This window comes from Pinus tabuliformis, chromosome Q (assembly GCF_031772625.1).
Source record: "Pinus tabuliformis cultivar Carrire ecotype Pingquan chromosome Q, CPIR1, whole genome shotgun sequence".
NCBI classification, from domain to species: Eukaryota; Viridiplantae; Streptophyta; class Pinopsida; order Pinales; family Pinaceae; genus Pinus; species Pinus tabuliformis.
In genome coordinates this window covers 1,164,324,681-1,164,607,261 of record NC_142296.1, presented here as the reverse complement: position 1 = coordinate 1,164,607,261, position 282,581 = coordinate 1,164,324,681, and the positions used below count along the sequence as shown (strand labels likewise).

Sequence of the window (282,581 nt, the reverse complement as noted above, 5' to 3'; positions counted from 1 at the left end):
AATTACAGCCTTTCTTTTTATTATACTGAACATGAGGACCAAATATGGCTTAACTTGCATCCACGGAGATACCTCGGTAACCGTCCATGATGCTTGCCAGTTCTCCAGAAGAGACATTTGGTGTTAAATTTTCTTGAAACTCTGCAACTACTTAGATGAAGTTACTGAAAAATCAAGGCAACTGAAAACTGAAACCAAGTTTAACTTTCACGAAGATACAAAGTTTCTTAATATTCAACATGCAACGGAAATTAGTTGAGATAAAAACACATTCACACACAAATTTGACACCAATGTTTTACCTAGGAGCCCCAAATGGGAAAACCTGCATTCATTATTGTGGGATTTTTATTGATTGTTCTTTGAGCAAATAGATCTTTTATAAATTCAGTCTGCTGCTACTACAGCCAGCAAATAGCCTATGAGGAGGCTCTCACTAATCTCAACTCCACAATTGCTCTCGGCCTACTCCTTGACCACTGCTCTTGGCCCTGCCTCTTGATCTTGGCCTGCACACAAATGTTGCTTGCTGAAAACTAGTCTTGGCTTGCTCTTCGAACTCTGATCTTTTCTCCTCAATCAATGCACTTTGCCAACAACAACAAATTATCCAACAGTGTTCCTTCGTCTTTCTATGCCTTAGTAGATCTTTGATGCATGCAAGGAGGCCAATTTCGAATGACTGTTCACACAAATGCAGCGAGTTCCTTTTGCAGTTAACTAGAGCAAGTCTCAGTGATACTTGGACTAGCTCTCAGTTGACTGGCTCAAGTTTCTCCTTGATTTCCTCTAGTTGTGAACTGAGTTAATTGAGGTCTTAACTTGTGCTCTCTTCACTTGTCTTTGAAGTCTGAACTCATCCTAACTGAACTTGTCTCTACAGTCTTAACTTATCCTAACTGGACTTGTCTCTGCCACCTCATCCTGTAGTCTAACTGAAGAAGACTCCAACGAACTGAAGCTCCAACACTATGCATGCAATCTATTGATGACCATTCCTGTGAACTGGAAATCCACTGATCACAACTGAAGTCTAACTTATGAATTCACATTCATGCTAGAGAAAGACAATTCAGAGTCTCTACTAGCTAAGGACAAGCCAAAAGACCTTAATTCATTACATTTTCAACGCTTCCTCTTAGCGAGGAAGGGATTCTGTACAACTCCCAACTTATCTCTGAAAAACACAAACTTGCCTTTGACTAAGGCCTTTGTCAAGATATTTGGAACCTACTCATTAGTGGGAATGTACGGTAGCTTTACTATCCCTTTCTGCACACAATCCCTGAGATGATGTTACCTTATCTTGATGTGCTTGGAGCGGTCATGAAAATTTGGATTTTCAGAGAGCTTAATGCAACTTTGATTGTCACAGTAAATTACGGTGGGCTGCAACTCCTGCCTAAAAAGACCCATAAGCAACTTCCTCATTTAGATGGTTTCACATGTTGCCAAAATGGCAACCATGAATTTGGTCTCTGTTGAATTGCGAGCAATTGATCTCTGCTTCCTATTAAATCAGGAAATATCTGCTGACCTAATGTTGAAGATGCAACTTGAGGTACTCTTCTGATTTGTGGAGCTCCTTGCCCAATTGGCATCTATGAAGCCCTCAAGCCTCACTCCAACCTGTCTATATCATAACCCGTAATCTTCCGTGCCTTTGAGATACCTTAAGAAATGCTTGGCAACAACACAATGAACTCGAGTAGGCTCCATCATGAACTGGCTCAATTGGTTCACTGCAAAACTAATGGGAGGCAGTGTGTTGGCTAAGTACATCAATGACCTAATGAGCTGCTTGTACAACGTGGCATCTACTTGCTTTGCTCTACTAGTGTTCACCTTCCTCTAGTTTGTGACTAGAGGCGTCGTCACAGGCTTGTAATCCTACATACAAAACCTCTTGAGAATCTTTGCAGTGTACTTCCCCTGTCGCAAGAAGATTTCCCCATCACCTTGCCATACCTCCAAACCAAGGAAATAGTGCATACCTTGGATCAAACTCAAACTATTGCAAGATCTGCCTTGCAACCTTGGATCAAACGATATGCTCCAGTCAATATAAGATTTGTCAACATAGAGTATTAGAATGAGCGGAAGCCCTCCAACCGTGATATTGTACAGGTTGGCATCCGCCTCACTCTTAGTGAAGCCCAATTCTTGAAGGTAGTTGTCAATGCGAGTGTACCATGCTCTCGGTGCCTGCTTGAGCCAGTAAAGAGCTCTCTTTAGCAAACAAACATGAGTGTTTCTACCGAAAGTTTCAAACCCCTCTCGCTGCTCTATTTAAATCTCTGCTCCATATATATCTCCTTCTCAACAACCTCGTTGATGAATGTTGTCTTCACGTCCATTTGGTGGATCTTCCACACCCTCTGGGCTGTAAGTGCCAGAATTGTCCTTATGGATGAATAATGAGCTATTGTAGCAAACATCTCCTCATAGTCAATGCCCTTGGCCACAAACCTGGCCTTGTACTTCTCCACACTCCCATTTGCTCCATGCTTCACCTTGTAAACCCAACGTGAGCGTACCATTGATTTTCCCTCTAGGCATGGCACAAGCTCCTAGGCATTGTTCTTCATGGAGGAATATTACTCCACCATGGCATCGCACCAAACCTGTTGAGAGGCCACCTCATCATAACAAGAAGGCTTTGAGTTTAACAACTTAGTCATCAATGTCATGTATCCTGAATGTAGAGCTGGGAGTCTCAACTCGCTCTTGGGCCTCCTAAATCAACCTCTCGACCCACTTGGATCTCTTCCTCCTCGTGTTGTTAGTCACAGTCGTCATGATCTCTCCTCATCTTGCAATGACTTGTCATCTTGTTGTATGCCTTGCTTGCCACCTAGTTAAGATTCATGTGGTATTGGCTGAGGTTATTGCTTGGGAGCGAGCAACTCCTCCTCAGGCACTCCAACTTGCTCTTGCTCCAAGGACTCCCTTAAAGCTCTGTCCTCCTTAAACCTCATGTCCCGCCTGATAACTGTCTTCTTGAGTGATGGTATTTACACCTTGTATGCTTGAGGTGTCCCACAGTGACTAATGAAAATTCCCTTTCTAGCTGTGGGCTCTAGCGTCTTCTTGCTCTTTTGGACACATGGAAATAAACTCGTGTCCCAAAGATGTGGAAGTGAGAAACATCAGGGTTCTTGCTTGTGAAAGCCTCCTCGGGTGTAATTCGTCCAAGCACCCTGTGTGGGATTCTGTTCTACAGAAATACTGTACTGTTGCATGCCTCTGCCCACAAGAACATGGACAACCCCTGGTCATGCAACATGGCCTTGGTCACTCCAACTATGTTGCAGTTCTTCTTCTCAACCACCTCATTCAGTTGAGGGTGGTGGGGTGCTGTAAGTCCCTGAAAGCATTGGAGACATATTCCTCGCCATTGTCACTCAATGCTTTGATCTTCTTATCAGTTTGGGTTTCTACCAAGGCCTTAAACTCCATGAACTTGGAGAAGACCTCCTCCTTCATAAAGAAGATCCATGTTTTCTGAGAATAGTCATCTATCAAAGTGATATAATTCTTGTGTCTCATGAGGGATGGAGAAGAGAAGGGCCCACATAAGTCTGAAGAATACCTACTCCAAAATTCCTTTGGCTCTGCTATCTCGGCCTTGAAAAGATGATATTTGGCAAATGTGCAACCCTTGCACATTTTATGTTGGTCAATACTTCACTGTGGTAGCCTTGTGGCTATCTGCTAAAGGATCTTCAACGACCCATGATGCAAATGGCCAATGCGTCTGTGGCAAAGTTGTCTCTACCATGCTCACGCCCTGCCTTGTTGCTCAAGGTTGCATCTGTCTCAACCTATAGCTTGTAAAGGTTCTTCACACTCACACCAATCTGCTTCATGGCTCTAGGTTCTAAGTGCTTGAGGTAGGTCTTTCCTTTGCTAAAAATGACATCATAACCCTTGTCCTCTAGGGTGGAAACAAAAATAAGGTTCTTTTTAAGGCTTGGAACATAGAGGATATCCTTGAGATGCAAAGGGTTACCAAACTCCCTCTCAAAACTGACAATACCCACACCCTTGGTCATGTGCATGACATCATCTCCTAGTTCAATGTGAAACTACATGTCCTCCTTCAACTGGGTGAAATATTCCTTGTTCTCGGTCATGTGAAAGTATGCTCCAGAATCAATGTACCATATGTTGTGGCCCACCGAGCTTGCCATGCAAGCTATCAATGAGAAATCCTTCTCAAACTGAGAAGAAAAATTATCTACCTCGACTGATGTTGCCACATGATCCTTAATAGACCCCTTCTTTTGGTTAGGATGCTTAGTGGCATAGTGTTTGAACTAGTGGCAAGAGAAGTATTTGATCTTGCTCAAATCTTTCTTTTTCTTCTCACCTTTCTGAGTGGACTTGGCTTTGCTATTCTTGCCCTTGGCCTTGCTTCCTTTGTCTGCCAAGGAAAAGTTCTCCTTGTTCTCTGTCTTATTGAAACTCCAACGCTCGTCCCCCTTCGGGTTCTTTTTGGATGTAGTCTCCCCATAACCTTTCCTAGTTGGGAAGATTCTCTTTGCCACTGACTGCATCCTAGAAATTCTCCCAAGACTTACGAAGTCCAAGTGGTGCAAGACTCACAAGGTCTTTGTTTGCTACAGTCTTGCCCACTCCAGCTAGCTCATCCCGAACTTGGGTGAACTTGGAAAGGTATGTAATCATGGGCCCTCATTTACTCATCCAGATATTTCTTAGTTTGTCCTTCAAGGAAAGTTTCCTGGCCTCACTAGATCCCCGATGCACAACTAAGATGGCTGTCTACATCTTGTATGTTGTCTTCTTCCCATGGAGATGAGGGATAATGTGATCTTTGAGCCCCTCATGAATGATCCTCTTGGCCTTGTGTTGAAGGTGTTGGACTCGCCACATTCAGGGGATCTTCTCGATATGAAGTCCCAACTAGACCTCACACTGTTTAGAGTAGGAGTCCCAACAGTGGGGGGTTAATGATATGCCTTGGTTGAGAAAACACAGAGTGGTGCATGGTGACTTTGGTGAGAATAAGTGTGTGACCTTGCGGAGGGTCAAGTGCGATGCATGGTGGTTCCAACACATGAAGGGAAAAGGAAGTGAGCCTCTTAGAAGCTTGTAATGATATGTAGCTTGAAAATAACACACGAGTATAATGACATCACAAGATGATATGCAGAATAATCCACAAGTTAACAGTGACGAATTAATACAACAACACACATTCAACAAGATTCATACAATTGCAAACGAAATAATTCATATGCATAAACGTAAATTAAATAACACACATTGCAAATACAACAAGAATAGTCCTACTATATTCAATACATACGTATGAAAGTGTGCCAACTTTGAGCTTTTATTAAAAGTGAGTTCTAATCATACATACACCATTGACTAACCACTAGCCCCAATAGTGGAACGTGAAGTCAACAACACTTGCTTCTCCAAAGAAGTAACTCCCTCTATGCTATATGGAGAAACCAAGACTCTCACAAAACTCCCAAGCACTTTTTATGCTTAAGCCTACCCAAAAAATTGGCTCCCAAAAACCCTTTACATGAGTTATGAGGTTCTATTTATAACAAGAGGGGGTGACTATTCAACTCCCCTTTGTGACCTTTGGACTACCCTCATGACTGTTCAACTTCTTTACAAAATAACTCATTACATTATATCATGACTCTTCACATCCCAATATTGATACTTGGAATTCCACTTTACAATTAATTACAGATAATATTAAATTTTACACTCATACCCATATAAGACAAAATAGGGTAGAGACAACTTGACAACCTAACAAGACAAAACATTATGATGCTTGAGTTTAGGGAAACTCTAGCTCAACAACTTCCACTTGATGTTTGTCAGTCACGCAGCGGTGCCAAACTTGGTACTGTGCAATGACATCCCCACACTATGTGATGGTGTTTGGTTGGAAGTAGACTCTAGCCTCCATGGAATCTTGGTACAATGATTTGGAACCAGTTTCTACTTCCCTCCAAAGCATGATCAACATTGTCCGCACTTGGACAGGACCACCAATGTAGTTGTGCATGTTCTATCTATTCACCTCCAAGTCCTCCTTGGTGGCAATCTGTCTCAGTTGCTCCAAGTATTCCTCTACCTCCTTTTTGACTTGGTTCCTGGGCTTGGCTTCAATGATTGAGCCAACTGATGGGATCTTGTGTGTCTTCACCAAAGAATACAAATTGTTGTATATCCGTGCATAGGAGGCTTGAATGTTACCAATAAATGAGGTGAGATGTTTGTTGTTCTGGATCAACATCCACACTCTTTCTTTCTCCAGCTTTGTCTGTGGCTTTATCTTCTTGCCCAAGTCAAGTGGAGCCTCTTTGTATCACATTTTTCATTCATGCACAACAACAATTGCAACTTGCACATTTATGAGAGTTTTAAGAAAGTATTTACACTGCTGCTGCAAGCCAAGCACATAGACAACTTCCTGATGCACGGTAACAAGCTCCTCGTAGAGATTCCGCATGGTCTCTCCAAGTCTCGATACTTCATGAAGTATCACTGCGTTCATTTCCTCCAAGTGGACCTGTGCAAAAGCTGCATTATGAGATGTTGTACGGAGCTATTCAACCTCTTGCCTAGCAGTTTGTAAGTATTTTTCCAATTTCTTATTCTCGGCCATCAGACACTGAGTGTTTGACTTCACTGCACTTGCGAAGGCCAAGTTGGCTGAGGCAATGGCTTCGGGATATCTCCTCATGTTAGCCACAATCACCCTCTCTCATAAAAGTAGGAGATGCGAGATCATCCAGAAAATTCTTCTTACATGCCTGTACAATTTTCTTCTGGAGTTCATCGTATGACAGATTGTACGTGTCCATAACCAGTACATCGTCAAGAGGAATAACTTCTCCTTCCTCACCTGGAGTTGGCTGTATTGCTGGAAGTGGTGGACACTGAATAGTGACCTGTTGTGTGCTAGGCATCAGGGCGACACCCTGATTCTGCGGCTCCGGTTCTGCGTCCGTATCATCAATCTCTATCATTTTTTCAATCTGTGGATGACAAGATTGGAAGTGAGGGGATCATGGAGAAGAAGTTAGATAACCTACAATATGGGCAAAAATCAATGGATTTGCAAGGTTCTTCACAGTCTCTGCCTAAGCCCAAGAGCCCACAGATTTATAAGTCAAATAAAAAAATTGTCGGTGATCATAATATTGTCATGAAACCAAAAACAAAATCCTATCAAACAATTAATACAAAAAAAGGTTGCAATTGTTGAGCCTTCCATTCACCATGATGAGAAGAAAATGGCACAGGTTAAGTCTGTATTTCTTGATGGATTGAAGCCGTTTTTGGATGGAGAGGAATCTGAATTCAACCAACAAAATAGAAATACTCGAATAGGACCTGAGGTAATGGGGGCATCGACAGAAAGAGGGGGTCTGAGGTTCCAATTCATTCCTCTCAACCACTGGGTTTAGAGACAATTATTTGTCATGGTTAGATGGAGGTTTGGAACATGCAAAAAATGGAAGTGCTGGAATAGGACTAGACATAAGAAAGGGTCATGAATTTTGGACCTCTTCTGTACAAGGTTCTCGTTTGCATGGATACAACTCCAAATTTTCACACATGGGTTTGGAGTCTAGTTTTGATAGTCCTTCCTTTTTCCATCTAGTTTTAGGACCTCGTTTTGAACATAATCATGGTAAAGAAATTGATCACTCAAATGTAAATGTGGGATATCTTCCTCCTACCATGGAAGAGGAATAATTGATTAAGTTATTCTCTCCTTTTGGTAGAATAGTTGAAGCCAAAGTCATCAGGGACGATGACAAAAGTTCAAGCACAGGTTATGGTTTTTTAAAATTTTATAATATCAATTGCGTTTCCCATGATATTACACATATGAATGTATACATGTTGGAAGACAATAATTTAGATGTAAGAGTGGCAGGATGGCCTCTTGGCTCTGAGATGGGACCTACAGAAGGTCTTTACACTTTGATGAGCAACAACCACCATGATTTCCTGTCCATTCTGGTGATTATGCACAAATGTCATGGAATCCTTCAACTAGGCATGTATCTTTATCTCCTTATAATATTTATTCTAATAAAAATGGTTATGGCATGCCATACCATAATGTCAATCGTTTTCAAGGAGTTAATTTCAACATTCTTCCAGCGTCTTCATATCGTACATATGATCTATATGAGATGCCACTTTGTTTCGCAAAATCATTTAGTGGCACGCAAGGTCCGCCTAAATCTCAACTAGTACTATGTAATGTCAATGATTCCTCGATGTCAAAATTAAATGTCCATTCAGGTGATGCCATGAGCCATTTTACTCAAAAAAATCTAGGATTTCTACATATCAACACTATGCACCTCCATCAGTGCCATCTGGCAGTGCATATTTTGAGTCACCATCACAAGCTTCATTAATGAGAGGTTTGGGTACTACTCCATGACCTTCTTACTAGTTTGTCGAAGGTTCTATGCTTGACCCGACTTACCATGTCGTCGACTTATTCTGGCACACCTTTGCCATAACCAACCCATATGCTAACTGCCACTGGTGCCCTGTGATCACATGTTTTCATGCCAACTCTTCGACCGATGCTTGTCGCGATTCCTATGACCCTGTTTGTCGTAGTTGTGGTTTATGCCTATCCCTGTTACAATACACACGTCCACTGTCGACCAAACTCCATTTACGTTAGATGCCGACCCATCATGCCGCCATAGGCCCGATAGCCATTGATCGCATTTGTCCGATCGAGCAGGTGTGACGTTAGAACAATGGTCCTCTGACACCGTTTGAAAGTAACCTTTGTTTATTAGGTGAGGGTTATATAAATCAAATTATATATATATATATATATATATATATTTGATTTTTTATATTATATAATTATATAATTAATAAAAATAAATAAATTACATTATATATATATATATATATAAAGGGGAATAAATAACCCTGGGTTCAAGACAATGTTACCAACAAATTATACAAGTTGAGGTACTAGTGATGTCGAGTTATATACGCTGAGATGACAGAGACAAGATGAAGAAAATGGTAGGCAATATAGCTTTGAGGACAATGATTTTAAGGAAGGGGCAATGTTACGAATATAAATTACATAAAATAAAATGAATATAAATAATAAATAATGAGATGATGATTATCTTAAATAATCGTTAGTTAAGCGAAAAAGCATGTCTAAAAGACATGCCCAATCATGAAAGGACACCTGCCTAGGTATATAAGCAGGGCCTCATTGTAACATTCTACATCCTTGTACGTTTCTATATATTAATAAATTATTATTTATAAACACATTTGTGTATTTTTACATTAAAGTCAACAAGCTACAATTTTGTTGCTTCACATTATGCAAGTTTTCCTTAATGATAGTTTTAATAGCCAACATCACTAGTTCAACCTGTCTTGTAAAAAATCTAGACATATCACATTATCTATCATTCCTCTCATAACACAATTATGCTAGGAACATCGACTACCAAAACCCCTAACCAAGAAAAGGTACAACATAATAGTTACCTCCACAACACGTCCACCCAATTATTTTTGGATTGTAGGAATGGAAACTCATGTAGCAAGGCTTACAATAAAGACTTCCTTAGAACTTGAACATCCAAAACATCTTCAAATACCAAGGTGAAGTGGCAAGAGCCTTTCACAAACAATTAAAATCGGGTTCCTAAAAGGTATTGTCAACAATAGTGTTCAAAATCATGGTGCCATAAACCAAGAATTCTCAACCATGGAAGATGCAAACATAACCATTCCCAAATCACACAAAAAGAGCACTAAACATAGCCAAATTTAGAGCTGTCAAGAATAGTGCAAAAAACTGAAAACAAAGTAAACTCTTAGATTTTTTTTCTCAAAGACCCTTTCAATTTTTAGTGTGTATCGAATAGTAGTTCCTTCTTCCATCATTGTTCTAAGTAGATTTTTTTTCTCGACCACCAAGATTTCTTGTCCATTCTGGTGATTATGCACAAATATCATGGAATCCTTCAACTAGGCATGTATCTTTATCTCCTTATAATATTTATTCTAATAAAAATGGTTATGGCATGCCATACCATAGTGTCAATCGTTTTCAAGGAGTTAATTTCAACATTCTTCCAACTACTTCATATCGTACATATGACCTATATGAGATGCCACTTCATTTGGCAGAATCATCTAGTGGCACGCAAGGTCCGCCTAGATCTCAACTAGTACTATGTAATGTCAATGATTCCTCGATGTCAAAATTAAATGTCCATTCAGCTGATGCCATGAGCCATTTTTCTCCAAACAAATCCAGGATTTCTACATATCAACACTATGCACCTCCATCAGTTCCATCTGGCAGTGCATATTTTGAGTCACCATCACAAGCTTCATTAATGAGAGGTTTGGGTTCTACTCCATGACCTTCTTACTAGTTTGTCGAAGGTTCTATGCTTGACCCGACTCACCGTTTTGTCGACTTATTCTGGCACACCTCTGCGATAGCCAACCCATCTGCTAACTGCCACTCGTGCCCTATCATCACATGTTTTCATGCCAACTCTTCGACCGACGCTTGTCGCGATTCCTATGACCTTGTCTGTCGTAGTTGTGTTTTGTGCTATACCCGTCACAATACACCCATCCACTATCGACTGAACTCCATTTACGTTAGATGCCGATCCATCATGCCGCCACGGGCCCGATAACCATCGATCACATTTGTCCGATCGAGCAGGCGTGACGTTAGAACAGTGGTCCTCCGACACCGTTTGAAAGTAACATTTGTTTATTAGGTGATGGTTATATAAATCAAATTATCTAATTTAATATAATTCTATACATATAGATTATTTGATTTTTTATATTATATAATTATATAATTAATAAAAATAAATAAATTACATTATATATATATATATATATATATATATATATATATATATATATATATAAAGGGGAATAAATAACCCTGGGTTCAAGACAATGTTACTAGCGAATTATACAAGTTGAGGTACCTTTGATGTCGAGTTACATATGCTGAGATGAAAAACACAAGATGAAGAAAATGGTCGGCAATATAGCTTTGTGGACAATGATTTTTAAGGAAGGGGCACTGTTACGAATATAAATTACATAAAATAAAATGAATTTAAATAAATATAAATAATAAATAATAAATAATCAAATGATGATTATCTTAAATAGTCATTAGTTAGGAGAAAAGGCATGTCTAAAAGACATGCCCAATCATGAAAGGACACCTGCCTAGGTATATAAGCAGGGCCTCATTGTAACATTCAACATCCTTGTACATTTTTATATATTAATAAATTATTATTTATAAACACATTTGTGTATTTTACATTAAAGTCGACAAGCTACAATTTTTTTGCTTCACATTATGTAAGTTTCCCTTAATGATATTTTTAATAGCCAACATCACTAGTTCAACTTGTCTTGTAAAAAATCTAGACATATCACATTATCTATCATTCCTCTCATAACACAATTATGCTACGAACATCGACTACCAAAACCCCTAACCAAGAAAAGGTACAACATAATAGTTACCTCCACAACACGTCCACCCAATTATTTTTGGATTGTAGGAATGGAAACTCATGTAGCAAGGCTTACAATAAAGACTTATTTAGAACTTGAACATCCAAAACATCTTCAAATACAAAGGTGAAGTGGCAGGAGCCTATTCACAAACAATCAAAATCGGGTTCCTAAAAAGTATTGTCAACAAGAGTGTTCAAAATCATGGTGCCATAAACCAAGAATTCTCAACCATGGAAGATGCAAACATAACCATTCCCAAATCATGCAAAAAGAGCACTAAACATAGCCAAATTTAGCGCTGTCAAGAATAGTGCAAAAAAATGAAAACAAAGTAAACTATTAGATTTTTTTTCTCAAAGACCCTTTCAATTTTTAGTGTGTATCGAATAGTAGTTCCTTCTTCCATCATTGTTCGAAGTAGTGTCTAGGCCTTCACCCACTTCTTTGACTTCACATTGTCTTATCATTTAACAACTCTGTTGATTTTTGTTGACCATTGGAAACTACTAATAGGTTCTCAACAATATCAAGTTGGGTTTATACATTTCAAAAATATCAACAACATTATCCCTAGAACACAAATTGGGGGATCACAAAACTCAATAAGGCTCACATACAAGGCCATTAATCAAAGTTATTCTACACGCATAACATGCCAACCATTGCAAGAGCATTGTTTCAACAAAACAATCCAATAACCATTGTGATAATAACCTTTGGCACGTGTTCAAACATTGCGATGACCAAACATCAATGCAACCATAATCAATCTTGGTAGTTGGCATTGGTCCAAAATTTTTCCTCTTACATAAATATCTATACACATATTTGTCCCCATACCACGAATTTCAACTTTGGAATGAATTCCTTGTCTATATCACGAGGATCTTGGTATGGTGTAGGATGTGTTCTTGTTCAACCAAAGGTGTAGGGTCTTCTTACAAATCAATAGATCTATCATTCAAAGTCACTATCTCCACATTTGATATATCATCATCAACCAAATCATCAATTGGCTCTTGTGGTACTCTCTACAACTTAGCGGAATGGCCTTCTACAACAACAAAAAATCAACGAGTGCATAATAACCTTGTTAAACAATACATAAAAAAATTATTAAAAAAAATCAAATCTAAAGGGGATATGGCCATTCAATGTTAAGGAATCCTAAATGCTCTATACATTGGAGTCTAAAAAACAAAATTAAAATAAAAGGAGGATAACAAAAATGACGCCAAATAAGAAAAACAAACAACACTATTACAAAAAGGGTGAGGTGCAGGATGTGTTCCTATTCAACCAAAAGTGTAGGCTAACCCTACTAATCAATAGAGCGATTATCTGAATCCATTATCTTCACATTTGACATACCTTCATCAACCAAATCATCAATTAATGCTTTTGTGCTCTCTACAACTTAGTGGAATGACCTCCTACAACAAATAGAACATCAATTTGTACACAATAACCTTCTTATGAATCAATGTTATAATGACTTCAAATAAAAATTCTTACCATATCCAAGTCTTGCTCTTAATGTTCTCATTTGAAGCTTAAAAGGGACAATACTAACTTATCAAAAGTCTTTCTCTTAAGATTCTCACCTGAAGCTCAAAAGGAACAACACTAACTTATCAACTTGACAATAATTGATACCTCAAAATGAGAACTCTAGCCTTAATAAAACTCACATTTTAAAGTCAAAAAATACCAAAATTAATCCTCGAATAGAAAAGTGTTGCTATTGGTGGTACCCATTAATTTCTTTTTGGGGGTGGGGAAGCGATAAATAAAAATACTAAAAAAGAGAGTAAAAATAAATATAAATAAAAGAGAAAAACTCTGAAATGAGAAAAACCAGATGTCCTTTTATAAATAATTAAAAACAAACACACACACAATTAAAGAGAAAAAAGTTAAAAAAAAAGAATTAAAAAAACTATTTATAATAAATTTAATCCAATTAAAGATGAAAGAAGAAGAAAAAAAAGAATTAAAAAACTATTTGTAATAAATTTAATCCAATTAAAGATGAAATGAAAAAAGGAAAATGTAATAATAAAAAAGGGGAAAAAACAAATATTAAAAAAACAAACACAAAAAAGAATTTAAAGAAAAGAATTGTGTAGCCCATGCCTCCCTCCTGAGCCTAGGGAAACTCATGCAGTCCTCCCTACCCCTCCACCCCAAGTTCATTGTTCAAATAGCCTATATAGAAAAGAAAAGTAAACAAAAAAAAGAGAAATTGGAAAATAAATTGTCTTTGTGGCGATTTGAGTTGAATTTTAGGTGTTATTTTCTCTAAAATCTTCTATGTGTATCACCAAAAACATTGACATATAGAAATTATACTCAATCAAAATGGAGAAACTCAATGGAGAATGTTGCAAATAAATCTTTCATAATTTGTTGCATCCCTTCATGGAAAAGATATAACAACCAACGATTGGATACAACATAGATACACATCAACAAGAAGAAAGTTGACACAACCATGTATAAAATAGACACAACATACACCATGGAACCATTAACATGTACACTGTGCACAAAGTGGTATTGTTGACATACTCATTTGAATTTAGTTACGTGCAGTTAAAGGTTAATATGTTGGTTTGACCATAAAACGAATGTATACATTTCCACGTATTTGGTTGCATTAAGTGTGGTGTTATTACAATAAATAAATGCGAGCAGATCAGGCAAGTTGATAGGAAGTAAGTGTTGCATAAACTATTGGGAACACTCAGAGGGGTGAATCAATATTTTTCTTCAATTAATATTTTTAACTTCACAAAGAATTAATTATCATTAACATTAGATCAACACAATCCAACATCACATGAACAGTAAACAACACCATTCAACAATGTGCAAACATCAAGACAATAGACAACAAAATTTTAGGCAAAAACCCTTCCAGGAGAAAAACCACCAAACACTTCTTAATATTTGTCTTCAATGAATTTTACATCAATGTTTTTAGCTCCAATTGAAGGAGGCTCCAACCCCCTGATTTACAGGCTCCAACCTGAAGGATGCTCCCACACCCTGGTTTACCAGTTGCAACTAGAAGGACACTCCAATGCTCCATATTGCAGGCCCTGACCTAAAGGATGATCCGACAACTTATTTACTAGTTGCAACTGGACAACCACTTCAACGCCCTGTGCAGGCTATAACTTGCCTAGCACCACACTGCCGCCCTGAGGTGTTCTTAAGCTCCAACTTGAAGGAGACTCCACTCTCCTACCTATCACCAGCTTGCCACCTTGGTCAGGTACCAAACCGTGTTTCATATATTTTCATATTGGATCCCCCTTTGCTTCAATAAAATAAATAATCAACAAATAGTCTATTGGCATTTGTAGTTTTGTAGTACTCGCAGAAAGTTGTTAGTAGATGCAACAACTTATTATGTTCAATGATCAAACCCTAGCTATTAATACCAATGTAGTACTTCAAGTTCTGCAGCTGAAACCCTAGCTTCACAACTTTTACCAACACTTCTCATCGTATAGATATATCAACTAATGACTCTAGCAGTAGAATATCCAATCCACAATCATAATGACCTACATTGTATATGGTCTGGCGTCACAATCTTGTAATACTACAACTGCAAACATTATTGACTTTTTCCCACAAGCACAAACCTAGATGCCACCAATCTAACCCATGTCTAATTGTAGGTTGTATCATTGCTGAGATTGGGATCATAAGATGTCGAAACAATATGTTGCAACAAAACCCTAGCTGCTCATACCAATGTCATCAGCTAATGTAGTGCACTTGTATAAATGTACTCTTCATGAAAATAGATCAACCCTAGAGCTTGTTGTAAACATCACCAAGTCATCAAACTTTTACTCTACCCACTGCATTCTAGTCTTATATTTGAGAGAATTGGGGCATCAAAATAAAATCACACTTACACGATTATATCCGTCTCTGATTCTTAATTGTGTAGCTTCTTTCAAGATCAAATTTGAACTTATATTGAATAATAATCAAATACAAATATATAATAAATTAAATTTTCTATAGACATGCTCTTTCCTGGTGATCTTCAACAACTGCCGGATAATTGCTAAATGTTTGACAAAATGTGTTGAAATATGCAACTAGGTTTGATCTTTATAATGTATATTATAGTCATGATTCTATGTATTTGATGAAAAGAGAAAAAATAATTTATTATTTTCGTTCTTCATGCATTGGTTATGCTCAAGGTAAATTTATTTGTAGGTTAAGCACCCATTGAGTTCTTCTAGGTTTGTTATAGAATTATGAAGTCAAAAGAGTCATTGTACTACATGTAAGACCCATTTGGGCATCTTGTATTATGTAAAATAAATTTATTTGATTCATAAAATAACTCCCAAGACCTTGTCAATGAGCTACAACAAGTCAACCTACATAAAAGAGCAAGCCGGCCTGATGGAGGCAATTCCTACCCCTGGAAATCCTAATTATAAGAGGCATTCAACCTCATTTGGAACACACATCCAACACATTCGATCAAGCAAGAAAGAATTTCGATCACCAGAAGAAAGAAGCTGAAAAGGGGAGAAAATCAAGAAGAAGAAGAAGAAGAAGATCAAGATCAAAGTTTTTGGACCTATATTTATCTCTTGTTTTAGGGTTTCTAAAGTTCATGGGCAAGTCGAAGTTGCAGAAGAAATTGCCAGAGAATTCAAAATTGCAGAAGTTGTTGGGCAAGTAGAAGTCCCTGGAAAAGTTGTTGGGGTCGAAGTTATTGTTGGAAGGTCAAAGGTTGTTGCTGCAAGTTGTGTAAGGAAGGCTCATTAAGAAGTAAGGTTGAATTGGTCTTGGAGGGGTCTTTTTCAAGGGTCTTAGGTCTTGGAATTCGTCATTTGAATGTTAAGTACAACTTAGTCTAGTATAGAGTTAGGTATAGAGTTAGGTAAAGTGTGTTTCTCTACCGTTGTACATTTTGTAACTTACAATCCGACGGTCACGATATGTAGTGATCCGACGGTTCATTCTCTCCTCGGTATTACCGACACTTGATCCGTGGCTTGACACCCGATTGGTCCATGATTTCTATTTAAAGCGCATGGAGGGTCATTTGTAGGGAAATCCGTGCATGAGAGAAACATATGTAAATTTTCATTCTTTTATTAATAAATTGCCTGAAGTGGCTACGTTGGCTCAGGCCGTGGACTGTTTCCCTCTTTGAGGGTTTTAACCACGTCAAAAATACTGGTGTATTGATCTGCGATCTGGTTGTGAGCGGTGTCCTTTGGTGTTCTGTCTGAGGAACTTACCCTGTAAATTCCTACATGGTATCAGAGCAATTTGAGGGCTGCGTCCGTTGGTGATCCAAATCTGAAGCCAGTAGAACTGCATCCGACTGCCGTTTCCTAGATCTGCTGTTTCTGACTGCTTTCGGGCCAAGAGGACTGCTCTGTTGTGTTGGGAGCATCTGTTCCAGTGAGGAACCCCTTTCGTTTCACGCGAAAAGGTTTCTGGTAGCCCTAGCTGCGTCATTTTTAAGATCTGGAGGTATACAGTGTTTATTTGCAGTTTACTGTTATTTTCTCTCTGTTTATTTCGGTTTCGGTTTATTTAGCCTCTTTATTACCAGATCTATACCTTTCATTTCTGCGTATGCTCTTTGCCCTGCGACTCTGTGCGATCTGGGCAAATCAGAAACAGAAAGGAAGGATTTTTCTCATGCGTATGCTCTTTTCCCTGCGCCTTAGGGTGATCTCGGAAAATCAGAAACATTGAGGAAAATATTTAGTTTCCGGCCAAAGCTAACTTTGAGCCGCAAGGTTCTTTTTTGAAAATATTTAGTTTTTCGGCTAAAGCTAACTTCGAGCCATAAGGTTCGTTTTCTTTGCATGTCCGTGTTGGGTTTTGTGTTTTTTGTTTTGTAGGGAAAAAGAGCTTTCTCAAAGCAAGCACGCAACCCAAAGCACCCCCCCTCACCCCCCCCTCTCTCTCTCAAATTTTTTGTATAGATCAATTGGTTCAAAGCTATTTTAAGAGAGTAGAGGTCTTGGGTTCAAGTCTCCATTTTGTGGGGGCGGACTTTTTCATTTCCGCACATTCTCGCACTTCGTCGACAACTTCAACAACTTTTTTTCAAAAAGCCATAACTTCTTCATCCGGAAGTCGTTTTCAGAACCGTTTTTTTTAAACCAGCCTAATTTTTCGAGATCTATCCATTGGAACACTTATTTTCAGCATCTTTAGCTTTAGTTTCCATTGAAATGGAAAGTCAATACCAAGTTACCCTTGACAGCACCAACTACTTCCAATGGTTGGCTTACATTGAGGATTTACTTAGAAGTAAAGGTCTCTACAGAATAGCCTTAGGCCAAGAAAAGAAACCGAAGGATGAAGATAAGGCTGCTAAATGGGAAAATAGGTAAGATCAAGCACGTGGATTGATAGGGATGTCTATTTCTCCAGATCTTAGATTCCATATTGCAGAAATTGATACTCCTGATGAAGCAATGAAACAAATCAATAAAGTTTTTGGGATTAAAAATGAAATTAGAGCCCATCAATTTGAAAATGAGTTGCTTACATTGGACCCTAATAATTTTTCTTGCATTGAAGATTTCTTGTCCAAGTTCAAGACCCTTAGATATCTTTTGGAAGGTGTTAAAGTTAAGAAAGAAGATAGTAAACTTATCTATTCCATTCTTACAAAGTTGGGACCAACCTACTCTGTGTTTGTTTCCACCTTCCATTCTACAAGAGAAGACTTCATTTCTCAAGGAACAGACTACAAGTCCCCTTCCTTTGACTCTTTTTGTGATTCTTTAATAAGAGAACAAGAAAAACTCTTACACCTTGGTCTTCTTAATCTTGGAAACTCTTCCAAGAAAGCGTTAGCCACCCAGCAGCAACCAAATTCAAAGAATCCTAAGAAGTCATATCCTAAAAAGAATGGTCCTAAACCAAACAAGGGTCCTAAGCAATTTCAGCCCCAAAATGAAAGATCATTTCAACAAAATGATAAGACAAATAAAAACAAAGGGAAGAAGACTGATAGACATTGCAATTTTTGTAATCGAGATGGCCACTTAGAATCAAAATGCTTTAAGAAGATGGAAGCCTTGGAAGCAGCAATGAAGAAGCATAACATCCATTTGGGGCAATCTTCAACTTCAACTTCATCTTCAGGAATGACACTTTCTGCATGTGGTTGTCAAGCATCTCGGTCTGGCTATGCATTAAATGTATCTTCTTCTTCTCATTCTCATGAGTGGCTCATTGATTCTGGAGCTTCTTATCACATGGCCAAAAACAAAGCCATGTTTTCTTCTTTAAATGATTGTAACACCAAAAATATATATGTTGGTGATGATAGATCTCTTAATGTTGTAGGGACTGGAACTGTTCATCTAGACAATGGTCAGTTTAATGATGTATTATGTGTTCCAACCTTATCCTGCAACCTTCTATCTGTATATCAGATAACTCATTCAGGTGAAGGTAAAATCGTTGAATTTTCACCTCATGATGTTGTAATCAAGGACTTAAGAGATCCTAAACAGATTTTGGCTACTGGCATTGCTGATGATTCTACAAGGTTGTATAAGTTTCACAACTTTGGGTCATCAAATCTTCCCTCAGTATTTGTTGCTCATAACGATGAAGTGAACAAACTTTGGCATGAGCGATTTGGTCACTTAAACTATCGCTCCCTTCAGCATCTATGTAAAGAAAATATGGTGACAGGTCTTCCTATGGTATCTTGCAGAGATGGTGTTTGTTCCGGATGTGTACTCGGAAAACATCATCGGGACAGTTTTGAAAAACGTGCCTCTTGGCACGCCTCAGCCCCTTTACAGCTTGTGCATAGTGATTTATGTGGTCCTCTTCCAGTTGTGTCATTCTCTGGCTGCAAGTATTTCTTAACTTTCATTGATGATTTCTCCAGACGCACTTGGGTATACTTCTTAAAACTCAAGAGTGAAGTATTTAACACTTTTTTGGCCTTCAAGGCCTTTGTTGAAAAACAATCTGGACATCAAATTCTTAAGTTAAGATTTGATAATGGCGGAGAATATGTTAAAAACACATTCATCAACTATTGCATTGAGAATGGAATTCAAATGCAACATACTGTTCCATATACTCCACAACAAAATGGTGTAGCTGAAAGGAAGAATCGCACCTTAAAGGAAATGGCTAATTGTATGCTACAATCTAAAGGACTTGGTCTTAGTTTTTGGGCAGAAGCAATTAACTGTGCAAATTACATAATAAATCACACTCCTACTAAGGCTTTAAAGAATATCACTCCAGAAGAAGCATGGAGCTCAAGCAAACCAGATGTAAGTCACTTTCGTGTTTTTGGAAGTGAAGCATGGGCCCATATTCCAGATGAAAAGCATAAAGCTTTAGAACCTAAGAGTGAAAAATGTACTTTTGTTGGATATTCTGAAGATGTCAAAGGCTATAGACTTATTCCATTTAAGTCCAAAAATGTTATCATTAGAAGAGATGTAAAATTTGATGAAAATATATCGGCCTGCGAGCCTAGTCCGGCGGATGTGCCACCTCTCCCTATCTCTTCTACCTTTGAAAACATTTCTTCTTTAAATGATGAAAGTGAGGATGACAATCCTCCCCCACCATCTCAGGATCCTCCTTCAGCTCCTGAGCTTCCAAAATGGGTTCGTGCTACTCGAGATGCAGCAGGTGATCTTGCCCGTGATCCTACAGATCAGCGACGCACACGTTCTCAGTTCGAGAGAGCCTCTTCTTTACTGGCTCAAGCTCCAGTAAATTATGATCCTGACACCTTTGCAGAAGCTTCAGGCCATCCAGATTGGGAAGCAGCTATGAATGAAGAATATCATTCATTATTGGCAAATGATACATGGGATCTTGTTCCTCTACCAAAGGGACGAAAACTTGTTAGATTCAAATGGGTTTACAGAACCAAGTATGGACCAGATGGGAAAGTTGATAAACACAAAGCTCGTCTTGTTGTTAAAGGTTTTTCACAGGTTGAAGGCATTGACTACACTGCAACCTTCTCCCCTGTTGCCAAAATGAACTCTATCCGCCTTGTTCTTTCCCTTGCTGCCTCTTTCAAATGGGAAGTCCATTAGATGGATGTTAAATCTGCCTTCTTACATGGGGACTTGCATGAAGAAATCTATATGGAACAACCCATTGGCTTCATACAAACAGACTCTAGCCTTGTATGTCGACTTAAGAAATCCCTTTATGGTCTCAAGCAAGCTCCTCGGGCTTGGTATGCCAAAATGGATAGCTTTCTTTTAGAATCTGGCTTTTCTAGGTGTCATTCTGACAATATTGTCTACACCAAGAAAGTGGGCAACTCTCTTATCATCCTTGTTCTTTATGTTGATGATCTTATCCTTACTGGTATTGATCCCAATCTTATAAACCATGTGAAGTCTAGCCTTAAAAGGAAATTTGAAATGACAGACTTAGGACACTTACACTATTTTCTCGGTCTTCAAGTCTTGCAATCCAAGGAGGGTATTTCTCTTTCCCAGTCCAAGTATGCCTGTGATATTCTACGCCATTTTCACATGGAAGACTGTAAGCCAGCCCCTTCTCCCTTTCAGTCTGGAGTCAAACTTTCAGTCACTTGTACTTCTCCTGAAGTTGATGCTACCTTATACCGTCAACTTGTAGGAAAACTTTTGTATCTAACCCATACTCGTCCTGACCTTTCCTTTGCTGTTGGCCTTGTTGCTCGGTTCATGCAAAACCCCCGTGAAAGTCATTGGAAAGCAACTAAAAGAATACTTCGTTATGTTCGAGGTACAGTTCAGTTTGGGATTCATTACAGTGCCGAAGCATCTCCTCTATTGGTTGGTTTCACTGATTCCGATTGGGCTGGTGACCCTGATGATCGAAAGTCTACTGCCGGTTATGTGTTCACTCTTGGTTCAGGACCTATTACATGGGCTTGCAAGAAACAAGGTCCCATTTCTCTTTCATCAGCAGAAGCAGAGTATCGTGGTGCCGTAGAAGCTAGTAAGGAAGCATTGTGGCTTCGTCAGATCCTGTCAGAGTTTGGCTTTGAGCAGCAACATCCGACTACACTTTGGTGTGATAATCAAAGTGCCATTCAGCTATGCAAAGATCTAGTCCAACATCAGCACAGCAAACACATTGAACTGCATATGCACTTCATCAGAAAGCTCATTCACGACCATGTTCTTGAAGTGCAATATTGTTCAACAGATGATCAAGTTGCAGACATCTTCACAAAGGCTCTCACAGAGGCGAAGTTCACTAAACTTCGATTTATGGTTGGAGTTCAGGAAGTTGTCACTAAGGGGGGATAGGCTCTAGTGCCTCCTTCCTTATCCTATTGTGTCATATTTGTAAATCCTTCAATCCTATCCCAAGTTGTTCTTAAGGGGGGATGTTAGGATATTCCGACACATAGGAAATAGTTAAGTACAACTTGGTCTAGTATAGAGTTAGGTATAGAGTTAGGTAAAGTGTGTTTCTCTACCATTGTACATTTTGTAACTTACAATCCGACGGTCACTATATGTAGTGATCCGACGGTTCATTCTCTCCTCGGTATTACCGACACTTGATCCGTGGCTTGACACCCGATTGGTCTGTTAGACTCCGTCTCAACATGAGATTGATTCTTCTTCAAAACAGGGTTTTGAAGAAGAAATCATTTAAATGTGCTGTTTAGATTATGTAATTTGTTCTCCAGCTCTTCAAAAGGCCGCAGCAAACTTCAACGCTCCTATCCCTGCACAAGCACAATTTGAAATATCATCAGCAATCAGAGGCAAAAGGCTATGTGGAGAAATCTCACTGGAGATCCCGAACACCTGTTTTGGAAATTGTCATAAATGAATTATCTTACAACAAGGAGTTGATTGGTCCATGTCTTCAGGCATTGATAGAACCCAAGCGGAAAATGGACATTATTTTGACCTATCTTTTGAAATATTTCTCACGCTGTAACAACGGCAGAAAGACAGAGGTCTATTTCCAGAACAGTGCTATGAGGTTCACTTTGCTACAGCTCTTTGTCAAAAACAATCGCAATGATCATCGCAGGCAACTCATAGTTGACTTGCAGCCTCCTAGATTTGACAGCGGAGCAATCCTTAGTCAGGACCCTGCAGTTTCATATGTCAGATTTTCAATGGATCTGAATGATGATCAACGCCGTGCTATACTTAAGATACAGTGCTGCAAAGGCCTTTGTTTTGAAGCGCCTTGCTTACACTTTGCTCTGAGAAATAACGAAAGTATTGTTTCTGGTGGTTCTTCATCCTATCAAGATGAGATCTTAGATACCATGGTCAACATAATATATCCAAGTTTGTTGGAAACCACAGCAAAGGTGATGACCGAATTGAAACTGTAAACATTTCATGTAATGTTGTTGGGTCGGCTTCTTGGGTTCCAAATCTGACATGCAGCAAAAGGGATAACGGGTGAAATTATGACCACAGTTACAACCACAATTCAAGATATTCAGGAAGAATTTCTGAACCTGGTTTCCAGAGAAACTGTTCTTGTTGGGCATTCATTGGAGAACGACCTTTTAGCATTGAAGGTTATTCACAATCTTGTAATAGATACAGCCCTCTTGTACAAACATCCCCGTGGCACACATTTTAAGCCGGCTTTACGAATCATTGCAAAAAAGTTTTTGAACAGAGAGATTCAACAATCTGAAAATGGTCACAACAGTATTGAAGATGCAAGAGCTGCAATGGATCTAGCACTACTGAAGATTCAGAATGGGCCAGCATTTGGAAATCCTCCATGTGGTTCTCATCAAAAATTAGTTTCATTATTGAGCGATCATGGCAGGAAATGTTCACTTATTGATCAGAAGGAAGTTTTACAACGCTATGCCCTTGGCTCATGTAATGCCATCTTGTCTCTGCTAGATGTTTGATGCAGATGTTCTAAATGTAGAATTATGGTGGTTTGGCCAAAAGGCAAGGGTTGCCAAAGTACTTGAAGAGGCAAGGAAGCGAGGAGTTTTCCTGGAAGCATTTCGACAAACTAAGTTGGTATGGTCATTGGATGTACACAGAATGTCTGTTGGTGCTGCATTGACATCCCTCTCAATCTAGCTTATTGATATACGAAGATTGGTTCTTGATGGAGAAGATATTCCTCAACTTGTCAGCATAGTCACTGTACAAGGTGAAATGGGACAGAAAAACGATGCTAGCGGGTTTCCCATTGCAAAGGCAGTGCAGTTTTTTACACCAGCGCGGCCACTCCAACCCTGCGCCCGACCACTCGAGCTGGAATTTACAGAACCGGCCCAAACTCATTCAAATCACTTTGTGACTTGCAAATTGCTCGAGGGATGAGAAAGGCCTTTTCTATGCTTTGGATCTCGGGGGAACCAATTTCCGGGTGTTACATGTTCAATTGGGTGGCGAGGAAGGACGAGTAATTGATAAAGAATTTACAGAAGTTACTATTCCTACAAATTTTATGGTTGGAACAGAAAGGGAATTGTTTGATTACATTGCTTCAGAACTAGCAAAATTTGTCGCAAGTGAAGGCAAAAACTTCTTTCTAGAACCTGGCCGACAAAGGGAGCTCGGTTTCACTTTCTCTTTCCCAGTGCATCAAACAGCAATTGCCTCTGGCACACTAATCAAATGGAGCAAAGGATTTTCTGTCTCCGAAATGGTTGGCAAGGATGTGGTGGTAGCCTTAAAGGAGGCCTTGAAAAGACAAGGTCTGGACATGCATGTCTCTGCCCTGGTTAATGATACAGTGAGGACATTGGCTGGAGGACGATATCGGGATGAGGATGTTATGGCTGCTGTTATATTGGGCACTGGTACAAATGCCTGTTATGTGGAACGTGCAGATGCAATCCCGAAATGTCAAGGCCATCTTCCAAAATCTGGCTATATGAGTGGGGGAACTTTTGGTCTTCTCATCTCCCAGTAATGGAATTTGATAAAGCTCTTGATGCTGAAAGTATAAATCCTGGCGATCATATCTTTGAAAAGCTGATCTCGGGAATGTATTTGGGAAAGATTGTAAGAAGATTATTGCTGAAATTGGCTGAAGATGCTGCTTTATTTGGAGATAACATTCCATCCAGACTGAGAGAACCACATGTCTTATCTACCCCGAATATATCTGCTATGCACCAAGACACCTCATGTGACCTTAACGTAGTTGAATGTACCTTGACGAATGTATTTGGGATATCACACATTCCTTTGAGGACACGAAAACTTGTAGTCGAACTATGCAACATTGTAGCAGTACGTGCTGCTCGTTTAGCAGGAAACTTCAGAATTTTTGTCATGATATTCAAATGATGTGTTTCTAAAACGACAGACATACAAACCAATGATCCGAATTCTGTTCCGTTTCCATTAATGAAGATTGGGAAAGGGTGAACGTGTCTCAACACAGAGATAACTTAGAACCAGCATTGACATGCGGAAATTTTGTTGGCCGAAATAATATAATGACAGCTGGCTCATGAGCGCTATTCCCACGGTGCCAGAACAACAGAATAGGATTCGATTCCTATTTCCCCAGATTTTAATTAATGTTTCAAACTGGATTTGCGCCCCATGTGTCAGTCATTAGAGGATTTCAGGGAAATGCTGTTCTATGTTTAGCATAGAAGAAACGCCCATTTCTAATTTTTGTAATTGTAATTGTAACAGCGCAGAGGATTTTTGGGGTCAATTTGTTTTGCCTGGGCAGCTTTTTTATTTAATGTATTAAAAATTCATTTGTAAGGGGTTTTTTTTTTTAAGAGTGAGTGAGGGAGAGTTTTTTCTGAGCGCTGGGAGCTACTGGAGAAGCAGAGAGCTTTTTATTGTACAGTTTTATAACAGAGAATTTAATGGAATTTCACAGCTCTGTTTGCCGAGATTCATGTGGTATGTTGATTTAGCATAAGTTTTTCCCTTTGTCTCATATGTAATCAGTTATATTCCATTTCATTTCATGACCCTTTCAAGCTGAACAAATGAAGTGATTAGGTAGGAATTCATAGTATTATATGCTCCTCCTATAAGTTTGTTCGCATTCGATGTTTTCTACTGTTTAAGGAGGATTCAGAGTTATTGTCTGCCCTCCTTAACTCCTCACCAGTCTTGCCATCCCGTTTGAAACCAGATTTGGTGTTAAATTGCATGCCTACCTTGCCTCAGTTGACAACCTGTGTAGTCATTATATTTTTCTGTTTGAAGCTGTGATTTTGCCCATGTAGCCCAGAAAAGCCCCGTCATTCCATTAAAAAACCCCAAAAATCATCAAATCAAACCCCCTATCAATTTACTAGCCTAAAATCCTTATTCTTAATTGGTCAGCCTAATTATATTATAAGATCTATCAAATCTGACCCGAGAGAGCCTTCTCATACCTCGTAGGGCTAGCTACGAGGTGAAATGGTTTGATGTAGCCTTGAGAGTTTGTCTATTTCAGCCTAGGTGAATTCCAAGCGCTAACATATTGGCGACCATACTGGGGAGAACAAATTTGTAATTTGCTCATTGTAGTGTGATTTCTTAAGTCTTAGACGGAGCCTGAAGTTACGCCAGAAGCCTTCGAAAACGCTCTTGTTTTACATCAGCGTTAGTAGATAAACGCTGCTTCAGTCAATCTCCGTGAGCTTGTGAAAACAACGCTTCATTTGCATTTTTACCCCAGTACATGTATCAATTTCAGATCTGATGCTGATGGTGGACAGCGATCATATACATATGCAGGCTGAATCATTCACCTGGCGACTCCAACTTGATCCAGACATTCCAGTGCCTGTTGATATGTTCATGCAATGGTAGGGTATGTGGCAGACCCTGCACTTTGTGAAGTTCTAGATGGAGTTAGAGAGATGTTAGCAGGTATTGAAATTAATGAAGAATTTTTCAGTATTTTCCTTCAATGTGTGAAATCTCCGAAGCTTCATCTTGAAGGCAAAACTAGATTTTATGAGTTAGTTGTTGAAAGAGTTGAAAATGAGATTCAGTATCTCGATGAGCAAATTCAGTCTTATGATTTCCAAGACCCTAAAAAGTTTTTGGAAATCCTTCCTCCATCGAAACAAGCAATAACAGACTTGCCTCTAGATGTGTACATTGACAATGTGCAGCTGGAAGTATGTATTGCAGAGTTGGGGCAGCCAACAGAGTCCGGTGTCCGTGATCCTATTGCGGCCTACATGGACACATTTTTCAGCTTGATTGACCGATCGGGCTGTCTTCTCGGTGACCAGGCTCAGTATGTGCATGAAGGGCTGCCAGCAATTGCATTTGTGACTTCGTGGCAGCATTCTCAAGCGGCTTCATTGTCAGGTTTAATTGAGTGGTTAATATGGCATTTTAGCATTACCTGATCTATTGTTTGTACAGCAGATTAGAGTAGGTTTTGTACATAAATAAGCAGCTATAAGGGCAGCATCTTGTTTTAGTTTGCTTGAAGTTTGTTTGAGTTCAGTTTCAGTGTGAAAATAAGTCTTCAGCTGTGTTGATTTGTTGATGATGACTCCATTGCCCAATGGGTGGAGGCACGGTCTGCTCTTCCAAAGTTCTGCGGTTCTTGGCACCTCCAGGAAGCTGCAGCTGCCATCCCAAATGGAGCCGATGTTAGACTCCGTCTCAACATGAGATTGATTCTTCTTCAAAACAGGGTTTTGAAGAAGAAATCATTTAAATGTGCTGTTTAGATTATGTAATTTGTTCTCCAGCTCTTCAAAAGGCCGCAGCAAACTTCAACGCTCCTATCCCTGCACAAGCACAATTTGAAATATCATCAGCAATCAGAGGCAAAAGGCTATGTGGAGAAATCTCACTGGAGATCCCGAACACCTGTTTTGGAAATTGTCATAAATGAATTATCTTACAACAAGGAGTTGATTGGTCCGTGTCTTCAGGCATTGATAGAACCCAAGCGGAAAATGGACATTATTTTGACCTATCTTTTGAAATATTTCTCACGCTGTAACAACGGCAGAAAGACAGAGGTCTATTTCCAGAACAGTGCTATGAGGTTCACTTTGCTACAGCTCTTTGTCAAAAACAATCGCAATGATCATCGCAGGCAACTCATAGTTGACTTGCAGCCTCCTAGATTTGACAGTGGAGCAATCCTTAGTCAGGACCCTGCAGTTTCATATGTCAGATTTTCAATGGATCTGAATGATGATCAACGCCGTGCTATACTTAAGATACAGTGCTGCAAAGGCCTTTGTTTTGAAGCGCCTTGCTTACACTTTGCTCTGAGAAATAACGAAAGTATTGTTTCTGGTGGTTCTTCATCCTATCAAGATGAGATCTTAGATACCATGGTCAACATAATATATCCAAGTTTGTTGGAAACCATAGCAAAGGTGATGACCGAATTGAAACTGTAAACATTTCATGTAATGTTGTTGGGTCGACTTCTTGGGTTCCAAATCTGACATGCAGCAAAAGGGATAACGGGTGAAATTATGACCACAGTTACAACCACAATTCAAGATATTCAGGAAGAATTTCTGAACCTGGTTTCCAGAGAAACTATTCTTGTCGGGCATTCATTGGAGAACGACCTTTTAGCATTGAAGGTTATTCACAATCTTGTAATAGATACAGCCCTCTTGTACAAACATCCCCGTGGCATACATTTTAAGCCGGCTTTACGAATCATTGCAAAAAAGCTTTTGAACAGAGAGATTCAACAATCTGAAAATGGTCACAACAGTATTGAAGATGCAAGAGCTGCAATAGATCTAGCACTACTGAAGATTCAGAATGGGCCAGCATTTGGAAATCCTCCATGTGGTTCTCATCAAAAATTAGTTTCATTATTGAGCGATCATGGCAGGAAATGTTCACTTATTGATCAGAAGGAAGTTTTACAACGCTATGCCCTTGGCTCATGTAATGCCATCTTGTCTCTGCTAGATGTTTGATGCAGATGTTCTAAATGTAGAATTATGGTGGTTTGGCCAAAAGGCAAGGGTTGCCAAAGTACTTGAAGAGGCAAGGAAGCGAGGAGTTTTCCTGGAAGCATTTCGACAAACTAAGTTGGTATGGTCATTGGATGTACACAGAATGTCTGTTGGTGCTGCATTGACATCCCTCTCAATCTAGCTTATTGATATACGAAGATTGGTTCTTGATGGAGAAGATATTCCTCAACTTGTCAGCATAGTCACTATACAAGGTGAAATGGGACAGAAAAACGATGCTAGCGGGTTTCCCATTGCAAAGGCAGTGCAATTTTTTACACCAGCGCGGCCACTCCAACCCTGCGCCCGACCACTCGAGCTGGAATTTACAGAACCGGCCCAAACTCATTCAAATCACTTTGTGACTTGCAAATTGCTCGAGGGATGAGAAAGGCCTTTTCTATGCTTTGGATCTCGGGGGAACCAATTTCCGGGTGTTACATGTTCAATTGGGTGGCGAGGAAGGACGAGTAATTGATAAAGAATTTACAGAAGTTACTATTCCTACAAATTTTATGGTTGGAACAGAAAGGGAATTGTTTGATTACATTGCTTCAGAACTAGCAAAATTTGTCGCAAGTGAAGGCAAAAACTTCTTTCTAGAACCTGGCCGACAAAGGGAGCTCGGTTTCACTTTCTCTTTCCCAGTGCATCAAACAGCAATTGCCTCTGGCACACTAATCAAATGGAGCAAAGGATTTTCTGTCTCCGAAATGGTTGGCAAGGATGTGGTGGTAGCCTTAAAGGAGGCCTTGAAAAGACAAGGTCTGGACATGCATGTCTCTGCCCTGGTTAATGATACAGTGAGGACATTGGCTGGAGGACGATATCGGGATGAGGATGTTATGGCTGCTGTTATATTGGGCACTGGTACAAATGCCTGTTATGTGGAACGTGCAGATGCAATCCCGAAATGTCAAGGCCATCTTCCAAAATCTGGCTATATGAGTGGGGGAACTTTTGGTCTTCTCATCTCCCAGTAATGGAATTTGATAAAGCTCTTGATGCTGAAAGTATAAATCCTGGCGATCATATCTTTGAAAAGCTGATCTCGGGAATGTATTTGGGAAAGATTGTAAGAAGATTATTGCTGAAATTGGCTGAAGATGCTGCTTTATTTGGAGATAACATTCCATCCAGACTGAGAGAACCACATGTCTTATCTACCCCGAATATATCTGCTATGCACCAAGACACCTCATGTGACCTTAACGTAGTTGAATGTACCTTGACGAATGTATTTGGGATATCACACATTCCTTTGAGGACACGAAAACTTGTAGTCGAACTATGCAACATTGTAGCAGTACGTGCTGCTCGTTTAGCAGGAAACTTCAGAATTTTTGTCATGATATTCAAATGATGTGTTTCTAAAACGACAGACATACAAACCAATGATCCGAATTCTGTTCCGTTTCCATTAATGAAGATTGGGAAAGGGTGAACGTGTCTCAACACAGAGATAACTTAGAACCAGCATTGACATGCAGAAATTTTGTTGGCCGAAATAATATAATGACAGCTGGCTCATGAGCGCCATTCCCACGGTGCCAGAACAACAGAATAGGATTCGATTCCTATTTCCCCAGATTTTAATTAATGTTTCAAACTGGATTTGCGCCCCATGTGTCAGTCATTAGAGGATTTCAGGGAAATGCTGTTCTATGTTTAGCATAGAAGAAACGCCCATTTCTAATTTTTGTAATTGTAATTGTAACAGCGCAGAGGATTTTTGGGGTCAATTTGTTTTGCCTGGGCAGCTTTTTTATTTAATGTATTAAAAATTCATTTGTAAGGGTTTTTTTTTTTTAAGAGTGAGTGAGGGAGAGTTTTTTCTGAGCGCTGGGAGCTACTGGAGAAGCAGAGAGCTTTTTATTGTACAGTTTTATAACAGAGAATTTAATGGAATTTCACAGCTCTGTTTGCCGAGATTCATGTGGTATGTTGATTTAGCATAAGTTTTTCCCTTTGTCTCATATGTAATCAGTTATATTCCATTTCATTTCATGACCCTTTCAAGCTGAACAAATGAAGTGATTAGGTAGGAATTCATAGTATTATATGCTCCTCCTATAAGTTTGTTCGCATTCGATGTTTTCTACTGTTTAAGGAGGATTCAGAGTTATTGTCTGCCCTCCTTAACTCCTCACCAGTCTTGCCATCCCGTTTGAAACCAGATTTGGTGTTAAATTGCATGCCTACCTTGCCTCAGTTGACAACCTGTGTAGTCATTATATTTTTCTGTTTGAAGCTGTGATTTTGCCCATGTAGCCCAGAAAAGCCCCGTCATTCCATTAAAAAACCCCAAAAATCATCAAATCAAACCCCCTATCAATTTACTAGCCTAAAATCCTTATTCTTAATTGGTCAGCCTAATTATATTATAAGATCTATCAAATCTGACCCGAGAGAGCCTTCTCATACCTCGTAGGGCTAGCTACGAGGTGAAATGGTTTGATGTAGCCTTGAGAGTTTGTCTATTTCAGCCTAGGTGAATTCCAAGCGCTAACATGGTCCATGATTTCTATTTAAAGTGCATGGAGGGTCATTTGTAGGGAAATCCGTGCATGAGAGAAACATATGTAAATTTTGATTCTTTTATTAATAAATTGCCTGAAGTGGCCGCGTTGGCTCAGGCCGTGGACTGTTTCCCTCTTTGAGGGTTTTAACCACGTCAAAAATACTGGTGTATTGATCTGCAATCTGGTTGTGAGCGGTGTCCTTTGGTGTTTTGTCTGAGGAACTTACCCTGTAAATTCCTACAATTCCTACCCCTGGAAATCCTAATTATAAGAGGCATTCAACCTCATTTGGAACACACATCCAACACATTCGATCAAGCAAGAAAGAATTTCGATCACCAGAAGAAAGAAGCTGAAAAGGGGAGAAAATCAAGAAGAAGAAGAAGAAGAAGATCAAGATCAAAGTTTTTGGACCTATATTTATCTCTTGTTTTAGGGTTTCTAAAGTTCATGGGCAAGTCGAAGTTGCAGAAGAAATTGCCAGAGAATTCAAAATTGCAGAAGTTGTTGGGAAAGTCGAAGTTGTTGGGCAAGTAGAAGTCGCTGGAAAAGTTGTTGGGGTCGAATTTATTGTTGGAAGGTCAAAGGTTGTTGCTGCAAGTTGTGTAAGGAAGGCTCATTAAGAAGTAAGGTTGAATTGGTCTTGGAGGGGTCTTTTCAAGGGTCTTAGGTCTTGGAATTCGTCATTTGAATATTCTATAAGGAGAGAAGAATTCTTGTGAGTTTTTCTCTCAAGAGGAGAGGTTATTGCCCTAGCTAACAACCTACATTTTGTGTCCTCTTGCCTAATTGTTTTTTCATTATTTACTAGTTGTTTGATGATAAGGACATAATAATAATCAAGTGAAATACAAAGCTAATCAAGTTAAGTAAAAATACTTCACAAGCAATTATCAAAGTAAAATAAATCACCTAATCTAGTTGCCCCTATATTTCTCAACATGGTATTGAAGCTAAGGTGACAAGACAAGAAGAGGCATCTTGAACATCACATCATTGAAGAAGGATACATAAGGGGTGAGAAAAATTAGGAGCACCAAGGAGAAATACTCATTGAAAAACATCACATCATCACAAGGAGAAGAATACTGCAAGGACCCTACCTCCACTCAAAGAAAAAAGGACTACACATTTGAAGCATCTTGAAGTCTCCATATCCTACATTTCTACATCCCAAGGAATCAAGAAGAATAATTTCTATCGTCATCAAATTAATCAAGGTGATCTCCCTCTCCTTGAAGAAAGGATCACATATCAAGCATATTTGAAGAAAGACATCTCTAGAAGAAGAAGCATTGTCATCTTCAAGGAATAAAACATCATCAATCATCATCAAAATAAAGTAGGTATCAAGTTGATGATATCACCATCAAAGGATAATATTCACTTGACAAGTAAGTATCTTTATATCTATGTCTGAGTCTCCTATCAAAATGACTTCATTTTAAGGAAAGCAATAAATTGATTGGGTCATCAAATTTCCTCGCATGGAAGAAAATGATAGATTTGATCCTCATAGAGAACGAAGTTGTTGAATATGCAAAGGGCTCCATCTCAAAACCATCTCAAGAGTAAGCTCAAGCATTATAAAATTATACCAAAGGGGAAATAAGGGCTCAAAGAATCCTTATATAATTAATCAAGGATTCATTCATCTCTTATGTAGCAAAGATGGAGACATCAAAAGAAATATATGAAAAGTTGGTAGAACTATTTTCTTTAAGCATTGCAGGAGAAGTTATATCTTTGAGAACTGAGCTATACAATATGAAGGTATCAAAGGAAGAAAGGATAGCCTCATACTTTACGAGGGTGTCACAAATAAGAGACAAACTACAAGAACTAGGAGAAATAATGTCTGATAAAGAAATGACCACCATTGTGCTCAATGAACTACCTGATGAATGGGGTAGCTTTATATAAATTATATATGGAAAGAAGGAAGCCACTCCATTCAGTGAACTTTGGTCATTATGTAAGATTGGAGAAACTAGGTTGAAAGCAAAGAGTGATGTTGGACTAAATAAACAAGTTCAAGCATATGTTGTCGTGGCTAGGAGAAAAGGAAAGTTTGGAAAGTTTGGTACTTAGAAAAGAAAACAAGATTGATATGTCAAAGATATAATGTTATGAGCATAATGAATATGGGCACTACAAAAGGAATTGTTCCAAAATCAAGAAGGAAAACAAAAAGGAAAAGGAAAGAAATGAAGCCCATATCACTGAAGAGGTGGGAGAGCTTGAAAAGAAGAAGACAAACTTAGGAGGAAGTGAAAGATCTCAACTATGACTAAGATAATCTCCTACACTTAGTTCTTTTCAAGTTTGTAAAAGATAGTAGTCATGATGGAAAGATCACAAGAATTATAGGATGCATTAGATCTGAAATCAAGATGACATCATCATAGAAGCATGGAAGGATAGCTGAAGTAGAAGTCTACATGGTTGTAGCAGTCATTATGATAAGAAGGATGTAGCTTATTAATTTTAGTTAACAATGGTATGTTCTATGCTTGCAACAATTAATTCAATGTCCTTTAAATATCCCAATGACAATTTCCAATTTAGTTTCCAATAGAAATCACATTAACCATAAATCACATTGACATTAACTGTAGATAGAACATGAACAATAAAATGCAGAAGACAAGCCAAGACAAGAGAACACCATAATTTTGCGAATGCTAGGGAAAACCGCCAAGATGGGGAAAACCCTTTGATAAATTATTCTTATTATTATATCAAATTTTCAACAGAGAGAGAGAGTACAATAAAGTCAAAATTGACTTGTAAAATGATAATCAAAGCAACCCTATCAAATCTAAAATTTTCTTGCAGTAGTCAACAACCCTAACCAGAAAGTCAACGTTGGTCAAAGCAACAACAAACCGTCCATAATGTAGCTCAGTCATATCCAATAAAACTCGGCCTTCTTAGGTGGTCAAAGTCATCCCAAAAAAGTCATTAAAAACAAAAATAAAACTTGGTCAAAGTCTGCACTTCAAGCCTACGGTCAGCGCAATCAACATGCCCAAAAAACCTCAGTTTCTGTGCCAATTAATGTGACCCTTCAAAACAAAATTTTTGGCATAAAAAACACAGTCAAAGGAAGTAAAAATAGCCCTGGTTAGCATTGGTGAAACCCTGCAACAAATCATGTAGTTTGGCCATGTAATTCATCCTCTTTCAGCCACACGTGTGAGAGAAGAGTTACCCAATAAGTTGTACAAACAATCAGATGAGGAGAGAGAAGAAGAAGATGAGCTAATGAGGTGCCAAATGATGTTGGAGGTATCTATTATTTATACAAGTCGTTGGAGGTCAAGAGTCATGTCCATTGGGCTTCATGAGCCTACATGATAATGTGGTCGACCTTGACAATTTGCACATGTGGGCTTGACCTCAAAAACATATTTTTCCTTATCCAAATTTGATGATATTTTGGTCGATTTTGGTCCTCTAAAAAATAGGAATTCAATGCAATAATCATCTCCATCAAATGAGCTGTCTAAAGTCGAATTTGGACCTAGTTGAAAATTTTAACATTCCCTCTCAACTAGGGAGAATTCCACCTACCAATTCATCATTCCATCCTGTCATCATGTACCATCTATGCATCTCATCTCAAATCTAATGAACACTGATGTATTAATGAAGAAGAATAAATCGAGAGTGAGTCACAAGACCTTGCCACTCTCCACTGAACGAAATTAGTCCAGGGGTAGAACTCCAATAGACTTTATCCCAGATCAAGTTGTTGAACACCATGCATCCTAGACATAGGGAGTACGATAGTACACAATGCATCCATCTGTAGTGTTATGGTCCCTATCCTATTTTCCAAACTCATTGGGTAGATGAGAGGTACTTCCCATGAGTCCCAGACTTCATGGGTAGGATGTATGCCGGGGAATCCACAGGAGAAGGTGAACCACTCATCCTACTCATATGCCATAGGAGAAGGTGAACTACTCATCCTATGCATAATCATTAATCATAGGGGAATGTGAACCAATCACCCTACACACATGTGTCATCAATCGTAGGGGAAGGTGAAACACTCACCCTACACACATGTCAACCATAATGTGGTATCACAAGGGAAGGTGGACCACTCACCCTTTACATAACAAACCTATAGGGGAAGGTGAACCACTCACCTTGTACATAAAAAACCTATAGGGGAAGGTGAACCACTCACCCTATGGTTGCTCATATCTCCAAGAAGTAACCCAAGCCCGAGGAGCTCCCAAAGTTCAATGTCTAGCTCAAGCGGGACCCTCATGGGAGGGTCCTTCCACGACTCCAAGTCTCTCTCAAAAAGATAATAATTTGACCTTCCCCAAGGGCTTCGTGAGGAAGTTTGCAACCTGCTCATCAATCTTGATGTGTTGGAGCCTTATTTCTCCCCATTGTACAATATCCTAGGTAAAGTGGTACATGATATCAATGTGCTTAGAGTGGTCGTGCAACACAAGATTCTCTGAAAGGCGAATCTTGCTCTGGTTATTGCAATAGATCATGATGGTATCCAACGCTTGCTCAAATAGCTCACTGAAGAGCTTCCTCAAATAGACATGTTGACAACAGGCCATACTAGCATCAATATATTCGGCCTCGGAGGTGCTTAAAGCAACCGATTTATGCTTCCTACTCATCCATGAAATTGAAGCAAACCCCAATGAGAAGCAACATCCTAATGTTCTCTATCTATCACATTACTAGCCTAGTCAACATTAGAATATCTAATATGCCTCAAATTCTCGACAGTGTATCTCCGCCCATAGTTGATTGTGCCACGAAGATATATCAAGAGATTCTTAGCAGCAATCCAATGTATGTGATGAGGCTCAACCATAAATTGACTCAAAGTATTCACATCGAAGCATATGTCTGGTCGAGATTTTACCAAGAACATCAGCCCCCCCACAAGTTATCGATACTTGGAAGGGTTTGCCAATTCAGGCCCTGAAACACTTCCACGTAACTTCTTGAAGTTGAGTTCAATCGGAGCATGCATAGAGTGGCAATCAACCATCCCACATCTTTCTAGCGAATTCACATTTTATTTTCCTTGAGAAAGGAAAATATCACCTAGCTTTTGCTAGAAATCTAAGCCTAGGAAGTAATGCATCAGACCCAGGTTCTTCATCTTGAACTCAGAAGTTAACTCCCTCTTGCATTGATAAATGAGAGGGTCTGCACATGTTAGAAATATATCATCAACATAAAGGAACAAAATAAGAGGCATGTCCTTTTCAACCTTGAAGTATAGTTTAGGATCAACATAACTCCTTGTAAAGCCCAACTTCACATGATAATTGTCAATCCTCTCATTCCAATCTCTAGGGGCTTGCTTCAAACCATAGATAGATTTCTTTAGCCTGCATACATGTGTTCTTCGACCTTCAACCTCAAACCCCCGAGGTTGTTCCAACTAGACTCCCTCATTAAGCGAGCCATGCAAGAAATAGATCTTGACATCCATTTGAGGTAGGCTCCATCCTTGGCTGGAAATGAGAGCAATAATAGATCAGACGATGGTATATCAAGAAACCGATGCAAATATCTCGTCATAGTCCACTCCTTCCTTTTGAGAGAAGCCACGATCAGTGGGCCTGGCCTTATATTTTTTAGCACTTCCATCAACTCCATGTTTAATTTTGTAAAGTCATTTTGAGGTGAGAACAGAGTTGCCCTTGGGTCTAGGCACGACGTCCCAGCCATCATTCTTCATGATAGATTCATATTCCTCATTTATCGTATCCTTCCATACTTTGTGTTTTATAGCTTCTTCAAACGTGCATGGTTCAACTTGAACGATAGTATTCATAGCAGCCAAGTACCTTTGATACCTATTCGGCTTCTTACTTTCAAGAAATGTCCCTCTTGGAGTAATATATCTTTCAACATATTCAAGAGTATCTTTGAGCCATAGTGGACGTTTCCTTAAGGTAGAGGAATCACCAGGATCCATCGAGCCTTCAACATCGGGCATAGGCTCATCTTTCAGAGGTTCATCCTGTTTTTCAGTAGCATCATCATCCTTCATTAGGATAGGGAGATCTTTGACTTTCCCAAGGGAAATTTCTTCATTAAAGGTGACATCACGACTTACTTCCACATCTCTTTGACCAGGCACATATATTCTATATGCCTTTGAATTTTCACTGTAGTTAACGAATATTCCTTTCTTCCCAAAAGATTCTAACTTATTCTTATTCTCTTTAGGCACATGAAAATACACATGACAACCAAATATTCTAAAATGAGAAAAATCAGGTTTCTTATCAGTGAAAACTTCCTTGGGTGTCTTGAAATCCAAGGCTTGATGCGGCCTCTTATTTTGAACATATATGACAATGTTGGAAGCTTCTCCCCATAAGAACTTTGATAGGCATTGATCATAGAGCATGGCATGAGTGGCTTCCATGATTGTTCAATTCTTCTTTTTAGCAACTCCATTCTTCTCCTGAGTGTTTGGAAAAATTGTCTCACTCTTAATGCCAACCTCTCTGCAAAATTCATTGAATTCATATTTGGTTCCATTGTTGGTCCTCAATATCTTTGATCTTCTTCCCCGTTTGATTTTCCACCAATTCTTTGAAAGAATGGAACCATTTGAACACTTCATCCTTCCTCTTCAAGAAATTGATCCATGTTTTTTGAGAGTAGTCATCCACAAATATTTCATAATATGAGTATCCTCCCAATGATGTTACATATAACATACCAGACAAGTCAGAACCAATTGAATCATATCAGTTGTGTTTCTCTCACTAGAAGGGAATGGTCCCTTTGTATGTTTCCGAGCTGCACAACCCTAACAAATTGCTTCATGGTTCATGTTAAACTTAGGCATACCTATGACCATCTTCCTTACCCCAAGTAAGGATTTGTAATGCAAGTGGGAAAACCTCTGGTTCCATAATTCACATTGTAGAGAATTATCACTTGCCAAAGCCCCCAAAGCCCCCATTTGGTGTAGGCTCCATCCTTGGTTGGCAGCAAGAGAAATAATAGATTAGATAATGGTATATCAGGAAACTGGTGCAAGTATCTCGTTATAGTCCACTCCTTCCTTTTGAGAGAAGCCACGATCAATGAACCTAGTCTTATATTTTTTAGCACTTCCTTCAAATCCATGTTTAATTTTGTAAATCCATTTTGAGGTGACCACAGACTTTCCCTTGGGTCTAGGCACCACGTCCCAAACATCATTCTTCATGATAGATTCATATTCCTCATTTATCGTATCCTTCAATACTTAGTGTTTTACAGCTTCTTCGAACGTGTGTGGTTCAACTTGAATGATAGTACTCATAGCAACCAAGTACCCTCGATACCTATTCGACTTCTTACTTTATGGAAATGTCCCTCTTGGAGAAATATGTCTTTCAACATATTCAAGAGTATCTTTGAGGCAGTGTGGATGTTTCCTTGAGGTAGAGGAATCACCAAGATCTATCGAGCCTTCAAAATCGAGCATAGGATCATATGTCGGACGTTCATCTCATTTTTCAGTAGCATCATCGTCCTTCCTTGGGATTGGGAGATCTCTGACTTTCCCAAGGGAAATTTATTCATTGAAGGTGACATCACAATTTACTTCCACATCTCTTTGACCAAGCACATATATTATTTATGCCTTTGAATTTTCACTGTAGCCAATGAATATTCCTTTATTCCCAAAAGCTTCCAATCTTTAGGCACATGAAAATACACGAGACAACCAAATATTCTAAAATGAGAAACATCAAGTTTCTTACTAGTGAGACTTCCTTGGGTGTCTTGAAATCCAAGGCTTGATGGAGGCTCTTATTTTGAACATATATGACAGTGTTGGAAGCTTCTCCCCATAAGAACTTTGATAGGCATTGATCATGCAACATGACATGAGTGGCTTTCATGATTGTCTGATTCTTCCTTTTAGCATCTCCATTATGCTCAGAAGTGTTTGGAACAATTGTCTCCCTCTTAATTCTAACCTATCTGCAAAAGTCATTGAATTCATTTGATTCATATTTGGTTCCATTGTCGGTCCTCAATATCTTTGATCTTCTTCCCTGTTTGATTTTCCACCAATGCTTTTAAAGAACATAACGATTTGACACTTCATCCTTCCTCTTCAAGAAATATATCTATGTTTTGTGAGAGTATTCATCCACAAAGATTGCATAATATGAGTATCCTCCCAATGATGTTACGTAGTACATACCAGATAGGTCAGAATGGACCAATTGAAGAATATCAGTTGTGTTCCTCTCATTATAAGGGAATGGTCCATTTGTATGTTTCCCAGCTGCACAACCCTAACAAATACATTCATGGTTAATGGTTCATTATAGTTTGATGATGTTACTCTTTTAAATAATATTTGGTGGACCATTAATTTTGTTTTGACATTCAAAATCTAAAAAATATGAAATGAATAGGTGGAATACAAAGAGACAACCTTTCATTTCATATTCCTACATTGGAATACAAACAACCAACACAGTTTGTAAATAAAAATATGTGCTTTTGGATGGTAGAATAGTTAGAGAGTCTATTGAATTTATTAGAAGATGCAGTTCATGAATTACCCGGAAAAAAATAAAGAGAAAGAAGAGTAGATGCGAAGTAGAATTGAGGAGGAAGAGCAAAGCAAAAGTTGTTGTAAAGGAGGCAGAAACATAGTACATAAAGGAGACAAAGAGATGGAGGTATTCAAAATTAAAGACCGGGTAAGCCAACATATTAAATCTTTTATCTATCACGGGATTGTTGTCTCCTTTTAGGTAGTAACCTGAAAAAGCGCAGGTTGGAGCTTGTATAAGAGGGAGTAGGATCTTCCAAACATGTTGTAGTTTGTAGAAGAAAATAGAGGCATAAGCCTCCTATAGGTAGAATCTTGCAGAAAATTGATGTAAGTGGGAGTGGGTGCTTCTAAGAAGTTGTATCTTTAAAAATGAAGAAGGGTTATAACCTCTTGTAGGTGGGTGCCTACAAAATCTAATGTAAAAAAGGGAGTGGGTTCTTGCTTTACATCACAACAACAAAATTGTGGTTTTTCCCTTTATGGGTTTCCGCTTATATCTAGTGTTCACATGTGCTTCTCTTATTTGTTGTTTCTTATGTTGTGGTTTAATGTTGTTCATATGTCAATTTTTTTATTCATATGATGTATTGTTGCTTATCATATAGTTCATATAACTACTAAAAAGAAAAGTAAAACTTTGTAATTGATGACCATGAATGCACTATACTGATTCACCCCTCCTCCCCCCCTCTCACTATAGTTAAATTTCCAACAAAGCTTAAAGGTTTCAACAATTGAAATTTAAATATTTTCATCCCTAAGGATAGGTGATGGTATCACCTTAAACATTAGCTTATACAAATTTTACACAATTAAAATCCATAAAAATAAATGGAGAATGTTAAAGTGTGAAATATTACATAATTTGATTATATTCCTTCATGGAGAGGATATCTTGTGTGAGGCTCAAATGTTTGAGCATTAATGGGTTTCATCCTCAAGGATGGGTGATAATATCGCGTGAAATGTTAGGGTATACAAATTCTACACAATTAAAATCCATAAAACTCAAATGAAGAATGTTGTAGACTATGAAAACTTGCAAAACTTGAAGGTTCAAGCATTTAAGAGATACTGATATTTTTCCTTAAAGATAGGTGATGGTATCAACTGAAATGTCAATTTATACTAATTCTATACAATTAAAATTAGAAAAATTAACGGAGAGTGTTACACATTGTAAAAGGCAACATAATCTAACCTTGATCCTTTTTGAAGAGGATATATGCCTTGAAGCTTAGAGGTTTGAACATTTGAGAATTATTGAACCTTGTCTTCCATGATGAATGATAAGATCACCCAAAATGTGTTTTATACAAGTTCTACACAACTAATATCCAAAAATCTTAATGGAGAATTTTACAAATTGTGAAAGCCTACAAACTATGATTTCATTCCTTCATTGAGAGGATATAGCCCATGAAGCTCAAGGATTTTAGAATTTGAAAATTAATTAAATTTTTCCCTAAGAATGTGCGGTAGTATCTCCCAAAACATAAATTATACAAAATTCTACACACAAAATCCAAAAAACTCAATGAAGAATGTTATAAACTATGAAGCGATGCATATTTTAGTTTTGTTTCTTTATGGAGAGGATATATCCCATGAAGCAAATTTCACACTTTTTAGGGTTGATTATTTTCATCCCTAATGATAGGTGACATTATCACTTGAAACATAGGTTTATACAATTTGTTTACAAGTAAAATCCAGAAAAACTCAATAAGGATTGTTGTAAATTGTGAAAGCTTATACAATTTGATTTCATTCCTTCATAAAGATTAAGGGTTTGAGCATTTGAGAGTTAATTACTTTCATCCCTTAGGATGCATGATAGTATAACCTAAAATATCAATTTATACCTATTTTAAAGTTAAAATTTATAAAAGCAAATGGACAAAGAGACCCTTATTAAGCAAAATGATTGGATGTCAAATACTTTGCAATACCAAATATGAAGGAAACTATAGGCTAGGTTTTTAAGAGTAAGCTTTTTTCATTTGGAAAGAGGCCCAATAAACATAGTATTCAAAAATTGAGGAAAGAAATAGAGTAAGAGGCTATCTGTTGGCTTGAGGGGGCTTGGACCCAGGTTCAGAGTTAGCTACGCTAACCAACAAAACCCTACACTACCGGCCCTTTCAACAACAACATACGTAGTGCAGGTTGCAGTCTCACCTGAGGCAGTATTGGGGGATGCTAGAACCATACTTTTGCATCTAGAAGGCTATGTGATGTGGTTAAGGCGTTTTCTGTAATTTCAGATATGATCTAGCCTTCTCAAACCCTTATTCATGAACTTAAGTGATTTTCAGTTAAAGAAAGTTATAACTTCATGTAAACATCTAAACTTGCATAAAATAACATATAACAGTAAATCCAGATCTTCGCGGGCCTCACAAGATAAAGTACAAATAAATGTCATTCAGTTGCGCATAAATATAAAAAATACACAAGTGCATAAAAATTTTGTGCTTCAAATATCTTTTATTACTTAAGATATTCTTCATACAAAATTTCTAGACCCTACGAACATAGCTGCAGGGGCCTGCGCACTTAGCTGCGGACTTACCAAGGTCTTCAGGCACTCAGCTGCAGAAGCCTTCCCCTTCGCCTAAATACAGAAAGATCTACAATTACAAATTCAAATGTATCTCATCCATCCAGTGATTCCTTTAGACTCGCTAAGACACATTTTTGTACTCCTTTCTATTACAATACCATGGTTCGCAAACCATGGGCGGATCTCAAAACAATACCAAGATATAAGGGATTTGACCTTCGTAAAACCCCTTGAATCCTATTTGACTTGCGCTACTCACGCTCCACTCCTCAAAATGCAAAGACTTACAATATTTTAACAAAATTGACCCAGGGGACCCTGTCCCAACAGGCCCCCAACACAATTATGTGACTCATCCTTGAATCACTCTGCTCGTACATTGTGGATCTTTGCTTTTAGGCTGGTGAATGAAGACTTCAGTGGGTAAAGTGCCTCCGTACATTGAACTGCTTCATGTTGAACTTCTTTGATCAACTTTTCCGTAGCTAGCCCTTCCGCTGCTAAGCCGAAGGTTCGCTGCGTTTGCTGCATACTCTTGAGTGTGCCTTCCACAATATGTGAGAGCGGCCCTGCTTCTTCTTCCCATGCATGCATCCATGTAGTGATAATTTGCATCTTCTTCCATAGATCCTTGCTTTTTCCTTGTAGTTATGTTCCCTCTTTCAACTGGGAAAATCGTTGCATGGGGGCTAAGGTGCGCGTCATTGCCTTTATCTCATCATACTACAACTTCTTATCCTGAATGGTGACTTCAATCTTTTTCACCTGTGGGTCCTCCTGCAGTGAGGTCCACAGCGCCAGAGTATCTTCGAACAACTGGCTACATTCTTTGACTGCAGTGTCGAGATTTTCCATGTCTGTTCTGATGGCAGCCTCATGTTTCTCTCAGATCTTTGGTGGTGTGGTGGGATGTAACTTCAATTGCAGCTCATTAATTTGTAGCTGCAGATCGAAGCGAACTTTATCCACCTGTGCCTTTGATTCTCTAAACGCATTTGCGAGCTACTACACTTTTTCTTCAGAAGAGGACTCAGACTAAATCTGGAGCTCGAGAAGCTCATTGCATATTCTAGAAATGGCATGCTCCAACTGTGCCCTTCTCGTAGTTGCCTCATCACGATCCTGAAGAGCTTTGTTCTTTTCATTGCACATATGTTGACTAGTGATTTGTGCATCCTTTATCACCATGAGAGCCCATTGCTCTCGCACCTTAAGCTCATCTGCTACACCCTAGTGTAGCTCATGCAATATGGATAGGGGGAGCGCTGCGAGGTTAATACTTATGTCTTTGAGCAGCTATAAACTCTCCCGTTCTGCGACATCATTTAGATGTAAGGATCCATCAAGCAGGGGTACAACGTGGAGCTAAAAAGTGAGGATCGACTGCACACTACCTAATGTCATTGGCTTCACGCTCGCTTGGGACCGACTCACTTGACCCACACTCACTCGAACCTGGCTCACCTAAACCTGCAACTCTTTGAGGATTACCTAGACCTTCGTCAAAACAAACTGGTATTGTTCTTCAATGTGGCCCCAAATTTCTTCTATCGCAGACCTGACTATATCTCCAATTTCATTGAGGTCCCCCTCAATGAGGACCATGGCCTCTGCACAGACAAACTTATTGGATTTGTGCTTTTTGTGTACGCCTCCCGCACTTGTCTTTTGTTGTCGTTTAAGAATAAAGGGAGAATCAACATTCTCTGGGTCTACAAAGGGGTCTTCGGTGCCCTGATCAAGTTCTTATATATGCTACACTTCATTGTGCTTGCTCTCGAGCACGATATTCTTTTCCAGGTCGATGGTCACCGTCTTCTTTTCCTTCTAAGCCTCTTTACTAGTACCTGTTGCGCCTTCTTGACTAGTCCCTGTTATACCTTCGACAATATCTGTTGGAAGGAGCCAATCGGTCAGCCACTAAAGGACTAGCTACATGATATCGTCTTTGGTGACTCGAAATAGAAACATCGTCCATTTCTTCATCAGATAGCGTCTCGCATGGATGTAGACATGGTGGAAATTGGCCTTAAAATCAATAACATGTCAATATTCTTTGAATAGACTAGGTGACAACCGTGGCTTCTGGTTAATCACCATTCGTAATTCCATTTCAAACATTACCTAGAAAATATTATTTTCAATGACACGGGCAGGGTGCTTTGTTGCCCATAGCGAGGCAAATTTGGCAGCCTCACACAACTCTGGATCCCTTTCGACAACAACCCGCATAGCGTAATCTGCAGTCTCACCGAGGCAGTATTTGATCCAGATTTAAACAAGAACGCAACAAGTTATAGATATAACCATAAATACAAAGATGCAATAGACATAACACTTCATTTCATTAATATCAAATACTAAAATATGCTTACAAACATAATGGAAATACGGCTAGCTCAGGCGATGGTAGCTTATCTCTAAGAAGAGATGTGGTGGCAACATGCCTCAAAACTGTGTTACAATGAGGCTCAAAGGCCTATTTATTATTGAGAAACAATGGAAAACCCTAAACATCCAAAAACCTAACCCTAGGAGATGAAGCGCCAAAACTGTGGGCCTTGTTTGGGTAAATTAGTACATCAAATTCCCAGGCTCGTAACTTTGGCATATGATCTCCCTTTGGCTATCATAATAACTCGTTTCGAAGATCTCAAAGAGAAATTCGAAAACAGATGGACTAACCAATTTGGGAGGTTTCTGGTCTCTCCGTTTTCCCTAAAAACGCCGTTTACGGCCTCAAAACGGCTTCGGAAGTTCAGGGCCTGAAAAACTGCCAAAAATAGTAAACTGTGCTACAATTAAGGAAACCAAAAAAATGAAAGAGACAGTGTTGGGGGTCCAAGTGGAATAGGCAGGTGGCCACCAATATCCACTTGGATCATTCCTCTCCCCTTAGGAAGCAATGGTCCCCATTGCGTTGAGTTCCTCCATGAGATGAGGAAACTTTTGCTGAACTTGGTCCCTGGTGAAGGAGTTGGCCTGCTTTGACAACTCGATATAGTTGGATCCTTTGCTGTCGGGTGTTCTTGATCTGCGTGTCCATGATCTTAGCAATTGTGGCTTGTTCCATGCAATCTGGATTTAACTCTGTAGGTGTGAGTTGTTCTACAATGTTTGATGTGTCTTGCAATGGTGGGAAGTATGGTCGAAGGCGGTCCACATTGAACACTGGGTGCAAGCCAAGGAATGGGGGAATGCTGAGCTCAAATGCATTATCTCCCACCACCTTGATAATCATGTAAGGACCATATTGGAGTGGTCTGAGTTTCCGATAGGCTCCGGTAAGGCGTTCCTTTTGCAAATGCAACCAGACTTTGTTGCCCACCTGAAACTTGTGTGGCACCCGATGTTGATCATGTCACTACTTGTACTTGGCATTAACTTTTCTAGAATGTCATGGACCTACTAGTGGATATGTTGGATGTGCTCAATGAAGTTGTTTTCCTTATCGGTTTCAAACTGGACATGATCCAAATTTGCATGAGTAGCTGCAAATGGCATGGCCACATCAATGGGACATAGTGGCTAGAATCCCAAGCCAACCTGAAAAGGGTTGTGGCCAATCGAGCTATGGAGAGCTAGTTATAGCTGTTCTGGACATAGGGGAGGCTTTCATCCCATGTGCGTGGATGCTTTGAGTTGTACATGCGCAGAATGTGTATGATCATCTTGTTGACAACCTTTGTCTGGCCATCAGTTTGGGGATGGAAAGTTGTGGACTTAGTGAGCTTGGAGTCCAACATCAAATAGAGACTGGACCAAAATGTACTGAGGAACCTGTTGTCCCGATCTGAGATGATAGATTGTGGGATCCCAAAGTTTACACACACTCGTTCAAGGAAGAGTTTATTAGTGGCTTCTGCTGTGATATTCTTCTTGCAGGCCGCCATAATGACCATCTTCGAGAATTTGTCGACAACTACAAAAACACAGTCATTGCCATGCTTAGTTGAAGGAAGGCTCGACATGTAATCCATGGAGATGGATTCCCAAGGTCGACTATGGGTAGGCAACAGAGTATAGAGGCCTTGCTTCTTGATGGTCTGTTTGGCAATGGCACAGGCAGTGCAGGATCTGATGTAATTCCCGACACCTTGTCGAAGATTCGGTCAATAGAAATACTTCTACAGTACTGCCACCGTTTTCTCGACCCCAAAATGCCCAACGACTCGACTGTAGTGTGCTTCCCAAATCATCTTGGCACGCTCTCTTGAAGGAACACAAAGGTGTCCCAGGTGGCATAATAGGGCATCCTGGAGGTGAAAATATGGAACTTGCTGACCCTCCAAGAGCGTCTAGTATGTGTGGCCAAATTCTAGGTCAATTTTGTAGAAAAGTGTCCAATCAAAAGTCTTGTGCCCACAAGAGTTGAACATGGTGGTTAATGCCATGATTGGTGGTCGGCTGAGGCAATCTGCAACATTATTGGTGCTACCCTTCTTATACTTGATATTCAAATGGAACTGTTGTAAGTATGTGGACCACTTCTGATGGCGATCATTCTGCAACTTCCCTTGCGTCTGTATGAACTGCAGGGGCCGGTGGTCTATGTGGATGACCGTTTCCTTCCCCAAAATGTAATGCTTCCATTATCGGTAGGCCTGAACAATGGAATATATCTCTTTTTCATAAGTGGGATACTTCTAGACTGTGTCTGAAAGTGTCTCATTGTGATATGCCACTGGATGCCCCTGTTGAGTAAGGACTGCCCCAATAGCATAGTTAGAGGCATCTGTGTCAACCTCAAATGGCTGTTGCAAGTCTCGTAATGTGAGCACTGGTGAAGAGCAGAGGCGATGTTTCAACTTTGTGAATGCCTTTTGTTGAGATTCATACCAAAAGAATTTTTCTTTCACTCATCTCTTTGTGACTTGACTCAAGGGCCACGTGATATGAGAGAATCCCAACATGAACCTGTGGTAGAAATTGGCAAGACCCAGAAAGCTGCGGAGCTCTGTCAAAGTGGTTGGAGCTGGCCAATGCTGGATGACTTGGATCTTGGTTGGATCCACATGCACCCCCCGTTCATCAATAATGTATCCTAGATACTGAACCTGGGTCATGCCAAAAGTGCATTTCTCCATATTGGCACATAGCTTGTGTTTCCGTAGTTTTTAGAGAACCTGTCGGATGTGGTGGAGGTGCTCTTCCCAACTCTGGCTAAAGATCAGGATGTCATCCAAGTATACCACTACAAATGAGTTGGCGAATGGCCATAAGATGTCATCCATCAGCCTCATGAAGGTTGCAGGAGCATTCATCAACCTAAAAGGCATAACCAACCATTCAAAAAGGCCCTCCTTGGCTTTGAAGGCAGTCTTCCACACATCAGAGGGTTCGATTGGTACCTAGTGATATCTTGACTTCAAGTTGATCTTGCTAAAATATTTTCCCCCCTTCAGTTGGTCCAAAAGGTCATCAATCTATGGGATCGGGTACCTATTCCGGACAGTGATCTTGTTCAGCGCACAATAGTCAATACAGAGTCTCCATGTCCCATCCTTCTTCTGTACCAACACGATCGGGCTCCCACAGGGAAATGAAATCGTTTGGATGTGACCTTTCTGCAGCAGCTCCTAAATTTGCCTCTTGATTTCATCGTTCTCTAGAACGAAGTGCCAATAGATTGGTCCATTGGGCAGCGACGCACCTGGGGTTAGATCGATGGAGTGCTTGACTTGACAGTGCAGAGGCACCCATGTGGGGGAGGTGAAGATGTCCCAATACTCCTCCACGACCTTGTCCATATGTTTTTGTCGTGCAGAGGGGCCCTGTTTGGAGGTTGTGGCCACTGTCTTCTTCTTTCCTTGAGGGCGTATTATCAGGAAAAAAAATTCCCGGTTTTGGAAATGAGCTTACTACATTGTTTTACAGTAACCAAAGAGATGGCAAGAGGTGGTGCTACCTCTGGTATCTTGTAGAACTTATTTCCCAAAGTAACAATAATAGCACGAGGTCTTGACTCATACACAACATGTCACTTCCATAAGTATGGTTGGCTTAATAATACATCAAAAACATCAAGGGGAGAAACGTCACATAATACCTCATTCGTGAAAGGATTGATGTTGTGTGGAAGGCGGCACTGCTGGCTCATGCGAAGATCCTGTCCTTGGTGAAGCCACCTGATGGTGTACGGTTATGGATGTGTTGTGGTCGGTAAGCCCAGCCGCTTCACGACCTCTTCCGAAATGAGGTTCTTTTGGCTCCCGTTGTCAAAAATGAATTATAGCGGGGAACCCTTTACCCACATCTAGGAGTGGAAGAGGTGCTCCTCCTATGGATATTTGGGTTCCTCCTTCTGGATCTTCGTGGTGGCAACGATGGTGTTGGGCTCCGCATTGATAATATGCTTCCCTTTGTCATTCCCCTTGTCGGGTTATGACTCAGAGTCGGAACATGCATATGATTATGAAGCCTTTAGCTTGACCACCAGTGATTTCTTGGCCCGACACTCACTTGTGTTGTGAGTGGAGTTCTTATGGAACTCACACCACTTTCTCATGTCCTTCTTCAGATTCACGGTGTTGTTCTTTTCTTGTAGCTTTGGCGGGTTGTCCTGGGCCACCCTGCCTTGTCTTTGTCCTTTGTTTTGTGGTTTGGGGGCACCTTCCCCTTGCTTCTGATTCGTAGATCCAAAGTATCGCTTCTTATATTTAAACTTTTGCTCGATCTTGATGGCATATTGATATGCCGTGCCGAGCGAGGGGATGTTCAGGTACTCCATCTCGTCCTAGATGTACCTGTGTAGGTAGCCACGGTACTTGAGAATCAAATGGTTCTCAAAATCCTTGATACCCAACTTCGTGCGAAGGGTATGAAAAAAATTGGTAAACTTCGATACATCTTGGTCCCTTCCTTGTCGCAGCGTTGTCCACTTTATGTATTTATCCTCATAGCTCCTGACAGGGTAGTACTGCTTCTTGATGGCATCCCGGAATGAGTTCCAAGTGGGTGCGGTTGAAAATAGTGAGTTCGTACTTTCATCCTTCTGCTCACAGTAGGTTTCCCACCAATCCCTGATGTGGGGCGCTGCTTTGAGAAGTGCAAAAGTGATCTTTTCCCGACTGGAAAAGACGTGAATGGAAAAATATCATTCTAGTAGATTTAACCATTTATCTACAACGTCTGCATCTATCTGACCCTCAAATATGAGAATGTCAAAGTTAACTTGTACCTTAAAGGGTGTGGTGCTTCCAGAGTAGCTGCCGGAAGTAGATGCGTCACCCTTGGCTAGCCGCTGAAGGATCTGGACAAAGTTGTCCATCATCGCGTTCCTTTGTCGCTTGAGGTCTTCTTCAAGCAATATTTTGATAGGAACGCCATTTAGGTCTCAAAACAGCTCCAGAAGTTCAGGACCTGAAAAAATACCAAAAATAGTAAACTGTGCTACAATTAAGGAAACAAAAAAACTGAAAGAGACAATGTTGAGTGGAATAGGAAGGTGGCCACCAATATCCACCTATATCAGTATTGGAGGATGCTAGAACCAAGCTTCTGCATCCATAAGACTATGTGATGTGGTTAAGGCGTTTTCTGCAGTTTCAAATCTGATTTGACCTTCGTGAACCCTTATTCATGAACTTAAGTGATTTTCAGTTAAAGAAAGTTATAGATTCACGTAAACATCTAATCATACATAATATACATATAACAGTAGATCTAGATCTTTACAGACTTCTTAAGATAAAATATAGATAAATTTAATTTGGTTGCGCATAAATACACAAAATACACAAACGCATAAAAATAGACACATAATTACTTCAAATATATTTTATTACTTCAGATATTCTTCATACAAACTTTCCAGACCTGTGCACATAGCTGTAGGGGTCTGCGCACTCAGCTGCGAACTTACCAAGGTCTCCATGCACTCAGCTACAAGGGCCTTCCCCTTCGCCTGAATACAAAAAGATCTACAATTACAGACTCAAAAGTATCTCATCCATCCAGTGATTCCTTTGGACTCGCTAAGACACCTTTTTATACTATTTTCTATTACAATACCATGGTCCGCAAACCATGGGCGAATCTCAAAACAATACCAAGATATAAGGGGTTTTGACCTTCCTAAAACCCCTTGACTCCTATTTGACCCGCGGTACTCATGCTCTGCTCCTCAAAATGTGGAGAATTATAATATTTTAACAAAATTGACCCAGGGAACCTCATCCCAACACTATCGAGCAAATGGAATTGGGTTTTTGGATTGTAGGCATTGTCCAATAAAATGTATTCAAGAAAATTCAATTAGATGAAAAGTCATCGAGTTTTAAGGAGAGGTTCAAGATTGACCAACTTGTTGGGTTCGATTCATCCTTCAACAACATGTAGATAAAAATCATTTCAATTGAACCGAGGAAAGATTGAAATGGTTGATTTACGAGGAATTGAATTGGTTAGCTCTATTATTGATTTTTGGACTAGGACCTACTTAGGTATAATATTTATTATCAAGAATAGGGTTGGTCATTCTTTAGAATCTATAGAGAGTTTGCATGGCAAGGCAACAAGAGATCCTTTAACCAAGAAATCTTTTGATTTATCACCAAGAGTGTAAAGCATTGTACTTACTTTTGTAAGAATCAAAACCACAAAGGAGTAGCTACAATGGTCAACATCTTCTAAACTTGAATTACACTGGAGTTTATTCCTCGTGATGATGCTCCAAATGTAAATTTTGTTCTATTATGTAGAGTTTTGTATGTGTTTTCTTTTATATTTAATGATATATTTATTATGGAAATCTTAATCCAAATTAGAGTGTAAAACCATGCTAAGGACATGCACAATACTTATTGCATTGAGAGACGCTCTATAACACAGTATGAGGGAGATGTTGTAATGGAGCATTAAATTTAAAATTAAATTAAAAACAAACAAAGTGATTATTAAATAAAATAATAATAACAATAAAATATAATTCTACTCAATTAAAAAAGTAACAAAAAGTAAGAAGTGATAATAAAAATAATAAGCGTTATATTGCAATTTTGTTTTTAGTAATAAAATTATTGATAGTTTATGAAAAAAACCATAATATGCATTTCACATTAAAAAAATTAAATAATGATGATTCAATATTGATAATCATGATATTTTACATCATGTTAAAATTGAATTAACAACCATATAAAAACTTAATACTTATAATAAACTATTTTCTAAGTTATATATATATATATATATATATATATATATATATATATATATATATATATATATATATATATATATATAGATTATGAGGGATTTAATCAAATAAAAAATAAGAATATTTTTATATGTTTAGAGATGTGAAAAAAAAACCTTCTACATATATGCTATGCATATCATATTAAAAAACTAAATAAAATTTTTATTAAACATGTCAAATAAAAATGTCATGTGTTCTAATAAAATTAAAATAAGAATATCTCTATATAGAGAGGTGAAATTAATATATAAAAACAAATTGAATGGGCCTAATGTTTAAGAACATGTGCTTCCTTTATGAGGTACTTTAGTGTTATGTACTTTATATTATTAAAGTCAATTTGTGTTTTTAAAGTGGGTTATGAGAAAAAAATTACATGGTACCTTATATTATTATACTTGCTGCATGCAGGATATATTGCATTAAGTTTTGCATTGTAATAAAAACAACTTGAATGGGCCTAATGTTTAAGAACACGTGCTTCCTCATAAGAGGTCATAAGAGGCCTAGGAAAACACAATTTTTTTTTAACAAAAACGATTGAGTTTTATTTATAGAAAAAGGTTGGGTTGGAGCCTAACACCACTACTAAATAATGCATCAACCATTGATTTCAGGCAACTCAGTCTCAATAGAGCCTGATTGGATCCATTGGCCATTCAAAGAGGAACGAGCTTAAACACTTTGGCATGGTTACAAAGAATTCCTTGGTCAGTGCGCAAAAGCCTACAAAACAAAAGGGAGACAACATATTTTCCAGTTCCGATTAGGTGAGACCTGCATGTGCCCTTAGACGGTCCTGCAACACTTTGTGTCCTCTGATCTTGAAAAATTTTCTGAGCAACTTCATTATCTCATTGCTTATATGAGAGCGATGAGAGAGCCTAGCACAATTTAAGGTTTTGACTTTGTTGCTAGAGCAGAGAAGAGTCTAAGCGCTGCCATCATAAGTAAATGCAAAAGCCACTGAACTGCATGTGAGCTACAGGATAATGTGATCTGAGTCTTAAAATAAATGTCGTTGTGATATGGACAGGCCATACAAGCGATGCCATATTGTACATTAAACAAGCCACTGAATATTAATTCAGGCCATAGAAGAGAAGATCTGAGCCTCTACAAAAATGTACAAGTCTAAGGGCATAGCGAGTCATTGGAATAATGCGATCTCTGTAATATATGATCTGAGACACAAAAACGAGCTATATATTAATATGATGCCAATGTTATATTGTAGTTGCCATAGAGTGTGAGCCTGCGCTGGTTTTTGGGAAATCATGGTAACTGCAGAACCAGGAGTCATTGCCACCAGTGACTGTTCTTGCGCAGGTCGGAATTCTATGTTAAGGAATTGGGTGCCATTCTGGTGCTTCATTGTTCTTTGACAGGGCTCCTTGGGCTAAGAGGCAACCCATGTTTGCCCTTGTGTCGGCTTCCTTGTTTAGGCTTCGGAGGATGTGGTAGAATGAAGTGGTAGTGAAGCTCTGCAACACTTTCCTTAGTCTCTCAAGAGTTTTGTTGAGTGTTGGGTTATTAAGATGATCACCTGTGTTGAGTATTTTTATCAAGATTTCCGAGTCCCCAAAGACTTGTAGGTTTATTCCTCTATTCCCCTAGGCTAGCTGGCAAGCTTTGAGCAGTCCTAGAATCTCTGCCTGGTTATTAGTGCTCTGTCCTAAGCCCCAGCTGAAGCTGTCTCTTTTGTGCCCATCTGGGGAGTAGATTACTCCCCCTGCTCCTGATATCCCCGGGTTTCCTTTGGAGGCTCTGTCGAAGAATATCGTAACTTTGCCCTGATTTTTCCACCACTTTTGGAAATCCAATTCAGAGGTTCGAAGCCTCCACTCTGGGTTGGGGCAGGGCAAGGAGGGATTCTTTTTATTGTTGGCATGCCTCAGGGACTCGCCGAGCTAGCTGATCTCTTCAGGGAGGAGCGCATTGTCTTGCTTATGAGGTCAATTCTCGTAAGTTTCCAATAGTAGTGCTTTGGCTTTGGCAGCCACTACATTGGGAGTTTGTAATCTGTTATTGAAGATGGCTTCATTCCTAGCTAACCACACTTCCCAACAGATGTATTTTGGAATAGCATACCATATTTTGGCCCACATTGATTTGCTCTTCAGTGCGTGAGGGGAGTGCTCTTTCCAAGAAGCGAATAGACTAACCACTGAGAGCTGCACTGGTATTTGAGCATTGAGCCCAAGCATTGCTTGAGACCATACTTCTTGAGTAAAGGGCAGTCAATGAACAAATGTTCAATTGTTTCCTGAGCCGAACAATAGAGAGGGCATCTATGGGGTCCTATAATTCCACGTTTCACTAAGTTATCTCTAGTGAGGACCCTTCTGTGCATGAGAATCCAGCTAAAGAAGTTAATCTTTGGGAGGCCAAAGGGGTCCCATACATGCTTCCAAAGCAAAGGGGAGTGGATCTGTGGATGATGTTCTTGGAGAGCTGCAAAGCCCTGAGCTGTTGAGTAAGCTCCAGTCTTACCCAACCCCACTTGTCCCTTGAATGAAGGTGCACTGGAGCCAGACCTGAGATAGCAGTTAGAAAGAGGTGAAGTTGAGGAAGCAACCTATCAGGGAGGTGGTGGAAAGCCCAGTCGCTCCAATTCCCACTAGAATCCCAAGAGGAAATATCAGCCAGCTTGTGGATGCCATTCTGAATAAGCCAGTCACGCAAATCTACAATTTCATGGGCATATTTTAGGGGTTGAAGGCCCATTATCTTGTCTTCCCACAACCCAATTCTTTTTCCGTTTCCAGGGATTTTGTAGAGATAGTCTTTGAAGAACTCCCAACCTCGACTGCATAGCTTCCATAGAGTGGTTCCTTTGCAAGAAGCTCCTTCATCCATATTATTTATAGAGAGCCTATGCAGATATTTTGTAATTAGAACTTGACTTACCAGATGTCGTTGATTTGAGAATATTTTCCAGAGAATCTTTCCTCCCAAAGCCAGATTTGCCAAGCCCGGATCTCTTAGAGGCCTTTTCACAATGTCCCAACTTACTAGATGAAAATTGTTTTGATTCCCCTTTCCTCCTTGCCATAAGAAATTTAGAATCAGCTTAGATAGATGTTCGGTGATCATTTTTGGAGCTAAAAGAAACAAAGCCTGATAGATTGGAAGGGAGGAGAGAACATATTTTACAAGGATAAGCTTCCCAGATGAGGTAAGCCACTGGCCACCCCACGTAGTCATTTTTTCCTTGATTTTGCTGATAATTTCCATCTAGTGAAGGGCCTTGCTGGTTCCCAATGTTAAAGGTAGACCTAAGTACTTGAGTTTGTCCCAAGAGGCGTAACCTGTGAAGCCCAGGGCTTGAGCAATCTGGTGAATAGTTTGCTGGTCTACCGACCAGCCATACATGATGCTTTTCCTCCTATTGACCAGAACTCCAGAAACTCTACAGAAGATTTGGAGAACATTGTTGAAAGCCCTTGGTATTTTAATGGAGGCACCTCCCATAAGGAGAGAGTCATCGACGAACAAGGCATGGTTGATTGGTATTGTTCATTTTATCACCTTGATGCCTCAGAGTGTCCCATTTACCTTCTCTGCTGTCAGCTTTCGGCTCAAGGAATCTGCCATCAAAATGTACAGGAAGGGGGATAGTGGGCAACCTTGCCTTATGCCCCTCGAGGCTTTGAAGTAATTTGTCGGCCTGCCATTTACTAAAGGAGATATCCAAGGCTCTCCTATACATGCTTTAATCAACTTTATAAAATTAGAACTGAAACCAAAAGCAGAAAGAACTTGGAGGAGGAAAGAATGCCTTACTCGGTCAAAGGCATTCGCCATGTCTAGCTTAATGAGCATGCCTTGCTCTTGGTGTTGTTGGTTGGAATGAATGATTTCCTGCACCAGAATCACATTGTCCAGGATATTCCTGCCTTTAACAAACCCACCTTGGTTGGGAGAGATGAGTTTTTCCAGCAACGCCTTAATTTTATTTGCAAGTAACTTGGTGAGGATTTTGTAGGACACATTGCATAGCGATATTGGCCTAAAGAAGTCAAACGCCATCGGGTTCGCTTATTTTGGGATGAGTGCTAGGAAAGTGAAGTTTGTGCTTCCTCCCACTTTAGCTTTTTGGAGGAAGCCTTTGATCATTCGAAACATATTAGCCTTGATGATGTCCCAGTATATTCTATAGAAATGAATGGAGAACCCATCAGGTCCTGGAGCTTTATCTGGTTCCATCTTCCAGATGACATTGTTGATTTTGACTTGAGTGAAGGGCTTCAGGAGTCTTGAGTTATCCTCCTCGTTAACCAGTCTTGGAACATGAGTGAGGAAGTCTTGATATTCCTCATCAGTATCCGCACCTTCTTCCTTGTACAATTGCTGGAAATGAGAGGTTGCAGCCTCTTTTAACAGAGTTGTGTCTTTGAGGACAACCCCATCTGATGAGGTGATTTTAGCAATGTGGTTTCTAGAAAGTCGAGTTCGGATTTGCTTGTGGAAGAAGGCTGAGTTTTTGTCTCCAGACACAAGCCAGAGGTTATGCGATTTGAGCCTCAAGGATTCTTCCTCCTTTCTGAATGAGCGTAGAGTGCTGATTTGGAGTTCTTGCTCATTCTGAATTTCTGAGCAGGTAATGTCTTGCTGCTCCATGTCCATTTGCAAATCGAGCAGCTGCTTGATGTTCTGCTTTCTATGTGTAGTGGGGGAGTTAGAGGGATTTTTTATCCATTCTTTCAAGGCTGTTTTGGTGGCCTTTAGCTTTTGTTCCCACACATAGCTGGGCGATCCAAGAACAGGGGTGGACCATGCCTTCTTGACTGTGTCCATGAACCCTTCCCTGTCTGACCAGAGAGGGCTGAACCGGAAGGGGATGGGCCCCAATTTTTCTTCTTCTTCAAACAAAAAAAGAATAGGTTTATGATCTGAAGTCAACTTTGGCAGAATTTTGGTGGAGATGATCTTCTTTTCGGAGAGGAAGGTGCTCTGAAGTAGAAATCTGTCCAACCTGGCTGATATGTGCTCCGCCCCAGCTCTGTTGTTTGACCAAGTATATAGCCCTGTTTTTGGCTTAAAGTCCAATAAATCCCATTGTTGAATCAGATCTTCCATGAAGGGAAGGAAGTGGTCCCTACTACTGGTACCTCCTCTTTTTTCCTTTGGGTCGAAGATGAGATTGAAGTCCCCTGCTAGAATTATATTCTTGAGGGAGTAAGCATCAAGGAAGTCGGAGAGGGTTTTCCAACAATATTTCTTTTTTGCATAGAGGACAAGGACATAAAGGTTAAAGAGTGCAAAGGTAATCGTGCTAGCAAGGTGCTAGAGTTCAATGTAATTCCAATGTTGCGTTTGGAAGGATCTCTCAAGTTGGAATTTGTCTTCCTCCCAGAGGGTGGCAAGCCCACTGCATGTACCCCTTGCACTTACTGCTTTGCCAACTTTTATTTTCCATTTTACTTTGATGAGATCAAGAAGGGCATCCCCTTCTATTTTAGTCTCTTGGAGCATGAGGATCTCTTTAAGTTTTGATTTTAGAAGGTTCTTCATTGCTTCAACTTTTAAGGGATTCCCTAGACCTCTGTAGTTCCAAGAGACTAATCACATTATTTACTAGCAAGGGGGGGGGGGGGGGGGGGTGAGGGGGGCAGTCCCTCCCTTGGGAGGCCTGGTTCTAGTATTTCTGCTGATGGACATCTCAATCGTGGGCTGGATGCCTTGCATTTTTTGTCTCTCCGCCTCTTCTTCTCTTGCCTCTCTGTGAGATTTCCTCCCAACTCTTTTCGAAGGCCTCTCGGTTGTCTCATCTTTTGAGGATCCAGAGATCTCTGTAGTCTTCTTCCTTGTCATATCTGCATAGGATGGGGGGCTAGGGGCACCTCTTGGGGTTTCGATTTGGAGAGGGCCTGTTTCCTCCTGTCTTTTATCTTCTTCCATAGTAGTGGCCTGTTGTTCGTCCTCTTCATCTGCTGGATCTGGGAGTTTTTCTGGTGTACTGAGTATTTCAAAGGGATTGGTGGAAATGTTTGCTCTTGGAGGGACTGAGCTCCCCTCCCCTTGTGCTAAGGGTGGGGCATTGCTCCCCATGGACACTCCTTTCCCTTTGGTTATGTTATTATGCTTAGTTGATGTTGATTTTTGAACCTGTGTCCATTGTTCTCCTTTCAAGTTCTCGACTTCCTCCTCTGATTTCTTCTTACAGTGCTTGGCAAAGTGCCCATAGCCATGGTAGTGTCGGAATTTAAATGGGAGTTTCTCGTAATATAACACTTGAATGTGAGACCAGTCAGCCACTGTGAGATTTATAGCTTCAGGGAGGCCTTCCTCCAAGTCAACTTCTACACAAATTCTCGCGCAGGAGTATTAATCCCTCCTTTCTGCTCGATCAATGTATTTGCTGAGTTTATTGCCTATGGTTTCTAAGGATTTGGGATTCCAGCAGTGCAGTGGTAAATAAGGCAAGCGCACCTAGACGGGAACAGCCGAGGGCACATCCTGAGTCGGATCGAAGTCCGGTGTCCATTGATTCAGGTACAAACCCTTAGGGCCCATGAAATACGAGCCATTTTTGAATATGAGATTCATGTCCTCTATTGATTCAAATACGAAGACAAAGAAGCCATTGCCGGTGAAATGACTTTTGATTCCTTCCTTGACAAGAGGTCGTTAGTTCCTTTGCACCTAGGGATCTACAGCTTTAGGCGAGGGCCATAGCTCGGTGAACTGCCTAATAAGTCCTCGTTCTGCTAAGTTCAAAGCCGATCTGCAGGGTTCTTCAGTCGGCAAAGCTACTGTGGGGATGGTTTCCATTCTTTTGACAAACTTCTGTTGGTTTTCATTTGTTGGCCATTTATTGCATGTTGCTACTAGTTTCCAGAACGTGGATAGTTCAGGAGGAAGGGGAGGGTCATGATTGGGTCCCCCTCCTGCGGCCATGGCGATGTTGCTGCGCACAACAGATTCCTGTGTCGGTCATTTCTCCTCACGCACGCCCTAAACCCGTCCTCCCGAAGAAGAAATTGAGGGTCTGCGCATCTTTGTATGTAGGCACCGCTTGAGCAGTCGCCGCCTACAACAGATCTCTGCCCATGAATCTTTTGCTGTAGCTGAAATCTCTCTCATGTCGCTAGGGTTTTCTTAGGAAAACACATTTTTAATAAATGACTTTATAGTTATTAAAGTTATGTGACTTAAACTCACTTTATGAAGTACTTTAGTGTTATGTACTTTATATTATTAAAGTCACTTTGTGTTTTTAAAGTGACTTATGAGAAAAAAATTCATGGTACCTTATATTATTATACTTGTCACATGCAGGATATATATTGCATTGTGTTTTGCATTCATATTACTTTCCCTTTGACCAAATTTTTTTTTGAAGCATATCTAAAGTTTAACATTATCAATTGAAATTTATTATTTTTAGATAATATTTAAATTCATTTATTTGAAATACTATTGGTTCAAATCTTTCACATCTTATTTAGTAATAATAGTAAGAAAAAATTTCAATGTACTCCATCAAATAACACATTTTTCTACAACCCAATCTCCACTTTGTACCTATCTTTGCTAAAGCAACCACCACGACAACCATCACCTCAGTGATCGAAATGCATTTATTGAAACTCCTTTCCATATAGCTTATAAATCCACCAACACATGCCATGTGTCATAAAATTGGTAAAATACATTAGATCCATGTACATAATCCACCAACACATGCCATGTGTCATAAAATTGGTAAAATGCATTGGATCCATGTACATATAATTGGAGTTGTCTATAATGCGACTTTTTGGAGATTCTGGTGACGGAATCCGACGGAAGAAATTGAGGTTAAATCTTGATTTCTTGCAGTTAAAATGGTTTTTTAATTGCATATTTGGATTCAGCACCCTCGAATACCCCTGGGACGCTTTCATTGTGCAGAAACTAGCTATCAAACTTGCGATTCCAATAAATTCCTGCCGAATTTCGATCGGAAACACCCGCTGGAAAGACTTTCAAAAAGTCTCGTTATAGACAACTGCCATATAATTGTACATAAATTCATGGTTCATCACTTACTTTATGTTCTTCATGTATAAAGCTAGCTCTAATCCCTAGTTCCATTTTGTATGTAATCCACTAACTGATTCGCCAGTCATTTTACAGGTGTACTCGACGGTTAGATAAGTATTCTCAAATAAAAAAGATACCTTATTTGTGATATGATTTTCTTTTCCGCGAATAAGCCTATGAGTGGGGCCTCGAAACTTGTGCATTTATCCAAAAACTCAGATGTGTGTCCTCTCACAATGATGTACTAATAAACATTTTAATAATTAAGCAATGCACATGTATGGTGGTTTTTTTTGAAAAAAAAACGTTTGGGCTATTTCGTTATTTTTTGAAGTCCAAGAAATCTTTGAACATTTTATTTATTTATATTTATATATTGCATGGTTTATTTTTCAATTACAAATTTAGATTATACCATTTAAATATCGTACATAATTTTAAACAATAAAAAATCACATTTTATTTAAAAATAAAAATATAATATAAAATAAATAAATTACTCTATAAATACATGTATATAAAATTTACAAAATTGCAACCTTAAGTTTATTTAAAGATTGTGTATATATATGTGTGGGGTGTGTGTATCGTGTGTGTTTATATATATATTCAAGAGGTTTCCCAAAATTGCTTCTAACTATAGCCAAAGCCCCTACCTTCGGCTCAAGCTAGGTTGACATCAGGATTGGTTTAGTTAATGCAATGTACCATCAAATATTTATGTCTTTTTTGCTTTTTACTTTCATTTAGCTATATTTAAACTAAGTGACAAGTACTAGCTACTATGTAGCACTTGTATAAGTTACTTTATGTAGGCACTTGTATAAGTTATGTTTATGTTTATAGAGTGACTACTGAAGTCATTATGAGGTGGGACACATAAAAAGGGGGTCAGGTGAGGAAAAGCTCTCCATCATTTATCCAAGGGTTGAGATCTAATCTCAACCCTAGATCAAAAGGGTTAGGGTTTCTCCTCATTATGAGTCTAGAATGAAAAGGGAAAAATGCAAGGAGAGGTTATTCATTCTTCAACTGTACAGTTGGAGAATGAGAAGAGGAGGATGAGAGAGCTTCTAGGATAAGAGGAGGTTGTGAGAGCTTCAAGGAGTCTGAGAAAGCTCAAGGAAAAGAGGAGGTTGAAAGAGCTTCCAAGAGGCTGAGATGAGCTAAAGAAGGAGAGAGGGTTGTGATAGAAAATAGTTTTTGCCAGAGGAAATCAACCTACACCAAGAGAAAAGACCCTGCAGGAGGCACGAATCTCAAGATTGGGTGTGGCATGCATTTCTAGGACAAAGTGCTAGTATCCCAACATTATTTTTGAGGCAGTGGGAGACTGGAACAATGCACAAATTCTCAGGTTTGATAGTAGCTCGAAAACTAAGGAATATGCCCTAGAATTAAGGTAGAATATGTGGCACATAGGCCCTAGAATTAAGGCAATTTTTGTGGCATGCAAGCTAAGAAATAGGTTGAAATTTTAGGCATTTATAATGCAGATATCGAGGAGGTTTCTGGCACTGAATTCAAGGGAATCTATTAGACTGACAACATTGTTACCAAGGCAATTAATGCAGAGTGACTGGTCTAAAATTCAAGGTAGTCAATGATTGACAGTGGAACAAATTTCTGGGTGAATATCACTGGAACAATGACGCATTTATCAAAGATGAAGGTGGCTAGAACATTGACACATTTATCTGTGGAGAAATCAATATGCTAGTAGATTAGGGCTGATTCCTCTTACTTGATAATTACTTGTGAGTGTTTGTTGGCTTTTATTACTTTATTATGTCTTCATCATCAAGTAATTACCAAAATATAAAGTGCATGAAGATCACAAGAGATAAAGAACACAAGATGTAGGCTCCAAGCCAAGGAAAAAACCCCCAAGGGGGAAAACCCAAAAAACTTCTCTTCTTATAGAATCATATCAAAATGAGGCATCTAAGACCCAAGACCAAGAACAAGACCTCCACAAGGAACCAAGTCAACCCTCCTTCAGATCTCCTCCAACCAAAACAAAGTCCACAAGAATCAAAGTTGGTCAAACCTCTTTAAGTTATAATTTTAGACTTGCAACTTCGCAGAGTTGCCCCAATACTGTCACATAAACAGAATTTTGGCCTTGTAATTCGTTGAATTTCCCCAGTACCTTCGCATGTGTGAAAAAAAACAAGAAAAAAATCGATTTTTATTCTTTCCTTAGATTCTTCTCTCTCTCTTCTTGGCCTTCGCTCTATTTCTTCTTCTTTCTTGCATATAGATCGATGAGTGAGTGAGTGAGTGATCAAATGAGGCCGAAGTATCTTCCTTTTATATCCATCCATGAGGTCAAATAGGTGCCTTTTCAAGGTCGGCTTGTCCAGGCAACGCCGACTTGGTCTTGTGGGAAAAAATGACTCTTTTTGACTCAAAATAAAAATTTTCCTTTTGTTACAAATAGTCCAAATGGGACTTTGACACATGATGAATTTTCTTCTTAACTCAATAAACCATAGAAGCATGAATAACATGCTTTAACTACAAAAATAATAATAATAATCAGGGAAAATTTTAAGAACCCACCCCCCCCCAAATTTATATGTATAATAAATGGGCGAATCTCCATGGTATATAGGAAAAATGGAAGGCGATTTTATCAATAATATACTATGTATATATAATTTTTTGGCGAATCTCTCACCAGGTAAGGCGAATATTTTACTCAATTATAAAATCTTGTAAGATCTTGGCGAGTCTTTCACTAAATAATAAAACTTTGTAAAGTCCTAGTGAATCTTAGCATTGTGAACTCTTAGAGAATTTTTTGAAAAAATATAAAACCATATATGACAAGAGCCACATGGTGGCAATATAACTGTTTTTTTTCACATTTCCACGACATGGAACTTGTTTATAAAATTATAAAAAATCCAACCAAGTCCCTTATAATATGCAGGTAAGCTTATAATAGAGTCTGATACCTCTACTATGCTTGTCTTCATTCAAGTGTCATAGTTGTTATACTTAACACTGTGAATCACTACTCTCTCAGAACTCAACTCTATAGTGTAATTAAAACCTTTGGAAATTGAATCTGACAACTCTATAAAACGAATTAGTGAAATAGAAGCTTTTGTGAATGAGCCCACTAACTATCATTGCTAAAAAATCAATCTAGACTATGAAGTCTTCCATCTTGATCACAATCGTGCTCATGATTAAGGGAGTGCGACCACCTGGCCTGACATAATGGCCATCATAGCTTCCAATAATCAACAACCACCTTGGAAGGACATCCTAACTCATGTCTCATGAATTTTATTCATCTATCTTAACTGATATAAATCTTATAAAGATAATATTAGAATCCTCTCCAGATTCACTGTTAATACAAGGGTAAAGGAAATTTTCTAGCTCAAGGCAGTAGCCAATACCAAATTTCGTATTTGTGACCCCTTTGTGGGGATGCACCTAACCTGCCCCGTTGGGTTTCTGCCTTGTAACATAGTTCAAGGATAACAAGACTTTCCAATCTTCCTACTCTATTAGACACACTTTATATGCTATACATAGTGAATGGAAAAGAAGCATTATAGAACACACAATTTCACAGAAGGAAGAAAAATCTTAGCCAGTTCAATATCAAAATCTTAACCACTGATTAATAAAGAATGACAAGTAGTGTAATGAATTGTTCCGAGTTATTTATTTACAAGCTATAAAGAATGTAATGGAATGGAAAATATTAATTAGGCAACCCTTCAATATTTTCTACTAATATGTTTGTTCATGTACATATGAAATTAAGAGCATTGTTGAATACAAAGTTTCCTTTTCTCTTGCCTCCATTTTGACAAATCAGTGTGAAATCAGTGTCACTTTGAATCTCCTTTCCTGTGTGGATGTTTTGGAAAATCAATGTGAAATGAAAGTCACTTTGAATTTCCTTTATTACGAGGGATCACATCCATAGTTGATTAGTAAAAGATAATCTACTATATATTATGTTCAAGAAACTGACTGCAATCTACAGTGGAAACGAGACCTCAATTCTTATTCTGAATTTGAATATCTCAAGACAACATAAGAGATAAAAATGCATATGGCCTTAGTAGCTAGAAAACAACCACTCCATCATTACAAGACCACCTATATTTCGGTACTTAATATAAATAATGGCACTAGTTGCAGTGCTTATTTGCATTAACACCATGGAAAAGCAACAACAATGTTTCAAAGCACACTTATTGGAAAAGTTGTAACGTTCCAAGAATATTTAATGATAGCATCTGAACCTCGTAGCTATGGTTGGGAAACTAGGGAACTCAAATCTTGGAAGATATCTCATACCAAATCTGAGAAAAAATAAAAAAGGGAAAAAATCAAAATCTATAAATCAAGCAATGAATTGTTTACAAATCAAATACAATTCCTTTAACTAACAGTTAAATTGTGGTGATATATTTAAATATTTAGTAGGAGGGGAACTTCAAACCATGGAATATTACCTTTGTGACTGAGATTATAAATCAATACTTATGGAAAGATTGTAAGAAATTCTGTGAAATAGTAAAGCATAACCTCTATTTTCAAGCAACAAAATCAAGACATTGTTACATCAAGAGCCATAATTGATACATAATCAATGAATCAAGTCCTTGTATGGCACAATCTTGTTTCACAACCTCTATTTTCTCAATAACAAAATCAAGACATTGTATGTGGTTATTGCCGAAAGGAAACTGCATTCTAATTTGAAAGAGGATATTATCAAAAGACATGGATTTATTCAAAGCTACAAAGCCTAATGGATTACTAAAAAATAAGTTGGAATATGGGATCACGATACTTAAATTGAAAAAATATGCTTTCCTTTTAGAAACATTACAGCTATACAATGTTTTTTGAAAGCATTAGAATTTCAAATTGGGCCTTTCTCTCAAGACAAATTTTCATTAACAGAATGTACTTTCCTACCTGAAACGTTGTAGATATCCAAGAAAAACTTGAAAAGCATAAGAGAACTTAGCATAATGTACTTTCTTTCCTTCCTTAACATTCTTAAAGAGTTAAGGTTCCCCAAGTCATCAGGTAACTTTCGAAGGAAATGACAATTAGTAATAGTCCAATTCACAACTGAAGATGTGTCACAAATATGAGGGGGCATCTCCTCCAAATCACAAAAGTGCTCCAGGTTAAAATCTAGCATTATTGGAAGCTTAATGCTCGACTGGGTGTTATTGAACCCAGACATTTTTCCAATCTTCACTAAAAGCTTAAAGATAGCTTCTCTAAGTTCTACATGACTTTACTATGCTCTTGAAGTGGGGGCACATGCAGCCTCTCCAAGTGAATAGTCTTAAACTAAGTGAAGATAAGGCCGATAGCTCATTCAGTGTGGATCTCTTTAACCCATAATTGAATACTATGTCTCTCTTGAACCCATAATTGAATACTATTTGGACTTTCAAATTTTTCATGGAACTCAAAAATGATGGAAGAAAGTATTTGCTTCCAGAAAAGAGTAAAACTAAAGCCTCTGCTTGAGGACAATTGATGTCACACCACTAATACTTCTCCATGGAATCTGTATAGGTAAACCACAAATGTAGAATTCCATTAGAATATTGTGTTTATTGAATACACAAATGAAATCATTGCATTTCTTTAAAATATCTTTTGAAATCAAAATGACCGAAATTACATATCGATAACCTAGTGGGTGTAGGATAAAATTCACCTGTGTCATTCATAGAAAGCATGAGAAAAAACCTAATACTATATATAAAACCAAGAAAAAATCAAATTCATCACTTCTAGGGACCTCGTAACCACCCTGCCAATACACAAGTATGTTCCTGTTTGCAGTTAGAGAAATTACCCAAATTACAATCTGTTTACTCCAGCTTATGTACAAATATACTTGTCCAATGTCTATGCTTTAACCATTCACCTTAAGATGCTTTTACAAAATAATTTCCTAATTCTATTTAATATCTTCATTATCATAAAAACCAACCTATATCCATCTTAACTCCACATCTACCACTCTTAGGGGGATGAAATCTATTTATCCCTCTGAGCACTTGGTAGACCCAGAATTAAGATGGATCTAAGATGATAGAATTTCCCCTTCAAATAGTCTATGCTCACATGAATACCATGGTATTACCATGGGTCAATACCATGGGTTATCATAAACTTGGAGCTTAAAAATTACTATTAGTAATTTATAAAAATTAATAAAATTAATAGTTGATTTTTATTTTAACCAAGCTAAAATGTTTAACATACATTAAATTACAACATCCATTTTTACTCTTGATCCACCAAGCCCCGAGAGGGATCAAATATTTTTTCACTCTATGCTAGTTTGCATATCACGATATTTGATACCTCTCGGGGGTTAGTAGATCCAGAATAAAGATAGATCTATGCTAGTTTAATTCCCCCATTTAAATAGGCTACATTCCAGGTGAATACCATGGGTCAATACCATGTGCCATTTTGGTGAATACCATGGGTCAATACCATGTGCCATTTTTATTTTTATTAAGGGTTAATAATGTTTTTTTGCATGGTATTAAAAATAATCTAGCCCATGGTATTTGTCCCATAGTATTTTTCCCATAGGTTTCACCTAAATATAGCACATTTTTTGAGTGTTCGTAAATATAAGGTGACTTATGGAGTAAATATATAAAACATGTTTTAATTTGTTTACCATACCTCATTTATTTATATTTTTATTAATTTACCATACCTCTTTTACAAATATGGTATTTGGCCCATAGGATTCACTTAAATAAAACCTCTTTTTTGAGCCTTCATAAATAGAACGAGGGTCATGGACTAAATATAAAAAGAGGTTTTATTTATTTACCATACGTCTAGTTTATTTATATTTTTATTTATTTACCATACCTTTTGAGTAAGTATAAAAAGACTTTTTATTTATTTACCATACCTCCACTTTACTTATATTTTTATTTGTTTACACCCTTGCATGTATATAAGGTGACTTATGGAGTAAATATAAAAAATGTTTTATTTATTTACCATACCTCTCATTTATTTATATTTTTATTAATTTACCATACCTCTTTTATAAATATGGTATTTGGCCCATAGGATTCACTTAAATCAAACCTATTCTTGAACTCCTAATTTCAAGGGCTAAATTTACCTTTTTTACCATCTCCCTTAAAATAAGGTGGGCTATTTGAGGTGATTTGTAGAAATGTACTATGATACAAAATATTCGCCCACTAAAAATTTAAAACCCCTTAATTTCGCCAAAGGGCAACATTCGCCCCTAAAATTTTCCATGATAATAATAATAATTATTATTTTTCTTCTTTTTGTTTTTACATGAAATACATATGATACAAGTACAAAGATAATTATGAAGACCAAACCTAGTTACATTTTCAACACTCCCTCTTAACTAAGGAGGTCTTCATAATTACACAATAGGATACAAGGATACTCAAATTGAAATATTTTCATAAGAAGAGTTCGGATTGATAAGCATAATCAAGCATCATCATCATAACCAACATTGTCAGTTATAGAATAGCAAGGTCTTGACTGACAAGCTCTAACTCTCCACTATATTAGAGCACAATGTTGGGAGGCATACATTTTGACACCACCATCACCGCCTCTCAAGGAAAATACCCCATCAGGATGTTCACCAAGTATGTCCTTACATGACTATTCTTATCTTGGATTCCCAATCCTCAAAGAATATTGGTCTTCCTTAGGACTAGTTTTATCTTGGATTCTCAATCCTCAAAGAATATTGATCCTTCTTAGGACTAATATTATCTTAGATTACCTACCCCATCCTCAAAGAGTATCGTTCCTTGGGACTACTTCTATCTTGGATTCCCAATCCTTAAGGAGTATTGATCCCAAATGCTTATCCGATCCTCCATTCTCCCTACTAGTGCCTTCACTAGACTTATAGCTTTTAGTCTTGGCCTAGTGCATGACACATGTAAAATATGGTGTCCATCCTCACTCCCTCTCAACCAAGGAGGAGATATCCACAAGTCCAAGCTTGTCTCTCAAATACTCAAGCTTCATGTTAGGAAGAGACTTCATCAATATGTCAGCTACTTGTTGCTCTATGGAGATGTATTGTAGCTTCATGACCCCATCCTGTACAAAGCTTCTAATATAGTGGTACTTATTATTGATATGCTTTGTCCTAGAATGAAAAACTGGGTCCTCTATCAATCTTACGCAACTTTGGTTGTCACAATGTATAATGGTAGGTCCAAAGTCTTTCAAACAAATTTGAAAGCAACTTTCTGAGCCAAAAAACTTCTCTGCTAACTTCACTAGTTGCTATATATTCTGCTTCAACACTACTTAATGCAACTGAATCTTGTTTCCCGCTCATCCATAAAACATCCACCAGTAGTGCTCTTACATTTGCATCATTGCCTCCCCAATCTAAATCTGTATAACCCAATAATTGTATCTCATTATCAGCATATCTCAAATAGTGATGTATAGTCCCACGAAGGTATCTCAAAATTTGTTTAGCCGCTATCCAAAATATGGAATTGAATAAGAATGTTTACTGCAAAACATATGTTTGGTCAGGTGTTCACAATGTGCATCAAGGATCCAATCAACTATTGGTAGAATGTGGGATCAACAAGGCATGAATTTGAACTCCTTAACTTCGTCAAATTAATGATCATCGGAGTTGTCATCGGTTTGTTATCCATCATACCAAACTTCTATAATATCTTGATCACATTTCCTTAACCAAGATAGATTTCACAAGGTTTCTGACATACATCTAATCCCAAGTAATACTGCATTAGTTCAAGGTCCTTCATATCAAATTCAACTGCAAGTTGTTTCTTGCATTCTTGAATACGACGCTCTACCCCTGTTATTAGTATGTCACCCACATAGAGTAGTATGATCACAGGTTCATTCTTTGTCACCTTGATGTAGAGATTAGGATTTGCAGAACTTTTGATGGAACCAAGTCTTAGTAGATATGCATCCATCCTGGCATACCATGCTATAGGGGCTTGCTTCAATCCATATAGAGCCTTCTTCAATCTACAAACATGTGTTTCCTTGTCATGAATTTTGAATCCCCTAGGGTTGTGTAACAAACAAAGTTTGTATACTTAGAGGAATCCTCTAACACCAATGTTACAAACAAGGTTCATATACGCATCAGAATACTCATAAGATATGGTATATAAAAATATCCATCATAGGATGATAAGTATATATAAATATTTGAATTGTATAAAATATATGAGATATATTTGTTACAAATGAGGCTTGCTTATATACCTAAGAAGGTGCCTCTTCTTGAACGGTCATGTCCCATTAGACATACCTCTTCAGTACTAATCACTAATTAATGATTACTATGATTGTTATTATTATTTATATTCACAATTTTCTTATATAATTTTATTCATAACATTGTCTTCCTCTTTGAAAAGCTTTGTCCTCAAATCTAATTGCTAACAAGGCATGTCATTTGTTTCTTTGTTTTGTAAATTATTTGCATCTTTCGATATTCTTTGAGTTGTCATCTTCATTGACACAAGATGATAAGATCCTTGGAGTGATAAATAAAATTGTCGCACTGAGAAGGGATTTTCCCATCCTAAACCAATCTTTTGTGGAATCATCAATTATTGGAAATTTGTAATGAATTGTTATCACTGCACTGAATTGTACAAACTTTAGAGCTCTTCGGAACATAAGTTTCTTGTTTATGTTCTGAGTGATACACATACATAGATTGATTGAGTTGTCTACTCTTGTGATTTAGATGTTGATAAAGAGTTCTTTTGGTTTAACATTGCCTTATCAAGTGTGGAAATTTCCTTATTTACTTCAGGTAGTGATGTCGCTGAAATGTTTACAAAAAAATCACTTGGGATTTCCATTGTCTAAACTGCAACATCTGAATATGTTTTTCCTTCAATTGGTTTGTCATTTTCTTGAGTTATGATATTGATTGGATTGGTGTCGATACATTTTTCTTCAACTTGGACTGAAGACTTCAACACTTCTTTCATGATAAATTCTTCTAATATGTTGTTCAATGATTTCTTATCATTTTAAAGTTTTTTAATTTGAGTAGACTCTGATTATGATTTTTGAGATGTAAGAGTTTCTCATTTTCAGAGTCAACTTTATTTTGGCATTCAAGCTTCTCATCTTTTAAACACTTCATTTTTTCTAATAATTTTTTATTAAGGTTCTTTAAGCATAAATTCTCTTCTTCTTTTTTTGATAGACTTTTGTTGAGCTACTTGTAGGAACTTTCATTTTCTTGTTCTAACTTGTGCTTCTTAGTTTTACACTTTCTCTGATATTGTTTTATTATTCTTTGGAGGCATCAATTTTCTAAAATCTTTAAAGTCTTTTGATGAGGGAATTATCAAATTCGACTTCATTGTCATGTTTCATAATGTGATCATCTTTCCCTTATAGGAAAACATAAAAAAACAAAAATCTCTATACTTAACTTGAACGAACCCAATTCTTTAAACCAAAGCCGACCAATAATTTTTTCAACCTCTCCGTCATACATAGTTACAACACAAAATTGAGATATGTACTCATAATGATTTACTATCACTTGTATATCATTAATTTCATATTTTTCACCAAAAAATATCTCCTTTTTTTTTCCTACATTGACATCTGAAATTAATAGGTGATTCACTATATAATATCTATGTTATTTTTCTCGTTGCTTGTACTATAACGATATTACCATTTTTCCCTTAGATATTCCATTTTAATGTAAGTAATTTGTGATGAGTAATTAAAATACCTTTATAGGAAAATCGTTCCTTATTTTTGAATTAGATTCCATTTGTTTCATCAATAATTTTGTCAACAATACTTTGACTCAATTTTTGTCGTGTCAGAGACCCACTTCTTCAATATATTTTTAATATATATTTTGTAATAAATAATGCTTAAATTTCAAAAGTTCACCAATAACCCTTTTTTTTAATTAAAAGCCATATATATATATATATATATATATATACACACACCTTAAATTTGAATAATTCATTTTATAACTTTTTAATTACTAGCTTCAGTAATTACTTTACTTTATTAAAAATTAGAAGAATATATATATATATATATATATATATATATATTGTAATGATTAAATTATTTTTATTTTTTTGAATCACCATCTTTAAAATAACTCTGTGAATACCCTTCCACTAGCATATTATGAAACAATTGTTTTCACAAAAGTTAAGATCACCTCGACTTAACACTCATTTGATTAGTATTAGTATGTTGAGAAATACAATTTCCATGGTGTTGTTAGAGTTGTGACTCTTGAGCTTGCTAACGTAAAAACACCTTATAATCCTTTTTTGTTGAAGCACCTTGTGGTTTCAACACTCGAGTCTTTTCATATGGTTATCTGTGCCCAATCAAACATTGATGTCTTATCCTTACAAAACAATGTGTGTCGGCAGTGGTTGTGATGATTGGTTTGACGACTACACCTGATGGAGCACAGGGTCGAGCATAGTGGTTCAGCGACCTGGTTGAGGCCGCCTTGCAGTGCCCTGTTGTGGTTGTGGTTGCATCAGGGATAGTGACCTCGTGGCGAAGGATGTGGCGGGGCCTTCAACTATGTCATGGACAATACCCTGGTGGGTCGGTTGTCGAGCTGCTCAACGACTGTCGCAGATGGGAGGGTGCAAGTGACTATGGCAACCAGGTTGTTCCTATAGGTAATGTGTTTGTTTTTTTTTGTTTTTACTATATAACTTTTATATGTATTTTTTGTAATATGAATTATTTTATTTTATTTTTATTTGTTTATATATATATATATATATTCCTCTTTTTTTTAATGGCCAAGGGTCTAATTGGAGAAACGGAGAAACTCCAACTATGTAGCGAAATGCTTTGATCACAATGGAAACAAGGTTGATGAAGATTTGATGGCCAAAGGCCAGGATCGGAGAACATGGCTATGATACCAATGTAACGAACAAAGTTTGTATACTCAGAGGAATGCTCTAATACCAAAGTTATGAACAAGGTTTGTATATGCAGCAGAGTACTCAGAAGATTTGGTATATAAAAATATCCATCATAGGATAATAAATATATATAAATATTTGAATTGTATAAAACATACGAGATATGTTTGTTACAAATGAGGCTTGCTTATATACTTAGGCAGGTGCCTCTTCATCAATGGTCATGTCCCATTAGACATGTCTCTTCAGTACTAATAACTAATTATTCAATACTATGATTGTTATTATTATTTATATTTACATTTTTTTTATATAATTTTATTCATAACATGTTGCAAAACATAGACTTCTTCAACAATCGTCCCATTTAGAAAGGTTGTTTTTACGCCCATTTGATGGATGTTCCATCCCATAGTAACTGCAACATAAATGAGTGATCTAATGGTTGTATATTTGGTTGTAGGAGCAAAATTTTCTTCATAATCGAATCCTTCTTTCTAAGAGAACCATCTTGCCACGAACCTTGCCTTATACTTGTCAATAATCAACTGCATGATTGATCTTGTACACCCATTTGGAAGTCACAACCAATTTGTCTTGTGGTCTAGGAACAATTTCCCAAACATCATTCTTCATTATAGACTAGTATTCTTCTTACATTGCATCCTTCCATTCTTGATGTTCAGTCATCATTTCATAAGTGGTAGGTTTTGCTTCAATAAGTTTAGTCATGTAAGTTGCATAACCTGAATATCTCTTAGGATTCTTGCTTTCTCTGAATGCTCCTTTCATTGTTGCATGTCCTTCGACTGTTGTAGAGTTGACCTTAACCAAGCTAGCCTCTTTCAAGTTTTTGGGACGATGACTTGTTGCATAGGTTTACTTGGTCCTTCAATTTCTTCACGATTAGTTGTAGGTTCTGGAGTAATGTCATGCCTTGAAACTTCTTCATTTGCAAAGATAACTTCTTCTTCCTCATCAGAATCAATGGAAATATCCTTGGACTTCTTGTATGCAACGTTTTCATCAAAATTGACATCTTTGCTTACTTCAATACGGTGATCTTCCTTGATGTAGACTTAGTATGTTTTTAGTAAAGTGCTATATTCAACAAAGATGCATTTCATACATGTTGGGTCCAACTTCTTCCTTTTGTACTTGGGAATGTGAATGTATACAAGACATACAAAAATTTAGAGATGATCAACACTTGGCTTCTTTCCTGTGAAAGTTTCTTCCGAGGTCATGTCATTAAGAATTCTATGAGGACTTCGATTTTTAATGTATATTGTTGTTACAAAAGCTTCTCCCCATAAGAACTTGGGAAGGTCTTGGTCATGTAGCATGGTTGTAACACATTCCTTAATGGATCGATTTTTCCTTTAAACCACACCATTATGTTGAGAATTGTAGGGAACTATCAACTCCCTCTTAATTCTTGTTTCTTTGCAAAAAGCCACAAGTTCTCTAGAAGTATATTCTCCACCATTATCAGATCTTAGGGTTTTGATCTTCTTTTCTGTCAAATTTTCTACTTCTACCTTCAACTCTTGGAATTTCTCAAATACTTCATCCTTAGACTTTAGGAGATATATCCAAGTATTTCTAGAGTGATCATCAATGAATGTTACATAGTATTGATGACCACTAAGTGATTTCTCTGCCATAGGTCCACAAACATCGGAATGTATGAGATCCAAAATTTCTTTGGATCTTGTATCACTGCTAGTAAAGGGTTTCTTTATATTTTTCCAAGGTCACATCCCTTACAAACTCCTTCATGTTCTTTCAATTTGGGTATACCAGTAACCATATGATTTAATGATGACAATATCTTGTAATGGAGGTGACCATACCGTCTATGCCATAACTCACAAGGGTTGATGTCTAAATGTACTAGAGCTTGAGGAGTAGTAGCTAGAAATCTATACAACCTCCCCTCACGAATCCCAGTAGTCCTTGCATTTTCAATGCTAGATCCCTTAGCCCAAACAATAACTTTTCCATCAACAAATGCCACCCTATCACCTCTATCTTCAAAACAAGAAATAGAAAGCAAGTTCTTTTTTAAACTTGGAATATATATAATGTTGTTGAGATGAATATTTCCACCAGTTTTCAGCTCCAAAGAGGTAGATCCAATCCCTTTAAAAGAGTAGTTATTCTTGTCTCCAAGTTTCACTGAATGAGGAGTTTCATTTTGATATAGTTTTGAATTGATCATGTTCCCCTGTCATATGCCTTGAAGCTCCATTGTCGATTACCCATGTACTATCATCTTCAAAAGAGCCTATAAGAGAATAAAAAAAAACTTCCATCCATGACTCCTTTAGATAGCTTGGAGATGAACTTGATGATGCAACCTTTGATAGATTCAAGGAGACTCCTAAGAGTCTTGTGAACTTCCTTCATATGTCTTGCCATTAGGAGAGAGAAAAGATACTTGATTCAAGAATGTCTTCAAACAAGAATGCCAACAAAAGTGATCCTCAAGTTGTCCTTTCTTCACCTTAGCTTTGACACTATGTTGAGAAACCAATATACTAGTAGATTAGGGTTGATTCCTCTTACTTGATAATTATTTGTGAGTGTTTGTTGGCTTTTATTACTTTATTATGTCTTCTTCATCAAGCAATTACCAAAATATAAAGTGCATGAGGATCACAAGAGACAAAGAACACAAAATGTAGGTTCCAAGCCTAGGCAAAACCCCACAAGGGAGAAAACCCAAACAACTCTTCTTATATAATCAAATCAAAGTGAGACATCCAAAACCCAAGAACAAGACCTCCATAAGGAACCAAGTCAGCCCTCCTTTAGATCTTCAGAATTTCGGACTTGCAACTTCACAGAGTTTCCCAAGTACCTTCACCATTGAATTCCAGTCTTGTAATTTGCAAAGTTGCCCCAGTGCCTTCACACGTGTGAACAAAAGCAACCAAAAATTTGATTTTTCTTCTTTCCTTAGATTCTTCTCCGTCTCCTTGGCCTGTTCTCTATTTCTTCTTCTTTCTTGCACAGAGATCGATGAGTGAGCAAGTGATCAAATGAGATCAAAGTCCCTTCCTCTTATATCCATCCAAGAGGTCGAACAGATGCCTTTTCAAGGCTGACTTGTCAAGGCAGGGTTGACTTGGTCTTGTGGGACAAAATGACTATTTTTTACTGAAAATATATATATATATTTTTTGTTACATATAGTCCAAATACGACTTTGACACATGATAATTTTTCTTTTGGACTCAATAAACCCTAGAAACATGATGAACATGCTTTGACTACTATAATAATAATAATAATTCTTTTTCTTCATTTTTTTACATGAAATACATATTGATATAAGTACAAAGATAATTATGAAAACTGAACCTAGTCACTTTTTCAACATTATCAAGGCTAAAGGTGGCTCAAACTTCCAAGCTAAGTTTGTTGGACTGTGGCTCATTTTCCAAGGGAGATAAGTACCCTGTGTTATTAAATTGTTGTGTATAAATTCCCTGGGAAGCAAAAATAAAAACTCCTCCTAAACCGGTTTTCCTCTTGTGGGTTTTTTCGGGGTCAGAGATTGACCAAAAATAAGTGTAAATTTTGTGTGATTGCTTGTCTCTTTAATTTCTATCAGCTGAAAAGTTAGTGACAAAGTGGTAGCCTGTATTTTTTTTCTTTAAATTTGATATATAAAAATGTTATATATCAACATTTTTATGTGGGGCTGTGGGCTTTAAACTCATGCAAAGAAAACTGAAACTGGGAGGGCTACAGGAAACCATATTTTTCTACAATAACCTCCGCCCTCAGTTAATTTGTGCATAGCATCCTTTCAATATTCTAGTTCTCATTTGCCTGTCTTCAAAATTGGTTTCTTGAAACATTTAAGAGTGAGGAACTTTCTTGAGCAACATTAATTGAGATAATCTTTGCTATCCATCACATTTGTTCAAATCCTAAACAATAATTAAAAGTTTAAAAATCCAAACTCTCAAAAAGTCGTTTAAGATCACAGTTCAACTCCCATTTTCCAGATAAATTTGTAAAGAGGTCATATGCTAAAAGAAAAGCACCCCTAGCTAAACGTGAAAAACGTTCAGAATATAATATATAACTACTATCAAAAGGTCATCATTGTCATTTCCTTGTCTAACAGTATATCATTGAACGAGCAACATCAACCACAGAGTATATCTTTTAGAATCTTTCAAGTTAGACAGTAATGTAAATGGATATGTGAGTAGTGTAACATTAATGTTTATATGTTGAAGGTTAGTGGTTGGATGAATAAATCACTATAATCAATTTAACATGTTATATATTAATGTAATGACGAAAAATAACTCCAGTGTGATGTGCAATGTGGGTAACCAACCTCGGGCTCCTATTAATATACTTGCTGCATTATCATTAATATATCTGATATTTATTGTTATCTCCACATTTGTGTATATAATTGTTTGTTTCTTCTGCATTGGTATAAATCCCCACATATATTTATCTATACTTCTAAAGCTCACATTTTATGTGTTGAAGAAACAGTATCAAAGCTTAGGAACCAAGCTCAACAGTTGATGTGGCATTTTGATTAACGGGTAGCAACACGAGTTATTTCTCTAAGGTACATCACCGTGTCTACTGTAACATCTGGCAGACGGTATACACATCGCTTACACCCTGCTGAGTGCTCATGAATTGACTCAGATTGTCATCTTAGCTAGCTGAGTCACACTTCTGTATTTTGGTCAAACTCAGCAAACTATTGCCGAGTTGGCGTGTTTGTTGAGTTTTGCCGAGTTTTATTGAGTTTATGTACTCTGATTTTTTGGGCTTATATATTCCTGGATTTTTCAATAAGCCAAATTACTTCCGAGTGCCAAGTTTATTCTCCATATCGAGTTTACCGAGTTGCTGAATTGATTCTCCATTTTGGATTTGCTGAGTTAATGCCAAGTCCAAGTCATGTTGACTATAATACTAACATACTTGGTATTATAATATTTGATGAGTGAACTATTTATTTGAATTCAAACTACAGTTCAAAATACTACATGCCCCACTGCTTCAATAAGTTCTTTTACCACTATACCACTGACCTAAAAACAGCTACACAGCTTACTGATTTTAGAATTAAAACTTACCAAATTCTTCCATTGTCAATTAATTTAAATCTTAGCTATTATAAGATTGGAGTTGTTCATTCATTTATGAATAAACACCATGGCATGTTAGTGTCGGTCATTCAAAAAATCTAGAATGATACTTTATGTGCATGGCATCCACTAAAAGCATGTAACAAATATTTGCACTAATAAAGATGATCTCAATCGTGTCTCAAATGCTGATTGTTGTTGATGCTCACTTACAAACTAAGATGATGGATGGATGAATATGCAATCTCATTTATCAATTCAAGCTTTTAACATTAGGCTTACGCCCTTTAAAATTATATCCATTGTCAGATGCTTTTTACAAAATATTGATAGGATTACTTTGCCACATCTTTGCAAAAGATGGCATGAGGAAGATGAGGGACTTGGCAGAATTCAATGAAGGTTGTATCGTTGATAAATTCAATTCGAATGGAAGTGGCATCTAATTAGCTATACAGAATTAGCTCAAATGTGCTTCTCCAATTTTGAACAGTCCAGTACACAGAAAGCACTTTGTCATGGTTCTTAAAGAATCGCAGCATGTACAATTAGGACTGAGTAGAATTCAAGGAACTCGTTGCATTATTAAGACTGTCTAATGAGAAGAGAGCACCAGATCTTGTGTCCTCTGCTTCTTGAGAACGTAAAAACAGCACGAATATCACCCAAATATGTAAAGCCAGAAGATATGCTAAGGCACAACATTTTGCCGGCCCATGCCTTCGTAGATAATAAGCACCAGCAGAGAAGACCATGTCCAATTGGCGAAGAACAAAGAAAATAGTGCGTCCTCCAAAATCTCCATGATCATTAATTTCTTTTCTCCTGGAACCATATGATCTAGCCAATCCAAACTCCAAGTCATCATCAATTGAAACTGAATCCAACAAGACTGAAGACTTCTTGCCTTTTGACATGTTTGACTGTGCGAGTCCCTGTTGATTCATGTTGAAATGCCATCATGATATATTAGAACTCCAAACCCTCCTAATTCCTTGCAAGTTAACTAATACCATGTAGCTAATGAACAAACATTCAAAAGAACAACAACCATGATTAGAATATTCTGTAGAGAAAATAAAATGATGTACCTCTAGCCTGAAGAGCAATGTTGCTGTCTCAGCAGAGAGGGCTTCAACCTGTCAAGCAATCAAGAAAGGCATACTATTATCCTCATTGCATGATGTGAGGATATATAACAAAGAATTGCATCAGGAATAGATAACAGCTGGGGTTGATGCCACATCCCATACATGCTTAAATAAGTCTAGGAGCAAAAAGAATTAAAAAGTCCAAGACCCAGCAAAATACTGCAACAAATTTATAATGCAAAGACTCAAAGGAGGCAGTAACTATCAATGGAGAAATGCTAGCTCTAAAAAATGTGTACAATTCAACGTCAATAACAAACATAAGGCTTTTGCTAAAAATTCTCTCATAGATTTACTTTAAGGGCACAAATATGAAGTGCATATACATAAAAACCACTCATCAACTGTCTGTTGCTATAACCTCACATGTATGTTCTACGGAAGCCTAGAGCAAGCTACAATATGCTTGCCTAACAAATGCCACATCAACACTGACAGCATATGCGTACCAACCATTTGTCAACTAACTGCATATTTCCAGAATCTCACATGCATGTTCTATGGAAGGCTAAAGCAAGCTACTATATGCTTCCCTGACAAATGCCACATCAGCAATAACAAAAAAAAACTATAATATACAAAAGGCTCAAGCCCATTCCTTTGTGTATTTACAATTTTAAATAAATAGCTTTTATATGGCACCAGCAATGCAGAAACAAGCAGACTTGATATTGTTTCAGCTTACAAGAAAATAGGAATATTATTAGACCTTTCTGTGTATATATGGGATTCAATTCAAAAATAGCCATAACAAATTTACTGCTTGCAGAAGCATCACAACTATAGCAATCCATTCCAGTCTGCATACAAACCTGTGCCTGCTTCTGAATTAGGAGATCAGTAAGTTGTGAGAGCCTGCTCTCCAACTCCACTTCTACTTCTGTCGGGCCCTTCCATGCTTCCATTGTTCTCTCTATGTTTTCATCCAGTTGCTTCACCTGTCCAATATAAAATGCAATAAGAAATCCAAAAGCCATTCCCTATAATGTATTTCCACTTTTTAATCATGTCAGCCAACACAATGCATTCAGTTGGCAGGACTAGAATTTCTGTGAAGATTGATTCTTCAAACAATTTTCAAATATGAACATCTAAACCTAAAGAGTTTGACAAAAACTTCATCGTAATTACAAATGCAGAATATAGCATGCTACATATTTAAACAAAACATTAACTGTCATCTGGCTGTAAGTGATTCCTATAGACCTATTTGTAAACGTTGTATACTTCCTTCTGAAACTGTGAAGGATCACATAGCTCCATATGGTGCTCAGTTAAATTATTATGCGACATGCTACAGAAAGTGAGGCATAATTTATGTTGCAAAAACTGACCACCTTTATACATTTGTGTAAAGTACAAAACCACCATGGCCTAGACCACAGTTCTACCATAAAAGAAATTTAAAGGCTTAAATACCTTATCATTATAAGAACTAATATTAGAAAACAGAATGGTCACCCATTTCAAAACCATAGCATGCAGGATGGCCTGATGGTAGCATCAGATGGCCATTCAATTCAAGAATCTCCAACTTTTCACTAGATCAAACGGCACCAAATACTACCTAAAAGTCAAAACCAGCAAAGTCTTGTGGAACCCATAATTCCTCCACGAGATAAAAAAAATATATATTGTAAAGAATGTCTCAGTCTAGAACTTAAGCCACCATACCACTTGATAAGAAAATTAGTTGGAATAGAAAAAGAATATCAGCAAGATGAGAACTAGATCAAGGATTTACAGTGTCAGACGGGAAGATGACAACTCTTAAAACATCTTACAAAAACACCCTATGCAAATTATGCAGTAGAAACGAGGTTGAAGATGAGAAACAGCTATTTTTGAGATACTCCATCTACAATATACATTCCTAGTACAATATAACCGAAACACTTATTTCCAACTAGCACTGCTGCCTAAGAAAATCAAGTTAGAGAAATTCGTAAGAGATCCTATATTTCAGAACCTCAACACAAAAAACGATTCCAACAGCAACCAACAAACCACCTTGCTTTGAGTGGACAGTTTAGGCCACACGCAGAAAGACACCCACCCACCCAGCATACATGCATGCACCTACCCATCCACCCATGCATGCACACACACCCCACTTCATGTTGCAGAATTTACAAACTAACATTTGGGCAGAAATCAACACCCCAAAGAATATAATTCAATCATATCTTTGAACAGGCATACCACTTGTAGGGCACAAATTGATGGTTCACCAACACTGGGCCTGTAGCCATGGTTTGATTGCCACAAGTCAGATAAGGATGTTAAACAAATAAGTAAAGAGATGTGACAACAGAAACGACAAATTATATCAATGTGCTTCTTATTAACATTGTCTCATCTCTTCATTTATTTGTTTAAAATGGTATCAGAGGCACCACAATGACTGTGGTACTGGCCCATGACAGAGAACCATGTCAAGATAAAGTTTGGCACATCCACTGAATCTAGTGACTCACATTTTGATTGAGAGGCAGCATTGGAGCTGAAGAGGGAAAAAAATGGGGAGTTTGCATAGCCCAACTTTCCACCAAGCAGAAAAACACACCCATACATCCATCAGAAGCAACCCATACACACTTGAAATTTGTGTATGGGAAAATTTCAAAATTATGCCTTGGAAATTTGAGAAGGTGCGACTTGCTCTATCAGAAGATTGACCAATTTGACCCAGCAGCATTGGAAATTTGAGAAGGTTTGGCACATCCACTGAATCTAGTGACTCACATTTTGATTGAGAGGCAGCATTGGAGCTGAAGAGGGAAAAAAATGGGGAGTTTGCATAGCCCAACTTTCCACCAAGCAGAAAAACACACCCATACATCCATCAGAAGCAACCCATACACACTTGAAATTTGTGTATGGGAAAATTATGCCTTGGAAATTTGAGGTGCGACTTGCTCTATCAGAAGATTGACCAATTTGACCCAGCAGCATTGGAAATTTGAGAAGGTACACAGTAATTTATAGCTATAAAATTCTCACAGCAAAAATTTCATGATCATTCCTGAAGATACAAAAGGTGACAGTGATCTGGAGTTCTGATTTATGAAATTATTTGAAGCAAATCCTCCACAAATTATAGCATGAAAACCCTGTTTTAAAACCCTCCACAAACTATAAACAGAAATCCCTTACTGCAAAAGTGTTTATCCGGAGATATAAATTGGTTTTTTTTAATTCATAAGGGTTTATGTTTTGAACTGGAGTCATACGTAGAATATTTTTTTTGGAAAAATAAAGTTTAAACACATTAGATATGGTCGACATTGACAATTTCATGATGCTGGAATCCCACAAACTCGATGGGAAAAATGTTAGAATATAGGTCTTACATGTGTAATAAAGTCACCGTAGTGACTTGGGATAAAAATTAAGGTTTCTGGTTATTATTAGCATATAGACTTTTGGACAATTGTGGCCTCCCGAATTCTATATAATAGAAGTGAATCTCATTGTGATAGAGTGAAGTATTTCCTTGGTATAATCTTGTGTTATTGTGTGTACTTCAACGCAACCCTATCTAGGGTTTTGAGATTTAGCAATTTAGCTTCTTCATATATGGTATCAGAGTGGGGAGATCCTCATGGCCATGTTGAAGCAATTGATTGCAAGGTGAAGAGAACTGTCCAACCACTGGGTCAGAAGATCAAATGAAGAGGACATGAGATGGAGGCAAATTGAGTTGACATTCAATGAAGGAAGATTCCATTCCCTTGAAATCTGTAGCCATCATCTAGCCACCTTTTGAAGAGCTATTGTTTTGCTGTATAGAAGAACAGCCACCATATCAGTTTGGAAGAGTTGCCTCATCAAAGAATCCTTCCACACTGGAAAGGATATGTAGGCATGAAATTAAAAGGTCAGTGGCCAAAAAACATTAAGTAGCTGCCATCTCATTTATTATGAAGTATAGGGAAACACAAATTAAAGATTTGACTTGAGAGGAAAAAAAAGGTGTTCAAGTGATTCATGGAGAATTCAATCCCCGCCAGCCACTATACAACCTGTCGCTACCATGTAGCAGTCTGTTGTTTACCATACAATTTTCATACATCTGCTGTAGAGATGCCAACCAACCACCATACAATTTCCGTACATATATTGTAAAGATACCAACTAGTTTCTGTATAATTGATATATGTCCATTGTAATGCCACCAGCCAATCGCTGTAGAGTCTCTGTACACCAGCCTGACGTACAGACCAACGTACATCAACCATCAAGTGTTACTTTGTAGAGGTATTTACCAGAATTTTTCATTATATTCCAATCAGAATTTTTGAAAATGGAAACGCCTATAGAAAAATTCAATGCACAAAATTTCCATAACTAGAAAGTGAAAACCCATATGCAGTTGATGAACAAAGACCTATGGGAATAATAAAAGGGACTGACCAATCCCCTACAAAATTACAAATCCAAATAAATTATTGGAATGGCAGGGTAGAGATGATAAAGCCAAAGCTATTATTGGCTTCGCTCTCTTAGACTCTAAGTTGCATCATGTAGAGCTAGATAAATCATCAAACAAAATATGGATAATCTCAATAAGCTGTTTGGAGCAAAAGCAATGAATGCAGAGCCTCTCTGGAGCCACACTTATTCCTGTTCAAGATGTCTGTCAAAGTCACTATGTTTAGCCATATAAACAATCTGAGATCTCTCATTAGAAGGCTAGCTGAATTCAAAGCTACAATAGAATAAGAGGATGCTAAAGCCATTTCGTTAAATTTTTACCTTCTCAATACAACAATGCCATGTTTACACTCAATCAAATGTCTTCACACACTTTAGAAGACATGATCTCAACTCTCACAGCTAAACAAAAAAAGATCTACAGTAAGAGATTCTCAGCAAGAGACAACACAAGCTTCTCAACCAGAGATTGTTGGAAATATTGTTGTCAAAGACAGGGGAGCCTACTTATGTCCAATATAAAGATTGGAAAATGAAGATTGATGGAAATATTGTTTTTGGACTTTTGATGCCGCATTTGTATACCCTATATTTGAATGCATTTTTACACCAATTACCTAGCTCAAATGGGAGAATAGGATATATGGTTGGCAAGCTTATTCCGAGACCTTTCCAACGGTATATGGCACTCTCTCTAATTAGATAGCACTGACGAGATATGAAATATTTCGTCAAGATAACCCAACCAAAGTACAAGTAGGCCAACCCAACCAGTTTTACAAGTCAGCCCAATAACTGAACGTGCAAACACTATAAATAAAAGCAATATGTGTTTATTTGGACATGAATTCATCAAAGAGATTTGAAGTCGCAAGGGGAGTTGAGGAATAAATTTTGGAGTCCAAAGGTGGAAACAAGAATGTGATTAATGGAGTGAACAATTCATCTTAACATTTTCACTATATCTTTTCGTTTGTGACATTTTAGATCGTGAAACTTGGAGGAGCTATAGAGAAGATCTTCATGTACCTGTGGTTCAAATCAGTGTTGATAATATCGGCGATATATCGCCGAATATCGGAAATATCGCGATATTTTCGGCTCCCAAAAATATTGCGCGATTTCCAAAATATCAGCGATATTTGCAAAAATATCGCGCGACGATATAAAATATCACCGGGCGTGTTTTTCCGCGGCTACAAAAAAAGAAAATTGGTTTTTTTTTTCTTCATTTCTGTTTCTGAGTGTTGGAGAAGAAAGGGGAAGAGTTTTGTGGTGCTTGTCAAGGAGGGTTTGAAGATCAAACGACGATTATCACCACCAATTAAGATTTTTTTGTGGATCAAAGATTGAAGAATAGTGAGACAAACTTCATTTCTTCCATTAGCAAGTATGTTCTTAAAAACCCCTATGTTAATGATTTTTTCATAGATTTAGGGTTATGCTTGCTTGCCTCTTTGCCTACCAACATTTTGTTTCTTTGTTTTTTTCCATTTGCTATGATTTTCATGCCCATGAACCAATGCAAGGGTTTTCTCCATATTTGGACAGCAAGCTTCATTTTTTTTTCAACTTTCTTATGCACCCTCTTATTGCCATTTTTCATTCACATTGCAAAATGCAAATAATGTAGTAATTGTTTTTGAATGAGGTTGTTATTACTTATTATTTTTTCATTTTGTGTTGGGGGGTTTAATGCCAATTTTTCGTTTTTTTGTGCCCTAGGTTTGAATTAGTTCACTACAAATGTCAAATATGCCAAGGCCCAAAAGCCTTGGATCCATTTTGGGAGTATGGGGAGGCTGTTGGTGGGGCAAATCAGGCATATATATCATGCAACTTGTGTGGGACCAAGATGTCAGGAGGGATTACACGACTGAAATACCATTTGGCTAAACTCTCTGCATATGATGCAGATGTGATGCCTTGTATGGTTTCTAGTGCAGAGGTTATACAAAAAGCTCGTGAAGCAATTGCTGAACAAGACAGAAAGAAAGCTGCTAGGGAGAGGCCAATGGTCTCATATAGATAGCTGCTAGTTTTATTTGTTTTGCAACTTTTGCTACATATAAGTTTATAACTCATGATGATGAAATACTTTAAAAGTTTTATATATGTGATGTTGTTTTGTTTGAGTCCTTGATTGGACAATTATCACTATTAGGGATCAGCAAGATATGTGACATTGTGATGTTATTTTGTTTGAGTCCTTGATTGGACAATTATCAATTTATCACTATCAGCGATCAGCAGGATATGTGATGTTATTTTGTTTGAGTCTTTGATTGGACAATTATCAGGTATCAGCAGGATTTGGTATCGCCTTTGAAGTTTGATGTATCATTTCTATTTGACATCATATATATCAATGCCTTCTTCATATTTATGTGCCAATGTGTTTAGTTCATGTTGTTTTTTGCTTTATATGTTTAGAAATCTGAAAATAATGAATATATTATGCATTTTTTATGCTTGCCGATATTTGCCGATATTTTGCCGATATTTTCACCGATATTGCCGATAAGATATTTTCTGGACCCTCGCCGATATTTTCCCGATAACGATATTATCAACACTGGTTCAAATCTCAGATGTTGGTTCACTATAATTTCGAAGATATGATCTAAGGAAGTTAGGTTTCTTGAATGCTTCTGAAATCTTCTTCTAACAGGACAGATTGGAATTTTCGTTGTAACTTTTGTTCTGGGATGTTTCAGGTCATGAAACTTGGAGGATACAGATAGAAGATCATCATACACCTATGGTTCAAATTTTAGATCTTGATTTGCTATCATTTCGGAGATATGGTTTAAGGAAGTTAGGCTTTCTTGAATGCTCTGGAAATCTTCTTCAAACAGGTCAGCTTGGCATTTTTGCTATAACTTTTGCTTTGATATGTTTCATACCATGAAACTTGGAGAATACAAATAGAAGATCGTCATGTACCTATGGTTCAAATTACAGACTTTGGTTCGCTATAATTTTGGAGATATGCTCTAAGGAAGTTAGGCTTCTTGAATGCTCCTAAAATCTTCTACAAACAAGTCAGCTTGGTATTTTCACTATATCTTTAGTTATATGATGTTTCAGAATCTGAAATGTGGAGGGCATCTACCCTTCTAGCCTTATCACAATAGACCATGTCTCATCAAGGATTTGAACGCTTGTGGGGAGTGTGCGAGACCTACCTCCCAACCATTCGAGCTATGACCTCTTGACTCCCGGTAGTGGAGTGATCTTATGGGCAAGTAAAAAGCAACCATCAATGGCTCTTTCAACAATATAAGTGTTGATAAATATGGTAGCAATGGTTGGTATTTTCATCATGAAGAAAATTTTGAATTTTGAATTTTGAATTTTTATTCTTGCCTTCAAAATCTACAAGTTGGCCTCAAATTATTTTAGGTCGGTTGGACCCCAAGAGGCACCCATTCAACCCCCATCAGAGTCTATATAAAGGAGAGTCTTACTCCTCATTTAACACATCGAATTTGTCTTGTCTATCTATGATCAAGCAAATTTCAGAAGGAGAAAAGGAGGGCCAAAATTTCAGGAGGATGGTTTGGGATTTCATCTTGTTCATGGGTATTGGTTTGTCTTTTATCCTGATGTTGTTTATAATGTATTAATGAACTTGAACTCTCTCTCTCATAAGGAAAGATTTCTAGGTTTTCCCTTGTGGATTTTTTCCTGGCCTCAGGCCTTATTTCTCTATCTCTTGTCTCAGTGTCTCATATTTATTTCTACTGCTCTTTCATGTTCATTGGTTGATATTTTTCTTCTATGTCACTGCTTAATGATTGTTATGAACAAAATATAAATATAATAATAACAAGGAATAGTTGACTGTTGTTGCGCGCCCGTGACCTAGCCTGTGCCTGTGCCTTTCGCGCTGCCTCCTGCAACGGCCCTGCCTGGCAGCCTGCTGCTGTTGGGCTGCCTCCCTTCCCCTGGCTTCCTTGTGGTTGGTCCTATTGCGTTGATCCCTGCATCTTGCTCCAGGCTTGGAAACCTCCTGCTGCTGAGCTTTCCTTTGTCCAATGCCTCACCAGTCGGGGGACTCTCCTTCCCCAGATAATGAACCCAATCACGAAGTAGCTTTCACCTCATTAATAGTTGATCATGGAGCTCCAAAAGCCAGGCCAGTTGCAAGTAAATTTGCCAAAAAACTAGATGACATTCCTGAAATATCCTTACCTCCAACTCTACCTCGAAAAGCAGCCATTTCTCTAGCCGAACGGGGACTAGTTGGGCAGTTCACAGGTCTATGGCCCTCCCCCAGAGCAGTTCAAAAATGGGTGGAGAGAAACTGGAGCGCCAACATACAAGGGAAAATCGCAATCAAGTTCTGTGGAAGGGGCTACTACACATTTTTATTTGAATCCAAAGACAGGAACCTTATTTTCAGGAATGGTCCATACTTCATGGACTCGAGAGGCCTATACTTGAACAGGTGGTCTCCGTACTTTGATCTTGAGATGGACATCCCAAACGCAGTGCCAGTTTGGGTTAGGTTGCCGCATCTCCCTCTTCATTGTTGGGGGGACGAATCAGTCAAAGCTATCGGGAACGCGGTGGGCAAGTATATTGATAGATGTGAACCAAAAGACAACATGCACGCTTGTGCCAGGATCTGCATAGAAGTAGATCTGGGAAAAGAGCTTCCTGAGGCAGTCAAACTAAGGGTGCATCAGTGGACGCACATCCAGCATCTTGTCTATGAGCAAATCCCCTTCAAATGCAAAATATGTCACGAGTATGGTCATTTTGCAAATAGATGTAGTAAACTTAAGGAAGTGGAAATGGTTGAGATGGAAAAAACCCACGAAAACAACTGGGAACAAGTGAAAAGGAAGAAAACTAGCAATAAACAAACTACCCAGAACCCTCCTCAAGCTCATGAAAATATTGCCACTTCCTCTAACCCCCCCATCAACCCCGCTCCTCTGGTCGTTCCGTCATCTAATCCCTTCGAACTCCTGGATGAAGATCCTCCATCTCCTCGCTCCCCTCCCCAGTTCATCGCTACTACCAGTGCTTCCTCCCCACCCCCCAGTTTCTCGCCTCCCCCACCCTCAATTGATAGAATCCTCACTAGAAACAAAGTCAAAGAGACATCCAACGCTCAGGAACAACCAAAAAAAGCCGGGAGGAAATCCAACAAGGAACTTAGAGATGAGGCTGCAGCAAAAGATATGGCTATCGGAACTCAACAGCCAATGGATACTTTCTTAGGCAAATTGAAAGGGAGTGTGGAGAAAACACAGCCAAAGGATAAGGCTGGGAACCACCATAAACCAAGTAAATAATGATCTTGGTCCCTTGGAACAGCAGAGAGTTGGGTTCTGCCTTAAAACTCAATGCAACAAGAGATTTAATAAAGCAAGAACAGTCGGATATATTAATGATCCAAGAGACCAAAATAAATAACCGAGAGTTTCAAAATATGATAGCAACTCAAAAAAATTATGAAGGAATAGCAACAGATTCAAACGGGGCCTCAGGAGGCATTGGTACGTTGTGGAATAAATGGAACTGGAAAATTATCAGCCAAAAACTCAACAACAGCTGGGTCAGGACAGATCTAATAAAGAAGAACACAAACATCAGATATACGGTCATAAACATCTACTCACCAAATCACTATAGAGACAAAGCCTTATGTTGGGAGTCTCTAAAAAAGGAGGTACAAGATGTTCAGATTGACAAATTAGTAATGGGAGGGGATCTAAACTTGATTCGGAATATAGAGGAAAAGCTGGGAGGCAGATTCATAGGAGACCCTTCAAGAGCTGTCTTGGAGGATATTATTGTTGATCGTAAATTGCTTGATATCCATCCCAGCAACAGAAAATTCACATGGACCAACAAAAGAATGGGCGTTCATAACATAAAGGAAAGGCTCGACAGAATCTTGATTCAAGAGGATATTGCAGCAAGTTTTTCGTCTATCAAGAGCAAAATCATGCATGCCTCGGCATCCGACCACAAGCCGGTTGTGCTCATCCTGGACAAGTGGGAAAATCAGGGTCCAATCCCATTCAAGTATAGCAAAATTTGGGACAGCAAGGACAGCTTCAGGAACTTAATAAAAGAAAGCTGGGACGCAGAGGTGTTGGGCTCCCCTCATTATGTCTGGGAGACTAAGCTCAAAAATGTGAGAGAAAAAATAAAAACATGGGCCAGAGAAGAAGCTTTAAGGGACAAGAAACGAAAATCAAAGTTACAAGACAAGCTGGAAAAGTGGAACAAAAAAAAAGAGAGTCAGCAAGTTACAGAACAAGACAAAGCTCACGAAATTGAAATGTTTGCAGCCCTCTATCAGCAAAATAGAAACGAAGAGGAGGAAATTAGACAAAAGTCCAGATGTCTCTGGATCCAAGCAGGGGACAAAAACACAACCTTTTTCCACAACAACCTCAAGCTTTGCCGAGCAGGCAACCAAATTGACAAAATCCAAGTGGAAGGGCAGGAAATTAAGGGGAGAGAAGAAATAAAAGAAGTAGCGTTTAATCACTTCAAAAATCTCCTCACAGCTGGGGAGCAGCAAGTAGATAACGCTGATTTCCTTCAACAAATTGGCAGCAAAGTCAGTGAACAGTAAAACATTGAGCTCGAGAAAGAGGTTATAATGGAGGAAATAAGGGAAGCTATTTGGAGCATGCATCCAGAAAAAGCCCCAGGCCCCGACGGATTCACCATCGCTTTCTACAAGTGCCATTGGGAGACTATTAAAAAAGATCTGGTTCGTATGATCAAGAATGTCTTCAAAAAATACAAAGTGGGGGAAAATACAAAAACCTCTCACCTGGTCCTCATTCCCAAAGAGCCAAATCCTGTCTCCTTTGATAGATTCAGGCCAATTTCTCTGTGTAACTCCTGATATAAAATCATCACCAAGATTTTGGCAAACCATCTAAAAAAAGTTCTCCCATATATTATCTCGGAAAACCAAGGGGGCTTCGTCCCAAAAAGGAAAATAACCAACAATGTAATCCTCATTCAAGAAGCCATCCACAGTAGCATCCAAAACAACGAAAGAGGAATGGTTATAAAGTTGGATATGGCTAATGCTTTTGACCGTGTTTGCCATCGCTTTCTGGTTGCAGCTCTCCAAAAGTTTGGTATTTCAAATAAGTTCATTAGAATTATAGAAGCATGCAACTCCAACCCTTGGATTGCACCTCTAATTAATGGAAGGCCCAGCAGATACTTTCGAAGTACCAGAGGACTGAGGCAGGGATGCCCACTCTCCCCTTTTCTTTACATCATAATGGCAGAAACGCTTAGCATACATCTGGAGAATCAACGATTGAGAACGAAGATTACAGGCATAAGGATTGCTCGAGGCATTAAAGAAATTAATCACTCTCTCTTCGCTGACGACACCCTCTTGATTGGGGGTGCATCTAGCATAATTGCTAGAAGGTTCAAAAATGTGTTAGATGACTTCCTAGTTGCCTCTAGAGGTCTTTTGAACAACAAAAAATGCAGAATATACACCTAGAATGTGCCAAATAACATCATGCAAAGGATATCCCAAACACTAGAAATCCCAGTTCAGCAAAAATGGAGCCATTTCATATATTTGGGGTTACCAATGGCCAAAGAAAGGATTAAGACAGAGACCTGGAATATTCAATAAACAAATAGAGAAGGTTAGAGGAAAAATCCAAAGCTAGGGGATGATGTGGTTAAACTTGGCTGGTAAAACCATCTTGATCAAAGAGCTCCTCTCGGCTTTGCCAATCTATCAGTTCGCTCTAACTTTGGCTCCAGCTAGCATTCATGAGCAAATGGAGCTTATAATCAGAGGCTTCCTTTGGCGGGGGGGAGACAGGACTCCAAAAAGTTCAGTTTGGTTCGGTGGGATCAAATGACTCTTCCATTCAAATATGGAGGTATCTCCATCCGTCTCCCAAATATAACAAACAAAGCTCTTGGCACAAAGTTAGTCTGGCGCATGCTCATTGGGCAGGATCAGTGGTGGGGAGAAGCCCTGGCCAAGAAATACCTCAACGGGTAGAGGTCTTCACTGATTAATGGGTTGATCCCGAACCGCCCCTGCACTCAAATCTGGAAGCTTATTAAAAAAACCCATTCCCCACATCAAAAACAATTTCTCAAAAAATCCTGGAAATGGAGAAAACACTTCCATTTGGCATGATAGAATTATGGGAGTAGCACCATTAAAAGGACATCACAATCTGAATGATCTTCATGACTGGTTGGAGGAGAAGGGAATAACTTCTTTATCCTCCATTTCGGAGTGGGATCAAAATATCTAGACCGCTTGGAAAAAGCCTCCTTTACCAAACCGCCTCTCAGATCAATGGGAAGAATTGAAGGCACTTCTGTATGGCTCAGCTCCGATAAACAAGTAGAAAAAAGACACTTATACCCTAGCAGCGGAACTTACATAGTCAAATCTGGTTACAACTTCCTATGTAATTATAGCAACTATGATAATTGGAGCCTCTGGCTTGCTGTATGGAAGAACGTCTGTCTTCCTAAAATCAAGTTTTTCGTCTGGACTCTGCTAAAAGGGAGGATTCTTACTGCTGAGAATTTGAGGAAAAAGGGCATTCAAGGGCTGTCAATATGTGTCCTTTGCCATTTAGAAGAAGAGAGTTCACAACACCTCTTCTTGAACTGTCCCATAGCTAGACAGTGTTGGAAGCAAGTTATCAACCCCCTCGAATTGAATATTGAGCCAATTGTGCAGTTGTCTCCTTTATACAAAAATTGGGCTCACAGCTACCCCTATGCTAAGCGAAACAAGGCTGCCATTATAGGTGTTCGGAAGTGTCTCCCCTCCACACTATGTTGGCACATATGGGTGGTAAGAAATAAGTGCATCTTCATGGGAAAAAAACCAAGCTCAGGGATTATTCTCTCCAAAACATGGGCCCAAATTGCAGAAATGATCAGCTCTAAAGGTATGCCACCCCCGGATCAAACCAGCTGGACACAAGCAGAAAAGGATTGGTACGAGAAGATACCCTTGGATGGCCTAGCCAGGAACTATATTTCAAAAAATGTTGGAAGCAAGCAAGAAAACTGGAAACTTCGGGGCAATGAAAAGGAAATAGAGGGATAGATCAAAAACCAAAAAAACTACATACTCTTCCTTGATGGAGCCTCGAAGAATAACCCCGGAAGAGCTGGGGCAGGCGGGCTAATTCTGGATCAGCAAGGTGAAACAAACATAACGTTCGAGTGGGGGTTGGGGACTCTATCAAACAATAGGGCAGAGGCCTATGTTTTGCTAATGGGAACCAGCATCCTCACAAAGCTCCAAGCAAAAGATCCAATTATTATTGGAGACTCTGCTATTATTATAGCAGCAATGGATTCTGGAAGAGAATTTAAAAATCAAGCCTTGAACAAGATAAAGCAAAGAATTATTGACAATGTCAATCTGTTAGGGAAAGTTGTATATAAACATGTTTTAAGAGCTCATAACCAAGCAGTGGATGCCTTAGCCAACAAGGCGGTGGACAGAGGGGTTGGGACAACAAGAGAAAATAATCATGTCTATGAAAAATCAATACCATAACCAGTCTTCAATGGCGATCAGGACCATAATACAAGGCCTAAATAAAATCATCATACATATGAAAAAAGAGGAACTCAGTACAAGGCAGGCCCAGAGCACGATTATCCAACAAATGACTGACATAAAAAACAGAGAAAATCTGCCTAGAGCAGCGCAGAAAATCTCCCCCGTTCAGAACAGTAAGCAGAGTATCCTAAAGTTTAAAATATCTCATCCTCAAGACACAACTGAAGTTGGTAAAAGTCCCTTCAAGTGCAGGGGATCTCGATTTGTCATGATTTGCAAGGATTCAGCTGTCAGGAGGGATCACGAGGAACCTCATATCAATTGTTATAAGAAGCAGCCCGGGACCAGGTTTCATCAGAAGAAGAAGTCTCTCAACAGCGTTTGCAGAATTTCTTCAGGTGGCATTGTCTGTAATAGGAGAATTTCTGGGAGTTGTATAAGCTTCCTCTATTCCCTTCTGTGCGTTGGCAAAGGTATCGTTGCTTTTGTTTGTTGGTTTTGCATATTTTCAGCTAACATTATGTCTGTCCCTGTGGTCTCGATCAGTTCAATGCACAGGGTGTATCTAGTTCCCTCTGTGCTGCTCTATATTTCTCCTCCGTTCAATCCATCCTCTCGTCCTCGGAGCTTTATTCATTTGCCCAAACACTCCTCTCCCTCATCTAACAGCGGCCCTTTGGACTTCAGATTTCTCGGTCTAGCTCATCCCCGCTGCCTCATCCTTTCTCTCTCAAGCTCCCTCACCATCAGGCTTCAGCTCCAGTTAGTCATTAGCGAAGGTCAGCACTCCAAGCACGCCTCGGCATCTCTAGAACTTCAATCAAGGAAAAAAGTTCGGCCAAGAAAGTGAGAATTGCTGCCTCCTGCACTTCCACACCCAGAAGTTCTCAAACTCAGAATTGCATTAAGGATAAGAAGAGCTCCCCCATTGTTTTAAATATGTCTGGTAATCCGTTGGAGCAGATTGAGAACAACAGCAGTTGCGCGCTATGTAGGGCTAACTGCTTCATGATCGGGTGATTCATCAAAACGCTCAATGAGCTCAGGGCTGAAATGGAATCCGAAAATAAATCCAAAAAGAAAAAATTCGAGAAACAGAGAACAAAGATCGAAGGGCTAAAAGAAAAATGTCAACATCTGGAAGAAGCAGTGAGCTTCATCAAGACACTAAATCAAAGCGAGCAAGGCGAAGCCTCGACCAAGCTCAATAACAAGAAAGACAAGCCTTCGAAGGATTCTGTTAATCAGTTTTGGTGACCTCTCTGTTATTTTCCTATGATGTGCAAATTCAGTTTACTGTTAGGGCAGTTCGTTTGACAATATAGTCACTATGTATTTCAAATCCTAAGATGCATGATCAGTGATATGGAGGACGGGACTGCGTTCCCATTTTGCACCTCCCTCACCCTTCTTCCCTCTTCATATGTACTGGGACCTAGTCCCCCTGTTGTTGTTTTATAATATATCAGTACCCAATCTTGTCAAAAAAAAAAACAAGGAATAGTTAATTAAATAGTAATTAATTAATCAAGAGGCATGTCCCTAAGGACATGACCATTCATGAAAGGGTACCTGCCTGGGTATATAAAGCAGACCCTCATTTGTAACTCAATCATCTCACTTGTACTCAAATATTCTTCTATAATATATTATTGTTCTATCATGGATGTTTATATATTTCAGATCTTCTGAAGTAATATGTTGCATATACGAACTTTGTTCGTTACATTGGTATCAAAGTTGTTCAATCCTCTGGCTGCTAAACCGCTGCATAGAACCAGTTTGATCCGGTCTTTGACCATCAACTTCCGTCAAATTTGTTGTTGTGTGATCAAACGTTTCGCTACATAATTGGAGTTTCTCCATTCTGCCAATTTCTACCAATTTAAGCTTCTGGCCATTAAAAAAAAGAAAAAATAAATATAAAAAATAAATAAAGGTATATATTATAGAAAAAATTGGCCCTGTCATTCTATTCGGTACAGTTGTCGGCAAAATCGGCCCAAGCCGCTGCCACCATCACAGAACACATTGACTTCACTATAGACGTTCTCACTACCCTATCATACGCCTATCCATAACCATTATATAATCGTTGTCATACAAAAAAATCTGAAGCAAATTACACAGTTGTCTATCCTATACCACCATTGCACGACCTCTGTAGCAACGTTTTCCACATTCTATTCATACCTACAACCGTCGATCTAAAAAAATATCCATTTGAGAGTGTGGCAACACGAAAAACTTGGTGACAACCCTGTAGATGTTGAACGTCCTCTGCCACGAAGCGTATTTTGTGTGCACCAATGTTATTATAGTTGACTCTAAACAGAAGGCCACAACCCTCTATAGACTATAATTATATTCATTTCCACCAAAATTAAGTTGTCAACTGTGTGAAAATAGTATTTCTCAAGGTCAAATATCAAAAAGAAAAAAATTGATTAGTAAAGAAAAAGAAAAGAAAAAAATCGATTAGTAAACAAGTTACAAGAAAAGTTAATGAACATTCACTTTAATAGTTAAATTAAGAAAAGTCCACTTGGGGTAGCTCAATTGGCAATGGCCGTGGAAATGAAGTCTCACCGAACCGAAAGTCTTGGATTCAAATCTTGTGCTATCCCCCCGATCTAGATGAGAAGTTGGACATGATGAAGATGTAGTCCTACCAAGCTTACAAAAAAAAAAATAGTTAAATTAAGAAAAAGGGTATAAAAAAGGGGGATTAGTTAAAAATATAAAAGAGTTTTTGAGTACTATATAATATTATCTTCAAAACAAAACAAAACATGGCATTTCAAGTTATGAAAATAAATAAATATATATATATATATATAATTACCAAGGAAGATTATAAAGTTGAAAAAGGGATCTATTCAAAGTAAAGAGACAAAAAATAAATAAATAAATAAATTGAAGGAAGAGAGTAAGGTTAATTAAAAATAATTACAATAATTAAAAAAGGTTCCATACCAAGTAAAAGAAGTGAAGGAAAAGAGAAAAAAATATGGGTTTTTTTCACAATGTCCTTTTTGTTCAAAAGGATATTCTAATTGTCAAGAGTCATTCAGAAATAAAAAAAGTGGTTTGCAGAAAATGTTTCAAAACTTTTACCTTAGTTGAATCTCTAACTGATGCACAAAAACAATCAATCACAAAAGATATCGAACAATTAATGGCAATATTTAACCAACAACATGCAGATTTTAATAAAGAAACAAAGAAAATGGAATCCAAATTTCAAGTGGAACGTTCATCATCACTCCTACAAAACGATGTAATCCAATGTACCAAGAAAGTGCAGTTGGAAGATCAAGAGAAAGACAAAATAACCAAACTTCGGCAAAACAAGAAAGCGTTACAACAGGAATATGAAGATCTTGTGGATATGCATTACAAAGAAGTAATGGAAAATGACGAAGAAATTTCTCACCTCAAGGACCACGTTGAAAAATTAATTGCACAAGTCAAGAAGACTAAAGTCACAAAGAAGGAACTCAAAAAGCACCTATCCGAACAAGAAGAAGAAAATTTACGTTTAAAGAACCTTAATAAAAAATTATTAGAACAAATCAAAAGTTTAAAAGATGAAGAAAAGGATATTAAGACTAAAGTCAACAATTCAGAAAACGAAGAACTTTCACGTCTAAGGAATCATAATCAAAACCTTCTTATGCAAATAAAGAAGCTTAAAAGTGACAAAAAGTCGCTAAAAGACAAGTTAGAAGAATGTACTCAAGAAGTATCGAAATCTTCAGTCGTAACAGTCCAAGTTGAACATAAGGGAACGAATATTGATCCAGTCAATATCACAATTCAAGATCAGGATAAACCAGTTGAAGCGAAGATGTACTCAAAAGTTGCAGTGCAAGCAATGGAAATTTCAAGTGAAGATTTTGCAATTAATCAAGCAACTTTTGTACTTGAAAGAAATTAGATTCCTTCAATAAACCATGAAGTTACCACAAACAAATTGAGAGATCACATCACAAGAACTCCTTATCTTCATCCAAATTATAAAAGCAGGTATCTCAACCAGAAACAAGTGACTTATGTTCCTAAGAACGTTGATGTTTGATGTCACCATAATTCAATCTTGTAATAAAAATCCATCTCAAATTTTCAATAACCGCAAGATTCCACAGAATATTGGTTTAGGATGGTCAGATCCCTTCTCAGTGCGACAATTTTGTTTATCTCTTAAAAAATCCTATCATCTTGTATCAACAAAGATAACAACTCCAAGTATTTGAAGAGTTCTGAAAGATGCACAAAGATTAAAAGAAAAAGAAATAGAGAATATGCCTTGTCAACAATAAGCTTTGAGGACAAAGCTTTTTGAAGAGGAAGGCAATGTTATGAATAAAATATAAATACAGTAATAAGAAGGAATAGTTAATTAAATAGTAATTAGTTAATCAAGAGGCATATCCCTAAGGACATGACCATTCATGAAAGGGTACATACCTGGGTATATAAAGCAGACCCTCATTTGTAATTCAATCATCTCACTTGTACTCAAATATTCTTCTATAACATATTATTGTCCTATCATGGATGTTTATATATTTCAGATCTTCTGAAGTAATCTGTTGCGTATACGAACTTTGTTCGTTACAATGATTTGTTTGAATGTTTTGTGGAACTAATGCTAACTGATCATTGAAAATAGTTATTTGCTGAAGAAATTTGTTTAATTCTAGCATGTGCCCTAGAAAATCTGCAAAAAGAAGAATACAAAGCAGTGGCTGGAACATGTGAGGAAATATGGTTTAGTAGGATTTTATGTGATTTGAGACTTCAAAAAATACAACCAACAACTTTACACTGTGACAATCAAAGTGCAATAAAGACGATGAAGAATCCAATATACCATTCTAAAACAAAACATGTACAAATTAATCATCATTACATCAAAGAATAGGTGTAGAACAAATAAATAGAATTGATTTATTGCAAGTCACAAGATCAAGTAGTAAACATATTTACTAAGGCATTCATCAAGGATAAGTTCAAGAAATTCTAAGGGCTGTTAAGAGATCACGGAAAAAAGAAATAAACATTAAGAGGGGGTGTTATACATTGCAATGTTTATTTTAATCCACGATACGAATAAATGTGATGCATCTAAAAGCAATGATACAATCTAACATAATAAAGTGAAAAATAAGTTATACATAATAACAAGTATTGAAATTAAGTTAACGCAATATAAAAGAGATTAAGTGAGCAGTTCCTTATGAGAATTACAGAACTTGTTTGATATATAGACAGCATATTTGTATGGCATTGTCACAAAGCATATTGATATAGTATAATTTCTTATTCCTGTTGTCTCATCTCTTCATTTATTTGGTTAACAAGGAGCATCTCATTGTCTCACTAGAATTTCGGGACCTTTAAGCAAGGTAATGCAATATGCTCTCACGCAAATGAAGTTATGGAATGCCCTCCATACAAGTCATATATGTGCTTTTACTTTCAGCTGTCAGACCACTTCAAACCCAAGTCATAATAAGCGCCCATCAGATTCTCAATTCAAATTATTTCAAAAATAGAGAACATTTTATTAGAGATTGTTGGGATGTTCCTACTAAGATTTGTATCATCGGAAATAGAAATTGAAATTTCAAAACTAAACCATGAGCAAGTTGCCTTGTCACTTGTATTTTCATTCTCTTTTTTGGAATAGATGCCTTCATCCCCTTTGATTTTAATATCACAACTTGCTGTGCTTTTAAGTCCCACTGACCTACTTTCGTCATTGATATTGTTTATTTTCTAATCGATGTTTAATGTGGTGAATTTTTTTACATCTATAGGCTTAGAAATGTAAGGTTTTCTGTAAAATGTTGCCCATTATAATGGGAATCTTCTCATCCCACATTTCATTAGAGCTTTGGGAGCTTTTCACAAATAGGCACTCCCATTGACCCCCATTATGAAGGATCAATCTGTGGCATCCACCTTTCAAGAATTGATCCAAGGTTCCAAAAACCAAGGCCTTGCGTGTAGCTTGGAAATTTGATATGGAACTGTGTTCATTCATCAAAAAGGAAGCAACTTCTAGGAAGAAAGGATATGTGAGTGTATCCTTTAAGGAATTATCCCCACAGCCTGGTCACCCACCGTTCAAATGTTCCAACTCCCCTACATCCTGCTAAAAAGAAGTTTGGTTCCTTGTCCTTGCCATTTAATCTTGCCTTCAGACTTTGGGCAGGAGTGTGACACTCACATACTTCTTTTTAGTCTTTGGGCTTTATCTCAACCTGTCGGGTAGACACCTATCTAAACAACCCAAGCACACACTGGACACAAATCCTACTGCACATACACAACTCTTCATTCCAATGAATGCACAGACCAACTAACAAAGGTAAGAATAATGTATCTATGAGTCGGGAATGACATTTTCAAATTTTCAGTTTAATTTTCAATATCTACTACTCATGATCTTTGCATTTAAACAATTAAATAGCTGTCTTTACTGGATTGAAACTGAAAGCAATTTTGGCAGTTTCTCATCTATAACTACTCCATTAGATAACTTCGATGCTCCTGATGAATTCACAAGTTATGGATTAGAGAGGATATACGGTAAAAACATGAAGTTATAACCATCTGAAACTTGAAAACTGTCAAGAAATGAATAATATATTCAAATTGAATTTACTCAACAATACCTTGATTTGCAATTGTTCAATTTTTTGGCATAAAAGCAAATTTTCTTCCTCAAAACTTTCTTGTTCCAATTCAAATCCTTTAGAAATTTCCATCTGTACACCAAATCGAACACACACTTAAAAATGAAATGCTATTCCAATGCATTTCCTTCACCATTAAAAAACAGCAAATGACAAGAAATAAAAATTTCAGATAATATAGTTACAAATTTTCACTCTGATTACAACAAAGTACATGTGATCCAACCATATGTTGAAGGGATATATGAGAAAGTGGTTAATTTAACTGGAGAAAATAACTGACAACTGACTAACATGCTTAGGCTGTAAAGAAGATAGAAGTTTTACCTTATTGGAACAAGCTAGTTTATGACGTAAATGAGATAGTTTTCTCTCAAGCTCTGAAACAACAAAAGCATGGGGTAAGGGTCCCCTTCCAACGAATACAGCTATAAACATTATATTACATGTTTAGCAGTTCTTAAAAGTAACAACTTGTTTCTGCTATTGCATAACTCTATGATGAACGCGAACAATTCCAAATAACATGTTTTCCAGAAACGGCCTATTTCAAATAAAGGGTCAAAAAGTACATATCATGTTCAGCATTTTAAAATCAGATATTGTCAATTAAAGTGGAGAAAAGAAAGAGAAATTATATTGATGTCCACAGATGACCAAAGTAGGTCACTGGGAGTCAAACTTACATCCAGCAAAAAAATATAGATGACTAGGGTATAAAAAACACTATTCACTGTAAAAATAGCTAAACGCTAAGAATGCACTCAGACCATTACTCTAGAGTCTAGCTGCATCCTAATAGTCTGGACTATGATCCGATTCTCAAAACCCCATGATATTTTCATCAAAATATTTACAATAGATCCACTAGAATGCACTGTATGAAATGCTATTACGAATATGAGTAAAGAATAAAAAAACTAATAAAGAATAAAAACAGAATATAATAATAAGAAATTTTGATAACAACAATAATTGAAAAGTCATGATATGATAAAACGTGACTCCTTTAAAAGGGATTCCACTTAGATTATTTATATGGGGCCCATCCATGTAATCCATCATCTCAATCACAATCATTGCTTGTAAAATAATATATTTTATTGTGCCATTGAGCAATTCCCATATTTATTGCATTATCTGGTATCAGAGCCAGGATGGTCCAGTCCGTACTTCTTCTTTAGGAGTAAAATGGAAGCTGGACGGAAATCAATCTATTTCCGAGAAATACAAGAAAATGAACAAAATTCTGAGAAATATGACATGCAAATTTTATTTGATATTGCTTCTTCATCTGTCATCAATTCTGCCGAATGAGAAATTGTCGAAAACCAGTCATTTGCATGTTGGAAACTCCTTTCTGTTAGTCTTTCTAATGTTTACTCTGATTTGTATATGTTTCATTTGAAAGTTATAACCAAAGTCTCTGTGAAAGGGTGTGTTAGCCAAATCCTTCATTAAATCCAAAAGATTTGCAGAAAGAAGTCCGTAAACATAATACATCCTATGTCCATCTAGCGTGCATTAAGATTGGGATTTTTGCATTGACTCAAAAAGGCCTGAACACTTTTGTATTGGCGACAATCAGAGATCTTACTCATAACAAATATATTGATACTTTGCTTGGAGGAAAGATAGCCCCTTTATCAAATGGTCCAGTTTGGTCTGATTGTTATCCTAATTTCTCAGTTTATGTCTTTGATGAACATATCAAAAATATCCTTCAGTTGCCAATCAAAACTGTGGTGATAATAACAGACGCTCAAAATCAAAAGATTGAGAATCAAGTTATAAGATGGGAAGAGCTTAGCTTTCCGGAAAATTGGGTAGTTTACATACCTAAGTCTCCTAAAGTCCAAAATATTACCTCTGCCCAAATTCACGAAAATTCCTCCTCTATTGTTTTGTCTTTTCCTAGAAGATCTACTATTCCCAGACAAAAAATTGACAGAGCAATACATGAGTATAGAATTTCTTCTCCCATTACTGCTTAAATACATTATCCTTCCCTTTGTATAAATTGTCTTCATGCTGAGTTGTTTGAACTAGCACAAGTCTTGAATTTTCCTAATTTAGTAGTCAAATGTCTTGCTTATCAACATCTAGTCAACTTAAAGTCTCTTGTACATATCAATTCTCATCAAAATCATAATCCCAGGACTAGTAAAACTCCTTCTGCTTTATTGAATAATTCATGTCCAAATCCAAAGTGTAGTGGCATCTCCTTCCCTCGTGATAATGTTTTGGTCATACATGAGTTGCCTTCACTTGAAAATGAAGACCTGAGACTTACAGAGATGTTCAGTAAATGAAACCACCTAGTATGCCCAGGTATGGGCTAGGATATCTTGATCAGATGGATGACCTTATTCCTCCATGTCGTTTTCAAAATTATATATCTGATGACTGCAAGAATCCATCTAAACCTAAAATGTATAAATTATTTTCCTTAATGGAAGGTTGCCCAAAATATAAAGTGGACTCAGAAAGGATGAAGAAAATGCTAAACTAGGATCTATTCACGCACCTAGAAGCAAGTTCAATATGTCTACATCTTTAGAGGAAAACCAAAACTTCTCACTAGAATGGAAACATTATATGGATCAAACAAAATCATGGATTTCTTTCTATGAATGGAAGAAACAGAAAGAAAACACAGATGTGCAGCTAATGTCTGACGAGTTTTCCTCTAAACACCAGCGGACAGCATACGATGGTTCCAAAGTTGAGTCCTCATAAACTTTTCCTCGATACAGAGGTGTTGTCTTAGAAGAAAAATGTAAAATAGCCAAAGCAGTTGCCTTAGTGTTGAAAGACGACTCTGCCACAAGAATTGATGGCAGAATACAACAAGTGAGCGAACAAATAAATTGGACTAATACTGCTCTCAAAGGACTAGAAATATACTCTTCAACACACAATGTTCAAAAGGAGCAAGTTGACTCCTTACAAGTCTTTGTAAACAGTGTAAATAGAAGTTTGAATGAATTTCAGTTTTCTGTATCTAGTATAGAAGGTTTTATCAAAGAAGGGAACAAAGATACAAAATTTTTGACAGAAAAGATAGAAAGCCAACTTGAAGAATTTGGAAAAAAGTACATCAAGGTTTTGTCTTAACACATGAAAGGATGCAGGATCTATCTACAAGGTTTGAGAAAATTTCCTTGACAAGTAGAGATAAAGAGATCATTTCTTCGTCATTGTTTAGTCATCTTGTTCCAATACATCATGTCCATAGACCTCTAGATAGATTTCCTACTCTATTTCCCAAAGAAAATTTAGACAAGCCTGAATCTTCTTTTGATTCTCATCTTTTGTCAATTTATGAACCTTTGCCCAGTCAGTTCTCTCGATATCCTACTCCTGACTTGAGTGGTAAAGGAAAATTACCTGAGTCAGAAACATTTTATCCTGATGCACATAAGGAATGGAATGTGGATAATTTAAGCTCAGGACGAATCGGGCAGATGATAGACCAAATGTTCACAGAATACAAACTAAGGTGTATGAAGGGCAAAAGTGAGGTTGAAGCCTGTAAAATACTGATTTAATGTTTCACTGGTACTCTATGGAGATGGTGGAAAGTTGAATCTTCCCCAACACTTACAGATAAAACGACAGAAGAAGTAGTAAAAGATGAAGTAGGTGATGTGGTAATATATGCAGAAGGAAATCCACAGAATAATATGATCGAAGCATTGATATCAATGATTCTTGAGCATTGGTGCAGTGTAGAGACAAAAATTTCAGACAAGCACTCTCTGGTATTGATGAATCTAAAATGCAAAAAAATGTCACAATATGAGGATTTCCACAGAGACAGAGTCCAGCGGATTTATGAAGTAAAATATAGTAAAAATATTCTACAGAAACAAGTATATCTTGCAACCCTGCCCTCTAAATTTGTGGATTATTTGAGGATTCAAGAAGTCTTTCAAATTCCTTATGAATATCATGCTTGGGGTGAAATTTACAGTATCATAACAAAAGCTTTAGTGGGAGTATGTACAAATATGAAGGTGAATAAATCTATGAAGAAATTATCTAGATTGTCTGATAGCAGATCCATTTGCAATAAATATGGCTTATCTTTAGAAGATTCAGTTGTACATAGAAAAAAGATGAAGGAAGTCATGAAGAAAAATTCAAAAAAGGAAATAAGTTACTCTGCAATGTCTCGAAGGGCCAGAAAATCAAAAGGCTATTATAAGAGGATTCCAAGATCTCATTATTACATCCCTCATAGCATACATCTCAGGACTCATAAAAATGAGGCTTGGAACAAACTCACCTGTTGGTTATGTGGACAACAAGAACACACTTCAAATACGTGTCCAAAAGGAGAGAGCTCAAAACTTAACAAGGGAAAAAGGTCTCAAGAAATTGCAAAGAAAAACCAGGAAGAAAAAAAGTAAAAAAAGAGAAAAGCCACTGATTGCAATTCAATGTTACAAATGTGGCTCTAAATTTCATAAAACAAAAAACCATCTTAATTTTGTCATTAAAGAAGTGCATATATTAGGACAAAATTGTTGTGATTCAACTGAAACATCAAGTTTCAGCATTTCTGATTCAGAGTCCTTAGATGATGATGCAATCCTTCTTGCTGACCAATGCAATTGTACAGACTCTGATGATTGCCATTGCAGTATTTCAGAATCTGACTCTGAATACAGTTTCGAAAAAGAGTCAACCCCACAACAGAAATTGAAAATTTGCATGGCTCACCTCTCAGATGATGAAGAATCCAAGGCCTTAGCAGGAATAAAAATGTTACCAGAAGGAGAAATGATGGAACGACTAATGAACACATTTCTGCAAACAATGCTCAAAAACCAAGGGTCCTCGTAAGCTTCTATAAACAAAGGTATTGCTCTAAAGCTCTCTTTGTTGATGCATCTTTTGAAAAGAATACAAAATCATTTCAGAAAAGTCACCAATAAGATAGATAGAGGACTCTTACACTCAGTGAAGTCAGCCATGAAATACAAAATCTCAAAAGAGAAATTGTTGAGCTTAAAAATCAAGTCTCTAGATTAGAAAAAGGAAAGGTAAAAGAAGATGAAAATATTTTCTCAATTTCAAAAACACAAATCTTCCCCAAGAAAAATCCAAAAGTAGAAATCTATGAGACTAAATCAGATGATTTCAAAGGAATGAATAATATGAAAATCATGGTTGTTCAACATCAACAATATCATGTGATGCTTCCGATTAAAATTCAAAATGAGGTCTTCAATCTAAAGACCTTACTGAATACAGGAGCAGACATAAACGTTTTGAATAAGAAATCAATTTCTGCTAGGTATTAGACAAAGGCCAGGGGAGAAATCATAGGCTTAGGGGCACAAGAGTTTAATTTTCAGTATGAAATCCCCAAAGCTACCATTTGTTTCAAAGAATACTGCATAAATGTTAAATTTGCAGTAGGAAACATCCAAGTGGGTCATATTCTGGGCAATCCATTTTTTGCAGTTGTTGAACCAAATGGTTCAACACAATTGAATGATGACAAATCAGCTTATTTTATTTCTGTTCCAAATCATGAAGGCTATGTGCAAGCAATCACTCTCCCATTTGTGTCGACTCCCAGAATTTCAACTATGGTTCAGGCAATGCAAGAATTGAACCAGTCTGAAAAAAGATTAGAAGAACTTAAAGATTTGAAATCCTGCCTTAGAATTGATGAAAGGCTGAAACAACCTGAAGTAATAAAAAGGATAAATGAGATAAGACACTAGTTAGAAACAGAGTGTTGTGCAGAAGAACCAAATTCCTTTTGGCATAGGAAACAATATTTTGTAGAACTACCATACGGATTAGAATATACAGGTAGACCCTGTAAAAGCAGAGCAATCTCAATGAATTAAGAATAAAGGAAGCTCTATCAGAAGGAGATACAAGACCTATTAAACAGAAAATTGATTAGAGAATTTAGCAGTCCTTGGAATTGCTATGGTTTTTATGTAAATAAGCATTCTAAGCAAATAATGGGTGTGCCAAGACTTGTAATAAATTATAGGCCACTCAATAGTGTATTAGTTGATGACACTTATCCCATTTCCCACAAAGGGAATCTGATAACTAGAATTGCAGGAGCCAAAATATTTTCTAAATTCGATATGAAGTCTGGCTTTTGGCAGGTGTCCATAAAGGAAGGAGATAGATTTAAAATTGCATTCGGTGTCTCTTTTGGACATTATGAATGGAATGTGATGTCTTTCAGCCTAAAACATGCTCCTTCAAAATTCCAGAATGTCATGGATCAAGTGTTTAAGCCATATTTTGACTGGTTAATTGTATATATTGATGATGTACTTGTTTTTTCTAAATTTTTAAAAGAACATTTCAAACATGTATATAGATTTAAGCAGATAGTCAGAAACAGCGGCTTGGTTTTGACCAAAAAGAAGATGGAAGTATTCCAGACGAAGATCAAGTTTCTTGGACATGTGATAGAAAATGGCCAAATTGCACTCCAACAACACATAATAGCTTTTGCAAACAAATTCCCTGATGAAATAAAGGATAAAACTCAGCTACAAAGATTTTTAGGATGCTTAAATTATGTCTGCAATTTCTATATGCATTGTGCCCAAGACAAAAAGATTCTCAATCAGCGACTACAGATAAACCCAAAACCATGGACTGAAGCTCATACAATTGTTGTGAGGAAGATCAAAGAGAAGGTTAAAGTGCTTCCTATATTGAATGTTTTTGATGAAAATCTATTCAAGATTGTTGAAACAGATGCCAGTGATATTGGGTGGGGTGGTGTCCTCAAACATGTCAAAGATGACAAAGAACAAATTATACAATTTGCCTCTGGAGTGTGGAATCCAACTGAGAAAAATTATTCCACTATAGAAAAAAGAGGTAAAAGGGAATTGCATAGACAAATTCGATATACATTTAATAAATAAAAGGTTCTGTTGAGAAATCTAGGGCATTCAAAGTTAACAATTTCTCTGCTTGATAATTGCTTGCAATATGCTTTTACTTCTTAGCTTATGATATTTTCTTTGTTAGCTTATTAGTGTGTTCTTTTCATTAGGACAATTATCAAAATAAATAAAGACAAGTGACACATTATCTAGGCTTCTCCAGCCAGGGCCAAAACCTCTCACTTCTTGGGAGGAAAACCCAATCGAAATTCTTCTTCTAGATATTTAATTGATAAGTACGAAGACCATGACACAGACCCTTGACTCTAGTATCCCCCCCAAGAAATTTGTCACTAACCTTGATGCTCTGCCTCTTCCTTCCTTCACCTTTCTTCAAGATCTAGGACTACTCCTTCTCGGCTTCTTCTAGAGAAACTCGGTCACTATCCTTTCTACTGCACCTTCACAACGTCCCTAAAGGATCTCGATCTCTAGGTCTTTGAGAAACTCGGTCTCTACTTCAATTACCCAAAAGAGTCTTTCCTTTGTTGCCCTAGAAGATTCTTTCCTTCTCTTATCACAAAAGAAACTTATCTACTGCCTCCTTCGTTGATCCAGAAGATCCCTTCTTCGTTGCCCCAAAAGATTCCTTTTTCGCTGCCCCAAAAGGTTCCTTTTTTGCTGCCCCAAAAGATCCTTCTTCGTTGCCCTAGAATGGTGACTTTTGTAACCCTAGAGAAAACCATTTCACTGCCTCTTCTTTGCACTTCTTTTGTACCTTACTTCGCACTTCTCTTAGGCCGAAATCAGATCGAACTTCTTGCTTAGAATGGAGGTTGAGTTCCTCTATTTATACATCTCTTCACTGGGTCTTTAGGCCGACTTGACAGTTGGAGGTAGGCTGACTTGTTCTAGCAGCTTCTTCAACGTTTGTAGGCCGACTTGAAGAGGTTAGGTGACAAGTTCTTTGGAGGATACTTTACATAGACAAGATGACATTTTACAAAGTGTAACATGACTTCATTTACATGACAATGACTCTTACATTTTATGACTAGATGACAAATAAATCCTAAAGACTCTCAATGGGAGTCTTGACTCAAAAACAAAATCCCTTGCTCATGAAACCCATGAAGCAAGTCAATATAATAATTTTATTTTCTTATTTACAACTCATTATATGAAATCATTATTACATGTCATTATGAAGATCGAACCTAGTTACACTTTTCAACAAGTTACTCTTGAGCACTGATGCTCTGCTATCAAAAATGTTTTATCCAAAGACATTAAAAACCGGCAGAATCAAAGTTTGCAAGATGGCAAGCCCTGTTTTCCAATTTTGATTTTGAAATAGAACATATCAAAAGAAGCACCAATAGCATTCCTGATTTTCTCAACAGAGAAAATCTTCAAGAACAAACCCACCTAATGGTAATAGTCACTAAATGGGGTCCTACTACAAATCATGAAACATTTAGAGAAATTTTTTATTCTATGGGATGGGATAATTATTGCAGTTCTTGGAGGCCAACTTGGCAATTCAGAAATACCCAAGTCTTAGATGCCAACCTTCAACCTCATGGAGATCTACAACATCTAGTTCCAGAAAGGAAAATCTACCCTAAATCAAGCAGGTGGATTCATGACATGGTTTTTTACCATTCATAACATCAAGAAAATCTGGCAGAAGATGCTCTGACAAATCATTTCAAGGATCTTGAATCATTGATGTTAATGCTCCGATCATATTATTCTGTGGATTTCCTTCTGCATTTATTACCACATCACCTACTTCATCTTTTACTACTTCTTCTGCCATTTTATCTACAAGTGTTGGGGAAGATTCAACTTTCCACCATCTCTATAGAGTACAAGTGAAACATTGAATTAGTATTTTACAGGGTTCAACCTCACTTTTGCCCTTCATACACCTCAGTTTGTATTCTGTGAACATTTGGTCTATCATCTACCTGATTCGTCCTAAGCTTAAATTATCCACATTCCATTCCTTTTGTGCATCAGGATAAAATGTTTGTGACTCAGGCAATTTTCCTTTACCACTCAAGTCAGGAGCAGAATATCGAGAGAACTAACCGGGCAAAGGTTCATAAACTGACAAAAGATGAGAATCAGAAGAAGGTTCAAGCTTGTCTAAATTTTCTTTGGGAAATAGAGTAGGAAATCTATCTATGGACATGATGTATTGGAACAAGATGACTAAACAATGACAAAGAAAGGATCTCTTTATCTCTACTTGTCAAGGACATTTTCTCAAACTTTGTAGATAGATTCTGCATCTTTTCATGTGTCAAGACAAAACCTTGACGTCATTTCTTTCCAAATTCTTCAAATTGGGCCTTCTATCTTTTCTGTCAAAACTTTTGTATCTTTGTTCCCTTCTTTGACAAAACCTTCTATACTAGATACAAAAAATTGAAATTCATTCAAACTTATATTTACACTGTTTACAGAGACTTGTAAGGAGTCAACTTGCTCCTTTTGAACATTGTGTGTTGAAAAGTATACTTCTAGTCCTTTGAGAGTAGTGTTAGTCCAATTTATTTGTTCGCTCACTACTTGTATTCTGCCATCAATTCCTGTGGCAGAGTCGTCTTTCAACACTAAGGGAGCTTCTTCGGCTATTTTACCTTTTATACAATACCTCTGTATGGAGGAAAAATTGAAGAGGACTCAACTTTGGAACCATCGTATGTTATCCACTGGTGTTTAAAGGAAAACCCGACAGACGTCATCTACACATCTGTGTTTTCTTTTTGTTTCTTCCATTCATAGAAAGAAATCCATGATTTTGTTTGATCCATATAATGTTTCTATTCTAGTGAGAAGTTTTGTTTTTCCTCTAAAGATGTGGACATATTGAACTCACTTGCTTCTAGGTGTGTGAACAGATCTCAGTTTAGCATTTTCTTCATCTATTCTGAGTCCACTTTATATTTTGGGTAGCGCTCTATTAAGGAAAAGAATATATACATTTCATGTTTAAATGGCTCTTGCAATCATTAGGCACAAAATTTTGAAAACGACATCTAGGAATAAGGTCATCCATCTTCTCAAGATATCCTAGCCCATACCTAGGCATACCAGGTGATCTCATTTTACTGAATATATCTGTAAGTCTCGGGTCTTCATTTTCAAGAGAAGGCAACTCATGTATGACCAAAACATTGTCATGATAGAAGGAGATGTCACTACACTTTGGATTTGGACATGAATTATTCAATAAAGCAGGAGCTTCACTAGTCCTGTGATTATGATTTTGGCGAGAAGTTAGAATTGATATGTACAAGACACTTTAAATCAATGTTATAAAAAATGGCTGAGCCGGCTCCAACTCGACCGAGCCAAGGCATGTCCGGGTCAGCTCGGTGGAGGAAACGACTCAGTTGGCTCGGCCGAGCCCGAGCCAACTCGGTCAGCTCGGCCGGCCACGCACATGCATGGCCAATGAGTAATTTTGGGGGGCAAATTAGACCCCGCAGTCAATTCTAATTTTCTTTAGGGTGTTTTTGAGGTCCATTTACCTCTCCCAACCCTATAAAGCTACCCAACCACCTCTCATTTCCTCAGAGCTATCTCATTGCATTTGTATGAGAATTTGAGAGGAGTTTGTGAAGAGTTGTGGAGTTTGTTTTTGGAGCAGCAATGAGGAGTCTTGGGCAAGCATTGGAGCAACAGTGAGGAGCTTCTTGGGCCTAGATGTATTTTTTTTTTCACTTCTAAAATCTGTTTTTGCTTGTTTTTTTCTTTGTACAAATCTTGAAATTGAAAAGAGTTTTTTGCAAAAGAAATGAATATTAAAACAATGTTAATTTTTTTTGTTTTCATTTTCAGATTTTTTCCTTTCATTTCCAAGTCAAAAAATGGCTCCTAGAGTGAAAGATGTTGCTTGGGCATATGCTGAAATGATTGATAATCAAATGCATTGAAAATTTTGTCATAGAAAAATTAAGGAGGGTCGTGGGGGCATTCATAGGATGAAACAACACTTGGCTGGTATTAGAGGCCAAATTACTCCATGTGAAGTACCATCAACACAAATTGGGGAGATTAGGAAGGAGTTGTTAAATAGCTTTGAGAAGTTTGAGCAAACAAAAGCTAGGCAAAAAGAAATAGAGGTTGAAATTGGGAGGACGAATAGTATACAACAAATGATGTCTGCCAACCCCCATTTTGATTTTGAGGGCTCTTCATCTAACCCTTGTACTAATGCATCCAACCCCTTCCGCTATGTTCCTCCCTCTTTGGAGTCCATGAAAGAAAAGGGTAAGGGTAAAATGAAAAAGAAGGGTGATATGAATATCAAAAGTTATTTCACTGTCACACCCTCCTCTCCATCAGATGCACATGGTCCTCAAGCTAGTAGAAGTCATATGCAGCCCACTTTAGATGACCATTGGAAGAAAGAAATGAGGGAGACTACTTGTGATTACGTAGTTAGATGGTGGTATGACGCTGATATCCCCTTCAATGCTTCCCGTTCACCATATTATGAGCCTATGTTTGATGCCATATTTGATGCTAGAAAGGGCTTCAAAGGCCCTACTATGCATGAGTTAAAGGGTTCTTTTTTGCGAAAAGAAATTCCCTCCATTGATGAGTATTTGAAAGATTTCAAAAGCTCATGGGCAAAAACAGGATGTACCATCATGTCAGATGGATGGATTGATCAAAGGAATCGTACCATCATAAACTTCCTTATCTTTTGCCCACAGGGAACCATGTTTCTAAAATCAGTTGATGCATATGATAGGGTGAAAGATGCACAATTGTTGTTTCAACTGTTGGATGAGGTTGTTGAGGAGGTGGGGGTGGCTAATGTTGTTCAAATCATCATAGATAATGCCTCTAACTATATTCTTGCTGATAAACTGTTGGGAAAACACAACCATCTTTTGGACCCCATGTGTTGCACATTGAATAGACCTCATGCTTGAACATATTGGCAAATTAGATTGGGTCAAGAACACTGTAGAGCATGCCAAAAGCATAACAAAATGTATCTACAATCATCCATGGATTTTGAGCTTGATGAGGAAACACACAGGGGGGCAGCGATATTATTAGGCTTGCCATCACTAGATTTACAACTCAATTTTTGGCATTGCAATCTATGCTTTCCCAACATAGAAACTTGCAAAAGTTGTTTTCCAGTGATAAATGGAATGAAAGCCATTGGTCTCACAAACAAGATGGCAAAGATTTGAAAAAGAAAGTTAATGAAAAAATATTTTGGAAAAAGGCAGGAAAGATTGTGAAGGTTGTTGAGCCACTGGTTAAGGTGTTGCGGTTGGTGGATGGGGAAATATTGGCTATGGGCTTCATTTATGAGGCTATGGATCAAATAAAGGCAGCATACAAGGATAGAGTGGCTAAGTATGGGCCCATTTGGGCAATCATTAATGAAAGATGGAACAATCAACTCCATCGCCCTATACATGCAGCTGGGTTTTTTCTAAACCCAAGGTATCATTATAAAGCTCTGGAGGCAGGAGCTTTGACTAGGGAGGTTAGAGATGGATTGATTGATTGCATTGATCGCATGGTCCCTATGGAAAGTGATCAATTGGAGATACACCGATAGATCACTTCTTTTAGTAGAGCCACATGTACCTTTGGCAAGAATGATTGCAAGGGAAGCAGATGAGCCAGGTAAACAAACAATTTCAATTTTCAAATTCTTATTTTGTTAAATTGTTTATAATTTCAAAGTTGGATATAATTTGTTGAGCTAACTCATTACACAACTATGTTTTTTGCAGCACAATGGTGGGAGGCATTTGGTAGCCATTGTCCTCAATTGCAGAAGTTTGCAATTCGTATTTTGAGTCAAACTTGCAGTGCTACTGGGTGTGAGCGCAATTGGTCTATCTTTGAGAGGATTCACACGAAGAAGAGAAACCGTTTGGATCAAAAATAGTTAAATGATCTAGTTTATGTCCAATACAACCTCCGGCTCAGATGCAACAAATTGCTGAACAAAAGACCTAAATCAGAAATTGTGTTATCCAACATCAGATTGGGTAGTGGAGAGTCGTCCAGCAGAGTTTGATTATGATGAGGATATTGGTCTTGATTTGGATTTACAGACGGAGGCATTAGTTGAACAAAATGTTCAGTTGAATGCAGATCCACTTGTACTAGCCTCGGGCCCAACCCCAAGTCCTCCAGTTGCAGGTGCTTCCTCTACTCAGCCACGAGGGAAGCACATATCTCGTCTATCTCAGCGTGCAACTGTTGCACGGCCTACTAGTGCTACCACTTCTACAATTGCAGTGGGAGATGATGAGGAGGAGGAGCCATGGGTTTCCCTGTCTGACTCTGATTCAGAGTCTGAGCCAAATGATGTTGGCTCCTCTAGCAGTGGCCAGTAGTACTAGTGACTAGTGATGTTTTAAAGTTTACTTTTGTTGTAGAGGCCATTTCTAGCCTCCTGGTTATGTGTTTTCGTTTTGATCTCTCTATCATCATTCATGTATGTATTGGACAGTGCATTGAGTTCCATTTTCATATAATGGATATATTCATTAGCCTACTTTGATCATATGTTGTCTTCTCTCTATATTCCAAAGCTTTTTGTTTGGAGACATGAATGAAAATCTTTAAAATTATGTTTTTTAATAAAAATAAAAAAATATTTAATGTATTTTTTACAACGACTGAGTCATTGAAATCAAATCGACCGAGTCGATACCGCGTTGGAGTCCGAGTCAGAGCTGACCCTCAGTCGTTTCTGCCCCGGAGTCGTATTTTTAAAACATTGCTTTAAATTGACTAGATCTTGATAAGCAAAACATTTGACTACTAAATCAAGAAAATTTAAGACTTGGGATAGTTCAAACAACTCAATATGAAGACAATTTATACAAAGGGAAGGAGAATGTATTTCAGTAGTAATGGGAGAAGAACTTCTATACTCATGTATTGGTCTGTCAATTTTTTGTCTGGGAATAGTGGATCTTCTAGGAAAAGACAAAACAGCAAAGGAAGAATTTTCTTGAATTTGGGCAAAGGTAATGTTTTGGACCTTAGGAAACTTAGGTATGTCAACTACCCATTTTTCTGGAAAATTAAGCTCTTCCATGTTATGACTTTATGCTCATCTTTTGATTCTGAGCGTCTATTATTACCACCACACTAGACCTTGATTCCTGGCTAGGGGAATGTAAGACAACAGGATATAGTGTGTTGGTGTATCTAAAACATCATTGAGTATGAATGGAAATATTTGTTTTTTTCTTTTTCATTTCAAACCCAGAGGTTTTGATCTGCAACTAAAAGATATCTTTGATATGTTCATCAAATACATAAACCAAACTGGACCATTTGATAAGGGGGCTACAATTCCTCCGAGCAAAGAATCAGTATATTTGTTATGAGTAAGATCTCTGATTGTCGTCAATACAAAAATGTTCAGGCCTTTATGAGTCAATGCAGAAATCTCAATCCTAATGCACCCTAGATGGACATAAGATGTATTATGTTTATGGGCTTCTTTCTGCACATGTTTATGGGCTTCTTTTTGCATATCTTTAGGATTTAATAAAGGAATGGTCTCGATAGCCTCAACATTTTCTTGGATTCGGCTAACACACTCATTCACAGAGAATCTGGTTATAGCTTTCAAATGAAACATAGACAAATCTGAGTAAACATCATGAGGACTAATAGAAGGGAGTTTCCAACATGTAGATGGCTTGTTTTCGACAATTTCCAATTCAGCAGAATTGATGACAAATGAAGAAGCAGTATCAAATAAATTTTGCATGTCAAATTTCTTAGAATTTTGTTCATTTTCTTGTATTTCTCGGAAAGAGATTGATTTCCGCCACACAACCAGCAATCGCCATCCTTTCGTTGGCGTCAACATCTTTCCATGGTTTGTCGCACATCCAACAACTGCCATCTTCCATACCTATCATCGTCACAATACTCTAGTACCAACTACCAATGAACCATAAGAAAATTGCAATCCATGTCCGCACAATATGAATTTTGCAGCAATTTGTACGAATTAGTTGATTGTATGTCTACAATTTCAGTAGCCTTACAGAGATTGTAATCATAGCATCTGTACCATACAAAAATTACAACAATTCGTATGAAATTGTTAGTTTTTCAACTACAAATTGCCATTGCCGTATAGAAATTGCAGTCATGATGCCATACTATATGAAATCTACAACAAACTTCTCAACCATATGACTGCAATTAGTTAATTTGACCTAGATTTAATTATTTGTACGAATTATTAATTTTATAGGCCGTGTGTGTATGTATATGTATATACACACACAGCCTATAAAATTAATAATTCGTACAAATAATTAAAATTAGGTCAAAATCAATCAAACCCCCACCAATGTGTCTACAAAAATGTATCTTAACAAATTCAATACAAGGTTGGTCAAAATGGAAGAGCAACAAAATGTCAAAAACGTAGTGATGAATTGTATGAGGCACTTTAGAACAAGTTAAGAGATAAGTATGAACTTTTATAACTATGAATCAATCGAAATTGTGATATCGTACAAAGGATGAACCAAAGCTAAGGAGCCTAGTCAACAAAAATTGCACTGAATTAGAACACTGACTCACTAAATTAGAGAACCTCATAAGAAATCCTGTCAAGTCGCAAAATGTGACCAATCCACTACAAAACTCTCCTCAAATGCTTCAAACCCTCCAAGCTTGTCTAACACACCAAACCCACAAATAAGCATACCTTTGAGCTTGTCTAACACACCAAACCCCCAGATAAATATACCTCACCGTATAGCTAACCAATCTTTGCATATCCACCAAGGGAAAACTTGAATTATTGTCAAAATTTCACTAGAATAAAAAATAAGGTGCTGCCTAGTTTAACAAAGTCGAAGAATACTTTGAGATTTATGGAATCTCGAATGACAATGAAAGAATCAAATATGCATCCATGTCATTAAAAGGGAATGCATATAACTAGTACATGTGGTGGAGAAAACTGTAAAAAACAAAATTTGTATACGCAGTGGAATATTTACAATATCTAAAATATGTAAATTTCCATAATAAGACAGTAATATCTTTATAATATCTTTATAAAAAAAGTTGAATGTACAAAAGTTATGATATGATATGTTTATAAATGTGGGCCTTGCTTATATACTAGGCAAGATGCCCCTTCACGAATAGTCATGTACTTTAGGACATGTCTCTTTAATATACTAATTATTTGTTAATTATTAAATATATATCATGTTCATAACATTATCTTCCCCTTTAGAAATTTTTTGTCCTCAACGCTTATTGACGACAATGCTTTGTCTTGTCATGTCTTCTTGTCCTTCACAATTTTTGGAACTGGCATCTTCAATGATACAAGACGATATGAACTTCTGAGGGTGGTACAGAATTTTCTGTGACATGATCTAACCATCCCAAATTAATCTATTGTGGAATCTTGTGGTTACTAGAAACTTGGGATGAATTGTTATCATAAGATTGGATTATGGTGACATTGATATTCTTTGGAACACAAGTCACTTGTTTATGGTACGAATGATATGGATATGCGGACTGGTTGAGATGTTTGTTTTTATGATTTGGGTGTCGATAAGGAGTTCTTGTGATTTGTTTTCCCCTTATCTTGTTTGTGGTTATTTCTTGATTTACTTGACATATCTGATTTCCTTTACGTACAGAAATTGCTTCGTTGATCGTTAGATCTTCACTTGAGATTTATGTTGTTTGAATTGCAACCTCCAAGTACGTTTTCACTTCAATTGGATTGGTTGTTCCCTTTTATTCAACTTGGACTATTACATCTGAAGACTTTGATGCTTCTTGTGTGATATGTTTTTCTAATTTGTTTTCCAATAATTTCTTATCATTTTTAAGTTTCTTAATTTGAGTGAGTACACTTTGATTATGATTTCAGAGACGTGAGAGTTATTCAGCTTCTTATTCACCCTTAGTTCAAGCTTCTAATCTTTTAAACCTTTGATTTGTTCTAATAACCTTTGATTAAGATTTTTAAGCGCAATTTTTCTTCTTCCTTTTTCAATAGATTCTCGTAGAACTTATTTTCGAGACACTCCTTTTCTTGTTCTAATTTTTGCTTTGTAGCTTTCGCCTTCTTAACCTTTGCAAGTAATTTTTGACTATGGTACCTTAGATAAAAAAAAAATCCCGTTCTTTTTTGTTGACTCTTGGTAAAAGAGTTCTTCGAGATCTTTATATTTCTTTTCCAATGTCGAGTTTTTATGTTGAGATTCTACAAGTGATTTTAATCTTTTTATTTTTGTATGTGTATTATCTTGATATTCTCCCATAGTAAATAATTTTCTACATTTTTGCGATTTTTAAAAATTATTGGTACTCAAATTCCATTTCACAAAATGGACATTTGACTTATTTGGAGTTCCTCTTTTGTTTTAAATCCCCTTAATAACTTTTGATTAAAACTTTTTTTTGTTTATCAAGTTGTCTGAGTCCTCCTGAGATGACTACAGGCTTGACCTTTGGCTTGAGACACTGTGACCCAGGGGCATTTAAGCCATCAAAATCACCTAGGGATCGCACTCAGCCTGGGCCACACCAGCGCTTAACATGGCTAGATTTTTGCCCACGAAGTTTCAAACCGGTGACCTTCAAATCACGGAGTGACTTAATAGTACACCCCATCATCGCCTATTCTATGCCCCATGGCCAACTTTTGATTGAAACTTTTGAATCGAATTTGGAATTTTAATTTTTTTAATTGGCCCCCCTTTTTTTCTTTCTTTTTTTTGAAGTTTTCTCTCTTTTAACTTTTATAAAGACTACTTTTTCCTTCTATAACAATATTTTTTTCTTCTTTCTAGAATTTAGACTTCTGCAATTATTTTTTGTGTAGAATTTGTTTCCGGATCCATCGCATAAGTATTGGTTGTTTCATTGACGTTTCAAACCATCATATGTGGTTCATAATCAAGGTTTTTTCTTTTCTTTTCTTTTTCAAATAAGAACCCTTTTCTAGAAAATTAAATACAACGTGATTACAAATCTCCTTCACTTTATAAATAACCACTTCATATTCATCTTATTCCCTTTATCTTATATAAAGATTCCTACTTGCATATATAAAGATACCATTCACTTTTTCAATTATGGGCCTTCCTTTTTATAATTAAACTAACTCTAATGAATTTTATTTTTTTTAACTTTATAAATATTTATTTTTTCCTTTTAATATTGCTTGCTAATTCCTTGTAAGCTTTTTCCATATATAGATATATATATATATATAATGGATTTACAGTCACTTTGGAATATTAATCAAATAAATTTTTTTTAACTTTATGTGTCAATGTTTTAAAACTTTGACTCGGCCGAGTGTCGACTCCGAATCCGACTCCGACTCGGTCGGCTCAATTTCAATGACTCGGTCGTTGTAAAAAATACATTAAATATTTATTTATTTATTGAAAAAAAAAAAATTAAAGATTTTCATTCATGTTTCAAAACACACAACGTTAGAATATAGATAGAAGACAACATATGATCAAAGTAGGCTCATGAATATAACCATTATATCAAAATGGCACCCAGTGCACTGTCCAATACATACATGATGATGATATAGAGATCAAAACAAAAACACATAACCAAGGACGCTAGAAATGGCCTCTACAACAAAAGTAAATTGTGACCAGTACTATTGGCTACTACCAGAGGAGCCGAGATCATGTGGATCAATCTTTGGATCATCATCAGAGTCAGACAGGGAGCCCCATGGCTCCTCCTCATCATCATCTCCAACTGCAACTGTAGAAGTGGTAGCACTAGCAGGCTGTGCAGCAGCTGCAAGATGAGATAGACGAGATATGTGCTTTTGTCATGGTTGAGCAGAGGAAGCGCCTGCAACTGGAGGACTTGCTAGCTCTGAGGCTGAGGCTGGTACAAGTGGATCAGGATCTGCATTCAACTGAACATTATGTTCGAGTGATGCTATCGTCTGTAAGTCATAATCAATATCCTCATCAGAATCAAACTCTGTTGGATGACTCTCCACTACCCAATCTGATGTTGGATCAATGTCTTCCAACACAATGGGATCTGAATCAGGTCTTTTGTTCAACAATTGGTTGCACCTAAGCCGAAGGTTATATTGGAAATATACTAGATCATTTAACTGTTTTTTATCCAAACGGTTTCTCTTCTTTGTGTGAATCCTCTCAAAGACAGACCAATTGCGCTCACACCCATTAGCACTGCAAGTTTGACTCAAAATACGAATTGCAAACTTCTACAATTCTGGACAATGGCTACCAAAAGCCTCCCACCACTGTGCTGCAAAAAACATAGGAGTGTAATGAATTAGCTCAACAAAATTACAAATTATATCCAACTTTCAAATTATAAACAATTTAACAAAATAAGTATTAAGAATTTGAAAATTGAAATTTTTGTTTACCTGGCTCATCTGCTTCCCTTGCAATCTTTGCTAGGTTCTTCCCAAAGGTACCTAAGGCAATGCTGAAGGTTGTGACCTGTCGGCGTATCTCCAGTTGATCACACTCCAATGGGATCATGCAATCAATACAATCAATCAATCCATCTCTAACCTCCCCCCTCAAAGCTCCTGTCGCCTTAACTTTATAATGATACCGTGGGTTCAAAAAATACCCAGCTGCATGTATAGGGCGATGGAGTTGATTGTTCCATCTTTCATCAATGATTGCCCAAATGGGCCCATACTTAGCCACTTTATCCTTGTATGCCCTCTTTATTTGCTCCTTTGCTTGATCCATAGCCTCATAAATGAAGTCCATAGCCAATCTTTCCCCATCCACCAACCGCAACACCTTAACCAGTGGCTCAACAAACTTCACAATCTCTGCTGCCTTTCTCCAAAATATTTCTTCATTAACTTTCTTTTTCAATTCTTTGCCTTCCAATTTGTGAGACCACTGGCCTTGACTCCATTCTTCACTAGAAAAAATCTTTTGCAAGTTTCTATGTTGTGAAAGCGTAGATTGCAATGTCAAAAAATGAGTAGCAAATCTAGTGATGGCAGGCCTAATAATATCCCTGCCCCCTGTGTGTTTCCTCATCAGGCTCGAAATCCATGAATGGTTGTAGATAAATTTTGTTATGCTTTTGGCATGATCTACAGTATTTTTGACCCAATCTAATTTGCCAATATCCTCAAGCATGAGGTCTATGCAATGTGCAGCACATGGGGTCCAAAAGATGGTCCTGTGTTTTTCCTCTAACAGTTTACCAGCAAGAACATAGTTAGAGGCATTATCTGTGATGACTTGAACAACATTAGCCACCCCCATCTCCTCAACAACCTCATCCAATAGCTGAAACAACAATTGCCCATCTTTAAACTTATCAGATGCATCAACTGAATTTAGAAACATGGTTCCTTGTGGGCAGAAGATAAGAAAGTTTATGATGGTACGGTTTCTTTGATCAGTCCATCCATCTGACATGATGGTACAGTTCTTTGATCAGTCCATCCATCTGACATGATGGTACACCCTGTTCTTGCCCATGAGTCCTTCAAATCTTTCAAATAGTCATTAATGGATAAAATTTCTTTCTGCAAATGATACCACCTTAGCTCATGCATAGTAGGGCTTTTGAAGCCTTTTCCAGCAACATGTATGGCATCAAACATTGGCTCCTAATATGGTGAACGGGAAGCATTGAAGGGGATATCAGTATCATACCACCATCTAGCTATGTAATCACAAGCAGTCTCCCTCAATTCTTTCTTCCAATGGTCATCTAAAGTGGGCTGCATTTGACTTCTACTCGCTTGTGGACCATGTGCATCTAATGGAGAGGAGGGAGTGAAATAACTTTTGATATTCATATCACCTTTTTTCATTTTACCCTTTCCCTTTTCTTGAATAGACTCAAAAGAGGGAGGAACATATCAGAAGGGGTTGGATGCATCAGGATTCAGTACAAGGGATAGAGGAAGAACACTCAAAATCAAAATGGGGGTCGGTAGCCAACATTTTTTGTATATTCCTCTTCATCCCAATTTCAGCCTCTAACTCTTTTTGCCTAGCCTTATCTTCTTTAAACTTCTCGAAGTTGGCTAACAAATCCTTCCTAATCTCCCCAATTTCTGGTGAGGTACATGGAGTAATTTGGCCTCTAATCCCCGCCAAGTGTTGTTTCAGCCTATTAATGCCCCCAAGACCTTCCTTAATTTTCCTATGGAAAAATTTGCAATGCATTTGACTATCAACCATTTCGACATATGCCCAAGCAGCATCTTTCACTCTAGGTGCCATTTTTTTACTTGGAAATGAAAGCAAAAAATCTGAAAATGATATGTATATAAAAAATAAAAAATAAAAAAAAAATTGATTCAATGTTCATTTCTTTCACAAAAAACACTCTTTAGGATTTCCAGATTTGCACATAAAATTTAATAAGCAAAAACAGATTTTTACAACTAAACAAAAAAAAATACCTCCAGGCACAAACTGCCTTCTCAAGCTTGCTCCAAGAAACCAACTCCTCACAAACTCTCACTGAAATTCTCACTCAAATGCATGAGATGGCTGTGAGGAAATGAGAGGGGTTGGGTGAGTTAAATAGGGTTTAGGAGAGGGGAATAGACCCCAAAGACCAAATAAACAAAAAATAAACTGGTTTGGAGTCCCCCACACATAACATTTAAAAAAAACGCAGTTTTTATGGGTTAATGGGTTGTTGTACGCAACCCGACCGAGTTATTACGGACTCGGCCGAGCCGACCGGGTTAATACCGAGCCAGCCGAGTTGTTAGACAACCCAGTCGGCTCGGTATTAACCCGGCCAACCGAACCGTTTCCAAGGCCGGGTCATTGCTGGGAGGTCTGGCTCATACCAACTCGGCCGAGTCGGTTTCGAGCCGGCCGTTTTTGAAAACAATGGTTGAGAGGAGCAGTGAAGCTCCAATATATTTCTATGAAGCAATTGGCAGACATTATCACCAAGCCGTTGGTGAAGGGCAAGTTCATCTAGTTTCGAGACAAGTTTGGAATGGTGGAGAATACCTTCCACGCTAAGAGGGAGTGTTAGTGTTTGTAGCACAAATAGGTATTTCCATGAGAGTTTCAACTTGGAAATCGTCATTAAAAGTATCGTATCCTTTTTTTGAAGTTCACTTTATCAATTTATTAATAAAGTGAACATTCTTTAATTATAGTGATTTTTAATTAATAATGTGACTTTAGTGGGTCACTTAATAATTTAATTAAAAGGGAGTCAGTGATCTCACGGTTAGATCTCAACTGTTGAATATTAAGTTTTTGGCTCATGTCAAAGTTATAAAAGAAAGAGAGGGCAAAGGACAAAGACACACTGAACATTCATTTCACAAGTCACGTGAGTGAAGGAGAAAATTAGAGATTTGATTTTCATCCATTGGCGAGAATTTCAACAGTATTTCAACAAGGAGAAGGCAATTGATCTTCTGCGGGATAGCCACCCAGTTAGCAGCAAAGACAGGAGCAACTAGACAACCGAGCGGAGTAGTTTGTATCACAGTCTGTATGGATTTTGTACCGCCATACAAATTCCCTACCATTATACGGATTTGAGGGCGGGTTGCCTCAATTTCTGTGCAAACTGTAATTTTCAGGTTTGTTGTTCGTTTGATTAATTCTCAGAGCCATTTTTCCTTGTGAGGGAGCTCTTATAAGTTCTAAAGATAATTTTGAATGATGAACTGATCTAGAAAGGTAGAATTATTTGTATACTATGTGTGATTGCTTTTCTCGTTTTCCACTGCATGCAAAAGACAATATTACCAGCAAAGTAACTACATATAATTTGTTTGCTTAGATTGCTGGTTTTAGGATAATTTAACACAAAATAGTCACACTGTTTGTAGATTGGATGATAGAACCACCATATAATGAATTGGTGGGCCATATTACCAGCATTGCACACTGGGCCATACACAAAGTTTCATCACATCATCGCAATCCATATGTAATACCAATCATTAATTCACTACCGTTGCCAAAATTACCACAACCATAAATACTCGTTAGTTACCTTTTGTACATCCATCATACGTACCGGTTCCACTGCAATCAACATACATAGTCAAAATTGTCAACCATACCATTTCCGTATTGTTGTCTAACCTCTGTGTTATTGACCTTTAAAGCGTTAGCTCGAACCATTCGTACCTTGATTTGTATGCCATCAAATTTTGAACACCAAAACTCTCAACCAAATTAGAAGTTGTGGTTATACATTAAGGATTTATTAATTCATCGCTACACATAAAGATATATCATCTAAAAATCAAATAGTGAATGTCATATTTAGGTGATATGAATTAAACATGAAGTGTAAGAGACAAACTAGGTGCAAGAATATTTATGTGTAGTCTATGTGTATTAGTGAATAATTATTATTGAATAAGAACTGAATTGGTGATTACAAGCCTTCATGGTGGTTTGCCTATATTGGCATTGACTGGCCACGAAAGTGATTGGTCACATTATTTGACTTTTGACCTTTCATAACTAATGATGTTATTAATTAATTAATTAATTTTTATTACTTACCATTTTTTAATATTATTTATTTAATTAAACTTTTAAGAATATTTTATTGATAAAATTGCCACCCCCTTAGAGATACTTTGTCCTCAAAGCAAAACAAGCTAGGTTATCTTTAGTTGAGCACGTTGCTACGGAATGGCGTCTATTTACTTTGACTTTGTTTGTACCTTGTGAGTTGGTGAAGTTCACATATGTATGTGCACCTTCCTTGAAGCGGGGAGCATCAACACCATATAATTTATAGTGTTGTCCTTGCCAATTAAACTCCATGAACTGCTCTTCAAGGTTTGTAGTATAGCTTCCTAACTGTATTAACCATTCTGCACCTAACACTATATCCATTTCTTTGAGTGGTAGGGAAAAGAATTATGTTTGTAGTTCTAGTTCTTGTATATGGATTGGAACCTTATGACATTCTCCTATCTCTTCGAATGTTTGTCCAATAGCAACAGTCATGGTCGGGTCCTTGATTGGGCACATACTAAGATTAAGTTGTTTAGCAATATAAATGTTTATACAATTATGAATACTACCACAATCTACAAGTATATTGACATTTCTACCTCTTATGATCCCTTTAAGCTTCAGCATTTTAGGGCGTAATCTCCTCATCATGTTTGTTGGCAGTGTTGTAAGTTTAGTGTTCTTTCTTCTTGGAAATTGGGTACTCTGCTTTCGAAGGTGTGGTGGAACGTATTTTGCAGTCGCTTGTTGTTTTTGATCTTTTGAAAAATTGCTTTCTTCATCTTGATTTTGTCAGGCATATGAGATTGTAGCTAACGATGTTTCTTATGATGTTTCCTCAAGGTTTGAATCTGCATTGTGCATTATAGTGATTTCTTCACCAGGTTTTTGTACTTCAATTAGCCTTCCATCTACTATCTTATAGTAATGTAAGGACATGTCTTAAGGTGTCCAATGTTCTCCACATTTGCGACAACTATTTTTCTTCATTATTTTTTTCTCTAACTTATTACTTGATGTGTCTGACTCTTTCTCAACATCATAAGTATATAGTTTCTTGTTAATGCATCTGTGTCATGACATCCATTTGTCTCCACAATATCTACATTTGTTTCTTTTTTTACCTCATTATTGTTGTTGGTTTTCGTCTTCCTTGAATGATGGCACATTGAACTTATGTTTTTGTTCAATAAGCCTTGTCGCATGTCTAGCTTCTTTGATAGTTTGTGGTTTGTACAATTTCATTTCTGCACGAATATAATCTTTAAGTCCACATCTATACATTTTAAGTAGTTATTCATTAGTAAACCCTCTTTGTTGTGTAGCCAATACCAGTGTTGCAGGAAACGTCCCCCCTCGGATCAAAACCCCGATCCGCGATCCGTACGAATGCGTGGGGGAATTGCACTCCAAAACGCGTTTCGGAAAAACCGAAACGCGGATCGGGCTGATAAACATGCTTCCTGCCATTTTCGGAAGTGTACGGCCGATTCACGTTTCGGTTTTTCCGAAACGCGATTCGTACGACAGTTCGATCGTACGAAGCACGACAGTTCGATCGTACGAAGCACGACGCTTCGAGGTCCGATCCGTGCGGATCATGACCGCTTCCGCCGGGCGTCCGACGTTTCCGTCATGTGGCCAAAAAAAGCGTTGTTTTTTAATTTTTATTTTTAATTTTTGTTCTTTTGCTTGGTTGGGGGTGGGTCCACCTTGGGTTAGGGTGAGGAATGAAGGGATTTAACCCCCATTCATCTCTCATTTTCTCACGCATCTCTCATTTTCTCACGTTGAGTTTATGAGAGCTTGGAGAAGAGAAGAGAAGAGAGGAGAGCTTGGAGGTGTGAAGGAGGAGCTAGGAGGAGGAGGAGCTTGGTGTAGGAGCTTGGAGGACTTCCATCAACAAGAGCTAAAGAGGTAAGTGCAAACCCCAAACTCCCTCATTTTTTTGACATTTTTTTTGTATTTTTCTCCTCCCTCTCTTACTCTTTCCCATTCTTTCTACTTGCTCATTTAATTGCAGGTTGTCCACCACCTATATCCATATTCCATGATGGTGTTCTTTTAGCTTCTATGTATGATTCCACTTTTGGTCTTAACGATGACAAGGGGGAGTAGGAATAGAAGGGAAGAAGAACAAGAGGATAGTGGTCCCAATATGAGTGACCCAATGTATGATGAGGAGGAAGGGTTTGAAGAGGAAGGGGATGAAGTTGAACCTGAAGGAAACACTGAAACACTAGAGGGGAAAGCTATATTAACACCCTTGTGGAAATATGTGACCAAACTTGAAGGGGGAAAGGGTGGTGGAAGCTACAAATTTTTGTGCCCTCATGGTTATCATGGAGGAAAACCATTTAGTGGTTCATATACCCGTGTGAGGAGGCATCTTTGTGGGGTGATGGACAATGATGACAAAAAGGGTGATGTGGGGATACAAATTTGCCCAAACATTTCAACTGAACAAAGGAGAAAATACATCCAAATAGAGGAGGTTGCACGACAAAAAAGCAAGAAAAAAAACTCATTCTAAATCAAGTGCAACCTCTAGATTTGGTAGCTCATCTCCTCATGGTACTTCTGGAAGCTCTGGAGGTAAAAGAACAATAGGGGATTTCCTAAATGTTGCTGGGAGGGATGATGTGGATGGAAAGATAGTCCGATTTCTTTGTGCTTGCGGTGTGCCATTCAATGTGCTTCGCTCTCCCTATTGGCATGAAATGGTAAAGGCCATCAATGAAGCCCCAAAAGGATACAAGTCCCCCAACTATGAGAAAGCTAGAACAGTATTATTAGAAAGAGAAAAAGCAAAGGTTCAAAGAGCTTTCACACGTTTTACAAATGAGTGGGTAGATTGTGGGGTATCCATTGTATCAGATGGGTGGACAAATATTAGAAACCAACATTTGATAAATGTTCTTGGTGTTTCTGCTAGTGGTGCAATATTTATTACATGTCATGACTCCTCCTCCATCAGTGCATCTTCCCAAAACATTGCAGATCTCCTATTGCAATCAATCAAAGATGTTGGTCAGAATAATGTGGTTCAAGTGATAACAAATAATGCAGCAAATTGCAAGGCAGCAGGAAAAATTATTGAGCGTACTCATCCACACATCTTTTGGTATGGTTGCCTGGTTCACACATTGAACCTTTTGATGCATGATATTATTAAGCATAAAGAATGTGGGTGGATTAATGAGCTTTACAGGAGAGGGAAGCAACTCATTAAATTCATCACAGGGCATACAAGGGTAAACTACTTCTATGGCACTTACTCCATGTTGCAGTTGCTTCAACTTGCAAAGACAAGATTTGCCAGTTATTACCTCACCTTTAGGCGGCTAGTGAAGGTGAGACAAGCTTTAACGAATATGGTGTGTGCCGAATCATGGGAGGAAATTAACACTGATAGAGATGGTGCTAATGTAGCCAAGGACACTATTCTTGACATGCACTTTTGGTCACAGGTTAAATATGTTTTACAATTCACCAAACCAATTTATTACATGATCAAGTTTGGAGATTCAGATCGACCAATAATTGGGGAGGTGTATGAGCAAATGGATAGCATGTTGGGGCAGATTAAAGGAATTGTTGAGCTTAGAGATATCACCTTATACAATTATATTCGTGCAGAGGTGGAAAACCGATGGGAAATGCTAAATGTTCCATTGCATGCATTAGCATATGTTTTGACACCTAAATGTTATCATCCATCGTGGCTTTCAACACCAGCACCTGGGGGGGAGCAAGAGAAAACCACACCAAGATCAAGAGGTTCACAAAAAATATATGATTGCACTGAATAAATTAGTCCCTGATGAGGAGGAGGCTGCCATGTTACAGAGACAGTGGAGCGACTATACGCTTAACATTGGTCCATTTGGGAGCATGCATGCGATTAGAGATCGAGAGACTTTTTCATCTCTTGAGTGGTGGAACATGCATGGAGGGGCTACTCCACTTCTACAGACTTTGGCATTGCGGGTGCTATCACAGGTGGTAAACACTTCTTCTGCAGAGAGGTGTTGGAGCTCTTATTCTTTCATCCATAGTGTTAAAAGGAACAAGCTGAGTTTAGACCAGGCAGAGAGCTTGGTTTAGGTTCATTACAACTTGCAACTGTTGTCCCATTGCTGTGATGATGCAAAGAATAATAAAGACCTTTTGATTTGGGACAGGAATCCAAAGGAGTCCAATTTGGAGGATGGAGTGTTGCGATTAGAGCAATTAGAGGATGCTCTTATCTAGGTATGTCCATTGTGGTATGAATTTTGCTTATAAAGCATTTCTCTAATTCATGTTTTTAATTTTTTTGTTAACTAGCGGCTTTTCTTGGTATGAATTTTTTGAGCGATTCTAGGATGATGATGATCAAGTTGAGATGCTACCCCCATCTGGTCCCTTGGTTCCTAGGTTCCATGGTTCAACACCAACAGCAGGGGGTTCGTCTTCATCAGTTTCAGTGCCACAACTTCCACAGGCACCATCTTCTTCATTGACCCACGTGGAGGCCCGCCGCCACGTTCTCTTCGTGGTGGAAGGAGGAGAGATTAGTAGATATATTCACAATTTACTACTTTTGTCATAGATTCATCATTAGACTTGTAGGCTTGTGAATTTGAACCTTTTTGTCTTGGCGGTGACCAAGTGACATATTTTGTAAACATTATTATTTGAATTTTGGACATGACAAATGTTGATTGTTGCTCACTTGCTAGATAAATCATAATATGCTCTATGTTTCATGTTTTATAATATGCTTAAAAATTTGTTGTATGTTTGTAATTGTTAGAATATAGATGATTGATGCTCGAATAATTAATCATTAATGTACATACTAGTAACTACAATGGAATCATGGATGCCATATCTATCTTGATTTATGCAAAAATATGCATGTTTTCATGTCTTCTACAACTAATTTGGTATTTGGGATGTTTGTTTTGAATATAAATGTAAAAAAATATAAAATATATATATAGCAGACGCTTCGCTTCCTAGATTTTTGGAAAACGACACTTCCACGTCCCCGCTTCCAAAAAACGTCCCTGTTTCATCCCCGCTTCATGCAACGTTGGCCAATACATCCCATCCGTGGTTATATTCGCTTACAAACCCCTTTTGCTTGAGATGAACACATTTTTTGTAGGCATCACCTTCTTCTTCCTTGTAGTATGTTTTTAGCAAGGCATCCACGAAATTCTTCTAATGAAAAGAACAAGAGTCGCATTTGCCAGACCACCATAGGTACCAATCATATGCTTCTACTTCCAAATTGTTGGATGTCGTCATGATTTCTCATGTTCATCTAATTGTGGGTTTGATTCGAAAATGGCTTCCATTTTATTAACCCAAACAATAGTGCCTCAATGATCTTTAGCATCATATTTGGGTAGCTCCTTTTTAATCCACGGATAGTCTTTTTCTAGAAATTAGTGTAATATTGGCTACCTGAAAAGCATATCTTAGGTGTATCTATAGGTTCATGCACAATTCTGATTTGCGGGATGGATTCTGGTTTTTGAAAAGTTTTACTTGTTAGCATGTCTAGTTTTTGTAGAAATTTCTGTTTTCCCACCCCGGTTTTCAATTTCACCTTATTTCTCCCATGTAGTTAAATGCCCTTTCCCATAACCATACATTTAACAAGCTGAAAAAATAAATATTGCTGAAAACACAAATTCTGGAAATTTTACAGAATGCTGGAAATTGCAGAAATAAAAATCAGCAGTAATAAACAGCCTTTAAAACATATTTAAACACTGAGATTTTTGGTCAACTTGACCCTGGAAAAACCCCCTACAACTCTTGGGGAAAACCAGTTTGAGAGCTCTTCTTTATTTCTGGAAAATGCCTTTTTACAGTGAGAAAATTTTCAACAAAAAATCAGCAAAACAAATTTTTCCAGCGAGCAAACTTATCTGTTTTTCAGCTAACAGACAATCTGGAAAATGCGTTGTACGAGCTGTACGGACCGTACGGACTGTACGGGCTGCCGTACGGACTGTACTGACAGACCTCGAAATTTGTGCAGAAAATCGCCTCCTCGATATTCGTGCCTGAAAATCAGTTTTTCCCTGTTTGCTCACAAAAATCTGCCTTTTTTCTGCTTGTTCTTTGAGCTATACGGATTTGCTGAAGTGCTGCCTTGGTATGTGTGCCAAACTGCTGCCTCTTTCTCCTCCTTGCCCAGAAATCTCCCTTGCTCTCTTGCTCTCCTTCTCCCAATCTGCTCATGAAAGAATGAATGATCTTTTTCTCCTTTTCCTCCCTTAACCCAACCCTAAGTGACTTTTGGATGATCCCTAAATCCAATGGCTGAAATAGATTTAGATCAATGGCTGAGATTAAATGCTCATTTAAATCTCACTTTCTATTTTTTAATTCACCCCACTTTAATAAAGACTCACTTAGTCATTTATTTCCAAAGTCACTTTTCCTTTCTAATTTTTCATTGACTTTATAAAAGTCACTTTAAAATTAGACTTAGTAACTTTATCACTTAAAGTCACTTTTAAATTAGATTTAACTTTATAAAAAATTATAAAGTTACTTTAGAAGAAAAATTAAATTCTTTTGGACACTTTTCCCTAGGCCAAAGTCAAAGCCTAAGGGAACCCCCCGTCCTCCGGTACCAAATTTCTGTAAAATTTTCTGTTTCCCACCCCGGTTTTCAGTTTCACCTTATTTCTCCCATATAGTTAAATGCCCATTCCCATAGCCATACATTTAACAGACTGAAAAAAATAAATATTGCTGAAAACACAAATTCTGGAATTTTCTGAGTGCTGGAAATTGCAGAAATAAAAAATCAGCAATTAAAACAGCCATAAAAACACATTTAAACTCAGTGATTTTTGGTCAGTTGACCAAAAATCACTGAGTTTAAATGTGTTTTTATGGCTGTTTTAATTGCTGATTTTTTATTTCTGCAATTTCCAGCACTCAGAAAATTCCAGAATTTGTGTTTTCAGCAATATTTATTTTTTTCAGTCTGTTAAATGTATGGCTATGGGAATGGGCATTTAACTATATGGGAGAAATAAGGTGAAACTGAAAACCGGGGTGGGAAACAGAAAATTTTACATGGTATCGGAGCTTGAGCGCTGAAGGGCAGTTTGGGACAGCAAAAGAAAAAAAATACAGCTGCTGATTTTTTCACTCAGAAAATTCCAGCAAGCTGATTTTTCATAAACAGCAGTTTTATCTTTACCACAACAGTGCTATTTTTCAGTTTTAGGACAGCAAGATGTCATTGGGATTGAGGGTGGAGGATAGGTTGGATGGGCATACAAATTACAGCGTTTGGAAGGAGAGAATGCAGAGTATCTTTGAGGAGGCAGAAGTCTGGGATATCATGGTACATACAGCACAGCACCCTGTTGTTGTGCCTACTGATGCTACTCAGTTGGCAGCTTATAATAGAAAGAACAACAAGGGTAAGAGGCTGATTCTAGACGGAATCAAAGACCATTGCATTCCTCATGTGAGAGGAAAGAGCAATGCCCATGAGATGTGGACAGCATTGTCCAATCTCTACCAGAGTACCAATGAGAACCGGAAGATGGTCCTGAAGGAGAAGCTGAAGAACATTAAGATGGGGAATGATAGTGCAGCTGGATATCTCACAAAGATTACCAATGTGAGAGATGAGTTGGCAGCGATTGGAGAGGCCATTCCATCCACTGAGTTGGTGCGTATTGCAGTGAATGGCCTCCCCCGTTCATGGTTGAACTTTGCTGATGGGGTTTGTGCACGTGAGACCCTTCCCACATGGGAGAGGTTTTGGGATGATTGTATACAGACAGAGATCAGGAAAGGACAGCTTGGGCAGCCAAGCCAGTTGAGCAGGATGAGGACGTAGCACTGGTGGCAGGAGGCAAGAAAGGCAAAGGGAAGAAGCAGGCTTCCACAAGCGGTGGTGGAGGCAAAGGCAAAGGTAAAGGTAAACAGGGTAACTCACAAAAGGACTATTCCAAAGTGAAGTGTTGGAATTGTCAGAAGATGGGACACTATGCAGTTGTGTGTCCGGAGAAGAAGAAGAAGAAGGGGAAGACCCAGGATGTGGCAGCGTCAGCTGAGATTGAGGACTTTGCAGGTCGTTTTGACCGGGAGTTTGCGTTCACTACATGTGAGTCCTCTAGTGCAGGATCACCTGCCACACAGGTTCAGAGGGAGCATGCTTTTCCCTCGATTAGCGGAGCATCTACAGGTATCTGGTATGTGGACAGTGGGGCTTCACGTCACATGACAGGAGTCCGGGAGTACTTCTCAGAGCTTTCAGAGAGTGGCACTGATATTGAGGTAGTACTCGGTGATGACAGAGTTGTTAGAGCAGTCGGGGTGGGGACAGTGACATTTCAGAGGGAGTCCAAACCTCCCTTGAAGGTGTCAGAGGTTCTTTATGTGCCAGGGATGAGGAAGAACCTCATATCCGTCTCAGCGTTGGAGGACAGAGGATATGAGGTACTGTTCAGGGAAGGACAGGTGTTGATGTATCCCAGGGGCTCTCCAGCTGATTCAGCTAGAGTGATAGGTGTACGCCATGCAAAGGTGTACAAGTTTGCATTCCAGCCCCCTTTGGCATTGAGCTGTAGTACCGACAGCAGAGCTAGCAGTTCTGAGCTATGTGAGATTTGGCACCGCAGGATGGGGCACATGTCTCATGGAGCCTTGAGGACATTGCGGGAGATCACTACAGGTGTGCCAGATTTCAGTACTGATCACCATGATACTTGCAGAGGTTGTGCGATGGGCAAGTTTGCCAAATCCCCTTTTCCCAGCAGTGACAGCAGAGCGACGGGGATACTTGATTTGATTCATTCCGATGTGAGCGGTCGGATGTCTCATGTTTCCTTGAGTGGATATGAGTACTATGTCTTATTCATTGATGATCACTCCAGGAGGACCTGGATTTATTTCTTGAAGACCAAGAGTGAGGTCTTCAAGCGGTTTCAGGAGTTCAGAGCTCTTGTGGAGACTCAGACAGGTCGAAAGATCAAGTCCCTGAGGTCGGACAATGGAGGAGAGTACACCCTTGGAGAGTTTGTTGACTATTGTGCAGAGGCAGGCATTAGGAGGGAGTTCACTGTTCCTTACAACCCCCAGCAGAACGGGGTTGCGGAGAGGAAGAACAGATCCATCATAGGGGCTGCCAAAGCCATGTTATATGATCAGGGGTTGCCATTGTTCTTGTGGGCAGAGGCCTGCAACACAGCTGTTTACTTGCAGAACAGGAGTCCGCATCGTGCCTTGGGGCACATGACTCCGGAGGAGGCCTTCTTTGGGAAGAAGCCTGATCTTGGTCATCTTCATATCCTTGGATGCATTACATACTCCTATATACCCAAGGAGGAGAGGACCAAACTAGAGCCCACCGCAGAGAAGGGTATCTTTGTGGGCTACAGTGAGACCTCAAAGGCCTTTCGGATTTACATTCCTGCACAGAGGAAAGTTGTTGTCAGACGGGATGTGAAGTTCGAGGAGGACAGGGCCTTTAGGAGGTCACGGGAGTTAGAGTATCTGGATCAGCCAGACCCTCAGCAGCAGTTGAGTCAGTCGCAGGGATCCAGTGGGCAGGGATCAGGAGGATCCGGAGGTACATCTATGAGGATGTCAGGTCCATCAGTGAGCAGTGGCTCGCCGAGCCAGAGGGGTGGTGCTCCGGGCAGCATACAGAGCAGTTCACAGAGCAGTTCACTAGGGAGTCCACTGATGGACAGTTCACACGGTACCTCAGCTTCTACAGGTTCAGGTGCAGGCAGGAGGACAGCAGACAGACAGTCAGGAGTTCAGGCTACTGATGGGGATGAGGAGGAGGAGTTTCATTCTCCTATGGGAGAAGCATGCTCAGGGAAGAGGAAGCCCAAGTGGCTTCAGGACACCTTGAGAGATGCCACATCTGTTGCTGAGCCGAAGAGGCCGGTCAGAGAGAGTAGACCACCTGAGAGATTTTGTAGCTATATGGCGATGGTTACCAGCATCCTTGACTCTGAGCCTTCTAGCTATGAGGAGGCAGCTAGCCAGCAGGTCTGGAGAGAGGCCATGCAGGAGGAGTATTCTTCTATCATGAAGAATGATGTTTGGGAGGTGGTGCCGAGGCCTGAGGGCAAATCCGTGGTTACTTCCAGATGGCTTTACAAGGTAAAGCATGCTGCAGATGGCAGCATTGAGAAATTCAAAGCAAGGTTTGTGGCTAGAGGGTTCTCACAGGTAGAGGGAGTTGATTATGAGGAGACCTTCGCTCCCGTGGCTCGATATACTTCGATCCGCTCCATTATATCGATAGCAGCAGAGATGGGTTGGAAGATCCACCAGATGGATGTGAAGACCGCATTTCTCAATGGCTTCATACAAGAGGAGGTGTACACTGAGCAGCCACAGGGCTTTGAGGTGCATGGGAAGAAGTCCCATGTGTGCAGATTGAAGAAGGCCCTTTATGGCCTGAAGCAAGCTCCCAGAGCTTGGTACTCCAGGATAGATGCATACTTGCAGGGGATGGGTTTCACAAAGAGTGAGGCAGATCCGAACCTTTACTTTATTGTGATTGGTGAGGAGCCTCTCATTCTGGTGCTGTATGTGGATGACTTGATCATTACAGGTGCAGAGAGACTCATAGAGCACTGCAAGAGAGATCTTGCAGCGGAGTTTGAGATGAAGGACATCGGCTTGATGCATTACTTTTTGGGTTTGGAGGTGTGGCAGGAGGAGGGGCATTTCTTCCTGGGGCAGGGGAAGTATATTGTGGACATCCTTAGCAGATTCCACATGGAGGATTGTAGACCCATGTCGACACCGATGATCACCAACTGGAAGAAGCTTCATGCTTCGGATTCCGAGTTGGTGGATCCCACATTGTACAGGCAGCTGATTGGTTCCTTGATGTATTTGGTCAACACCAGACCAGATATCTGTTTTGCAGTCAACACGATGAGTCAGTTTATGTGTGAGCCTAGGAAGGTTCACTGGGTGGCTGCGAAACACATTTTGCGGTACTTGCAGGGGACAGTGGATTATGGTCTGGACTACAGGCAGGGAGATGGAGTGAGATTGGCAGGATACACTGATTCTGATTGGGCAGGTTGTGCTTCTGATAGGAAGAGCACTTCAGGGTGTTGTTTTGGGTTGGGTTCAGCAGTAGTGTCATGGTTCAGCCGGAAGCAGCAGTCAGTAGCACTGAGTTCAGCGGAAGCAGAGTATATGGCAGCCAGTCTAGCTAGTTGTGAGGCCCTCTGGCTTCGCAAGATGTTGTTTGGCTTATTTGGTCAGCCGTTGAGACCTTCAGTGATTTACTGTGATAATCAGAGTTGCATTAAACTCACGGAGAATCCAGTATTTCATGACAGGTCAAAGCATATCGGGATCAGATATCATTTCATCAGAGACCATGTTCAGAAGGGAGCTGTAAAGCTTGAGTATATTTCCACTGATGAGCAGGTTGCAGATATTCTTACCAAAGCTTTACCACGGGGCAAGCATGTCTACTTCAGAGACAAGATGGGTGTGGTGAGGAACACCTTCCTCGGTAAGAGGGAGTGTTGAAATTTGGTACCGGAGGACAGGTGGTTCCCTAAGGCTTTGATCTTTGGCCTAGGGAAAAGTGTCCAAAAGAATTTAATTTTTCTCCTAAAGTAACTTTATAATTTTTATAAAGTTAAATCTAATTTGAAAGTGACTTTAAGTGATAAAGTTACTAAGTCTAATTTTAAAGTGACTTTATAAAGTCAATGAAAAATTAGAAAGGAAAAGTGACTTTGGAAATAAATGACTAAGTGGGTCTTTATTAAAGTGGGGTGAATTAAAAAATAGAAAGTGAGATTTAAATGAGCATTTAATCTCAGCCATTGATCTAAATCTATTTCAGCCATTGGATTTAGGGATCACCCAAAAGTCATTTAGGGTTGGGTTAAGGGAGGAAAAGGAGCAAAAGATCATTCATTCTTTCATGAGCAGATTGGGAGAAGGAGAGCAAGAGAGCAAGGGAGATTTCTGGACAAGGAGGAGAAAGAGGCAGCAGTTTGGCACACACACCAAGGCAGCATTTCAGCAAATCTGAACAGCATAAAGAACAAGCAGAAAAAGGCAGTTTTTGTGAGCAAAATAGTGGAAAAAATTATTTTTCAGCACGAATATCGAGGAGGCGATTTTCTGCACTTTTCCCGAGGGCTGTCCGTACAAGTCCGTACGGCCGTCCGTACAGTCCGTACGGTCCGTACATCCGTACGTCCGTACAGTCCGTACATCCGTACGGTCCGTACAGCTCTTCCAGCAGTTTTCAGATTGTCGTTTGGGCTGAAAACAGATAAGTTTTGCTTGCTGGAAAATTTCTGTTTTGCTGATTTTTTTTGCTGAAAATATTTTCTCTGTAAAAGGCATTTTCCAGAAATAAAGAAGAGCTCTCAAACTGGTTTTCCCCAAGAGTTGTAGGGGGTTTTTCCAGGGTCAAGTTGACCAAAAATCACTGAGTTTAAATGTGTTTTTATGGCTGTTTTAATTGCTGATTTTTTATTTCTGCAATTTCCAGCACTCAGAAAATTCCAGAATTTGTGTTTTCAGCAATATTTATTTTTTTCAGTCTGTTAAATGTATGGCTATGGGAATGGGCATTTAACTATATGGGAGAAATAAGGTGAAACTGAAAACCGGGGTGGGAAACAGAAAATTTTACAATTTCAACACTCCCTCTTACCGAGGAATGTGTTCCTCACCACACCCATCTTGTCTCTGAAGTAGACATGCTTTCCCCGTGGTAAGGCTTTGGTAAGAATATCTGCAACCTGCTCATTAGTGGAAATATACTCAAGCTTCACAGCTCCCTTCTGAACATAGTCTCTGATGAAATGATATATGATCCCGATATGCTTTGACCTGTCATGAAATACTGGATTCTCCGTGAGTTTAATGCAACTCTGATTATCACAGTAAATCACTGAAGGTCTCAACCGCTGACCAAATAAGCCAAACAACATCTTGCGAAGCCAGATGGCCTCACAACTAGCTAGACTGGCTGCCATATACTCTGCTTCCGCTGAACTCGGTGCTACTGACTGCTGCTTCCGGCTGAACCATGACACTACTGCTGAACCCAACCCAAAACAGCACCCTGAAGTGCTCTTCCTATCAGAAGCACAACCTGCCCAATCAGAATCAGTGTATCCTGCCAATCTCACTCTATCTCCCTGCCTGTAGTCCAGACCATAATCCACTGTCCCCTGCAAGTACCGCAAAATGTGTTTTGCAGCCACCCAGTGAACCTTCCTAGACTCGCACATAAACTGACTCATCGTGTTGACTGCAAAACAGATATCTGGTCTAGTGTTGACCAAATACATCAAGGAACCAATCAGCTGCCTGTACAATGTGGGATCCACCAACTCGGAATCCGAAGCATGAAGCTTCTTCCAGTTGGTGATCATCGGTGTCGACATGGGTCTACAACCCTCCATGTGGAATCTGCTAAGGATGTCCACAATATACTTCCCCTGCCCCAGGAAGAAATGCCCCTCCTCCTGCCACACCTCCAAACCCAAAAAGTAATGCATCAAGCCGATGTCCTTCATCTCAAACTCCGCCGCAAGAGCTTTCTTGCAGTGCTCTATGAGTTTCTCTGCACCTGTAATGACCAAGTCATCCACATACAGCACCAGAATGAGAGGCTCCTCACCAATCACAATAAAGTAAAGGTTCGGATCTGCCTCACTCTTTGTGAAACCCATCCCCTGCAAATATGTATCTATCCTGGAGTACCAAGCTCTGGGAGCTTGCTTCAGGCCATAAAGGGCCTTCTTCAGTCTGCACACATGGGACTCCTTCCCATGCACCTCAAAGCCCTGTGGCTGCTCAATGTACACCTCCTCCTGTATGAAGCCATTGAGAAATGCGGTCTTCACATCCATCTGGTGGATCTTCCAACCCATCTCTGCTGCTATCGATATAATGGAGCGTATCGAAGTATATCGAGCCACGGGAGCGAAGGTCTCCTCATAATCAACTCCCTCTACCTGGGAGAACCCTCTAGCCACAAACCTTGCTTTGAATTTCTCAATGCTGCCATCTGCAGCATGCTTTACCTTGTAAAGCCATCTGGAAGTAACCACGGATTTGCCCTCAGGCCTCGGCACCACCTCCCAAACATCATTCTTCATGATAGAAGAATACTCCTCCTGCATGGCCTCTCTCCAGACCTGCTGGCTAGCTGCCTCCTCATAGCTAGAAGGCTCAGAGTCAAGGATGCTGGTAACCATCGCCATATAACTACAAAACCTCTCAGGTGGTCTACTCTCTCTGACCGGCCTCTTCGGCTCAGCAACAGATGTGGCATCTCTCAAGGTGTCCTGAAGCCACTTGGGCTTCCTCTTCCCTGAGCATGCTTCTCCCATAGGAGAATGAAACTCCTCCTCCTCATCACAATCAGTAGCCTGAACTTCTGACTGCTCTAACAACTCTGTCATCACCGAGTACTACCTCTATATCAGTGCCACTCTCTGAAAGCTCTGAGAAGTACTCACGGACTCCTGTCATATGACGTGAAGCCCCACTGTCCACATACCAAATACCTGAAGATGCTCCGCTAATCGAGGGAAAAGCATGTTCCCTCTGAACCTGTGTGGCAGGTGATCCTACACTAGAGGACTCACATGTAGTGAACGCAAACTCCCGGTCAAAACGACCTGCAAAGTCCTCAATCTCTGCTGAAGCTGCCACGTCCTGGTTCTTCCCCTTCTTCTTCTTCTTCTCCGGACACACAACTGCATAGTGTCCCATCTTCTGACAATTCCAACACTTCACCTTGGAATAGTCCTTCTGTGTGTTCCCCTGTTTACCTTTACCTTTGCCTTTGCCCCCACCACCACTTGTGGAAGCCTGCTTCTTCCCTTTGCCTTTCTTGCCTCCTGCCACCAGTGCTACGTCCTCATCCTGCTCAACTGGCTTGGCTGCCCCAAGCTATCCTTTCCTGATCTCTGTCTGAATGCAATCATCCCAAAACCTCTCCCATGTGGGAAGGGTCTCACGTGCACAAACCCCATCAGCAAAGTTCAACCATGAACGGGGGAGGCCATTCACTGCAATCTGCACCAACTCAGTGGGTGGAATGGCCTCTCCAATTGCTGCCAACTCATCTCTCACATTAGTAATCTTTGTGAGATATCCAGCTGCACTATCATTACCCATCTTAATGTTCTTCAGCTTCTCCTTCAGGACCATTTTTCAGTTCTCATTGGTACTCTGGTAGAGATTGGACAATGTTGTCCACATCTCATGGGCATTGCTCTTTCCTCTCACAGGAGGAATGCAATGGTCTTTGATTCCGTCTAGAAGCAGCCTCTTACCCTTGTTGTTCTTTTTATTATAAGCGGTCAACTGAGTAGCATCAGTAGGCACAACAACAGGGTTCTGTGTGGTATGCACCATGATATCCCAGACTTCTGCCTCCTCAAAGATACTCTGCATTCTCTCCTTCCAAACGCTGTAATTTGTATGCCCATCCAGCCTATCCTCTACCCTCAATCCCAATGACATCTTGCTGTCCTAAAACTGAAAAATAGCACTATTGTGGTAAAGATAAAACTGTTGTTTATGAAAAATCAACTTGCTGAAATTTTCTGAGTGAAAAATCAGCAGCTGTAATTTTTCCTTTTGCTGTCCCAAACTGCCCTTCAGCACTCAAGCTCCGATACCATGTAGAAATTTCTGTTTTCCCACCCCGGTTTTCAGTTTCACCTTATTTCTCCCATGTAGTTAAATGCACTTTCCCATAACCATACATTTAACAAGCTGAAAAAATAAATATTGCTGAAAACACAAATTCTGGAAATTTTACAGAATGCTGGAAATTGCAGAAATAAAAATCAGCAGTAATAAACAGCCTTTAAAACACATTTAAACACTGAGATTTTTGGTCAACTTGACCCTGGAAAAACTCCCTACAACTCTTGGGGAAAACCAGTTTGAGAGCTCTTCTTTATTTCTGGAAAATGCCTTTTTACAGTGAGAAAATTTTCAGCAAAAAATCAGCAAAACAAATTTTTCCAGCAAGCAAACTTATCTGTTTTTCAGCTAACAGACAATCTGGAAAATGCGTTGTACGAGCTGTACGGACCGTACGGATGTACGGACTGTACGGATGTACGGACTGTACGGACAGACCTCGAAATTTGTGCAGAAAATCGCCTCCTCGATATTCATGCCTGAAAATCAGTTTTTCCCTGTTTGCTCACAAAAATCTGCCTTTTTTCTGCTTGTTCTTTGAGCTGTACGGATTTGCTGAAGTGCTGCCTTGGTATGTGTGCCAAACTGCTGCCTCTTTCTCCTCCTTGCCCAGAAATCTCCCTTGCTCTCTTGCTCTCCTTCTCCCAATCTGCTCATGAAAGAATGAATGATCTTTTTCTCCTTTTCCTCCCTTAACCCAACCCTAAGTGACTTTTGGGTGATCCCTAAATCCAATCGCTGAAATAAATTTAGATCAATGGCTGAGATTAAATGCTCATTTAAATCTCACTTTCTATTTTTTAATTCACCCCACTTTAATAAAGACCCACTTAGTCATTTATTTCCAAAGTCACTTTTCCTTTCTAATTTTTCATTGACTTTATAAAAGTCACTTTAAAATTAGACTTAGTAACTTTATCACTTAAAGTCACTTTTAAATTAGATTTAACTTTATAAAAAATTATAAAGTTACTTTAGGAGAAAAATTAAATTCTTTTGGACACTTTTCCCTAGGCCAAAGATCAAAGCCTAAGGGAACCACCTGTCCTCCGATACCAAATTTCAACAGTTTTTCCATTAATTGATTACGTTGTTTGCTATGGTCGTCAAGTCTTTTGGTGGTTTCGTCAATTTTGAAGTCTTTCTATAGTATTTTCTCCATCATCGACATCAACTTCTTTTGTTCTTCCCTAAATTCTATTTGTGATTTTTCTATGTTACTGAGATGATATTGCACACTATTGACTTCATCCCTATAGTGGTTAATGTCAACTTGTAACTCCTTGTTGCTTACCATTTTGTTCTTCTTCTTGGCAGAACCCACTTTTCTTTCTTACCTTTTTTTTATAACTATATATAGCTAAAATTATATAATATTATTATATAACTTTATTATATAACAGTATGAATTATATCACTAAGGTAAGGGATGTGTCAAGAGGGTTGACTCTGGGTGCTACATACAAAATGAGGAGGAAACGACGAGGGTTTTGTTGACTGTTGGGTTCGGGATGATAGTGGAAGGTAGATACATGAGTTGTGTCGGTTTGGTGGAATACACAGAGGGTCGGAACAAAGGCAGGGAGCAATGGGGATGCACGAAAAATCGACAGATAACTTGGTTGGGACGAACAGAGGTTTTGACCGAAATGTCTGGCGGCAAAGTAGTTGAGAATAGGGGCACAAAGTGATTGGCGTGGAACAACAAAGAATGACAGAATGACGAAAGCAACACAAATGAAAATCGGGTAGGGTTTGCAGCGAAACGATGATTAAAGGGATGAACAATAGATAGATAGCAGAGCAATGAATGAAGGAACAAAGTGTGCCTCAGATTGGTTTGAGGACCAAAATGCTCTGATACCACTGTAAGAGATAAACCAATTGCAAGAATATTTATGCGTAGTATGTGTATAAGTAAACATTTATTATTGAATAAGAACTAAATTGGTGATTACAAGCCTTCGTGGCGGTTTGCCTATATATGTATTGACTGACCTTTCATAACTATTGGTGTTATTAATTAATTAATTGCTTTTTTATTGCTTATCATTTTTTAATATTATTTATTTAAGTAATATTTTTATGAATATTTTATTCATAACATTAAGTATTCACAAGAAGATTTTTTTCTAAAGTTTGAAAGGGATAAAAAAGTATAAAGTAAGTCAGAAAAAAAAAGGGGTGACACACACACACACACAGAGTCTTGTGTACGCTATCAAGAATCTCATGGTCACAACTGGTGTGGTCAACCAATTGAAGGGTTAGGACAATGTCATAATCTCTCCATACATATACAAAATTTTGAATTAAAAATAGGATATTATGCGCTCCCTCTTTATGGAATGGATAACGTGTTTGGAGTAGAATGGTTGATGCAATTAGGAACCTACACTGCAAATCTTCAAGAACAATTTAAGGAACTCAAATGGAAAGGAAGGAATTACAAGTTATATGGTCTAGAAAACCATGATTTTCCATATAAAGAATTTACAAAGTCCATGTCTCTGCCACGAATGAGTCCACCAAATACGCAAGTCCAAAATCAACGTGAAATTCTATGGGGAGATCAACTTCGGCGAAGATTGCTTTGAGGACAAAGCATTCTTCAAAGAGGAAGGCAATGTTACAAATATAAAGAGTAAAGAATAAAAACTAATAAAAAATAAAAACAAAAATACAATAATAATAATAAATTATAACAACATTAATTGAAAATTCATGATATAAAAAGGCGTGACTCCTTTAAATAGCCACCCACTTAGATTATTTATATGGGGCCCATCCATGTAATCCACCATCTCCATCATATCTATCCCTTATAAAATAATATATTTTATTATGCCATTCAGCAATTCATATATTTATTGCATTAAGTGCCAATGATTTTTTCTAAATCCATGACAAATCTATTCGACATCCTTTGGAGACTATTAATATGAAAGCTCTCCTCCTCACTTTGACACATTGAATGATCTATTGTTCATATATGTTCTAGTGAAGAAAGGAGGAGGTTGAATTTCAGAAGGAAAGAGGAGAGGCTTGGCAATTATGGAAAGCTCTTGTCACTGGTTAGATGTTATTTTGATGTTTTGTTTCTGGATGAATTAATGAACATTGACTCTCCATCTCATAACGAAAGATTTTGTGCTTTCCCCTTGTGGGTTTTGCCCTGGCCTCGGGCCTAATTCTCTGTCTCGTTATCTCACTATTATTTCTACTGCTCTATTGTGTTTAATGGCTGAATTTTTTTTTATGTACTATATTGAATGTTATATTGTATGATATTGAATGTTATATTGTAATTGATGCTAATAAATCAATGGAAGTAGTTATTGTTGATGAAAATTGTTCTAGTATATTTCTACTAGAAATATCAATATGGGATCAAAGCTAAGGTTGAAGAGCGGTTTGAAGAGAAGGATATGTTTGATCTAGCTGGGGGAGTTGATAAAGGTCTGTTTATGGCAAGTTTTGGGCATACCTTTTGTTCTAAGTTCTGTAATGAATCTGTGACCTAGCCAAGTTGACAAAGGGTGCTAAGAAGAGGGTCGAGACCCTTGTTGAGGATGGGATACAAGGTCAAGTTAATATTGAATTGTCTCAAGGAGCAGCGAGGTAATTTCAAAGGGTTGCTCTGTGACTAAGGTAACCCTACTGTGGGGCCGCAGAGACATGTAATTTAGGCCGAGTCCTATGTCATCATATCTTTGTTATACGAAATACCTATGGAACCTATTTTCTATGAAAATTTATGGATTTGGGGCATCTAGTTTATGAGGAAATTTGTGGACCTAAGGCACTCATTCTCTGTGAAAATTTGCGGACCTAAGGCAATGATTCTCTGTGGAAACTATGCGGACCTGAGGCACTTTATCTTTGTGGAAGGAGTGCAAATTCTAAGGTACATTAAACTGTGGAATGACAGGAAATCAAAGGATATATATCTATGGAATCATGAGAAGTTTATAAAGCAACCTCTTGGAATGATGCGAGTTCTAAAACATAAATCACTATGGAATGATGTGAGTCCTAGGCCACTTATTCTCTATGGAAAACAATGTGGATCTAAGGCTCCAATAGCCCAGTCAACAGTGCGGATCTGAGGCACCAATAACCTTGTGAACAATGCGAGGTCTGAGGTACTCTTATCTCTGTGACACAAGTCTGTGGAGGATTCGAATCTATGGTGTAACCCTAACACCAAGACTACTTGAAGGAGACACTTCTCCATACATAAAAGAAGGATGACATACACTGCAAAGAAGCTGACCTGATTGATCTGATTCTTTCTGTCATAAGTTATTGTAATAGAACGAAGTTTATCACTGAATCTGATGGCATAAATCCGGAATATGTTCAGCTGCTTGCAACTAAATTATGGAAGGCACTGACATGTATCTTTTTCTCTAATCTCCCTCTGAGTTTTGTTCTAACCTTTAGGGCAATCAAACAATGATGGGTGGCTCAGTATCTCAATTAAGAATTATTAAGAGACAAACATGTTGCAAGTCTTACAGGACATGCTTTAGGAATCTCAAGTATTGAACAAGGCCTAAAAACTTCTTCTAAAGATGTCACTTGCCTTGAAGACCAATGCCTCTCTTGATAAAGTCCTAAATGACTAAGAGCTTACGTGAGTATTTAAGTATAAGCCTTAGATCTGAATAATGGAATTTATTGCGAGTTCATATGGTGTTGTTATAATGACGTTGATCTAAAGATCATTAGCTTTAGACATTGGAAATAAATGCAAGGATGTCAAGGTTACACCATTTGCTATGGAATGCAGATATAATAAGAGGTCAAAGCTCCTCTTCAAACCTGAAGTCTGATCAGATTATTGTTGAGGAATTGAAACTTGATGAGATTCCAAAATATATGGTTTGAGAGAATAAATGTTTTGGGATATTTTGGGTTTGTAAACCCTAGCAAGGGTTTGAATAGGAATGCCTTGGGGTTTATAGACAAAACCCTAGGACTGATCATTCAAAATATTGATATTGAAAACAAGAAAGCCTTGGGCTTATAGATTGTTTGCTTTCGCTTAAAAGAAGAATCCCTAGCTCCTAGAAGAATTGACAACTTGATGATGTGGTTGATTTGCAGTTTGGATAAGATTAAGAGGGAGCCAACATGTTCTCCAAAGATAAGTATCTTGTATCTTTCTTATTTTGAATTATTACTGTTGTTGTTATTCTTCTTGTCCTTGTATATCTTGTTTGGTTGTATTTGTTCTTCCATGGCCTCCTAGTGAGGATTGCAGGTACATTGTGAAGACTGCCAAGGTTGTGGCAATTGATGGAAAAACTAAGTGAGCATACAAGATCAACCTGATTGAAACATGTTTTGATCTATGACCAAAAGAAGTCAGTTGTGACTTCCATGATGAAGATAGCTAGAAGCTTTAAAGAGCAATGTTGATCTGAATTTGTTGAAGATGAGCCTGTGATTTTTGTTGATCTGAATTTGTTAAAGATGAGCCTGTCATTTTTCTGCTATGTATTGATGATATGTTTCTGGCAAGTGTTGAGTACTTCTGTGTCTAGTGTAAGAGGGAGTTGTTTTCGTGAAGGCATGAACATTGTGAAATCCTTGTTGCAATTTGGCATAATGGTCTGTGAATCCATGGACATCTCCATGATGAAAAATTTGATGAAGCTATCAGAATTTGTAGTTGACTTGGTTGATCCTCTAATTAGCTCGTTGAACTATCTATTGCATATTCTGAAGTTTGCTTCTGTGAGAAGCCACGACTAAAGTTGAATAAATAGTTGGTTGTTCATCATATTGTTGTCTATTGGATTCGACCATGGTATACTATTCTGTTGTTGAGCAGGTTGTTGATGTTTTCTTCTATGGGAAGCCTGGAATGGTTGAGAATTCCTCTTGGAGAGAGAGCATTGATTATATAGCATCATGAATCTTCCTTGGGCTATAGCTGAGAGACCATAGATTATGGTTGGGAAGATTGTCACTCCCTTAGGTCAGTTGACCGAGAGGCCAGTGAGTCTAGTCGAGGAGCTTGGTTCTAAGGCATGAAGTTATCCCTTAGGTCAGTTGACTGAGAGACCAATGAGTTTGGTCGAGGACATTGATTTTGTGATCTCTCCCTTAGGCAGTTGCTGAGAGACCTATGGATTGGTCGGGGAGATTGATCTTGAGTTCACTTCCCTGGGTTGTTGACCAAGAAGCCAATGAGTTTCTTTGGGAAGGATGAGTTCTCTCCCTTGGGTCATGGACCGAGAGACATTGTTTATGTTCAGTGAGATGGAACCTATGCTTGACTGCGAAACCATTGCTTATGGTTGAAGAGTATGGCCTCATGAACGATATTGATTGATGGGATGTATTTGATGTTATGTATTTTTTCCTTATGATGAGGCTTATACATTTGATCTCTCCCTTGGGTAGTTGATGAGAGACCTATAGATTGGTCAGGGAGATTCATCTTGAAAGAGAGAAAGACTTGTACATTTGATCTCTCCCTTGGGTTGTTGCTAAGAGACCTATGGATTGGTCAGGGAGATTGATCTTAATAGAGAATGAAAAATACCTCCCTGACTAAGAGGGAGTGTTGGAAATTTAGTAGCCATGGTCAGTATTTTTATCAATAAAGAAGAAGAAAATTTTGAATTTATATTTATTACTCCGCAAGTCGGCTAGGCCCCTTTGAAGCATCTATTCGACCCCCTTTGGAGACTATTAATATGAGAGCTCTCCTCCTCACTTTGACAAATCGAATGATCTATTGTTCATATTTGTTCTAGCGAAGAAAGAAGGAGGAGGCCGAATTTCAAAAGGAAAAAGGAGGAGAGGGTTGGCACTTAGGGAAAGCTCTTGTTATTGGTGAGATGCTATTTTGACGTTTTGTTTCTAGATGAATTGATGAACATTGACTCTCTCTCTCATAACGAAAGATCTATGGGTTTTCCCCTTGTGGGTTTTTCCCTGGCCTCAGGCCTAATTCTCTGTGTCTCTTGTGTCATTGTCTCGTTGTTATTTCTACTACTCTACTATGATTAATGGTTGAAATTTTCTTATGTATAACTGCTTGATGATATTGAATGTTATATTGTAATTGATGCTAATAAACCATAGGAAGTAGTTATCGTTTAAGAAAATTGTTCTAGTCTGTTTCTACTAGAAATATCAACAATTCCTAGGGTGCAACTCTCCTAGGTGCTCTCTCATAATTATTGCTTGGATATTTCTCTCATAATTATTGCTTGGATATTTCAGCTACACTTGTCAACTTTTTACCTTCATTGAAGAGTGCCCTCAACTCTTTCACTTGGCATATATATTATTCTATTTGATGTGGTTATGAAGGATTTTATTTAGAGGTATGTGGCATTCTTGGAGGGCCACATGTGGCATATTTCACGCATTTACTTGGTTATCTTACCATATTTGAGCATATTCTCGTGGAGACACTTCTTATTATTTATGGAGGTATATATTTTATGGAGTTTTGGCATGGTCAAAACCCTAATTCACCCTAATCTCCTTGGATTTGTCATGTGGAGATGGTCCACTTGCTATTTTATGATTTCACTACTTCATTTCTTGTGGAGTGCTCCATCTCCTTGGCATCTTGCACATTCATCCATGGAGTTGGTTGCCTTGGGATTCACACATGTAGGTTGGTTACATGCATCTTTTGGACCACTTGCTAATTTTGGATGTTTGGGGCATTCTCCTACGACAACAATTTTATTGTTTTATCTCTCATGCACCACGAAGGGCACACTTTGTGAGCTTTCTAGGTAAACCCTTGATTATATCCTCTTAGTTGAACATTATTTAATTATATTTTGCATGCACCCATTATTGGAAAAAATATTATTGTGGACCTCTTGCACGTTGACCTAGGTATCATGGATATTTTTAGTTGCACGCCCTCTCTTGGAGATCTCCATTGTATTATTCTTCCTATTTTTGGATGAGGGTGAGTTCTCCTTGAGAGGATTGTGCCCACATATTATGACATGGTCGACCATGGATTGAAGAAGAACCTAAATACTCCAATTTATACTATTTCTTTGACTTGTGATGTTGTTACTTAGAAAATAATTGTTTATTGTATGAGAGAAGAGACTCCCTCTATAAAGAGGAACTTTCTCTCCATAGCATTAATGGTTGGGACTTTGGTGATTGAGAAGCTTTCCCCTTGCACTTCATTTGTACATCACATGCTAGGTGATTGAATGAAAGATTGGATGTATATACCTTTTTATTGTAAGGCCTTCTTATTGTAATTTTTCATATGTTGATTTCTATTATGGGAAACCTTTGGATTGTTGGTGTGAAGGCCCTATAATGAACCATAATTCATTTGGATACTTGTGATAGGTCTTTGACATCCTTCTGGCCTGTCATGATGGGCCTTGTGGAGGCCACTTTACAGCCACCCATGGTTCTCTCGTAAAATGCATTGTAAATATTTTTACAAATATATGAAATTTGAAAAGAGGGATTGAGTCAAAGGGACACAGATTCCAGAATTGGGGAGGAGGATTGCTTGCTTGGGATGTAACAGTTTTCTTGTGCAAAAATCTGAATTGTTGCACATCCATTAAAAGTTGGTTGGTGCATGAATTAATGGATTGGTTCCTAATTTAAATGGGTTACAAGAAGAAGGTATAAAGCCGGTGTTGCTTAAAAACAAAAACAAGGAAAAGAGGACAAGATATTAATGAGGACAAGATCAGGCAAGGCAACAAGGATAGGGAGGAAGAATCCCTGCAAAAACAAGGAAAAAAGGGTGCAGTGGGATCATTCGAACTCATACTAATAGAAAACAGAGAACTCTACTTCGAGCATCAGGCAGTGCAGATCAGAAGAGAAGGGGATTGGCTCTCAGGTTCCCTGTTGGCCGTGGGTTGAGTTGCTAGTCTTTGGAGCCCTGTAACAGTTTGGGTTCCCTGGAGCTTGTGGGTTGAGAATCGAGAATGGATCCCTGGAGCCCTGTAATAGCTTGGGTCCCTGGAGGTTGTGGGTTGAGACAAGGTCTTTGGAGCCCTGTACCAGCTTGGGTCCCTGGAGGTTGCGGATTGGGATGTAATCTCTGGAGCCCTGTAACAACTTGGTTCCCCTGGAGGCTGTGGGTTGAGATAGTAAGCTCTGGAGCCCTAGATAGCTTGGGAAGAGGCTAATCCTAAAGCAGCCTCAAAGGAAGACTTGATCGAAGACATTTGGCTTTTGCATTGTTGTTACAGTGGATTTTGGACTCCTTGGAAGGGAGTGAGTCACTATGTGCTCACTTGGGGTGAGGTAGAGAACCTTTAGAGTCCTTGTGTTGATGAAGATGATAGCAGTCAACTAATGGGATTGAGGAAGAGTTCTTCTGGAATTCCCTATTTCAGTTGGCAACTGGTGATCAATTCCCTTAAGCAAGCACCCCCCCTAGACTCTGGAATCTGCCTCGGGGGTGACAACTACAAATAAGTGTGGTTGCAATTGTCTATGGTTGGGTGGAGAGTCCTTATTCCAGACTCAATTGCCCTGCAAGTTTAAAACATAAGTGATCTTTTGTGCTTGTTTACATGTTGATGAATTTATGATGCATTTCTGGTTGAAATGGTTTGGATTCTCTTGGGACTATATTTTTGTTATTAATATGATGAACATGTGGATGCACCTATGTGCAGAGATGGCACTTATAGTTATGGAAATTACGCATGAACATGTGTGCATATGGCATCACTGAAATGAGCAGTGTTGATAAACAGATTGAACGAATGTACATGCTTATTTACCTTTGAATGAGATGTTGTGTTAAATTGTTAGTTACTGTGGTTCATGACCACTAACATACAACAAAAAGTAAAGTGCCATACACACTAGTTAGCTTGGGTTGTATCCCTGTGTTGAACCCTTTCTCTATGCAACAAGAGCCATTGAGAGCGGCAATAACATTTAAATAAACAAAATAGAAACATCATGCCATATTATAGGTTGTCGCAAAAGCCATAAGAACCAGAATAAAAACTTGGAACATTGGGCACAGAGACCCTTTTTATTAATATGAAATAAATTACATAGAAGATCGTCTACCTAGCAGGGTCTGCAATTGCTTACATTAACTTATTGCCTAAGTCACAAGTTGCTATGTCGCGCAGCAAGCGTTGTATGAACGTTGAGGGGTTTGTTTTTCCCTTGGGGGGTCGGTCGAGCCCCGTACGCTTTACCTAAATGGCATGTCATCCATGCATTATTAGCAGCCTGGTTGTCTTCCGCTAGCATCAAGGCGTAACTAGTTCGGTCCTAGAAGCTTCTGCATAGTGCCATGGAGCTACTTACAGGCTTGACATGGATTCTAGCACTGTCGGCGTGTGGTAGGCGAGGTGGAGACCTTTCAAGAAGCCACACCAAGTCTGTGGTAGGTAAGGGTCGCTGGAGCGCCTACACCATCATGCCTTGAATTCCTTGTCCGAGAACAAGGAATGCAGATGGGCCAGGAACTCCTTGGAGTTGGATTGGCTCAAGCTCAAGAGGGGTAGCATCGCAGGGCACCTTAATAAACCATCGACGTTGGCATCGAGCACTGACGTTGACCCGGAGGTCTGCAAGATCTCTAAGACAGAGTCGTGATCAAAATAGCCAGCTTAGGCAATCCATGGCAAGGTCGAGACTTGCTCTTATGACAGTTGTAAATATTGTCGTCAGATGCATTGCTTAAGGTAGGGTCAAGATCCGTTCGTCAAGCCATGGCAGAGATCGAGTACTAGTTCAGTGCGACGCAGATAGGAACGCCATAAACTTATAGCACATTATGGCTAAATCTCATCCTACCTTTGAAAGATAACCCTAGACGTGGAGGCCCCCCCATTGGAGTGGCTATATTTCCCTTAACGACGCAATTGGTTGCGAGAGTATTGACATGGCCTAGAGGTGGAACCTGAAAGGGTTACCCCGAGAGATTGTTATGGGAAGCAATGGGTACCAACCGGGATGAGTTGGCGGACATGCCATCCCAGAAGTTCTATGATTGATCAAAGGTGGACCCTCATGACAAGTTGGCCCATTCAGGTTCACACAAGAACATTTGCTAGGGCGCAGGCGGGGAAAAAGGTCGGGTTAATGCGTCGAGATGAATGGGGCGGGCTGACATGTGCCCGAGAGTAAATCCATTGCCCAAAAGGGTGGCCCAGAAGTCTTACCCCAACGGAACGTTGGAGCGGAAGAATCGAGTGCATTGGGCAAGGCCTTGCGGGATGACGTAAGGTGGGTGAGTGGCAGAGCCAACACCATTGTCATGGCGCTATTGGTTGTGATTTGGCCCACCTGTCGTGTCATCTCGACGAGTTCACCCCAGAAGAATAAAGCATGGAATCCATTGTAAGCATCAGGAGGAGACTAACGGGATGACGTAAGTCATACCACGCTAGCAGAGTGTCTACTTGATTGGTGGAGAAGGGTCCCGCCGGCCAGGTCAGCCCGACGTTGTGGTCCCGGAAAGATAGAGGGATGCAGTAAGAGGAGGAGTCGACATGAAGGTAGCAGAATGACATAGGGTAGTCACAGTCATAGTTTTAAAACTCTGACTCGGATTCGGAACCGACCGAGGGTCGACTCCGACTTGATATTGACTCGGCCTAGTTGATTTCAATGACTCGGTCGTTGTAAAAATATATTAAATGTTTATTTTTTTATGAAAAAAACATATTTTTAAAGATTTTCATTCATGTTTCCAAACTCAAAGCATTAGAATATAGAGAGAAAACAACATATGATCAAAGTATGCTCGTGAATATATCTATTATATCAAAATGGCACCTAGTGCATTGTCCAATACATGTAATATATAGAGATCAGAGCAAAAACACATAACCAAGGAGGCTCTAAATGGCCTCTACAACAAAACATCATTAGTCAATACTGTCAAACAAAGCAAGATCATCTGGCTCAAACTCTGAATCAGAGTCACATGGGGAAACCCATGGCTCCTCCTCATTACTGCTCCAAAAACCAACTCCAACTCTTCACAAACTCCTCACAAATGCTCACACAAATGCAATGAGATAGTTGTGAGTAAATGTGAGGGGGTTGGGTCACTTTTATAGGCTTGGGAGAGGGGTAGAGGCATTAAGAAAAAAACCAAAAGAAATTGAGTTTGAAGTCTGAGTTGTCGCCTTTCTTACCCGCGAACTAGCTCAGTCCGTTTAAGACAGGTTGGACCAAACCGGCCGAATTAGCGTCTAGCTCGACCGATTCAGTAACGAACCAACCGTCAGACCGATTTTTCTACCTCGCCGACCTGGGCAGGGGTCTGGCTCAATCTACTAGGCTAAATCTAATTCGAACCAGCCTAGTTTTAAAACAGTGCTCACAGTGGCAGGTCAGAGCGGAAGGGCAAACCAATGAGGAGGTTCCGGCACGGCCCCACCATCCTCACAAGCCCGGAACAAAGGCCTTGGCGGTAGCTGAAGTGCAAGCTTGGGGAAATCGCCAGGAGAAGGTAAGCAGGGTGGAGTGTCTAGTGGTACCCAGTTGGAAGGCATAAAGGCATTGTGTTTAAACTTTAAAGGTGTCGAGTCGCAATGGAGAGCGGAGGTTGTTGCATTCGGCAGGGATGATAAATGCAACTATATTTATACATGCATACATATGTCGATATATATATATATATATATATATGAGCATGTAGATTACAAGATTTAAGTTGTAAGGCTCTTAGGATAAGTCGGGAAGTCGAAGCAAAGCGCAGTCTGCCTAACAAAAAAAATGTTTACCCCATTCCTCTAACAAGACTTGAGGGGTTGGGTACGTTACAATAATGTAGTGCGAGGAGTTAACCCCTCTTAGTATTGTTGTTTGTATCTAGCTACCTAATTGTTGTTAGCATGATATAGCATCACCTTCAAACCAACATTCTAAATAGCACACCTAGCTTTCCAAGGAAAATTGTGCAATATATTTCAATAAGTTAGGGATGATTTGTGGCATACATAGTAGAGCCCCTATTTCCCTACATATTCATGCATTTACCCTATTTGATCTAAGCTTCCTTGACTCCATTTCCCCAAGGTGTAATTAGACAGTTGGTTTTGGGATTTTTCTTCATCCTTCCTTCTCAACACCACTCATTATTCCACATATACTACTTCCATTTGTCTTGTTTAGCCTTACTCTTCACAAAATCACCTTGTGCCTCCAACCTATAGCCTTAGCAATCCTACATTTTAAGGAAGCCCCTTTTTAGTCAAAGTGAGAAGTAGAGTTATTGTGGTGACAATGGGTAGCGTTCTTGAACTGCACAAGACTAGCCCCTTGATGCTTAGGACTTTACATCATTTGGGGACGCTAAGATTTCGTTGTAACACCTCCTTCTCTCTATTCCAACTCTCTCCGTGACCAATTTGTTGTTGGTTTTGGTCCTCTTCATTCTCTCTTTCTCTACGATTTTGAGTACTTGACTCGACCAATGGGTGAGCAACCTTTCTTCCCAAGAAACAAAACCTTGATGAGCGAACCCCTATCACATCACTTTACATGCAGCATGGTAGAACTCCTCCTGTCCATACAGTACCCCTCGATGCTTTCATGTCCGAACAAGGGAGCACAATCAAGGGTTGTTAGTTTTTCCTATGAACCTGGCACCCAACAAACCATTAACCTAGTAGATTACAAATATACTAAATAAATTGCACAACTAGGTTACTAACATTAATTAGCAATAGAAAAACAAAACCAGCATCACAAATAAATGACACAACAGACTCTACCCAATCAAATCAGTTCATCATTAAATTGATTCAGAACCTAATTGGGCTTCCATCCTAGGATAATAGCCCAGCTTAGAAAATACAACACTACATATGATCCAGCTGATCAAGCCCTCTTTGGCTGATTTGGATCTCCCATTTGCCCCCTTGCTTAGACCTAGCACACTAGAGTATCAAACTCCTCACTGAGACACTGCTCTCAATCTTGTGCTGCTATATGGTGTCTCTTCTACCTCTCCTTAGCATTGCTTTTATAACTTTACATCGAGCTAAATCCCTAACCCTAATATCCAAAGTGATTGATGGCCAACATTAGATCTCGCCTCACTTGAGATCAAAGGCTGAAATTAAAACATAATCATTCAAGTCATCAATTCACTTTCCCTGAGTTTACCTTAGCTCGGTAGCCAACATAATAATGTGTTTTTCCTGATTCTAACTTAGGCTAAGTTACATTAGCAACTTGATCACACTTGAGCAAGTGTTTAAGGAGACCTTGGGCGACTTCTTGCACGCCTAGACAGTTAGGTCTGTGCAGAAGTACCTACCCGAGCTATAAACATCAACAAGGTTAACGAGAGCTCTTTCCAGCAATGGTGGGATTATTTTGGTTTGTCTGGGGCACTGTTTATCCAGCCTCTTTCTTATTCCACCTGTTCTCTTCAGCAGCCTCATCAAGCCTGGGAATTTGAATCTAATTTTAATGCACTCATTGTTGGCTCTATTTATTTATGGTTAATTGAGTGGTGTTTATTCAGTCAGATTCTTATGCTGCCTGTTCTGCCTTGCAAACTCACAGGGTCTTGGGAAGTTTGGTTTTGTATTGATATTGTGCTTATTGGCTCTGTTTATCCTTGGTATTCCGGATGGTCTTCTTTTGGCTCTCACCATTTTTCTGTAGCAGTGAGCTTCCCTTTTTTATCATGGATGAACACTGCCACACTAACCAATGTGCTCAATGCAAAATTGCAGACATTCGCTGGTTCTGAGAAGGATTGCCTATCAATCTGAGGATCTTCAAGTAGCAGCCTCACATCTCAACAACAGAGAGTCTTCTCAGCCAGAATCTCAGCTTGTCAGGAATGCAGAATTGGAAGCAAAGGTGGACATCCAACGCAAACAAATTGTGAAGATTACAGCAGACCATTATCCCATTGACCTTGGGACTAGCCAGCAGCCCACACTCTATGTCTTCTCTTCCAAAAGTTTCAGTTGGGTCTTTCATGACAGCAGCCAAGACAGAAGATACAGTCCAGCAGACCCATGGGGAGATGGAATTTGAAGAAGGCAGCTTTGGGAGCTAAGGCAAATTTCAAGCAAGAAACCCACGTTGAGCATCACTTCCATAAAAAAAATCAGGCTTTTATGTATTGTCAATCAGTACTCTTGCTAGGCCAGTATATTAGAATTTACAACTGTAAGTTTTCTAAGTTTTGGGGAGAACATATAAGAACAGTACAGACTGCAGGTAGACTATTTACAGTTTTGGGAAATTTCAAAACCCTGATATCAAACTCTCTATTTAAATTCTATTAACTCACTGTACAGTGTGGCTGCAGCTTTCTTTTAATACAATAGCTACCCGTTTGAGTTTAAAATAAAAAGGTTCCCTCTCTAAACGATCCCTTGACATGCTAAAAGCCTAAATCATATAAGCTTTCGCAGTATCTATTCCTTATAGCTTCAGTACTCACCGTTCTATTTGTAGACAAACTCAAGGGATATAGTTAAGACAGATTCTTTGACAAGCTTTTTTAAATGCAAGTGAATGAAATTAGAAAAGTACTAAGAATGATAACTTCACCAAATAATGCAGTAAATGGATAAATTAAATACTTGCACACTTTTGTCCCACAAACTTCTGATTGCAGTCTGACATAAAGGTTGGTACAAATTTGATGTGCATCGAAAAAGCATGTAAAGTTAACATTTATTTAAGCAAATAAAACTAGATCAAACAAGTTTCACATACAAACTCCAATAAAATGTAAACAGCAGAGCTTCTTAACTTCATAAACGTTATCAGATAAACTCAGGTTTTGATGGAATGTATACCTGCCTGAGCTACTTCCTTTAACTCTATCTCTTGTCGTATTTTTGCTACACGATCCAGCTGCAGGTTTTACAGAATACATTAAAACAAAAGCATCTAAACAATATAGAATTATTTCTTCTACTACCAATCTATCCAAATAAGAACCAAAACTGGTAACATAAGCAAGTCAAAAAGAATCGCAAATATAGAAATCCAGATAAAATGTTAGTGATTTAAGCTGTTTCATACTAGCAAAGCAATACCTAGGCTGGTAACAAGCAATTCTCTCTATGTAAAACTAGATATTATAGGATATTTATGAAATGAAAAAGTAACTACAGCGATCAATCATAGCTCAAAACGTATATTCTTCTTAATATATCCAACTATAGCATTGATTTCTTTCCAGCTCTGCATTCTCATGAAATTTAAGAAGCCTGAATTTTCAGGCATGTGCAGAATTATATCACTCTATAAAAAGAGGATAATTCAAAATAAAGATGATATTTTTCAAAAATATATTATCAATTCCATCGATATTTAAAATGGAAATACAAGCTTATTTAATGATAATCACTCTATAGTTCAATTACCTGGAACATGACATAACTGCATTTAGAATATTCTACACTTTTTCGTGGTATGTTAATTTTTCTCCACCTGCATCATCTAGGATAATCTACAAATTCAAGCCTTCCAACACATTTGAGCTAAGTTTCCGCTATTTAGCACATGTCAATCAAGTAACTGTTGAATAAAGAAACACCATGTTACCAGATTTACAAAAGTTTTAGCTTGAAATTGCAATCCTAATGAGTTTGAACCAATGTTGCACAACTTGTACTTGGCAAATACTCAGCTGGCATATCACTCACTGACTCAGGAAGATTCAGAAGCAGACTTGGCAAATAGCAAGTTATAAAACCATGGTTTACACAAGAATCAATAACATCATCTCATAAGATATGATCATATAGCATAACACAATTGATATTTGTATTCAAAAATTTTAAAAGCAACATGGGACCTCATACAATATGAATAGCAACAAGACCAACGGTCCTCACAAGCATAGCTGGATGAAATAAATAGCAAGTGAATATGGAAATAAACAACATAGATGGAGAGGAATAAGAAGAAAAAAATTGGTAGGGAAGATATCCAAAAGAACGGTATTCCAAAGAAGAAAACATATGTGAACATGGAGAAATGTGAAGCAGTTCGAAAGCAATGTACAATGAGGCATGAAAAGAAAAACAATGATAATGCCAAGTAATGTCCACTAACATAGCAAAATGATACAAGGTTTGTAACAACAGAAGTTATCCTTCTCCTTTCCAGTAGAATGACTCCATATTTACTAAAGATAACTTGGAAAGATCATGCACTGTTTCTAAATTTATTGCGCAATGTCAGCCACCAACTTTGCTTCAGCATGGGATGGTCTCCCCTCTGTTTAGTGGCCATCTGATAAACTAATGTTTCATTCAATGAAGCATTATCATATGGTTCACTTTTGCTGCCAGCTTAGATATCCATTTTATTAACTTTTTCCATGGTATTAGTATGAAGCATAACCAATCATTTTGAGTCAGAAATTGAGTATCACTTTGCTACTAAATGGGGTATTACTTTACGACTAATTGGACAGCCATAATCACCACTTTTGAAGATAGACAGGAAGCTTTGAACTATTTCCAATAAATTTCACATATATAGGTCAATAACTGGTCAGAGAAGATGTCTCTACCAGTATCTCATTGACTGGTAAAAGCTTACACATGATTGGAAATGCTCCATAAATTACTAACAGAAAAAAACAATGCTTAAAACTCATGCCTGAGGCTGAGTGGATCGAGTATGACTGTGTGGGCCGAGTATGGTAGAGTCTGGCAAGTATTGGCGAGTGGCAAGTCTGTGGGCCGAGTATGGCTGAGTCACTCATTTCGTAGCAGACTCAGCCATACTCGGCCCACTCACCAAGTCATGCTACATTGGTTTGAAGTTTGAACCACGGAGAGCAAGTTGCCAATTTGTTGAGCCTACAAACTCTGCTTGTGAGAGCAAATAATTTAGATAAAGATAAGATAATTATATTAGTGCCCAACAAATGACCACAAAAGTAGGTCAATGGGACTGAAAAGTATAACCAGTATGAACACAATGCGAAAATAATACAAAGAAAGAAAACTACATAAGTATAACATCAGAACATATGTATAAAATCATGACAAAGGTATAGTGATATGAAAGACTAAGTGAGTTTGTACAAGACTAGAATGGTGGACAACCCAACTGAAGAACATATCAAGAGAGAGAGTGAGAGAGGGAGATCGGACAATGGGGCCAATCATGTCAAGATCTCCAAATTCTGATGGCCGAGGGGACAAACTAGGCATTGGTTCACTATCAAAGTCTTCTAAAACTGTTGAGGAGTTTTGTTGAATGATTTGGGGGAAAGGCGAGGGGGAAGAAGTAAACTCTGAACATATCTCTAGTTGCTCCTCTGGATATACGAGGTAGTCTGATGGGCGAGGCGCACTCCAACATCCAACATCCAAGGTTGGAAGAAGTAAACTCTGAACATATCTCTAGTTGCTCCTCTGGATATACGAGGTAGTCTGATGGGCGAGGCGCACTCCACTCTAGATCCATCTAGAGTTGATCCCTTTAGTGCTTTGAGGATGTGGGACCTGATGTACAAATTGACACCTCCAAACCAGTCTCAATATTATCAGTGGTCTCCCAAAGGGAGAAGCTAAGGAGAAACACGAGGTCTCACCATCCTACTGTCTAGAGCACTCTAGAACTTTGCATGTCGACCGGTGCTCCAATCTAACGGATAAACAGGTAAGTATGAGGTAATCGATCTGGTCATCCCATGTTAGGCATGACGTGCAGGAACTAAGATTTGTGGATGAAAATCTCCCTAATGAAGAGGGCTAAGTGTCTCTAATCCTGGTACTGAAAGAAAGTAAACAGGGAGCCTTGCCTCCCGAATCCATATAGAGTCAAAGATAGCATCCTCTGATCTCATAATACAAGGGACACCAAAAAAATGAGGTCTGCCTCTATTCCTAGCTCTTGAAATTGGCAAAACTGGCAACTCCTATCAGATCATGGTAAATGGTGATCTATCTCTTTCCCAAGTCGATGGGAGTTGACCCGGAGCTATCCCAAAGGGATCCTATGCGAGTGCATCCAATGTCTACATGTATAAGGGGAGTGGATGATCATATCGTCACACAGCTCCCAAAAATGCTCTAGGTAGAAGACATCTGCAAACCCCAGCGCTTTCGGGTGAGATCCAAGTGTCGTGAATGTATGATCTATACACATCCTCTCTAATAGCCTAGTTCAATGCCCATTTAGTTGACAAGAGATGGCATGGCACATCAAGGGAGAACCTGAATGGAGGAAGGCGCTATAGGTAGATAAAAATCATTTGAAGAAGTTGAGCTGCCTCTGAAAACTAACCTTGTGCCGGGCCAGAGGAAGGATCTGAGGCGAGAACCTTCAAGAAGCAAAGTGCAAGGTAGGGATAGCTCTCTCATGCAATGGCAAAGTCTCCAAGAGATCAATCTATATAACGGAAAGAAACCCAATGGAAAATGACACCAAACTCTACCTGAATGATGGGTTGTGGGGTTGTCTGCTTAAATTGGATGATGAGCCTAAGAAGCAATGTTTATACTACCTCCAATCTAGTTCATCTGTCATCAACAAACTCAATCCCCAGATCTTGGAGCCATGGAGAATTGTGGGTCTGATAGTCACCTCCATGAGATAGAGTTTCGTCAAGATGTCCTGAAACTACCCTTGAAAACATTCTCTCAATGAGGGCCAGGGAACCATACTCTTTACTAACCCGAAGCTAGAGGGCTTGCTGCAAACCAAAATAAGACATTATGAATTGTACCCCTAAGTAAATTCTGATGATCTCAATCTTTGTCCCTTGGTAGTATAAATATAAATCTATAAGGGAGCTCTTTGTTGCATTCAAGATTAAAACCTTGGTTTTACCCAAGCTGACCATCAACCATTGTAGGTCACAAAAACTAGCTAATGCATCAATTTGTCTTTGTAAGCCCTTAGGAGTAAAGACCAACAAGATCAAGTCATCAACAAATAGGAGCAAGGAGATCAACACCTGATGTAGAAGACAGCCATTACTCTCTCGGATATGCTCATGAAGGACGGACTCTAGCCCATCAATATAGATCCCAAAAAGAGTCACCAAGAGAGGGCACCCCTATTTTACCCCGATGGTACTCTGAATGAAATTGGAAAGGATGTGTACCATCCTAAGGCATCCTAAAATTGACTCATACATTCTTATTATGGTTGCTAGTAGGGTCTTAGATATGCCGATGTCTTAGAGTCAATGGAATAATGTCTCCCTCGGGACTGTATCAAATGATTTCTGAAAGTCTACAAAACAACTGTAAATCTTCAAAGAGCGATGATGAGCATCCTCAATAATGGCTCAAAGTATAAAGATGTAATCAATCATCTAGTAGTTAAGGGGGAAATTTGCTTGTCCTCTAACCCTAAGATGATGACTCTCCAACTCCTCAAAAAGCCAATGGTGTAAGATTGTGGCGCAGAGCTTAGAGAATGTATGACCCATCATGATTGTCAAATAGTTGTTTGGATCAAATATGCTCCCTGATTTGTGGATCGAATGAATAATGTGATTGGCCCAAGATAGGGGGAAGCCCAAACATACCACATGATTAAACAAATCAACAATATGGGAATCAAGGGAATGGACACCATGCTTAAGGAATTCTACTTGAAGCCCTTCCTCGTCAATTACTCTGTTGATACACGTAGCTCTAACTACTATCCTAATGTCCCATTCAAAGAGGTGGCAAGATGGGGGGAAGAACGCAGGTTCGTTGTCGAAGATTATCATAAAGGGAGGTGGTGTGGGAGAACATGGTCTAGGGGGTTAAGGTTAGGCATAATGGTACAGAATTGAGGAAAAGGGGTGCACTAAAAGGATTTTAGGGAGTGGCAGAGGGCATCACAAAGTTCTCATTGCCTCCGGGAGAGAAATGCTTGTCTTTTACGGCAAAGGAGATCATAATATGTTTTGCAGAGGTGAGGGGAGGGAGATGGGTCATGTCTAAGGATGAGATAGAGCTATTTGTGGAGGGATTTGCATTCATCATCAAGCCAACAATTCATGGGGAAGGAGCCAAGGGTGGGTTTGTGAGTGTGACAACGAGTAGAGTGGGTGTAGGAGTCAAGGGCTACATCCACGAGGAATGAGGAAGGTATCTCATATTTGGCTATGGTTGTGTCCAGTGACCTAAAGTCTGAAATTGTGCAAGGGGTGGCATCTCCTTAAGGCAGATGGTGTAAGAGGTGATGTGATCTTTGTTAGAAAGGAAAGTGGAGCAGAAGGGTGACAGAGGGCCTAAGGTGAAAGGGGGAGAGGAAGTAGTGAGGGTGAAGGTGAGGAGTGTGTGGTCTACTAGAGGGGAGTGAGAAACAAAGAGATGTTGAATCTATTGGAGGAGGCCTTGGTTGGCCAGGATAAGCAGCCACTCTAGCTCCCCCACCATGGGGGAAGCAAAAAAAAGCTCTTTAGCTCGGAAAACAACACAACTCATTCAGGATCAATAAACCATAGGCTTCACCCAACTGCAAGAGGTGTCTCCTATAACTTGTGAGAGGTCCATTCTTATCATGAAAACTCCTATGAAGACCCACAACCAATAGCTCTAGCTCCTAGACATAAAGTGTATCCTCGACTCTGTGATGGAGGGGTGCCTGAAAATCTCTAATGGGTACATTGAAATCACCAAAAAAATGATCTCCCCAAGTGTGGAGTAGTGGGAGATGTTTGCATAGAGATCAAGGAAAGGGCCCCCCCTCAAACTCATTATGTAGTGTAAAGTGTGATGAGGCTAGAGGGAAGTAGTAGAATGCAATGTGACTATCTTAAAGAAGGGGATTGTTCTAATAGAATCGAACCATTACTAAGTCAAAACAATTGTGTTTCAAGCTAAGTCACCTGCCAAGATGACAAGGGACACAAAGGACACAAAAATACAAGCATCTAACATGAGACACAATGACCCCAGAAACAGGACACAAAGGACACATTATATATATATATATATATATATATATATATATATATATATATATATATATATGTGTGAGTTTCTAGAAAGTGGGAACGTTGGGAACTTGGGTACGAGTGTTGGGAACGACTAGAGGTTTCCCCAAAATTTTCAAGAAACAGCGAATCGAGAGCGGTAATATTATACAATAAATATTTTTTTAATTATATAATTTATATAATAATCAAAATTAATATTGAATCAAAATATTCAAATATTAAAATCAATTTAAATATATAATCTCTCTTATATATAAATATATTCTCTGGGTGTCTCTCTCCCTGAGTCTCTCCCTTTTATATATATAAAATGCCAAGATCATTATCAGTTCTCTGACACATGACCAGTCTTTGAAGCAATCCAGCTTAAAAATACAAAGGGACAATTTTACATATGTTTCTCTAGTTATTCCTAAGAGAAAAAGCAAAGCAACTCTAATGTTTAAGCATTGACAGCCACATACATTATGCACACACAATATTCTGTGATATATATACATAAACAGCAAAAGAAACTCATTAGCTTCTTTAAGGCATGTATGATCAATACATATCTCTAAAAATATGTTGAACATGTATGATCTATACATATCTCTACTTAGAGGCATGTTGGACATTTATTAGTCTTATAGATTAGGTCTACCCCATCTCGCCATGTTTACAATCTTCATTTTATACCTATTGAAATATGTAACTAGGTTCGGTCTTCATAATGACATGTAATCATGAATTTATTTATTTGATGTAAAGAGAAAAATAAATTTGTTATTTGTTATTATTGAAGCATGGGTTTCATGCTCAAGGGAAAATTATTTTTAGGTCAAGAACCCATTGAGGGTTTCTAGGGCTTGTCATTTAGTCTACAAGTTATAAGAGTCATTGTCATTTATGGAAGACCCTTTTGGGCATGTTAAATATTGTAAAGAAAAATTTATTTGAGTCAAATTAGAGTCAAAGACCCACTAAGACCTTGTCATGGTGCCTCAAGCAAGTCGGCCTACATGAAAGATCAAATCGGCCTCAAGAAACCAATTCATACACCTAGAAAGCCTATATATAAGAAGCAACTCAACCTCATTTAGACACACTTAAAGCAAGTTCGATCTCCTCAAAAAAGAAGCTGGAAAAGGATGAAATTCAAGGATAAGAAGAAGAAAGCAAGATAGAAGTATCTCTCTCTCTCTCTCTTGTGTTAGGGTTTTCGGAAGTTGTTGGGAAAAAGTTGTTGGGAAGTTACTAGGCAAGTCGAAGTGTTGGAAAGTTGTTGGGTGAGTCAAAGTGCCGGAAAGTTGTTGGGCAAGTCGAAGTGTTGGAAAGTGGCTGGGAAGTCAAAGTTGCAGAAGAATTTGTTGGGGTCGAACATGCAGAAGAATCTGTTGGGATCGAATTCGCTGAAGAAGTTTTTGGGTTCGAAATTGCTGGAAAGAAATCTCATCAAGGAGAAAGGTTGACTTGGCCTTGGAGGGGTCTTTGTCAAGGGTTGTAGGTCTTGGAATTCGTCATTTGAAGATTCTATAAGAAGAGAAGAATTCTTTTGGTTTTCCTCTCAACAGGAAAGGTTTTAGCCCTAGTTGATCGCCTATATCTTGTGTCCTCTTGTCTCTTTGATCTTCATTTTTTGGTAGTTGTTTGATGATAGAAAACACAATAATAATCAAGTTAAAAAAGAAGTTAATCAAGTTAAGTAAAAAGATATCACAAACAATTATAAAAGTAAGAGAAATCTTTTAATCTAGCAACCCTAGATTTCTCAACATGGTATCAGAGCTAAGGTGACCACAACAAGAAGAAAAGGCAGCTTGAAGATCATTATTGAATAACGATACATAAGGGTTGAGCACAAGGAAATCATCAAGAAGGACTAACTCACTCATCATCATGAACGAAGGAACTAAGAAGCATCATAGAAGACCTCAAAACCCTAGCTCATCCAAAGAAGGGTTTCACACTTCAAGCGTTCTTGGGAAACTCACACATTTTACAATCATCAACTCAAAGGAAAAGAAAGACCTCAAGGACCCTACCTCCACTCAAAGAAGAACTACACATTAGAAGCATCTTGAAGTCTCCACATTCTAAGAAAGCAAGAAGTGTTGTCATCGCCATCAAGTTGATCTCCCTCTCATTGAAGCAAGGATCACATTTCAAACATATTTGAAGACAGACATCTCTAGAAGAAGTATTATCTTCAAGGAAGCAAACATCATCATAAAAATCAAGAAGGCATCAAGTTGAAGATATCGCCATCAAAGGAGCATCTTCACTTGACAAGTAAGTATCTACCATCAAAATGACATCATTTTGCAAGGAGAGCAATAAGTTGGTTGGGTCATCAAATTTCCCTGCATGGAGGACGAGGACAAATTTGATCCTCATAGAAAATGAAGTCAATGTACATATTAAGGGTTCAATTGTCGAACCACCAAAAGAAGAAGTTGAAGCTCTAGCAAAGTATATGAAGGGGGAAATAAGGGCTCAAAAAATCCTTATAGAATAAATCAAGGATTCCCTCATCCCTTATGTGGCAAAATTCTATAAGTCAAAAGACATTTATGATAAATTGGTAGAATTGTTCTCCGTAAGCACTGCAGGAGAAGTGATATCTCTGAGAACCGAGCTATATAAAATGAAGATATCAAAGGAAGAAGGAATAGCATCATAATTTGTGAGGGTATCACAAATAAGAGACCAACTACAAAATTTGAGGGAAATAATGTCTGACAAAGAGATGACCACCATTGTGCTCAATGCACTACCTAATGAATGGGGCAACTTTGTATCAAGCATCTATGGAAAGAAGGAAGACACCCATTCAATGAACTTTGGTCACTATGTAAGATTGAAGAAACCAGGTTAAAGGAAAAAAGCGATGTAGGACCAAGCGTACAAGTTCAAGCATTTGTTGCCATGGCTAAGAGAAAAGGAAAGTTTGGTCCTCAGAAAAAGAAGAAGATTGATATGTCAAATATCCAAATCTATGGTTGTCAGGGATATGGGTGTTTCAAGAGAGATTGTCCTAAACTTAAGAAGGACAACAAGAAAAGGAAAGAAAGGAATGAAGCCCATGTCACTGAAGAAGTGGAAGAACCTGAGAAGAAGAAATCAAAGAAGGAGGAAGTAAATGATCTCTACTATGGCAAACAATCTCCGTCACTTAGTTCTTTTCAGTTTTGTGAAAGATAGCTATCATGGTAGAAAGCATTGTAAGTATGATAGGATGCATCATATTAAGAGATGGCATCATTTTAGAAGCATATGATTGAAGCAAGAGCTCATGACATCATTATAGAAGCTTGAAAGGATAGTTGAAGTAGAAGTCTACATGGATGTAGCAGTCATCATAGAATGGAAGCAGCTCTTAGTAACCACATTGAAAGTATAAGTAGTATATATGGTTGAAAGAAAGTCATCTAGCATGATAGAAGATAAAAGGAATTCATCATGCATCATCATGAGAAAGGAGCATTTGCAAGATGAGGAAAAACAAGATCCTTCATTGGAATCCTCATTAGAATTCATCTCTACTTGGAAGAAGCAAGTGTCCCATTCCACCTTGTGTGGGATCCATTGTCTACAAGGATGATGGTATGGTGACAAAGGAGTGCAGCATGTCAAAATAGCTGAAGAACTTTCAAGCAAGGAAAGGAAGTTGTCGAAGGAAGTCTAGATGACCAAAAGGAGAAAAGAGGTATGTATGCATGTATTTGATAGATTAAGTCATGTCATCATATAGTTGTAGATAGCATGGTTGAATGCTCTATCTCATGAGCATGATCGAAAAAGAAGGATTTCTTCCTTTAGAAAGATGCATGAAGGCATATACCTTGAATTAAATTCACATATTGATAAAATGAAGTCAACATAATATGTCCTCATATGGAATATGAGGTAGTTGACAAGATGAAGGAACTATGTATGGAAGTTACGAGGGAACAATATGAGAAGCAAGGAAGGAGAGTCTGTGATAAATGCAACTATGGTCACATAATATAAGATAAGTGATCAACATCCGATTACTAAAAGTAATTGGCTAAGACATTCCCATGGAAAAGGCATGAAGACTTTGATAAAGTCTGTAAAGGAAGGAGACCTTTGACATTGAATGTCTTGGAGATGTGTTTATGACTGTGCAAGATGTTGATGTAGCAAGAAGCAAATGTCATGATGAAAGGCCATAACAAAAGGTAACTTTGAATTGATGTTCATTTTTTATTTTTGAACAACATCTAGATGTGTTTATACAAAGCTACCAAAAGAGAGTTGTAGATGTCACCTGCAAGTAGCACACATGTGGTTGGAAGGAAGATCCTGAAGGAAACATGAATTGGAAGAGGTAGTTGTATGAAGAAAAGCCAGATGTGGACTGAAAGATCACTTTCTGATGAAGAGAAGGACGACATGACTGATATAGTTTGTTAAGGAAAGTGATGATTGGCCAATGCCCTACGAAGAAAATCTAGAAGATGAAGGCTCCATAATGATTCATGACATCGAAAGGAGGAGCTCTACAAGCAGATGAAGGTACCATGATCTCCACCAAAGAACAAGAAGTTGTTGTTGGAATCAAGTCCCTGGTTAAGAGGGAGCTTGGGTATATTCTTTTTATAAGAATGAGTATATCTTCCTTAGTTGAAAGGGACAGATATACACAACATTATTGTCTTCATGTTGAGAAGAAAGAATGGAGGATTGGGTAAACATCTAAGACTAGTTTCGATACTCTCTGAGGATGAGGTAGGGCATCCAAGATAAGAGTAGTCGAAAAGGAAATTCCTTAAGGATGTGTTATTCCAAGATAGGAATTCTGCTTTGATCTTGTGGAGAGATAGAGTTGTTAGTCAAGGCCTTGCTATGTGACAATATTGGTTGGTATGATGAGATGCTCTGGCATAAGCTAAGGAAGTAGCTTATGAGATGGCTTACCAATCTGACTTTTCTTATGAGAATTCATTAGTTTGAGAATGTCCAAGTACCATGTATGGATTATGAATACCTCCCTAGTTAAGAGGGAGTGTTGAAATATGTAACTAGATTCGGTCTTCATTATGACATATGTAATCATGATTTATGTATTTGATGTAAAGAGAAAAATAAATTTATTATTGTTATTATTGAGGCATGGGTTTCATGATCAAGGGAGAGTTATTTTTAGGTCAAGCACCCATTGAGTGCTTCTAGGGCTTGTAATTTAGTCTACAAGTCATATGAGTAATTGTTGTGTATGGAAGACTCTTTTGGGCATGTTACATATTGTAAAGAAAAATTCATTTGAGTCAAATTAGAGTCAAAGACAGGGTTGTGAGGGAGTGCGCCCCCCCTCTCGAATCTGCTTCCGGAGCGCGCTCCGCTCAGGAGTGGATAGGGAACGACCTCGGGAGCATGCTCCAAATTCGCTCCCTATGGAGGCGAATTTTGGGAGCGTGCTCCCTTAAAAAAATGCACGCCCTATTTTTTAGGGAGCGATTAGGGAGCCATCGCTCCCCAACCACTCCCTTTTGCTCCGAGAGCGAAAATTTAAAGGAGGGAGCAGTCAGGGAGCAATTGCTCCCGACCGCTCCCGCCGGCAAAAAAGCCACGCAACGGATAGGCAAGGAAGGGGAGGGGAAAAAAGATAAAAGGCCCTCCTCCCCTCCCATTATTCACCATTTGCAAAGTGAGAGAGCAAGAGAGGAGGGCTTTTGGAATTGGAGGCTTGGAGCTTGAGTTGAGGAGGGAGATTAAGGGAGCTTGAGGAGCTTGCAAGGGAGATTGGAGCTTGGGATTGAAGACCAAAGAGGTAGGATCTACACTCTAATCTAGCATTTGTGTTTTTTATATGTTCATTGCTAAATGAAAATGTTCTCTTCTCTCTTTCCCATTCCCATTCCTCCATTTTATTGCAGGCTCAAAACTTCAAACATCATGGCTATATGGCTTGGCATTCTCTTGTTGTTGGTTCCTTTTTTTGTTATTATGGTGTTGGAGAGTAGAAGAAGGAGGGTTGATCATGATGAAGAGGATGAAGAAGTGGGTTTTAGTGGATTTGATGAAAACCCTGGAGAGGAGGAGTACCTTGGTGAGGAGGAAGAGGAGAGTGGAGATGATGAGGGCACAAAAACCAAACCAGACCAAACCCCATTGTGGAAATATGTTTCTAGGCTTGAAGGAGGGAAAGGGGGTGGAACCACTAAATTTACATGCCTCCATTGCAAAAACACTTACACAGGTTCATACACCTGTGCCAAAAGGCACCTCTGTGGGAAAAGGCCATGGGATGGAGATAAACAAATAGGAATCAGAGCTTGTTTAAGTGTGTCAGCAACACAAAGAGCCAAATACATAAGGGAAGAGGAGGAAGCCCAATACAGATCTAAAATATCAAAGGGTGTCTTTGAACATAGCCCACAATCACATGCACAAAGAACTCCATCAGCGTCCATGGTAGTGGATATGAAGGCACAAGAACAAACATCTCTTTAAGGCGTAAAAACATATCAGATTTCCTTAACGAAGGGTGTAGGAATGATGTGGCTTCAAAAATTTATCGGTTTCTCTATGAATGTGGGATACCATTCAATGTTCTTCGCTCACCTTATTGGCATGAAATGGTTTATGCCATTAATGATGCCCCCAAAGGATACAAGAGCCCTAGGTATGACAAGGCTAGAACTGTGGGACTTGATCATGAAAAAGCAAAAATAGGACATTCTTTGGGTAAAATGACAAATTCTTGGAATGAGCATGAGGTATCCATTGTACCTGATGGATGGACAAATGTAAAAGGCAAGCCATGTGTCATTGTATCTGATGGATGGACAAATGTAAAAGGCAAGCCATTGATAAGTGTTCTTGTCGTGTCTATTAATGTTGCAATCTTCCTCTCAGCATAAGATTACTCAAAAAATTTCAACGCTGCCATCAACATTGCAGAACCATTACTTGAAACAATTGAATGTATTGGGCCATACATTGTCATCCAAGTCATCACTGATAATGCTTCTAATTGTAAGGCAGCGGGAGCAATTATTGAGGATAAATACCCCAACATATTTTGGTCTGGGTGTTTGGTTCACATAATGAACCTTTTGATGCATGATATTATTAAGAACAAAAGCCATCAATACAAATGGATTAGTGATTTGTACAAGAGAGGCAAAAAAATGATAAAATTTATTACAAATCATAGCAATACCCATGGGATTTTCTGCAGTCATTCAAGATTGGAGTTGTTGAAGCTTGCGAAGACTAGATTTGCTAGCTATTACCTCACCTTCAGGCGCCTTTTGAAGCTAAAAGTCATTGGCTAGCATGTTATCAAATCAACACTGGCAGGTATAAAGGATAAGGCTCCAACCGCAATTGACAAGCAAGGTTTTGAACAGGTGGAGGAGACAGCTCTTGATGGTCCGTTTTGGGCACGTGTGAGGGAAGTTTTGCAGTTCACCAAGCCCATTTATAGCATGATTCGTTTTGCATATATAGATAAACCAATGATTGGGGAGGTGTATGAGTAGATGGATAGCATGTTGGGGAAAATAAAAGATATTGTTCAAGAAAATGATCTCAACTTGTATACAATGATTCATAATTGTGTGTGCGCGTTGTGGAATAAACTTAATGTTCCCCCACATGCCTTGGTGGAATACTAATCTCCATCTTGGTTGGGCCAACCTGCACTTTAGGGTGGGGTTAGGATCAAACCCCATACAGATCCAGAGGTATCTAAGGGATATATGGAAGCATTAGACAAGTTGGTCCCTAACAAGGAGTGTGCTAATTTGTCTCTTCAATTAGGCAGATACTTCAGTTGCACGGGTTCATTTGGTTCTTTGCATGCAATGGAAGATAGAGACAGATTTGATGCCCCCACATGGTGGAAATCATATGGCGGCCAAGGACTTTTGCCAAAATTGGCAAGAAAAAGTGCTCTCACAAGCTGTAAATACTTCTTCTGCAGAGAGGTGTTGGAGCACCTACAGCTTCATCCATAATGTGAGAAGAAACAGACTCAATGAAAACCAGGCAGAAAGCTTGGTTTATGTGCACTACAACTTGAGGTTGTTGAGTCATTATTGTGATCGGGCTTATGAGGATACATCATATAAAACTTGGGACAACAACCCAGAGGACGATAATTTGGAGGATGGCACTATACATCTAGAAGAATTGGAAGCAAAACTTTTGAAAGATGATGATGAAGCAACAACAGCCATGCCACCCCCACCATCCAGTAGCAGTGCTCGAGTTCCAACAATTGTTCCTTTGTTGTCGTCGCCTCCATCTACATCCTCACGTGGAGGGCATGTGCCTTCTAGTTCTGGTTGTGCGACTATGCAGGAGGAAACTCCTAGAAGACCACCACGACCTGCTCAGAAATTAGACATTTCTCATGGCAAGAGCCCCAAGTATTAGCAATAGATAATAGATTTACTTGTCTTTTCTAGTTTCTAGTAGTTTCTATAACAGTTGACTCTTTCATATTTATTATGATATTTTTTGTAAACAATATATGACAATTTAAGTTTGAAGTTTGAAGTTGGCAATTATAACTCATTGGTAATGAATTATGAATATGATGCTTCGTGAAAGTTGAAAGTTGTTTCATTTTATAACCTTTCATTTCATGTTAGAATTTTTATATAATTTTGGTGATCAATGATGATAAATGTTATGTATTCAATTTTGAAAGTTGGAAACTTTAAGATTGATGAATCATGAGACTCGATATGTTGTATGTTACTAACTTGTGGATGTGGTTGATGAAGATTATAACTTCTAGGTTTTTTTGTTATATGGTTCAATCTATGTTTCTATGCTTTTTATATCTAATTCATCATTCTACATGCTTTTGTTGACATTTATGAATAAAATATATATTATATAAAAATTTGCTCCTGAACCGGGAACTTTTGAATTTTGTTGATACCTAATCCAAAAGGATTATTGTACATATTGTAAATATTCTCAATTATGCATTTGAGCAAACCAAGAGACCTTGGAATTGGAATCCCAAGAGTCTCTCCACTCAAGTATAAATTCATGATATGGGTAATGCAATAAACAAGTTCATTTGGAGTTACCCTCCTGGCCTGACATGGTATCAGAGCCAGCTCCCAAATTAGCCCCTTTTTGTTGTAACCCCTGCCATTCTCTGCTATATATTGTCCCTATGTCCCAAATTTTTGTGCGTTTGGACAAAACATTGATTTATCTTTGCGCTACATCTTCTCTCTCTACATGTGTGTGTTAATATCAGTATTGGTCTGGGCTTCCTTCATTTATCCGATGTCTGTCTAATACGAGAAGTGACTGAATTCTCTCAATTCTTAATTATACTCTTCTGTTGCTGCTTGTATACAACTTTCTAGTAAACTGTTAAGGCAGGTCGTAATACCACCACCTATCATTTGCAATGAAGCGTAACCCTAAGCACTAAAGGCGTTATTGTATTAACCTTCTAGTTTCCCTGCACAAATAAAATATGAAGAAACTGCATCTTTCTTCTGATATATAATCGTCATTTTCTGGGGTTGAATCACTCATTTTAATGCTGGCTCACACACCTCAATTCTGCACCACTTGAAAAGTCAACTGTGGTAATATTCCCAAGTGTTTCGACAGAGAGGGCCAAGTCGCGATAGCCACCCAAATCGAGAGCTTTGAGTTTATTCATGTTCATAAAGGAGTCGGCAGCACCCTCAAGTTCAAAATGAAGTGAGTGCGTTGATAAATCATGGTGCCTCCAGGCGCAACGGAACCATGGTGCAACGTAACTGTGGTGCAGCCTTGGTGCAATCTTGGGGTGTCGTGTGGTCATGTTGACCGGTGAGTGCGTTTCATTCAAACAATTGCTTGGGTTGTGCGTGGAAAATTATTGACATGGTGTGTACTTTAACCGTTTTTGTCCTTAAGTTCTTAAAGGGTGCATATATATAAACATTGAGTTTTTAAGAGGACGAATGGTCATTATAAATGGTGGGATAATTAATGACTCATAGGTGAAGTTTTATAATGTTTTATGTCCCTTTTTTAAAGACCATAAAGTGTATGAGTGGAATGGTGTATTTTTTAAAGGTGTAAATGGTGTATTTTTTAAAGGTGTGAGTGGTATATTTTTTTAAAGGAGGTGAGTTTTGTTTGAAGGTGTGAGTGGTATGGTGTTATATATAATTGTATGCAATTTTTGAAGATATAATTGTATGCCAATTAATCAGTGGTAGAGACACATCAGTTTTATTGCAAGTATTTTGGGCTCAATTTAAATTTTATAATGCATTCACTCATCTCCATTGTGGGAGTAGTTCTCTCTAGAAGAGAGAATTATCCTGAGTGGTCCCGAAAGATAAAACACACCCTCATTTTCAATGAGTTGTGGAAAATTGTTTGTGAAGGAGAAGGAGATAATGCACCTGAAAATCCCACTTCATATAAGGAGCTTTCTATTTGGGAAAACAAGAACAGCAAGGCATATACCTTGATTGTAGTGTCAATAAATGAAGAGGTGATTCGCCATATTTCTCCATTTTCAAATGCCTTTGAAGCTTTAAAGAAGTTGAAGGAATTGTATGACTCGCACTCTGAACTTGAAGTTGTTCAGTCTTCAATTGAAAAATGACGACCCTCTTGCCTTAGCAGTAGAAGTAAGATCCATTATGCATGACATAAAAGCCATTGGTGTTGAAATAGACATTCCTCTCATAGCTTATGTCAAGGCACTATATCCCACCTATTCACATTATCTTGAGTCACTACAAGTAAGTGGCAACCTTAAGGAGATTACTTTTAACTCCCTTGAGAAGAAGTTTACTGAGAGAGAGAAAGCTTTTGGGAAGAAGACAGCTCCTCACTCTTCTGAAGAAGTTGTGTGTCTTGCACATAAAGAGAAGAGTCATGCACAAGATTCTTCTAGAGGAAGAGGTGGCCGAAGAGGAAGAGGAAGGAAGAATTTTGGAGGCAGACATCCACTTGTAAGTTGCCTTGGGACCGAATTGAGCAAGAAGGAAATGAAGGGAAAGGTAAAACAACTCACAAAGGGAAAGATAAAGCACTTGAGTCCGCTCATTATGTTGTGGCACATTGCAACATTGGAGTAACTGAAGACTTATCCAATGCTTCACTTGCTTCATGGAAGGATGACCGGTTGCTTGATTCAGGAGCAACTTGCCACATGACTTTCAAGAGAGATTTCTTTGAAGACTTCACTGACAATGTTGATGGGGCAGTATACTTTGTAGACAAGCCAAAACTCAAGCCATCAGGGCTTGGCAACATCAGGCTCAAACTGCCTGGTCTTCCAGATTTTCTTCTACAAGATGTTTTATACCTCCCGGAGCTGAAGAGAAACTTGTTGTCTTTGGTCCACATCCGCCAACAAAGATACTCCATTAATATATTTGATGGCAAGGTCGAGGTCAGAAAAGCATCAGATCACTCACTTGTCATGATGAGGATAGAAGAAGAAAGACTTCTGAAGCTGCAAGGAACCTTTGCTCGTGCACATAACTTCTCATATAGTTCTCACTATGATGAAGGTACATTTCCATCAAGTCTTTTATGGCATGCTAGATTTTAACACTTGAACTATGACAACCTTCATTTGTTGAAGAAAAATGGTGTTACTAGTTTGCCTACAATTCCTAGGAAACTTAAGCAATGTGATGCTTGTATCTTAGGAAAGCACAACAAACAGTCTTTTCATGATTCTCATTCCAGAGCACATAGAAAACTTGAACTCATTCATTCCGATTTATGTCGATCGATTCTTGTTCCTTCTACATATGGTAATAAATATATGATGACATTTATTGATGATGACACCAGAATGTGTTGGGTTTATTTATTGAAGAACAAATATGAAGCTTTTGAAACATTCAAGAACTTCCATGCATGGATTGAAAATGATGCACAATCTCATATTGGCTCTATTCGCACTAATAATGGAAAAGAATACACTTCAAATGAATTTGAAAACTATCTTCGCCAGTATGGGATCAAACATCAAACAACTATGCCCTATAATCCCCAACAAAACAGAGTAGCTGAAAGAATGAACAAGACAATCTTAAATATGGTACGTTCCGTGATGTTTTTCAAGAATGTTAAATTGATATTTTGGGCTGATGCAGTTCTATGTGTTATGTATATAAATAATAGGTGTTCATCTAATGCTATCAAAAACAGGACTCCCTATGAAATGTGGTATGGCCACATTCCTCCAATGAGGCATTTTTGGTTCCACCTGCTATGCCTTGATACCTAAAGAACAAAGAACAAACTCGGTGCAAGGAGTAGCAAGTGTATCTTCTTGGGGTACTCAAATACCTCCAAAGCATACCGTCTCTATGATGAAGTCAATAAGAAGTTTATAATTTATAGAGATGTGATCTTTCTTGAATCTTCCAAGGCTGACAATGTTGTTGAACGACAGCTTGATCGCTTGGATAGATTCGGACATGCAAAGTCTTTTCAAGAATGAGATTCCACATCTTGAAGGTGAGATTCCTATATTGGATCAAACTGTGGAATCTACTTCTAAAGCACCCTCTCCCCCGCATGAAACTCCAGCCACTGATGAAACTTTGAGTGATGTGATTGACAAAATTGGGAGACTAAATCTTGATTCAGCCCCAACTCAGTCAACTAAGCAGCTTGGGCCATCTCAGAAATGTCCTCCAAAATGGCTAACAAAGACACTTGAAAGTGTTCGTCCTAATGAGGTTGGAAAGAAGGGAACAAGAAGCTCAACCAGACATAATGGATGCGATGTAGAAGATTCTGATTCATCTGTTGATATGGATGCTTCTTATGATTGTAAACTGAATTTGTCTACAAATTTCGAAGCAACTTCCTTCAAAGAAGCCACTTCCCATGAATATGATGCCTTGATAAAGAATGGCGCCTAGAAGCTGGTTGATCCCCCATTGGGAAACAAACCAATTGGCTGCAAGTGGGTCTTTAAAAACAAGTATAAAGCAGATGGCTCACTTGACAAGCATAAAGCCAGGCTTGTGGCAAAAGGTTTTGCACAGAAGGAAGGGGTCGACTATGAGGAGACTTTTTCCCCCACAGCAAAATGAGCTACCATCCGAACACTCTTCGCCTTGGCAGCTCAAAACGGTTGGAAAGTCCATCAAATGGATGTAAAAACTACTTTCTTGAATGGATATATGAAAGAGAATTTATTTGTGTCCCAACTGTAGGAATTTACAGGGTAAGTTCCTCAGAAACAACACCAAAAGGACACCGCTCACAACCAGATCTCAAATCAATACACCAGTATTTTTGACGTGGTTAAAACCCTCAAAGTGCAAGGAGGGAAACAGTCCACGGCCTGTCCCAACGTGGGTACTACAGGCAATTTATTAATCAAAGAATGAAAATTTACATAAGCTTCTCTCATGCACGGATTACCCGAATAATGACCCTCCATGCGCTTTAAATAGAACTCATGGACCAATCGGGTGTCAAGCCACGGATCAAGTGTCGGTAATACCGAGGTGAGAGTGAACCGTCGGATCACTACATATCGTGACCGTCGGATTGTAAGTTACAAAATGTACAACGGTAAAGAAACACACTTTACCTAACTCTAACCTAACTCTATACTAGACCAAGTTGAACTTAACTATATCCTATGTGTCGGAATATCCTAACATCCCCCCTTAAGAACAACTTGGGATAGGATTGAAGGATTTACAAATATGACACAATAGGAGAAGGAAGGAGGCACTAGAGCCTATCCCCCCTTAGTGACAACTTCCTGAACTCCAAGCATATATCGAAGTTTAGTGAACTTCGCCTCTGTGAGAGCCTTTGTGAAGATGTCTGCAACCTGATCATCTGTTGGACAATATTGCACTTCAAGAACATGGTCATGAATGAGCTTTCTGATGAAGTGCATGTGTAGTTCAGTGTGTTTGCTGCGCTGATGCTGGACTGGATCTTTGCATAGCTGAATGGCACTTTGATTATCACACCAAAGTGTGGTTGGATGCTGCTGCTCAAAGCCAAACTCTTATAGGATCTGACGAAGCCACAAGGCTTCCTTACTAGCTTCCACAGCACCACGATACTCTGCTTCTGCTGACGAAAGAGAAATGGCAGCCTTGTCTTCATCTGTTGGTTTCTTCTCTTGGTCTGTGGCTATTCTGAAGAGACCTTTACTTCTAAGTAAATCTTCCATGTAGGCCACCCATTGGAAGTAGTTAGTGCTGTCAAGAATGACTTGGCATGGACTTTCCATTTTTAAAAAAACTGAAGCTGAAGATGCTGAAAGTAAGTGTTCCAATGGATAGATCTCGAAAAAATAGGCGGTTTTAAAAAAAACGGCTCTGAAAAAGGCTTCCGGATGAAGAAGTTATGGCTTTTTGAAAAAAAATTGTTGACGTTGCCGGCAAAGTGCGCGAATGTGCGGGAATGAAAAAAATCCGCCCCCACAAAAAATGGAGACTTGAACCCAAGACCTCTACTCCCTTAAAATAGCTTTGAACCAATTGATCTATACAAAAAATTTGAGAGAGAGAGAGAGAGGGGGGGGGGCCTTGGTTTGCGTGCTTGCCTTGAGAAAGCTCTTTTTCCCTACAAAACACAAAACCCAACACGAATATGCAAAGAAAAACGAACCTTGCGGCTCGAAGTTAGCTTTAGCCAAAAAACTAGAAAATTTTAAAAAAAAATCTCAAAGTTAGCTTTAGCCGAAAAACTAAATATTTTTCTCAATGTTTCTGATTTTCCGAGATCACACTAAGGTGCAGGGAAAAGAGCATACGCATGAGAAAAATCCTTCCTTTTTGTTTCTGATTTGCCCAGATCGCACAGAGTCGCAGGGCAAAGAGCATACGCAGAAATGAAAGGTATAGATCCGGTTTAAAAAAAGGCTAAATAAACTGAGACCGAAATAAGCAGAGAGAAAATAACAGTAAACTGCAAAAAAACACTGTATACCTCCCGATCTGAAAAATTACGCAGCTAGGGCTACCAGAAACCTTTTCACGTGAAACGAAAGGGGTTCCTCACTGGAACAGATGCTTCGAACGCAACAGAGCAGTCCTCTCGGCCCGAAAGCAGTCAGAAACAGCAGATCTAGGAAACGACAGCCGCATGCAGTTCTATCGGCTTCAGATTTGGATCACCAACGGACGCGGCCCTCAAATAGCTCCGATACCATGTAGGAATTTACAGGGTAAGTTCCTCAGAAAGAACACCAAAAGGACACCGCTCACAACCAGATCTCAAATCAATACACTAGTATTTTTGACGTGGTTAAAACCCTCAAAGTGCAAGGAGGGAAACAGTCCACGGCCTGTCCCAACGTGGGTACTACAGGCAATTTATTAATCAAAGAATGAAAATTTACATAAGCTTCTCTCATGCACGGATTACCCGAACAATGACCCTCCATGCGCTTTAAATAGAACTCATGGACCAATCGGGTGTCAAGCCACGGATCAAGTGTCGGTAATACCGAGGTGAGAGTGAACCGTCGGATCACTACATATCGTGACCGTCGGATTGTAAGTTACAAAATGTACAACGGTAAAGAAACACACTTTACCTAACTCTAACCTAACTCTATACTAGACCAAGTTGAACTTAACTATATCCTATGTGTCGGAATATCCTAACACCAACCAGAAGGATTTGTTGTGAAGGGTCAGGAACACAAAGTATGCAAGCTTGTAAAATCCTTGCATGGCCTCAAGCAAGCATCGTGAGCCTAGTACGAGAAGTTAACTGAGCATCTTCTGAAACTCAACTTCAAAAATTATGATCTTGATTATGCAACTTTATTTGTCAAGAAAGTTGGCAAAACAGTGGTATATCTTGTGGTGTATGTAGATGATCTTCTGATGACAGGGAACAATGAGAGCTACATTGCATCCATAAAGAAGGAATTGAGGAAAGGTTTTGAAATGACAGATCTAGGCTATGTTCACTACTATCTTGGTATTGAAGTAACTCAACATCTGATGTTTATATTCCTCTCTGAAAAGAAGTAAATTGGAGATTTGTTGAATAGGTTTGGCATGGATGAGTGCAATCCTTTGACTACTCCAATGGAACAGAACTTAAAGCTCACATTCACTGAAGGAAAAGAATTTGTGGATGCAACGAAGTATAGACAGCTCATAGGAAGTCTCAACTACCTAACTACTACCAGACCAGACATTTCATTTGATGTTGGAATCCTCTCCAGGTTTATGCAAAAGCCTTGTGATGGTCACTGGTCCGCTGCAAAAAGAGTTCTTAAGTACTTGAAGGGAACTCAAAACTTTGGACTTAAGTATACACAGTGGGTGACTTCAGCTTACTGGATACTCCGATTCAGACTTCGATGGAGATAAAGAAACTAGGGTATCTACTTCAGGTTATATTGAGTCTTGGATCAGGAGATGTCTCTTGGAGGTCACACAAACAGTCAGTTGCAGCAGATTCCACAACTAAGGAAGAATATGTGGCAGCAACTGAAGCAACGAAAGAAATTGTGTTGCTCAGGAAAATTCTGGAAGATTTGCAAGAGAAACAAGTGCATTCAACTCCTCTTTTGATTGACAACACTTATGCAATAAAGTTGGCCAATAACCCAAAGTTCCATGATCGAACGAAGCACATCAATACAAAATACCATCTGATTCAACATCATGTTGAGGCCAAGACAATCCACTTACGCCATTGTTCCACAAATGAGCAGATTGCAGGCATCTTCACCAAAGCACTTGGAAGAGAAAAGTTTGAAAGATTCAGAATGATGCTTGGACTCACCAACATCCCTTCAGATTAAGGGGGGGAATGTTGACACCTAATCCGAAAGGATTATTGTAAATATTGTCAGTTATGCATTTGAGCAAACCAAGAGACCTTGGAATTGGAATCCCAAGAGTCTCTCCACTCATGTATAAATTCATGATATGGGTAATGCAATAAACAAGTTCATTTGGAGTTACCCACCTGGCCTGACAAAAATGTTGCTCCCTGCTCCTGCTCCCACTCCCGCTCCTGCTCCTAAGTAACTTGGTCAAAGACCCTCCAATACCTTGTCATGGTGCCTCAAGCAAGTCTACCTACATGAAAGATCAAGTCAGCGTGAAGCAAACAATTCGTACCCCTAGAAAGCCTATATATAAGAAGCAACTCAACCTCATTTGGACACATCTAAAGCAAGTTCGATCTCCTCAAGAAAGACGCTAGAAAAGGACAAAATTCAAGGATAAGAAGAAGAAAAGCAAGATCGAAGTTTTTGAATCTCTCTCTCTCTCTCTCTCTCCCCCTTGTGTTAGGGTTTTCGAAAGTTGTTGTGCAAGTCGAGTTGCTAGAAAGTTGTTGGGCGATTACTGGGCAAGTCGAAGTGCTGGAAAGTTGTTGGGCAAGTCGAAGTGCTGGAAGGTGGCTAGGCAAGTCAAAGTTGCAGAAGAAACAGTTGGGATTGAAGTTGTTGAATTAGTTGTTGGGGCCGAAATTGTTGGAAAGGAAGCTCATCAAGGAGAAATGTCGCCTTGGTCTTGGAGGGGTCTTTGTCAAGGTTCATAGGTCTTGGAATTCGTCATTTGAAGATTGTATAAGAAGAGAAAAATTCTTGTGGGTTTTCCTCTCAACAGGAGAGGTTTTGGCCCTAGATGATCATGTATATCTTATGTCCTCTTGTCTCTTTGATCTTCATCGTTTGGTACTTGTTTGATGATAGAAAGCACAATAATAATCAAGTTAAAGAAGAAGCTAATCAAGTTAAATAAAAAGACATCACAAACAGTTATCAATGTAAAAAAAAAATTAATCTAGTTGCCCTAGATTTCTCAACAATACCTAAGTTGCCAAGGTGCAAGTACATAGGGATAGGTAAGGTCAAGCACTTTTTAAGCCTTAGACAGGGGTACACTAAGGTACAAATATCAAAGTTTATAAGGAACTGAAATTGATGTAGATCAACAATAATTCAAATTCATTTTAGATTCAAATCATTCCAATGTCCACCATGCATCAATTATCATTCATGATTCCACATTGCACACAGGCATTCCTTCCATTTCTAGACATGGTGTGGATATGACATACAAAAAACTTTAAAACTTGAAACTCAATGAAACCAAAATTTGGAGACTTAAGAAGTGAAGACAACCAATGCTTATTGTTCAAACATGCCAATTTTTTGTAGTAAAAACAATGCACAATGCCCTACTTTCACTCTTCTTCTCTATGGGTCTCTTCCAAGCTCACATTGGGGAAAATTTTAAAGATAGAAATGTATCTTAAAAATGTAGAGACCTTGTTGAATCTTACTAGTCCTCAATATGCAAATTGTAAAATGTTTAGCGATATTTTCGTAAAAGTATTCAAATTTCTAAGGAATATGTATAGTTTCTATAAAATTTCAAAGATTTTTAAGGTAAAGTAATTTTACCCTACAGAATTTGGGTGAATCATTTTTAGCAAAAATGGAATTTAGGGAATATTTTTTTGGAAAAAGCATGGAAAATTAATCAATGGGTGAAATTTATTTCCTAAAATTTTCCTTGTTCACCTAGTCAACGAGCATTACTTAGTTGTTCCATAGTATCCTATTGGGTCCACCCTAAATATAACTTTATTGGAGCCTTTTAATTATTCAAATAAAAATTATGCTAAAATAAACATCGGCTTACTTGAAGTGGGTTAAATACTTGAACTCACCTAAAATATAGTCAAATACACAAAAGTGTTGCAAGGTACAACAGGTATGACATACCACAAGTACATTTCCAATACAAGAATAGGGACAAATACGAACAATATGATCACTAAGTACATGCACCCATGCAACTTAGTTTTATATACATTGTTTTATAATCATAGGGTTTAGCTACTTTCTTTCAATTCTTATGGCTTTTCTTACCCTAATTCATCTCTATTTTGTTGGATGTAAGTTGTAGTCCCATTGGTCTAGTTTGGCGATCTGTGGGCATTGATATAATTTATTTATTTTAGCGACAACATTTTTGGTCTCTTGTAGCCTACTTGTGAAGGGGATGTTACAATGATTTTGTCGACTACTATGAGATTCCCTATTAAAGGAAGATCTTGATCTTGGCATGCTTGGACCTTTCTTTCAAACTCGTGTATCACCCACCTCTATAACCATTCACCATTCTCCAACTAGTTCCATTAGGAGCCATTAGGAATGACTTCGATTAGACCTACATTGACCCACTTTTTTTGTCATCTTAATGATTTCTTTACTCAGTTTCAAATACTCTGGACCAATTGCATCCCACATTGTTTTGTAAAATTGCAAAGGGAGTATTAGATTTTTGCAAACCTAACACCTAACACTTAAATTCCTAGCAGAAAAAGTGATCTATTGATTTAAATGCACGGCTAGGTTCCTAACACAATAAAATTCAGTGGAAGCAAATATATCAATCTCAATCATAATGACAAATAGATTTTGTCCAATAAAATCAGTTCATCATTAACAATGGTTAATAACCTACTTGGGCTCTCGTCCTAGGATAATGACCCAACTGAAAAAAATACAGAAATACAAATGCCTTGGATTTAAACCAGCAGATCTGCCCTAGATCGATGCTCAATCTCCTTGGCAAATCTAGATCTCCAAGCCCCCTCTTCTACTTCTTCATACCTGACACTCTGGAGTATCACACTCTTCCTCCCGAGGCTAGTGTCGTTGTATGGTGTGTCTTCTCCTTCTCTCTAACCTTGCTTCGATAACTTTACATTGAGCTAAATCCCTAACCTTAACCCTAATCTCAAGGTGATTAACGGTCGAGATTAGATCTCACTTCACTTGAGATCAATGGTTAAGATTAAAACAAAATCACTAAAGTAAATTACTGCTTTTCCTAAGTTTCTTTTAGCTCAATAAGCTAACATATTAATGTGTTTTTTCCTAAGTTAGACTTAGGCTAAGTTACATTAGCAACCTGCTCACACTAGAGCAAGTGTTCTAAGGAGAATGTTGGCGACTTATGCACGCCCATACACAAGGCATGTGCAGAAGTACCTACTAGAACTACAAACATCAACAGGGAGGCCACTCTAATCCTAGTGACTTTTCATTCTTCATCCCCCACATAGCAAATTCCAATTCCTCTAGTTCTAGATCTCAAGAAAGGTAGCCTTTTCATATTTCCAACATTTTGTGGGACTAATTGCTTAATAAGGTCATTGGCAATTACTTGCAATGGGTCAATACCCATGACAGAAAAAAATTCATTGAAAATTATCTCAAGAAATGTATTTGATCTATTACTCATCTCTAGTCATGTTTCCTTTCAAATCTTTGAAAACTAGAATTCTCTCCATAAACTCTCATTAAGTACAGAAAGTAGAACTTTATGGGCACATAAGCATCATTCTTAACTCAAAGCATGTGTTGCTTTGAGCTCCTCATGTTGTATAGTCCTCAAAATTTAAAAGCTAGTTTTCTTAACTCGCTAGCTTTTATTCTTTTTCCTTTGTTGCAAATCCCATCTCTAGTGTGTTGGAAACACTAAAGGGGGGTTGAATCAGTAATTCACTTTTTCTTATGATTTAGTATCAAAACCATTAACCAATAACATCACATCAAAGGAGCATAAGATATATATGAACAATATATTTATATTAAAAGGGAAGCTACAACTTCCAGTTTACCAGCTACAAATAGAAGGGCTATAACGCCAATACATTTACCAACCACTACTGGAAGGAGCTACAACCCCTAATTTACCAAAATCCACTAGAAGGAGGTGACAACCTCATGAAGGAAGCTACAACTTCCTTCCCTAGCACCACCCTGCCACCCTTAACAATAAAAAAGGAACAAAATTCTTGGGCTCCCATACCAAGGATAGTGACCTAAATACGGCAATATACAATCTCTGCCTAAACATATTCAACTTCATATTTGCTCCAACAAGTATGCCATTGTAGCTCTGACCTCTAATGCAACAAAATAGATTCTAATTCATACCTTCAATCAACTGCTTCAAATATGCCTTAAATAGACCTCGTATTATGCTTTTAGTAGGCTCAGATCTCCCTCATAGACTCTTGCCTCAGAAAGATTGTCGATTAGCCTCGTATCTACTACAAGACTTCTACAAGGATGATATCAAGGTCTGCTCCAAACTTCTACAAGAATGACTTCAAGATTTGCTCCAAACTTCTACAAGAATGATGCCAAAAAGAACTTCAAAAATTGTGCCAAAAGTCCTTCCATAGATAGCCTCCCCAATCCAACCTCTCCTCACTTCCAGTTCATGAGATATGAACCGTAGAAACACTTCTTTTCTTCACTTGTTTCAACAAATCCGAATTTTCCTTGAGCGAATTGCTAAAATGCATCCTCCTCACACCTACATATAGTGATTTCAGGTTCTAGATTTGGTCGACTTGTCCACTCGATGGGCCAACTTATGCAACTGGCAGAATGTATAGTGAATATTCAAAAAACCATTTCTTCTCAACCGTGAGGAGTTAGAGGGAGTTCCATATACCATTGGAAAGGTCTCGGAATAAGCTTTCCAACCATGTATGTTATACTTCCATTTGAGCTAGGTAGATGGAGTAAAAAATGTAGTCAAAGATAGTGTATCGAAATAGAGCATTAAAAATTCAAAAATCATTTCTCTTCTACCGTGAGGAGTTAGAGTGAGTGCCATATACCATTAGAAAGGTCTTGATAAGGGTTATGTGATGATATAGTCTTTCGTAGAATTTTCTTTGTCTTTAACCACCTTTTCTTTAATTTTCTTTGATCGTTAGTTTTGCATTTGAGGGCTTAAACCCTTTTTCTCTTTAGGGCTTCTTGAACTATCATCACATGCTTTGATCATCCCAAGGTTAGGGCATCAACCTTAAGACTAGGGTTTTGACATCAATGACAACATTACTGAACAATGACCCATTTACCCTTTGACATCAATGACAACTTTCATCCAACAATTTCCCCCTTTGTCATTGATGTCAATACTCATGTTCCACTTGTCTCCATGCTTCACTTCCCTCGTCTCCATGCTACACTTCCTTTTCTCTCGCCCTTTGACATCAATGGCAAAGGGTGACTTATGTCTTTGGGGTTGCTCCCCCTAAACATATGGCACTCAACACTACTTTTGTCTTCTTGTTCTTTCCTTCTTTGTTGTGCTTAGAATTCATTTGTTTGGCTGCAATTTATTTCGCTCTGCTTGATCTAGAACGGTTATGTTGTTTAGTCTTCTTGTGGTTGTTGCAACCAATCTTCCTAACTCTGCTTCTATGATTTCGCACTTCTGAGAGTCAAATCCTTAACTAGCAAAACATTTTGTGCTTTCATATGTTCGCTTCCAAGACTTCCTACACCTGTTCCAAGTATCTTGACAGAAGAGTTACTTCCTAACACAACACTGTCGCTTTTTCCATTTAGGTTGACGAATTTGTTTTGATCTCCTGTCATATGTGTCAAGCATCCACTAACTATATACCATTCATCTTCTTTATCTTCAATGATCAATGCTAGATTGCAATTTTCCTTCTTTCTCTTCTCCCATGTCATAGTTGGCTTCTTTGTTTGCATGATTGGAGCATTCTCTTTCACAAGCCTACAATCTTGTGCCTTGCGACCAAGATTATTGCACTTGTAGCATACAATGTTTTGATTCATTAGTGGTTCAAATGGATTGTAGTTTTTGTTGGTAGATAAATGGACACCCCTAGATCTAAATCCATAATCATTCTTGCCCCTTGCATAATTGCATCTTGTATTGATTTTAAAATGAATTGCTTTAAGCCCAAAATTTTCGCAAGAGTAACGATGACCAAGAAAGATATTTTCATACTTGGGAGAGTAGGATGATCTTCTGAAATTGTTTTTCCTTGGAGGAGGTTCAATCAATTGTCGATCCTTGTGATGGGTGTTCTTGGAATCATCAGCATGACTTCTTTTAGTTTCTTCCTTGGAGCTTTTGTCCTCATTGCTTGAACATGCACCTGTATAGCCAAGATCTGTTTTATTCTCTGGTAATCTCTAAAATTTGAGAATGTTATCCAATACTAATGAGTTGTTCAAGTTCCTTTTGAGTTTATCAACTTCAGCCCTCAATGTCACAATTTCCTCTTCCAACTTCTTATAATATTTTTCTTTTTTCAGCATTTGAATCTTTTTTTAATTCCTCAACTCTGTTTGCCTCTTCAAGTTGGACCTTTAAGGAGATAACTTCTTCATTGCATTTTGCAAGCAGTGTTTCCAATTCTCTATTTGTGTTTCTAAGCTTGTTATTTTCCTTTTCATTATTCTTCAATTTTTCTTGAAGATCTTCATCTTCTTGTTCAGTCTCTGAATCTTTTCTAAGTACCCAAAAAGAATCTATTCTCATATTTGGTTATTCATCATCTGAATCGACCTCTTCGTCATCATGATCATTATCTTGATTTTCTTGGGTTCTCTTGCATCCGATTCTTCTATATCACTTTCATCTTAAGAGTTGTTGTCTTCCTTAGAATAAAGATTTTTCTTGTGGAAGCTTTTCTTTTCCTTAAAAGGACATCTCTTAGCATAATGACATATTCTGCCACAATCGAAACATTTAAAAGGTAACTTACCTTTGTGTTTTCCAGTTCCTCTTTTGAGCTTCCTGATGAAATTTGCTTCTTCTACATCTAATTCATCATTTGGAGTTCCTTCGACCTTGAGTTATTTGTTTATTGTCTTCTTTGTGGCTTTAAAAGTTGCTTCTCTGGTTGATGGTCCATCTTCTATATCTATTCTCATTTCATATGCTGTAAGAGTGCTATGTAATTCTTCCATTGTCATCTTAGTCAAGTCCTTGGTTTCTTCTATGGCAGATACCTTGGCATCGTATCTCAAGGGAAGCGATCTCAGGACTTTTTGTATGATCAAGGTATCTTTAAATTATTCTCCTAATCCTGTGATGGAGTTGACAACTTCATCTACTCTGAGTAAATAAGTTGCAATATCTTCTTTTTCATCCATTTTCAGGTTTTCAAACTAAGCTCTATATTTTTGAAGTTTGACCTGCTTGACCTTATCATCACCTTCATACAAAGTTTTAAGTTTATCCCAAACTTCTTTGGTTGTGGTGTAGGACATCACCTTGGACTTAATGGTTCTTGACAATCCACCTATGATGGCATGAAGAGCTTTTGAATTGTAGTTGAACAACTTCTTCTCGTCAAGATCAATTGGAGGATTTTTAGGAAATTTGTAGCCATTTATGATGGAGAGCCAAACATCCACTCCTATAGCCTTCAAGTAGGTTTCCATGCAAATTGCTCCATAGTGGATAATCATTTCCATCAAATATCAGAATTGTCCTTGAAGAGATGCCTTCCATATGATCCATGCTTGTTTACAATCTTCCCTCCAATGATTAGACTGTTAGAGGGTAACCTGCTTTTATACCAATTGTTGGAAATACTGGGAAGGGAGGTGAATCAATATTTCACTTTTTCTTACAGTTTAGTATCAAAACCATTAACCAATAAAATCACATCAAAGGAAAGCTACAACTTCCAGTTTACCAGCTACAACCCCAAGATATTTACTAGCCACGACTGGAAGGAGCTACAACCCCTGGTTTACCAGCATCCACTGGAAGGAAGCGACAACCTCCTGAAGGAAGCTATAACTTCCTTCCCTAGCACCACCATGCCGCCCTTAACAATAAAAGAAAGCACAAAACTTTTGGGCTCTCATATCACGGATAGTGACCCAAATACAACAATATACAATCACTATCTCTGCCTAAAAACATTCAACTTCAAATCTGCTCCAATAAGTATGCCACTGTAACTCTGACCTCCAATGCGACAAAATAGATTCTAATTCATACCTTCAATTAGCTGCTTCAAATATGCCTTAAAACAGACCTCAGATTGTGCTTTTAGTGGCTCAAATCTCCCTCAAAAACTCTGCCTCATAAAAGACTATTGATCTGCCTCGAAAGGTAACTCGGACCTACTTCAAGACTTCTATAAGGCTGAGATCAAGGTCTGCTCCAAACTTCTACAAGAATGACTTCGTGATCTGCTCCAAACTTCTAAAAGAATAACTTCAGGATATGCTCCAAATTTCTACAAGAATGATGCCAAAAAAAACTACAAAAATTGTGCCAAAAACCTTCAAAAATGTGCCAAAAGTCCTTCCATAGATAGCCTCCCCAATACGGCCTCTCCTCACTTCTGATTCATGAGATATGAACCCCGAAAACATTTCTTTTCTTCGATTGTTTCAACAGATCCAAATTTTCCTTCAATGAATTGCTAAAATGCCTCCTCCTGCCTATATATAGTGTATTGGAGGTCTAGATTGGGCCAACTTGTCCACTGGCTAGGCCTACCTGTCCACTAGCTAGACTGGCTTGTCCAACTGGCAGAATGTATAGTGAATAAGCTTTCCAACCATGTATGTTATACTTCCATTTGAGCTAGGTAAATGGAATAAAAATGCATTCAAAGATGGGCTATCCAAGATTCCAAATAGAGCATCAAAAATCCAAAAATCATTTCTCTTCAACCATGAGGAGTTAGATAGAGTGCCATATTCCATCATAAAGGTCTTAATGAGGGCTACGTGATGATATAGTCCTTCCTTGAATTTGCTTTGGCTTTGACCTCCTTTTCCTTGATTTTCTTTTGACAGTCAGTTTTGTATTTGATGGCTTAAACCCTTTTGCTCTTTAAGGCTTCTTGAACTATTATCACATGCTTTGATCATCCCAAATCTAAGGCAACATCCTAAGATTAGGGCTTTGACATTAATGACAACATTACTCAACAGTGGCCCATTTACCCTTTGACATCAATGACAGCTTTCATCCAACATAGTGCTTGTTGAGTTTGGCATAGTTACAACCAAATATGGTTCTTTGTGATGCCTATATCTATACACCATCTTGCGATGGTCAAAAAGAAACTTTGTAGTATGTTTGATGACATTTTCCCACGATAAGATTTATCCTCCCTCTCATGTGAGTTTTGGCACCAGATTCCAAATGCAAGCAATGGCTTGATTGCAATCCTCTAAGACCAAAAGAAAGATATTCAGCTTCTAAAGGAGTTGCCTATCTAACTTTTCTTCAATCTCAACAATCATTTAAGCGAAGATAACAAGATGATCCTAGTGAGCTATTACAGTCTCAACTTGCACCTCCATTTGGCCCGTAAAACTAAGTTACATCCCAAGAGTTAGCATAAAATCAGTCAAGTCTAGCTTCAATCCTAATGGCCCTTCTTCCCAATTTTGACCAAGTGTACCAATTTGTTAGAATAATATTTTTTGACTTCCAATCACTCTATGCTAGATTGTCCACAATTTTGTTGTTCCACGTCCTCCAAACAATCACCATCACATTCTACCACATTAAAATCTCCCCCAATTAGTTGCTGCTTTGATGAATAATTCAGCCTAATAAATCAGCACGTCCATATTAACAATAATGTATGGCCCCTCTAGCCCTCCAATATAAGTTTCAATGATCATATTTAGCAAGCACTCTAATGTTGAATGTGTCACATTAATCCATTTTTCCTTCAGTATGAAATAATGCTTAATGCAACAAACTAATTCTCTCATTCATAAGGTTGAGTATGACAAGCTATCTTTTTCCTCCATATTAATGCCTTTCTGTGTAGCTGTGGATGTGTCCACTGTCAACTAGGTGTTTCCATTATGCAATATTTTCAAGACTCCATTAGCCCAATAGATTGATAAGCACTAGTCTCACATGATCACATTTCGCATTTCCTTGTGCCCCTCATCTCCCTAACCTTCCATTTCTATAATCTCATTTCCCATTTTCTCGTTCCCCTCACCTCCCTTTCCTTTCTATACCCCCTTTCCAATTTCCATTTCCATGTCCACTTCCACATACTATACTAGAACACTTTGTTTTATCAAGGCTTACTCTTCATTTTCATGTCAAGCCCACGCTCCATAGCCTTGATAATCTTACCTTTTGGGAAGTCCCTCTTGAGTTGGAAAAGAGCCAACCAAAAGTGAGAAGAGATACTGAGGTGACAGTGGGTAGCCTTAGTAAGTTGCAGAGAACTAACACCTTGGTGCTTGGGACTTCACATTTTTGTGGGTGCTAGATTATACATACATACATAGCTAGATAGTTATAGATGTCAGTGCCAGCACTAACCAAATTTTAAAAAATATAATACCAGGGGTAGATTGAGCAAAACATTTGTTGCCTGTAGATATATTTTTAAACAAGAAAATGATACCAATCGTGATAGCAGTCCCATTTCTATCAATATTAACAAAATTAAGCAGAAAAAAATGTTAATTTTAGATGAGACATTAAAATGAATCAATAATATGCCAGGATATTTCTGAAGAGTCAATAATGAAGTGGTGAATACCTCCAATTCCAGACTCCGTTGCACAGCAGCAAGTGATTTGGAAAGCTCTGCATTTTCTGTCTGCAATCACTGTCGTTCAGTCAAATTCTGACGAGTTGAGTGGTAAGTATGTTAAAGGCTTAAAATAGCACAAGATAGTGTACAAGCCAACAAAGTTTCTTACTTAGAATAAATTGAATTTTACTGCAACAGTGAGCATCTAGAAATTAATGAACATCACAATCCATGATACAAATTTCTAGAGTAATGTTCCAGACCTCTAGCTTAGCTGCTCGTGCAAGGGCTTCCATTCTAGTAATATTGTGATTTTTCTTCTCTAAATCTGCAGCACGCATTGCCTCTTTCATACTTATTTCTAGTTCTGCTGCCTGAAAAATACCACAAAATCATACATATTTGATGTATAGCAAGCTTCATTTCACAACATTAAAGAGCATAAAATCAAAATGTAAGGATGCATCAAAATGTCTTTATGGAATGATGCAAAATTTCTTTAAACATGGTGCATTCCAAGCATCATAAATTTGCAATAAGCAATTTCAAATGACGATTAAATTATTATTTACAAAATGTATATAAATGTTTCCACTAATCAAGATTTAAAAGTTAGAAAAGAATCCCAACAAGACACTGGTTCATTGGCAAGGATGATGGAGTCTTAAGATGTCCACCAGTGCTCCATTCACCCATATGGTCTACCAACCTGTATCACAAGAGTTTCAAAGGGATGAAGCTGGGTGCAAGTCCTGGGTATATCCTCACACCTGGAACATGAACCAAAGAAAGTCCACTCTTTGTGGTACAGCCCCTTGAAGCCTGTTTCTTGAAACACTTTAAAACAAAAAAGCTAGAAAAGTGTATTGCAAATATTCATTCCTTAAAGCGTAGATGATATTTTGGAATGTCCAATGCTAGGGGTCATCTATTATCCATCAATTAAAAAGTAGCAGCAATCGTCTTTGCTCATGAAAATACTTCAAAGCTAGAAACTAGCATTCATGCTCTTCTTACTTGAAACCACATGCAAACAATATGTTATAGAAACGTGTAAAAGAGCCACTATAAATGAGGAGTGACAGCAAAATCATCATGAGAATAAAGACAGAGGAAGAAAAAGATGGTTCTCAAAAAGGTTGCAGTCAGTTAAAACTCACAATCATATTATTTCTCTTTGTACACTAGTCACAGAGGAGTGGGCATGTGAGTCGTGACACACATGCCCGCTACCAAAGATAGAGTGGGTGAAATTTGCAGCAAAAAGGGAATAAGATCACCATGCAAGGAAGCAAGGTTTGGTAATCAAAGATCATGGGCTCTTTTCCATCAATTTCTACTCACAACATAGTGCACGATGAGTTCTAACTTCCCTCTTGGCCTCCAATGGATTTCTGTCTATTACTTGCCAAATAAATTCAAACAATATAAAATGTTCACATATTATTCTTGGACACATTCCATGCCTGCCTGAGTGTTTCACCAGGCATCTATTTCACAATAGTTGGACGGTTTCCAGAATTACGTATTATATTTGCTATCAATTAAACGTACATACATTTGCCAAAATGTGGTGAGCATAGGAAGTTTACTCAAACAGGTACCCTTAAGGGAGATTCCTCCAAAGTTTTGAAACCTATACTGTAGTTATTCATGAGTCAACCTGACCTATTCAAAGAATAGGGACTGCTTTTAAAGGTTTGCCTTTTTATCCTCTTCAAGAAAGTAACTACAAACTAACCTCTTTCACAAAGAGGTTGGGTCTAGCTCACCTTTGATTTTCTTGTTGTTGGACATTGTAACTAGGTTCGGTCTTCATAATTTTTCTTTGTACTTGTATCATTATGTAATTTATGTAATTTATGTAAAAAAAACAAAGAGAAAAAGAAATTATTATTTCATTAGTTAAGCATGTTCTTCATGCTTCTAGGATTTGTTGAGTCAAAGAGTCAAAGTCCTATTTGGACCTGTTGTAAAGAAAAAGGAAAAAGAAATTCTTGAAAATGTAATTTGGGTAAAATCACCTCAAGAAACCAAGTCAGCCCTCCTGGATGTCAAGTCGGCTCAATGAAAAGTTGTCTCTTCGCATATGAAGACAACTATATATAGGCATGCATCCTCCTCCAATTGGGCAAGAAACTTGGGCTTTCTGTGACATATTCTGAGGCAGAAATATGTGAAGATCTGAAAAAGTACGAGCTTCCTGGGCTACAAAAGAGGTGAAACAGTGTGAATTTTCTGTGCTACAAACTTAGTCACCGGATTCGGCGTATTTAATCGAAAAAATTCGAAATTCGGCGTATTTAATGGTCATTCGAATTTATTCGTTTCAGTTCGGCGTATTTAATGGCGTATTCGAATTTAATAGCGTATTCGAATTTTTGTCGAATAAATTCGACATTAAAATCGATTAAATTCGTTTATATGCGTTCAAATTCGTTTTTTCGGGTATGCGTGTTGCTAACTTGCTGTTTTAGGCTTTAGCTTAGGTTTCATTGTTGTTTTCATTGCCGCCGCACGACAGAGACAGAGACAGAGACTACACTGTAACACGACACCTTGATCCAACACTATGGTGGGAATGGTATGGTTCAGGGGCACCAGAATTGCAAAATTTTGCAATGCGTATCTTAAGCCAAGGAGCAAGTGCATCAGCATGTGAAAGGAATTGGAGTTCCTTTGACCACATTCATTCCAAAAAAAGAAATAGACTGTCATCTCAAAAATTAGAAGATCTTGTTTATGTTCGTAGTAATTTGCAGTTGGCATTGAAGAATGTGGCTAAAGAGTCATCCAATTCTTCTACTCCGTGGATCGATCCTGTTCCAAATGCAACAATGGGTGATGCTGATTTGTACATTGATAGTGACAGGGAATTCGCTGATGAATCTAGTGCTGAAGCATCTAGCGGATCCATATCTCATACTGCTCTTGATGACATAGAACTTTTTGATATAACAAGTGGGCAACAGGAACGTCAAGAATAAAACTTGTGTTCCTGTTTTAGAGTTCTAGTTTAGTTTTTGCATGAACAATTTGCTAGAGCCTAAAACTGCCAAGCTAGCTGCTACTTTAAAGTTTAAAGTTTAAACTCTCTTTTTATCTAATGTGGAAGCTGTTCACTCTTATTTGATGACTGTTTACTCAGTACTGTTCTATTCGCTTTGATGGTTACATGGTACATCATATTTTGGTTGGTGATCAAATGGTATCTTTTAGAAATTTTCATTATTTCTTTGTCAATATGGTTGACTCATTAGAAATTTTCATGTGCTACATAACTTGCTGATTTTTCCTATACATTTCAAGCTTTTCATCGAATTATGCTTTGACTCCATTATTAATATAATTTCTAACAATAAGATAGTCTTTATAAGTGTATAAATCTGCCCTCTATCTTTAATATACATTTTTTTTTCGAATTTCTATATGTCGAATTTTATGTCGAATTTTATCGACAAAATTTGAGTTGCCGAACTTTATTCGAATTTCAAGGTCCTCGAACTCGAACTCGAATTCGAACCTGGTGACTTAGGCTACAAAAGGTCTGAAACAAGTGCAAATTTTCTGTGGATTTTGGAGGGCTTGACTTGGCTTCTTGGAGCATGGATTTGGGTTTTGGATTTCTCTATTGATCTGATTCTATATGAAGAAGAGATTTTCTGGGGTTTTGCCTGGCTTGGAGCCTTTATATTGTGTTCATTGTCCTTTTTGTGATCTTCATGTTTCTGTTTTTGGTAATTGTTTGATGAAAAGAACGTATTAAAGAAATAATAAGCCAACAAATTCACAAATAACTACCATGCTAAGAGAAATCAACCATAATACATAATCACACTGAATTCTCAACATTGAATCAGAGCTAAGGTTGAAAGATGGCAGTTCTAAGATCACTCTCTGTTGGCATTTGAAGGAGAACATTATCAAAGATTCGAAGAACTGCGAAGATCTGTAGCATGAGCATTGTAATATGAAGATTCTGTGGTAACCCTAGTCAAGAAAAATCTGATCCTGTGATCCGAACTCTATAAAGAGATTCGTAAAAATCTAAAATTATGATACAAGAAGTTTGCACTGATCCTGAAGGCAGAATCTATGGATTACCTGATCTTACAGTCTATGTTTATTTACGATGGCAAAGGGATGACATCCAAATCATTTTATGGCGCAACTTATCCTGAGGACTCGCACTCACATTTGAGGCTCACATTTAAACCATGTGATGATTTGTACTCTCTCCAGTCATCTGCACTCATTATATATCTGTGGCTCAATTTAGATACACTATAACCATGGCTCTCATGTTCAATGGTGGCTCGCTCTGTGATATGGTGGCTCGCATATAACTATAACAACTCGCACTTCTGTAGTTCAAATGCTTTTATGGCTCGATATACAGTAGCTCGAATCAATGTGACATTGTTTCATTGGGTCGGTTTCATATTTTACAATGGATCATATTTATCATTTCTGTGGTACGTAAATACTACAGAGGCTCGTTCACTCCTCACTGTGTCTCACATCTGTGTGACTCGCCTTCCATATATATTTTGAGGTTCGCATACCCTATGTTATGATTCGCATACTTTATGCTATGACTCAGATCTATGTTATGGCTTCCTTTGGATCCGCTACATACTCCGTGACTCAGATCTCCTTCAGTGTCGGTTGATTAACTACAGCACACATTCATATTCAGTGGTTTGATTTCGATGGCTCACTATGTATAATCTCTGCGATGACAAAGTTAATATCTCTGTATTAGAAGAAGACTATATCTCAGTAATGCAACACACTATCTCAGTAATATGAATTTTCCAATCTCTGCAAAAAGACTATAGTGATTTGAGTAGTCTCTTATCTCAGTGATGCTATGACACATGATAATGATCTTGCTCGCTTATACATAGAGGCAGCTACCTTGTTCGTATGATAGTGGTGATACATGACGTATGATCTATGATATATATAATAGTGATTACAGTACTCTCAACGGCAACGTGATAATTCTATCTCAAAATGACAATGAGGAGGCATGACTATGATTCATATATTACAATGACCTTTGATACAACATGACCGAAACCTTCGTATAGTATTTGATTGAGTAGAAAACCTATATATGACAGTGATCATGATTTATCTTCATGACAGTACTCTAGATAAGTGACAATGATGAATGACATGGCAGAAGATTTGAGGGATGTGACAAATTATGAAAAGAATAAAATGACACATTTAGGTGAAGATCTGAAAAACCATTACTCAGCGAGGAGAAGCTTGTGGTAGAGACAGAAAAATCGTAACAAGAGACTTTGTGAACTGCAGAAGAACTACCTGTAGGATGATAAAGAGGAATGTGAAGGACACTACAAGCAGCTCAAAGAAATATATTTTGAAGATCTGAACTTTGAAGCACCTCTAGAATGGACCTTTGAAGAAAGAATGACATCAATAAGCCGACCTGAAGTTTGGAAGAAATGAAGTTGTCTCCTTTGTGAATGAAGTTGATAAAATGACAATCAAGACCAGGTCTCTGCAAAAGAGGACAGGTAAAATCAAAAGTGGTACATATAATTTTTTGTGACCTATGTCAATTGTCTATAATGGTTTAGGTCATGGTGTTGATCATAAAAAGGTTCTGCATAAAATAGAGACAGCGACATGTAAGAAATTGATGCTATGTTGCATATGAAGAATAGGTCCTGTAATTAAATGAAAAGGAGAAAAGGCATATCGAACTGGTATGATTAGGGTTTTGCAGAATGCTGGTAATACTTAGTTGACAAGTCTAGATGACTGTGAAGTTTCTAGGGTTTGCATAGAATTTGTAATTCCTATCGTAACAGATCTTGAAGATCTTAAAAACCTAGGGTTTTATAACTAACTTTCTTGCGTGCTTGTAGAACTCTACAATTTGTAAGTGACAGGTTATGATATCTAGGGTTTGTAAACCATAGAAAATATGGAATAAAAGGAGAAACCCTAGAAATAGAAACCCTAACTAATTGTTTACGTTGTGAAAGGAAAAGGAACCTAGGTCTTAAGAATGGCAGGTATTATATCATTATGATGTGAAGAGAAGGTTTGATGAAAAAGGGTTCAAGATTAAGAGGGAGTCAACCTCCTCCAGAGATAGGTATTTAACGTCTTATTACTAGTGCCACTGTCTTTATGTCTTGTCTCCTTGTTTTTTCGTAAGTCTTCTAATCAAGGTTACAGGTTAAGGCAAGTTCTATTTAAAGCTTGACTAGGCTAAATGAAAGCCTGAAAGGAACATGGCATAGCATGAAGACTGTAAAGAAAGGAAAAGGCTGATGTACGCATCAAAGAAGACTATCAAATGGCAAAAGGTTTACTAACCTCAGATGGTAAGAGGCAGAAATAAAGACCCTGATGGATATGATATTGAAGCTTGCTGATTGGTTCGTTCACATTGATTGATGATTGAAAGTTGAATAGCTTTGTTGCAATATGAGATAGACCATGCAAAGGAATGTTGACCTTAGAGGAAGCAAGTAGCAAAAGAATTTTGCACCTTGACTAGAGGCTACTGTGATCTGGCAACTCTAATAATGATAGAAAATGGTTTGGCTCCCTGAAAAGACATATTGCAAAAGTATATGCAGAGGTTGGAAAGATAGCAGTTGAGATAATTTGTTAGATGATATTGATGTACCTACAGCTGCATGGTTTGATCATGGAACACATGAATCGCGTGGATAGCACCATTGATGGCTTGAAAGAGCATAAGGGCAGAATTGATGTTTGGAAAGCTGATATGACTTATTAAAGAATATGGGGAAGAACTTTGTTATGAATAAAGAAGGCATGTGCTAGCAGCTGTAAAGAAGTTTGGCTCCTTGAAGATGACAGACGAACCATTTGATGACAATGTTGTTTGATCATTGACAAGATCTAGGAAGCTCGAAGTTTGATATGACATGATGTTGTCAGGAGCTGAGAAACCTTGTCATGAAGATAGAATGTAAATGAATTTAGCTCCGTAAAATGTTTGACATCCATGAAGGTCGGAGCCCGGGTATGATGTAATGCGAGAGAGGAGCCCTGCAACTACAACTATATCTCCATAGAAGAACAAGTAGTTAATGTATTGACGAAGTGTGAGATAAGCTAAGGTTTATGGTTATGTCTCCCAAGTTGTGAGGGAGTAAGGATCTCCTCCCTGACCGAGAGGGAGTGATGGTGGACATCATATTCTCCATGTGTCATGCACTAGGCTAGGACTAACAGTCGTACGTCTACTAAAGGCACTGGGAGGGAGAATGGAGGGTTGGATAAGCATTTGGGACTGATACTTCTTGAGTATTGGGAATCCAAGATAGAAGTAGTCTCGTGGATTGACACTCTTTGAGGATTGGGCAAGGTATCCAAGATAAGAGTGGTCGAAGAGGACTTCTATTCTTTGAGGACTGGCAATCCAAGATAAGAATAGTCCTGTAAGGACATACCTGGTGAACATCCGGATGGGGTATGTGCCTTGAGAGGCTGTAGTGATGGTGTCCAAATGTATGCCTCCCAACATTGTGCTCTAATCTAGTGGAGGGTGAGAGCTTGTCAGTCAAGGCCTTGCTATATTGCAATTTGATAATGTTGGTTATGATGTTGATGCTTGAAGATGGCTTATCAATCCCACTCTTTTTATGAGAATATTTCAATTTGAGAGTATCATGGAATTATGAATACCTCCCTAGTTAAGAGGAAGTGTTGGAAATTGTAACTAGGTTTGGTCTTCATAATTTTTCTTTGTACTTGTATCATTGTGTATTTTATGTAAAAAGTAAAAAAGAAAAATAGAAAAAAGAAATTATTATTTCATTGATTAAGCATGTTCTTCATGCTTCTAGGATTTGTTGAGTCAGAGTAAAAGTCCTATTTGGACCTATTGTAAAGAAAAGGAAAAAGAATTTTTGAAAATGTAATTTGGGTAAAATCACCTCAACAAGCCAAGTCGGCCCTCCTGGATGTCAAGTCGGCTCAATGAAAAGTTGTGTCCTTTTACATATGAGGACAACTATATATAGGCATGCGTCCTCCTCCAATTGGGCAAGAAACTCAAGCTTTCTGTGACATATTCTAAGGCAGAAATATGCGAAGATCTGAAAAAGTGTCAAATAGTGTGAATTTTTTGGGCTACAAAAGATGTCAAATAGTGTGAATTTTTTGGGCTACAAAAGGTCTGAAACAAGTGCAAATTTTCTGTGGATTTTGGAGGGCTTGACTTGGCTTCTTGGATGATGGATTTGGATCTTGGATTTCTCATTTTGATCTAATTCTATAAGAAGAAGAGATTTTTTGGGTTTTCCCCTTGGAGGGGTTTTGCCCTGGCTGGGAGCCTATATCTTGTGTTCATTATGTTGAAATATGTAACTAGGTTCGGTCTTCATAATGACATATGTAATCATGATTTTATTTATTTAATGTAAAGAGAAAAATAAATTTATTATTGTTGCTCTTGAGGGTTTCATGCTCAAGGGAAATTTATTTTTAGGTCAAGCACCCATTGAGTGCTTCTAGATCAATTAAGTCATTATCATGTATTGAGGACCCATTTGGGCATGTTACATATTGTAACGAAAATTTTATTTGAGTCAAACTAGAGTTAAAGACCCTCCAAGACCAAGTCATGGTGCAAGAGCAAGTCAGCCTATATAGAAGGACAAGTCGGCCTTATTGAGGACTCAACGAAGCCTATATATAGGAGAACTTGACCTCATTCAAGGAAACACTCATCTAGCAACAACGAAGTTCAATCAAGATAAGAAGGAGACCTAGAAGGAGCATGGAAGAAGAGGTGAAAAATCAGCAGAAGAAATTGAGTTTTTGGGACTATTTTTTGCCATCTTTCTCACACGTGCAAAGTGTATTAGGGCATCCTTCTGCAGTAGGAAACACTGAATTGCAGTCACTACAAAAGAGTCAAGCTTTGGGTCAAAGGAAGTCTCCCTTGCAAGCCAAGTTGATAAGGAGAAGGATTCATGTCAAGCGAAGGAGAAAGAAGGACAAAATCACTATCATTCTCTCACATGTGTCACCTAGGGTTTTTGCAAAAGAATCTGATGGGAGGTCGAAATTGCAGAAGAATTTGTTGGGGGGTCGAAGTTGTAGAAGAATCTGCTGGAGGTCAAAATTGCAGAAATTGTTGAGGACGAAGTTGCTAGAAGGAAAAACTCATCAAGGAGAAAAGGTTTGACTTGGTCTTGGACAGGTCTTGGTCAAGGGTCATAGGTCTTGGAATTCTTCAATTGAAGTTCTACAAGAAGAGAATAATTCTTGTGGTTTTTCCTCTCAAGAGGAGAGGTTTTGGCCCTGGTTGATCGCATATGCCTTGTGTCCTTTTGTCTTATTGTTCTTTATGGTTTGGTAGTTGATTGATGAAAAGAACACTAAATATAATCAAGTGAAAAGAAGAAGCTAATTAAGTTAAGTACATAGCAAACATTTATCAAAGTAAGAGAAATCACCTAACTTGCTAACCCTAGATGTCTCAACACATTATCATTTTTGTGATCTTCATGTTTATGTTTTTGGTAATTGTTTGATGAAGAAAACATAATAAAGAAATAATAAGCCAACAAATTCACAAATAATTACCATGCTAAGAGAAATCAACCCTAATACATAATCACATTGATTTCTCAACACTTATTCCTGATTGCACGTTCCTTAAGGGTCCAATTTCAAGAACACGATACCATAATCTTGCAATTTAGGGGACAAACATCAAGTGAAAAATATTGATTTGTACTAAATTTTTGCAAACAAACAATCTCATGACTAGCAAAAAGGGCTTTTTATTCCTGTTCCCTCTCAAGTACTCCCTAAGATCATATGCTTGTACTCACTTGACCTTTTGTTAGTATGGATCGACAATATTGTTGGAATTTCTAAGTCTAACTATTAGAAATCCTTCCTGTACTTTCTGATTTATTTCTTCCTACTTATTCTCTTAATTAACAAGTTATTTACCATGTAAATACTGAAAATAAATACAAGTACAGTCTCAACACATATAGACCATCAACTAAAGGAAAAACAAGCACACAAGTGACACCATTATTTTTGGACTAACGTCCCCGGAAAAACCCAATGCGGGAAATCCGATGCAACTATCTAAGGGTTTTATTATTAAGCAATTTCAGAGTGCAGCTATCTGAGAGTTTTATTATTAAGCAATTTCATAATACAATCTGGGTGCCAAAAATGGCTCACCCAACAGAGAATGCCCTCGGCAGTAGTACCTCTCTGTCGGAGACAAATATCAGCCCCAATCTGCCCCACAGAATCTCCCAGCGTTAGCCTCTAGGGTCTGTGTCAGCCTCTCTAGCCCAGCGTCAGCCTCTCTAGCCCAGCGTTAGCCTCTTGGGGCTCTGCGTCAGCCTCTCGGGGCTCTGTGTCAGCCTCTGGAGCTTCTGCATCTCCCATGTTGGCCCTCCTCAGGCTATGTGCAGCTCCTGGTTGCCTCTACGTGGCCTCTAGCTGGCTCTGCGTCAACCCTCTCCCGACTTCTGCGTTGATGCTCCCATTACTATCTTTGCCTCTCTGCTACTGCATTCACTGCCCCTCAGCTGCAACTCTGATCACTCCTTCGATTTCCTCAGCAAGCCCTGCCCCAGAAAATCTAATTTTTTATCAACTCGGTGTGTTCTCCAAGTGACCCTCAAGCCTCCTCTTATACTTTTCTCTTTGACATTTCAAAGGTCGAGATTAAGTCCCTAATCAACGACTAAGATTAGATCTGGCTTGATCCATGACTTTTGGACCTCTAACCCAGTTTTTTATTAATTCACATTAATATTTTATTTTCCCTAAGTTTAGACTTAGGGACTCCATTAAAAATATTAATTATTTTAATATCTCCCAAATTGGTTAGATTCTGCCCAAACCATTTCTGGGTATTGGAGATCTCATGTGCTTTAGCCTCTCCACCAATTTTGGTGGCTAGAGCACATCCGATGCTACCCCAAATCAACACTCCCTCTTAGCGAAGACTGTGCTCTAGTAATACTCCTCACTCAGCATCACCCTGATCATGCGACATCGGTCCTTGTGCTGATGCTAGGTCTGTTGCCCAACATCCTCTGCACTGTTGCATCATGTACATTTTATTTTCCCTAAGTTTAGACTTAGGGACTCCATTAAAAATATAATTATTTTAATATCTCCCAAATTTGTTAGATTCTGCCCAAACCATTTATGGGTATTGGAGATCTCGTGTGCTTTAGCCTCTCCACCAATTTTGGTGGCTAGAGCATATCCGATGCTACCCCAAATCAACACTCCCTCTTAGCGAGGACTGTGCTCTAGTAATACTCCTCACTCAGCATCACCCTGATCATCCGACATCGGTCCTTGTGTTGATGCTAGGTTTGTTGCCCAACATCCTCTGTACTATTACATCATGTACTGCTACCCATGGCCCTGCCACTGCCACTGTTGCATCTGTACGGCAGCTCCCTCTACATCTGTGTTGCTGCCCATGGCCCTGCCACTGCCACTGCTACATTTGCACTGCATCCCCTCTCATCATGCTGCATCGTGCTGCCCATAGCACTACCACTGCTAACTGTTGCACTACAACTCAGTTACTGAGAAGTAAGTAATTGATCTCCCAACTCTGACATCTTCATCAGGCTAGAAACACTCCCGATGCTGAAGCTCCCTCTGTCACTGACAAGTGCTCCCTCTCTAACCTCTGCGCTGCTGCAACAACTCTGTGCATCTCGCACTGCTGCCTCACGCTGTCCTGGGACTCCTACATTGTAGCTCCCTCTGTCGCTCCATCCGCATCCGTCTCTACCAACATCCGCCAATCCTGCTACTCTTCGGGGATCCCGTAGCAAGGTATAATCCAAGAGGTTGGGTACCTTGAGGATCCTACCCCCATCGCCTGTAGTCCGTCTGACTACAACTCAATGTCTCCCCACTTCCTCTCAAGTGGCGCATGAGCACTCATGGCACACAGAATAGACAGGATCCTGGCCTTCCAGATGACAAAGTTGGATGCCTCATCCAACCTGTCCTGATCCCTCAGCCCATTCATGGCCATCTCGATGCTCCTCTTTCAACTCTTTCGAGTCTCTCTACTTCCCTCCTGGAAGTCCTCTGATCGACTCCTACTGAGTCTCTCAACTTCCCACCTGGAAGTTCTCGGTTTAACTCCTTATGACCCTCGATTTCCCCTCTGGAAATCCCTTTGCCAATGTCGAGATGCCCCACTCCGATCATTTGTGCAGCTGCACCACTGATCTGGATTTCTTGGCTAGAAATCCTCGGCAATTACTCCCTCCTCCTTGGTCTTGCCCTGTTAGGTATTGTTCTGACCACAGTATCCCACCAGCTTCACTCTGCAACTTACCCATAGCCTCCTATGCCCCAACAAACTGAAGGTTAGAGCCTCTAGGCTCTGCGCAATCCCGGCACCAGCAAAATCACACCTCCTGGCCACGGGCGTCAATCCTTCCTCACTGAGAAAGATGACCGAGCACTACATAGGTCAAGTCTGCTCCTCTCTACCACTGTGCTACTCCTCTTCCTAGCTCGGACTAATGCCCTCAGTTATCCTGTGATCTGCAACCACCTTCTGATACCATGTTGGAATTTCTAAGTCTAATTATTAGAAATCCTTCCTGTACTTTTTGATTTATTTCTTTCGACTTGTTCTATTAATTAACAAGTTATTTACCATGTAAATATTGAAAATAAATACAAGTACAGTCTCAACACATATAGATCATCATCTGAAGGAAAAACAAGAACACAAGTGACACCATTATTTTTGGAATAACGTCCTCTGAAAAACCCAATGCGGGAAAATCGGTGCAGCTATCTGAGGGTTTTATTATTAAGCAATTTCATAATACAATCTGGGTGCCAGAAATGGCTCACCCAACAGAGAATGCCCTCAGCAGTAGTACCTCTCAGTCAGAGACAAATATTAGCCCCAATCTGCCCCACGGAATCTCCCAGTGTCAGCCTCTCTGGCACAGCGTCAACCTCTCTAGCTCAGCGTTAGCTTCTCGGGGCTCTGCGTCAGCCTCTGGAACCTTTGTGTCTCCCACACTGGCCCTCCTCATGTTCTGCGCAGCTCCTGGCTGCCTCTGCGTGGCCTCTGGCTGCTTCTGCATGGCTTCTAGTTGGCTCTGCGTCAACCCTCTCCCGGCTTCTGCGTTGATGCTCCAAGTACTATCTCTGCCTCTTTGCTACTGCAATCACTGCCCCTCAGCTGCAACTCTGATCACTCCTTCGATTTCCTCAGCAAGCCCTGCCCCAAAAAATCGAATTCTTAATCAACTCGGTGTGTTCTCCAAGTGACCCTCAAGCCTCCTCTTATACTTTTCTCATTGACATTTCAACAGTCGAGATTAAATCCCTAATCAACGGCTAAGATTAGGTCTGGCTTGATCCATGACTTTTGGACCATTCTAACTCAGTTTTATATTAATTCACATTAATATTTTATTTTCCCTAAGTTTAGACTTAGGGACTCCATTAAAAATATTAATTATTTTAGTATCTCCCAAACTAGTTAGATTCTGCCCAAACCATTTCTGGGTATTGGAGATCTCATGTGCTTTAGCCTCTCCACCAATTTTCGTGGCTAGAGCACATCTGATGCTACCACAAATCAACAAATATCAATTGAGGGAGGGTGGACCCTCACCCTATTAGATGCCAAAGTGCTTGACCAAGTTCAAAACGAAAACTCAACTCACAAATTTATTTTCCAAACTCTCAAGTATTTCACTCTTCCAAATGTACCTAAATAATCATTTTAAATTAATAAACATTATTTAATAATTATTAAATTTCTTAAAAGAATTCCCATTTTAACGTTATATAAAGGGAATAAATTCTTAAGGAAATTCCCGCCAAACGCTGAGTATAACCATCCTAAAATGCTAGTGAGTATATCTTCTCTTGAAGATTGCAACTATCTTAGCATATCCATATCTTATTCAACTCATCTATATGCACATGAATATTCATATTTTGTGCACAACAACCTTATCTGTTGACAGTCTCTTGCTATAAACCTTAGCTTTAGAAGACTTCCCCTCATTAATCCATATAGCTTATAGTAACATTTAAGTTATTGAGTTATTATAGTAATGTTAATCAATCACCTCACAACAGTCCTTATTCTATGCAAAGAACGTTGTGACAACGAAGTGACGTTATATAGCTAACTGGGAACCGCACTACATATGACAAATATCGGATGCCCATTTGAAGATTATATTTGTATTTTTATTGTCTACAACTATCATATTCCTCAACAATTCTCATAATTGTAGTTTATTACATTTAGTTTTACCATGCATTAGTTTTAGAAAGCAATTAATAGTTCTAGAACCATTACGGCCTACTTGGAAATATTGGTCATGTTGATGGATGCTTCTATGTAATATATGCATGAAAATTCTCCTACATACTAATGGTTGATTAATATGACTTGGAACATATATCACATAAACCCTAACCCAAAACCATAATTACCAAAGCTTTAAAATTGACATAAATGAGCAAACCTAAATGTTTAAGAGATCTTACATCAACAAATTAAACCAAACATTCTTGTAAGTTGTCCGATAAGCATTGCCTTAATATCATGCAAATATGTGCCTGAACAACCTCAGTTGGAATATAACAACTCCAATAAAGCCAAACAATTTGGCATAGGAATGGTGCATATTCTCCAATATAGCCACTTCATGCACAATTCAAGAAATATTGTTAAGTTCGAAATAGAATCTCCTATACATCCTAGATAAAGATAAAGAGAGCTCTACTTGGAGGCAGTGTTACTAGACTGTTTGAAACCACGTTCACTCTCAAGTTTGACTCTACTCTTTGAGGAAACCAAGTCAAGTCTAATTGGGCCCTAAGCCAAACTCACAATGTTGATTTGCATGTCAAAGAGATTGACTCAAAAATCAAATTGACTTAACAAGTTTGAATCACAAGTCTCACAAACCAAACTTGGTCATCTGTCTATAAACGTGGCATTTTTGTGGCATTTTGTCAAGAATATTCAAAATGAATGGTTACAATGAATACCAATTTAATGAGCTGCCACAAAGGCCAAAAGAACTTGCATAAGATGACAAGTAGATGAAATGAGGGAGGGAAGAAAGATCTCCCTACCATATATAGAGGGGATGACTAATTAGCTAGCAAAAAATTTTAAAAAGGTAATATTACTATGTTTTTCTCTCCTCCTAAAACTACAAGAAAGGAGATGGACTTGTCAAAAGATTCACTGAATCCCAAGTTTCATAAAAGAGTTTATACCATTCCATGACTGTGGAAAGGTTTATATCCAGGAAACTAGTAGAACACTCTATATAGGATAAAAAGAACATGCAGTGGGTTGTTGATGTTTGTAGCTTGGGTAGGTACTTCTGCACAGGCTCAAGTGTCTAGGCATACAAATGTTGCCCAAAATCTCCATAAACACTTGCTCTAGTAAGAGCAAATTGCATTTTTATCTCAGCCTAAGTTTTAACTTAGGAAAACCATGTAATTATTATGTTGGCTAACTAATCTAAAGAAACATTAGAAAAACTAGAGTTTTTACTTTAGTGATTATGTTTTAATATTAGCCCTTGATTTCCAGTAAGGTGAAATCTAATCTCAATTGTCAATCACTTAGGAGATTAGGGTTAGCGATTTAGCTCAACGAAAAGTTATAGAAGCAAGGCCAGGGAAAAGGAGAAGACACGGCATATTGCAACATAAGAGTGATAGAGGTATCTCAATGAGGAGTGTAATACTCTAGTGTGTTGGGTCCAAGGAAGGGGCCAACAAGGAATCCAAGGAGGGCTGGACAGTTGGATCAAATCTAGTTGTTGTACATGTATTTCCTCAGTTGGGCCATTTTCCTGACACGAGAGCCCAAGTAGGTTCTGAATATTTTAATGATGAAATGATTTGATTAGGCAGAATCAGTGTCATTTTTTGTGAGATTGGTTATGTTTTTGCTTCCACTAATTTAATGTTAATAACTTAGCTATGCATTCATTCAGTAGATCTGTGATCTGCTAGGTCAATGGAATGTCAAGTGCTAGGTTTGCAGGAAAATTAACATTTATAACAAAGTTCAAAGATTTTCTTTAACCAAACAATCTAATGACACAAGCCATATGTTAAAATTGGCAACTAGGACCAAATTCAACTTTAGATAGCTAATTTGATGGAGATGATTATTGCATTGAATTCCTCTTTTCGAGAAGACCAAAATTGACCTAAAGATAATCAAATTTGTATAAGCATAAATGTGTTTTTGAATTTATGCCCACACATGCAAATTGTCAAGGTCGGCAACATCATCATGGAGGCTCATGAAGCCCAAGATACATGTCACTTCACCCTCAACGACTTGTATAAATATGAGAAACCTCAAACATTCTTCTCTCTCCTCATCTGATTGGTTCGTACAACTTATTGGGCATCTCTTTCCCTCACACATGTGGCAGCAAGGACGAATTACAGGGCTAAAATTTCGAAGCCTGTTGCAGGTTTGACCAACATTGACCAGCGGTATGTTGATGACATTGGACTGTGATTTTTGGGTCTGGCAGGCCACATTTATTGGCACAGGAACTGAGGCATTCTGTTGACCGCAGGCCTACCATAGAGTTTGACCAAGTTTGACCATTGTTTTCATCATTGTTTTGGGCTGACTTTGACCACATTAGAATGTCGATTTTGACTATGTAAATCGAGCTGCTTAGAAGACAGTTTGTTGCCTCTTTGACCAACGTTGACTTTCTAGTTAGGGTTGGTCACCGCTGCAGAAAATTTCAGATTTGACAGGGCTACTTAATCATCATGTGGTAAGTCAATTTTGACTTTATTGTACTCTCTCTCTCTCTACTGAATATTTGATATAATAATTAGAAGAATTGATCAAAGGGTTTTCCCCATCTTGGGATTTTTCCCTAACATTAGCCAAATCTGGTGTTCTCTTGTCTTCTGCATTTTACTGTTCATGTTCTATCTACAGTGAATGTCAAAGTGATTTATGGTTAATGTGATTGTTATTGGAAACTAATTTGGAAATTCTCACTGGGTTGCTAAAAGTATATTGAAGTAATTGTGATAAGCATAAGACATACCATTGTTAACTAAAATTAACATCGTATCAAAGCTCGAGTGAAGACAAAGCCCAAGCAAGAGAGAGAAAATCAATCACTAAGAGAGATTTGTTGGACATGACTATTGGACAAATCTCCATGGCATCTACATCTTACTTCAAGACTAAGGACAAGCTCAATGACAAATCTGATTATCACGCATGGAAAATGACTTTGGACTTGACTTTGGAAAAGCATGATGCAATGGACTATGTACAGGGAAAAGTGGTGGAGCCTCCTTCAAATGCATCGGTTGCTGCTAAGACAAAGTATAAGAAAGGTGGGGTCAAAGCTAAGAAAAATATCATTGACTCCATTCAAAAGAATTTGGTTGCCTATATGTTTCATTTGGGAACATCTAAGGAGATGTATGATAAGTTGGTTGGAATGTTCAAAGTGAACAATGCAAATCAAATCCTCTTTCTCAAAAACAAGTTGAAGGATATCAAGATGAATAAATGGGAGTCTATCCAATCCTACTTCATGAGAATAACTCAAATCAAGAATGATCTACTATCTATTGGAGAAGTTATCGCTGACAGGGAGCTCACTCTCATTGCACTTGGAGGTCTTATAAGACCTTGGGATGTATTTGTCACCACTATTCTCAACAATGACAGGATACCTGGTTTCGATGAGTTATTGGCTAGATGCACTCAAGAAGAAACTAGGATGATGGAGAGATTCAAGCCCTCAAATGGAAATGAACCTACTGCCTTCTTTGCTTATGTAAAAAGGAAGAATAATGTTGGTCCAAGGAGCGAGGTCAAGGGTTGAAACTTATTCAAGGAAGGAAGAAAAGGAAGGTGCTACAATTGCAACAGGTTTGGCCACTATGCTAAAGAGTGTCCTCACAAGAAGAATACTCCAAAGGATGATGACAACAACAATTACAAAGGCAATGGCAATCAAAGGAACAATACGTTCAACAACAAAGGAAAGGGGAATGCTCCCGCTGCTCGAAATGGAAATGGTCGACCTCCCAAGAGGACAAGAAATGCCAAGTATGATGAAATTAATGTTGTAGAAAAGCAAGATGAGTTTTATCTTATTTCCGCTCTATCTACTGCCTCTCCTCTGGACTCCTCTGGATATGTTGGATCATTGGTTGATTGATAGTGGAGTCTCAAGGCACTTCACTGGATACAAAGAGGCCCTCCCAAATTTGGTTGAAAAGAAGACTAATTTTGAGATCATACTTGGAGACAATGCCACCTACCCCGTGAAAAGGATAGGTATTGTCACTCTTCACTTGAATCAAGGTCAAATCATTCACCTATAAGAAGTATTATATGTGTCTAGTTTCAAGAAGAACTTGGTGTCTATATTTGCAATTAAATGCTTCAAGGTAGTATTCGTTGATGGAAAGGTACGTATTTGGCAAAGAAACCCTAAAGATGCATTTACTGTTGGCTTTAGAGTTGATGGTCTCTATCAAGTTGGTGGAAGTCCTTTATGAGCTTTGGCAAGTGATACTTCACTCCAATCTAAGCTATGGCACCGGAGATTTGCCCACTTACGTTACAAGCCTTACCTAGGGTAAGGAAGATGGTCACAGATATGCTCGGCAGCTCGAGTTCAACATGAATCACGAAAGTGTTTGTCAGGGTTGTGCTACTGGAAAACTTACAAAGGGACCATTCCCTTCTAGTGAAAGCAAAACCACCGATATTCTTCAATTGGTCCATTCCGATCTGTCTGGTATGTTGCATGTAACATCGTTGGGAGGATATTTATATTATGTAATCTTTGTGGATGACGACTCTCGTAAAACATGGATCTATTTCTTGAAGAGGAAGGATGAAGTTTTCAAATGGTTTTGTTCCTTCAAAGAATTGGTGGAAAATCAAGCAAGAAAGAAGATCAAGTTATTGAGGGTTGACAATGGAACCCAATATGAATCAAATGAATTCAATGACTTTTGCAGAGAGGTTGGCATTAAGAGGTAGACAATTGTTCCATACACTCTTGAGCAAAATGGCGTTGCTGAAAGAAAGAATCGAACAATCATGGAAGCCACACGTGTCGTGCTCCATGATCAAGGCCTACCAAAGTTCTTATGGGGAGAAGCTGCCAACACTGTCGTATATGTTCAAAATAGGAGCGGCATCAAGTCTTGGATTTCAAGACACTCGAAGAAGTCTTCACTCGCAAGAAACCTGATGTTTCTCATTTTAGAATCTTTGGTTGTCCGGTATATTTTCATGTGCCTAAAGAGAAAAGAAACAAATTGGAAGCATCTGGGAAGAAAGGTATATTCGTTGGCTACAATGAAAATTCGAAAGCATATAGAATCTATGTGCCTGGTCAAAGAGATGTGGATGTCATGATGTCACCTTTAATGAAGATACTGCTCTTGGGAAAGGCAGAGATCTCCCCATCCCAAGGAAGGACAATGATGATGTTGCTACTGAAAAATAGGATGAACTTCCCACAGATGAGCTTGTGCCCGATGTTGAAGGCCCGATGGATCCTAATGATCCACCTCTTGGCGATCCCTCTACCTCAAGGAAACATCCACTATGGCTCAAAGATACTCTCGAAGATGTTGAAAGACATATTGCTCCAAAAGGGACATTTCGTGAAAGCAAGAAGCCAAACAGGGATCAAGGTTATTTAGTTGCTAAGAGTACTATTGTTCAATCTGAACCTTGCACGTTTGAAGAAGTCGTAAAACATCAAGTATGGAAAGATGTAATGAATGAGGAGTATGAGTCAATCATGAAGAATGATGTCTGGGATGTGGTGCCTAGACCTAAGAACAAGTCTGTGGTCACTTCTAAATGGCTTTGCAAAATCAAACATGGAGCTAATGGAAGTGTTGAAAAATATAACGCCAAGTTCGTTGCTCGAGGCTTCTCTCAAAAGGAAGGAGTGGACTATGACAAGATATTTGCACCGGTTGCTGATATACAACTATCTGATCTATCATTGCTCTCGCCGCCAACCAAGGATGGAACCTACATCAAATGGACGTCAAAATTGCTTTCTTGCATGGCTCGCTTAAAGAGGAAGTCTACTTGGAGCAACCTCAAGGGTTTGAAGTACAAGATCGAAGGACACATGTATGCAGGTTGAAGAAAGCTCTCTATGGGTTGAAGCAAGCCACTAGGGCTTGGTATGAAAGTATTAACAGTTATCTCGTGAAGCTGGGATTTACAAGGAGCTATGTTGATCCTAACCTATACTTCAAGGTTGAAAAGGACATGCCCCTTATTTTGGTCCTTTATGTTGATGATCTCTTTCTGACTGGTGCAAACCCTCTCATTTATCAATGCAAGAGGGAGTTGATTTCCGAGGTCAAGATGAAGGACTTAGGTCTGGGGCTTGGGGTACTTCTTGGAGCTATGAGCAACCATAGGGTGAGTGGTTCACCTTCCCCTATAGGTGCGTTGTGTACAAGGTGAGTGGTTCACCTTCCCCTGTGATACCCCATGATGGTTGACATTTGTGTAGGAAGAGTGGTTCACCTTCCCCCACAATTGATGACACATATGTAGGGTGACTGGTTAACCTTCCCCTACGATTGATGATATATGCATAGGATGAGTGGTTCACCTTCTCCTATGGCATATGAGTAGGATGAGTGGTTCACCTTCTCCTGCGAATGCCCCAGCATACATCCTACCCCTGTAGTCTAGGACTCATGGGAAGTACCTCTCATCTAGCCAATGAGTTGGGAAAAGTGGCTAGGGACCATAGCACTACAAATGGACGCATCGTGTACTGTCGTACTCCCTATGTCTAGGATGCATGGTGTTCAACAACTTGATATAGAATCAAGTCTAATTGGGGTTCTACCCCCTTAGACTAACTTTTGTCAGTGGAGAGTGATAAGGTCTTGTGACTCACTCTTGATCGATTCTTCTTCATTATCTATATCAGTGTTTAGTAAAGTTGAGACGAGATGTAGAGATGGTACATGATGACAAGATGGCATGATGATGGATGAAATGGCAGGTGGAATTCTCCCTAGTTGAGAGGGAGTGTTAAAATTGGAAACGAAGGCCAAATTCCACTTTAGATAGCTCATTTGATGGAGATAATTATTGCATTGAATTCTTCTTTTCAAGAGGACCAAAATCGACCTAAAGATCATCAAATTTGGATAAGCATAAATGTGTTTTTGAATTTATGCCCACATGTGCAAATTGTCAAGGTCGGCCACATCATCATGTAGGCTCATGAAGCCCAAGAGACATGTCACTTCACCCTCAACGACTTGTATAAATATGAGAGACCTCAAACCTCATTTGGCATCATCTCATCTCACACATTCTTCTCTCTCCTCATCTGATTGGTTCGTACAACTTATTGGGCATCTATTTTCCTCACACGTGTGGCAACAGAAGGACGAATTAAAGGGCCAAAATTTCTCAATCTATTACAGGTTTGACCAGCGTCAACCAGAGGTATTTTGACCACATTTGACTGCGATTTTTGGCACGCTGCATTTATTGGCACAGGAACCGAGGCACTCTGTTGACTTTGACCGCAAACCAATCACAGAGTTGACCACAAAGTTTGACCAAGTTTGACCATCGATTTCATGACTGTTTTGGGCTAACTTTGACCACATTAGAATGTCGAGTTTGACTGGTTACGATTGAGCTGCTTAGAGGACAGTTTGTTGTTGCTTTGACCAGCATTGACTTTCTGGTTAGGGTTGTTGACAACTGCATAGATTTTCAAATTTGACAAGACTGCTTAATCATCATTTGGCAAGTCAATTTTGACTTTATTGTACTCTCTTTCACCACTGAACATTTGATATAATAATAAGAAAAGTTGATCAAAGGGTTTTCCCCATCTTGGAGTTTTTCCCTGGCATTAGCCAAATCTGGCGTTCTCTTGTCTTCGCATGTCTTCTACATTTCATTGTTCATGTTCTATCTACAGTTACTGTCAATGTGATTTATGGTCAATGTTATTGCTACTGGAAACTAATTTGGAAATTGTCATTGGGTTGTTAAAAGTACATTGAAGTAATCGTGTTAAGCATAGAACATACCATTGTTAGCTAAAATTAACACCATCTCATTGTATGGATGGTGTTGAGGTTATTGCCAGAGTTGATAACTACTCAAAAAGAATAGTAAGGGAAGCTTTAGAAATTGAATTGAATCAAAGCAATTTCAAGCAATATTAATAGGGATGACGGTACCAAATTCATGAAGCATGGACAACTAATGCTTCAATTACTGCAAAATTCTTCAAAAAACACTACATGATATGCATTGTAAATTCCACTGACTTAAAATGTTAGTAATATATAGGGGGGCCACTTCCCCGCAACCATGATTCAAACATTGAATCTCTTGGTTTACATTGTACTTTATAACACGACCATTGCCAATTGAGCTCAATTGGCAATGGTCGCATTATAAAGTACAATGTAAACCAAGAGATTCAATGTTTCATTCAATGGGCGTGTTATAAAAGTGACATTCTCCTTTATCTTTCATGTTCATCCTTTTACTTAAATTTTTAACATTACCATGAAATGACTCAGGGTGTTTGAGAGTGGTTTCGACCTCATTGGATTTCATATGGAGAAAGTAGACTTTTGGATCTCACTCAAAATCCAGCAGACTTGTCATTTTTTCAAGATTTCAGGATTGTGGGTGTTTGCAATGTTTCCATTGGATTTTGTCATGTGCTAAGGTATGGAACTTGTATTTAATCAAGAGCACCAAGCCCTCTTTGCAAGAGAGACTCCCAATGATGAAGAGCACCAAGGTCATTCGACTATGCAGGAGGAGACTCCCAATAAAGCACAAGACAAGAAATTAGAAATTTCTCATGGCAAGAGGGTGAAGCAGTAGATAATATATTTACTTGTCTTTTCTAGTTTCCAGAACTTTTTATAACTATTGACTCTTTCGTATTTATTATGGTATTTTTTGTAAACAATATATGACAATTTAAGTTTGAAGTCGGCATTTATAACTCATTGTTAATGAATTATGAATATGATACTTTGTGAAAGTTGAAACACTTCATTTCATGTTAGATATTCTTTGTTATAGTTTGGTTACTTCATAATGGTAATGGTTACAAGTACAACTTTAGTGATAAATGATGACAATGTTATATAGTGAATTGTGAAAGCTTGAAACTTTAAGATTGATGAATCATGAGACTCAATATGTTGTATGTAACTAACTTGTGGACGTGGTTGATAAAGATTATAACTTCTATATGATTGATGTTATACGGTTCAATCCATGTTTTTATGTTTTTTATATCTAATTCATCATTCTACATGCTTTTGTTGACATATATGCATCAAAATATATAAAAATCCGCTCCCGATTCACTCCCAAACCGGGAGCTTTTGAAAATGTCGCTCCCTGCTCCCGCTCCTAAGTAACCTTGGTTCAAATCCCAATGGTCAAGCCAACAAAATGTGTGTGTGTGTGTGCATGCAGTATTGAAATCATTGGAAAATTGTGGGCAATTTTGTTCTGATGATGATACATGAGAGTGGAACAAAACATACGTGTGTGTGTAGTATTGAGATCATTGGAAAATTGTGGGCAATTTTGTTCTGATGATGATGATCCGTGAGAGTGGATCAAAACATAGAGATTTAACAAAAAACTCCAATGCAGTTTCTTTATCTATTTTTCATTGGGATGCATAAATTATGTACAATAACTATGAATTTGGAACTATAAAAAGACACAGCACAAGATATTATGTCTTTCAAGTCGGTATGGTAGTAATCATTTTTTATTATACTTATATAATATAACCAATATATAGGAAAAAAGGGGCAATTAAGAAAATGACATCGCATATTCTAGTTGAGGTGTTAATTTTGTTAACAATGGTATGTTCTATGCTTTGCACAACTACTTCAATGTTCCTTTAGCAGCCCAATGACAATTTCCAATTTAGTTTTTCAATAGAGATCACATTAACCATAAATCACATTGACAGTGACTGTAGATAGAACATGAATAACAAAATGCAGAAGACAAGCCAAGACAAGAGAACACCAAATTTGGCGAATGCCAGGGAAAAACCCCAAGATGGGGAAAACCCTTTGATCAATTCTTATTATTATTATATCAAATGTTTAGCAGAGAGGGAGAGTACAATAAAGTCAAAATTGACTTGCCAAATGATGATCAAAGCAGCCCTGTCAAATCTGTAAATTTCTCTGCAACAATCAACAGCCCTAACCAGAAAATAAACGTTGGTCAAAACAATAGCAAATCATCCACAATGAAGCTCGGTCATACCCAATCAAACTCGGCCTCCATAGCTGGTCAAAATCGGCCCAAAACAGTCATGAAAATAGTCATCAAACTTGGTCAAATCCTGTTGTCGACCCTGAGATCAGTGCTAGTCAAAGAGCTCATAATACCTCAATTTCTGTGCCAATAGATGCAGTTCTCCAAAACCAAAAATTTTACCCAAAAATCACAGTCAAACTTGGTCAAATACCCCTTGGTCAACGTTGCTCAAACCCTGCAACAATCCTACAATTCAGCCCTGTAATTCGTCCTCTTTTCTAGCCACACGTGTGAGAAGAATTCGGCTACCCAATAGTTGTACGAACTAATTAGATGAGGAGAAAGAAGAATGTGTGAGATGAGATGATGCCAAATGAGGTTTGAGGTCTCTCATATTTATACAAGCCATTGAGGGTGAAATGACATGTCTTTTGGGCTTCATGAACCTACATGATGATGTGGCCGACCTTGACAATTTGCACGTGTGGGCATAAATTCAAAAACACATTTTTGGTTACCCAAATTTAATGATCTTTAAGTCAATTTTGATCCCCTCGAAAAGAGAAATTCAATGCAATAATCAACTCCATCAAATGAGCTGTCCAAAGTGGAATTTGGCCCTAGTTGCCAATTTTAACATGAGGGCATTTATGTCCCACTCAAAGACAGAAGACCAATAAAATCTTGGTTCGTACTTCTCTTTCAGATTTTTCTATCAATGTGCACTTTGACCCTCCATTCTAGGAAGAAATGTATCAGCTACCTTTTGCCAAACTGACCACCACAGTTGAGAGTGGATGAGCAAGTGTTGCCCTCGTCAGGTCTGAATTTGCTTTAGAAAAAGCTTTGGTCCTCTAGTTATGCACAATTCATTATTGTATCTTTGTTATACTCGGAAATCACTTGAGTTTTGACAACGGATCATTCAGATATCTTTTACTTCTTCTTATGAGTTTACCATAGTTTTAAAACTCCGACTCCGACTCCAACTCGGCCAAGGGTCGACTCCGACTCCGACTCCAACTCGGTATCGACTCGGCCAGCTCGATTTCAATGACTCGGTCGTTGTAAAAAATACATTAAATATTTATTTTTTATAAAACACATAATTTTAAAGATTTTCATTCATGTTTCCAAACACACAGCATTAGAATATAGATAGAAGACAACATATGATCAAAGTAGGCTCATGAATATATCCATTATATCAAAATGGCACCCAGTGCATTGTCCAATACATACACGATGATGATATAGAGATCAAAACAAAAACACATAACCAAGGAGGCTGTAAATGGCCTCTACAACAAAAGTATGTGACCAGTACTACTGGCTAGTGGCCACTGCTAGAGTTGCCAACATCATCTGGCTCAGTGTTACTTGGGAGCAGGAGCGAAAGTGGGGAGCGAGAGCGAAAACGGGAGCGGGAGCGACATTTTTAGAAGCTCCTGGTTTGGGAGCGAATCCCAGAGGAGTTCGACAACCAATGTCACTAACATCAAGGTACATAGAGGGATTGGTGCTCTTGATTAGATATGAGTTCCATACCCTAATACATGACAAAATTCAATGGAAACATTGCAATCCTCCAATCCTGAAATCCTGAAAAACTGATAAGTCTGCTGGATTTTGAATGAAATCTAAAATTCTACTTTCTCCATATGAAATCCAATGAGGCTGAAACCACTCTCAAACATCCTGAGTCATTTCATGGTAATGTTAAAAATTTAAGTAAAAGGATGAAAATGAAGATTAAGGAGAATGTCACTTTTACTTTAAGAATTTAACATTACCATGAAATTTAAATAGCATATCAATAGTACAGAGTATTTGAGTGTGTTAAATAGAGTTTGGGAGGGGGAAATGGACTCCAAATAACATTTAACTAATTCATAAAACACATTGGAGTCCAAACCAGTCAGCAAACACCTTAAAAAATCATTAAAAATTTGTTAAATCGCTGTTTTACTGGGGTTACGGGCTGTTGTTTATGACTCGGCCGAGTCAGTATGGAAACGGCCGAGTTGGCCGAGTCATGGCTGACTCGGCCAAACGAGCCGTTTCTTCTACCGAGTCACTTCTGAGGGCAACGAAACGGATCAACTCGGCCGTTTCGGTTTCGAAACGGCCAAATTTTAAAACTATGGAGTTTACCTAATAGGTTGAACCATAATGACTAGTTTAACAGTCTATATGAGGTGGAGTGGTGCTCATAGTGATGTGATACATGTCAAAATAAGGTATATTATCATAGCAGCACAAACTTCATAAAAATCATATTTGTGTTCCTAAATAATAGTGCAAATGCAATGTGAGTCCCAGGGGGAAGCTCAATTGGTGATCGAAGTAATGTGAGTCTATGGTAACTAAGAGATCCAAGGTCCAAATCCTCCCACTTATGACCCGGTTTATAAAGAGGAGGACAGGCCATAGACCCCACAGGTTTATTGGTAGACCCATGTCACACAAGCTACCAAGTTCCTCTGGGTTAAAAAAAATAGTGCAAATGCAATGTGAAATGAGATTTCTAGACAGACAACATTTTTATATAGGAAAATATCAGGATTGATAGTTATAACAATGAATATATGTTGAAAAAAGATGCAATTTAAATATTCATTATTAAGATGCTATGTGCAGAAGTAAAATCAGACCATAAAATATGTTAATAAAAACAACATAAATCTTAAAAGCTAAGTTTAATCCAACCTGGTCAGTGGACATGGTAGCATGAACATGAAAGCAACTTGATTCACATAAAAGACACTTAACAAATACAGCTGATAGATAAGGATTGATGAAAGTATGCTTATCAATGGGACTGCAAATATGAACCATTCTAATCTTTTATCTCAATATTGTTACCAATTTGATGTGCCACTGCAAACTACTGACAGGCCTTAATTAACTTGGCTTCAACCATGCAGGCAAAGAAAATTGAATAATGATAAATAGAAAATAATTAAAGAGAACTAACCTCTCTAGCTTGTTGTTCTTCACGCTCAGCCAATATGTTCTCTAATCTCTCTTTCTCTCTTTCCAGTCTCTTCACAAATTCCTCTCGTTCTTTTATTGTAGCTTTAGCGGCTTCAACAGCTGCTGCCTCTGCAGCCATTTGTTCCTCCCTCATTTTCCTCTGTAGTTGTTCATGCCTCTCCACTTCGGCATCCTCTGAATCAGATCCTGAAGTTGAATCTGTATCCATGTCTGACCTTTTATCACTTTCTGATGAACTGCCATGGACATCATCTAATTCAACTTTGGCTCTTTCTTGGCCTTCCTTGGAGCATCTTTTCATGTCCACAACCTGCAACTCTGAAACATCTGCAGCAAATATACTTCTTTCTTTACCATGTACGCTGTCCCTTGGTATGTAAGCGATTTCTTTCTTAGTTTTCTCAAGAGATGTATTGTAGGAGTCTTCCCCTTTCCTGCTGACTGTCACATTTTTCCGAGTTAACATTAATCATTTGAAGTTCCTGAACTTCATATTGTCCTCCATTTTGACCATGGCGGCCAGCTTCTTTTAAAGTCACTGATATTGTATCTGTAGCTTTAACGTGAGACTCAAATGTGGATTCGTGAGAAGGTTCCAACTGGGCTCTTACTAAGCTGTCTTCCTTTACATGTGAAGGAGAAATACTACTGCCAGAAATAATGAAACATTCATCATGCCGCTCAACACTTTCAATTGCCTGAAGCCCTTTGTAACCATTTCTGTCTGTGTTTTCTACCCATCTTGAGCCTTTGTTAAACCTTCTGATATAGATGGATCAGATCCGCTCCCATGAGTGGAAGAGTTACTACTAGAAACGATTTCTGGTTCGTTGGTACGCTTAATGATACTGAAGGATTCACCTCTTGTAGTAGGTGTCTCATTCTGGATTCTGTATCCATCTGCTTTGCATCTAGAATCAGACTCTGAGTTATTATCTTGTCTCACAAATTTGTTTGAATCAAGAGATATTGACGATGCCAAGCCATCTGAATGACGAGCACTCCGTGAAAGCTTTGAATCATATGAATTGGATGGAACATGCTTAGAAGCAACAGATGCTGATATTCCGGTAATTGAAACCCCGTTTTTGTATACATCTTTACCTGCCAAGAAAGGAGTCTTACCTGCAACATTGCCATTTCCAGCATTATCAGAGTTTCCCAAACTGCTTCCACGACTAGTAAGCTCAGGGGAAGCTAAAAGTTCTGTCCAGTCATCATTTCCCAGGACCGGCAACGGCTTAGCAACCTTAGGCAACGATCTCCCAAGTGCCTCTTGGATTGTTGCTTCAGGCTGTGAGGCAATTGAACTTGAAGTGGATTTCTTAAGGCCATGGAGATGTCGGGTCCGTGAATGCTTTTCACCACGAATATTTTTTATGTGCGATTTATTCAAAAGTTCAGGGGTCTCCTGTGACTTCTTATTGAATTGATCTTGCAAATGAGGAATTCCATTCGGCTTGCCAAAGCCGATGTCGAGTTCACTGGATCGAGGTTTGTCTTGCTTTCCAAGCGATTCCGCAGCTTGCTGGTCAATCTGTAGATTTACACAATTTACTGATATGGAATTGAAATCTAATTGATAATCTCCACACAATTCACCGAAACTAATGCAGTGAGGGTTAGCAGGATAGCAAATCCCCAAACATCCAAAAGGGTCGATTCAAATATCATTGGGTAATGTTACAAGAAGAGCTCCGATGGTCAATCTGTAGAATTTCATAATTTCCTTAAGACCGCACAGCTAGTGCAGTGAGGGTTTGCAGGGTGGCAAATTGCCAGACATCCAGAGGTTTTCGTTTCAAATTGGATTGGGTTTTGTTAAATAACATGAATTTGATTTAGCATTCCAGCATTCGCCACGTACTGTTTGTTCGAGATAAACATTCAGAATCTAAGAGGAATTAAGTAGATCTATGCGGTAATTTTGATGGATGCATGCGATCTGGATTGAGCAATGAAAAAAGGCATTAGAAAAACTGTGGAAAGAGGCAAGAGATATGAATATATTTACCTGCTCAAGTAAACTCTGGGCCACCTGAAGCTTTGAAGAAATCCATCCAGCCATTTTTGTGAAGCAGATCCAGGATGCTCAGCCTTCCATCTTTCAATTCTCCAACTAGTCTTTCCTTGTGAAAACCCTTGAACCGGGTTCGATTTGAGTATTTTCAGTGCGTAAAACTGTGTCGTGGGTAGTAAGGAACATGGGATGGAACAAACGAGCTATTATATACTATACAATAAATACAATCTACTCTAATCCGGACATAATAAATTATTTAAGTCGCTGATATATGATACATGATAAAATATATATTTTTTTATGAGAAAAAGTCAGACTGTTTCTCCATCGAGAAAAGTTGACAATATCCGTTTAATAGGCCCACACTCATTCAAAACTCAATTACCAAAGAAGAAGTTGGTTTGACAAGATTGTTCACTTTTTTCCAATTTCGTGGAGATTACTTCAAATAGTTAATGTTTTAACATAAAGGATATAAGATTCAATCTCAAAACTCCTGCTATACCGTATATAATTGGGATGAAAGAAAATAACCAAATTAGCAATTTCATCATGTGATCTAATAGAGAATATTCTAAAGGAGTGAAGTGATTCTTCTTACCTATTTTGTTTTTTCTTTCTTAATTTAGTTAAATTTATTTTGAATATTTTAAAAGATCATTAGATCATTTACTTTAATGAAGATGAAATCATACTATTAAGCCTCAAGGTAAATGTTACATATTTTGATGAATCAGATAATCTAGCAATTTCATCATGTGATCTAATAGAGAATATTCTAAAGGAGTGAAGTGATTCTTTTTACCTATTTTGTTTTTTCTTTCTTAATTTAGTTAAATTTATTTTTGAATATCTTAAAAGATCATTAGATCATTTACTTTAATGAAGATGAAATCATACTATTAAGCCTCAAGTTAAATGTTACATATTTTGATGATCAGATAATTTAATGAGAATATTAATTGGAAAATTTAAAGGAGACACTTTTCTCACAAAGGTTAAGGGATACAATCTCTTTAAGAGTTGAAGGATAAAGATAAAGATATATTGATGAAAGATTTAACGAAAGACTCCAAGGAAAAAGGTTCTAAATAGAATAAGGACAAGCTAACTCCGACCAAGTTAATGATATCCCATATTTCTTTTCTCCCTATCAAAAATCTTAATTATGAAGATTTTGTCATGGAACTTGAGGGGGCTAAATAGTACAGGGAAACAATGTTATCTCAAGGAAAAGATTAAGAAGGAGAACCTGACAATTGTCATCTTGTAGGAAACCGTGTTCTTCTTGCAAAAAAAGGTATTGTCTGTGTTTAATTTCCTTACACAATTTTGTTGGAGGTATGGCTCATTCTCCATCGTCTAATGCCTCTCCTTCTTCAACAATTATATTATCAGACAAAAGAGGGCTTGGTTCGTTCAGTTTTTTTGTCTATCCTCATCTGCACGTTATTGTATCATGGATCTTTGAAGGTTTTCTCACTGACTCTCTTGGGTATCTCTAAACGTAATCTCTTTATTTGTGTTGCAGCGGAATTTGTTTTTTGTAAAGGGGCGAAGTTGTGGGTGTTGCAACAGAATTTGTTTTTTGCAAAGGGGTGAAGTTGTGGTTTTAACTTCACGTTTAATGCTCTCATGTCAACTAAAAGTGTGTTTTTGCAGGAAATGTTAGTTTCACTGGGTGGTAATTGCCACAATGGACTAGTGATCTCTCATTGTTTTGTCGGAAGTTGTTTCACTTGACGCCTCTCGAATTGTTTTTTCCACAGTGATTCGAGCTCTTAAGTTTATGTTGGAGGATTTTGTTGTAACTGCATGTCATGGATGTAAATGATGTTAATCTCTAGTCTCTTGCTTTCATAGTCATGATGTTTAGTTTTGTTTTATGTGGTTGGAGAATAGTACTCCCAGGTTAGTCTTTTTTTAGTTCCAGAATCTATGTTATCAATGTAAATCTTATCTTTTACTAATAGAAATATTTTGCACTAGCTTAAAAAAACCACTCAAACCATCTTGGGACTCTTCCAAAATGAAACTTCGAAAAGCTCGAGGAAAAAATAATTTCACCATGGAAAAAGTGAAAGTACCCTTGTGCACGTTTCTAGTCCCCGTGCTATCCATACATCTAAATATTGTGGAAGAACTCAATCATCTATCCTAATTTGAAGGAATCGATTCAACAAGGACATTAATTTGGCTCTTGAGAACTAAATCCAATAACTGTTATTTTCTTAATATGTTAGGCAAATTCATCTTCTCTTATCATGTACCCATCCCCCTAAGTGACATTAGGGAGGTGAGCTAATGGATTTTTTCCTCTTTAAGTACTATTATAGGTCTCTTTTGAGCTTGTATATGTGTTATGCTCAATAAGAACTTCCCAACCATTGTACTTTTGCTTAATTATGAGTCATGCATAGAAAGATATGACCTTCTAAAGATTTCTTCAAGTTCTCTTTTTCTCAACCACGTGAGCGATCATACTGGTGATGTGGCAATGAGTTCACCAAGCATCCGTACTGTGCCATGTTACAACTAGAATTATTCAGCCTTGGGTTCACATTTGTTGAGACATTCATCCTTGCTTAACAACTTCTTGGATTATAAAGCTACTCTTCGTACCAATCGTACCAATCCCCCCATCGTACCAAGCCTTTTAAACCATGCAACACAATGCACATGAACATTTTATCTGTGCAATATGTCACATAGGGGAAAATGTTATCCTATATAATATCACATCACATAACTTTTCTTGGTACACATCCTACTTTTCCATGTGTCTTCTATGCCCCCCACCTCTTCCTCTATCCCTTATCTTTTCCTTTATTTTTTCTCTCTCTTTCTACATATTGCATGATGAAACTATTTTATTTTGTGACAATCCCCTTTCCTCATCTTTATCACATCTACAAAGACTATCGAAATGCAACAACCAACAAAAGTTGGCCATGTGTCCACCTCAATGTTTACAAGAGGTGCAACAACCAATTAGAGCATGCCACATGTCCTCAAAGTTTTTAAAGAAACGACAATGCGACACATGCCATCAGACAAAGTTTTCCTGACTCATGATATTCTAATGAGGGTTTACCACATGTCCCTTCAAAATTCCATGGCCTTTGTCATATCACACGATTTTTTTATATAATATTAGCTTGTATCACATGAAAATATTTTTCATGCAATACACAAAAAAGCGTTAAGAAAGCCTCAGAATCCTTCCAAATTTTTACTAACTTGTGCTTAAGTGCTTTCCATAGGATGAGGTACTTCTCGAAGACCCTTAGGCTTTTGTAAAGCTCAAAAAAAGGCATGAATACTTAGAAAATAATTGATTTAAGTGTTTTAGAGGATAAGTAGACTCATATACCAAGCCCTTAATATGGAAGGGCATACATCCAAAGGATGGATGCCTTAATTCATCAATGCCTTCTTAGAAACTAAGTGTAAAAGGCCTATGTACCAAGGTCTTCAAAGATTTCTTTTTGGGATAAATCCATCTCCTTAATAGTTTCATGAGATGAACATTTGCTTCTTAACCTTAAAGGTCAAATAATGCATATGACCTCCTAACATATTTATAAGCCTCTACTCAAGTAGAGGTTGGGTTTTCTAAGTCCATAGACACGTTTGCATATTTGAAAACGTCATCAATCCACATACTTATGTGAGTTGTCAATGTACTTAACAGAATCCCCAGGGTATATGCATAACTTATTTAACCAGATTATGAAGCAAACATTCAAAACTCATCATATGTATCCCAAAGAAAAGGATTTTCTTCCAAAATTAAACATATGGTCTCATCCAAGACAAAACCACAACTTCCAACACTTGACTTCTTTTACGAGGATTATGAGGAGGATAACTCAATCTCACAACAAAACACATATAACACTAGTCTAAATAGCTTTGGAGACAAACTTAGAGGTATTACTTAGTCACCCATAATAGCCTTAACAACTCAAAATGAAACTAACAATGACACTTTAATCCAAGAATAAAGCCTAGTACTTGGATAAATAAGTTACATTAACCCAAGATTTCAAACATAAAATCTTGATTCTTTTGTGTAGATGCATGCACTCAAGAGAAAATGGATTATTCTCATCAATTTAGATGTTTTGTGAAGATTGGTCATGTATAGCCATGAGTCAAAAAAACTATAAAATCTTATGCTCAAATTTTACATCCTTTACTACCCAAAGGGGAAAGGGAGATGGCTATATGGGCATGTATGCATGTTTTTGCATGGCACCAATGTAAATGAACCATTCCAACCATTCAAATCAATTTAACAAGTCGTTTAGCCCTTACTTCATTTATGTAGAATTGCTACTAACTCAAAGCATCATCCATCAAACTTGTCCACGCTAGCTTTTGCTTAGTATTGTGTGTGTGTGTGAACACGTACACACACACACATGCAAAAGGGAAGGTCACAAGTCCAACACATAGTTGTAACACCAATAAACAAAATTAGCATGCAATGTTACTTTATTATGGTACTCCTAGTGCAATGACAAGGCCAACTCCATGGCTTTATATTTAGCAGGCATAAATAATGCACCCATGAAGATTATGATGACAAGGCTACAAAGTCATAGGAATGATAAAAAAAAGCAACCATCCAATGAAATGACACTTTCATCATCTTTGTTGAAACAGGAAAAAGGTATGATTTCTCTTCATAAAATGCTTCATTTATCATTCATCCTTATACGATTATCTTCGTTTATAGGTTAAAATGAGGAAAATATCGGCTAAATTTGGATGAAACTATTTGGTGATAGAATAGGCAAATCTAGTACGAAAAACTGATTCTTTGCTATCTTTGTATGCAGAGATGCGGATTGGGCAAAAGTTGTTCAGTTGGCAGAACAGCACGAGGCCATAAAAGGGAAAAGCTACGGCGTCTTGGGCAGACAAGGAAGCGGAAGATCAGTTCGAACATTCCTATTTTATCACATGATCAGATTTTATATTGCGAAATCCTTAAGATCCCCTGATCCTAAGGATTCGCTTTTATCTAGTTTCTCTTTTATGTTATATATAGGGCCGAAAGGCAATTAGATACAGTTCAGACTTTGATAATCTGTAATTATTCTTTTTGGAACATATACGTTGTTATATCAGTGATTATGTCAGCTGTTACTTGAAATTAATGAAAGAAGGTTGCGTTTGATACATCTTCATATTCTAAGTTTTATTAAGCAGAGGCTTCTGGCGACTCTAGGCCCAGTCACAAGAAGTTCCACTGCTCCTTTGTGTTATAGTTTTATATTTAGTCTTTGCAATTGATTTAATGTTCAGTTATTTCATTTATCGTGAAGATTTGGGATATTGATTCATACTGTTGTTCAATTAGATTCAGAGTGAAGTCGTGAGATATACTTAAGTAGCGCTTTGATTGGAATGAGTGAATTCGTGTTGATATCAAATTGCTGATCATTTGAATAAGATGTTATCATAGATCTTAAGAAAAAAGATTGATTAACTTCTATAGATTGCAATATAGATCGTTTTCCATTTACGAATCCTTTATCGTTGTTGTTCAATTACCGATTATTGTTGAATTACCGATTGTTGATTGTTGTTTACTTACTGTTGTTGTTCAATGGAGTAATGCGGATTGATTTGGGTTGTTATAGATTAACAATGTTGTTCAATAGCCATAGTTTCTTTACTTGATTGAGTGTGATTAGTCTTAAGTTTATTTGAATGATTCTAAGTGTAATTCTTATTTGCATTCAGTTTCAATTGATTTTGAAACAAGTTGCATAGAATTGCAGAGTGTGTCAAAGAGTATTTCTTCCATAGATAGTTCTTTTGAGAAGTTGTGTGAATTGAATTGAAGAATTAGCCTTTAGTGATTGCAACGATTCATCATTAGATAACTTTTAGATTCAATGCACGTATTGTGTTGGCACTCTTGAGATAAAAAGACTTACCTTAGGTTGACAACTAATGTAGGGATTAAGATTGCCTGTAAAAAGACATCTTAGTGAGCCAACATTTTGGCGTTGTTGTCGGGGAGAGTGTTTCAAGTGATTGTTTTTATTTCTTTGTTGTAGGAGAATTGGGTTTTAAAAACGGAAGGTAAGAACCTGCGTACCTAGCAAGTAAAGTGCTTGCTTACCTACTCGCTTTACAACAAAACCTTAGAGGTTAAATAGGAATTTGTTTTTATGAATGACTAGAAATAAAAAGATAGAAAAAGAGCAGAATCCTCCACCAAAACCCACAAAACCCAAAGGATCGGTGAACCTTGGGAGAACGACCTTTATAGACGAAATCGTAAGAAGAGTAGAGTCTCAAGCATCAGTAGGATTCCAGGCTATACCTAGAAAAAGTTCTACTGCTATCCCTCAAGCAGCAGGCTCACCATCTACAACTCATGCTGAGATTCAAAGCCAAGTAGGAGGATCGAAACAGAGTTTTCAAGCTACAATAAGTTTACACTCTGATCCTCTACAAGAGGGAAAATCTTGTAACTTAAGAGAAGGAAAAGGAGAAACTAGTGGGGTTGCTAAAGCAAAACCACAACTGTCTGAACAAGGATCTCCTAAGATTCCAGACCTAGGAAGTGATGTAAAGCCAGCTTGGGTTGCTAACTCTCTGCTTACTCCAGAAGCACCCCTTGAAATCCTTGAAGATTATTGGCATATCTTTAATCAAATGGCAGACCAGCCATCCCAAGGTTAAACCTCGACATTAGAGTACCCCATAGTCGACTAGGTGGCCAATGCTCCTACGAAGGTTATTCCTCTGCAGAGCATCCAAACCTTCCATGGGATGATCACAGAGGATCCTGATGCTTTCCTGTTTGAGTTTGATGTCCTTTGTAGAGGTTATGACTATACCACTGACCCCCAAAAGCTAAAACTATTCCCCTCCACTCTGAAAGGGGCAGCTTTGAGATGGTTTATGGGTCTAGGTGGGCAAACCATCAATTCTTGGGATGAAATGAAAACCTCCTTCCTTAAAAGATACCAGGACTTTTGTAAAACTAGGGAACTGAAAGATGAGATTTTTAAGATGACTGCAAAAGATAATGAAACACTAGAAGAATATGTAGAACGATTTAATTATAATTTGCAGAGGTCTCCACACACTTCCCTACCAAAAGAAGTCCTAAGAGCTATCTTGATTAAAGGAATGAAAGAGGAATGGGTAGAAACTCTAAACTTAATGGGAAAAGGAGATATTTCTCATGAAGATTATGATGAAATTATTTGTTTGTGTATTGTTGAAAATGCAACAAGATGATGGAGCTTAGTGGAAAGGATTCGCCTTCACTAAGTGGGCCCGCAGGCTATTTTTGGCGCAAAGTCTATTTTTAGACATATGGATCATGCTCTATGAGTTGCAGGATGCTACTTGTGGATGATTGGTCATGTTGGTAAAAATAGATGGACTTCTATTTTTAGACATATGGGAGGAGTCTATTTTTAGACTGCCGGTCTAAAAATAGAACAGTCGAATATTATTAGCTCTTAATAATATTTGGACTATAAACATTATCTTATCCTCTTGTAGCACTTCAGTTCGAGCTACGGATGTGGCACATGCAGCTGTCAGAAGGAAATACACTTTTCTTATGGGTCAGTTGAGCTATTGCATGATGGACTTCAGTTAGAACTCAAGTGGTTGAGTTTGATGGAGTTGATTGAGGAGTTGATGGAGTTGTGTTCAATTTGACTTGGTTGAACTAGTTGTATTTAGTCTAACTAACAAATACTCTAGTGATGAGTGGTGTGAATTAATTATTAATTAATTCACTAATTATTAACTCATAAATCAACTAAAGAATACATCAGTTAACTCAGTGCATGGATAGTTCAGTGGAGACAAGTGTTAGAGGTGAGTGAAAGGGCAAGACAACGGTCAGTTGTGACTATAGTTGTGCATGAGATTTGCACAATCAATGGATTGAGTATTGCCAATGAGGATTGTGTGGCTCAGCCAAGAAAATACGAGTTTGATTCAGCCATTCTCATCTATTCTCATGCAGGATTGCGCAGTGGAGGTAGGCAAGCAGCGGAGGAGATTTGAACCTGTGATTGATTCAGATCTGAGCTAGTTTGTGTGTAGCAGGTGGAGATAGTACTGAGTGCTTGTGAGGAGTATTGTCTATGTGTTGTTACATGTTCTCAATCAATATAATATACAGATAGTTGGGGGTTTTCAGCTGTATGCTTTCCCCATGATATACTGTGTTGATATGTGTGATTGATGCTTCAATGTGCGCATGCGATTATTTCTAAATACTGCAAATTGATGATCAACGTAAAGGAGATTATGTATTATGCATGCATTCCGCAATAGTGTATAATCAGGATAATCTCTGTGAATAAGTGTCATATTATTCAAAATTTATACATGTATCAAGTGTTCGCGGGGAAGCACACGCACAGGAGCAGCTAGCCGAGATCCCATGAGCAGAGGAAGCAAACCACATAGTGGAGGTGTAACACGGATGGAGATCGGTAACCTCCTGGAAGATTTTAAGACAGATATCCTGGGCACTCTTACAACATAGCTGGATGTTCTACAGGCTAAACAAAAACAAGCTTTAGCAAAACAAAATTTGGCCATCTTCTGCCCACATTGTTGAAAGAAGCATAGTCAACGAGAATGCCCGTTAGACATGGTTCAGACGTGCGCCATCTGTACTAAAGATCACGACACTGAACAATGTCCATCATTACCCAAGCTGAAAGCAGTATTCAAAGAAGCAGAGGAAGAAATAGAACCGGTATATCTGATGAACCAGCGTCGACAATGGCAAGCTAAACCTACAAGTATGTCACAAGACGCATCTCAATTCTTTCCTTCCTCATAGTTTAATCAACAGCAGAACCTTGGGGCAGCCTGGCAAGGCCAATCACCCTACCCAAATTGGCAGAGCCCGCCATTCCCTATGACATCCTGGCTAGCACAATCTTTTCCAGGAAATGGCTGGCCGAATTCTCCTTTTACTCCTGTTTGGCAAGGCAATCCCTATCAATCCCAGTGGCCAACTTCCACCTCTCAAAATCTGAATTGGTCTACAAATTGGTAGCGACCTCTGGGATACCTAATGTACCAATGGGGAAGGGCCCTCAGCCTCAACCCACACCGTCAGCTCCTTATACGTTACAACGGAATTCTCAACCTCTTCTGCGGCCATAGTTACCGGCTCAGCCGAACCCGAATCCTAATAACAGACCAGTCTAGTTCATACAGATTATTGAAAACCCAGAGTACGATATTGAGCAGAAATAATGTAATGAGCTCATATTGAGGTTAGGACGTGTCATTACCCCTGAGGAAAACAGGGACCAACCTTCAATCGAAAATGTAACTCCACCTGTACATATTCCATCACCTGTACATGTTCCACCACTTGTAAATAATATTGAATCAAAGCAAGGGGAAGAAACATATTAGCATGATGACCCTAAAAAACTTATAGCCACTTCTCCTTCGTTCCTCAAAAGGCTGACGATACCTAAACCAATCGCTTACCTTGATTTCGATCTTGTAAGGGAACTAAAAATTTGTGTATCAAGATTCGTATCCTCCGGGTTATTCAAGATATTCCCATCTATGCCAAAACAATCAAAAAATTGTGTAATGAAGCCTGTGAGGAAGGTAAAAACCTCACCCACTATCCATGTTGTAGGAACCTTATCCGATTTACCCTTGGGAGAGGAAACGCCAATAAAGTACGAAGATCCTGAAACCCCATAGTAACAGGTCAGATATATGGCCAATCTTTTCCAAATACACTAGTTGACCTAGGATTTGCCATTAACATATTAACAATGGAAACTTGTCAAGCACTTCATATTACAGCCTTAGAACCAACCACCACTTTATTAGAACTTGCTGACCGATCGGTGGTAAGACCAGAAGGGACTTTACAAGATATCACAGTTTCTATTGACTCATGGGAATATCTAGTAGATTTCCTGGTTATAAACCCAAGGAGTAGGTTGGATGGGCATCCTTTGATTTTGGGTCGACCTTGGCTAGCAACCGCTGATGCATATATTGGTTGCCGAGAAGGCAGCATGACTATTACAAAGGGAGATGTTGTAAAAAATCTGGTGTTATATCCTCCTGCCAGGCCAAGTTTGCCCATTGTAAAAATATGTAAGCAACCACCAACGTACCTAGAAGAGAGCATCTATTCACCACTCACAGTAGTGGAAGCATTGGAATTTAAAGATCAGACTGAAGATGACGTTATCAACAATTTTATAAATCAGCCAGCTAATGTGAGTAATGTACAGTGTCAGATGTTGAAAGCAATCCTTGATAACGAAGCCATGGAAGATCCCTTGAAGGATACAGACGACTAGCATATTCAGACGACTATTGTTCATAACAGCAAACCAGTTGAGATCGAGCCAGGAAAAGTTCTAAATATCAATGTTGATCTAGATAGCGAACAATAGCAAAAGCTTATCCAGGTATTGCAGAAAAATAAAGGGGCTTTTGCCTGGGATTATCCTGATATGAAAGGGATAGACCCACAGCTATGTACACACCACATTTATACAGAGAAGGATGCGCGACCCATCCGATAGCCTCAATGGAGGTTGAACCCACACCTCAAGGATATCGTGAAAGAGGAATTGCAGAAGCTACTGGATGTAAACTTTATTTATCCTATCTCGGACAGTAAATGGGTCTCTCCATTGGTGGTCGTCCCTAAGAAAAATGGGAAGTGGCGTATTTGTGTAGACTATCGAGAGCTAAACAAGGCAACACAGAAAGATCACTTCCCCCTCCCATTCATTGATCAGGTCCTCGATACGTTGGCAGGGAAGCAGTTCTTCTCCTTTTTAGATGGCTTCAGTGGTTACAATCAAATTTAGATTGCCCCTGAAGACCAGGACAAAACAACCTTCACCTGTCCTTGGGGCACATTCGCATACAGGGTATTACCATTTGGCTTGTGCAACGCCCCAGCCACGTTTCAGAGAGCTATACTAAGCATCTTTGTCGATCTAATAAATGAAGGACTGGAGGTATATATGGATGAATTTACTCCATATGGGGATGATTTTGATCAAGCATTGCAAATGCTAGAAAAGGTCTTAGAACGATGCATCGCTACCAGGTTATGTTTAAGCAATGTCAAGTGTCACATGATGATGACCGAGGGCGTGATCCTGGGACATTACATCTCTGCAGCAGGAATACAGGTAGATCCAACAAAAATACAGGTAATTCTTTTACTGCCTACCCCCTGCACCCAAATAGAGGTACGTAGTTTCCTGGGATATGCAGGTTATTATCGCAGGTTTATCAAGAATTTTTCACAGATTGCGGCACCCTTATACGCTCTAACTGGAAATGTTGATTTCAGTTGGTCTAACAAGTGTGACATAGCTTTTGCAGGTTTAAAGAAACTAGTCTCAACAACACCAGTATTACGTGGACCAAACTGGGAGCTGCCTTTCCACATCTCCACGGACGCATCAGATGTAGCTATAGGCGCTGTCCTCGGCCAAGAGGAGGACAAGAAACCTTATGCTATATATTATATTAGCAAAAATCTTACTCCTACAGAACTCAATTACACAGTGACGGAAAAATAATTCTTAGTTATTATTTATGCAATAAACAAATTTAGACACTATATAATCGGCTACCAAGTCTTTATGTACACTAATCACTCTGCCATTCGATATCTAGCTAATAAACCAATCACAAATGGTCAAGTAACACGGTGGCTATTGCTTTTGTAGGAGTTCGACATTACTATCAAAGATCGTCCAGGGAAGGAAAATCTAGTTGTTGATTTTCTATCTCGAATCCCGAAGGTTAATGATTCATTGGTGGTAGATGACCAATTTTTGGATGAACACCTATTTGTCGTGGCAGTTAAGATGCCATGGTACACAAATGTGGCAAATTATCTGGCATTAGGGAAGCTACCTAAACATTTAACGACAAGAGAAAGAAAATTGATTGTTCAGCGCAGCGCCCGGTTCTCTTGGATAGACGGATATCTTTTTCAAATAGGGGTCGACATGTGTATACGTAGATGTATCCGCGAGGATGAGATCCATGACGTTCTGAAGGCTTGCCATGACGAACCCTGTGGGGGACATTTCGTAGACCGAAGGACATGACATAAGGTATTACAAATGGGTTATTATGGGCCCACTATGTTTAAGGATACTAAAAAATATGCCCAGGCCTGCGACAATTACCAAAGGATGGGCCGACCTGGCCAATCTGATGAAATGCCTCTGCAACCACAATTAGTCATAGAACCCTTCGAGCATTGGGCATTAGACTTCGTAGGTCCATTCCATCCGCCATCTAATTAGAAGGCCTACATATTGGTAGCCACAAATTATGTGACAAAATGGGTGGAAACAATAGATTTACCAAGAGCCATAGAGGAAGCAGTGATTAACTTCCTTTTTGGGCTATTTGTGCGGTATGGATTACCGTGAGAAGTGATCACAAATGGGGGAAAGCAATTCACAGGGCACAAGATTACTGCCACTCTCATAAACCATCATATTACGCACAGGATCAATTCTCTGTATCACTTGCAGGCGAATGGGCAGGTCGAAAGCACCAATAAGGTTATAGAAGCGATTCTGACCAAGACAGTCTCAACACACCAACAAGATTGGGCTGCTAGACTACCATAGGCGTTGTGGGCCTATCGTACAACTTGGAGGAATACTACTGGATACTCTCCCTACCAACTCGTGTTCGGTAAAGAACCAATTTTTCCAATCGAATTCAAAATAAAGACTCTAAGGACAACCGAGGAAATGGGTCTGGATTTAACAGATTAACAAACTAGATGAGGCTCGATTGCTTGCTTTGCAATGAATTGCAATAATACAACAGCAAAGGGAAAAATTGCATGACAACTTTATCAAGAAGAAAACGTTTCAAGAAGGGGATTGGGCACTTCTATACGATTCCAGATTCCAGGACTTCCCGGGCAAGTTGCAAACAAGATGGCTCGACCCTTATGAGATTTAAGAAGTACATAACAATGGTACTCTTACCTTGACTACCATAGATGAATATGGCCATTCCTTTAAGGTAAATGGGCATCGAGTGCGCCTCTATCATCAACCACTTACCAAAGAGTCTTTCTGCGAGCAGGTATGCGACGACCCCTCCATGCAAATTCTAGATTCAAGGAATGATAACGCAACAACTTTTCCTTTAAAAAATTGAAATTGCCTGAGAAATTGTAAATAATGTACATACCCTTGTAGGCATCACCATGTAAACATGAACGTGTTTTAGGAAGTTTCATTTTTCTCTTCTTTGTTTTTGTTGTTCAAACAATCAAACATTTGCCATTCAATTGATTGAACAACACATTTTTTCCCTCTTCTGTAATTCGTTGTTCAAACAATTGAACGTTTGCCGTTCAATTGATTGAACAATGCAATTTTCTTTTTTCGCATTTCGTTGTTCAAACAATGGAACGTTTGCCATTCAATTGATTGAACAACATTTTTCTTTTCTGTATTTCATTGTTCAAACAGTTGAACATTGTCATTCAATTGGTTGAACAACACATTTTTCTTCTTTGTTTTAGTTGTCCAAACAATTGAACGATTGTCGTTCAATTGATTGAACAACAAATTATTTCTTTTTGTAATTCGTTGTTCAAACAATTGAACATTTGTCATTCAATTGATTGAACAACACATTTTTCTTTTTTGTTTTTTCGTTGTTCAAACAATTAAACGTTTGTCATTCAATTGATTGAACAACACATTTTGTTTTTTGTTTTTCGCTGTTGAAACAATTGAACATTTGTCGTTCAATTGATTGAACAACACATTTTTTTTTTCATTTTTTTTTCATTGTTCAAACAATGGAACGTTTGTCATTCAATTGATTGAACAACACATTTCCCTTTCATTTGTTTTCGTTGTTCAAACTATTGAACGACTGTCATTCAATTGATTGAACAACATAGATTTTTCTTATTTGTTTTTGTTCTTCAAACTATTGAACGATTTTCGTTCAATTAATTGAACAACGCAATTTCTTATTTTGTTTTTGTTGTTCAAACTATTGAACGATTGTCGTTCAATTGATTGAACAACGCAATTTTTTATTTGTTTTCACTGTTCAAACTATTGAACGATTGCCATTCAATTGATTGAACAACACAATTTTTTATTTGTTTTCACTGTTCAAACTATTGAACGACTGTTGTTCAATTGATTGAACAACGCATTTTTTCTTATTTGTTTTCGTTGTTCAAACTATTGAACGATTGTCGTTCAATTGATTGAACAACACAACTTTTTCTTATTTGTTTTCACTATTCAAACTATTGAATGATTGTCGTTCAATTGATTGAACAACACATTTTTTCTTATTTGTTTTCGCTGCCCAAACAATTGAACGATTTTCGTTCAATTGATTGAACAAGCATACTTTCCTTTTTTTTTCGCTGTTCAAACCATTGAACGACTGCCATTCAATTGATTGAACATCACATTTTGTTTTTATTTTGATTTCGTTGTTCGAACAACTGAACGATTGTCGTTCAATCAATTGAACAACACTTTTCATTTTCTATTTTGATTTTGTCGTTCAAACGATTGAACGATTGTCATTCAATCGATTGAACCACACCTTTTAAGAAGCTAAATTGTGATTTTTTCTCATTTTTCTCTTGATCATTATGCCATTTTCTTCTTCTTTTGTATTGCAAATAAGCACCATTTGAATTGATTTGTGCCTCTTCTAAAGAAAAATGGTAATAATAATATCATTATGACTTCTAAAAGCCTTTTGATGGTTATCTTTATCCATAAGCTAATACAATGTATCCTTATAATGACTGTCTGAACATCTTTTCTTTTGGACACATCATGAAATGATTCATTATCCTTAATCCATGTTGGCTTATGTTTATACTTCCAAATGGATAAAACTCATTGATATAATGTTAAGGGGATAAGAGTATAACACTTTCATTGGCATCTTTTTACTTCTTACACCATCCTTGACTCTTAAGGAGAAAATGAGCCTCCCTTTTTCTACAAGAAGAATTCCAAAAGAAAAATAAAATAGCAAAATGCTTAAAACATTGTCCAAAGAGGATAGGGGGTCTCATCACAAGCTAACCTACCATGATCATAAGGATGTAACAGGTGACATTCCAATTTGGCTACCAAACCAAGGCAATGACCTTCTTGATAATTAATTTGTCAGAAGAACAGGGGGTCTCATCACGAGCCAGCTTGATCATTTTTGTTACACCCTGGTGAGTGGCACTATGGTTATCTGGTCACCATGCCAACATAGTGGTATCTTTGTGACAAAAGAAAGAAAAATTAACTGTAAAGAGGACTCTGGCTCATTTGGGAGAGTTAAAAAGCAACCCTGCCGAAGCTATGAATGCTTGCTAGCAACAGTGGCTCTGCTTGTGGTATTGGAGTATCATCTTATATTGCCATATGACATCTACCTCTTATCACCTATGACTTTATTTCTAATGAAAATTTCCATTTGGTAGCACTTTTACAAGCCGAATAGCATGGTGACTTTAATCTATATTTATTATATTCCATACGTCCGAGCATTAAATGACAGTCATTAAACATAAACCACTGATTATGCTAATGTGATTAATTCCGCTCACGGTAAAGATCTTTGACATAATGACTTAAAATTGTTGTTTTTATTTGATTTAGCCAATTCACATCTGACGGTGGATATTGCTTAAATGCTTTACTGATTTGTGTGCTGTGTTTTTTAGATTGGTTGCCAGCATTTATTTCACATTAGTCTATTTGCTTGTTTTCCGCGTGCTAAAAGGACGTGGATGCCCTTTTCTCGTCAGAGGGGGGATGGCTTGCGTATGGACGACACGTATTCTAGTTATGGATAACTGTGTGACAATCATTCGGATTACCTCCAGAGTACAAACTGCATGATGAGCATGAATGTGTAATAATTAGCAGGAAATTCCGATTGGTCGAAGAATGGCAACCATTATGGCGGGCATGTGAACTTACGATTTTGTGTTAAGTATGGCTGACAGGATGAACGACTTAACTAAAAACGATAATAATTATCCAAGCAACATCATTTCCTTGATAATTGTTGTAATATACATTGTTGTTGTGTTGCATTACAGGGGTAAAACACAATTGTATACAGAAGAACCAGCCTCAAGTGTAGTAGCTATGGGTGGAAGAGAAATCTGGAGTGAACCTCCAGTACTAATGGTGTTGGATCAAGCTCGCGAAATCCTTGAACGCGCTGGTTGGCTGCAATATTTAAACAGATTGCAGGGATTCCATGAAGAGCTAACGCTGGAATTTCTACAAAATCTACAGAACGGTAGTACAGTGGTCAAAGGCATAAGCATGATGGTTTCTGAAGAAGTCCTAGCCGAAGTCACCGGACTTCCGGCAGAAGGGGTGAAATGGGCAGATAAACGTGTCCTTTTATACAACGCAATTGAAGCATTCCAAGACCCGGGCGAGCGGCTGGTACGAACAGGGAAAGGAATTCATCCTTTGGCATTGCAACAACTGTGGCAAGAGCTGGTGGTCATCGTCCAAAGATATATCACCTGCGACGACCGACATGATGTGGTAAAGCCCCGACAACTGAAACTTCTAGCCATTTTAAAGCAAAGAATTTCAGTTAATTTACCATTTTATCTAAATTCCTTGTTACACGATGTTGCCTGACGGGTAAGGACAACCAAGGACCCACATAGTGTAGTCAGCCATCATGGGTTAATTAAGTTAATTATCACAAATAGATTGGCACAACAATAATTAACATGGGACAATATCATAAATCCTACCTTGGCTCCACCCCCGGAAAATGTGGAAACAGAGCAGCAAGGGCCAAGAACCCCAGGCCCAAAGAGAATACTAAAGAGAAAGAGTCCCTTTGCACCCCTAGAATCAGCTAAGCATAGGCGCTCTGTGTGAGTAAAAGCCCAGCGGCGCATCCCAATCCAAGTAGAGGAAGTCAGACCATCCCACACACCTCCTCTTAGTCCGCAAGACCCTCCTTTGCAAGACTATGAGGAGGAAGTGGCCAGGGTTTTGGGAAGCATGGGAGTGTTTACCGAAGGTAGGGAACAACCAGGGAACATTGAAAAACATAATTGTACCCCTGACTGGTCGACCCCTGCTGACAGTCCCGGTCATGAACAAACCCAGCCATGCACTGATGCCATGGAGGAACAGAGGGAGTCAATTCCTGCTATGGAAACACCCCTCAAAGCCGAGGAACATGAAGGAACAACCAGCAAAAAGGAAACTCAAGTAGTAGGCATCGGTCCAGTGGACCCCCCAACAGAAGGAAACCCTGAAGATGAAAACTTGAGAGATGCCAATCAACCAAGTGATATTCCCTTTTCGAAGTCCCCTGTGGACGAGGCCTACCAAGGAGAAGACCACGAGAATGATAATTGTTCAGGAGATACCATTGCATTGGGATCTCCTGAAAACGAAATACATAATAATTATGAGTTGGAAGGAGAAATTCCACCAGAAGACACAGTTCCAATTGGGAACATCCCTGATGATGACATAGTACAGCCTGTACAGGTAGTAGAGGATAACGCAGCTTCAGACGGAGGCCCTAGAGTAGAGAAGCCCTACAGAGCTAGGCTTAAAAAGGTGCTCAGAAAGTACAGGAAACAAAAGCAAGTAATCAGGCAGCTGAAATATTGGTTAAAAGAAGCAACCAGAACCAGGAAATTGAAAGTGGAAATGGAAACTACAGGAACACAAACAAAACAATGTTCTGCGAAGGATGTTGAGACTCAGACAGAGTTTCTTGAGGTTTGTCCAAAAGAAACCCAGACTGAGCTAGCTATGAGAGAAGACACTGCCATGCAAACTAAGGAGCCCTGCATCTTTTCACAGGGAACTCAAACGGACCACCCCACTACAGACATTGTTGTCCAAACAGATGTTGAAGAAAATGTTCAAGTTGATTGTATAATTCAGGAAGCAGTTGAAGCTACTATGTAGACTGACCTTGCGGAGACCCAGGATACTGTGGAGACCCAGGATGCAGAGGCCCAAACAGATGAAACACCCCTTTGGTAAGAGAGGTCGTTATTAGAAAATTACAGAATGAGCTACTGATAGTTCACCAAGAACTGGCTCAGCACAAGGAAAAGGTGGTCCCTCTGCATGAACATCAAGGGTTAAAGAAGAAGTTTGAAGCACTTACTAGGACTGAAGATGAGACCTTTGCTCAATATAAGGCTGAGAAAAAGAAGGTTGAAAAATTAGAGGGTCAATTGCAAAAAGCTAGAGAGCAAATGGAGACTGTCTGCTCTCTCTATTCAGACACCCTATCTTGCCGAGCCCCCGCCACAAATTATGCTTTATTTCTCATGGAAAGATACCTCCTGTTAAAAGTTAAGGCCATTAAGGCTGGTAAACCGACAGAGATCAAAACCACTCCCGACTTTATCAAATGCTTCAGAGAGCACGATGAGAAGGTTCATCGCCTCCTTTGTGAACTCTATATGCATAAATTTGTTTTTAGAGGATGACAGGGACAACCACCCTGCCCCTTTTATAAGAGAAATTCAATTTCAGATGTTCCTCTCATTTGCTACTAATCAGGTAAAATGGGCCAAGGCTCATAACACTTTCAGAAGGCATATGGCATTGACCTATGGGTTAGAGGAGAGCCTACACAACCATTACTCCTATCTGTCAGGCATAAACAGTTTATGAAAAAAGACGGTGTCGTAGGCAAATTGGGGCCACTCCATACTGATATCATTCAGGTCGGAAAGGAATACTTCCAGGACATTAAAGAAGAAGCCTTGGCTGCATCAAGGCAGAGGTGGGAAGTCTCTAGTAACATTGTGAGGGGTCGAGAGCCATTTGGATATCAAAACTTCCAAGCTGCCTCTTCCCGTTTTTATAAATATAGCAATATGATTTTAACAATGGGGCTAGATTGGATAGGATGTCATTACAGAACCCCAATCATATGGTACCCTCCTGATCAATACCGTAGTGATTATAACTTAAAGGATCATGAGGTAACCCAGGCTTTCGCTGTCCTTAAGCAAAAGAATGGTTTTAGGAATTACAAGGAGGAAGTATATCCTGCTTATTCCCTCACTCAGTTGCATCTAAACTATATGCTTGCACGAGGACGTGCAACAAGGTAAGTTGGGGAGTATGTTGGGACAGGAAAAAGGTATGATTTCTCTTCATAAAATGCTTCATTTATCATTCATCCTTATATGATTATCTCCATTTATAGATTAAAATGAGGAAAATATCGGCTAAAGTTGGATGAAACTATTTGGTGATAGAATAGGCAAATCTAGTACGAAAAATTGATTCTTTGCTATCTTTGTATGTAGAGATGCGGATTGGGAAAAAGTTGTTCAGTTGGCAGAATAACATGAGGCCATAAAAGGGAAAAGCTACAACATCTTGGGTAGACAAGGAAGCAGAAGATCAGTTCGAACATTCCTATTTTATCACATGATCATATTTTATATTGTGAAATCCTCAGGATCCCCTGATCCTGAGGATTCGCTTTTATCCAGTTTCTCTTTTATGTTATATATAGGGCTGAAAGGCAATTAGATATAGTTCAGACTTTGATAATCTGTAATTATTCTTTTTGGAACATATATGTTGTTATATCAGTGACTCTGTCAGCTATTACTTGAAATTAATGAAAGAAGGTTGCGTTTGATACATCTTCATATTCTAAGTTTTATTAAGCAAAGGCTTCTGGTGACTCTGGGCCCAGTCTGTTATGAAACCAGCTCAAGAAAAGATAGAAAAGATAGATCAACGCCTTAGAATTCAGCCTCTTCGAGGGGACAACCTCCTTTACATTACATAAATGAACAATTCTTTGATGATACAAATGAAAAGACCTCCTTTCTATATATAGGAGTCTAAGGGGTCATAACATAATCAGAGCCGACATAACAATAATAATGTAAGGGCACAATAATAACAATAGTGGGCTTCTATGGGGCACAATAGTAACAATATGGGCACTACATGGGTACATCAATATAATAAGTGGGTTATACTAATAACAATAAGGGGTTACACTAGTAGTATAGGGGCCTAACATGCCCCTCTCCTTCAAAAAGCGTTGTCCTCAACGCTTGAGTAGTTCTTGATGCTTCTGTATAAAATTCTTGTCCTCCCATGTGGAATATTTAGCGGGTAAGTCCTTCCACTTGATGAGATACTCTGAAATTGATCGATTTCATAGCTGTCGGGTTCTTGTTTCTGTGACTGCTCCAGGTTCCAATATGATTTTTCCTTCCTCTTTAATTTCTGGCAATATTGTTTGAATTGGGATCTTTTGCAACTTTTGAATAAGTGGCCATACTTCTTCGTCCTTCTTCCATTCATCCCTTGCTTCGTTTATCCAATCTGGTTGGATAATATAAATAGCACAAAACAATGCTTCCACATCCTCATCCTTGAAGAGTCTTCCCATTCGGTAAGGTCGCCATTTTTTAAGTGCCTGTTGTTTCGTTTGATTTTGCATCAAAGTGGCGTTATCCTTTAAAAGTTGGAGAACTTGTTGTTGATGCTCGATGTGATCTTTCATTGCTTGAACCTTTTTCTTCTTGATATGTCCTTCTATCTCTGAAGTTTGAGGAGTGGTAATTTCTTCCAATCCTTTACAAGATATGGTTGGATTTATTTCTTGATGCTCAATGTGATCTTTCACTTCTTGAACATTTTTCTTCTTTATATGTCCTTCTATCTTGATAGTTTGAGGAGTGGTAATTTCAAATAATGAATTACAAGATATGGTTGGATTCATTTCTTCTTTCTCGATGTGATCTTTCACTTCTTGCACCTTTTTCTTCTTGATATGTCCTTCTATCTTGAGAGCTTGAGGAGTGGTAATTCTTGCCAATGCTTTACAAGATATGGTCTGATTCATTTCTTCTTTCTTTGGGGTGGGGTCCTGGCGTATATCTTCTTCTTTTGTTGTTTCTTGATCCTTTTCTTCCTCCTCTTCATATTCTATGTAAAATAATTTCTTCTCAGAACACTTATGGCCTTTAGTGCATTTGCTATCACAATTGTAACAAAGCCCTTTTTCTCTTTTTTCTTCCAAATTTTGTGGTGTAACCCTTGTAGGTTGTGGAAGGCTAGGAGAAACAACACTTCCATCTTTATAGTTGTGAGGGGTACTCTTCCTGGTTTCCATAATTTTTCTTTCCACTATGTCACAAAGCCCTTTTACTCTTTCCAATTGTTGTGTTGTTGCTCTAAAGAAGGTGTTGCTCTTTGTATCCTCATAATGTGCTATCATTTCCTCCGTGAAAATTGACCACATAAAAAGTTGTTTACGAGAAAAAAGCCCTTTGTACCATAAAAATTGATCTGGTTCTAAATATGAAGATGCAATACATACCTTTTGTAACAGTTGTACACCATGTAGATCAAAATATTGCTCCATCTGAAGTATCCAATTTACTGGATCCTTGCCATCAAACTTCCTCATCTTTCTTTTTCTTGATTTTATGAGCACGAGCTTGAAACGATTGTAACTCTGTACTTTTGGATCTTTAAGTTCTGAAATTGAAACCTATAGTAGCCTTCTGTGTCCTCTTTCCAATGCCACTAGTCTGATCCAAATTGGATTCTCCAAGAAAGAGTTATGCACAATCTCCCGCAGTGACCTGATTGTAGACTAGTTCAGTAGAGCGAACTTGTATGAAGTGCCACGTGTCACTGTTTCAAGATTTGACTCTAAAAAATATATAAACGAAAACTACAGTCCGTCCTCTTTCTGTACCTTCTTGCGAAATTTCAATCCGATCATCAGAGAGAAAGTTATGATGATTTTCCCCAGGTCACTTGTTTTGAATGTAATTCAGGAGTCTGCAAAAAGACCAACTTCCTCAGATCATATCTCCGAAAATATCGCGAGAAAAGCTTTGAAATTCGGACCCAAGGTTTAGCGCGATTTCTTCTCAAATGGGTTTTTTTGCGACTTCTGAAACGTCACAGAAAAAAAGTTATAGTAAAAATACCACGATGACCTGTTTGGAGTAGCGAAACCCTAGAATCCAAAGCTCTGATACCAAATGTTATGAAACCAGCTCAAGAAAAGATAGAAAAGATAGATCAACGCCTTAGAATTCAGCCTCTTCGAGGGGACAACCTCCTTTACATTACATAAATGAACAATTCTTTGATGATACAAATGAAAAGACCTCCTTTCTATATATAGGAGTCTAAGGGGTCATAACATAATCAGAGCCGACATAACAATAATAATGTAAGGGCACAACAATAACAATAGTGGGCTTCTATGGGGCACAATAATAACAATATTGGCACTACATGGGTACATCAATATAATAAGTGGGTTATACTAATAACAATAAGGGGTTACACCAGTAGTATAGGGGCCTGACACAGTCACAAGAAGTTCCATTGCACCTTTGTGTTATAGTTTTGTATTTAGTCTTTGCAATTGATTTAATGTTCAAATATTTCATTTATCGTGAAGATTTGGGATATGGATTCATATTGTTGTTCAATTAGATTCAGAGTGAAGTCGTGAGATATACTTAAGTAGCGCTTTGATTGGAATGAGTGAATTCGTGTTGATAGCATATTGTTGTTCATTTGAATAAGATGTTATCATAGATCTTGAGAGACAAGACTGATTAACTTCTACAGATTGCAATATAGATCATTTGCCATTTAGGAATCCTTTATCGCTATTTGTTGTTCAATTACCGATTGTTGATTGCTGTTCACTTACTGTTGTTGTTCAATTGAGTAATGCAGATTGATTTGGGTTGTTATAGATTAACAGTGTTGTTCAATAGTCATAGTTTCTTTACTTGATTGAGTGTGATTAGTCTTAAGTTTATTTGAACAATTCTAAGTGTAATTCTTATTTGCATTCAGTTTCAATTGATTTCGGAACAAGTTGCATAGAATTGCAGAGTGTGTCAAAGAGTATTTCTTCCATAGATATTTTTAGAATTTGTGTGAATTGAATTGAAGAATTAGCCTTTAGTGATTGCAACGATTCATCATTAGATAACCTCTAGATTCACTGCACATACTGTGTTGGCACTCTTGAGATAAAAAGACTTACCTCGGGTTGACAACTAATGTAGGGATTAAGATTGCCTGTAAAAAGACATCTTAGTGAGCCAACAATCTTCATTATTAATGCAATGGTAATTCATTTAAACTTCCATAGTTTATAAGTTATGAAGTTCTATGTAACATCCAAGCATTGATGCATATAAGGAATCTATGTTACTATTGAACCTTGTATACAACATGTGTCAAACATCAACAATAAAGCCTTTAAACACAGAATATAATAACCTTTCTCTTGTATATGAAAATAATGCTTAAGAGCTACAACTTATTAATTTGAGAGTGTATGCTTGCATGAAATAAATCATAACCAGGGAATTCTTTTGAAGTTTTGAGACAAAGATGAGAAAACCATCACCACTAAGCATATAAAATTCTCCACTGGAATTTTAGAAGTAATAAAGTTTAAACTATAAATAAAATTCAAACATAGTAAAAAAGCTAATCTAAGATATCACCAATAGTTAAAAAAACTAAGGATGAACACTTATCCATCCATCCCTAGGCTTGTATGCATAAGATCTTTCTACATTTACCCAGCCCTTAGTCAAACCATGATAACACCACGGTGAACTTGGGTGATTCTCAACAAAACTGGCATATGTGTAGACTCATTAAGGATAATTCTCATAAGGGAAAACTCTTTTAGGATTTGAAGACCTCCAGGAATTTTTATTGGCTTCTCTTACTAAATTAGTTCCAACACAAGATCAAGTTTCCACTTCACTACTCCTCAATCCCTCAAGGAACCCCTCCTTTAGTGCATTCTAAAGTGCCTAGCAAACCAAAAATTAATGTCCCAATTTTCATGAGTGTTAAGGAGCTTCCCATGAAAAATTTGTACTCGAGAACAAGGGTTTTCCTCACTAGTTTGACTCAGTAGTTACCTTTCTCACCTCACTTCTCTCCATCTTCTATGTATGAAAAAAATATCCTCGTACCCACAAATGCATGTCCCTTCTAGAATGTGCTTCACTCTTTCCAAAGTGGCTTGCAGTCAACCAAAAATTTCCAAGCCTTCTATACCTAGTCCATATGTCTATTAACAATTGAGAGGACCTACTCAACTACCCAACCATCCTCCATAACTATTGGGAAAGATATTTCTTCCTACCCAATTTTTAAATTGAGTGTGAGAGTAGGAGGGAAAATACTTCAAATTCAAAGTCATCGCTAAGGGTCTAGGAAAGGGTGGTTTGGGATTTAGTTATAAGGTGAACCTCTCAAGGACCCCTCTCAATTCCCTACTCATGGTATCACGGTCCATGTAGGCACTCGTGCCTTGGTCAATTGTCTAGCTACTTCATTAATTAAAAATAAGTAAATATAAAATGTTCTTGTCTTGTCCAATTCAACTTTTACAAGTCAATAAAATATCCATGCCAACACATAATAGTGTTGCACATAATTAATTATAGATTGATCATAATGGTTGAAATGGGGTCTGACATCTCTACACTAACCTCGCTCCCCACATTACCCTCTATTAGGTGTCACAATCCTCCTAGCTCCACTCTCGCTTTGCATAGATCTAATATGGGAAAGGCATGAAAGTCTAAGACTACTTGTGAAATCTTGCTTAAGAAATCAACATACAAAGTGCCAATTCCTAGGAGGATTAGAGAAGCACGCTCTACATCAAACTTCCCCCCGTGCTAGTCAAGACTAGTGCAAAATCCACAAGATCATCCTAAGAATCTAAGGGATTAACATCCAAAAAAAATGACTTTTTGTAGCTATAACCACCAAGGCTAGTGTATGCTACAAAAAATGCTTTGTTGTAGAATTCAAGATTAGAGGAGTGGATGCTTCCTCCTCCAATGTGCTCTTAGAATGATAACCCTTACCCTTCTAATTTGCTATTGTACCTAATGCTAAAGAAGCATTATTTTGATCCCTCTTTGAACCAATCTATAACTACCTTTGCTTATAAGTCCTACCCTTGAAAGCACATTCTCACAAGATATGGCTTCTCTAATGGTGAAATCAACATTGAACAGGGATGTTCTCTTTGTCATACTCCAACACAATCGGATCTAGAACTCCTTTACTAATATTCATTTGAATTAATATTTTGGCTACTCACGTACATTTATGCTGTAATGTTTCCTTTGCACAAAGTAGGAATAAACCCAAATAATTACTTATAAGCTAAGGAACTTTTTGCACCTAATAATCAAGAGGGAGGCTCTATAATTTGATATGGAGGAGAATGTTGTGTTTCTAATCCATATTACGTCGAGGATGATATAAATATCACAATCATAGGTGAAATAACATAGAGATATTACAAAAGGCACAATAATACAATGAAACTCAAACTTTGTTAATGATTGAAACATTGAAAACACTACAATATGCAAAACAATACAAACTAGTCAAAATGGTGGTAGTTTATCTTCAAGAAGAAATATGTCAATTGTGTTATTCAATAATAATAAAAAATACCATAAGAAAAAGCTAAAATTATATTTTATAAATGAATACCAAACCGCAAGAGGAAAAAACCATAATATGAAATAACCCTAATATGCAAGAAACTCAACCCTAGCACAAAATTATGGTTAAGCAAGAATGTTGATATTGACAACTTTAAATTGTGCAAAAGAAGGAAAATGTTGTTGGGACCATAATTTTTTGCTCATTTGTTCATTTTAGGTCTTCCTTAGTTCATTATATTGAAAATGAAAAGCTAAGTTGGCTTCCTAAGCAAAAGCACATTTGAGGTTAAGAACACATTGGAAAGCCTTTAAAAAATGAAACAATAAAAAAATGCATCCCTAAATGGGTATTATTGATTCAAGTGGCTATCTAAGAAATGGTCCTAATTTTAACAACTTAGGTCCTGGATTTTTGTTTCATTTTTTTTTTTAATCGAGGCCTTCAAGAAAATGCACATTTGGGGTTAAAAACACATTGGAAAGCCTTCAAAAAATGCACCAATAAAAAAAGTGCATCAAAAATTCATGACCTAAGTTGTTAAAATTTGGACCATTTCTTAGTTGGCCACTTGAATCAATCATATCCATTTAGGATGCAATGGTCTTCATTGCATCATGTTCTTTTGTGCAATGGAGAAACTTTTGTTGAACATGGTTCTCGATGAACCACTTGCCCCAATGAAGAAGTTGTCATACTTTGACAACCAAATAGAGATGTATGTTCTATTGTTTGGCACCTTTTGTCTTAGTGTCCATGATTTGGTCAACTATAAACTACTCAATGTAATAAAGCTTGAGTTTTTTATGGGATAAGTGCTCTCTCATCTTCAAAGTGTTCGACAAAGGTGGAAATTTTGGTAAAAGTGACTCCACATGTTATGCAACCAGATCTCAAAATAGAAGAAAAGATAGATCAATGATTTTAAAATGAGCAACTTCAAGGGGGAAACCTCCTTTACATCACATAAATGAATAATTATTGGATGATACAAATAATAAGACCTCCTTGTTATATATAGGAGTCTAAGGGTTCATAATATAATCAGAGCCTACATAACAATAATAATGTAAGGGCACAACAATAACAATAAGGGGGATACACTAACAATAACAACAAGGGGGCTATAATAGTATTATAGGGACCTAACATTCCCCTCTCCTTCGAAAAAAGTGTTGTTCTCAACGCTTCAGTAGTTTTGGATGCTTTTGTATAAAATTCTCATCCTCCCATGTGGAATCTTCAGTGAGTAAGTTCTTCCACTTAATGAGATACTTTGAAATTGATCTATTTCGTAGCTATTGGGTTCTTGTTTCCGTGATTGCTTCAGGCTGTAATATAATTTTTCCTTCCTCATCAAGTTCTATCAATATTGTTTTAATTGGGAGCTTGTCACCGATAACCTTCAATAAGCATGGAACATGAAAAATTGGTTGTATTCGAGAAGATGTAGGTAGCTCCAATTTGTATGCCATAGTACAAATATTTTGCAACACCTTATAAGGATCGTGGTACTTGGGTGATAATTTTTTATTTTTCTTTGCTTACTTGAGGTACATTTGTTTGTATGGTTGTCGTTGTAAAAATACCCAATTGTCTACGTCAAAACTTCTTTCACTGCAATGTTGATGTGCCTATTATTTTCATTCGATTTTGCAGCAGAGTGAGGTTATCCTTTAGGAGTTCGAGAACTTCTTGTCTATGCTTGATGTGATCTTCCACTACTTAAACCTCTGAATTTTCTCTTAAATATGATGTGATGGATGGTGGGTGATATCCATAAAGTGCCATAAATGGGGTCATGTTTGCTGCAATATGAAACGAAGTGTTATACTTGTTAGTTTTTGGTAGCATCGGAAGTGCTTTAGCCTTTAAAATTGGTGGAGAGGCTAAGGCACATGAGTTCTAAAGAACCCAAAAACCGTTTGGTGAAATTCCACCCAGATCGTATTTTATTAAAATAATTAATATTTTTAATGGAGTTCCTAAGTCTAAACTTCGTGAAATTAAAATATTAATGAGTATTAATCAAAATATGGGTGAGAATGATCTAGAAGGTGGATCAAGTCATGTTTTAATCGTAGTCATTGATTAGAGACTTAATCCCAACCATTGAGGACTCAACAAGAAAGATATAAAATGGAGGCTTTGCGTTCATTTGTTAGACCCCTATAATACTAGTGATTACTGTTGAGTCTTGAAAATTTCATTCATTTCCATTACACTTTCACTATTATGTCCATTATATCACCTCCATTTCACTACTATGTCACCACATTCATCCCACTTTCATTATCATTGGGCCACCATTATGTTTTTCCAATCTTTATTATTTCTAAGCCTTTTAAGTGAATTTGTGGTTAAACATTAGAAAATAATGTGCATATGCTTATACCTAACAAATGGGTTGAGATTGTTGACATGTGTAGGTTGAAAGGAGGCTTCTAGAAGACCCTTATGTGGCACTCTAAGGCCAAATTCGAATTTGGTTGGAAAGAATCATGGGATCATGAGGATATGTGTCACATCTCCTAATTGTATTGTAACTCTAAAAAGACATGTGTCTTATCAGTTCCTATTTTGATTAGGACTCTAGAGGTAGAGGGAGAGATTCATGGACTATCATTAATGAGATGGCTCTCATCTTTTTGTATAAATAGGAGATCTCTCTCCTTCATTTGTTAGTCTTTTTAGTCCATAGTTCTTAAGTTTGTAGTTCTTCCTTGATGGCTTTTGAAAGTTTTGGAGAACTTTGTTGTACTTTGTACTTTTGAAGAATTTGAATAAAGCTTTGATGTTCTCAACATGGAAGGAGATGTGAAGTAGATGTCATGGAGCATATTAGGATGTAAGGTAGAGTAGATTTCATTTTGTAAATATTGCTTTGATTTGATTATGTTATTTGATTGCTTTCAAGTTTGATAGATTAGATTTTTCATTCATGCAATTTTAATTCATGCAAGTGTGTTCAATTTTGCTTTGATTTCATAGGTGGCAGAGGGCCCCTGCCTTGTATAGTTGTCATTTAATTTTGCATTTTATTTCACCATGTATATTAGCTGTACATAACAAAGCTTTTTGATTACTGTTGTTTTACATTTTTCTCATGTATATTAGCTGTACATAACAAGTTGTTTTGATTACTGTTGTTTTACATTTTTCTCATGTATATTAGCTGTACATAAATTGCTTTCAAGTTGATTGTAGATTAGTGATGCACATAGCCTTTTAATGACTAATGAATGACATGATAGAATCATCTTGTCCTTTTGCTAAAGCAGCAAGGATACTGGGTCTCATAGTCACTAGCTCATTGTTTGGTTATTGCATTTTATTTTGATTGAACTAATGACATGATAGAATCATCTTGTCCTTTTGCTGAAGCAGCAAGGATACTGGGTCTCATAGTCATTAGCTCATTGTTTGGTTATTGCATTTTATTTTGATTGAACTAGTTGTATATTTACACTTTTGTTTAAATACTAACTCCATCAATAACATGTTTTAAGTTCTTTTGAAGTCCTAAGTTTTGGAAATTACCATTAGGGACATAGGCCTTGTCTTGAAATCTTTATCCATACTTGTCATTTAAAAGTATTCTTAAGACCTTAGAATAGGATTTCCATTTGCATTAAACACTTTAGAAAACCAACAAGAACAAAACCCCAAAAAAACAACATAAACTATAAAACAACGGAGTAAGAGAAAGGTTAACTAAGCACATATAGTGCACCACACTTCATCAGTTTACGATACCCGGATTGATAATTTATGTAGAGCAATTTAAGACGTTAAATTGACTAGACAATTACCCCCTTACTATTGTAATTATATCCCTTATTAATATTGTTGTGCCCTTATTGTCCCCATATTGTTATTATTGTGTCCCATATAATCCCTCTATTGTTATTTTTGTGCCTTTATATTATTATTGTTAGGTCGGCTGGGTTATATTGTGACTCCTTAGACTCCTATATATAGAAAGGAGGTTTTGTCATTTGAATCATCAAAGAATCATTCATTTGTGTAATGTAAAGGAGGTTGCCCCCTCGAAGAGGCTGAATTCTAAGGTGTTGATCTATCTTTTCTATCCATTTGGGCCGAAATCGTTCTGAACCGCAGGTCCGAATTTCAGAGCTTTTTGCGCTATATTTGCGGAGATATGATCTGAGGAAGGGGCATTTTTGTAGACTCCCTAATTACATTCCAAACAGGTGGCTTGGGGAAAATAGTCATAACTTTTGTTTTGAGCATCAGATTGAAATTTCGTGAGAAGTTACAAAAAGAGGACGGACTGTAGTTTCTTGTGTATATTTTTCAGATCCTAAGATCGAAATAGTGACACGTGGCACTTCCTACAAGTTCGCTCTTCTGAAAAGGTCTATAATCAGGTCATCTTGGGAGATTGTTCATAACTCTGCCTTGGAGAATCTAAATTCGATAAGACTGGTGGCATTGGAAAGAGGACACAAAGGGCTACTGTAGTTCACAATTTTAGAATTGGATGATCCGAAATTACAGAGATACATCAGAGGCAATATCGAGCTCCTACAAAGTGAAAAATGGTGTGTAGATTTTTTAAAATTTTTACTTAAGCCGGGTTTGAAAAATTATGTTGAAGGAATTCAAAGGGAATAGTAGGACAATATTATCGGTAACTGATGCCACGAGGAAAGAAAAATGCAAACACCGAGTAAGCAACCTGAAAGCTCTAGCATGACTTATGAAGAAGAGGAAGAAATGCAACATGATATATCAAAATTACAAGACCAAGTGCAACAAATGTCACTCGCACAAAAAGTAACAGAATCTAAGATGGATGGTTTAAAGAAAGATGTAGAAGCTAAGATGAATGACATGGAAGCTACTATGGACGATTTGAAGATAGGTTTGAAGACAGATTTGAAGACAGGCATGACAGATTTGAAGATAGATTTGACAAATTTTCTACAAGAAATACTTACTAATGTTGAAAGGGTAGTAAAGGAAACTCATGATGAGAACAAAAGAAATGCTAATCATGATTTCATAGACTCTAATGTTGGATCGAAGAGCCACCATATTCCAAAAATTGATATGAGGAAGTTTGATTGCAAGGATCCCACAACATGGATATTACAGATGGAGCAATTTTTCGATCTCAATAATGTGCAAAACACACAAAAGGTACATATTGCAACTTTATATTTGGAACCAAATCAGTTTGTATGGTATCAATGGCTTTGCTCTCGTAAACAAATTATCACTTGGGCAATTTTTACGAAAGAATTGACAGCACATTATAAGGATACAAAAAGAAACACTTTTTTTAGCCAGTTGATAAGTCTCAAACAAAAGGGTTCAATAATGGAGCACATTGAGGAGTTCCAAAAATTGAACATAAGGGTAAAAAATATTCCAGAGGAGCATAGGATTGATATGTTCATAGGGACTTTAAAGGATAATTATCAACATGATGTTTGCCTTTGGGAACCTGATTCATTAGAGAAGGCATTCAGGTTAGCACGAAAAATGGAAAGCAAAATTATGGCAACTAGGAAGCATACCACTCATAACTATAAAGATGGAAGTGTTGTTGCCCCTAGCCTTCCACAACCTATAAGGTTGACACCACAACAATTGGAAGAAAAAAGAGTAAAAGGGTTTTGTTACAGTTGTGATAGCAAATACACTAAAGGTCATAAGTGTGCTGAGAAGAAATTATTCTACATAGATTGTGAAGAGGAAGAAGAAAAGGAGCAAGAAAGGTCAAAAGAAGAGGATATACTCTACGAACAAAGCTTAGATAAAGACGAAATGAATCCGACCATATCTTGTAATGCATTGGCTGGAATTACCACTCCTCAAACCATCAAGATAGAAGGACAAATCAAGAAGAAAAAGGTAATAGTGTTGATTGATTCCAGAAGTACCTACAATTTTATTCATTGTAAGATAGCAAAAGAATTGAATTGCTTCCTATATCCAGCACTAGAGTGTCAAGTGATGGTTGCAAATGGAGGAACGAAAAATTGCTATGGAAAGTGCCATAACATCAAGCTATCCATGGGAAAATATGTATTGACTAGCCCAATGCTTTCCATTCCAGTGGGAGGTGCTGATGTTGTACTAGGAGTCTAATGGCTACAATCCTTGGGTACAATAGCTTTTAACTTTCAAGAACTTTTCATGAAATTTTCTGCGGAAGGAAAGGAAGTTGAATTAAGGGGTATTGCAGGGAAACCGGGAAAGATAATCAGCTCTAACGGTATGACAAAGCTTCTTAAAAAGGAACAAAGAGGTGTAATTGCACAATTATGTTCGCTAGATGTTTCCACATTGTAATAATCTATTTCTCCAGATCTCCAAAAAGTCTTGGACAATCATGCCAAGGTATTTGAGACTTCCAAAGGTCTTCCACCTATTCATGATCAAGATCATGCTATTCATCTAATTCCAGGAAGTGTTCCTCCAAACATCAGGCCGTACAGATATTCCTATGCCCAAAAGAGTGAAATTGAACGTATGGTTGCAGAAAATGCTAGAGGCGGGTATAATTCAACCTAGTCAAAGTTTTTTCTTTGCTCCAGTAGTATTGGTTCACAAGAAGGATGGATCATGGCACATGTGTCCAGATTATAGGGAGCTCAACAAGCTCACTATTAAAGATAAGTTTCCCATTCTTGTCATTGATGAATTACTGGATGGATTGCATGGATCAATTTACTTCATCAAGTTGGATCTTCGTTCAGGATATCATCAAATCATAATGAAGACTGAAGACATTCCGAAAACAACATTTAGAACTCATGATGGTCATTATGAATTTTTGGTCATGCCTTTTGGCCTTACAAATGCACCTTCTGCATTTCAAGGTTTGATGAATTCCATTTTCAAACCCTTCCTTAGAAAATTTGTGTTAGTATTTTTTGATGATATACTAATCTACAACAAGTCTTAGAAGGATCATGTTGAACATGTTGACAGGGTGCTACAACTATTGGAGGAGAAACAATTATATGCAAAAAGATCCAAATGTTTCTTTGGAGTACAAGAGGTGGAATATCTGGGTCATATTGTATCTCATGAAGGAGTTAAGGTAGACCCTAGCAAAATTAAAGCCATTAAGGAATGGAAAATCCCCACATCCATAAAGCATCTGCAAGGATTTCTCCGGTTGACAAGGTATTATTGCAAGTTTGTTAAGAATTATGGGAGAATAGCAGCACCTCTAACAACATTATTGAAGAAAGATGCATTTTCATGAACTCCAAAAGCAACAAAGGCCTTCGAACATCTTAAAGAGGCAATGTGCCAAGCATTGGTCTTATCTACACCGGACTTCACAAAAACCTTTATTGTGGAATGTGATGCTTCAGGAAATGGAATTGGTCCCATTTTAATGCAAGATGAAAGACCCATTGCTTTTCAAAGTCGTCCAATCAAGGGAAAGTTTTTACACAAAGCTATTTATGAGAAGGAAATGTTGGCAATACTACATGCACTTAAGAAATGGCGACCCTACCTAATGGGAAGACACTTCAAGGTAAAAACGGATCATGATAGCCTTAAATACTTTTTAGAACAAAGATTATCCTCTGAAGAGCAACAAAAGTGGGTCACAAAGATGTTGGGTTATGACTTTGAAATCATCTTAAAAAAAGGAAGCAAAATGTGGTGGCAGATGCACTCTCAAGAAAGGATGAGGATGTGGAAGCATTGTTGTGCGCCATTTCTATTATCCAAATAGATTGGATAAATGAAGCAAGGGAGGAATGGAAGATTGATGAAGTGTGGGCACTTATTCGAAAGTTACAATAAGATTCCAGTACATCAGATACATTTAGCTGGCAAAATGATTCGTCATGGTACAAAGATCGCTTATACCTCTGTAAGAATTCCCAACTCAAACAAAAGATTCTTATGGAATTGCACACTTCTCCCTTAGGAGGGCACTTAGGATTCTTAAAAACTTACCACTGGGTTAAGAAGGATTTTTTTTGGGATGGCCTTAAATCAGATATTCAAAAGTTTGTGGCGGAATGTTTTGTTTGCCAACAAAATAAAGTTGAAACAATTAAGACCCCGGGTCTATTACAACCTTTATCCATTCCAAGCCAACGTTGGGAGGAGGTTTCAATGGATTTTATCACAGGTTTACCCAAGTCTGAGGGAAAGAGTGTCATCATGGTGGTAGTTGACAGACTTACCAAGTATGCACATTTTTGTGCATTATCACATACATCTAAAGCCAGTAGAGTTTCTACTGCATTTATGGAAACAATTCAAAAGCTACATGGAAACCGAAAGATTATTGTAAGTGACAGAGATCCCATTTTCACTGGAAATTTTTGGACAGAATTATTTTCTTGTCTTGGTACTTAGTTAGCTCATAGCTCATCTTATCATCCTCAATCTGATGGGCAAATTGAGATAGTAAACAAATGTTTGGAAGGATATCTTCGTTGCTTTGTATCTGATAAACAAACACAATGGGTCAAATGGTTGCCTCTGGCTGAATGGTGGTATAACACTTCCTTCCATACAGCAACAAGAATGACCCCATTTATGGCACTTTATGGATATCAGCCACCATCCATCACATCATATTTAAGAGAAAATTCTAAGGTTCAAGCAGTGGAACATCACATCAAGCATCAACAACAAGTCCTCCAACTCTTAAAGGATAACCTCGTGTTGGCACAGAATAGAATGAAACAACAGGCAGATCAACATCGCAGCGAAAGAAGTTTTGATGTAGGTGATTGGGTATTCCTACGGCTACAACCATATAAACAAATGTCCCTCAAGCAAGCTAAGAAGGATAATAAATTATCACCAAAGTATTATGGTCCGTACAAGGTGTTGCAAAAGATTGGTACTATGGCATACAAATTGGAGCTTCCTACAGCTTCTCGAGTGCACCCAGTTTTTCCATGTTTCATGTTTAAAGAAGGTTATAGGCGACAAGCTCCCAGTTCAAACAATATTGCCAGAACTTGACGAGGAAGGAAAAATTATATTGGAACCGGAAGCAGTCATAGAAACAAGAACTCGACAGCTACGAAATCGATCAATTTCGGAGTATCTCATCAAGTGGGAGAACTTATCCATTGAAAATTCCACATGGGAGGATGAGAATTTTATACAGAAGCATCAAGAACTACTCAAGCGTTGAGGACAACACTTTTTTGAAGGAGAGGGGCATGTTAGGTCCCTATAATACTAATGATTACCCCATTACTATTGTACTTGTATCCCTTATTAATATTGTTGTGCCCCTATTGTCCCCATATTGTTATTACTGTGCCCCATAGAATCCCTCTATTGTTATTTTTGTGCCTTTATATTATTATTGTTAGGTCGGCTGGGTTATATTGTGACTCCTTAGACTCCTATATATAGAAAGGAGGTTTTGTCATTTGAATCATCAAAGAATCATTCATTTGCGTAATGTAAAGGAGGTTGCCCCCTCGAAGAGGCTGAATTCTAAGGCGTTGATCTATCTTTTCTATCTTTTTGTGAGCTGGTTTCATAACATCATTTGGAGAGAGAGAGAGAGAGAGAGAGAGAGAGAGAGAATTGATTTGGAGTTTGATTTTTGGGGCTAGGAAGATGAGAAAATTGAATTAAGTGATCATTCAACAGCAGAGGGGTAGTGAGAATCCGGGAGAAGGACTTTCCAGAGAATAGTGATAGAGAGAGCTTGCGGAGAGGCAGAGCAGTAGCCAGGAGAGCTTAAGCTGCACCAGTCTAGGTCCACGCAATCTAGACACAGAGCTAGAAGGTCCAGTGTAAAGCAGAAAAGTTGCTTGTCATGCAGAAGTTGGAACTTCCGGAAACAACCGGAACAACCGGGATCACTTACACAGAGGGTACAAGAGGTGATGCAGGGCTGACACAGAGCCTAAAAGGTTGACGCATGGCCAGCACAGAAATAGTCGGGGTTAGCTAGTCTTGTGTTGGATTAGCCGAAATTCTATTGGGTGAAGTGAGGTAAAACTCACTCAGATTTTCCGCCAGTATTTTCTATGTAAAGGATTGCTAGATGAACATCCTAGATTTGTATTCAGATATTTCTCCTGCATAATAATAAAACCTCAGAACTTTTGCACTAGTTTTCCCGCATTGGGTTTTTCCGGGGACTATTATGTCCAAAAATAAGTGTGTCTTGTGTATCTTGTTCTTTAATCTATTTTCTATTTCATGAGATCAAATATTTAATTAGTGTAGGCTGCAGAAGTAATTTACTTCAATATTCAAAAGAATAACTTTATGAATGTAATTTAAAAATCAAGTAGGTGAAGTAGATTCAGATTTGCTCCAATAGGCGTTCCTTCATATTAGGAATTTTCACAGTGCCACCATTCAACCAAAGGTAACCACTCCTCCCATTGTGTTTGTTTATTAGATATGAAGCAACAAAGATATCCTTCCAAACATTTACTCACTATCTTAGTTTTCCCGTTAGATCGAGGATGCTAAGATGAACTATGAGCTAATTGAATACCAAGGTAAGAAAATGATTCTGTCCAAAAATTTCCCATGAGAATGGGATCTTTGTCACTTACAATAATATTTGGGTTTCCATGTATCTTTTGAATTCTTTCCATAAATGCAGTAGCAACTGTACGAACTTTAAAAGGACGAGATAATGCACAAAAGTGTGCATACTTCGTAAATCTATCAACTACCACCATGATGACACTCTTTCCTTCAGACTTGGGTAAACCTATGATAAAATCCATTGGGACCTCCTCCCAATGCTGACTTGGAATGGCTAAAGTTTGTAATAGACCTAGGGTTTTATTGTATCAACTTTATTTTGTTGGCAAACCAAACATTCTACCACAAACTTCTAAATATCAGATTTAAGGCCATCCCCAAAAAAATCATTCTTGAATTTGTGGTATGTTTTTAAAAATCCTGAGTGCCCTCCTAAAGGAGAGGTGTGCAATTCCAAAAGAATCTTTTGTTTGAGTTGGGAGTATGTTTATTTTTTTGTAACTGGAAAATCCATCCATAAAAGAGAAAACCTCATTTCCAGCACAGTCATCAAAAATTTGATCAATATATGGGTTGGGTAATTGTCCTTTGGACAAGCTTTGTCAATATCCCTACAATCGACACATACTCTAATGGTTCCTTGTTTTTTTATTGATTGGTACAATATTTGATACCTAATCAATTAATGGAACAGGGTAAATGAAACCTGCTTTCAACATTTTTTCAACCTCGGCTTTTATAGCAACGAATTTTTGCGGATGAATCAAACGCAATCTTTTCCTAATAGGTTTTGCATCGATTCCTATCATTTCTTCGTAAGACCAGGCAAAAATGTTGCAAAATTCCTGAAATAGGGCTTTATATGTTGAAATTTATTCCAAAGAACGAAAAGCACCTACATGAATATTTTCAGTAATCCCTGGTTTGACTGAGATGTTAATGGGCACTGTTGCTAATATGTTTCCTAAATTCTTTTCAGATTCGAAATAAAGGACAGAAATCGAGCATTCAGGATCATTCACAATCTCAAGCGAAATCATAGATAAAAAATCATTCTCGATTTTGTCAAGGCAAGGTAAGAAATATGAGAGATGATGGTAATTGTCCCATGGCATTTCATCCAAAGTCATTACCTCCATAATCCCTTCATTGTTTATAAACTTTCCATCAAAAGGATCAGGCATTGATATTGGTTCTAAACGAGACAAAAGATAATAATCATCGATGATCGTATTCACTCGATCATTTTTAGATGTTGTTGCATTGGAAAATAACTGAATTGTTTGATAAGCCAATTCAAAAGGGCTAAGAGGCATCTCATTGCCATATAAGGTTAATTCTTATTCTAAAGGCACTTTCCAAGGATTAGAAGACTCGGAAGTGCTTGATGTAATCATACTGACCTGGGCAACATTATGAGGAAAATTTTGTGGAGGGAACGTGAAAGTTCCCATAAGAGATGAGTCTTTAAGAAGGCCAACAACAACATCTTCATATGGAGTAGTCGATTTTTCAACAAAAGGAACGCTACCAACAGAGTTAGGGTCTGAAGTATAATAGGATAGTTGGTCTACTTTCACAAATTTTCCTTTATGAGGAAACATGATCATTTGAAAAAATGAAGAGACCACTATAGACATGGCATAAGTCCAACTTCGGCCAAGTAAAAGGTTATAATCAAGTTGAGCATCGATGAAATCAACTTTAATCACAACTTTTTTATCCTAATTCTATAGGCAAATCGTTCAAAATTCCATAAGGTCGAAAACCTCTTCCATAAAAGGCCTTCAAAGTCATAAGAGACTGATTGATCATTGGAGAACCTAAATCTTTCCAACAAGTAATGGAAATAATGCATGTAGAAGCTCCTTCATCAATTACTATTCGAAAACCTCATCTAGATTTGACAAAAATTGATAACTAAATTTCTAGTTGATGTGGGAGTCGTGGTACATGATTTTCGAGATAAAAAATGATTAGATTTGAGTCCTGGGGATATACTACTCCTATAGCTGATAATAGTAATTTCCTTTGTGCTGGAAAAGTCTGAAGCACTTCAAGAGCCGACATTGTTGAAGGTGACATGGTCAGATATTCAACAGTGTTGTAATTCTAAGTAACTCTAGCATGAGGATTAAAATATGACTTTCGAAGAACACCTTTAGCAGGTGGTCAAATTACCATATCAAGATTTGGTTTCTCAATACATAAAGGTTCAGAAGCAAGAGGAGCGAACGTGGAGTTTTGATCAGGTAAACTAGAATCATTTCCATCTACAATAGGACTTTTTGATCCGTAGTCTTTGGATCTTGTAGCTACCATAACTGGTGAAGACATCATCACGACAGTTGTCGATTTGGAAGAGGAAGATGGGATATGGGAGACCATATTACTCTTTGAAGGAGGAAATTGATCCTTGAAAACAATGGAGGTGAACCCTTAATGAATTTAGAAACTTTAGTGCGATGAGGGCACTCCTTGGTGTAATGATATTCATCACAGATTAAACAAGGATAACGAGGTTTCTTATTTTCGTCAAATGGTTATTTCTTGTTTTATTTCTCCTTAGGGGAAGTGTTTTCTTTAATTTTACCTTTTCCTTTCTTTTTACCTCCAGGTTTCTTGTTCTTTCTAGTAGATCTATGGCATTAATTTCAAAAGTAATTTTAGGAGAAGGATCTTCTTCGGGTGAATCAGGTAAAGCCAAAATCTGAGTTTTCTTAGAATTTTTATTTTTAGGCTTATATTGTTGGCTAACATAACCAATCACACCATCAATGGTGTGTGATCCTGTAAAGGCTGGATTGGTTTGACCTGGACGAGGCAGATCTGGAATTTTTTCATACAAAGTGCCAGATTGAGTATAAACGAGATCTAAGTACTGGGCATGAGCAATAACTTGTTCTTCAGTTACAACACCACCCTTGGTAACATCTTCAGTAATTACTGGTAAAAGTGATTTTATGAACCATTCGACCAAAATATGGTCTGGAATATAAACTTTAACTAAACAACGTCTTTGCCTCCATTCATGAATATGATCTGAAATATGGGTTGACGTTGACTGTTTTAAAGAAGTTAAAAGTTCAGTACCATTATCATAACGAATGGGTAACTGAAAATGTGTTAGAAAGGTAGTGGTTATGGCATTAAAAGTACTAAAAGAACCTCGCGGTAAATCAACATACCATTTGGTTGTTGAACCGGTTAAGGTATGTTGGAAAAGACATAATCTAATGGAATCATCGATTAGCAAGTTCAACGTGCACCAAAGATGATAAGTCATGACATGGTTTGATGGGTCTTCTCTTGATTTACCTTCAAATTTTGGAATGTCACTAGGTAACTTTGTAGGGATTGGCAGCCAAAATGGTAGATAAAAAATGGGATCATTTGTTAACTGAGATAGGTCCGGTAAATCCAAAGTTGCAATAAATGGTAACTAATGGTTAGGATCCTGCTTTGGGTATTGATAACCTTGAGGGACGAGTCATGTTCCTAGAGGAGGATACCCAAGATATCCTGAAATAGCCTGAGTTGATGGAATTTGAATACCTCCTGGATATCCAAGATGAGCCATATCAAATTGCGGTTGAATAGGTACTTGAAAAGTATGACTGGGGTACGATTGATTCTGGAAAGGAGGACCCTGACCCAATTGACCCTAGATAAACTATCCTTGAAAGGGTTGATTCTAGAAGGGTTGATTCTAGGAGGGTTGACCTTGGAAAAATTGATTTTGAAAAGGTTGGCCTTGTAAAGGTTGGCTTTGAAAAAGTTTAATTTGTGGTTGACCTTGCAGAACCTGTCCTTGAAACGGTGTTTGCACATATGGTATACCAGACTACACCACAGGTATTTGGGGTATAGATTGAATTGTAGAAAGAGTTTGATAAGCATATACTTGAGGAATAGTCTGAGTAGTTGGTTGCACCATTACTTGAGAACTAATTAGAACAGTTACTTGTGATACTCCTAGAATGGGAGTTTGTGGGGAACTTGGAACTCATTTCAGAGCAGATGCTTGTGCAGCAGAATGAACCAAGGTTTGTGGAGAACTCCGGACAGGTTTTTGTAGAGGTTTTTGAGAAGATGTCGATGGATTACCCTAAATAGACTATTGGACTTGTATAAGAATACCTAGAACATGAATTTGATGAATAGGTTGTCTGACAGGTTGAACAGGATGATAGATGGGCACTTGAGGAGAAAATGGAAATGGTTGTTGGTTATATGAAGGATTCAAAATTGTGTTCATCCCAAGGAACGAAGTACCAACAATGGGTTGAGATACAACAAGTTGACCCAAATCAGCTTAAGGGATCTAACCATAAGGTGGATAATTTCTGGTAGGAGGTTACCGTCCACCTGTAGGATAAGATCCAACTAAAGGTTGTCCTCTTGGACGAGGATATGATGGTTTCCACCCAGGCGGGTAATAACCACAAGTTGGGTTTGTTTGAGGATTACCTACACTGCCAGAAATCATGTTTATATATTGATAAGATTTCAAACCCTGAAGTGTAGGATCAGTTAAACCAGTTGACATAGTTAAAGGTTTATTTGAGGGAGAAGCTCATGAATATGTCCCAGAAAGAGATTGATATCCAGGAGGCACTGATGGGCCACCATATAAATTTGATTCTGAAGGAGTAGAAAACATAGAAGTATCTGATGGCATGGCTCCAGAAATCATTCTAGAAAAATCAAAACCTGGTAGGGTAGAATAAGGAGTAGTGTATCATGGAATGCCTTGACCTAAGAAGTTCAAAGGCTTAAAATACCAAGGGTCAGGTCGAAAATAAGAAAAGAGAAGTTCCTGAAAATCAATATGGTCACTGGTAAAAGTTGGCGTATTTGGTGATTCTTCCTCTTCGTCACAAGTAAGTTCTTCGATACTAATAAGACCAGGAGGTATACTATCAGTAGAGTTCTACTCATGGTGATCGTGGAGGAGTAGTGGATAAAGTAGTTGAAGGTGATTCAGTTCCAAAAATGTCAGACTTAGGTTCTTCGATATCTGGTTCTGTCAATTGAGAGTTCGAAGTTTTGCCAGTATCTGATTCTGATTGAATAAGTTCGGTAACCTTTGGATCAGTTACTTCTCAATGTGATTCTAGTGTTTGAGGTTGACCAAATTTAAATTTTGTTACTTCAGGTCCTAGAATAGTAGATGTTTCTATTTGATTCACTTCAGTTCCTATTACATCAGATTCAATGATAGTAGAAGTTTCAGGTAAAAAAGATCTATAGGAGAAAGGGGGCACCCGTGATGGCGATTTCCCCTAGCTGTGGATACAGTTAACTACGGACAGTTTACCTCTGTTACTACAGATATTGTAACCCGCACCCACTGTCACCCTCCGCTACCTGCTGCCCTCCCTCAGTGCCCTCTGGTCACTTTCCCATTGGTTACGGTTCCCCGTTTCTGCTGCAGCATGGAAGAGATGGATTACGAGGCAGTGGATTACTCATCTGAACCTAATCCTGACCAACCTATCTTTAGAAACCCTAACCCTACATCGGCCCTAACTGCTCATTTCTCCCCGGTAGTACCATCTCTGGCGACCCTCCACCTTCTAGCTGCTTGCTCGCCCCCATCTCCACCCTTCAAACCCTCGCCCCCCGGAGACCTTCTCCACTCGGTGCACATAGCCACTTCCCTTGGTCCAGATCTTCCCGTTGTGTCTGTGCAGCATCCCCCAGCGTCTAGCTTCCCCCTCACATCTACGGTGGCAATTTCCTCGGCTCTACCATCTGGGTGTTTCGAAACCCCGGTCATCAAGGTCTAGCACGCAGTACAACAACTACAGTAGGAGCACCTGAGTCCTACAGACCCTCTACAAGACCATCCTATAGCGCCCAGATCCGTAAAAAAAAAATAAAGTGTGTGAAGGCCTCTGGGAAGGATTTCACCCTCAAATTTGGGGAAGGATTAAACATGGGAGAGGTCGTAAACACGGCGGGGAAGGTTTTGGTCGGTAGGGTTCGAGGCCGTGCCTACTCTATGGAACGTCTCGGACTCTGGGTAAAGGAAATTTGGGGAAATATCTTCAAAGAACTCCCCGAAGTTTAGACCCTGCCCCGAGGCTGGTTCATGCTCCATTTCACACAAGAGGAATACACCAACATGGCTCTCGCCCGATACTGGCACATAGAAATGGCCCCGGTCATGTTGAAGCGATGGAGCCCGCTCTTCGATCCTGAGAGAGAGCAAATTGGGGCTGGACCATTATGGGTTAGGCTACCCAACCTCCCTCTGCACTATTGGTCTGAAGATGTATTTGTCTGTATCGGGAATGCTCTGGGCACATACTTGGACTATGACAAGTCCTACATTCAATCTAGGAACCAAACACTTGCTCGCATCCTGGTGCACCTTGATACGCGAGAAGGTCTGGAGGAAAAAATAACCCTGCAATGGAGGAACTTCACAAGGATACAAATTCTGGATTATGAGGGTGTCCCCTTCAGGTGCTACAGATGTCACAAGGTGGGACACCTGTTCAAGGAATGTCCATTAGTGCATGGCGGGCAAGACTATAGCATCCATCCCTAAGCAGACTCCACCAGCTACAACGACCCTAACTAGGAAGGAACCTCCATCTCACCGGGTACCTGCCAGCGTTCCTCGTCCTCCCTCCCCGCCGATGACCAGATCACGGGCTGCTGCAAAGGCTACTCACACCTCGGGTACTCCTCTTTTTTCGCACTCTGTTATTTCTTCATCTTATGTAAGCTCTACATCGCATATGCACTATGCATCTGTACTAGACCAAGAATGCACCCACCCTTCCATCCCTTGCTCCCTTACTTCCCACCAGCCAGTTTTCTCTACTACTTCTCCATCCTTCCCTCCTGAATCCCCTCCCGCTCCCTCCTCCTCTCTCTCTGTTCCCTCTGATCCACCTTATCCCTACAACCTCTGACCTCGCCCTCACTCATCAAAGGTTTCCCCTTCCCACTCTGGATTGGGTCTGATCCCCCCCCCCCACCCACATCCCCTCAAACCCTCTCATAGTCGTAAATCCAATCTTTCCAAAGTCATCATTAAAGTTGGGGTGGAAGTGGTCTTTGGCAAACAATCATCTCTCGACCGGGTTCTTAGAGCATTGAACACCCACTCACATTTGCCCCCATGAAGTGGCTCTCCTTCAACTGCAGGGGCATGGCTAGCTCACCCAAAAATCTAGCCCTTAGAAGACCCTTTCAATCCGAGTCCGTTGATATCATATTCCTTTAGGAAACCTTGGGCACGATAGACCAAATCTCCCATACTCTAGGCTCTTTGAAGCCTGGTTGGACCTTTCACTCTCTTGATGTAATTGGGAGATCTAGTGGATTGGCCCTGGGTTATAACCCTCGTACCATTAACCTGAGGACCACCTATGGAGGTGTTGGGTTCATTGGCATGGACATTTTCTCGGTAGAACTTGGGATGTGTCTTCGAGTAATCAATGTATATGGACCATGCCAAGGTCGAGAGCCCTTTTGGAATCAATTACTCAGCCTATCTATCACCTCCCAGGATAATCTCATCATTGGAGGTGACCTTTATTTCTCCTTAGGGTTCAGAGAATCTTGGGGGACAAATGCTCAGGTGGACCTACTCACTGAATCTATGGAAGCGCTTCTGGAACTGCACCATCTGACAGACATCCCTATTATAAAACCACCCCCTACCTGGAGAAATCGGAAAGTGGGTGAGGCGGATTTAGCTAGGAGATTGGATAGATTTCTGATCAAGGACTTGTTGCTACAAAAACTATCACTATACAGACAGTGGGTCAGTTCTGGAGGTATTTCAGACCACTCTTCCATATATATGGAAATTTTTGGTCCTCTAAGAAAACCTAGGGCACCTTACAAGTTCAATTGTACCTGGCTAAAGGACCTAGCCTACCTTAAACTGATCACATATTTCTGGCATTCCAACCCACCATCTAGAGGTCAATCTTTGGCAGAAGGATTCTGCTACAATCTCTCTATGATCAAATGACTCTCCATCAAATGGGTTAAGGAAAAAGCAATGAGGGATGACAATACCCTTGCTACAGTTGAGTCATCCTTGATCACCCTCCTGGATGACCAGAACAGGGGATTCATTTCTATTGAAGCAAAGTCTCACCTAATTGATCTGGAACATCAGAGATCCAACATTCTAAAGGAGAGGGAAGAAACCTGGTGACTCAGAAGTCGATCGATCTAGTTATAAGCTGGAGATGAGAACACCAAGTTCTTCCAAAACTTTGCAAAGGGAAGGAAAATCTCCAATACTATCTGGAATATGCCCATAGAAGATGGCAGTATGGCAACCACTTTCATCCATCTCTCACAGAAGGGAAATTCATATTTTCGACACCTCTACAAGGCACCTCCAGGAGCCAATCTTGCTGAAATTGTTAGAATCGCTGGACACTTCCCCAACTTCGTGGATATGGACACTGCAGAAGAGCTTACATCGCTTGTCACACAAGCGGAATTAAAAGGGACTTTGAAATGGTTCAAAAAAGGCTGCAGCCCAGGCCCAGATGGCTGGACAATCGAATTTGACCTTGATTTTTGAGCTCATTGGTCAAGATCTGCTCAAGGTGGTTGAAGAGTGCAGGACCACCAGACGTATGTATGAGGCCATCAACTCTACTTTTATTGCCCTGATCCTTAAAACCGACTCCCCTACATCTTTCAATGATTTTCGTCCCATTTCCCTCTGCAACTGCTTATACAAAATCATTACCAATATCCTTGCAAATAGGCTCTAACCCATCCTATCTCACCATATCTCCCTTGAGCAATTTGCTTTCCTTCAGAATAAACAAATCCATGAAGCCATTGGCATGGCCGAAGAAGCCCTCCACTCTATCAAAATTAATAAGCTAAAAAGGGCTATCCTCAAAATTGATTTAGCAAAAGCCTTTGACAAGGTCAGTTGGCTCTATATCAAAATGATCCTCATCCATTTGGGTTTCCCCTCTCCCTTCACTGATTGGATCATGTGTTGCATTACCTCGGCATCTTTCAGTTTCCTCATAAATGGCTCTGCATCACATTTTTTCATGCTAAGCGTGGCCTTAGGCAAGGCTACCCCCTCTCCCCGCTTCTTTTCCTGATTGTAATGGAAGGCCTCAGCAGGCTTATTGCATCAGCAAAGAGGGATGGCAGACAACAAGGGTTGAAAATGAGTGATCATTGTTATCTCACTCATCTCTTATTTGTTGATGATGTCCTTATCTTCCTTGATGGTAGCCTTCGGGACTCATCTACCTTCTACGACATTCTCTCTCTCTTTGCCCTCGCCACTGGTATGGAAGCAAATCATTCCAAATCTACTATCACTCTCTCCCACACTTCCCCTCAAGAAGCCAGATCTGCCCAACAATTTTTCCCCTTCCAACATCATCACCTAGAAAATGGCCTCAAATACCTGGGGTTCTAGATCAAACCCCACTGTTACAGGATCGCAGACTGGATTTGGCTTGTGATCAAAATATAGAAGCGCTTAACAAATTGGAACCATAGGTTCCTATCTAGAGTCAGTTGGCTTTTCCTCATTAAATCTGTCATAAAAATAAAAATTTATTCATTTTGAAAACATTACAAGATGACTCAAATACATGTAATGAAGACTGAACCTAGTTACATTTTCCAACACTACAGACCCAAATCGTACCTAGCCTCAACCTACAACCTAACTACATCATTAGGCCTGACCTCTGATTCGTGGGTCCCACTTGACTAACTCGGTGTCGCTCCTTTGGTCAGGGACAAACTCATGCCAAGTTACATTTATCGTAAGACTTGACTGACCCCAACCTAGTAGGTACCACTAACAAGTTTAAGCCTATTTTGCATGACTTTCCTACTTAGAAATGTTGCGATCTCTTTTGACCTCCACCCAGGTCCAACCTTAAGATGTCCTTCCACTTGCACATTCAATGGTATGATACACCTACACTGTCAGTGAAAACACTTAAGTGCATGAGTAATTTACCACCAGATTTTGTCGAGACATCATTAAATATTGGGCCATTAATGCACCCATAAAATGCAAGGGCACACATCTGAACGCACTTCACAAAACCATTGGGAACTTAACCAGTTTCCCAATATCATTCATTTAGACGTAATAAATTTTAATTTTTACCAGCTAACGTGCCTAAAGCACATATAGGGATAATCAACAATACATGCCAACATCCCTTTTCATGCAATTTCGTAAACAAACACAAAGATTCATTTTAACAACAAGGGTTCTACCTATCCTCTATGCCCAAGTAAATAGATTAATTTTAGTCCCAAAATGACACAGAGCCCATATAAATGCTTTATTCAAGCAACGAACCAACTTCAGACACAACAATAAGAACAGGAGTAAACCAGTTCTCAACGTTAACACAACCATGGTCAACCAAAATATCAACCCATATAAACCTTCAGACATATTAATGGAGTATTGAACATGTTATATAACAATATTTACTCAGGGGATTCAATCCCAAAATCCTCACTAGTCAAGGAAGTACTAAATCAACCCATTTCTCACACATCATGCATAAACCCAACATTTTTAATTTTACAGGAAGAAAACGTTCTAGGCTTCTAAAATAACGTTTACACAGTACAATAATCGTCCATTTAGTAATCTATGAAACACAGGGCATAAAAATTATTTATGATGGCACATAAACAACTAAGTAATAAGTCATATAAGATCTTTACACACACAAAGTTACATGAGAACTTATCTGGTAATGTGAAATCCTGACATCTGAGATTGAACTCTAACTCTCCACCCAACCTTAGACAATTTCAGCTAAACTTACTTGCAATTGTCACCCTCGAGCTAGATTTTAGATCTTGAGTTGGAATGCTTGCAAAGGAGTTTGAACCAATGTGAACAACTGAAATAGGGTGTCCCAAGGCCACATCTCCTTCACCCAACAACTACTCAACAATACAAAACATAAAATGCATCAACGATTCTTCTCCTTTCTCTTTCTCCACTATGCTTGAGTGCATACCTTCCTCGCACCCCATTTGCCTCTCTGCTTCTAAATATTATATGGTCCTCCTTCCACAAAAGCCTTTCTACTTCTAAATATTGTATGGTCCTCCTTCCACAAAATCCTCTCTGCTTCCACTCCCCCCTCTCGTGGTTCTCACTAACCCTGGATAAAAAAATAAAAATAAAAATCGTCCTTTTTTCCCACTGATGAAAAATCATCTCGTATTTTTGTGGGTCTACGCAAGCCCTCCTTATGGCTAGGGAAACTCATAATCTTCATTAAATTTGTCCTTTTCTTGGTTTCAGTTATGCCCAAAATACACTTTGGGCTGTCCTTCATTTTTCTAGCTTAATTTAATACACATTTAGCCTATTAATGATATTTAAAATGACCAATTCCTCAAGAAGTATCCCTCAATTGATGGAATCTGTGTCCCTCTCTCGACCATTTTAATTAATTGATATTTATTTGCAATGAAGGAATATAAACCAAGGTGTTAAAAATATGCATCTGCATTCAAATTCCACGTTGTACATCTCCCTTGATTGAGATAATGATTTCATTGAACTCCTCTTTTAGAGAGGACCAAAATCGACCTAAATATCACTCAAATTGGATAAGGAAAAGTGTACTTATGAATAAAAGCCCACATGTGCATATTTGACAAGGTCGGCCCTAAAGAAAAGTGGACCACCTTGAAAGGCTATAAATACAATTTCCCTCTACCTCATTTAGACACAATGATGAGACAATCTTCTATCTTGTTTTGGGCTCGCATAGGTCTGAGGCTCATCCGTGGAGGATCAGGTTCGCTCTGAAGTGAAATTGTAGGGTTCGAAGCTCGCATTTCGGATCTAGGGATTTGGGCCACGGTCACAAGCACATCACAGAAGGATCTCGACTACAATCACTCTCTCAGAGGATTATGTATGCGACTAGAGCCTTCCAGTCGCACAGACAACTCACTATGCATGCCACTGGGAGTTAGGGTTTCCGCAGTTCAGATCTAACCCCAGTTGCTCTCTTTCCAGGCTTAAGGGAGCGACTGGGTTTCCAGAGTGGATCACATATCTCCTCCTCCGTGTGACTAGGAACTAAAATATGAAATCTCATTCTTTTGAAGATTTCGCCCAGTAACCGCAGGGTTCGACCATTGATTGCAAACAGTGACAGTGCATTACAATCTTCAGAATCAAGGTTTTGAGTATATACATTGTTGGGCTCATTTCATGGATGTTGTAGTTGTTTTGCTGGTTAGTTGCATATATGAAGATATGGATCATTGAACTCTCTTTTTCTGAATCATTTGATGACAATCTAAGAAGAAAAATTTGCAAAGGTTTTCCCCATAGTGAGTTTTGCCCTGGTCTCCAACCAATCCTGGTGTCTCTATGTGTGAATTATTTTCTTCTATTTTTCCTTTATGTTCCGCTACATTGATGAAGATGATATTGTTCTTTCTACATAGTTGCATATGATGATGAAGAATGATGTAATTCTAAATAATGTTATAACGTTATGGGGTGAACTTAATGTGTTAATGAAGTAATGCAATTATCAAAGCAAAGAACAATATAGCCCTATGAAAAATTAACACAAGGGATGTCACAGTCCCCTCCCCCTTGAGGGGGAACACCGTCCTTGATGTTCAATAACCATATACAACCAAAACATGCTTTAGACCAAGCATTGATGATTATGGAGTTTTATATACAGAACATGTTTCACCTTTTACAACACATGTTATATGCACAAAGGTTTACCCGACCACTCGGTAAACATTAATTCATTAATTCAGCCATGTCCCAGTGGACCTTTTGTAATATTTGGTGTTGCTAATGTGCTTAATCCAACTTGGATTCTTTCCTTTTCTCTATAGTGTTTCTTGCCTCCAATGTCAAACATTGTTATCCTTGTGCTTCTTGTTCCTTCAACAAACAATTCTTGTCTCATTGTTTCTTATGATTCCAATGTGCTTATGATTCCAATCATTCAAGATCATGACCTTTTAAAACCAATTTCCCAACCTTCCCTTCTCAGCTTTGATGTCCCTTGGGTATTTTGATAACTCCCTTCTATGCAGTCACACACCTTCCAAGTTCAGGCATCCCCTTCTCTACTTCCCAGTCTTTCGGGTGATCCATTCCTTAGCAAGGTTTCCTCACATTAGAAGAGTCTCATAGCCAAGGAAAGTCCCTGAGTCAACACCTTTATATCGGTCATGGCATGCTTCATGGAAATTAGTTGGCACTATTGTGTGTCAGTGTCCCACAATGGCCCTGTTCCTGAAATCTTTTAATCAGCATGCCGATGTGCACGCTGATACTTTCAAGCTATTGAAATTCACCTTGTAGCCAAGTCCATTCACCCAACAGGGAAATTTCCATGCTAACATAATTCTCCATGAGAATCATCATAAGAAATTGGAATACTTTAAATCTTACCTCATTAACAACTTATCAATATGGTGGAATTTGCAATTCTATTTTGGTTCTTGTCACAGCATGTCAAATTATCTCATAGATTATATCCTCATGAATAAGAATATCACATTCGGTTAGCTCAAAACCCAAACTATCATAAATCAAAGTACTAAATCATATTCATAATTTAAAAATTCAGAAATCAATGAAATATTGATATTTATCTTTGAATCACTCTTTGCTCCTTTCTTTACACACACTAAATCAGTTTCCAAACTGGTAAGCATCTAGTGGCCTTTTCTTTTCCCATACACACACTGGATTGATTTCCAAACCCAATAAGCACCCAATGCCTTATCCTCTCTTTAATCATGTACAAACATTAGATCAATCGCCGACCCCCACAAGCATTGAGCGCCTTCTCTTCTCCTCTTCAATTTCAAATTTACTAAGTGGTTCGTCGGCCCCAATGCAAGCACTTGGTAACAAATAAATATAAATCAGCCCAATCACTACCCCGTGAATGTGGGCACTACCAATCCCGATAGTATTTTGTCGACAGAAATATAGGTGTAGTCCACACCTTTACAATCCTAGGCAACCCTCATCCAGGCAGTCTACCTATATTAAATCAACACACGCCCAAATAGTTGCATACATGCCTGTCCTAAACACATTACACAACAAAAGGGCCCAAAGCCCCATACCTGCTTGTCCCAAAACATTACACAATAAATGCACATATACACTGTGTACAACATAACACATACACATATAGACGTGATACAACACAATGAATAGACATACACAATACACATGGCACAGTATGATATGTACACAATAGTGTTGGAAATACAAATACCACACCGTCTCCATCCACAAACACCAGGAAACATTGCCTATAGTGTCTTTCCCATGCTTCACCGTGTGCATCCACAATCCAAATCCAGGATTTGTCATTTATCCATGCTTGTTCCAACATGTCACAGATCGCACTACTTTCATTTTGTTGATATATCCTTCAACATTCCCTGTTCATAATATAAACATGGGTATAATATAAGAATCATCATCTCATGATATTAAAATCATAGAACAATCAGGGCTACTTTTCACCCTAATTCTTCATAAAAAGAGGGAACCTTTTTATGCCATTCACATATGCATTAAATAAATTAAAACATACATTCTTCCACAAGAATGGTCCCTAACAACCCTGTCAGACAAGATGGAATTTTCGTACACATATATTCATCAGCATGTATGCAATACATAATTACATGTGTAATTAGAGTTAAGGTTAAGAAAACTTCCTTTCTTCCTTTTCACTGTACATAATTCCCATGGACCCAACCAACCCATTTTGTTCACTTACTTAAGGACATAGAAGATATTGACTTCTGTCAATTAAAACTAGGGTTGGATAACTCCCTGCATATAAGAAAAGCACGCATTAGTCAAGGGAATTTCTTTACCAAAATTCCTCCCTTTCCTCTTCCTTTCACTTTGATGTTAGCATTAATGCTTCCAACTTTTATTTTTTGTTAATATTGTTTGCATAATTATATTCTAGCCATGCACATTTCTTCGTTTATTCATGTTGTCACAATCAAGAAAAATGCTCCAAGGTATTTCAATGATGGTCTGTTTCAGCCCATTTGCACAACATCGACATTTTTTTGTCCATGCCAAACATGCACTGCCCATTCCCAACCTTCCTCATTTTCATCATGCGTAGGCCTTTCTCATTCTGTATTCTCTCTTGGGTTTGACTCAGGTCTCTTACCATAGCTTTGCAGCTTTATTGCCACACCCAACAAGTTTCCTTGGGCCCCAAGCATAACATTCAAAAGGAAAAAATTAAAAAGGAAGGAGAGAACAACCAATACAAAAATGGAAATCACAATCGCAATCACAAAAGAAAATTTCAACAAAAAAACATGGCCATGAGCAACTATACAATCAAAATGATTTCAATAAATTAGAGCAACACATAAGCATTAAAAATAAAATAGTTCCCAAAATCAATTTAATCCCATGAGTCCAACGTTCATGGCACTTCCATCCATCATACAAGTGTGCATATGTATATATATATGTATATTCACCTATCAACATCAGTTCAAGACTTCCTTACAAGGTTCTCAACAACCTTTAAGTATTACATTCCCCAATAGTTCACAGGGAATCTTTTCATCACACATATGTATATAACAAGGAGCTTGAGGGAATGCCCCCTCCTCCTTCTCGGGATCCCAAATCGTTGATTTGTGTCCCTATGGCTTGCAAGGAATATTTTCTTTCTCTTTCTGCCTACAAGGATAGTCCTTTCTCAAATGCTTTTCTCCACAGCACCAACAAGAAAATAACCTCTTCTCCTTTTCAACCTCATGAGCACTTTTTCTTCCAACACAACTTTACTCTTTTGAGGGAAAATCACGTTGTGCCAATTCATGCAAGTGTCTTTGTAACCTTCAGTTCATCTTGACTAGCCTTTGCTTCTTCCTGACAAACTCCAATATTTCTTCCTTGCAATTCTTCAATTTGACCTTTAAGCTCCTGAGCTCAGCTTCAAGTTCTTCAAGGTTCTTATTCCTTAATGGGATTGGTCCATCTCTTGTTTTCTCTACCACGATACAAGATTTTGTTTGCTTCCACTAAGTCCTGTTATGTGCTGCCACATACACTTATTTTTTAGTGTATTAATGGAATAATATAAATAAATATACCAGTTGCCATTTCTCCATGCTAGGCCAAGCACAATCCCTGCAGTTGTTCATGTATCCTCATTTTTTTGTCAGTCACATGTCTCAAACCAAGACACCATTAACAACTACATTAGCTTGACTTTAAAATTCAAAATTACATGTACATTCATGTCAGCAGGTTTACTCCCATGCTCTTATAGGTTTTAGAAATCAATCCTTAATCAAGTCCATAAGCAGTAATTTAGATCCAACCATCATTATTGGTTTTCAATAATAGTTTTTTTTGTGAATTTGTTCACGTATCCTCATTTTTTTGTCAGTCACATGTCTTCAAACCAAGACACCATTAACAACTGCATTATCTTGACTTTAAAATTCAAAAGTACATATTCATTCATGTCAGCAGGTTACTCTTATCCTCTTACAGGTTTTAGAAATCGGTCCTTAATCAAGTCCATAAACAGTAATTTAAATCCAGCCATCATTATTGGTTTTCAATAATAGTTTTTTTTTGTGCTTAAACTTGCAATAGTCATTGTGTTTGGCCTCTTTACCAGGTCCATCTATCATGGCATCTGCAATTTCAAAGATCAGTTAATTAGAAAACTACATGTCACATCATTATTTTCCATATATATATATATATATATCACATTTATAAATGTATCATGGTTATGCATGCAATCAACTCATGATCATTCCATCACAATGCTACACCCAGAATTCACTTGCACAAGCAAACAATCAATATGCAAGCCATGATCATAGTGCCATAACCAACATCTTCACAAGAAACATGGGGATTTCCCCAAAATCCCTCGTATAATAGGAGCATTCACATGTTTTTTCCTCCGAAGTGTGTAAGAACACACCACTTAAACAATCATGCATGACCCATGTAGGTACTTCTGCATAACAAGCACCCATGGTCACAACAATAAACCATTCGGACCTTCAAGATTTCGAAAGTAAACACATAAAATACCATGCATATTGCAATGAAATCTATCATATAAGATCATCCTTACAACAAACATACAAATATCAATCAAATTTTATAAATGACATACAACCTTATCCATATTCAACTATGACGCTCAAATCTAGAGCCCCACCCTAGCTCCAAAGATCTAAGCACTAGATCTATTGTTTGGTTAAGTTGTGACAAGGCACTAGTTTATCCCCAAGGTCTAGGGTTGAAACTTTGTCTACAATTATTTTGTGATGTATCCCATCCATCCAAGTGTTGAACCTGGACGCTCTGATAAAACTTTATAACATACCCCCCTCTAATCCAAACCCATAACAAAGATTAAAAGGAGGCATTCACTATGTCAAGCCAACCTCTAAGTACAGTTATGGGGATAGAAGTCTGAATTTTTAGATTTTTTCAAATTCGTCAAATGTAAAATGGATGACATCGCTACATTTGTCTCATCAACACCTTTCCAATGATATAAATTTTACCTCGACCCAACCTACAGATCAAGAGATAAGGCCATTCAAAGATAAGCCCAATAAGCTCCTACCACATCATCAGTGGCCACCATGTGGCATGCACGTAGTCTCCCACCTGGCGCTCACATGGCTATTATGCCATTGTGGATGAATCCATTTGTATGGGCTCATTCTCTTATGAAGTCAGGAGTTAGCTTACTCAGGCGAAAATACAAACACAGTATAGACCAGAGCCCAGACCCTCGATTTGTCGACCACCCTATAGACCCGACTCATACCAAGCCCTTGCCGATGATTCGCCCGACTATGCCATTGAGCCCGATTGGCCCGACCTTTAGTTCGCAGGTCCCACACGACTAGCTCGGCCTCGCTCCTTTGGTTGGGTATGAACTCACGCCAAGTTACATTTATCATTGGACCTACCTCACCACAACCTAGTGGGTGCTACCCATAAGTCTAAGCTTGTTTTGCAAGTCTTTCCTACTTAGAAATTTTGCAAGCTCTTTTGACCTCTGCCCAGGCCTGACCTTTAGTTGTCCTTTCAGTTGCACAGGGTTGAAGTTTGTGACTTCATAAACTCTTCCTTTCCCCCCATGCCCATGGACACCATGGTATGATACACCTATGTTGTCAGTGAAAAACGTTGAAGCACATGAGTAATTAACCCCCAAAGTTTGTTGGGACATCGTTTTTTATTTTTCTAGTGAAATTAGGGTTAGCACAATATTTCTGAAATTTTGAAAATTACTTTTGATGTATATCTTCTTTTAACTTATTCCAATATGTCATTCAACAATTATACTTCATAAATTCAACAATGAAGACACAATGGAACAATAGAGATCACAATGCACAAAAGAGAGACAAGATTTACTCTAGGAAAACTCACTACGGGGAAAACTTAGCAACCTTTCCAATAGAGAAATTCTTCATGTTCAATAAGAGACACATCTACACCTATGATCAAACCTAGTCTTCTCCCCCAAGTCAAGTCACCCAAATATGATCCTACACTTCTATAATTTTGTCCATACTGCAATACCAGTTGCCTCGAATTTTCAGCCTTGCAGAAGTTGACCCAGTAACCCAGAAAATTTCTACCCCCTGCAATAGTTGCCCCAAAAACTACGAATCACAGTGAGAGATTCCTTTGCGTGTGCAAGTTGCTAAAGAGAGATATGAGAGAGAAAATATGGCCTTCTTCTTTGTCCTTCTTTGGCCTTCTTTCCCTTTGCTTGCTTTCCCAGAAACTGTCTTGAGAGAGGAATGTGAATTGCCTAAATGAGGAGCTCGATCTGCCTTTATATAGTAGTTTGTCTAGTGTGAATGGATGCATCTCTTGGCCAGGGTCAAATTGACTTGGATGTAGGTTTTAACCCTGTACAGAAATTATCTGCATACGAATTCTAAAACACAGAAAAATACACATTGCGAGAGCATAACACATAAAACACATATACACAGAGATTTTCCCATTGGATCCCAAAACTGGGAATACCAGCTTGACTTTTCATTATGTTCCTTTCAATGTTACAATACCTATTTATACATGCCGAAGCATCCAATACCATGGACCGAAAACCATCGCGTCCAATACCATGGACCAAAAACCATCGCATCCAATACCATGGAACCAAAACCATCACGTCCAAAAAGCATGTGTGAAAATCTTGCACAAAACCATAGGTGGGTCTACCCAACCTAACATAGGGTCCAAAACCAATTACGGGTGCCCTTCAAACCCCCTATTAACTATGTGGAAAGAATATAACACAACCCAACATTCTCCCACTTGTTTTTTTCTTTCCATAGGGGGCCACAAGAGAGCTTAGTCATTTTCCCAGCCCTGAAATGCCCATTGTCTCTCTACACGAAGAGAACTTCTCAGAGCTCATAGATTTTGTCAATGCATCTGCAGTGTTCTTCAAAGTGTCCACCTTTACCAGCAACACCTTTTTGTCTTCTATCATATTGCTCACAAAGTGATACTGAACATCAATGTGCTTTGTCTTTGAATGAGATGCAGGGTTCTTTGCCAAGAAAATTGCACTTTGGCTGTCACAGTTTATCCTTATAGCTTCCTGTACTAACCCCATACTTGAACACAATCTCTGCAACCAAACTGCTTCCTTGCTTGCATGAGTGGCTGCCATGTATTCTGCCTTTGTAGTTGATAGTGCCACTACAGATTGTTTCTTACTCATCCAACTGACTGCTCCTCCAAATAGGTTAAACACATACCCACTTGTAGATCTTCTCTGATCCAAATCTCCAGCCCAGTCAGCATCAACAAAGCCACGAATATCTAACACTCTGTCCAATCCTGGTCTTCCTTGGTAGCACAGACCATAATCACTAGTGCCACGCAAATACCTGAAAAACCGCTTCAATGTTGTCCAATGCTCCTTTCCTGGTTTTGACATAAACCTACTCAATACTCCCACTACATGTGCAATGTTTGGTCTAGTACAGACCATTGCATACATTAGGCTACCGACTGCACTTGCATATGGAACATGGGACATGTCCTCTTCCTCTTCTTGTGTCTTGGGACACTGTTCAGCAGATAACCTCACACCTACAGGAATAGGAACCTTCACCGGTTTACTATCCCGCATATTAAACCTCTACAGTATTGTCTCGACATACTTCCTTTGGTTTAACCAGAGCTTCCTCTTTACCCGATCTCTTTTAATTTCCATTCCCAAAATATAGTTTGCATCACCAAGATATTTGATGTCGAATTTGGAGGACAATTGGGTCTTCAAATCCTAGATAATTTCTTTGTCATTTCCAACCAGCAACATATCATCCACATACAAGATCAGATAAATAACACGATCACCAATTAATTCAAAATACACATAATGATCTGCTTTGCTTCTGGTGAAGCCAAGTCTCTGTATAAATGTATCAAATTTCTGATACCACATCCTTGGTGACTGTTTTAACCCATACAGAGACTTCTTTAACTTGCATACCAGTTTTTTCTTACCCTTCGCCACAAAGCCTTTAGGTTGCTTCATGTAGATTTCCTCTTCTAGATCCCCATGAAGAAATGTTGTCTTCACATCCATCTGTTCTACCTCAAAATCAAAAGAAACAACAACAGATAAAATTAATCTAATAGAAGTTACCTTGGCAACAGGAGAAAAAATATCACCAAAATCAATTCCCGACACTTGGGAATAACCTTTTGCTACCAACCGAGCTTTGTATTTCTCCACTTTTCCTTCTGCATTTGTCTTCTTTTTGAACACCCATTTGCTGCCAATGGGTTTCCTTCCATCCGAAACTCCACCAGATCCCAAGCCTCATTTTTGTGCAAAGATGCCATTTCATCAACCATGGCCTCTTTCCAGAGTTTTCCATCCTCTGAATCCACTGCTTCCTTCACAGGCTGGGATCATCATCAGTAATAGACAAAGAAAAATTTGAACAGAAAGCAGATGGACTATACCTTTCTAGCTGTCTTCTTTGTCGAACTGATCTTCTCACAGCGGGAGTTTGTGGCTCTTCATCTTCTGATTTCTCCGTTGTTGTACAGTCTGATTCTTCCTCCTTTAGCTCAAACTCCATATTCTCAGGTTCCTTTGGTTGGAATTCATGTTTAATAACATCTTTCACCTCTCTAAACACCACATCTCGGTTGTACACAACCTTCCTTATTACTGGGTTCCAAAGCTTATAACCCTTTAAACCATCCTTATACCCAATAAAGATGCACTTTTCAGATTTACTATCCAACTTCGTTCGTTTCTCCTTTGGAACATGTACATATGCATCACATCCAAATACGCTCAAATTTGAAAGAGAGGGTTTCTTACCAGTGCATACCTCTTGAGGAGTCTTATCCTCCAATGCTGATGAAGGTGACCTATTGACTAGGTAACATGCAGTATCCACCACCTCTGCCCAAAATTCCTATCCTAACCCGACACCACTGAGCATGCTTCTTGCCCTTTCCATCAACGTCTTATTCATTCTTTCTGCAACTCCATTTTGCTGAGGTGTATATGGAGTAGTCTTTTGTCGTGCTATACCACACTTCTTACAGAATTCTTCAAATTCCTTACTGCAAAACTCTCCACCGTTCTTTGTCCTCAGCACCTTTATCTTCTTCTCTGTCTGGTTTTCCACCAGAGCCTTAAATTCTTTAAACCTATCAAAGACTTCAGATTTCTTCTTAAGGAAGTATATCCATGTATTCTTTGAGAAGTCATCTATAAATGATACATAGTACACAGACTTACCCAGTGATGGAACCTTCACAGGTCCAAACACATCACTGTGCACAAGTTCTAATATTTGTTTCACCCTCTTACTACCAGAGGGGAAACTCACCCGATTCTGCTTCCCGTATAAACAATTTTCACAGAAATCAAAATCCAAAGAGCTATTACTCATACCTTTTACCATACCTTTACCATGAAGTATTCGAAGGCCTTTCTCTCCAATATGTCCAAGCCTTTGATGCCACATCATGGTCTTCTCTCTAGAGACCACTAGATTTTCTGCTCCACTTTCAGAAACCACAGAACTGTTGCACCCATCAACAACCGTGCTACTTTGCAGCTTGTACAAAGTTCCAATCCGAACTCCCCGCATCAATACCAGTGCTCCCTGAACCATCTTGCAGGTATCCTTTTCGAACACTGTTTTTACACCTGCATCATCCAACTTGCTTACAGAAATTAGATTTCTGGCCAATGTAGGAATATGTAGAACACCTGGAAGTGTTCTAACTCTTCCACCTTGCAACTTCAACTTTACCTTTCTACGACCAACGATTTTAGCCTTCCTGTCATCCCCCAAGAAGACATCACCACCATCATATTTCTCATACTCGTAGAACCACTCTCTATTGGGAGTGAAGTGAAAGGATGTACCTGAGTCAATCAACCATGCCTCATGATCTACATGTGTACTTGAAGAAGCCAAGTACACATCCCCACCTTCATCTGAGGTGGTTTTCGCCTTTGCAGAAGGAGCCTCATCAAATCCCTTTCCTTTGTCAGGAGCTTTAGATTTACAGTCCCTTTTGAAGTGGACTTCCTTTCCGCATTTCCAACACACCACCTTTATAGGTTTTCCTGGAGATTTAGATCTTCCACTCGATGACTTATTTTTGCTTTTGTTCTGGGACCATCTTTGTATAGACAAGGCATCACCATTCTGGCTCTCCATATTTTTCCGTCTCATCTCCTCCGTCAGCAAGGCTGAGACTATTTCATCAAACTGCAAGGCAGTTGCATTGCTACCTATTGCAATAACCAGAGTATCCCACGAATCTGGTAGAGAACACAACAAACTGATGCACTTATCTTCATCTAAAATTTTAATATCAACAAACGCTAACTGACTTACCACAATATTAAATGCGTTCAAATGCTCTATCACCGAGTCTCCATCTTTCATCCTCAGGTTATACAACTTTTTTTGCAAGAACAGTTTATTCACCAGAGACTTAGATTGGTACAAAGTCCCTAACTCCTCCCACAAAGCCTTTGTCGTAGCTTCCCCGGATACATTCAGCAATACTGAATTTGAGACAAACAATCGTATTGTGCTCTTTGCCTTCCGATCCAACTTGGTTTAGTACCCGGATCTACCGCGATCCACTGGTTTTTATCCACCAACAGATCCTCCATCTTGAGTTTCCACAACTCAAAAATCTGACCATTAAATTTCTCGATCTCTATCTTTCAACTGCTCGCCATCTTCTTTCACCGCTAGAATCGATCTCGTAGATCTCCCACTGAACAGGGTCTACCACAGGCCCGAGCAAAACCCCTCAGCAACAAAGGCATCCCCTTGAAGCCAAAACTGCTCTGATACCAAATGTAGGTTTTAACCCCATACAGAAATTACTTGCATACGAATTCTAAAACACAGAAAAATACACAATGCGAGAGCATAACACATAAAACACATATACACAAAGATTTTCCCACTGGATCCCAAAACCGGGACTACCAGCTTGATTTTTCATTATGTTTCTTTCAACGTTACAATACATATTTATACATGCCAAAGCATCCAATACCATGGACTGAAAACCATCGCATCCAATACCATGGACCGAAAACCATCGCGTCCAAAATACATGTGCGAAAATCATGCACAAAACCATAGGTGGGTCTGCGCAACCTAACATAGGGTCCAAAACCAAAATTTTCCAGGGCGCTACCCCAAACCCCATGTAGTGGGGTTACGAGTGCCCTTCAAACCCCCTATTAACTATGTGGAAAGAATATAACACAACCCAACATTGGAGGGAAATTGACTTGTCACTTTTGGAGACAAAAAATTCATTTTAAAAATTAAAATTTACATCTTTTAAAGGTCGCAATGGGACTTTGTATCAAAATAAATTTTCCTTTGACTTAAGCATTTATAAATATGCTTTACAATGATAAATATAATTACATCAAGTGAGCACAAGTACATTATGAATACCGTCCATAGATACAAATTCAACACTCTCTCTTAACTAGGGAGGTATTCATAATCATCATCATAGGTGTTCTCAAATTGAATATATATATATATATATATATATATATATATATATATATATATATATCCATTATTACTAGCATCATCATCTATCATCAACATCTGCTACTAGCCATATCTAAGGCGGTACCAAACCCATGGAAATGTCATCAACATATTAGGATTCACTCCTCCAAAGTGATCGGTCCTCAAATCCCTTGGCCACCACCTAGGCCAAAATGTTTAGGACCTCAACTAGCAAGCAATCACTCACCCTTCCTGGTGAGTACTCTAGGCCAAGACCTCACTCAACCCCTTCTTGGTTGGTGATTGGTTCTAGACGTTAAACCATACCTCATTGTTCCCTACCTAGTGTGTAATCAAGGTCTAGGACCTCATTCCACGCTTCTGGTGTGTGATCAGGGTCTAAATGTTGAAGGACCTCACTCCATCGTGCCTGATGTGTGATCGGGGTCCAGGACCTCACTCCACCATTTTTGGTATGTGATCAATGTCCTCCTCCAAGAGGCACTCACTCAACATCACTTGTTGAGCCCTCTAGGTCTCTTGGCCCCATTCTCCCCTTCTGGAGAATGTCCATCAATAATGCAGACAAATCCCCACTCCCACTCAATGAGAGGGGTGATCTCCATGAGCCCCAACTTGTCTATGAAGTACACGAACTTATCCCTTGGCAACGACTTTGTCAGAATATCAATTGTTTGCTCATCGGTGGAGATGTACTCGAACCTTATTGCTCTCATCAGTGCCATGTCACAGATGTAGTGGTACTTGATATTAATATGCTTCGACCTATCATGGAACACGATATTCTCTTAAAGCTTCATGTAACTTTAATTATCGCAATGTATCACCATTGGTTCCAACTCTTGGCTAAACAATCCTACAAACAACTTTTGAAGCCATACTGCTTTGGTACAATGCTCATTGGTTGTGATGTACTCTCCTTTAGCAATGTTGATTGTAATCAACCTTTGCTTCTTGTTTATTCACGATATCATAGCGGATCCCAAATTAAAGCACACTCTTGAGGTACTCTTCCTATCTTCAGCACTTCCTTCCCAATCAACATTTGTATATCCCTGAATCAGTACATCCTTGTTTGCAACATACCTCAAGCCATAGTTCATTGTACCACTCAAATATATCAAGATGTGCTTTTTTGCAATTCAATGCTCATGTCTTGGTTCTAAATGTTCAGCCTGATGTCAACCAAATACATCAGCATAGCAATCAATCATCGGTACATAGATGGATCTACCAATCTAGAGGAAGAGCCTCTTAACTTCTTCAAGTTATTCACCGTGGGAGTCTCCATGGATTTGCAATCCATCATATCGAATCTCTAAAGGATATCTAACACATAATTTATTTCACCAAGGAATATTTCACTAGGTTTCTGCCATACTTCTAATCCCAAGTAATAGTGCATCAACCCAAGATCCTTCATGTTGAACTCAGAAGCTAACTGCTTCTTGCATTGAATGATAAGAGGCTCAACACCTGTCAGAAACAAGTCATCTACATATAATAGTAAGATAGTAGGTGTACTCTTCACAACCTTAAAGTTAAGGTTTGGATCAGCTCTGCTCTTGGTAAATCCCAATCTTGTGAGATAGTTGTTGATATGAACATACCAAGCTCTTGGAGCTTTCTTGAGTCCATACAGGGCCCTCTTCAATCTGCAAACATGAGACTCCTTTCCATGTACCTCAAATCCTTGAGGTTGTTCTATGTACACCTCTTCCTCAATCACACAATTGAGGAAAACAATCTTCACAACCATCTGGCTCAAATTCCATCCCAATGTAGCAGCAAGAGAAATGATGGATCTAATGGAGGTGTACCTAGAAATTGGAGCAAAAGTCTCATCATAGTCTTCCCCCTCTTTCTAGGATAATCCTCTAGCCACAAACTATGCCTTGTATTTGTCAATACTACCATCTGCAACATGATTTTTCTAATAGATCCACTTGGAAGTCACCATGAACTTCCCTTTCGGCATGGGCACAATTTCCAAAACATCATTCTTCATGATTGATTTGTACTCCTCATTCATTTTTTCCTTCCACACTTGAGGTAAATGCTTCTTCATATGTGGAAGGCTCTTCATCAATGAGCTTTCTCATGAGAGTTTCATAGTTGGAGAACCTTTTAGGTTTCTTCACTTCTCTAGATGTGCCATCAGGAGTTGCATTTCCTTCCACCTCTTCTAATGTGGATATAAGCCTTGTTGTTCTCTTCTTAATGTCTAGAACTATGAATGGTTTTGTTGGATCTTGAGGCCCTTATGGCCTTCTGGTACATTTTGTAGAACTTGAGTTCTCTTCCCTTAAGGCTTCTTGTTTAACTTCTTCCAAGGAATCTACGGAGACCTCCTTAGACCTCCAATATGTCACTTTCTCATCGAAGTTGACATCTCAACTAACCTCAATCTAGTATTGCTCTGGAATGTATATTCTGTAGGATTTTGAAGATTTGTTATATCCAAAAAATATTCCTTTCTTTCCTGAAGGCTCAAGCTTGTTCCTCTTATCCTTAGGAACATGAATATATACAAGACAACCAAATATTCTCATGTTCCCAACCTATGGCTTCCTTTTGGAGAAGACTTCTTTAGGAGTTATACCTTCCAGAACTCTATTGTGACTTTAATTTTGAATGTACACAGTTGTCTGTGATGCTTCGCCCCATAAGAACAACGACAAGTACAAACCATGCATCATGGCCTTGACACATTATTTAATGGATTTGTTCTTTCATTCCGCAACACTGTTTTGTTGTGGATTATAGGGGACAATAAGCTCCCTCTTAATCCCCATTTGCTTGCAGAAAACAACAAGATCCTTTGAGATGTATTCTCCTCCATTGTCAGATCTCAATAGCTTGATCTTTTTACCTGTGAAGTTTTCCACTTCAGCTTTGAATTCTTGGAACTTATCAAATACCTCATATTTTGACTTCAAGAGATATATCCATGTCTTCCGGGAGAATTCATCAATGAATGTCATGAGGTAAAACGAACCACCAAGTGATTTCATGGGAATTGGACCATAGACATCAAAGTGAATCAAGTCCAAAGCTTCCTTAGATCTATTGTCACTGTTTGGAAATGGTTTCTTGATGTTCTTCCCTAGATCACAACCCTTGTATACACCATCATTATTTATTTGTAGTTCGGGATTCCTTGACGCTATTCCACCTAATTCAGGCAATGCTCTAAAATGAAGATGTCCATACCTTCGTTGCCATATCTCACTTGGATCTATTTCATCATGTACTAATGCTTGATCTGGATGAATCACAAGTCTAATAGTCTTCCATCACAAATCCCAATAACCCTAATCTCATCTATACTAGAGCCCTTAGACAGCACAAGTACTTTTCCATCCACAAAAGAAACCATATCTCCTTTATCTTATAAACAAGAAACATAGACAATATTATTTTTCAAAACTGGTACATAAAGGACATTGCTAAGATGTACGTGGTTACCAGATTCCAGTTCTATGGATGTCTTTCCAAATCCTTTGACTACATAGTTTTTATTGTCTCCCAGTTCAACCCTTTGATATAACTTCTTCTTTGTCATGCTTGAAAGATTCCCATGCTCTCTGATCATGTGACTTTTCTTGTTAGCCATATTATGACAAAATCTCTTGAAATTTCCATATTCTTGACAACCATAGCATTGTATCTTTGATAAGTCTTTCTTCTTCTTAGAGGAAGTAGATCCCTTCTTATGCATTTGAGAACTTTTGAGGTCTAAAATGCGCCTCCTAAGGAATATTATAAAAAAATGGTGGAAATAATAAAATAAGCTTGATTACTTCATCAAGTTTTCGAGGGAAAAAAGAAAAACTATTTTTTCAACTTCTCCCCCTACTATTTTACTCAAATTTTGAGCACGAGCAATCATTGGATGTGGAATTTAATTTTTCATCCAAAGAGTCCCCATGTTGCATACTTTCCATGGACCCTATTACATAAAAAATGTGAAATACATGAAAAAATTGTGATTGATATCATGTTTTTTCATGTCTTTCACATTTTTCATGTAGTAGGGTCCATCGAAAGTATGCAACATGGGTATTCCTTGGATGCAATGTTGGACACCTAATCCTAATGGGTTAGTGTGGAAGCCGAATAGACCAAAGCAGTCCAAGAGACCTTGGGATCTGAAACCCAAGAGTCATATGTTGTACTATAAATGTATATCTGATGTTAATAAAAAAATGTACTCACTGATTTATCTTTCCTATTCTTTGCTGTCCATGTGTGTTTAACATGGTATCGGAGCCACTTGTTTTTGTGGCCTGTGTAAACCAACGCTTCTATGTCTTAATGAAGCTTGCGGGTTTGTGATTATTTGTTAGGATAAATTTATATTGCTGATTGAGATTGAAGTCTGTAGTATGGCGTGAGTGCTGGTTCATTAGTTCAAATATGCTTTTCATATCTGTGTTGAGTAATTTGCATAAAATGTTTCCTTCAATTATGCGTACAGAAATCTTGGGAAATCAATGCGCCCAAATCTGAGGCACACGTTGCACTGCCAGCCACTCCATATTCAAAACGTTGCATAAGCAGACCTCATAATAACACTATCTCCATTCTGCCATTTCTGTCTACAAACGCAACGCATCCGCCATCCTCTCAACGAGAAGCTAGAGAGCCACCTTGCAGTTCCTGGTTATTTTTAAACTGAAATTATAACACCTCTGGTCCATGTCTGCTCCTATTTCATTGATGCGCAGAGAAACGCTCCTTCACCTGTGCCCTCTGTCTTTTACAATCCTGACTCTTGAAATTTTATCTGCGCTCTGTCTGCCAGAAGGCGACTGTCCATAAACGTTTGATGTTCTGACATAGCAGAACTAACACCTTCTGGTTTTGTTTCTGCAACGTTTACGTGGACCACAGGAATCTCAGACTTACCGTTCATCTGGTTGTAACCCGAAATGTGGCTTATAGTGTAAGTACCGATACCGCCGGGAAGAACATGCTCAATATCCGCCGTGCATATCCCCACGGTTGCAAAGGCATCTCATAATCGTGCTGTAAGAGACAACATTAGGACCGCATCCTTGTTTAGGCATTTCATCAAACAATTTGTATGCAGCCTCTAAATCGCCCATTTGACAAAGGGCTTTGAGGACAATATTACAGGTAAAGACATTGGGCACCACACCGATTTTTCTACAGCTGAGATACAGCGACTGCACCAGGTTAAAGCGCTTGGTTTGAACCATGGCATTGAGAAGAGTGTTGAAGGATTTCACAGACGAATTACATCGAAATTCATGCATTCTGAAGACATTCTCAAGGCCTTCAAACTCTCTGGACAATGCGAGCTTTTCGATCATTTTATAGTATGTTTCATAAGTGTGCTTGTAACCCAAATGATAGCGGGCTGCGTAGGTGAAAATGTCTAGGGCTAACTGGACATTTTGGACGCGGATTAAGAGGCGAAGCATTCGATTTGGATTGAGTTTTTGAGGCCAACTTGTGATGGGGGGCGTCACTGTGTACATCTTGAGCTCTTTGTCATTGGATTGTGTGGCATTTTCTGCAGAAGAAAAGGCAGCAAACGATGATCGAGAAGCGCGGAATTGAGCATTGATTACCTGGAGTTGTCTGAGGACTGCGGCCATGGTCTAGACTTCCCCTGCGTTAGCCTTCTGATACGCCTGGGGATCAACGAAATACTACCATGCTTCGCAAGTGATGGCTGAGTTAGAAACCTACTCCATTTCAAACTACAAAAGATTGTCTAACCTGCATAGGAGCCGGATTCCGTGAAAGGAGCATTCGAATTTCTGGTCTCTTAAAATACAGCCGGGTTCCGTGAAAGGAGCATCGGAATTTCTGGACTCCTGCATTATTGATTGGCCTGGCACTAAGGAAATATTGTTCTATGCAGACTGGTCTTGATTAGGATTTCTTATTGAAAAATTCTTTCATTGGTTATACAGAGTTTTGGCTATTTAGGTGATAAAAGATAGCAGCGGCGGAGGAGGAAGAAGGAGAAGCTGAAGGAAGGCAATCGGGAATTCCTATTGCAAGTCTTACCTCAATATTCGGATTCCGGTAAAGAATTATAGAGAATAATCGTCATAATATTCCTATATTACGGATGTTTTGGAGTTCTTGTCCGTAAAAACAAAAGATTTGAGGTTTTAATTTAA

General features: G+C 38.4%; 1 protein-coding gene and 3 pseudogenes across 1 annotated transcript; 3 read left to right on the top strand and 1 right to left on the bottom strand.

The window, feature by feature from the left end:
* The first annotated feature begins 7,896 nt into the window (after positions 1 to 7,896).
* LOC149223797 (uncharacterized) lies at positions 7,897 to 8,464 on the top strand (annotated as a pseudogene).
* Positions 8,465 to 23,044: 14,580 nt separating this feature from the next.
* Positions 23,045 to 24,908, top strand: LOC149223796 (hexokinase-2 pseudogene; annotated as a pseudogene).
* Positions 24,909 to 28,036: 3,128 nt separating this feature from the next.
* LOC149223795 (hexokinase-2-like) lies at positions 28,037 to 29,900 on the top strand (annotated as a pseudogene).
* A 46,917-nt stretch (positions 29,901 to 76,817) lies between these two features.
* GC2 (golgin Putative 2) lies at positions 76,818 to 216,470 on the bottom strand. Its single transcript, XM_089388003.1, has 11 exons — positions 216,215 to 216,470; positions 214,938 to 215,737; positions 214,181 to 214,670; positions 187,064 to 187,174; positions 186,807 to 186,866; positions 153,373 to 153,430; positions 98,776 to 98,828; positions 98,428 to 98,520; positions 78,552 to 78,677; positions 77,680 to 77,727; positions 76,818 to 77,523 (listed from the first exon to the last, which is right to left on the bottom strand). The coding sequence occupies exons 1-11, from the start codon at positions 216,266 to 216,268 to the stop codon at positions 77,137 to 77,139; spliced, it is 2,280 nt and encodes a 759-aa protein (XP_089244129.1). The 5' UTR covers positions 216,269 to 216,470; the 3' UTR covers positions 76,818 to 77,136.
* Positions 216,471 to 282,581: the final 66,111 nt, after the last annotated feature.

Coding starts and splice junctions, on each gene's coding strand:
- GC2 (XM_089388003.1), bottom strand. CDS start 216,268: ATGGCTGGATGGATTTCTTCAAAGCTTCAGGTGGCCCAGAGTTTACTT. Junction 214,671..214,937: donor TTAACAAAGGCTCAAGATGG/GTAGAAAACACA, acceptor GAACTTCAAATG/ATTAATGTTAACTCGGAAAA. Junction 186,867..187,063: donor CACGAGCAGCTAAGCTAGAG/GTCTGGAACATT, acceptor CAGTGATTGCAG/ACAGAAAATGCAGAGCTTTC.